At 41.9% G+C, this 288,358-nt stretch overlaps 2 protein-coding genes and 1 long non-coding RNA gene across 5 annotated transcripts; 1 reads left to right on the forward strand and 2 right to left on the reverse strand.

Moving 5' to 3' along the window:
- Positions 1-44,695: 44,695 nt before the first annotated feature.
- SEMA3C (semaphorin 3C) lies at positions 44,696-208,488 on the forward strand. 3 transcript variants are annotated; one of them, XM_044987190.1, is made up of 18 exons: positions 44,696-44,737; positions 57,659-57,799; positions 140,520-140,680; positions 143,532-143,594; positions 151,093-151,212; positions 156,989-157,079; positions 161,839-161,958; positions 164,505-164,647; positions 166,759-166,873; positions 169,076-169,145; positions 172,310-172,454; positions 178,969-179,191; positions 191,351-191,439; positions 194,699-194,740; positions 195,998-196,155; positions 199,544-199,611; positions 203,241-203,371; positions 205,169-208,488. In XM_044987190.1, exons 2-18 carry the CDS (start codon positions 57,697-57,699, stop codon positions 205,580-205,582), a joined length of 2,256 nt encoding a protein of 751 aa, XP_044843125.1. In that variant the 5' UTR covers positions 44,696-44,737; positions 57,659-57,696; the 3' UTR covers positions 205,583-208,488. The 3 variants fall into 3 exon arrangements, with proteins under 3 accessions (XP_044843125.1, XP_044843115.1, XP_044843132.1); XM_044987180.1 differs by lacking the exon at positions 44,696-44,737 and adding an exon at positions 54,106-54,392; XM_044987197.1 differs by lacking the exons at positions 44,696-44,737; positions 57,659-57,799 and adding an exon at positions 111,263-111,368.
- On the reverse strand, positions 84,956-89,199 carry LOC123349278. Its single transcript, XR_006573451.1, has 3 exons — positions 89,142-89,199; positions 87,653-87,802; positions 84,956-87,034 (listed from the first exon to the last, which is right to left on the reverse strand). It is a non-coding gene; the product is annotated as an uncharacterized LOC123349278 (long non-coding RNA).
- A 26,509-nt stretch (positions 208,489-234,997) lies between the features above and the next one.
- CD36 (CD36 molecule) lies at positions 234,998-271,629 on the reverse strand. The gene is made up of 13 exons (XM_045001947.1): positions 271,405-271,629; positions 257,428-257,588; positions 255,739-255,883; positions 253,782-253,961; positions 252,208-252,299; positions 250,604-250,650; positions 247,874-247,943; positions 244,832-245,019; positions 243,878-243,996; positions 241,250-241,323; positions 238,195-238,249; positions 236,979-237,138; positions 234,998-235,613 (listed from the first exon to the last, which is right to left on the reverse strand). The coding sequence occupies exons 1-13, from the start codon at positions 271,522-271,524 to the stop codon at positions 235,591-235,593; spliced, it is 1,434 nt and encodes a 477-aa protein (XP_044857882.1). The 5' UTR covers positions 271,525-271,629; the 3' UTR covers positions 234,998-235,590.
- Between the last annotated feature and the right edge of the window lie 16,729 nt (positions 271,630-288,358).

Raw genomic sequence — 288,358 nt, forward strand, 5'->3', positions numbered from 1 at the left:
TCCTCACCCTCACAGAGATCCCCTACCAACCCTCACCGGCCGTGAACCCGGACTCAGAGTCAGGGGAAGGATCAGGCGGTAAGTCGTATAAACAAGAAAATATTTATTTGCTCGAAAACATGTATACCAAAAATATAAATTCTATCTATAAATACTATATCTAAAAGTTTTTAAAGGGAAACTAAACGAACAGTAGGTCTACACAGATTGGGATGGAACAATAGTCCTCCATGGACAATTCCACAAATGCTTCAAACAGTTCCTCAAATACCCTCCGCAGGAGGTTTTGAGGAAGAGGTGCCTTATTTGGTCCTCCGGTGAAGCTCACTCTTCCACGCCACGACATCCTCAGATACAGGGGAACCATCGCCTCTACCAGCATGGCCGCGTAGGGTCCCGGTCGGTGAAGTGCTTCCCTTAACATCCTTTCTTTCTGCACTCGAGAGACACGCCTCAGGGTAATCTCGTTACTGAAGTGCTGCATCTAATTAGGGCAATTAGCGAATAGTTACTGTTCTTAATGGTTTACTTATACTTTGCATAACAAAGCCCCGCGCTTAGCAGCCACGTGCTGTAGGCCACACAGGAAAAGCATACATTGATCTTTCCCCTGCAGTGTCGGGAGTGGCTGCAAAAGGGTCATAGTATCTGATTTCCAGATTGCCTTTAGCACGACGGCACAGCTATCCGTTAACTGATAAGCATAATGTACTGTAAGGCTTACCAGGACTCTCTGCTAGAGGGATTCTGCTATCTCTCCCGACTTCTCCGCTCTCCTGTGCAATGGCGCAGCCAATCAGAGTGTAGGCCAAAATGTTGTGCTTCTCTGGAGACCACGTGACACTTGTTGTCCGGTACGGTCTTCTTCATAGAAATTGACTAGACGGTGTTCACTGTTCGCCAAAATGTATCTGTACAAGGAAATCACTAACTTTCCCCATCACACAGCTTCGGCTCCTTCCCGGACTGTCCCGGCATCCCCCTCGCAGAGACTGGCAATGATTAGACGGCGAAAGAAGAAGACTAGGGACGACATGTTCGCTGAACTGATGGCCTGCTCCCGAGCAGAGGCTGCAGAGCAGAAACACTGGAGGGAGACCGTATGTGAGCAGCATCGCACACTCATGGAACGTGAGGATAGGTGGCGGCAGGAAGACCAGCAGACCACCCAAACGCTGCTTGGTCTCATGAAGGAACAAACGGACACGCTTCGTCGCCTTGTTGATGTCCTGCAGGACCGCAGGCTGGAGGACAGGGCCCCCCTGCAGTGTCTCTGCAATCGCCCTCCCCAGCCAAGAAGTCCTGGCCCCCCCTCACCCAAAAGTACAAGACGGAGGGGTGGTAGAGGCCGTGAGAACTGTCACTGAACCAGAGCAGAGCGGCCGTGTACCCCGCACTTCTCACGTTAGAAATTTGTACAAGTGCTTCCCTTATAGGCTCAGCCAGTCCCAAATCCAAGGTTCATCCCCCCACTGTTTATTAGATTAATAAAAGATGTTTGCTGTTAATCACTGTTTCCGTCATGTCTTTCCTGTCAGAGGATTTTTCGGTGTATGGGGTGGACAGGGGTTTCATACTTGCACGGTATAGCCTACAGTACCAGGGTACAGACTTGGGGAAAGGATCAACTGTGGGGCACACACACACTGCAGTCAGTAGGCACCAGGGTCATTCTGTGTTGTGTATGCTGCCCCTGATCATTTCGTAATGTGTATGCTTGTCCAGGGTCCTAGCGCCTGCCACGCCATTACTGTGAAGGCAGGCTGCCCTTACGATGCACTTGCAACGGATCCACGAGCCTATCCGCTGCCCTGAGCCCCAACAAGAGCCCTCATCCACGGACAGATAGTCACCCTTCTCCCACACCCATCACCCCTTCCCACGCAGAAACCCGCAGCCCACTGCCGTCATCCAAACCCCTATGCAAAGAAGGCACCACTCGCCCCTTCCTGCAAACCCTCCCCTTCATGCAGAACCACTGTCATCCGTCCCCCACCCCAGAGACCTATGTAGGAGCAGGAGGATGTCAGTCCTCTATGGAGGAAGCGGTCTGTACGTCAGTGCACACCGTGCCCAGCACAGTATACGTCCATGTCTCAACACCAGAACAGAAATGCAAAGTAAAAGAAAGATTTATTAATAATGAGTGTAACAATTAATTTGCTTAAAAACGTGCTTTGGAAGTGGGGGAAACTTGGAGAACGCGGCATGTAGCCGCAGATCCAAATCGACACAAACTGACACAGGCCCAGGGTCAGTTTCTCTTGAAAGCAAGTGGAGAGTCATAGGTTACCCTGATCTCCGAGGAAACTTGCTTTCAAAGCCTCCCGGATACAGAGCGCTTCCCGCTGGGATATTCTCTCGGCACGGGTGTCTGGCTGAGCGTAAACTGCAGCCAGGCGATTTGCCTCAACCTCCCATCTGGACAAAAAGGCCTCGCCCTTGCTCTCACACAGATTGTGCAGCACACAGCATGCAGCAATAACTACGGGGATATTCTTTTCGCTGATGTCCGAGCGAGTGAGTAAGCTCCGCCATCTCCCCTTGAGACGTCCGAAAGCACACTCCACCACCATTCTGCACTTGCTCAGCCAGTAGTTGAAGAGTTCCTTCTCTCTGTCCAGGGCGCCTGAATAGGGCTTCATGAGCCAGGGCATTAGCGGGTAGGCTGGGTCCCCGAGGATCACTGTAGGCATCTGCACATCCCCAACCATTATTTTGTGGTCCGGGAAGAAAGTACCTGCCTGGAGGAGTCTAAAGAGACCAGAGCTCCTGAACACACGCGTGTCATGAACCTTGCCCGCCCACCCGACGTTGATGTTGGTAAAACGTCCCCTATGGTCCACCAGTCCTTGCAGCACCATGGAAAAGTAGCCCTTTCGGTTAATGTAATCGCTGGCCTGGTGGGCCGGTGCCAGGATAGGGATGTGAGTCCCATCTATAGCCCCACCGCAGTTTGGGAATCCCATTGCGGCGAAGCCGTCTATGACAACCTGGACGTTTCCCAGGGTCACCACCTTTGAGAGCAGTTGCTCAACGATTGCGTGGGCTACTTGCATCACAGCAACCCCCACGGTAGATTTGCCCACGCCAAAGTGGTTCGCTACTGACCGGTAGCTGTCTGGCGTGGCAAGTTTCCAGAGGGCTATGGCCACTCGCTTCTGCACACTCAGGGCTGCTCGCATCCGGGTGTCCTGGCGCTTCAGGGCAGGGGACAGCAAGTCACACAGTTCAAGGAAAGTGCCCTTACGCATCCTGAAGTTTCGCAGCCACTCTGTGTCATCCCAGACCTGCAGCACTATGCGGTCCCACCAGTCCGTGCTTGTTTCCCGGGCCCAGAATCTCCGTTCCACAGCATGAACTTGACCCATTGCCACCATGATCTCCACTGCCCGGCGTACCCTGCTTTCTGAGAGGTCTGCGCCACTCTCCTCACCGTGCTGCCGGAGCCTCCTCGCCCGATTTCTCAGCAGCTGACTGTTGCAGAGGTGGACGATAAGGTGCGAGGAGTTGACAACGGCCATAAGTGCAGCGATGATCGCAGCGGGCTCCATGCTCGCAGTGCTGTGGCGTCCGCGCTGTAACCGACCAGAAAAGTGCGCGAACAGATTTCCCGCCGGCGCTTTCAGGGAGGGAGGGCGTTTGTGAGTGACGGTTGAATGATGACAGTTACCCAAAACCACCCTCGACACATTTTTCCCCCAGCAGGCATTGCGAGCTCTACCCAGGATTCCAATGGGCAGCGGGGACTGCGGGAACTGTGGGATAGCTTCCCACAGTGCACCGCTTCCAAAGTCGACACTGGCCCCGTGAATGTGGACTCAGAAATTCGAATTAGTGTATTTAGTATGGATACACAAATTCGACTTCATAAGGTCGAATCCACAAATTCGAACTAAGTTGATTCGAAATAGTCTTGTAGTGTAGACAAGGCCTTAAACAATTAATGTAACTGGTAAACAAATAACTTTTGGGGCCAAATTCTCTTTCCTTTAGTCAGAGCTGCATGTTATTACTGTATATAAAATGACCACACACCAATTGCCTTAGTCTAGTGCCTAGAAACCACAGATTTCTTCAAGAGAAATTTAATTCTTGTGTTCTCAAGTTTGCTCAGTTTACTTAGGCCTGGTCTACACTATGCGTTTAAACCGAATTTAGCAGCGTTAAACCGATTTAACCCTGCACCCGTCCATACAACGAGGCCCTTTATATCGATATAAAAGGCTCTTTAAACCGATTTCAGTACAGTGCCGGGTGAAAGTCAAGGAGCTCAGACAAGCCCACCAGAAATGTTTTTCAAAAACATTTGAACAAATTTCCAAGGCCATGATGCAGAGAGGCCACAGCAGGGATTCAGTACAGTGCCGTGTGAAAGTTAAGGAGCTCAGACAAGCCTACCAGAAAACCAAAGAAGCAGACAGAAGGTCCGGGGCAAGGCAAAAAACATGCCGCTTCTACGCTGAGCTGCATGCTATTCTAGGGGGGTCCGCCACCAGTACCCCACCCCTGTCCGTGGATTCCGAGGTGGGGGTGGTAATCTCAGCTATGGCTGAGATTCTGCGGATGGGGAAGATGAGGAGGAGGAAGAGGAGGACGAGCTTGCTGAAAGCACACAGCACTCCGTTCTCCCCAACAGCCAGGAGCTTTTTCTCACCCTGACAGAATTACCCTCTCAGCCCTCCCAAGCCACTATCCTACACGATGAAGCCATGGAAGGGACCTCTGGTGAGTGTACCTTTGTAAATATAAAAACATGGTTTAAAAGCAAGCGTTTTTTAATGATTAATTTGCCCTGAGGACTTGGGATGCATTCGCAGCCAATACAGTTACTGGAAAAGTCTGTTAACATGTCTGGGGATGGAGCGGAAATCCTCCAGGGACATCTCCATGAAGCTCTTCTGGAGGTACTCCAAAAGCCTTTGCAGAAGGTTTCTTGGCAGGGCAGCCTTATTCTGTCCTCCATGGTAGGACACTTGACCATGCCATGCATGTAGCAAGTAATCTGGTATCATTGCATGACAAAAAGCCTAGCTGCGTACGGTCCCGATGTTTGCTGGCATTCAAGCAACAGCCATTCTTTATCTCGCTGTGTTATCCTCAGGAGAGTGATATCGTTCATGGTAATCTGGTTGAAATTCAGGAATTTAATTAAGGGGACAGAGATGGCCATTCCTACTGGGCTGTTTGCCTGTTGCTTAAAAGAAATCCTTCCTTGCAGGTAGCGAAGCAGGGGAAGGGGGGCGGTGATTGGCGCTGAGCTTTTTCACGTTTGGCTAGCAGGGATCTTCCCTGCTACCAGCCACGCAGTCGGGGGGGGGGGGGAAAGGGGGTGTTTAGCAGTGATCTTCCATGATACCAGCCACGTGGTGAAAGGAGGGGTAAAGCGATCATCCCAGAGAATTGGATGGGGGGTGTGGTTTCTGCTGCTGCATGTTAACAGGAAAGAAGCAGCACTGAACGGTCTTTGCTTGGTATTTGGGAAAGGAGGGCACTGTGTATATGAAGGCTGCAGAAGCCGAAAGACAATGGCTTACCATGGCCGCATGCAAGTTGAATTCTGCTGCCTGGACCTGCGTCTGTGAGATCTCTAACACCAGAGCCACAGGCACTCAATATTAAGATGCAAAATGCGACCTTGTAGTGAAATCACATGTGCTATGTAAGGTGAATAGTGTTGTTCACCGTGAAAGAGTATATACATTGTTCTGTAAAATGTATCTTTTTAAATACTTCTCTCCCTTTTTTCCCTCCCTCATGCAGCTGCAAATTTTTCAAGCCTCCCTACTCCATCCCGAAGACTATCTCAGATAAGGCGTCAGAAAAAAAAGACGTGAGACGAAATGTTCTCGGAAATCATGGAAGTGACCTGCAATGAAAGAGCTCATCTGAATGAGTGGAAGGACGTGGTATCAAATTACAGGAAAGATGCCAGTGAACGTGAGGACAGGAGGGACACCCGAGATGAGAGGTGGCGGCAGGAAGACCGGCAGGAAAATCAGCGGTGGCGGCAGGAAGATCAGAGGAGGCATGATGCAACGCTGGGGCTGCTGCGTGATCAAACTGACATGCTCTGGCGTTTGGTGGAGCTTCAGGAACAGCAGCAGGATCACAGAGTGCCGCTGCAGCCCCTGTATAACCACTCTCCCCCCTCACCATGTTCCATATCCTCTTCACCCAGACGTGTAAGAACGCGTGGGGGGAGGCTCCGTGCACCCGCCCACTCCACCCACATGGACAGCCCAACCAAAAGGCTGTCATTATTTTGAAATTGTTTTAGTGGCCTTTTCCTTCCCTCCTATCCTCCTCCCAAACCACACCCGGGCTACCTTGTCAGTTCTCTTTTTATAATGAATTAATAAAGAATACATGATTTTTAAACCATAGTGATTTTATTTCCTTAAGCAAGCTGTAATTGAACGGGGAGGGTGGGTTGCTTACAGGGAATGAGTCAATCAAGGGGGGGGGAGTTCATCAAGGGGAAACAAACACAGCAGTCACACCGTACCCTGGTTTGTGATGAAACTCGTTTTCAAAGCTTCTCTGATGCGCTCCGCTTCCTGGTGTGCTCTTCTAATCGCCCTGGTGTCTGGCTGCATGTAATCAGCCTCCCACCCCGCCATAAAGGTCTCCCCCTTACTCTCACAGAGATTGTGGAGCACACAGCAAGCAGCAATAACAAAGGGGACATTGGTTTGGCTAAGGTCTGAGCGAGTCAGTAATGTGCGCCAGCGCGCCTTTAAACGGCCAAAGGCACATTCCACCACCATTCTGCACTTGCTCAGCCTGTAGTTGAACAGCTCCTGACTACTGTCCAGGCTGCCTGTGTATGGCTTCATGATCCATGGCATCAAGGGGTAGGCTGGGTCCCCCAGGATAACTACAGGCATTTCAACATCCCCAACTGTTATTTTCTGGTCTGGAAAGTAATTCCCTTGCTGCAGCCATTTAAACAGAGTAGTGTTCCTGAAGATGCGAGCGTCATGAACCCTTCCCGGCCATCCCACGTGGACGTTGGTGAAACGTCCCTTGTGATCCACCAGTGCTTGCAGCACCACTGAAAAGTACCCCTTGCGGTTTATGTACTGGGTGCCCTGGTGCTCTGGTGCCAAGTTAGGGATATGGGTTCCATCTATCGCCCCACCACAGTTAGGGAATCCCATTGCAGCAAAGCCATCCACTATGACCTGCACATTTCCCAGAATCACTACCTTTCGTAGCAGCAGCTTAATGATTGCTTTGGCTACTTGCATCACAGCAGCCCCCACAGTAGATTTGCCTACTCCAAATTGATTCCCGACTGACCGGTAGCTTTCTGGCGTTGCAAGCTTCCAGAGGGCTATTGCCACTCGCTTCTCACCTGTGAGGGCTGCTCTCATCTTGGTATTCTGGCGTTTCAGGGCAGGGGAAAGCAAGTCACAAATTTCCGTTAAAGTGCCCTTACGCATGCGAAAGTTTCGCAGCCACTGGGAATCATTCCAAACCTGCAAAACTATGCGGTCCCACCAGTCTGTGCTTGTTTCCTGGGCCCAAAATCAGCGTTCAATGGCTAGAACCTGCCCCATTACGATCAGGATCTCCAAAGTGCAGGGGCCCGCGGTTTGAGAGAATTCTGTGTCCATGTCCTCATCACTCTCATTGCCACGCTGCAGTAGCCGCCTCCTCCTCGACTGGTTTTGCAGGTCCTCGTTCAGCATAGACTGCACGATAATGCGCGAGGTGTTTACAACATCCATGATTACTGTCTTGAGTTGAGCAGGGTCCATGCTTGCTGTGCTATGGCGTTTGCACAGTTCACCCAGGAAAAAAGGTGTGAAACGGTTGTCTGCTGCTTTCACAGAGGGAGGGGTGAGGCTGTACCCAGAAGCACCCGCGACAATGTTTTTTGCCCCATCAGGCACTGGGATCTCAACTCAGAATTCCAAGGGGCGGAGGAGACTGCGGGAACTATTGGATAGCTACGGAATAGCTACCCACAGTGCAACACTCCGGAAATCGACACTAGCCTCGGTACATGGACGCACACCGCTGAATTAATGTGCTTAGTATGGCCGCGTGCACTCGGCTTTATACAATCTGTTTTAAAAAACGGTTTCTGTAAAATCGGAATAATCCTGTAGTGTAGACATACCAAAACAAACTGTCACTTTTAACATGACTTAACCACTTAGCCCAGACTCATGCAGAGAAAGTCCTCTTCTGCTTCAACAACTCCGTTCTATAGGAATCCTCCTTAAAACAAGTTCACTTAATATAATCTTCAGTCCAAACTTCCCTCTCTCCCTAGTTTAGAACAATATTAGTGAAGGTTATTTCCCCCAAAACCCCTACGTTTTCCCTGTGGGAAAAGTTTCACTATCCACATTCTAAGCCATACAGCATTTATGGTCAAATTGACAAAATTGGACGATGCTCCTGAGACTCAGACAAACAACAAACCATATCTGCTCAAGACAGCAAGCCCTAAAATCTTCCGTCATGACGATACTGCAAGTTGAGTTGACACTGGAGGGTGGGATTTTCAAAAGGACTCAGAGTTGGCCTAACTCTGCTCCCAGTGATGCCGATGGGAGTGGTTTTCAAACACCATTTTGAAAATTCCACCCATCTTTCTTCCACGTCTCAGTCTGCTATTGGCTTGATAAGAAGGACTAGAGCTCTGCTTTGTAAATCCTCCTCTACTAGGTTGTGTCATCTAGTGGATAGGTCACCAGACTCTGAATCACAAAGCCTCAGTTCTATTCCTGGCTTTGCCACTGACCTCCTGGGCAAGCCACTTCACATGTCTGTATCTCTATTTCTGTGATGTTGGTGATTACTTTCTAGCACAAGAGGGTCCCAATCTCTGTTGGAATAATGATTATTTGAGCACATCCAGCCAATCAAAATTACAAGTGTGCCCATAATTTATATAGATATTTAATCATGACACCACTAGAGCCTTATGGTTACTAGTTCTGAGAAAGCCTAGATTCCTAATATGGAACTTTAAAAAGGGAAATTGCTGCCTACTGGTAACTCCCCTTAGTACACATACACTGTCCTTCACTGATGAACAGAAACTGTGTCTTAACTACACCCCCAACATGTTGCAATACTTGAAAAGCCATGTGTTTGGGCTGTCAGTATGTTGAAGTCTCTGCATCAGTAGGTCACCGTCTTGGCCCCACTGAAATCAGTAGGCATCATCAACTTCAGTGGGGCTAACATTTCAACCACATTGTTAAAGCCAACTTTTGAAGAGACTGAGAAACCTTCAATATTGCTTTTATGATTGAATCCATGATGTTATAAAAGTGGCAAAAATGTGAAAATAATCAACTGTAACTAGAGATTAAAAAAATTGAATCAAATAAATACAATAGAAGGTATCCATTTTTTTTCTTAGTGTAGGAACTAATTTAAAGTTTCTCACTACAGGTATCCATAAGCTTGTGTTAAAACGGTCACATTTTGCCTGCACAGTGGCAAATAGAGTTGCCAACTTTCTAATCACACAAAATCAAACACTCTAGCCCTGCCCCTTCCCCAAGGCCCTGCCCCTACCCCGAGGGCCCCACCCTCTACATTCACCCTCCCTCTGTGGCTCGTTCTCCCTCATCCTCACTCACTTTCACTGGGCTGGGGCAGGGAGTTGGGATGCTGAAGGTGGTGAGGTCTCTGGCTGAAGGTGTAGGCTCTGGGGTGGGGTTAGGATGAGGAGTTTGGGGTTCAGGACCAGACTCCAGGCTGGGGGTGTGGGGCTAAGGGATTTGGAATGTGGGGATTAGATAACTGGGTCTGTGGATGAGGGGAAAGCAGTGGATGTGTTATTCGTTATTCCTTGACTTTAACAAAGCTTTTGATACAGTCTCCCACAGTATTCTTGCCAGCAAGTTAAAGAAGTATGGGCTGGATGAATGGACTATAAGGTGGATAGAAAGTCGGATAGATCGTCAGGCTCAACAGGCAGTGATCAACGGCTCCATGTCTAGGTGGCAGCCGGTTTCAAGCAGAGTGCCCCAAGGGTTGGTCCTGGGGCTGGTTTTGTTCAATATCTTCATTAATGATCTGGAGGATGCCGTGGATTGCACCCTCAGCAAGTTTGCAGATGACGCTAAACTGGGAGGAGTGGTAGATACGCTGGAGTGTAGGGATAGAATACAGAGGGACCTAGACAAATTAGAGGATTGGGCCAAAAGAAACCTGATGAGGTTCAACAAGGACAAGTGCAGAGTCCTGCACTTAGGATGGAAGAATCCCATTCACTGTTACAGACTAGGGACCGAATGTCTAGGAAGCAATTTTGCAGAAAAGGACCTAGGGGTTACAGTGGACAAGAAGCTGGATATGAGTCAACAGTGTGCCCTTGTTGCCAAGAAGGGTAACGGCATTTTGGGCTGTATAAGTAGAGGCATTTCCAGCAGATCGAGGGACCTGATCATTCCCCTCTATTCGACATTGGTGAGGCCTCATCTGGAGTACTGTGACCCATTTTGGGGCCCACACTACAAGAAGGATGTGGAAAAATTGGAAAGAGTCCAGCGGAGGGCAACAAAAATGATTAGGGGGCTGGAACACATGACTTATGAGGAGAGGCTGAGGGAACTGGGATTGTTTAGTCTGCAGAAGAGAAGAATGAGGGGGGATTTGATAGCTGCTTTCAAGTAGTTGAAAGCGGGTTCCAAAGAGGATGGCTCTAGACTGTTCTCAGTGGTACCTGATGACAGAACAAGGAGTAATGGTCTGAAGTTGCAGTGGGGGGAGGTCTAGGTTGGATATTAGGAAAAACTTTTTCACTAGGAGGGTGGTGAAGCACTGGAATGGGTTACCTAAGGAGGTTGTGTAATCTCCTTCCTTAGAAGTTTTTAAGGTCAGGCTTGACAAAGCTCTGTCTGGGATGATTTAGTTGGGGATTGATCCTGCTTTGAGCAGGGGGTTGGACTAGATGACCTCCTGAGGTCCCTTCCAACCCTGATATTCTATGATTCTATGAGGGGGCTGCAGGTTGAGGTGGGAGTTGGGGTGTGTGGGGGGTATGGGCTCTGGGCTGGGGATGGAGATAAGGGGTTTGGGGTGCAAGAGGGGACCCCAGGCTGGGTGTGGGGCTGAGGGATTTGGAGTGCACGAGTAGGCTGTGGGTTAAGGCAGGGGGTGGGGGTGCAGGAGGTGGTACAGGCTTTGGGCTGGGGGTGCTGGCTCTGGGATGGCAACAGGGATGAGGGGTTCAGGGTGTGGGAGGTGGCTCTGGGCTGGGGTAGGGGGTTGGGGTGCAGGGGGGTGAGGGCTCCAACTGAGGGTTCAGGCTCTGGGGTGGGGCCAGGGATGAGGGTTTTGGGGTACAGGAGGGGGCTCCGAGTTTGAGGGGACTCAGAACTGGGGCAGGAGATTGGGGAGGCTCCCAGTCAGCAGCACAGCGGGGCTAAGGCAGGCTCCCTGGCTTTCCTGGCTCCGTGCTGCACCCTGGAAGCAGCCAGTCCAGGGGGTTGGCAGAAAGCTCCATGCACTGCTCTCACCTGCAGGCACCTCCTGCTCAGCTCCCATTGTCCACGATTCTCGGCCAATGGGAGTGCAGAGCCGGTGCTCAGGACAGGGGCAACCTGCGGAGCCTCCTGGCCCCCGTGCCTAGGAGCCGGATCTGCTGGCTGCTTCCGGGGCCAAGCCCGGTGCCAGGACAGGTGGAGACTAGCTTGCCTTTGACCTGCAGCACTGCTGACCTGCCTTTTAATGGCCCAGTTGGCTGTGCTGACCGGAGCTGCCAGGGTCCCTTTTCGACCAGGCATTCCAGTCAAAAACCGGACGTCTGGCAACCCTAGCACTGCAAAAGAGCATGAGTCCCAGAATTGTTCAGCTTAATCTGAAGTTTTTTTCCAATATCATTCACAGTTTACACACAACAAGAAATGCTTAACTCTAGTGTGTTAAAATTCATGACTAAATATCTCATGCAAATCTAGAGAGTTTTAAAGCATAATATTTATGCAAGTCGCCAAATGATTTCTTTTATTCTTTTATTATTTTTAACTAAGTTTGTATCTTGGCATCAAGAAGCAGAGATTTTACCATTGCTGTGTTTCATCCAGCATGAAACCACTGAGTTGCAAGCTATCGGAACATCAAGACAGCTTCTGCAGTGTTTCCCTCTGCTTGTCATGCTGGAAGGAGTGTGTGTCTTCATAGCTAAGCTCAATGAATCCTGACTGCTCAGTTAGCTAGCAGCATGTTTGCTTAGATATGGTAATGTAGAATAGTTATTGGCTCCATTTATCAAACAGTTTCAGCATAATGGTTGAAGGCTACCAAGGTAGTTTGACTTGACTAAGAAGAATAATCATTTGTTGGCATGTAACATGCAGGCTTGCCAACATAAATTGCTGCTGTTGGTATGACCTGGCAGGCACACAGTACCTAGCAACCTAGATTTGTTTAGGAATCTCTCTCTAGCAGTTAGGAATTTAATATCTTTAACTTTCAAAACTGTATGGATTATAAAGTATATTTTATGGCTACATTGCTATTAAATAGCATGTGATCGCTCCCCTCCTGAAGTAAAAATAGCCTATTCTTCCTACCTAGGAATGGAAAGTCATTTCTCCTCTTTTGCCCCTCCAAATGAGACATGTGGCTCATTTTAACAGTCTACTGAAACCCGAGCAACTTCCAATGAATGTTGGCATTGAGAACTTTGCGGTCAAGGTCTGAGGATTTTGCACAGTGAGGGGTAAGAGAGGGACAATAAGGATTTTTTTGTTTTGAAACAGTCATGTGAGGTCAGGCCTCTAAACCTTTCGGGCTGTCTATATTTAATAACAAGCCAAATTCACTAGTTAATATGATATACTTCAGCTACCATAATTACAGTCCATTATAGCAGATATAAAACAAGAAGTCTTTTTAGGCTTTAAACTCAGACTTTTTCTGTGGGGGCACACGTGTGTGTAATAAAATACCCATTACATTTTGCCATTTGGCCATGAGAAAATAAATAGCAAAGGAACGAAGCCTTTGTCAATAATTATGCTTTAGATATAAATTGTAGTTGTACTACTGAGCAATTTAAATGAGACCCTCCACATACATACCCCTTTAGTCAGAAATAATAAAGGAACTTTATCATTACATAATCTGTGCTAGGTAAAGCCATGATCAAATATTAACATTGACTGGAATTTTCAAAGGAGTTTAAGGGAGTTAGGCATTTACTTCCACTGAATTTCAATAGGATTTTTGCAACTAAATCGGGTAGGCTTCTTAGCCAGTCCCACCCATTATTCATTTTCAATACCTTATTACACCAAGAAAGTGATTGTCATCTAATTGGATTTAAAAATTACTGCTTTAAACTCCATAAGTAAACCCCAAGCACATAAAATGAAAATGTTGCTAAAGTAAAAGCTCTGGACTAGTTATCTGCAGACTTTAAAGTCCAGTGACCCATATTTATCACAGGGATGGAAGAAGTCATAGAAATGATTGTCTACAATGAACATGGAACCAACCCAATCATGAGAAGTTTGAAAAATTTCATTAACATTTTCCTTTTAATTGATTTATGAGTATTTGCCCATTTCCTGGTCTTGGTCAGAAGTAGACATGGAAATTGTGAAATTATGAAAGAAATAGTATCTTTTACAGTATTTTCAGTAGGGCCTGAATCTTAAAATCTTGGAAAGCTCCTGAAAGCCTGTTCTCAAAAGATTTGCAGTTCAATTTTTTAACCAAAGCGGTTTGGATAAGCACAAAGCTAATATGAACCACCAAATCTTTTAGTTTGTGCCTTGACAGGTGGAGAATTATGGTTCAAAGTTAAAAATATATTGGCTTTGGAAAGGATCCTAGTAAACACACATTGGTTTTGGAGAAAGAATTGAGCCCAATCCAAACCAGTGTAAATATAAATTATAGTACCTAAAGTAATAGCATATAATGTAATTGAAACCAAAATATAGGAACAAAACGAATACATTTTAGAGCATGTGTGAATTTGACATTGCGATGTTTTAGCTCAAAATTCTCCCAACTCAGTGCAGATTCTCTGTCTAAGTTCCAAGTAAGTTATTCTCTCAAACCGTGAGCAGTTCTAAATAATCTGAACCTGTTTGTCTAAACAAAAATAATAAACCCACAGACAATCCTTACACAATTGTTTAATGGTTTAAAATTGTCTTTAAAATGGCAGCTTTTTTAAGGTAAGCAACATCCAACATGTCAAGTATGTATCATACAATTCCCATTTATATATCATTACCATAATCATTTATTGGGTCCTAATCAACATCTGTAAATGTTAATTTTTGCACTTTTTGATTCTAACCAGAAGGAGAAGTGCTGAGACTGGTGGTTCCTCAACTGATTCCACCCCAACTTGAAGCAAGAAACACTTGGAGTCTTTTTAGATAGTTTATCCCCAATAATATATGATGTCCCAAAAATTTTGGAGGGTTTCCTCTCTCCAATAATGACGCTAGAACATTGGAACAATGAGCACTGGTAATTCTTGGTTATAAAGAAGAGCCACATCTCTGCAATCTCTGATACATTTTTTGCATTCGCCATATCAAACATCTCATAATAATCACCGAAGTCTTGTCTTCAGGAAAGCTTGTCACCAAGATCCTAGACCAAGATTTAGAGAAAGGTGACTAGTGATTTTGGGTGCCTCAGTGACTTGCTCATTGCTCACAGATTTTGACCAGCATTCAGGCTTCCTAAATACAATAATTTGGTCAGATCACCACTTCAGTTCTGTACTGTATTTTACCATGCAACTCCAGTGATAACAATGATGTAACACAATGCAGAATTTGGCCCCCTATTTCAATATACACAGAAGAAAAAGGCAGAGAAGCAACAAAATTAATACTTAACAGATAAAAGGGCCAAATTCATCGGAGCTGAAAATGGTAATGTCAGTTACTGCCTGAGTATGAATTGATCAGAAAATGAGAGAAGGGGTAAACACCACTGATTTGGCATTCAAGGAGTGTACAAAATGAGCGTAACTGACATTCATCTGGTATTCACTGGGGACCATTGTCAAGTTTGTCAAAGGATCCTATTTAAAATAATGGGAGTTAAACACATGACACAAAGACTGAATTTGGCCCTGATGCTATTGGGGGTGGTGTGGGCTTACATCAAAGTGATGGGGTTATAGAGGTACTGCTTTATTTTACATCCTCCTGTGAGGTGATTTCCCTGCCACACCATTCTTTCTTCCTCTTTGTATTTTGGTTACACTCACTCTGCACATTCACTGAATGCCAAATCAGCTTTGCCACTTTCACCTATATTATGACCAACTTGTATCCGTCATGCAGCTTATCTCCCCAGTTACAGCACTGCTGGATTTGGCTCAGTGATGGATATTTACACCAGTCTGCATTCATGGGTGAAAGTTCCCAGTTAGGACTGGGACTTAAGTGGTGCGTAGACCTTGGGTTGACTCTCTATCTATGGTGAATTTCATCTGAATTTAACATATAGATTGAAAAGTCTAAAAAAATGCTTTTCTTGGAAAGCATAGTTTAAAATACTCCTAGGTAGAAATAAAATTGAATTGTTGTAATTTGAGATTATTATACTTATTTCAGCTTCCAGCTTTCAACTATTTGATTTTAAATGTAAGGGCTAATTTCAGAGGCACTTGCTTAAATTACATGGGAGAAAAGATGTGTCAATCAATAATATCTACCATGGATTAGAAAAAGAATAACAGGGCTTTTACCTGATATTTTATTTTTATATATAATAGTTTTAATTAAAATAATTTTTGTTTAATGCCCTTGATATTTAAGTGTATCAAAGAATTTTAGAGTGCATATTCCTTTTATTCTTAATCATGAGAATTAAGGGAGTCAATACTATGATAAAAATGTAATTACTGAAACATCTAGTTTAAAGTTTACTGTGGTTCTGCTAAACAATTAGGAAATGCTAAAATTCAGAAAAAAGATACAGTTGATTCCAAAAGAAAGAAAAAAATCATTGATTCCAGAAGCAAAAAACACTTCATTCCAAAATGTTATTAAGGTTTCTGAGTGCCAATAAGGCATCTACCTATTGAATGATTTATAAAAACAAGCACTTAAAAGGAAACAGGTAAAGGCATCATAATTCTTAAGCTGCCCACATGGGCCAGAATCTCAGCTGGTGTAACTCCATTAACTTCACTGAATTTACTCCTGTGGAGAATCTGGCTTACCATTCTTTTTAAGTAAAACGTTCCACCGCTCCATAATAAACAACACATAGCTGCAGAAATGGGTGTTGAACAAGCTCTTAGTCCTTGTTAAAAAGCTCCTAATATATAGGCTACTGTCATTTATACTGAAGAATTAAAGCTGGTCAGATAATTTTTAAAAAAAGAAGAAAATTGTTTTAATGAGAAATGAAATGTAGTACATTTGTCATGATTTCCTCCTCATACACTTTCTGATGAGCTCTGTAAAGGAAGCTCTTAAGCCCCATCCACTTAAACAAACAAGCACAGGCTTAACTTGAAGCACGTGAGACATTCTATTGATTTCAGTGCGACTCCTCATGTGCTTAAGTGTTTTATTGGATTAAAGCCTTACTTAGAAAACTGTTATAGAAGGACTCCTATGCCCATTCTAAACTGCAAACATTCAGTAGGCTTCCAAAATGCTAAGATTTACACACACATAACATGTAGCCTGTGAGTTGTCCAACTGAATTCAATAGGACATGCTTAAAACTGATCACATAAATAAGTGTTTGCAAAATCAGAGCCAGAGAGGGCTATATGATCACACGTACACACACCTAGGGACTGATCCAAAGCCCATTGAAGTCAATGGAAAGACCCCCATCCCATGACTTCAGTGTGCTTTGATGAGTCCCATAGTGCCTACTCCTGCTCCCACAAGAAGTCAATGGTTATGTCTACACTGCAATGTAAACCCAAGATTCAAGCCTAACCTCCCCTTCCCTCTACACACACAAATCATGGTAACCCAGGGCTTGGACGCAGGGTCCCAGGACCTCATGGAGGTGGAGGGTGCAAGCCTTACAGAAGCTGGAATGCAGGTTTAAGTCCGATTGTTTTGCAGTGTTGATACAGCCCCACCAGACTCTTGCTCCGGCAGTCCACCAAAAGTATGCTACAATCTCACAGGCTGACTTTCTTTGTCCTCTGGACAATCAAGTTTGGTGAACAGTCAAGTTTTTCCACACTGCACCATGAGCAAAGGACTAGAAAGACCACATTTTGGAAGGGTACTAGGAAATCTGGGATGTGGGCAGTTGGACTCAAGCATACATTATGCAGTGTAGCTGCTGGACGCCCAGGTTGGATTTAGAGTTCAGCAATTCCTAACCTGGTTAAAAATGAGTGTAGATGCTCAAGCCCTAGGTTAACAAATCCAGGGTCTGCTAATTTGAGTTCTACTAACCCTGTGCTTACACGCAGTGTAGACATACTCAATGACAAAAATCAATCAGTGGGAGCAGAATTGGGTTCCAAACAAAAATCATGAATTACTTCTTAGTTACAACAATCTGTTTCTTCAAATATATTCAGGATATGTATTTGCACTTAGATTTAACAATATGGAAAGTTTGAAGGATAACACAATATTTTTATTTTTATGCAACTAAAGTGATTTTTATGGCAAAGTGATTACCACTGTGCCATAATGCAATAAAAAGGCCATTATATTGATCAGGAAAACACATTTTCTTCAGTGAAGAAAATGGAGATGTGGCTGTGTTGTCTGTTTCCCTTCAGCATACACCAAATACAAATATGTATATCTATTTTGCAGTTTGGTTTAAAAAAAACAAACCCTGGGGGCAAAATAGATGCATATTCCTAACAAGTTAGAACACAGGATAAAGAAGGACAGCTGTTCTATGTATTTTCTCATTTCTAAGTAAAGTTGCCCAGAGGCAGATGATAGTTTTGTTTATTTTTATTTTTTACTTATTTAAATACCCCTTTTTCATTGCTTTTTAAGACCTCCAGCAATCTAAAAGCATCTGTCTTTTGAGCTGTACAAGGGTTTGGTTTGTGGAGGACTCTGCAGTCTGGTTTAGAAATGAAGCAACCCCAGGTTTACTTGAAAATTCAAACAGATCTCTGAAGTGATCCTCAACCCCAGCTAACTCCTCCCTACAATAAGCCATGGGGACACCACTTCCTTCCTTTACTTTAAATGGCTTCACAGTGCTCATCCCCTTATTTGGAAATGACACTAAGGAAAGAGGCTGGAGCAGAGTTTGTCAGGTTTCCACCAGTGAGAGCAACCTTTTTCCATATTCAGCAAACTTTCACAACTCTGCACTCTCTAGATTCTTATTCCATGTCCATCACCTTGGTGTCTAAGCACCTGTGAACCCAGTGTTCGCTGTTCTAGTGGGCTTGACATCTGATGCAAGTATTTAAGACCGCTCTAAATGGGCTTTATATATTATATTGAAATGGTTAAAAACTGCTACTCTTCATACGCCCCACAGAGCTCTAAAATTTCATATGTTAGAACTTTTTCCTATTTTCTTCCAGGTTTTTCTGTTTCCTTTTCTCTATTCCACCAACCACAACACATCACCTCTCCCTACTGCCAAGCTTACAAGCAGCTTCTGTGGTATTCTATGGACCACTGAACAAGGAATGTCTAGCGTAACATGATCTGCACTTTCTTATTACAATGCTTGCCTAAGAACTCTGCATTTTCTTATCCAACCCTTCCAATCCACACAACACATTCTGAGGCTTGGAATTCCTATGTCTGCCTCCAACTCCAGTCTTGCAGATAGAACTTGGAAGATCTCTCTGCTGGCACTGGGCCTGTAAAATTACCAAATGCTTTCAGACACAATTCTGCACACTCTTCTCCTTGAACATAATTTCATGTCTTTCATTTCATTTATTGAAAGAAGATTGTCAGTGCTTAAGCAGTCAAGAATACATATGTTCTTTAAAAAAATGGAATTCAGGTTCAGTTTGGATCTGAATCCAAAAGTTCAGATATTTCTTTGAACTCATTCCTGGATTCTGGAGGGGGGATATGGACTTAACATTGCTATTGCTTATGCATGCATACCTCAGGAGGCGATAAACAGAAATCAAGAGTTATACTGGTGTGAAAGAGAGGGAAAATAATCAGGTGTTGCATCTCCAACCCCGTGGGAAATGCATATGTTCGGTAGATAACTACACAGCACAAGACAACTGAGAATTTAGCCCTCAGTCTTCAGGGTCAGAGTCTGTGCTTCACCTCTCAGGGTATGTCTACTTCACCATTAAACTCCTGCGTCTGGCCTGTGTCAGCTGACTCAAGCTCGGGCTACAGGGCTGTAAAATTGCAGTGTAAATGTTTGGGCTGCGCTGGAGCCCAGGTCCCAGAGTTCAGACTCCAGCCTGGGCCCAAACATATACACTGCAATATTACAGCCCCATAACCTGAGTCCCGGGTATTTAATTACAGTGTAGACATACTCTAAGGGGCCCAGCACAGGATTCACTGCCCGGGGCAAGTGAAGGCTAACGCAGCTTTAAGCCATGTTGGAGCCTCCTGATCCTGGGCTGCTCCAGAGGCTGGAGTGGTCCCTGGTGTAACTTAGTTATGACATACTCCTCAGGCTGCCTGGAATCTCCACAGTGCTTGTGCTGTCACCCCAAACCTGACATGCCCTTCCCATTCCCATCCCCAGCTGGGCTTATGAAGAGGGCCCTGGGAAGCAGCCTTACAGCTGTCTTCTACTGTGTATGTGCCAAGGGAACCCTCCCATGCTTGAACTGGGGCCTTTATGCCACTCTGGCCTTTTTATGTGGCATACAAGGGCCAGAAAGAAAGTGAGAATCTCACCCTTGGTGTCTGAAAAACTGGGCTCTTTTTGGGTCACTGCTGCCTTCTGAGTACCCTGTCATGGCCTGGTGTGGGTTTGTGGACCCCTGCCTCAGTTTACCCCTTGGACTTGGACCTCCAGCTTAGACATCAACAAAAATCTACCCCTTATGGGGAAAACCAGTCAAAAACAAATAGCAAATACAGTCTTTGGCCCAGGCTCAAACTGGGTCCAACTTCTTTTTCTTTCCTCTGACTCTCGATATGTCTACACTGAAGCTGCAAGGTTTAAATTCCAGGTCCAGGAGACATACCTGTGCTAGCTCTGATTGAGCTAGTGCTCTATAAATGGAATTCTAGCATCAGCAGTGGGAGCAGCTAACTGCCCTGAGTACGATCCCACCTGATACCCTAAGTACATACTTGGGGGATAGTCCCCTTCCCCCCCTCAGTGGCTAGTGCTGCCACAGCGACTCTTACTTTTAGCACGGTCAATCAGAGCTAGTACGGGTATGTCTACTCAAGCTGGGAATTATAACTTCCATCTCCAGTGTAGGCATATTTTCAAGCACTCTTGTGCCCACCCTTCTGGGCTCAGCTTTCACCCTTCCTGGGCTCTTTTCATCTCTCCCCTGAATGCCTCCTGGGCTCTTCTGGGTTCCTTTCTGCTGCTTCCCACGCAGCCTCTGCCAGGCATTCCTATCCAGGATCTTTCACAGGCCTCTGCCTGCTTGCTGCTATACTGTGCTGTCCAGCCAGCCCTCTCCTGCTGGGCTTCCTTCCTTATGGCCAACCCTACACAGGTATAGCAGGGCAAAATGAATGGAACAGGGCTGACTAGTCCATGGCCTCTGGCCCTGAAAGTGGCAAGCCACACTGTTACAGGCTGACTGTTTCAATATCTCCCATAAGATTTTTGCTACTTATCTTTTAGTCCGGGTTGGAATTCAGAAGTTCAAAGAAGATTGAAATTGCAGGAATTAGAGTTATTGAAACATTTCAGAATCTCAGTTAAAGTTCAAGCCTAATTTGGTTTAAAAACAACCAACCAACCAACAAGATAAAGTTTGGGTGAACTGGAAGTTCCGGCAAGGGTGCAATTCTTTTTTTTTCTTTTTCAGAACCTCACCCATCCCTAATTTACAAACCCCAGATATCAGGCTAAATAACTACAAAGATAAGTAACTAAATAAAACAATTAAAAATCCAGTAGCATCATGAGTAGAGATGCAGAAATTTGTTCAAATAAAATAAAAGCTAGCTCAATGCTTTGACATCCCTACAGGCAAGCCACATCTTGAAAAGTTCACCTCACTTTTCTTTTTCAAGCACATATTTCCTGCCAGAAGTTGCAGTGCTGTATTAGCTTATGAATCCTGGAAATCATATAATATAGTCTCTTCCTGTGAGATTTCCAACCACATTTTGCAGACTGAAAAGATCCAAAGTCTCACATAAAGCTTTGAGAGGTATTTGAATTTCTGGGTGTTTAGCTGAACCAAACACTTCAGTTTTGCCCTTTGCTCATCACGATTCCCGAAAGAATCATTAGCTTGAAACAAGAAGAGTCATTAATCTACCTTTTTAGGTAGGAATGGGAAATTGCAAAGGTAAAGCGTTTCCCATAAATTTTCAATGAGTTGCACTGAATTTGTCACATCTCCCACTTACTGTAATGAATGGAGATTTAAAGCCATGTGATTCCCATTACCATTTATAGAAGAGTAACCTCAGTTATCCATACTGTGCAGAAATGATACTTCTGTGCTCTTCACTTATAATAAGTAAGGATGGGTGAAGACTGGAAGAGAATTAAGAACTAAAAGAACTGAACAAATAATTGATTTTTCAACTTGGTAGCCAAAAAGGTTAATTTCCGATCCACTTTTTGTTTGTTTGTTTTTTGTTTTTTTTAAAGTATTTTTCTTGCTGAAACAAAAAAAAAACAGGAAAAGAAAGTATTCGGGTTGAATGAAATGTCTGATTATTGTTTTGAAAATGACATTTCAAATTGATGTTTCAAGAATGTCAGTTCAAAACAGGTTCGAAAAAGTTTTGACATTTCTAAACTGTTTTTCATCTGAAACCCTTTTCCAAATTCAACCCAAATTTATGAATAGTTTAGATGCCCTAAAATGTGCATTTTTCAGCAAATTTACTATTTGCCAAAAATCTTTCACCCAGCTCTAATTAAGAATCCTTTCACCAACCAGCCCACTTCTTTCTCCATTTCAAGAACTCCACCCTATGAAAATGAAGCTTTCTGACAGCTCTGAATCTTCAGTTAACTTTTTTTAATATAATTTTTTAATGTTTGCATGTCTCTGCACTCCATCGAAACAAAGGAAATGCCAAAATATCATGACAAGAGCTGCATTTTTTGGTATTTCTGGCCCAGCTGACAGAAAGAGGGATTGTATGCAGTGCTCTTGTAGCTGGTTGGTTCCAAAATATTACGGAGACAAGGTGGATGATGTAATATCTTTTATTGGACCAACTTCTGTTGGTGAGAAAGACAAACTTTCAAGTTTACGCAGAGCTCTTCTTCAGGCAGATGACCTGAAGAGCTCTGTGTAAGCTTGAAAGCTTGTTTCTCTCACAACAGAAGTTGGGCCAATAAAAGGTATTACCTCACCCACTTTGTCTCTAGAAAGAAGGATTGAAAGTCTCACAGACAGACTAGTCTGGCACCATTTCCAGCAAATTTTTGCCCCCTAACTGGTCCAGCTAAGTGTTTAGGAGCTAGATTCTACTACTTTACATTATGGTGAATAGTACCTACTGACAAACATTGACTTCAGTGGGGCCAGGGTTTCACCCATAGTCCTTATGGGGCCTGATTCTTTGACCCCTATTCATGTGGAGTAATATCTGGCTCCTTGAGTAGTCCCAAAGACATCAGGATGACTCAGCCTGTACAATGCTGCACATTGTGAGTAGGAATATCAGAGTCAGACACCTACTAAGCATTCAAACTTTATCGGTTGCTTATCCAAACTGGACCAGGGCTGGATTTTGCCATCTACCTCACAGTGACTGGGACTGCAAGTGGAGTAAGGTATTACACACTGTAAGTAAGGGTGGCAGGACAAGGCACCAATGACCAGATCCAAAGCCCATTTAACTTAATTGATGGATTCACTGCAGTCAGTAGGCTTTGAAGCAGGCCCTATGTGAGAAAAAATACTTTTCAAAGCGGTGTGCTGTCTCTATGAGAGTATCGTGGCTGCAGTGTGCTGCACCAAGAGGCAGCTCACAGATGTATGGCTGGAGACCTAAGCTTTCCTAGGGATTCTAGTTTTGAATGCCTCAGTTTCTGTTGGTACCACTTTGAACACCATATTCAGTCTAGACTTGAAGACCACAAGAGATGGAGAATCCACTGCTTCCTGTGGAAGTTTGTTCCAACAGCTAATCACGCTCACTGACAAAAAAAAAGTGCACGATTTCTAACTTGAATTTATCTGGTTTTAACTTCCAGCCATTGGCTCTTGCTATGCCTATCTCTGCTAGTATAAAGAAGCCTTCAGTGCCTGATATTTTCTCCTCATGAGAAAGTTATTAGCAAAGGACACTCTCTTAAACATCCACATTTGAATCACTTACAGATTACTTCAGCATTCCTTACAAATGTTGCCTCAGTGAAGTCAGGGAGACCACTCACCAGAGTAATGGCCTGTAGATTGCACTGGGTTTGATTAGAAGCATTGGCATCTACTGTAAGTTAGTATAGGTATTTATGGCCTGACTCAACAACTGAAGTAAAAGACTTTCCAGTCAGTTAAGTGGACCCTGGATCTGGCCCCTAGTTAATATCTATGATAGTCATTTTCGGCCTAGACTGATCCCCGCTTCTCTATGGGAGTGTAAGGGGGGCATGAAGAAAGCATCAGTGGCTTCCTCCCTGATTTCTATTGTGTCCCTGAACAATAGGGACACAGCTGTACACTCAACAGAGAATGGGAGCAGCTGGGGCAATGGTGCTACCTCCTGCACCAAGCATTGGCTACCAGAGATGGGAAAGCTGCATGCTCTGAAGAAATAGAAGGAGCCATGCTCACCCATTCTCACAGAGCTCCATGAGGAATTCTCTTTCCCTAAGTGGTACAGAGTTTCACTTCCCCCAACATGGAGCTGAGCCTAAATGGCACAACTGAGCCCATAGGGAGTGACTCTCATGTTAGCTACGGAATCCCCGTTAGGTCAGCCAGCAGCGAAAGGGAGGAGGAAAATCTTGGACAGGGAAAAAAGCCATGTGCATATGTACTGGCTCCAAACCTCTCCCAGTTGAATACTACGGCTTTATTTCTCTCTCTCAGGTAGGAAGGAGAAAAATCTGTTAATAATTTAGTTTGAGAGCCCCATCTTTGTGGATTCGTTTGTATGCCAGTAATGGCAGAATTCATAACAAACAGATTATACATTTCGTTTATGTGAATGTCATGTCAACGTTTTTGTATTTTTAAATGTTCCATCCTAATTGAGGATAAGTTTATAGAAAAATAAAGTGTTACCTACAATTACCAAGGGAAAGATTTGTGGTGAAATCATAGCTCAGGGAGAAATACAAATTAGTTCATTCTAGCTTGGCTTGCATAGAAATTATGCTAACTATTAAAATATGAAGGCATGAAAATGTTATAAAGCTAAGATCTTATCAGAGGCCAGGTTCAGAGGGACAGAACGCAACTGGAAGAACTATCATAGTGTTTATTATAGACTCCATAGCCTGTAGTACATCCTTATATTTTATAAATAAATCATGCAGGAAGATAGAACCTACAGAATAACAGAGAAAAATGTAATATGGAACCAATCTAATTTTATCTTTAACATTTCTCATCTTATCTGGCTATAACATGGTTCTTATTAAATGTTAGCAATACCATGGCTTGTCTGAGCCAATTGCAGAACCAGTGCTGGCAGTCACACACTTTTCTGAAGCACAGTAGCTAATGAATGAGAACTTTCTTTTTTTAAGTCATCATTTATGATGTTAAAGGTCTCATTCTCCTTTCACATACACACTGTAAATCAGGAGTAACTCCCTTGAAGTTAAGTGAGTTACACTGGCGTAAAGCTGGTGGGAGAGGAGAATCAAGTCCTATATGCCTCTTTGTGACCAGAAAAATGAAAGCAAAAGGTTTACCTTATAGTATTTTAGCACCGGGCATATGTGAGTTACATGGAATCAAGATTATCTGGTCAGATTTCTTAATACATATGCTAAGGGCCAAAATGACTTCTATGGGATCTCTGTGTAGGCAGAATGTGGCCATTACTTTCTGAAGACATCATTTGTGACTAACTCAGGCCCAAAGTCAATAGGACTTAGGCACATGCATAAGAGATTTCCTGAATCACAGCCTTAGACTGCAAATGTTGGGTTGGTACATTAGTTTTAAGATCCACCTGGTAACATTAGCAACATAAAATTAGTTTGCCATTTAAGATTTAACTAAGGTGACCCCCATTACACAGTATCTCAGCACTTCACAGTCTTTAATTGTGAGGCTGGAAAGTGCTATTATCCCCACTTTACAGATGAAGAACTGAGGTATAGAGAGACTAAGTGACTTGCCCAAAGTCACACAGGAAGTTTTTGGCAGAGCAGGAAATTGAACCCTCATCTCCCAGGGTAGTATTGCAGTATCCTTCATCTTTGCATTAAGTACCTGAGATGGGATTCAGTAAGGTGAGCTTCACTCTTTCGGTAGTCAAGGCTTAACATTTAAATGTGAATAACCCTCTATATACCCAGAAATGTGATAGCAAGGGAAAAAATGCAGAATTGTCTTTATATTGTTTTTAGTTTTCCTGGCTATTGGTAAAGTAAAATCTGGGAGGCTTTGAGATTAACATCTGACCCACAGCTTGAGATTCAGGTTTTCAAAGCTCACACAAGCGTGGGAGTCAAGCTTTTCCAGTAATGACTTCCTCCATTAATTTAATGGAGTAGTTTATAAGTGACACGATATACACTATAAAGGACAAATTGCACAGCTGAGTCACCACTGGTAATACTTACCCCCATTCTACGCTCTGTAATTATTATATAGGGTCCAAAGAACTGAATTAATTGTAGCTAATGAACATGTGGTTTGCTTTTGTGTTACTTATTGGGATTTCTATCATGAAACTGCTTAGAGTGATGGTTTATTTAATTTATTTTCAATATTACAAAACTGCTTGCATCATAATATCTCAGGACACATGTAAAGCATACTTGGTTTCTGTTGCTTTTGAATAAAGATAGTTAACCAATGATTAAATTACTTACAATATTAATATGTAATTATTTGGAATAAAACTGTACTTAAACACTAACATTAAAAATAAAACTATAAAAATTCTTCATTCCAACATTACTATTCATTTCAGTTTATGTATGCTGTTTTATCAAAAAAGGCACATTTCATATCCTGTACAGAGGCATGGAAGATATTATGTCAAATTCCAATAAAGAGTCACGGTTAATGCCATCACAGGTAGATGAGTAAAAACCCAAGAGATGCTTAAATTGTTAATATAAATGAAAAACAATACGTGGTGCCTTGATTCAATTATGGCAAGTGCCTTAGAAATGCACATGATATTACTAAGTGCCCCTTACATTATTAATATTGCCATTGCACAATACCATTTTGGAGCACAACAAAATGTATTTTCCAATAGATCTAAAGCCAAATTTCCAGTTTATATGCATGTCTAATGCTGGATAACACAAGTGAGAATTGCACTTGTCTATCAAGAAGATAATACATTAATATTAATAATAATAATAATATATTTACATATCTAGATCCTTTCAACTTACTATCTCCTCACCTTTACATTGCTTGGTAATGATCTCCACCATTTTACGGATGAGGTTATTAAAAACATAGCGGGGATATAGTCCAAAGAATGCTCTTTTTGTTGTTTCTGGATGGGCCATTATTTTCCAAGATTGGGATTTATGTTTTCATTTTGATTTAATAACACCATTTTTGTGACAATTGGTCACTTGGTAGCTCTCTCTGTGCTCAGTCTAATCCTGCGAACTCACAGAACTGAATGAAGCTTTAAGATTTTTAAATTTTTAATCCTTACTGAAAGAGCTAAGTTTAACAAGCCCTCATTGTAAAGACAACAGGATTTGAAATTATACCAGACATTCATCTGAGTCACACTTTATCTTAAGGTTACATTTATAAATAGTTTATAAAGGTTGAATAATAGATTAATAGATATTTTAGTAATTGGTTAAGCAATTGTTATAGAGTGCAATAGCTCAATGGGTTACTTACCATCGTGGCTTATAACGATCTCTAAAACCTTCTACTGATGTGCTTATACCCATCTCTAATACATATTACTCATGTATGCATCTACTTATAACATCTATTAATCTTTTCTTAACATTTTTATAAAACAGTGTATAAATGTACTTTTAATGCAAAATATGACCTTGCTTTCATATGAACTTGTGTTTTAAATATTAGGATCTGATTTTTTTCTCATTTATGCTGGTATAAATCTGACTTCTTCTGTTGAAGTCAGTGGAGTTTTATTGGTTGTACAGCAGCATGAGATTAGAATCTAGCCTTAAATTTTAACAGGTATAATTTGCACCAGAAGTGCTCACACCACCCCATGTTTATAAAGTTTTGGTCACACTATCAAGGAATAGAAACACTAGCATGTGACTTATGAGGTAGCCAATTCTATATAATGTAAATAATGAACACTGAATAGTTAAAGGCAGAGTGGAAGTGAACAATCAGGCCATTTGTTGAAATATATTTCCATAAAGTGTTCAAATGATTATTAATAAAAAAAAATAAGAAGCGAGAAAATTCTGGAACAGAAAAACAGGCAAATGTGTTTAATAATTTGTTCAATATGAAAAGCTTGCCCACTTCACATTATATTCTACCTTGTTCACAAAACTAGATTAGGAAAAATGGGACTCAAAAGTATTCATCTTGAGATTTCTCTTTTTAACTGTTGTTTTTAACTATTTAACATGAATAGATAATATTTAATAGAATCATAGGAATTAGAGACAGAAGAGATATATAGAACATCCATCCCGTTTCCTGTCTTGGCGACCAGTGTAGGGGGACTGTCCTCTATGGCACACTTTCTACTGTATTTTAGCCTTTTTAAAAAAAAGAGAGTCAAACTGAATGTAAACAACTTTTTAAAGTTGCAGTCTGTCTATGAAGCAGCTTTTAAAACTGGTGTGACATGGTCATTGTCACTTTAACTATTGTCTGAAATATTAAAGGAAAAGGACCAACTAGATGACTGAATAAACTTTCATCTAGATGTCCATAAAGATGTAACTCAACCTGTCTCAAACACAGCCCCTCAGTAAACAATATGGAAATCTTAACAGTGGTGCAGAGTCAGAGCAGTTATCTGCAAGTGATCAGAAAGAGCCCAAGACACTGCTGTTGACTGATTTTCAAAGTGGAGTGAATACTATAGTTGATATGTTTCCCCACTGCTTTGAATTACTGAGGTAAAATGAAAGCTGTATTTTCCCTAAAAAGAGGAACCTCATAATAAGTATCTGACATGATGGATGTCTTTTAGAAGTTCCACTGAACAGAACTGCCACCTGATAATGTCCTTGTAATCTGGCTAGGAAAGATACATTCATCGTTACATTGAGCCAACTGGCTTGGAAAATGTGTTTAGTGAATTTGTCATTCAGCTCAGACAGGCTGGTGCAACCTTTCATGTAGCTTACTCAGGCTCAATTTGATACTACAACTCTTGTTCATGGAAGCAGGCTTTGCTCACAGGAATAGTCCCATTAAAAACAATGGGAGTTAAGTGCAAAAAATCTATTGCAGAATTTGACCCTCTCTCTCTGTTTCACATCCCATCTCCTCCCTACATTGCTTGAAAGTTGTATAACTGAGGCTTAAGTTAGTTAGCAGTAAGACTGGTTTATGGAATGGTACTAGATGGAGACTCTAGAGACCTAGAGACCACAAAAGGACTAAGGAGCCTAATTACCATTTTGGGGGCCCAAATTCAACATTAAGTGCCACTGAGATCCATAAGTGGCACTACTTAGCTACCACCTACCCCTGTAAGCACCTGCAGTCCCCAAGGCATGAGCACAGCCACCTCAGCCTAGGCCCATTGGCACCACTCACACCTAAGCCCCAGTTTGATTCTCTAACAAGTCCTGCTTATCTTGCCTGTCTGAGCATGCCTACTCCTATTCAGTGGGCATGCTTAACACACCCCTAAACTCACATAAAATGGCAAAGGAGATGAGACAGCAGGGGTCCCCTTATAATCTTTAGATATGGCACCAATCCAGGATATGGAAGTTCAATTGCCCACTCTAACTCACATCAGTAAGGAATTTGAGCTCAGGTTTCCCCTCCATCAGATAAGTGCCCTAACCACCGAACTACAGAGTCATTCTCACATGCCTGCTGGCCCACTACATATTTAATTATTTATACCCAATGAACAGCTTCAACTGAGAGACTGAGGGAACCTGGACCAGAATATCCCACAGTCCACTGGTTAAGGCACTCACCTCAGAGGCTGAAGATCCGAGTTCAGATTCCTACTCCACAACAGGCAGAGGGGGGATTTGAACCTATGTCTCCCACATCCATTTTGAGTGTCCACTGGGCTACAAATTATAAGGGACCCTCTTCATTCCCCCTCCCTTTCCCCAGTGTTTCTTGCAGAAATTGCTTAGGATCCTGACTGCAAGAGGGGGTTAACAGCTGAGACTCCCAAGTGAAGATAGGCCCTTCTCTATACCCTGGATTTAGGCACCCAACTCCTTGAGAGGGACGGGGCTTAGGACCCACACCTTTCCTTGGCATGTCCTACTGTCTAAGTAGGCAGGTACCTGCTCAGCGTGCTAGTTTTTGTGGATCCCATCCTTAACTCTCCCCACACACTGTATAGGATACCTAATTCTGGTGTCCAGTGGATGGCGAGGCACCTAAAAGTTAGGTGTGACAATGCCCACATCCTTTTTAGGCTTTAGCCCCTAGGTTCTATTCCTGGGTGTGATGTGCTGTGTCACCTTAGACAAGTCACGTTCCCGCTAAGTTTCTCCATTTGTAAAATAGAGCTATGCTATTAATCTCATTTATAAAGCACTTCAAAATCTACTGATGAAAAACAAGATAAGAGCTAGATATTATCCTGTAGCTATTTTAATTTCAAATCACTAAGGGTCTTGTTTTGTCACACATCCACATTACAGATCTCTGAAATTATGTGTATCAATTTGCATAATGCATATTATAGTGCATAGCAATTATATATGTAGAAGCCCCCATACTGAATGTCTGAGTTAGCAGCATTCTGCCACCTTCCAAAAACTGTGGATATGTAGGATTTAAAGTCTTGCATATTTGTAATGGAAATGTAGCAAAACTGGATTTAGCAAAACAATTAAGTTCTTCCTATGTTATTATCAGAAACAGGTGGATCTGCCTCTTAAATCTGTTAAATGTAAATTACTTCCAACCTTATCTAGAATTATATACCACAAATTTGCAGTGAACAGTACTTAGCTGTCTGGCTACTTGACTTTGCACAAATCCCTTCAGTTAAATCAATAAATCAAAGATGTGCATGAAAAACCAGGCATCAAAAGACATCATATCAGTTTTGTTTCAGAATCCATAAGCCGGTAAATGAATTACACTCCTCATTGCATGTAGTGCTCTCAAATGTCACCTAATACAGTACGGCTAACAATCTACATTTCATATTCTTCATTTAATGATTAGTCCAGATATGATGTAATGCAAGTTATGCGTATATGTGCACACATGCATGTGTGTAGATGAACGATTTCAAAAACATCAAGTCAAACTGACGTTCCACACAGACTAAAGTTTTTCATTTTTTGTTTTAGCAAGAAAAAATTCAGTTTCAGTTCAAAATGAAGTGAATTGTTTCATAGGTGCTGGAACTAGGGATGCTGAGGGTGCTACCGCAGCCCCTGACTTGAAGTGGATTCCATTATATGCAGGGTTTACCATGTGGTTCAATGGCTCTCAGCCCCCCCACAATGCAATTTGTTCCAGTGCCCCTGAATTGTTCCCCTCCCCCCCATCAACTATTTGCTCTGCCCTAACCAGGACTTCCATGGTTCCACCAGTCATTCTGAGATCCTGCAATCGCTTTCAGTCCCATCATCTTTCAGAATTCTTCCTGCCATAACCTTCCTAATTTTCCTGCAAACCAGATGGGGGTGTTTCTCATATTACTGTCAATCGGGTTTGGGTTCCATAGGGTGCTGTGCCTACTGTATTATCCAAGGCAATGCTGAAAGTACTGAGGAAAAGTCAGTAACAGATAGAGTGCCTGCTCCTTTTACTCTAGGAATATTTTTTCCCCCATTTGGTCACATGCTAGTGGTGTCAGGGTCTAATCCTTTACTCTGGATAAGATACAATGAACAGCCCCTACTCAGATTTCCACTGACTTAGCTTTTTTTTTCTAAATCTTGTTCTTGAGTTTTGTTAAAGCTTATTTTTATAAAGCGATCTTTTGGACTGAACACATTCCTTTAATGTTCTTGCCAGACTTTCAACCATGCCCCTTTAGCACCATGTTTACTCCATACTATGTTAAATAGCTTTTATAAAGATGTGACCAACACTATTTCTCATTTCGTGAGCAATACCTAAGATGTCCTTTCAGGGAGCGAATGTATTTGAAAAATGTCTTTGTTCAAAGAGTGACAGTTTCTAAATGAAAACTGTGATTTGTTTGGAAAAAAAAAAAAGCTTTTTAATCCTTTTTTTCCCCCAAGCCCATGCATTACAACCATGTGAAAATGGTAGTGATAAATCTAAAATCATTTCCAAAGACACTAGTTGCACAGAAAGTGGCCTGTTATTACTTGTTATGTCTGAGATCATCCAGGCAGTTTTTGCTTCTTGCTTTTGGTTAAGATTCCAATCAGCTCATTTATTTTTTTTTCATATTTATCATACAAGTAATTATAAAAAAGTCCAGACCTCTGAGCAGGCAGCAGTTTCCCAAACAACACAAACAAAAGACATCTTGGGAGATACTCACTGAGTCTGGAACAATTTAGTTCCAATGAGCCTATTAAACTATTATGGGTTGTCTTTAAAATCTAGATGAAGACCAAGTAATTTATTTTCTGCTGTGTATGCTTGTAATCAGTAATCCTCAGGTCAGCGCTTCTGCACATACTTCAGGTAAGGCTAGAGACTTAGTCCAACGGAATTCATACATGTTAACTTTCAGAAGTTTTAATTAGTGCATTTCTTGGGAATTAGACCAGTTTGTACTCAATTTTAGTGCTAAAGAAAATTAGCATATTGCTGGCAAGTCAAAGTGGTATAAGTATTCAGAACAGAAGAGTGCTAGGGAATATTTAGGCTGCCACTGATTAGGTAATAACCAACTGGGGATGGAATTAAGTAGAGAACTATCAGGTCAGAAACAGAAGACTTGAACCTGTTTTTGTATTAATCAGGAAGTGTTTGGCATTTTTTTTTTTACCAGCATGTGCTGTAGTTACAAGGACATCCCAATGCTATTTCTATTCTTCTTCTTATTTTAGCTGCCTCCTTTTGAATATTAAAGGATAAAGCAAGACAGCATGCAAATATATAAATGGCCTGATCCTTCAACTAAGGAGCTTCCAAGCATTCCCCATACTATTGGGCCCCAATAGGAGAGGAGCTGGAAGCATCTGCACCACCACCAGGCACTCTATCTCCCAGTGCATTGCTCTGCCCCCCACCTTCACAGCCCCAGCCCTCATTAAATTAGTCTGCTACCTCCCCACCCCACATATAGCCCCTCTGGTGAATTAATCTGCCTAACCCCACAGATCTCAGCATAACCAAATACACCTCTTCAGATACTAACGCTGCTGCCGCTCACACTGCTCTCCTTAGCGCTGGGCTGCTTTCTTTTCCCCAGCTGTGTCACTCCCCGCCTAGTGCTGGGGGAACTTGAGGAGGTGTGGGCCAAACCCCAGGAGTTTGTTTCTTACCAACCCTTCCCATCTCAGCTCCAGGAAGGGTGAAGCTAGGAGGCAGAGGAGTTGTTGCCAATAGGGCCAAGTGCTTCAGGAGCACGCCTGAGGCGGGAGGGAGATCTGCCTTCTTCATGTGTGGAAGAATCTCCTCAGCAAGTGGAGCCACTCTACTGGATTTCCAAGGAAGGACAGTCAATCACAGGGGTTTTCTCTGGAGGATCACAGGTTTTCCCTACAGACTTGCAGGAAGGTCTGAAAACCTATAGTCTGTGGGGATCAGTGATAGAGTTGGCAGCTCTGGGCCCCTTCACTCTGCAAACAGTCCAGTCAGAGACTGTGATGGACTTATGTCAATTTACACCAGGTGAGGATCTGACCCTGATTTCTGGAGCCTTGCTGACCTGACTGAAGTAATTAAAAATGTGTGTGTTGGGGGGGAAGGGATAGACAGATGTAGATAACTGAATGGATTTTCTGAATAAAATACCAGCTGTGGTATTCAAGGATTCTATAAAATTGTAACAGCCCTAAAAACACCCTTTCTTTAGAGTCACTTTCAAGGTTTTTAGCTTAAGGAAATGAGGCATATTCTGTTCTCAGCTACCCCAGTGCATATGCATGTTCATTCCATTGGAGACAATGGAGTTATTCTGGATTTACACTGGTATGACTCTAGCTGGTAACAGCAGCTTACCTATGGCTGACTCACCATTAGTTTCTCTGATAGCCTAGCACAAAAATGGAAAATGTTTGGGTATACACAAAAAGGAGAGGCTTTGCATTACTTAATACAGCTGTGACTAGCACTCTTAAATTCCTTACTTCTGTGTGCTGGCAAGAGGTCTTGATTTAACACTGAACTTCTAAGGTTGGTTTGTTTCGAACAGTTACAAAAGCAGTGGGCTGTTCCATGTAGTTTACCCTACAAAGCATGGGAAGGCCATTCAGAATTTAGCCATCTTACAAACTCAGGTCTCATCTCCTCTGCCTAGGTGCAAAAGATCTCAAGGCAGTTTTCATAACTGTTGGCTCCTTCGCACGCAGTGTTTTGCAATGTGTTGTGTGTGAAGCATTTGGGCCTGGTCTACACTAGGGGGGGGTTCGAACTAAGGTATGCAAGTTCAGCTACGCGAATAGCCTAGTTGAACTCGAAGTACCTTAGTTCGAAGTACTTACCCGTCCTCACGGCGCGGGATCGAAGTCCGGGCTCCCCCGTCGACTCCGCCACCGCCGTTCGCGGTGGTGGAGTTCCGGAGTCGATGGGAGCGCGTTCGGAGTTCGATATATCGCGTCTAGATGAGACGCGATATATCGAACTCCGAGAAGTCGATCGCTACCCGCCGACCCGGGTGGGTAGTATGGACGTACCCTTGGTTGCGACCCTCCATTCCAGAGGTGGCTGCATTTTAATAGTGCTGAACCCCAGCCTTTTAAAATGTAGAGCTGATTGGAATTTTCTGAGTTTCAAAAATTTCAATTAAAACTCTCATTGAAAGTTTAATTTTCAGCAAAAAATCATCATCTTGGCAAAACCAAATGGGATGTGGTCTACTTGGAAATTGAGCACCCCATTGACTTATGTCTGGCAAGGTGCTTAAGGAGGTCTGATTGTATAGTCAGTTTGCGTCCATCAGTGGCATCTTGTCCCATCATCAAAGCTTTTGGTGCCATGTGATCACTGGACATGTAGCAGCATTTCTTAGTACACATGCTCTGAAATTTGTTGGTCTTCTGGTCTTACAATATGTCAATACCAAGAAAGATGCTGAAACTGAACCAGTGCTGATGAAGGCAGTTGCTGGGTTTGGCTTTGAATATCATTGGTTCTGACATTGTCCTGTTACCTGATAACCTGATATGGAGTAGCTGTTGGAGATGCCTTCCTTCCAAAAATGATCTATTTAAACCATTTCTAGTGGGACCCTATCCTAGGTAAACTGTACCTACCTCTAACAGAGAGCAGAGGGTTATCTCTTTATCTTCTATTTTGGAGAAACATGTATGGTTTCTCAAGACATTTGTATTAAATTGAATTCATATATATGTACCATATAGTTTTTGAAATTCTTTTGTAATCATGTAGGCAAAATACATTATATTTTTACATAATTATGTCTGTGGGATTTGTAAGGTGACCTCAGCACTAAACAGAGAGAGATTCTGTTTCATAATCAAAAGTACTGTGAACTGTCTTAAGTTCCCACTGTGGGGCCACTATCCCCAAAGAGATTGCACAGGTGAAACCAGGGACATAATGTGAAGATAATGAGGTTGCACAGGTGTCACTGAGGGCAAATCATAAAGATAATGGGGTTGTACAAGTGTAGCCAAGTGCAGAATTTGAAGAAAATGGTGTTGCACAGGTCTTAATGAGAGAAGTTTGAGGGCAACAGGATTACACAGCTGTAACAGATTCTTTCTTGTTTATGATGCACAAGCAGGAAAAATCTCAGTTGTCAGCCTGTGCTCCTAGAGTAAGTGTGCAGGACTGGCAGTGAGAGAAAACAGCATTTTAGTTTTAACTTGGGCACATCTGATCTGGAGTCACTGATGATCTCTCACAATGTCAGAGAAAAATGAAATTTTGAAGGACTACCTTCCGTTTGAAAATCACATTTCTATTATGATTACAAAAAACATCTGTGATCACTCTGACTGAAGGTTTTTTTTAATGAAGTTTGTTTACTTTGTGCATTTGACAGCGCTTTATATATAGTTCACTTCTCTGTTTCCAACATAGGAGTGAGATTTAGGAACCCTTTTTATCAACAGGATCTATCTCCTCATAATCTTCTCTCTCTCTCTCCCTGATATAAAAATAGCAACATTTAAAATCTATTGTACATCAGAACTCCAAATGACAAACCGAATATAAATGGTTCCATGACCCTGCTAACCTACTTAATCTGACATCTGTTGTTATTGCCTCTGCTGATGCTGAAGGGAAATTGCTTCTTTCTTTTCCTCTGCAAACATTTGTTACGTCTTAGGTCAGGCCAGTTGTTCAAAGTCCACATAAAGAGGAAGCCTAATTTTATGGCCTGAAACATTGAACTTACAATGCAAGTAATGTCTAAATGCTATTCCTTTTAGTTTGGGCCGGGAATTTTGAAGGGTGAGCTAGGGAGCACAGCATGCTGAAATTGGATCCTGTACCCAGTGAATGCAGTGGTATACTGGAGACAGCATGCATGGGGAGGAACAATGATGCCTACGTTGAAACGTCATAGTAATAGTTTGTACTGGGAGGGTGTTAACTTCATTAACAAACGTAATCACAGCAACAGTGTCTGTTGTACTTTGGACTTTGACATGATGACCGCTCAATACAAGACAGTAAACACTAATCAGAGCTGTCAAACAATAAAGATTGTTTGCCACTTGGAAATACCCATCTTGTATATTGCCTCTTCCTATGATACAACATGCACAGTTGTATTCAGTAGTACAGGTAGGTGTGGAATTATTAGCCAGATAGTGTCATTATTATAATCTGTGATAGTCTGTTCCTCAAGAAACACATCCAACTACCTTTTCATTTTCCTGGGTGGAGCCTACGCTGTGGGGATAGTTGTAACTATTAATTCAAGGCCTGATTTTCCGAGGTATTTAGATACCGATAGATGTAGAGAAGCACACAATGGGATTTTCAAAAGTGTCTAAGCAAATAACTAACTTAGAGGAAAGAGTGTGTGTGTGTGTGTGTGTATTATATATATATATATAATATATTATATATATATATATATATATATATATATTATATATATAATATATATATATATATATATATAATGAGTTAGGAAACCCAACCTACTTTTGAAAATCTCAGTAAGTGCTTATTTGTATCTGAAGCTTCTGAGAACCTTTGAAAATTGAGCCCTCAGTCCTTCTTACTTTATATATTTAACATTGCTAAATGTGTATCACCTGAAGAAGAGCTCTGTGCAAACTTAAAAGTTTGTCTCTTTCACCAACAGAAGTTGGTCCAATAAAAGATATTACCTCACCCGCCTCATCTCTCTAACCTCATGTAAGTGGCATGGATCAAATCACTTTGAATCCAATCATTCTTTTGGTGCTGACTAGACATTCCAGTTTTATGCCCACTGCATATTTTAATACTTGCTTCCATGTTCTTTTCTCAAGTTATTTATGAATAGTGCATCTCAGATTGTCTTACAAAATTTCCCACAGTACGTCATTTTCTGCCTTCCACTCCATCTATAGATTGTTTTTTTCCATGTGTGTTTATACATACATAGTATCAGAGGGGTAGCCGTGTTAGTCTGGATCTGTAAAAGCAGCAAAGAGTCTTGTGGCACCTTATAGACTAACAGACGTTTTGGAGCATGAGCTTTCGTGGGGAATACCCACTTCGTCTGATACATACATACATACTTAAAATAACTGTGTGCAGAGAAGCACTTATGTGATAACCTGTATCACAGCTATAGACATTATGCCTTTGTGCATTTAGTGGCCTTTGTTCTCAAAATATCATATTATGTTACAAGTATTAGTATCATTACTTTATAACTGGGTCACTTACACTAAACTAGCACTACTGTGTTGTAGTTATATAGCACATCTCAGTGCTGTAGTATTACAAGTACTATTCAGGTCTCACTGCAATGCATCTACATCTGGGGTGGAACATGTGAGTCATTCTGCCCCAATAATCACTATACCACATTTTGAGACATGGAAGCAAAGACTAATGTAGCCACTTGAAACCAGAGGGGGAATTTTAGGCACCTGCAGGAAGAATACATTTACCTAAGTTGGAATTTGGTGGCAACAATAGGGTTAACACCCCTGCTCTGGCTAATGGTCTTACTGTGACAATGCTGAGCCTCTACACCCCAAGTCAATAGGAGCTGCAAGAATGCTCTTCACTCTTCAAATCTGGCCCTAAATATGCTACTGAGTGCTTACAACAAATAGACAGTTTTATATCTCTTCCAAAAGATGGCACTTTTTACAGCACAATAGCTATCAGCCTCATGCTGAGACATGTGTAATAACTTGGAGGGAAATGTATTTAATTACCAATTCAGCTTGTTGAAGAAAACAAACTTCTTATTCCTCATTTGCAGAGCTCCTGCACTTTGGCTGCATGATTCCATAGCCCCGGGTGCATTAGGCTACAGTTGCACACTGAAACAACCCTCTTAAGGCTACGCAGTGAAGGGCAATAAAAGGGATCCTCTTACAAACTTTACATTTTGCTCTGGAAAAAAGAGACAATTTTCAGGTCAGACATATTATAACATAAAACATTTACACCTCCTCTTTTGAGCCAAATGCCAGGCAAACAGGGAATCCAGCAACACTCTCTGTAGCCTACAGATTAGTGGATCTAGCAAGTCACACTGTATCCTATAACCATCCCCCATTAAACTGAGGTTTTAAGAACCATAGCTGTTTACTGGCAAACTTTTAAACCAATAAATTTTATCCCATGTAGGGATGCACTTCAGTGGTTCTATTGGTTTTCAAAGTTGGATTTAGGTGTAGTATTTCTGTGAGGATGAGGCAGGCTTTAGAATAACTTATTTAACTAACAGTAGAAGCAACATTTAAAGTGAACGCTAGACTGCTGCTGCTGTAATCTAGCCTGGCTGTACACTCTGTCTTCGTAAATGTAACTGATTCCTGTCTCTGTATGAGAGAGAATCTGAGAAAGAACAGGACTTCTGGCACGGTGTAGTGTCCTGCAGAATGGATGGCAACCTTAATATTCCTGCTGGAGCTTAAACCTGTATAGCACATTAGGTTTGCACATCATGGCAAGTGTTAGGGCACTTAGCCTAGATTGGAAGACACCACTGCTGTGTTAGCAATGGATGTGAGTTAGGAGTGTTCAAATGCAGAAGACATGATCCTGGGTTAATGTGGTTCAGGGACGATTATATTTCTTGTGCTGCCATTTTTTGTTTAGATGCAAGTGCCCTACAGAGCGGATGCACTTATGATCTGGTCTCTCAGAGAGAGCTTACTTTTGTTCTTTCTGGGTTTGTTCACATAACATAAAACACAGCATGGGTTCATGTTTGCTATGTCCTGATTGGACTCCATCTCCTTCAGCACCTGTTTGTCCTACTCCTACAAAGCTTCAGGTACAGAGCCATTGGCAGGGGCTCACCCTTCCCATGATCTATGTATGGACTGTTTTGACTCATCATCAGATCCCGTCTGTTCACTTTGGTTTCAAAGGAACCCAGGGAAGAGAGAGACTGGAGTGTAGCACTTTAAACTTTGGTACGTCACTGGTTTCATAATAAGCTATATCAAGACAGGTTTATTTAAACAAGTGCCCTTGATGTGCATTCAGCTTAAGACATGAGCAAAAAGGCATGTTTCCTACTCCTAGGAGCATACAATATATATGGTCACAATATAGATGAAAAGGAAAGAGGTGCAATCTAAAACTAAAGTGGTAAAAGTGCATTTGGCGCACTTCTGGTAAGTCCCAATGTTTACACTCTTTAAAGTGTAGTGTGACTTCCATTAAAGGAATATGAGAAAGGGCACGGGAGGGAGAGCAAGGTTGGATGGTTAATAGTGGATTGCAATCCAAAGTTTGAGCAAAGCCTTAAAGGAGAGGACTGCTGTTGTCTGGGGCACTGGCTGCAAGCATTTGGAGCTATGGGTTTCTTCAACCTAGTCAGAGAGACAAAACAATTATTCATGTACACACATGCAGACTCCTGGCCCCATGTTAGAACATTTATTCATAGCATGTCTCGGTTGAGCATTCAGAGCTGTCTCAAAACTCGGTAACTCAGTCTAGAGTGGATCCTCTATTATCAGAAGAAATAGGGGGAGAAAAAAGCATGCAGGTCTGGTTGTCTGGTATCCTCCTCCTTTTTTAGTGAGTCTAGCTGTAATTGTGTCTCACTCTCCCGCTCGGAGGGAGGCCACTCAGGCTGGTCCTGTTTGGCCAGGACCTGAGTCTGCAAAATAGCCAAGAGCCCACAATAGGGCTGGGTTATTAATAGTCCCTGTCAGGATTAACCCTGGGTTTGGGTAGCTCAAGCAGTCAGCCCTTAAACAGAGTCTATCCAGGCTGGCTGTGGCCTGGGCAGAGCTCAGGCAGCCAGCAAACAAAACAGTCTCTAGGTGAGCTGGGCCTGGGCTTGAGAAGGCTCAGGTGGCCCGCAAGCAAAACAGTCTCAGGGCTGGCTTCAGCCAGCAAACAAACAGTCTTTCAGGGGAACCAGATCCTGGGCTTGGAGAGGCTCAGGTTGCCAGCAAGCAACAGTCTCGTGGCTGGCGTTAGCCTGGGCGGGGCTCAGGCAGCCAGCAAATAAAAAGTCTTTCAGGACTAGTAAGGGAGGCTCCTCTTCAGAGCTAGAGCTTCCCTGCACACTGTAGGGAGTCAGCTACCCCAGGGTGGGGTGACAGGGGGACACGGTCCCACTCTACTCCACCATATCCCATCCCAGGGCCCTGGCAGGGGGAGGGGCAGGGGCAGGATTGGCTGTCCCAGCATCGGCAGGGATCCAGGTGCAACACGCCAACTGAGCCACCCCTGGCTCTGCAGCCGGCTGCTCCTGGGCTACTTCCTGCCTCCCCAGGGTTTGGTATCTGCAGCCTCCAGGCCTCTTCCAGCTCCTCAGGGTATACAGCGGCAGGCATTCTGGGCCAGTGCTCACCAGCATCTGGGAATCGGGAACAGCGAAGTGTAGGCTCCTCTTGGGGATGCAGCAGAACAGGCAGAGCATCCCTCTCCTCCACTGGCTCTCCCCCAGCTGTGCTGCAGGGCCAGCCTTTTATACTTCCAGCCATGCCCCGGTACTTCAGGCGAGGGGGGTGGGACGATCTAGGCTCCACCCTCCAAGGGGTGTGTAATGGCCCCTTGCTCTCCGGCTCAGAGAGAGGCCACTTGGCCTCACTACACTAGCCACTCTATTTTAATTTGAAACCACTTCAGCAAACCCCATGCAGAGAAGTAGGGGTAGAAGGGGACAAATTATGTGGGGAAAAAATCTGTTGCCAGGTTATTTACTGATTATTTTTTTCTTCAGAAGGGACCATTATCCAGTCTGACCACCTGCATTACACAGGCCACAGGCTTTACCTGAATTAATTTCTGTTTCTTCACTGTACATTAGAATTTCATTACAGACAGAATTGCAATTTTCACATTACAATACATTGAACCAAAACTGAATTTTGATTGTATTTCATTTTCAACTGGACATGAGAAGCATAAATCTGGATTTCACGTTCCCTCCTTTTAAGGCTGCTTTAATCCCAGCGTGCATTCATCCAAACTCCCAGAATCACACTGGATCACACAACTTTACCACAGCCCCAGCTATTTTTAAGGTAGCAATAGAAGACATATTCAATATCACATGCTGAATTTCATGAGTTCACAGTGGAGAATGTGTGTTTGAGTGTGGTAAGAATCATGCCACCCTGTTATCTTCACTCCACCCTATTATCTTCATGAATAGTTCGCTCATATGATGGATCACAGCATTTTCAAATGCCCAGATCATTTTTCTATTGTATTATTTTATCTCTGAATCATTAAGGTTGGTCATTCAGAGGTTGAGATCAGACCTCAAGCCCATACTCACGCCATAATCAGGTAAGACTCCAATGAAAGTCCACACTTTATCTAAAGAGTGAATAGACTTCCTGATTGTGCCTACTGTATATAAAATACATTGCTGAGGGGAAAAACAACATGAGCAACAGAGTACAAATGCAAAAGAACTAGTCACTCATGTTAACCTCAAGCAAAGGTAACCTGCTAATTGACTGAGACATAAAAGATAATAAAATGAATATTGTGGATCTTGGTTTATGCCCATAAATATTTGTTTGGTCAGATTATAGTCAGCTACGTTATGCATTGTCTGTTTATCCCATAATATCTGCTTACATACCTCAATTTAAGAAATAATCCAAGTTCTAATATACTGTATATTCTCTTGATGAAACAATACCTCATCAGGACAGTTTTTTCCCCTTTATCTAATTACTATTCTTTGATGGTCTTAAAAATCCTGCCAATTGCCCTAGGTAACTGTGGGCTTGATTCTGTAACCCTTTCTGTGCTGATGAGCACTTACTTACATAAGTAGTTCTGTTGTCTTAAATGAGACTGTTCTGTGTTACACAGCATTATTAGCTCTTAATTATTTGGCCTTATATAGGCATCTGCTGATAACCTCAATATTTGAAGTATATGAAGTATTTCCTATGGTAAGTACAGAGAAATTCAAGGGAACACTGTAGATACTGAAGACACCTGCTTTTGGTAAAACTGGCCCATTTTTAAGGGCTACCACCTCTGCCAGTCAACATTGTAGCATTCTTCATACAGTCAGGATATATGCCTGTTTTGCTTTTTCCAAAGGCTTGAGAATGCCAAATGCACAACAGACGTGGGTTTGGAAGTGAAACAGCAGAGCAGCATGATGCCGCCAGCGCTATGCCCGTGGGCCAGCTGACTTGTCTTAACAAAAAAGTCACCTGAAACCTGAGCATTTTGTAATGCTGAGATCTGAATTTACTACTCTGAACATTAGATACACTAGGCCAGATCCTCAGCGGGTGTAAATGCACATAGGTCCACTGACGCTGGGGAAGCTGTGCCCATTTCCACCCGCTAAGGATCTGGCCCACATTCTTTAGCTCACTTCCTTTAAGCAGTAGCAGTGAGATTTCTCAACAGGCAGTGATAGAATAGTCTGGCACATATTTTTTTTCCACCTGAATCGCAATCCTAAATTAAAATTGCACAATAATAGCATGTGCACCTAAACTTAGGTACTAGGGTGAGCAATGTTCTAGAAATAGCTAAGTACTTAGATTAGACAGATAAGCAAATTCTGTAAATTATACATTGCTGATCAGGGTGTTCCACAACTGGCACATCATGTTCTGTTAGCCCAGAAGATGAGGTTGTCTCATACTGAGAGAGAGATTGATAAAATAAATTTTGGATTTTAAATAGAGGTGATTTATGCAGCAATATTATTTAAAAGGTTCCATTTGAGTAGATGGGATTGTCTGTGAGCATTCAATAATAAAGGCTTTGAATTTATTTTGACACTAATGGTTAAAAGGGCAGGATGTTTCATTAATCATCATGTTTATCTGGTTGCATTTAAAAATCTATAATGCTATACAAAGTTTCTTTTATTTCTCTGACCTCTTCAGAGGCTGTGGTAATAACTAGATGTGGGCTAGCTTAGATTTACGGTACTGAATTCCTCTACAGCAAGGGACTGCTAGCATGGATTTGCAGTCTATCTGGTATTGATGTTAAGCCAGATCACCCTCCCTGCTCACAGGAGTTGACTGAGATGGGGAGGAAAACTCTCAAGTTTTCACCTTGGAATTTTCCTAGTATCATCCCATGAAAAAAATCCTTCTGGGTGGAATAAACATGGAGGAGTATCTCTATGGGACTGCGTGTATAACATGTAGATGGAAATTGATCTGCATACATATTCTCTGTGTTTGTGTAACCAAAAATCACTACCACCACAAAAGATGCATTGATGGAAATGTATGCTGGAAGTTTATTTTCCTGAGACAAGGAAACTGAAGAACCAGTGTGAATGATATTTTAATTAGAAACACTGACACAATGGGCCTTACTCTTATTACACCTGTGCAAAGGGAGTGTTAAAATCTTACCATTCTGATTTGCCCATGTTTTGCATCCACTTTGCACAGGCATCGCTACACGAAGTGATATCTTTAGTAGCTTTGTTGTCAGCATCATTTTTGTAACAGTTAAAGAAGTGAATTAGCATATCTAAACTTCAAATGGGTGCAAATGGTGCAAGAACTAATGTGTATTTTGATACCACACCAGGGAAATCAACATCCTTCACAAGTTGAAAATTGAAGCAGGCAAGCTATTCAGAATGAAAAATGTATTCAATAAATTGAGCCCTATTATCTGTCCATGGATCGTTTGTGAATAGACATTGATTTTTATGAATTTGCTCATTATTCAGAGCTATTCATTTTTTATGTAAAAACATTTTAGCCTATAGATTGCTTGCCAATCATTTGCTAAGACTATTGCTTTTAGTATTCACCATTCATAATTCACTACTTGTGCTCTGTGATTGGTTATCTAAGTCAAATGGTATTGTTTCTGCTCTTTGATTGGCTGACTGTAGCTCTTGTAAAGAGTCAAAGAGGCCCAGTAAGTAAGGGGCTGCTTCAGGATGGTTGAGCAAACACTTCTGTCAGAAACACATAGTGTCACAAATGTTCACGATACTTTTGCTTTAAAAGTATAAGAATTGTTCTTCTGAATGTTTGCAGGAAGCAGCCAAAAGGGAGTGCAAAAAACCTTGATTATTCCATGATGTTATTTGGATGACTAGAGTAGGGGAGACTCTTTTTTTTGCAGTAAACACATAGATTCTGTTGTAACCAGGTTTTCCAGACTCAGGTCTCTTCTTGCTCTGAAGATATGCCTCTTACATATTCTGTATGCTGCATCTCTGAGATATTGACAGAGACCAAATAGATTTGTATAACATTATAGACAAAATAAGCCTATGACATTCTGGAACTTGGCCCAGGACTGCTTGAGAGAACTCACCCCTTAACTTTATCTTTGTTAAATTAAATAGGTTGAGCTCTTTGAGTCTATCACTACAAGGATTGAGTCCTATGATTCTAATCTCGCACAAATAAGCATACTAAATCTGTTGCTGATGACTGTTTGCACGTTGGTCCTGGGCCCGTAATGTAGCTTGTCATTTCAGATCTTGTTACCTGATATAGTGCACAGAAATCCTGGCATTCATCCTACACCAGAATGATTGTGGAAAACCTATGAAGTCATAATGCAGGATTCCATAGATAAGAAAAATATTTTTCATTTTTCACAGACAGTGATGGTATCAACTGATATGTCCACTCCTGGGATCTGTATCCAGTCCTTGCATAGGTATGTACTTGATGATCTAATAGTATCCTTCAAGCTAGATCATCAGCTGGTTTAAATCAATGTAGCTCCATTGATGTAAATAGAGCTGCACTCTTTTTTTCGTCAGCTGAAAATTAGGCCCTTCAACTATCAATAAAATAAGCATAAAATGAAGAAGTGAAATACACTTAAATTTAAATATCCTGTTGGAGATACTGAATGTTTTCCAGACAAAATTTGTTTGTAGATAATTCTGATAGTGGAACCCTCATAAAATTAGATCTGTTTTAGGCCAAAGTAACCAAATTCCATCCTGCGCAGCATTAATAAATGATGGACTTTTGTATTTCTCAGTTATATACCAGTCCGGATTTCACAGTGTGAATTGTCCTTGGTGGGGGAAACAGACCTGACAGGCTGGTCAAAATCCAAACCTATCTTAGAGTAACTTGTATTCTGCTTGTCAAAAGTCAGATTGTTCAGCCACATGCTTCTTTGTGAAAGTGAATGAGAGGAGGAAATCACATTGTAAATAAGAGAATTTTAGAAAAGAGGACAATGAAATACAAAGCTAGATATGGTGTAATAAACACGTAAGAACAAGTATCAGAGGGGAAGCCATGTTAGTCTGGATCTGTAAAAGCAGCAAAGAGTCCTGTGGCATCTTATAGACTAACAGACATATTGGAGCGTGAGCTTTCATGGGTGAATACCCACTGCATCGGATGCGACGAAGTGGGTATTCACCCAAGAAAGCTCATGCTCCAATATGTCTGTTAGTCTATAAGGTGCCACAGGACTCTTTGCTACATAATAACAGTGTTCAAGCCACCAGATTTAAATACACCCTTAATTTATCCCACTGTGCCAGGATATTGCAGAGCATACAGTATGTTTGATGTTATTTGCAACATTGACAACACATTTTGCTTTTCTCAGACAAGTGTTTGTGCCTTAATTGAAATTTCTTTCTGGTGTTGGTTTGAATTGGGCCTTAGCATTACCTGAAAACAGATATTTTTTAAGCAAGATGACCCTTCCTAATATTAACTTATTATTATTGCTAAGTCCACTCTATTTGTTGTTCAGCACCTGTACTACACAAGGCTAAAATAAGGACAATCACTGCTTCAGGCAGTTTATGGTCTGTAGCCTCAATCCTGTAACTGAGTGCATGATTCACCTTTGTGCCTGCGCGCAGTAGAGTGCATGACTGATGCCAAAACCACAACAGTTCTTTCAAGGATGTTCGTACACAGCATGTTAATCTCTGTAGTGAGTTTTCTTGTTTTAAAAGGAGGAAGCTTTAACCTTTTAGCCTACAGGGCCCGATTCAGGGCTTTGGCCGAGTGAATTTAACAGGAATATTTCCGTTGTCTTCAGAGGGTTTTGGGTTAAGCCCATAACAGCTGACACAATGAGACAAATTTCTCCCTAGTTTAATGTACTGGCTGCATTGGAGTTCCACCTGGCATAAAGATCACTCTGTGCCTTCTAGAACATCATCAGGGCATAACTGACTACTGTTATGAAAATATGGATGTCCTTACACCTCCATATTAGTAATTTACTGCAGTTGTGCACCAGGTGGTTTTTCATTAGACAACTTAGTTGATTTAATTTGAAATTGAAATACTTCGACAGTTCTGTTCAAACTGTAAACTTCATGGCCTGTGGAATTATATTGTAAACTCTATTTGGAGAAATGTGTGTGAGGGGGGATTATAAAAACTTTTTTTTTCTTTCATTACCTCTATCTGCTAAATGGATGTTTTAGGAAGTTAGTAAAGGCAAAACAACAACTGTTACTCCTGGTCTGAAACCTTATGTTGTACGTTACATTTTTTCTAGCCTGAAACTGAACATTTGTATCTAAGTAGGAAATATTGACCCCAATTAAAGACAATACTTGAGCATGGGCTTTCAATGGGTCTGAAATAAGTGTTTAATGTTAAGTGTCTGCTTAAGCACCCACCCTTCCTGAAAAGGGGCCATAGGTAAAACTTGATGTTTTGAATTTTGACTTTTCCAATGGCGATCTCTAAGGCTTGGTCTACACTACCCACTTATGTCAGTATAAAAACAATGAGGAGTCCAGTGACACCTTAAAGACTAACAGACTGTCAGTATATCTACGTTGCTCCAGGGTATGGAAAATCCCTGGTGCTGATTGGAGGGCTTCTCCCGTCGACATAGCTACCACCTCTCGGGGAGGTGGGGTACCTACTCTGACATGAGAAGCTCTCCGGTCACCATAGGTAGCGTCTTCACTAACCCTTATAGCAGTGCAGCTGCACAGTACAGCTGAGCCCCTGCAATGTTGTAGGTGTAGACAAGCCCTCAGCTGCAGCAAGAGTGCCTTGCCTCTTCCCTGGTTTTCCCATGTGTTTTCAATATATCTAGGAAGCAAACTCAAAGGTAAAGGATCTATGTCTGTCCTATTAATTATGCCAGACTCCCAACATGTTAATGGGTGCAAAGGGCAGGATTGATATTCAATCTACAAAGACATCAACATTTTCCCTCCAGTGACCAATGAGTGTTGGGCATTGTCATCCTTTAAAATGTACGCGAATAGGGCAAGATGAATGTTCTATTCAAAGTGCATAAACAATGCCCTCTTATGGCAAAACTTAGGTCTCCCCAAAATTCAGCTTTCTGAGGTCATTCCAATTCTGATTTCACATTCCAGTAAACTAAATAAACTTTACAGGAAAAAAAATGAAGAAAAAGTCAAATATGCTGTGCATTGCATAACAGTAATAAGTGATAACATGCACAAATCCCTACTTTTTTCCACTTATTTGAAATCTGTGAAGAAAACCAAAGTATTATAACTACTACTTGTCTAGATAGGATGGAAAACTCTTTCTATGGCTTCTTGATCAGCATTCTGGGCCAACTGAGCAAGGTTTGTTTTTGCAGAGGAAATGGGAAGGTTTATATAAATACTTTAATGGTTCCTAAAAACAAACTACTATTACTGATTCTGGAGATGTTCAGAAGGTAAATAAACTATGAGGAGTAAATAAAAAAAATGTGCTGAAATCCTAACATAAAATACATTTATATCTAATTGCATTAGAGCTCCTTTACAGTATGTTGCAATAGCTTTGGTTTTCCACAAACAAATTTTAACCTTTTAGAAATGTTGATGTTACAGGAAAAAGCCTTTAAGAAACATTTCTTATCTGTCCTGTCTTTTGCTTTTCTTCCTACTGACACTGAATAACTGATTCTTACTGATGAAGGTGTAACCAAGGAAAGGATATTGTACTCTGGCTGCCGTCCAAAATATAGATTATTTTTTGTCTTTTTGGCATAAATCAACCTGCTGTTAATAAATACATATCAATGTTCAGTTAACAGCTGTTCTGGGGAGAGGGAGAGAGAGATGGCGGGGCGGGGAGACAAATATTTAATGAAGTGCTTATATTGTGTGCGTGTGGCGGGGGGGAGGAGGGGAATTAAAAGTAGACTCACTCAATTGAGATTCTTTGAACAGGAAGCCAAGGCCTAATTTAAAGCTGCAGAAATTTCTCATTGTATTAGAGAACTCTGAAGCTTAATTCATAATGATACCATGGATCCAATGCTAGATTCCTTATGCACCAAATCTACTGAAGTCAATGTTAAGTTTGAGCAAGCAAGAAATGCAGGATTAGACAATAGATGTCATCTTACTACACAACAATGGATAAATGAATGTTTTATGTCAGACTCTTTGGACTTATTGAGTCCTCATTCAGTTAATAAAACAACCCTTGAGGCAAATGGAAGTTTTGCCTGGATATAGCTTGTGGTATATGGGCTACCGCCATTCCTAGTTCATTTTAAATATTAGCCTATACCCCTTCTGGTGTCCTAGGGCCAAAAACAATGCCTATTCAAGTGACTGGAGATACTCCCATTAACTTCAGTGGACACTGGATCTAGCCTCAAAGGCTTGCATTGTACAGGATCAAAGCATGCTCACTTTACTCATGCAAGAAGTACCAATGGAGCCCATGGGACTAGTTTGCTCAAGTAGAATTCAATAATTTGCTATCCTGCAAAAATGATTTGAACTATCTTTCAAAGTATCTATTGCATTGAGGGCCTGGTGGAATAAAAGAAATAACTGTCCCTCTCACACATCAGCATTCAAAGACATTTTTATAAATATGTATAAGGAGAGAGAAAGAGCAATCACATTAATGTACAACACATACAGCATTTGAAGTTTATCTTGTCTGGTGCCTTGGAAGAACTCAGTGGGTTCAGAACAATACAGCAATGAAGAGATCAAAACTGAAGCTGCAACATCCATAAAATACAATTTGAATAATGCTTTTATTCCAAAGACAAACCTTGATACATACCAAACAATACAGGATCCTTCTTAAGGAATGTAAAAGGACACATTATGATAATCTGCTGGGAACAAAGAATGTCCTCCAGATTTCAAGTACTGAGGCAAATTCTTCCGTCAGTTTCTTTGATGTAAAAAGAATAACTCAAATGCCATAGAGACTGAAAGCTTTGCATCACGCCCTTAATGAAGTTAATCTGGAGTTGCACAACTGTAACTGTGAGCAGATTTTGGCAATTATATTCTTCCTGCTGCTTAAATTCCTTACAGAAAACTTAACAGCATGAGAACTCCACCCTGGTGTGTGCTGGGCACAGGGGCAACCAGGGGGCCATGACCCCATCACTTTTAAAAGTGGGAGGGCTATGCCGTAAGGAGAAGTGACAGGGGGAAGGGAGAGGAGTGAGCAGAGAGCTGGGTCTTGGGGAGAAGGGGTGGCGCAAGGGAGGGAGTTCAGGGGGATGGGGGGCATGGGGGTGGGGCCTCAGGTGGGTGGGCCCACAGCTTGGGCCCTGATGGCCCCCCACTTTTAGGGAGCTTGCGCCACTCGTGGTTGGGCAGTAATCAAACAAGCCCCTCTCCATTGGCCGCCCCAAGCACCTGCTTGCTGTGCTGGTGTCTGGAGCTGGCCCTGGACCTGGTACACAGACAGTGAAAGGAACCAAAGGTGGCCTTTCCCAATCAAAATGAGAAGGAAGGTGGGGAAAGGCAGAGAGTGGGGCTGAGGCCTGAGGCAACCGTGCTTGTTATATTAAGGTAGAGGAAAGCGTTCTCTATTCAGGTGTTTAGGAGTGTGTTTCAAACCAAAAATGAATTGAAAACAATTCACAAGTCCTTTTAAACATAAGTGGCTGAAAATGTTCTATAACTATTGATAGTTGCAAAATAATGTTGGAATAGTTGCACCAAAAAATCCCCTTCATACAGAGTGATAATATTCCCTTTGGGGTGGCTCGGCCTTCTGTGGTATGGTCTAGTGAACAGGGCACTATGCTGGCACTTGGGAAATTTGGGATCTATTTCCAGTTCTGGCACTGATCTGTTATGTGACCTCAGGCAAGTCACCACAATGCTCTGTGCACCTATTTTCCTTCTCACCCTTTCTGTCTTGTCTATTTAGTTCATAAGCTCCTCCATGAACTGCCTGTCTCGCTCCCAGCACAATGGGGTCCAGATATTAGTTGAGGACTCAAAATACCTCCATAATACAAATACTGTATCTTTTGTATTCCTCCACCACCATATTCTGAATACTTTCTTAGTTCCTCCTTTAGTCAAGAGCCATCTCTGGTGTGCCCTCGTTATTCAAATCCTTCTTAATTTAACCACCAGCAAAGGAGTGCTAACTTATTAGGTCTGTTAAAAAACACAAACCCAATCACATTCAGAGCCACCACATACATCAGCAGTGGCTGTATCCTCATAGTCTCCTGCACTCTCGGGAATAAGAAGTTGAATGACACTGGATCTTGCTGCCTTCAGGAAAAAAAACCCTTTGACACAGCTTTATCACACCACAAATAGATATATTTCACACGCTGCAAATCTCTCCTGGCTGGGGAAGAAAGGACAGAACCGATGGGAGATCAGTTCTGAACCGTCCACCTGATGATCCCGTATTTCAGTGAGGAGCTCTGATGCTCCACTGATGTGTGAGCAATAATAGAGAGGGAAGCTGACCTCACTCACTCTTGTCACTTAGGCTCTGGCCACTGGCGGGATATGCAATTGTTTTTCGTTTTACTGCCAGCAACGGATTGTGCTTGATGGTAATTTTACTGTGTCTTTATCAGCTAATGATTGTGTCTTTTATCATAGCTGGCATTTGATCTAATCTGATTTGAGAGTCAGTGTTTATGTTAGAACGGAAACTGATTGCTGCACCTCTTGATATTCTTAATAGCTTCTTTCCTGCCGATCCAATCCAATTATACCACTTGTAATTCAGCCACCTGCTTCTTACCACTACCCTGTCCTCCTTTTCTCCATCACCACCTTTCTGCTTCTACTCTGCATCATCATCCCCTAAAACAGTATTGCCCTTCACCCATTCTGCTGGTCTCCTTTAACCCTTTCACCACCTTTATTCCATTTTGCAAACATAATCAATTCTAAATGATAACGAAGAGTGGGGCCCCATTGTTTTACGCACTGTACAAACAGAGAATAAGTGGCAGTCTTGCCCCCAAAGCGTTTACAACTTAAATAGACAAGACAGAGTAAAGAAAAGGGATATAACTTGTATGTTCTACCCTTGCCCTCCCCTTCTACCTATCCCCTTATTATTTGCTGCTATCATTAGGTGTGGTATGCCTTAAATTGCCCTTTGATTCTGCATGGGTGAAACCTTGGACCTAAGTCAGCAGGTTCTCAGCATGCTCGGTGCGGACATGAGGGTTTGCCCAGACAGATCTCTTAGTAGGAATTAGGACCTTAGACTATGAATAATCTGAGGCAAGGATCAAGATGTGATTCTGTTCTGACATAGATAATAATGAACCTGGAGTAACTCCATTCAAGTCCGCAGTGTTGTACCATGGTAAACGTGGTGTATGTGAGATCGCAAGTGGGCTTTAAAGCAGCTACCATGCAGTGTGGATGATATAAATCATCAATACTGATCTGCAGAATCGGGCCCCTGTTCAGACATTTGTATCTCTGTGTTTGGCTTTAAAATCCTCAGCCAGGAAAGCAAGCGTGTTGCATACCTTTCATTTCGCTCAGAGGCCTGCTTCATTCCAGTAACTACTCCAACCCCACCTCATAGTTTGGAAAAGTAATTTCCATTCCACTGTCTGAGCTTGACACTAACAAATGCTATTTAGTGCAATACAGTTAAAATACAACTTTAACCATTTCACTCATTGCAGATGTGTGGAGTTTTAAAATATGGTGTGAAGTTAACGATTAACTGTTAATCAGCTCGTTCCTCCTCTCTCTCACACGCACACAATGAATAAAGCAAGTAAATAAATATAGCATGGTTGTTCACACTTAGATTTGCATTTTGATTTCTGAAATAAGCGTAGTTCCCCTTTCATAACAAGATTACACCTCCCTGATTAAAGTTCTGTGTTCAGATCTCTTCTTATAGTTCATTTGTTGCTTTATGAACCCAGAGTCCTCAAGGGAGTGTCAGAAATCCATGTACTTTTCCTGCATGCTACATCTGATATTTGGATCTCTAACTGTGCTAACATTTTTTTAAAAAGAACACAGGTAGCCACATGGATCCTTTGTGTCCACACGTGAAAATCCTGAGATGTGCAACTGACTCCAGCTAAGGCTAAGAGCAACTTACATTTGAAAATTTTCCTCAGTTCCCTTTTACCAAAGGTATAATGGGGTAGGCTGGTGTATTGATGATCCTGGTTGGTCACATTTTTTGTGGGTTTTTCTTTGTGTGGTTAAAATTAACATTTTGGGGGGCAAAAATCTAGGTGGCATTTCCTGAATTCAGCCCTCCCCTCCTGTTTTAGAAGAGCATTACTAAAGTGCTCCCCTGAAGTGTTGCTGTAACAATGCTCCCTTCTGGAGTCTGCACTGCATAGATTTGGGCATAGAGCAGACTCACTTGGAAGAATGGCAATCTTAGCTCAGAAGTGTCTGGGTCTGCAGGTCAGGCTGATTGTACAGGGGTACTCCCAAAAGAGTTCAGGGAAATCTTGCACAGAGCATGTCTACATGTCTACACGATGTGCCAGAGCCTCATCTGAGAATCTGATAACGCTTGTATTTTAATACATGGGTTTTTAAAACACCTTGGGTAACATTTGCAAAAGTACCTAAGTCCCATTGAAGGGGAGACTTTCTCTGAACAGGATTTAGGCATGTCTATCACTTAGGTGCTTTTGAAAATTTTACCCTGGTCAAAATATTTGGAGCTATCTACACAACCTTTATTTTTAATATTCATAACACTCATCTAGCTGGGTCTAATCAGTGCTATCATCTGCCCCTGTTATAAACTCCATTCTCACCCCATTTAAAGGTTTAAAGAGAAAGGCACTCTTACAAGAATCAGATTTTGCACCAATTTTTTCCTCCCAATCAAATGTTTAGTTTTTCCTCCCTGTCCTCTTCCCCTCTGTATGGCGACCTCTGCTGGGTTTTAATATGTTGTAATCCCTCTCCAGCAAGTGCTGTTAATCTCAGCGCTGAGACCCAGTCCCCGAGCCTTTATACGTCTGGCTCTTGACAGAATTGCATTTTTAACATGAACATCAAAGCACGTTGTGTGACTCTGACTTGGAGTCCTCTCCTTGGCTTGAACCACTTCGGTTTGCAGGATCTGAACGCTCACAATAACCTTTCTATGTAAGGTTGTAGTGCGGAATAAATTCCTTTGAGGCAGGTAGGGTGGAGTTAAAGGAGTGTTAGCCGGGAGGAGGAAGAAAAGAAGAAAGTCCGTTTGTAGAGGGGTCACAGACAATACTCGCTGCAGGGTGCAGAGGAGATAGTAATAGGAAACAATAGCCGTCATAAACAGAACAGGGATTGTTCTCTAATTCAAAGGTAGCTCGGCTCACGGGCATGCTGTGGAAACTAAACTTGGCTATTTCTTTGGCATGCGTGTATAAGGAGTGTCCTGGAGAATCAGCCCTGGAATCCTGCACAGAAAAATATTTTCCTTAAAAGGATTTAATCATTTTTTTCCACTTAAAAAGCATGGTGCAGTTCCATATTTATGACCAAAGTGGGTCTGCCTGCTTTCCAAGTACTGTACGAAACCCACTTGAGCCACCCTGCTAGGCACTGACTCCTCTACAGGCAGCGTGAAGCAAACTGATTTTGTGAGCTGGCATCTTTATGTTGCACAATCCAGGATTTCTTTCCCTGACTTCACCTCTCTGCGTTTCGGCGCCTTTCCCTGTTACTGTCTCTCCCTCTCTCCCTCTCCCTTTCTTTCTGTGTCTCACTCTCTTCCTTATGGGTGTGGCCTCTACAATATTTATGAGATCGGCCCCGATTTGCTCAGCTAATGATGTATTCCAGCCTTGGGTTAGCTGCCTCTGTAAAGCGGTTGCTGGGAGGGCAGTAGGACCAGAGGGAGTGGTGACTGTAATTGGAAACCAAAGCTTTCACCGGCAGAGCTCAGCTACTTTCCATTCACTCTTAGGTGCTTAATTAAGGAATGGGGAGAAGAGCTCCCGGTGCCTGATAGCAATAAGGATTATTTTACAAAGAAACTAGGAGTACGTTTGCAACTGCCAGGAGGAAAAGGTTTTCTGCGATGAGCCAGGTTTGGAATTAAAGTGTTCTGGTAAAAGGAGCGGATAGAAATTTGATGGCATTGCGCTGCTGATCCCTTCAGTCAGTAGCTGGGTAAGCATGATTGAAAGTTCTCTTTCACCACTGTCATAGATGTGAAAAGTGATTGCTGAATTTTGCCACAGCTCATCGTTAATTACAATGCTGTTTTTTTCCCAACTGCATAATCCTTATTTTTCTTGCAGTGGGTGATTTGACGTGCAGAGAGTAATTCTGGAATTCCGCCTTGAGCATATGACACCTGCACGACGCTTTACTGTGAAGTTACACACGACTTTTTCTAAAGCAGTGGAGCATTTCTTGGAGGGGGGGGGAACTCCACGTGAATGTAACTTTCCCTCTTTACTTTAACAAGTTTGTTTTTCACGCTCTGAAAACAGGAACGCACAGTGAGAAATGAAACTATTTCTTGTGTCTGTGCTAAAGGGGAGCGCTTGTCAGATTTCAGTGCGGTTGCTTGCCGGTAAAGATCATGTGCTCGGAATACGTTGAGTTTACTTATTGTTATGACTTTCCAGAGAGAAATACAGAACTGGGATTTTAGCCCAAACTGGGGATTTTAAACTGAAATGAGTTTGTGTTCAACTGCCAAGGGGCCCTAAGATTCCTAAAATTGAACATATTTCCATCCTCTCACTCACATGTCAGAGAAGGCTGTAATAACAAAGCCCTGAGATACCTTTATGGCAGCAACATGCCTTTATTATCCATACCTAACAGGGCAGGGAGCGTGCAGTATATTGTTTGGATCTCCTATTGCTTGTCACGTTTGTGGAACAGTGGAAATTTGCAATGCAAGCAGTGAAGTATAGCAGTATTTCACCCATAAAACGGATGAAATTAGATTTGGCTAGGAAGGTGGAAGGAGAAGGGAAAGAGGGATGAAGGGTTTTTTGTTTTGTAATTTTTGACCGTTCCTCCCAATATGATTTAGCAGAACCCTCTTTTACCCTCTTTTCCTCCCCATCTGTATTGCAAAGCAGGCACAGTACTACTACTGTAGAACACTAATCCCATTGCATCGGTTAAAATCACATGTCTGGTATGATTGGCCATTTGTTTTGGCCCGACAAGGCAATTTTATCAGGATGTAATGGCATTTCTGTGTTTTGAAGAAGGTTATGCAGAAGGCTATCCCAGGGGCTAGTGGTAGGGTATTGAATTTAAAACCCACAAAGCAGCGTTAATATTGGAATTGGTGCAGCTTGTTTAAAAATTATTTTTGGCAAAGGCTACACAAGTATAATTGTATTAATTTTTACAGGTTTGTTGACTAACTGGGGATGTTCCAAAATGGGTTGTTTCCTTTTGTATTTCAGATCTGTGTTTGGTAAATTGCCCGCATCCATGGTTTCCTCAGTTAGCAGAGAAACACCACAATACCTGATCTTGATGCATTAGTCAGCTCCAGATCAGCTGCAAGGGGTTAACACTGCTGAACTAGTCTGACTGTTGTAGAAACTCTCTCCCTCTCCCCCCCCCCCACAACCCCAGTTTAGTATAGAATTCTGGTGCAGATTGTAGCTCTTTTTAAAAAGATTTACAGTAAGTGAATATTGGATGACTGAAGCGTGGTAATGAGGCACTGAGCCTTTCACCTCTGAGTCAACTGTGAATCCAATCCAAATTGGAACTGATTTGAAGTTGTCATTATCTGACAGCTGTTTACTGCCCTATATGAAACTAGTTGGAAGTTAGAGCCAGTTCTTTTAGGACAGATGTTGGTCTCACCAGAGAGGGCAAGGACTGAATGGACACAGATACAAACTACTCCACATTGCACCTCAACTATACTCTAGCAGGATCACCTCTAAGGGTGAAGACAGTAGCTCTGGTATTAGCATAGTCCAGGTAATGACAGTTCTCAGGGTAAACAAAAACTTTCAGTCCCTGATGTTATTACTCTGTGGGAATTCTTAGACACTAAGGGCCACATCCTGCAAGGTGCTGAGTGCCCTTGCCTCCTATTGAATCAGTGTAACCTCTTTATGATAGCACACTCAGAAGCACTGAATAGCCCACAGAAGAGGGGTTGTTCTTATTAAAAAGGTAGCCAGAAGTTGGTATAATAAGAATGGGGTTAGGAATCAGTATATATGGAGTCAATAGACTTGGGAGCTAATTCCCTACTCCATTGCACCAGTTTTATGCTGGTGTAAATCCATTGATATCAAAGGAGGTACACTGATGTAAAATGGGTGCAGCTGAATCAATGAGGAATCAGAGCCTAGTTGTGTGTGACCATAGGAAGGTCCCTTAATCTCTCTAAGCCTCCATTTCTGTATCCGTAAAATGGGGCTAGTTATACTTGCCTGTTTCTCAGGCTGTATCCATTAGCCTTTGGAAAGTGGTTTGAGATGCACAAATGGGAGGTTGTAGAAGTGCTAAGTCTTAGTGCTTAGCTTTGAATAAGATTTTATTTTATGAGCTCCCATTGACTCCACTAGTCTTTGAATCAGGCCCTATATGAGCCACTGTGGAATTAGAAAAGCAGCATGTTCATAGTATTCTTCCTTGAAAAGCTACTCAGAAAGGTGAGCTCTCTCAGATATGCAAATACACCCACCAGGGTTATGTGAAGGGAGTGAAGCAATGGACTGAGCAGAGTATTTATATATCATATAGTATGAAGTATTCCTATTATAAAACACACATCTGGGACTAAACTCCCTGAATGGGATTATCCTAAGCAACAGTTGATGAATGTTAGGTGTAAAGAGTGAGGGTGAAATCCTGGCCCTGTTGAAGTCAATGGTAGTTTTGCCATTGACTTAATGAGGCCAGTATTTCACTTTGTCCTTTTTGTTGTTTCTTATATACTAGAAAATACACTATTTGAAAAAAACAACAAAAAGTCAAGGGCTCTCTGGAGCAGGCCCGAAGTTTAAAAATGGTATCGATTAAACATGATGTACAGTATGGAAAGAGGTCTAAAAATATCAACCAGCTTTTATTCATGAAACATTATATCCTGTCCTTGCTTTGCTCTGCCTTGACATTTAGCATAATTATTTTTCCAGCAGGTGGAATTGTCCTTATTGAAATAAACTGGGTCTAATCCTGCAGTCTTTACTCATCTAAAACTTTATCTCTATGCGTCCTAAGTAGAATGCTTACAGTTCTTTTAGTGCCAACACAGAACGTATCCAGACAAAACATTTTCAGATTTAAAAAGAAAAAGCAGAAGTGTCATATATTATAGCTTCAATCTGGCAAAGCTCTCTGACACCTACTGTTCTGTACTGTTGATTTTGGGCCACACAATTTATATAATGTAAAATTAGTAATGGGCTCTCTCTTTTTTCTTTTTTTTTCTTTAGGTTTTATTTCTTGGATATTAAGTTTCACATCTGAAGATATGGCACTTCTAGCAGTCCCCGTGTTGATTGGGATGTTTATTTACTCTAGCACTGTAAAAGGATCCTCACAGCCTCAGGCCAGGGTGTTCTTAACATTCAATGGTAAGAAAGCAGATAAACATTCCTAAGCAAATGTTATTGTAGAACATTTTCTTCTTTTCATTCAATCCAATACCTTAGTAATAAATAAGGTGATGGCTTCTAAATGCGTGTCCACATAATTGTTGTGTTTTTTAATTATTTGTAATATTGTAGTGCCGAAAAGCCCAATGCTGAGGTTAACTCTTACACAGAGGCTAGTATTAGCAGTAATTACAGGCACAAATTCATTGGGGCTTATTTTTCTTCTTTTCTTTTCTTTTTAAAACTGTGTGATTATGGCGTAGGCAAAATTAACGCATGTATTCCTCTCCTTAATGTTTGTATTTTTAAATGTAATTATTACAGTGCGTATTGCAATGTATAAAGTACATGGCCAACAATTGCAAAAGAGATCAGTGATTCTGGTTGCCTCCATTTTTTTGGTGCCCATCTAGAGATACCTTTAAAGAGACTAGATTTTGCGAAAAGACTGAGGACTCACCATCTGAAAATCAGGCCTTTTTAAGGGATCTTCATTTGGGCATAAAAAATCACCTGCCATTTTGTACTCTCTTGGTTTTGAGTGTATTGTATATACACTAAGTAGTGGGTATGCTTATGAAATTTAAATTCACATGGGATCAAATGACTGATGCCCATATATTGTAAACAGACTATTAAAATGCTTGTTTTCAAAATGTTTGCATAGTTCACTTCTAAAACGTCCTTTGTTTAAAATGCTGAGCGGTACTTTTTCATAATAGGATGTAAACGTTTTAAAACGCTGCATTTAATTGCAAAACCGGACCTCATTGCATGCTGGCTGCTAGCATTTATGGTGGTGATTCCATGTGTTACTGTAGTAATTTTTTCCCCTCCGTGTATTTGTATGAGAATTTCCTGGAGGTTTTGACAAATGCTGGGCTTAAATGAAAAGAATCGAATGCTGCAAAATATGCTTTGAATTGATGTTTTCTGCATATGCTGTTCCAGGGCTGGAATGGAAATTTGTGAGATTACACTTTTCATGAAATTTAGCAGGAATTCAAGCCTCAGGCCAAGCTATTTTGACAGACTTATCTCTCAGCCCACACTGCTCAGGGTCCAAACCACTTGCAAGTGTGACTAAGTCATCTAGCCCATTGTCGAAGAAAAACTAAGTTCTCGCTTTTATTGTTTGGGTGCAGCAAAATCAAATTCTTTAATTTCTCCAGTAATTACCATGGAGGGAGAGAGTGCCATAGGACACAGGGTCACCCCAGTCCTGGACAGGTCTCTCAACTGGTAAACAATCACAGCAAGCCTTTATACCTTTTACAGACAATTTCTAACAATAATACAGACAGTAAAAAGCAACAACTACATTTTGTTTATACATAGCAAAAAGGCTTATCTTATTTGTCTCAATCCTAGAAAAAGCAAGCCTGCATTTTGGTTAGTGATTGCAAGGTCGTAATAACTTTGTACACAGTTCCTGTCCTGTCGCCTCGCACTATCTTTGCTCCTACAAGTCTTACGTCATTAAGGTTACAGTATGGCCTGACTCTTGCTAACTAACATTCATTAAGATCTCTTCAAATCCTTGTTAATTATTTACTGGCTTCCACACCATAATAAAGAAATACAAGAAGAATAAGTGGGAAAGGTAACTCAGCCCGTCAGGAGCTATTTGTGTTTTTATGACTGACCCCATTTATTCTATTATTGCTTCAATCACCCAAATGTCTGGAAAGCTGTTGCACTTGCTTTATTATTTTTTGTCTGAAACTGTGAGCCCAGTCACCTCTCCAGATATAGGTGCCCTCTGGGCCTATCAATTCCATTGAATTAATATTAGTAACTATTTGGCACTTAATATTCAGATCCCTCTCCCTTATACAGATGCTGGGCTTTGGCCTGTCTTTGAATCACATGGAGCAGCTCCTGCCTGCATTGGGGCAGTTTTGCATTGGTCTCCTGGTGCACGGCTACCCTGAAGCTGGCAGGTCTTGACACTTGAAAATAATTCCCCCCACCCCACCCCATGCAGGGAAATCCTTGGCTGGCATAGAGTCACCTTAGTGATTCCTACACCGTTCTACCACCAGGACTTTAGTGTAGTTGGTATGGCACAGAGAAAGTGGGTGTGACCAGAGTGTGTCTAGTATAAATTAGAGCAACCCCTAATTTCGGTGGTTGTAAGTTCCTCCCTGGGATCAAGCTGGTGACCTCAATGCCAGTTAATGGGCTGCATAGTGATTGTAAGTCTCTCCTCTCTTCTAGGCAATGATAAATGCACAAGGGATAGATCAAAGGATCTGTTTTCTTCGTTTTTTATATTTCCCTTCTTTCCCTCACAGGAGGTGGGGAAGTAGGTCTGTCAGGATTCTCCACCCCACTCTCTATTTTTTTTCCACTGGCCCAAAGATTCCATATGATGGTAACCCTATTTCTGGTGGCAGAATTCCCCCCCAAAACTGGTAATATCCAGAGAAACACATGGTAAATGTTAAGTATAATGAATGTCTTTTCCGTCTCTAATAGTCCTAATTCCATCCTGGAAAAACAGAGTGTAGAGGTAAATTCTACACTTAATAGGTCATTTCCACTTCTAATTTCCATGATTCTGAGATTTTAGGGTGGCAGCCAGTATATCAGGGAAGGTATTATTGGAAAGAAGCCCACACAAAGAGGAATGATTGCAATGTATTGTACATTGTACAGTAATAGGTGCTGAACACAATGGGCCAGATCCCCACTGAATGTAAATTGGCATTGGTGTTAAGGTAACTATTTTGGTGCTGAGACACACAGTGGCTACCTGGAAGAGCAGAGAATGTTTAAGCTTTGAGTCCGTATTCCTCACTACTGAGTCTAACCTCCCAGGCTGTCAAACTTTAGCAAACTCTGACCCCAGGCTCAGTCTGGACAGAGGCAAAGCCTGCTATGAGTGTGTGGTGCTGCTCTAGCCAGAGCAATAACAGGCTTATACAAACCAGACCACACTATTTTTCACATTCAGTAGCACAGAAAATAGCCTACCTGTCCCTAATTTGAGAACATTGAGTAGGGCATCTTAAGCGGAAGCTCCTGTTCAGACTTTTACAGATCTCAACTGGATGAGCTAGCAAGCACAGGAGGAATGGGCCTGCAGTTTGGATGTTAGCCTGAGACTCAGGAGAGCTGAGTTCCATTCCCTGGTTTGCCACAGTTGTCCTGGAGCCTGTCACTTCGTCTCTCTGTGCCTCAGCTGCCCATCTGCAAAGGGGGGTTAATAATAGTAGCTCAGGGGTGCTGTGAGGATAAATACATTAAAAGATGGTAAGGTACTCCCATGCGATGATAATGCAAGCCCTATTAGATATATATGAGGGTCACAATCCCCTTTGGGCCAGCACTGCCTACTTTTGGTGCTGCCCCTCCCTTCCATAAGTGGAGTTAGGTCTGCTTTATTCCACTGCAACCCATTCTTTTGGTGAAGTGCCCATCCACGAGGGGTTCTGCCACCATTCAGGCCCTGGTGAATTTAGCACAATTTTTGTAGAGTAATGAATATTGCAATATTCTTTGCTTCGGGCCAGATTCTGCTACTCTTATATAAATAGTTCCTTACCCCGGATTGCTATTCAGTGTGAATAACAGTGACCGTCTCTGAGAAGAGTAGTAGTAGTCATGGGTGCTCCCAAGGCTGTGCTGTGACTGTATTTAAATGGACTGATCTAATAATTTCCGCTCAGTGCTTCAGCTATTAGCCATATTCATGGATTTCCTCTGAATCTGCTCTGAGTTCTGCACATCAAAATGTCAAGCTGAGAGCAATTTTCTTTTGTTTTTCAATAGAGTATATGTTTTGAATTCCTTGCTTTTTAACAGCTCTTTCTGAGTCTCTGAAGTAAATAATTATATAAAAAAATTATACATATAAATGTAATATATTCAGCATTATCTGCAGCACTGAATGGTAAGCTCTCCTTGTAAAATGAAAACAGTAAGTTTACTTTTTATTAAGTTTGCTTTCCAGATGGTCAGAAGAGTTTTGGGATGTGAAAGGGGATTTCTTAGTTTGCTGTGTTTGACAGGAAAATTGCCCCATCTACAGTACAATGGGGCTACTATTGTGCACTGTTCTGACAGAAAAAGGTGAAATGTGATGCTGTTTACTCTTCAAAGGTGACAATACCGCCTTTCAGCTTTAATGTACTTCCAAGTCCATTCTCTAATAATAATCTCTTTACCAGAAGACACTGCATGTAAGAATTGTTGATTTTTGGTAGAATGATTCTCACTTTTTTAAAAAAATGCATATTATGAAAATTTAACAATTTTTTTTCAGCCCTTATGGTTTAAACATAGTGAAATTAGGCAACAATGACCAGTCAAGACATTCCCCTTAACTCAGGATGCCTGTGCGAGATTGTTCATGGTTTTGGACTGGATTCATGTCTCCCTATTATGATAGCAGTTCATACAGGAATAAGAAGGAAAGGGGTGGAGGTGGAGAGAATGCAATCAGGACTAAAAAAAGAGTGATGCATTTTAAAGCTGACATGATCTTCTAGGAACAAGTCCCTTTATGTTCACATAACAGCATTTGACATAGGGGAATCCAGTCAGCAACTTGACCCGTTCCATTTTTCATCAGGAAAGATGGAGATCTGAAATGACTGAATCATTAGTTGCTTTCATTCCTTGTCATGCTTTGCATCAAGAAGGAAGTGTAATTAAAAGTAAGACACTTCAATATCTGGAGGGCCTGATCAGTTTTGCAATTAATTTCAATGGGAGCAGGATTAAACCCTTAATTTTGATTTTGGAAATCAGGAATACGTCCCCTTTTTCTATTTAAAATAGAGTTTGTGACTCATTTGCTGTTGCTAAATGTTGTTTGATGTTCGTGTGGAATTTAGCATTTATGTGCCTTAAATTCCAATGTCCTGCATACATTATGCCTGATTTTCTATTGCCTTTCATGTTGTACCATCATGTATATCTGTGCAAGGTAAAGTCTCAGCTTAGAATCGAACCATTCACTTTACATGAGTATAAGCGACTAGACAAGGCGTAAATCCATGGAGAATCAGGCTCAAGAATTCACTAATCTGGCTTGGCAGTTTTATCATTGCCTCATTGTCCTGTTAGCTGTAGTGGCCAGATCCTCTGCTTCACTGCTTTTGCATTCAGCAGAGGTGAGAAGAGGAGGAGGGAGGAGGGAAGGAAGGTAGCTTTAAGCTCCCCTAATTCTGGAGCTGGGTGGGGGCCAGGGGAGGGATAAACCACCCCAGGATACAGGAGAGCAGTCTAACTTGATACAGTTTAGCAGAAGACTATCTATAATTACCTCATGGACTACTGAGACCAACCCCTGCTGTATCTGACCCCACCAACGTATACACTTGTGCACACACATTCCTCAGGGCTACTACAGGGATGCAAAAATGAGATTTTGAGGCCCAATCCTACAGTCCTCCTATGGGCAAAGCTCTTCTTGAAGCTGGAGAGTCTTGTTCAAGGAAGAGATGCAGGATCAGGCCCCAGAGTAGTGCAACATTTGCTTTGGTTTCAGTTTACATATAGCTACAATTCAAGTGTGGGGTTTCATGTGCTCCCAAACCATGCGTGCTGCAGTGTTCTGATTCAGTGCAAGGCTGCTCCAGATAGCTTTTGAGCCTTGGATCTTTTAGCAAACCTGTTTTGACTTTTGAATTCATATTGAGATGCCCACAGGGGCGGCTCCAGGCCAGTTGCCTTCAGTGGCATGCCTGCGGAGGGTCCACTGGTCCCACCGAATCCGCGGGACTGGGGACCTCCTGCAGGCAAGCCGCCAAAGGGAGGCTGCCTGCCCTGCTTGGGGCGGCAAGATACCTAGAGCCGCCCCTGGATTCCCAGACCAGGTGAGTTTCACAGGTTTTGATGTGCATATTTCACATGGCCATGCATATAACACCACAGTCAAACAGAAGTTTCTCATGTAGATTTCCCCCCCCGCTGTCTTCACTGGAAATGACACATAAGTAATGGATCAGGTCTAAGTTTGTGCAAGTTTACAGACCGCTATGTCTCTCCACAAGGCTTAAAACTTACTAGAACAAGTAAACAACTTCTAAGAGACTCACCCAACTTCATCAATAGTAATTAAAAAGCATAAAATGTCACTAGAGCAGCAGCAGCACTTTTTCAACTGTCAACATATTTTAAAAGATTTAATATAACCCCTGTGGTTACCCTTCTGGAGAAATAAAGAAACTGAGAACCATTTTCTTTTAGCTTTTGAGTAACAGCAATACAGCTTGTTTTCAAACAATCCCTCATTGTAATGCTAATGTTACCACACTTAATAAAAAGTTCATTTATTATTTGGGCTGCTTTGTGGTGTTGACAGTCCAAGTAGTCAATAGTTTTGTGGTCAAATAGTTGATGGGCTCTTTGGTGGTGTTCATGTCATGAAAGCTACTTCCAAAGGGAAGCGACAGTTGTAGGGTAAAAGACGACTACAGCACTTACAAAACCCCAAAAGACCTATCAATCTGAGATTTTATTTCTGTTTTGAATGCAGAACTCATCAAGCTTCTCTCAGATTTTAACATAGCATCATTGTATTCTGGGAATCCTGGGCTACATTTTTTAAAGTAACGAGTAATTTTCTGTTCCCAACTTTAGGGACCTTTTATGGGTATGTGTCTACACTGCACAATAACCTCGGGTGCTGACTCAAGTTTGAGCCCAAGCCCTGTTTCCATCCGCACACAAATCAGTATGACGTGGGTGAGCACGCACTCAGGACCCAGGATCCTGATGGGGGCGTGAGTCTGAGCACAAGTCCTGCTGTGACTCAGCTCCAAACCGTGTCATGTGGCAGTATGGATGCAGGTCAAGCCACAGTCTTGAGTCAGAAGGTTGGTGTAGTGCAGTATGGATGCATCTGCATGGCTGTAAAACCCAGGTCCAGCAACTATAAACCCAGGTTCACAATGCTATGTGGACACTCAAGCAAAAGCTTGGAAACATTAAGTTCACAAGCCCAGGTCATACAGACTTGAGCTTAGTAGACATACCCAGAGTGGCCTAATTTTTAGAAAGCGCTGTACACCCACCCTCTGAAAATCCGGCCCCTTTATGGCATCTCAAATTGAACACCTAAAATCACAAATCACTTTGAAAATTTGGGACCACAGACTACAAAGCTCAATACTACACTTCATTTTTTAATATAGAAAAGTAGGTACCCTTGCCTCTGACAGAAGTGACAGCCAAATAGTGTGATTGTATTAAAATCCATACATCTAAATTACAAAGACAAAGTTGTGTGGGTTTTTTTTAATTGTATTAGCCATTCAGAAGCAAGCAGCCCACCTCTGTGCACAGGAAATGTGTTTATTTTAGGCGGATTCATTTAGCTTGCTGTTTGGCACAGCACAGTTTTAACAAATGTGGACATAATGCAGGTAATGTTACATCTGCATAATTAATTGAAATATTTAAACTGGGCTCATACTGATTTTTTTTTTTTAATCCTCCTTTAAGAAGCATTAAAGGAAGTGCTGTGCCATGTGAAAAGCCCAGGGTTCTTTGGAAGTGCTCCACCTGCAGAGTTTTCATTGATAAATAACCAGTCTTCTCTCACCAACCCTTATTTCATAACACGATCATTCAATTGACTGCCGTGGAATGACTTTTGACTGACATCAATGCATGTGAGAGGTGACTCAGACCTGCTTTCCCAAGGTGATGTGTGGGGTGGACTATGAACTTCAGCTATGAAAACTATCATACAGTGAGGTCAGGGGGATTGGCAAGGCGAAACAAGATTTTTGTCTAGTCTGTTCACCAGTGAGTCTCTCAAGCCATTAGAGGAAATGATGAGTAATAAATGACTGCAAAAGATGGAAGGTGATGGAGAATCAAGCCCAAAATCTGGTAGAAGGCTTGCTAATTCAGTCCTTTTCTTTGCTGAATTCACAAATTAGTTTACTCATCATAGTGCTAAGAGCTCTATTTCTTTCACTTCACCACAGTAACAATCTATTCTAATAGAGAGGGGCTGTGTCCCTTAACTTACTCCCATTCTCAATCCTTGGAGATCTGGATGAGTGGATACCGGCTCTGAACTACCTCTGGTTTTGAGTTTGGTTTCGCAAAAGCCAAGCCTGTCCAAGCTTGCTTTGACAAACCCTCTCTATTTTAATCCTCTAGTTATCACAGAAGAAATGGAATGGTCAGTTCCATTATTTCCTTGCTACAATTTTCCCTTCTGTTCGCTGTTCCAGGCCAAACGCTGTAGTCCCTACTCAGGTAGAGATCGTATTGACAACAGTGTACAATGCATCTTCTGTTACTTAAAAAAAATTGCAAATAGAGAAAGGCATTGACATGCCTAGTATCCTGACATGAATTATATGAATATCAGTAACAAGAGCTGCACCATGGGCCGTTTTCTATAAAACAGTATGCAGACTTGAAAAGTTCACAGTGCACTTTGATATCCGATGCTTCAGAACCCTGTGTGTGTGTGTCAGAGATTATTACTGACATGTGACACACAAAAATTACTCATTTTTATTGGAGAGTGTTGAGTGAGCTCCTTCAGTAAATAAGCGAATGCATTAGATGTTATGCTCTCTCATTTGGACTGGTTATTTCTTCCTTCAGCATGGATGCTTTGATCTTTACCATGTAGGTTTCTATTTGACTCCAGCAACGCTCCCTTATAGAGGACTGGATGTTCCTGTGCGGGCCCCCACCCCCAGCCTTTTTTTTTCTTTTTAACCTAAGAAGCTTTTAGGAATAAGGACACCATTTGCTGGTGCATTCTATGCCTTCCTGTAAAATGTTACATTTATCCAGTGATGTTTAATTCCTAAGGATTCCAATGCATGTGGCATACTTATGGAATCCTTTCATACACCACTGACAGGGTAATTGTTCAGGGGATAGAATGCCTGCTCACTAATGTGATTTTCATGAGTCACTTGTTAAAATCCTACTACCAAACTGATGGGAGGATTGGGAGTAACTGCACTGCATCTGCATGGAAATCACTCCTATGGATATGGTTACATCAACCCGATATTGATGTTTTTTCCCCAGGGGGTGATAAAAAAAACTTCAGGAGAGAAAATCATTTGCCTTTAAAATAAACCAGATTTTGCTTTTAGAATGGACTCAACTTTGTACACCGCCTAGAACAATGGGGTCCTGGTCCATGACTAGGGCTCTGTGGCAATACAATTAATGATCCCAGAAGTGGTTACCCCGGGGGTCCTTACAAAATCTCCACTCCCTCTCATTTCAAAGTACGCAAGTTGACCGCTGAGCTCTAGTGAGGATATTTTCAGGAATATAGTATAAATATTTTCTACCTACAGACTTAATATAAGTGCATTTGCCAATCTATGTAATCCTTTTCATTATATATAGACATGTGCCAGTAACTGGTTTAAATGAGAGAATGAATGAATAAAAGTCCCACTATTTCACACCTCCTATCTACATGGCAGCCTGGTACATGAAGTTTATCATGCTCTAAGGGGAACATTTTTTTTCTGGGAGCTCCCTCTTAAAATATACTGGCAGCATGTCACTTCAGCAACTGTTCACCAGTGCAGTCACAGTAAATTCATATAAGGGAGTGAAAAGAAATACAACATCTATTTGAAACTGTAGATGCCATTTAGATAAGCATTCTGGGCCCAAACCTGCCGGGTGCTGAGTACTTCCTGAGAGGTTCTGAGCACCCTCAAATTGACAGGAGTTGAAGGCATTCAGCATTCTGCAGCAGTTTCTCAGCACCTCATAGCACTGAGCTCTTAGTACTCTCTCAAAATAGAATTTGGCCAGGACATCAGGACATGACACCCCTATGCTTGTTCTAAGTGCCATGTGATTTTTAAAATTTTTTTTTTAATGACGGCAGTAATCTTGGGGATGGAGCATGGTGTAATTTTTTTACTATATGAAGGATTTCTTTCCAGTGCAAATGTCAAGTACCAGTATGGTTGCATGTAATATAACTTTTAGCGGTTGTTTGGGACTTCACACACACACTTTTAAGGTGTCCTATTTAATTTAGTTAGCTACTGCTGGGATAAATGATTACCTCACTAAAATTACCTTCTAGCATGTGCGTTGCCAAGTTGCTTAATGGAAGAATTTTGTCTTAAATTGGATTTTCTACAAAATTAATAGCCAAGAGGAGGTTGGATCCAAATTATTTCATTAAAGGCATTGCTTTCACCCATTAAAAGGGTCAGACTTACACTCTGAAATGTGGAATAAGGATTTTATAGTCATACGGTAAATGTAAATGTGTCAGATCAATGTTCACATTCTTTTGTGCTTTCTATTCATCTACTTTTACTCTTCCCTTTGCCGTTCTAAAGTTTCCTTTTTGCCTTAAGATCATTTATTTCATATTCCAGCAGCTCTAAGCAGTCTCCTATGTCCGTCTCGTAGAATGAGTGGCTTTCCTGAACTCCTTTCTCTGAGCCTTTTTAAACTCCCATTGTCCTTCCCAATTTCTTAGTGAAAAATCTTTATTATAACCTCAGCTTTCACAAGTAGCACGTGATACAGAATAAATTGATTTATGGGGATTCAGCTTGGCAAATATGTTGCTTCTTTGAACAGCTGCATAAATCATTCTGTAACCCTTCATGGCCCAGTTTAAATGAGCTGGTGAAGTGGATATACATGGCAAAGGGAGTATGTTATGTGAGGCAGCTGTTTGACCGCTCTATCACTTCCAGAAGTGATGGTCAGGATTGGTGAGGAGGATTTTTTCCCTACCTCTTAACATGCCAGAGCAAGGCTGCCAAAATCTATACAGGAGTAGAAAATAAATTGAAAGGCAGATAACTGAATGTGTCTGTAAAATTTAGATAGCAAATCAAATGGCGGGATAAATGTGCTGGGAAACCTCCTACAGCCTCAGTTACTAGAGATGGAAAAAGTCAAATGCATATGGAAAACATGCTCAGCTTTAATCCCTCCATGTAGATGTGTACGTGATCTGTTTGATCCCAAAGCACTTTAGAAAGTATGGGCCTGACTTCTGTGTTTGGAACTGCACTGCCACTACCACTCCGCTCGGATGAATTGCAAGATTGGACTCTGGATCTGTCCAGGAATCGCCTGGCCTGACACTGAAGCACAGCCACCTCCAGAGTGAAATACAGCCATATTTTTAACAGCATATGCTATTTGGGGACAGGGAATGGAGATGAATACTGTATTCTACTGAATTGCTGAGGAAATTTGAGACAGTAGGATGTACTTACCCAAGAATTTCACCTAGTTCCAAAAGTGAGACTGATGTGCCCGTGTGAAAAGTGCCACCTCGTCTAACCTTAGGAGATCTAGACCTCAGTTTGATGCCTTATCCAAAAAGATGGTGCTGCCTCCCAACACCAGTATTCACCCAGTCTAAATAAGATGAAGAGCTTAACCTTCTTAAATTGCCAACGCTGTTTCCTGCAGCACCCTGAAAATATGATCAACCTCTGTGTTACTGTTCAGCTTCAACACCTGAAAATGGAAGAAATTGAGACTTCTCTGAGAATATTGCCCTTAAAACATTTGCATGGTAAAAGGACCCCTTCCAGTTTTTAAAAGTTCCTTCTCATTTTGCTGTTCCATTCACTCAAACCTACAGAATCCTGATCATTTCAGTTTTGTGAGAGGGCTTTTTTGAGTGAACACAGTAATATGTAGAGTGTTCTTAGAAGCTAGACTAGCAAACAGTAATAAAACAATGCAAGTATTGTCATCCCCAAAAAACGGCATTTTCTGTTTTATTAGTAAGAACCAATTAAGATCTTCTAAGAAAAGGCTGGCATTTCTTCAAAAAGTTACTTTTAGAGGCCTGATAGGGTTTAATTGGCATGGAGAGCTGATCCTGGGCTTAGATTTTTGGTGGGTTTAATGAGAATACATCTGGAATTTTTAAAGCTCATTCTGTTAAAAACCTCACTTCCTGCCACAGTTCAGAATAACTGTATCAACTGTACTATTTCCTTCATGTACATAACCTACAGCAAAGAGAAAAGGGGCTAAAACCTTCAGATGTTTTGTTGCATTTTGTATTCAGGATATTTATATGGATTTAGGCAAAGGAAGAATACTTGACTATGCAATATGAAGCTGTGTTTGTCTGGAGACCCAGCATGTCTCAATATCAGTATCCCTATCACCTAGTTACAACAGCGTTTTCCACATGCACATGAACTGTTTGCTACACCAAGAGACTATGACCATTGCTCTTGCTATGGATCTTTGGGGAAATAGGACCACAACTTTTAAAGCACCATGAACTAAGAGTTATGAGGCATCTAATGTGAAGAAGCATCATCTGTGCCTGCCATGAGTCAGCTCTCCAACCCTACCAGCCTTGGGCAACATAAGCTCTCCCTGCTCGGCCTCCCAGGCCCCGCTGTCACTCTTCGGGTTAATGATTGGCACATTCCAGCCCTCAAGCATCTCCCTGGAGTGTCCAGCTCCTGCTCCACTGGAGACACGCTGTATTCACCGCTCCGCTGCGTCCAAAGAAGCAGTACAGCCCAGCTCATCAGTTCTACCTCACAGCAATTTGATTTGTTCATATCTACATCAAATATGCTTATTTCACAAAGCAGACAGACTCAAATAGAAGTACTGGAAACAAAGGGTTACATATAAAATAACGTGCATTTTAAAGCATAGACTTACTTAATAAGCTATTTCATGTCTAGTAGAGTATCGCTCACCCAAAATCCTTGCAGCGCTTTACAGCCATGCTGGCTGTGACCCTCCTTTCATGAGACAAGCATGCTGCCAGTTTACCTGCTAGGTGAAGGGTCTTTCTTTGCACTCCAAGATATACCAGACCAATCCTTTGTCTTTATTCATAAACCGGACACCCCTTGCTGTTTCTTCCTGTGGATTTCCTCATCTCTCAGTTCACATCTGGCTTAGTATGCAAATAAGCATGCAGCGTAAGGTGCAGAACACAGAAAGGGAGGTAAGTGTAAGTTACCTCCTGTGTGAAAGGAACATCTCTGACGAATGGCACCTTCTGGTGAGCTGCCTTAACTCCAAGTCCTTAAAAACATAATTTCAGTATAGATACATAACTCCTCAAATATTATGATGTAGGTATTGAACCCAGATATCAGATCCCTGTAAAACCTTATGCACCCTCTGTCAGTTAGCACCAGCGAGTCTCTAGATCACCTACGAGATGGGTGCTGCAGACATTCTCTATAGGAGATAAATAAGGCATCCACCAATGCTAGCTGCTTCTGTATAGCAGAGAGCATGGGAGTATGCAGGTGTGTTCAGACTCTGCTGTTGGTGAGGAAACAAATTGCATAGTTAGCATTCCGCACAGCGCTTGTGTCTGGTTCTGATCCACTATGACAATTTGGGATTTTTAAAAGCTGTCATTTGATGCAGAGCTGGTGTGATGGTAAATTATTGTTAAGATGTTGGCATCTGCTTCAAGTAATGGCTTCAGGGCAGCTGGCTCATTAGACACTGTCCAGAAGAGAAAGGGTAACTTTCCCCAAAGTGATCAGAAATGTGACCCAAACGAACATTGCATCTCACATGGGAGCCTCAGGTAATAAGCACCTCCAAATGCCAGTCACTTTTGTTTCATACAAAATAGAGTGCCTAAAATGTTGGTATCCAAATATAAAAGTTTTGGACTATATGCAAATTATTCTACTTTAAAGCGGTCCAGTGCTCTGCCCCAAAAGGGAACAGTGTGTGTGTATTTTATATATATTTGTGTTTCTCTGTACCATATCTATTATATTCAGAAAGATCCTTCTTAAGAAGAGATAGAAATCCTATATGTGAAACTTGACATGAAGCAACACAAAAGCAATCTATCACTTGATCCTGCCTACATTTTCTGCACTTAATCTGTCTCATTTAAGTGAAAGAGAGATTGCCTCTTTGCTGTTACACTGAACTTACTCATAAAAGGTTGAATAAATCACTGCACAGGTTCTGATGAGGTGTGCAGAGTGAGTGGAATTAAATACAGTCTTTTCGGTGCAGAATTGTATTTTATTTTATTTAGTTAGTTTTGGAAATTCTATTGACTCCTTCAGCACTAAGATAGTTACTTCTAAATTAAACAAACAGTTTGTGACCAAATCTCAAAATAAATGTTGGTTTTAAGACAGGCTTGAGTCCTTTGCTTACTGCAACATCTGGATAAAGTTTATTTCAATTTCACCATTTTCAAAGTGTGTGTCCGTATAATATTATATATAAAAGATAAAACAGACATTATATAGTGTGTATGTGAACTTGTGAACAAGTTTTATATTATCAGCCTTATGCACACACACTATAAATATTTATTTTGTGTCTGTATATATATATAATTTGTAATATATATTACAGACGTGTAATTGCAGAGGTCTGGTAATATGACACTTGTTCATAAGTTTATCCTTTTGAGACATGTTACTAGTAGCTATATTATTTCTGAAACGTGAAAGCTGAATTAAGAGTATCTAGGTTTTAATAGTCTCTCCTTTTTCCTGGTAAACTCACCTCATCATCCATGACAGACAGTTATGGTCCCTTTATAATATTGACTGTGAAAATGGTAGATTTCCCTCGTCTTTCCTTTTCTCTTAAACTCTTATGGCCAGATCCCAATAGGTGAGCAGTTGATTTCAATGGGGCTGCTATTCAAGTAACTGCTCAGCAGCTTCACAGTCTTAACCACCAGTCAGCTGTCATTCCACAGAGATACAAAATACCAATATTAAGCCGGTTTCTGGTATTGGTACTGGTGTGATTGTGGGTTTTGAGGGATAGCTATCCATCCACTAGGAACTGGACTGACACCACAGTCACAGTCATCACAGACACCTTCAGATGGTAACTTTTGGTCCCTACCCATGACTAAGTTCACATGAGCAAACTAGCAGTGAAAGCCTCAGTCTCCCATTATCAGTCCTCCGCAGGGAGGGTAACTGAGATATTACTTTAAGGCAAATATTGGGTATTAATACTATAAGTATTAATTGAGAGCTCTGCCACTTATATTAAACACTAGGCCAACTTAACAGCAATGAATAGAAATAAAATATAAGGCATAGAAAAGGGTATTGAATCTAGAAACCTAAGTGGATTGACTGGTTTAAACTCCACCATCTAAAGCAATTCATTCTGTGTCTCGTGAAGGATACAGGCATATTGGCTATAAAGGGTTATTCATTTTTAACTGATCTTACTTAATCCTAAGGATATGGATTTAAATCCCAGGGCCATTGAAGGATATTAGCATGAAGCTGCCATCAGCCTTCAAAAGCTTCAGGACAGAAGGCTCTCAGCAGGTGTTATCAATGGTAATAAATACCAGTGAAAAAGATTGTGGGTGAGATGAAGATGACTTCATTTGTTCTTCAAAAAGTATCAACTTTTAACATGAAATAATAGAATCCCTTTGTAGTTTTGTCTGCAGAAAGTATCAATATCTGTCTTGGTCAGACAAGGGTTATTCTTGGATAGAACAGTTGTTCATCTTCTCTAGTGAATAAAACTTGGGATTTTTGTTATCACAGCAAAATATGCTGCCTGTTTTCCCAGCTGCCACACCCTCTCTTGCATAACTCCTGCTGTATGTGGGAAAAGGAAACTGAAAAGGAGAAAGAATAGATTTATTGCTACTCTGGTTTTAAAACTTAACTAATGTCAACACTGTTGCAGAATAAGGCCCCTCTGCTTCCATTTACAGTCCCCAGCAAAACAGGGCAGTCAAGATCTAGTACTTACAGTGTATGAATTCTCAGTATGGGAGGGCGGCTCTGTTTCTTTATGTCTGGGTAGGATGGTGATCCTGAACCTATGAGAGTGGGATCCCAAAACTGTTTTGCTATTGAAACTCATGGTCATGCTATGGAGAAGGTTAAAAACTACTGCTCCAGAGTAAAACCAGAAACAGATAAAAACCAACCAATAGCTTTCAGGGCTCCTTAATACATTAACGGGGGAGGGGAATGGGGCACAGAAACTTCCCCTCTACCCCTTCATTTTCAGGTCAATGTTAACAGAAATTCTGTCTGAGTTAAAATAAAAATATGTCTACATGGCCCTGCAGTTTTGACTGGGGGGGGGGGGGGAGGATTTGAATTGCAATGTGCATTAGCATGCTATGCTGTAACTCGCCCATGTGGATGCTGCAGGCACAAATTAAAAGGTACCTAGATCATGTTTTAACTTAGTTCTAGAGGACTAGTGTGCACTGCAATTCACAGCCCCATAGTCTGAACTGTGGGACTGACTCTAGACAAGCCCTGAGGTAGCTAGTGTGACAAAACATTGGCTACCTCACAGTTTAGTAGGAGACCCTATTCAAAAGGGAGAAGATGAGCTGCAAAAGAGATTTAATTTTAGTGAAAACATGGGGGCTTTGGATCAGGCCCGTAAACAGGAAGACAAAGAAATAGAGTGAAATTCTGGCTCACGCTGAAGTCAGCGGCAAAACTTCCATTGCCCCCCTGAAGTCAAAAATGTCACTTTAGAAATCTTCACTTTGTTGTAAAAGTTAACAAAAACCCTGTGGTTACAGAATACCCTCAACAACTGCATGAAAATAAATGGGATTTTTTCTCACTATAAGTAGCCCAGAGATTGAGTGAGATTTATAAATGGAAGTTAGAATTGTGGAAGTGCATCAGTTCTATTACTTGGAATCTTGGAAAAATCTGAACTCCTGCCTCAAAACGTAGTCTCATTTCCCAACTTCAGTATGTACCACTCTTTATACCCCAGTTTAGCTATTGCCTGCAGATATCCATGAAAACTTTTGAATTCATGCGGCTGCAACTCCAGAAGTCAGGATCAACGAACAAGATGACAGTTGCATAACCTCAGGACGTGCATACTTTACTGTCCTAAGTGTCCTCTTGGAAATAAAAAAGGCACACCCTTGCTACGCTCCTCTCCTCAGTGAATGTGCCAGTAATTGCTACTTTATATAATTTATAGATACAAAGCTTTGGTTTGCAGGTTTGAATTTTCTTCTTTTCTTTTTAGCCACTAATCCTCACAGCTGCACCCAAACTTTTTTTGAGGTTTGTCTGGTTCAAACTGAGCTAAATATCCTTGTGGTTTTTTTTTGCTGTCTTATAATAACTGGCAGCAGCTAAAGTGGGGCATGTTAAGCAACTACCACAAAAAGAAATCAGTAATTTACAAGTTCAGGTGAAGGTCAGAGAAATATTGCTCCTCTGTAATGGTGCTATTGCATACTATCTAATATTTTCATATTTTAGTCTATTTAATTTTCCCTAATCGAGGGAACGTTGTACTACAACTCAGGAAAACCAAGGCCAAAGGATTATTTTGTCTAAGTAGTGCAAAGGCCTGTGATATTTCAGTGGGAAAAATATGGGCGTGGAAGGAAAGCAATAATTTTTTATTGTCTTGCACACAGGAAAAGCAAGAGCCTCTCCCTCCTGTTCTCCTAACAGGTTGGATGCCTTTGGGCTTTTCTATGTCCTTGCCTTCAGGCTAAGGCTTCTGGTCTCTGTATAGGTGGGGGCATTCTCTTTTTAGGTGTCCCCCCCGGCCACAGGCCTAACAGTCCTTTAGGTGGGGCGTGGAGCTCACTTCCCGCAGGATCCTGAGCAGATATTCTGCTCCTTGGCCAACCTTGCCAAGCAGAAATATCTGTGCCTCATCTCTGCCTCTTTTTTTTTTTTTTTAAAGATCTGCATGAATAGGATCTGGACCCCCCTTTGCTGTTTGTCAGCCCCCTTCAGCAGGAAATCTGAAGCCCACCTCGAGAGAGGGTGCAGTTGCCTTCAGCAAAGCAGGCCTCCGCATAATGCAGCTCCATTGTCTATTTCCCTGTTTCTTTCCTACTTCAGTCTTGCACCATCCCCTTGTATCAGGGGCAACTAAGTGCTCACAGTCTCCCCCAGAGTTGTAAGGGAGGCCTCCACCACTGTAATACCCAGAGAGTAACGGCAGGCTTCCTCAGTGCAGCTCATTTCTGCTGTCAACCCCCTGCCTTTATACTAGCCTCTCCTCTTCCTTTTGAGCAGGGCTCCATAATCAATCAGCAGTTACTCATAAGTGGCCTACCATTTTATCAGCTCCTTCTCATCCTCATTAACTCTTTCCAGTCCAGTGTGGGGGTGAACACTTCAGCAAAAGGCGGTTTTGCAAAATCAAAAGCACCCCCAAATTTTCACATCTCTAAAATGAAACACAAGTCTGTTACTCCATTTCGGTAAAGGGGAACCGGTTTCCCCATTCACTGGAGCATTTTAGATAACCTGTTAAAAGGGATGCAAGATACTCTTCAGCTGAGAAAGTTAGTGATATTCAACTTGGCAATGATAAAGAACTGGTAATACAACTAGTATGATCAGCTATGTGACCATCTGTAAATGGGGATATTACTGCTTCCCTACTGCACAGGAGTGTTGTGAGGATAACACCCATTAGTGATTGTGAGGCATTCAAATGCTGAGGTGACAAGAGCCACATAAGCACCCTTATGGATGATTATGACCTGTACAAATACAAATCGGTTTTTCTGTGTCTGAAAAATTTTACTGACTCTTCCCTAATTAATAGTCGGATCTACTGAATATTAAACAAAATTATGGAACATGTTCAAAATGTTTCACCCTACATAAAACCACAGATCAATGGACTAATAATCTGAATTATAGATCCTGATTCAATATAAGAGATCCCACCTGAACTCACAGATTTTCCCATGGTGAATCCAGAGCTCCCCTACTCCTTTTTATTTTTGTTAAAGCCAATTTGCTCTCTTTCAAATAATATAATTATAGAAGGGTTTCATACAGCTGATTTTGTTAATGTCCCTCTTTTTCTTCTAAAATCCACCATTGTTTCTTTCTAAGCTCCTTAGGGGACAACTTGCTATTTTGCAAAGCTAAAATATTGACAGGCATGACAATTCTTAGCACTAAACATCTCTCCCAGTTTAATACGCCAGCCCCCAGGAAAAGAGATCTTTGAGCCCCCGAGCACACTGCTGAAAGCTTTCTTTTTCTATACAGGGGTACACAGGCTATTTCATATAGAAGAACAGCATAAATTATGACGATTAAGTGTGAACAGTGAACTGAACAGTGAATGGTATTGTCAGGTTACTTAGGATTTCTTCACAACCTCATTAGTTTTCCCCCTGTTTTATTAGACTAAAATTTTACCAGTCAGACAGCTGGAAAAATGGGGGCAATAGGCTGGCTTCCATTTTCCATTGCTTTCTGCCCCTTAGATCCAGAAGGCTTCCTCTTCTGCCAAACCACATTCACCCACCACACACACAGGCCCCTTTCTTGTTGCTTTAAGCCACGTGCGGATTAAACTTCATTAGCTGAGTGAGTTTTCAGAAAAGTTCAAACTATAATAGATGGAAATTTAACAAAAAGGAATTTGAGTTTGTTTTATTTTTAGGCTAAGGCTCCAGAAAAGAGGAGAGATCAAGCCTCCGTGGCACTTTTGTGTTGATAATGATTAAAAGTTGAAAACCACTTTTTTATAATGTTTCTTTAGAAGCCTTCTAAGCCTGATATCCAAGTACTGTGAATTTTTTTAAATTCACACATGCACCAGGTGGAAGCTCACACATATGTCATTAAATAAACAAGAATATGCCTATATATAATTTGCCTTAGAGCAAGAAGTTGGAATTGGGACAAGAAGTTATATTTTCAGTTTTTCCTGGCAAACATGCTACCTGTGGAGCAAAATGATCAACAGGAATAGATAACTTTTATACCCAGATAGCTTGGATTTGCTTTCTTCTGTCACATTAAACTGTCATATTAGATTATGGAAGTCTGAAAACATGTTATTTACTCATTTCCCCAAGCCCTACTTATCTCAACCTTGGAGCAACGCTAGCAGAGGGATGGCAGATACCTGTGAGAACTGATCAGCTGGAATTTTAGAGGCTCAAATATATTGTATGTTTCAAACTTTTAATATGTACTGTACAGTCCCTATCATAAAGGGGCCCTGTTCCCTAACTGAGGCCTCATGGCACTACTGCAATATAGAGAATACTAAACTAATCTCTCTGCCTGAGCATGTCCTACAAATTAATAGTGGGTGAGCTCCCAAAGATTAGTTAGTAGTAGTAGTAGTTATGTATTACTTGTCATGTCAGTATCTTTGATGTTTTGCCATAGATCGGAAGACAGTCTTCACAACAAGAAACGCTTCCAGACTAAGAGGTTTCTCCAGCTCCTATTGAAGTCAATTGGAGGCTTTCCACTGACTACAAAGGACACTTTGAAGACAGCTTATCTACCATAGGGGAAATCCACCCCCCATTCGGGCTCATTAAGCCTGATAGAAGGGCCAGAGCAGCATGAAGGGGCCTTAAGTGCCCTATTTCTGACCAACGGATAATTCCCCAGGGACAGCCACTGCGGAAAACAGTGATTAGGCTGCCTTTTGAGGACCCTCCCTCAAACCCTGGTGTAGGGGGCATGCCAGAAGCAGGGCAGGAGAGGCAAGTTGGAGGTGGGACCACAACACTTCAGAGGGCCCATGGAAATGCTGGGGCCCATAGGGCAGACAGACAGACTGCTGTAATTTAGATAGGCACCCAGAGCTATGTTATGCAGAGGGCTGCACCAGCCCTAGAACAACCAAGGTTAGGGAAGGCACAAAGGTGGCTTAAAGCCATTTTAGCCTCCTGTTAGCCCTTGGCTGCGAGTTCTGTGCTGCATCTTTAAAATCTCACTGAGGATAACCAAATGCTACTATGGCACCTACAACTATCATAGACTAGATTAGATCATTTTAAATTGCATTAGAGAGATTAGGCTCCATCCTCAAAATGGTGCAGAAGAATTTTTATTTTTATTGTGTTTTTATTCTTCTGATCATCAGTTAAGTACTGAAAGATGTCACCGACTAAGTGTGTTTTTAGGGAGGGGACTCCTGACGAGCACCCAAGAGGAGGGAGATGGAAGGAAGCACAAAGATATGAGTGGGAGAAGATTCAGAGATCTGCCTGCCTTGCAAAAATGAAGTTTGGAAGCCTATCTGAAGTCTATCCATACTTATCTGAACCTCTATGGTGGCGAGATGTGGCACTGGCTGCAAGCCTCACAAAAGGATGCTTTAACTGGATGCCAGTTTTCTACTGAAGACATGATTTTCTTCTCCCATAAACTTGTGAAGGGTTCTTCACAAAGTCCATATTCCAGGGCAGAGGAGAGGAAATGCTTCAGATCCCCTTCAAGCTCCCCGTTCCTTACCACACAAATGCCTTTCTTTTCAGTGCACACTTGATTCTTCAAACAAAAGTTCACAAAGTAGCTAAAAAATAAAGCTATTCCCCTGACCAAAGCATGAGCCTAGAGCCCTTTCTCCTTGTACCTCTCTCCCCTGCTCCAGGGTCTACCAGAGAGAGATTACTGCAGATCCTTTGCACTGGAAATAGCAGTGATGTAATTGAGCACCTAGTAACTAGCTTCTCGTAACTTTGGTGAGGTTGGTAATTATGCCCTGAAATAACTAGTGCTTAAACTGGTAACCTGTTTTGCCACCTGTAGGTGACTATTGCAAAAAGAACAATATTTTTACAACTCTTATAGCTGTTTTAAATATTTTTAGTTCTCAGCAGCTCAAAAACGCGTTCAAGCTGCAACTTTCTTCCAACTTCATCTACAACTGCTGGTGTAAGCTGATGCAGCACATTGACTTATGAAGCTGTGCCAATTTACAGCAACATGTTATGTTCTTTTCAGTGAGTGTTGTGTCCTGTAAGTCTCATGTTGTGAGAGGCAGGAAGCAACAGAGATGTGAACTGAGAGCATTTTGTTGAAACATAACTAAGTATCTCTATGTATGCTAGCATACGTGCTGGACAATGTAGATAATATATATGCCTATGGAAGGGCTGTGTCTATCAAACAGATCAAATTACGATTAACACAAATCCTTTCTTTTGCATACATGTATCACAGAATTGTAAATGTTAGAGATCATATCTGCTCTGATCCATCTCCCTGCTAATGCAAAATTTGTTCCCTGTAAAATACATTTTACTAGTGTTTTGTCTAGCCCAGCTATGAAACTCCCAGGCAATGAGACTTCCTTTGTTCAGGGATGGGAACTATTTTCTTAATATGAAACCTTCATTTTCTCATATTAATTCCATCCCAGTAGTGGTAGTTCTATTCTTCTTCACCATCCTACTAATTCCTTTCCTTTCTTGGAATTTACACCTCTGACATAAAGAAGGACTGTTATGTTCCTTCTGAATAACTTTTTATCCAAGCTGTGCATATTTAGCTTTATAACTTTTTCCCCATAAATCATTCCCTTTGGCCTCCTGATCACTTTCACAGTTCTAAACTCCCTCTGGTTCATCCGTATCTTACTGGTAAAGAAGGAGCCCAAAGTGAACGCACTTTTCCAGCTACGGTCTCACTACAGCTGTGGAGGGGAGCACTATTGTCTTCTTGTTCCATGATGTGATGCCACCATGTATGCAGCTCAAAGATGCCCTGCAGGTAGCCCAGCATAATTTCTACTGTCTTCTTGCAAGCATTTGTGTCCATAGACACATTTGAGCTCAATTAAATTAGTGTAAATCCAGAGTAGCCCCACTGAAGTCAATGGAGTTACACTGGATTTACACCAATGTATTTATTCTATTTAGTTAGTTTTAAAATAATAAAAAGACACTAATCCAAGGCTTTTAGCACCCTCATCTGTCATTGTGATACATTAATGCTGCTGGCATTTTATTGTAACTGAGATCAAAATCTCACTTGCATGTTTATTGTTACTTGAAACCTGTCACTTTGACATTGGCTGAACAGCTGTACAAATATACAGGACTGCAGCCTAGGATTTTTGATTTACACAGACCTATCTCTGAGGGCCATTTGTACAGTATGGCAGGTACATTGGCATTAAGGTAGTGAGTCCAAAAGGCTTCCAGAACACTTCACACAGGCATTTGTCATTAAGTTTGACTGAGGATGTTATATATAATCATGGGACTTCCTTTCCCCCCCCCTATTTTTATAAGGAAACAATGCCTGATGTCCTGCATGGTGTTCTGCTGCAAATGGAAAGCAATCACCAACAGCCCTATGAGAAAACAGCTACAGAGGGGCCTAGAGCAGCATATCTTGTATCCAGTTCAAAATGTTCCCCAAGTTGTGGGGATGTTTCATTTGTCCCACAGAGGCAGCCATAATATGAATCAAGTTTCACTCTTTCCCAACATTAAGGAAAGTTCAGATCTGGGATTTTGGTCTGGGCAAGTTTCTTGTTCTTGGGGGAAGAGATGGAATAACTGCCTCAGCACTGTCTACCTGGGCTAAGTCACGGATGCTCATACTTCTCACACTTCAGAAAGCTGCAGCCACCCAAACCTCTGTTTTGGTGCCAAACCACATTCTTCAAAGAGAAGGCAAGGATACAGGCTAAGCAATCCCTTAATTTAGTCATCCTCTCTCCCACGCCCCAAAACAATACAACACAAGCAGTTTTTAATTTGTAACGAAAGAGGATTCAAGCAATTTTTTTTTACTTTCATAACTGATGTGGCAAGCCCAGAGGTGCCAGGGCTATGAACTGCCAAGCCTAGAGGTGCCAAGACTCAGCCCTGGCAAGCTCTGGCACAAATTAATACCTGGACACTAGTAGTAGAGAAGAGCTAAAAAACAATATCAAAGTATTTTGTGGTAACAGCCTGTTACAGTTATTGTGCAACATCTGTGGTGTTTCCTGGAGATACAGACAAGCAGTCACTCCCTCTAGGAGTTTCCAATCTAGGTTTAACCTCCTGAAGAAAAAGATCAGCTGATCCATCACTTCTCTGAAACATAGTTAAAAGGTATGAAGGAAAATAGACATAGATAGGGAGTGAAGTGGACTTTAAGGAACAACAGAGACCAGGGAAGACTCTCAGGCCATGTGTTGAAAACAAGCTTGTTTATTGTCTAACATGTTAGAGAAATTGTTCAAGAAGTCATCCATGCAAAATATGATCTGGGCAACAAGATTTTTGTTACTGATCCATTATTATGTTCTGGTTTATGCAACCGGTACCTGAGTCCTGGAGGCAGTTTTAACTCTCACAAGTTTCCAAAGCTAGTATCTGAATATCTGAGAAGCGTTTTTGTTCAGTAACTTTTGGATATATGCCTCTATCTCAACACAACACATGCACAAAATATGACAAGTTTCTTCAGGCACATAGTAGTAGTAATGGTTTGGTTGATTGTAACGGGGTGATCTGCTCCTTTAAGGGTCTGGGGCCAGCCAGTCCTGTTTGATTGTCAGACACAGCTTGGAAACAGTCAGGTAATTCCTATAAAAGGCCAGATAATTCAACTGAAGGGGAAGCTGCAGAAAGCAGGTGTTTTTTCTGGTAGACCCTGGAGCAGGGGAGAGAGGTACAAGGAGAAAGGCCTCTAGGCTCATGCTTTGGTCAGGGGAATAGCTTTATTTTTGTGCTACTGTGTGAACTTTTGTTTGAAGAATCAAGTGTGCACTGAAAAGAAAGGCCTGAACAGACTTTGATTGTGGTGTTTAATCTTAGCTTGTATCTCCAGGCAAGGAATCAGCCTATGGTGATGCTATGCATTAATAATGCTAAATGAAATTACATATGTACATTGTACTGTTCAATAATTGTTTTATTTGAGCCTGATAGTTGCATCACTCCACTGAAAATAGGTGACCGTATATAAAGTATAGAGTTCCACCTGCCCAGACTACATTGCTAGGGCCAAATGCTGAGCTGGCAAAATTCCACTGACATCAATGAAGTTAGCAGCTCAGCGTTTGGCCTCTGAGCTTTTTAAGTGTTTTGCTACCTACTATGGAGAAAGACTAAAAACAGAAGCCAAAAAACTTGGATGAGATCATTGAATTCTCATTGTGCAGTGAGTAAGTAACTGGCGTTTCCATGTGACAGTTCATCTGTTCAGTAAGATACAGAAATGGGGATCCAGATCTATAAGGTTGGAAGTACTTCTTCACATGATGGACAGTCAACCTGTGGAACTAATTGTCATGAGATGATGTGAAGGCCAAAACTATAACTGAGTTCAAAAAAGAATTAGGTCCCTCAATGGCTGTTAACCAAGATGGCCAGGGATGCAACTCCATGCTCTGGTTAGGGTTGCATGCCTAGACCTCCAATGGCCAGAAGCTTTGGGCACTGCCAGAGGACAGCTATATGGACCAATGGTCTGTTCAGCACGTCTGTTCTTATGTAAGAGAGTATAGAAAGCTTTCTGTACTGACTACAGTATATATTACACAGGTGGAGACTGATGGGAAGGAATATTAAGTCAATCGATCCTATCCTTTAGGGGTTTTATATGTAGATTTCCCTCTCTTTTCCCTCCATCATTCTTTACTTCAAGTTATTTATACACTGGTGTTTCATTTTTGTCATATTATAAACCATGCAAGAGTAACAGAAGAAACAATGAAAAGCCCTACATGTGTTTGTAAAAATAACTCCCCATTAAAAAGGCCAAAACCTGGTTTGATTCTGAGCCTCACACTTAAGATATCCTAGCAATGTATTAGACAATAGTTGGGAACTGAATGTGTAGGCAAATCTGACAGCAATCGGACACTTACAGTCTGCTATAGATTTTGTTAGAGGTGTTGACCTTACCAAAATTTGTGAGTGCTATTAGACTCAGTACTTATAAAAATCAGGACATCATATGCAACAGTTGTCTTGGACAGTTTATTTAGAGAAAATCTTGGCCAGCAGGCTAAGGGTTACTCTATAAGCTTTCTGAAGAGACCCACTAGTTCTTTAGTTTCCACATGAGAGAAACAGAAAGCCCAGCACATTAATGCAAAAGATGTCACCCCAACAATTCAGCTTTCCCAATTATTGTATGTAATATCAGCACTGGGAATGAGGTGAAAGACTTGAATTGTCTTGACCCTTTGCCTAGATCCATGAGTGCTACCAAGCTAGCTGACAATCATTGTCTATCCTACCACTGAACATACTTTTGTTAACTGGAGAACAGTCTTTGGGTGGGAGAATTGCAATTGATACCAAACTGTGGCTTCTCACCCACACTATAGCTTTAGAAGTGCATTTACAATTAAACATGTGCCAGACTCGTTAGGAAAAGTTCAAGAGCTACTGAGCATATGTATATCTGTCCTCTGACCAACTGGTTAGTTTAAAAAAAAAACAGTGAAGATGACTCTGCCAAACTTTAGTTGAATTAAACTGAATCAAACTTTTTTTGAAAGTTTAGATTGGACGGGTTCAGTTTCCTAGCATATCCAACCAAAAGTAACTTTTGCTCACAGATTTCCTTCCTTTGCTGACACTCAGCAAACTCCACTGTACACTTAGTAGATCTGCCAGGCTTAAGTGCTACACGGCTTTCCAGAGGTTAGAAATTCACAGTGCATCATGGGATAGCTCTAATTGAGGTAATGATTGAAATGAATGAGGCTTGAGGACAACAGCCAGTGCAGCACAGTGGCAGGCTTCCAATGATCCTGCAATGAACAAGTTGGCAAAAGTGAGGGAGGTCACTAAATTAAAAAGAAAAGTGGTTTGAGTTTTATTTTCTGACAACCAGGAAAGTACTTGAACTGTGGGATTATGCTGAGGAAGTGAAGAAAGGGTAAAGGTTTGGTTGTTGTGGCATGCAGCCTGGGTACTATAATCACAGTACACCCCTATGAACACACTAAGATGTGTTAAAACATTTTACTTCTGCTCTTGTTGTATCCTGCTTTTCTGACTGAATCTGACTGAGCTAAACATTGTGGTAGAAAACAGCAGGTTCAGCATTTCTACAACATCTTTGAATGTTCATTTTCAATATATCTATGCCGTGTATCCTTACTTAATAGCTATTTATTTGGCTTTCCAAAGTGTAGGTAGAAATCTTTGCAGTTTTCCTTTCATTAGCATATCTCCTTCTCTGATGTGTCTGTCCACCTAGAAGCAAGCAGAATGGAAGCCAGAAGAGCTTCTAAGGTCTATGGGCAAAAGCAGTTCTTAGTTTGTTATGAGTATTCAATTAGAAGTATCAGGGAACCAGAATGACGTGCAGCTGGTCTAGGATGCTTCAAGCCTGATGCCTGAAATAACCATAGTGGAAACACAATTGTTTGATACAAGAATCTTGTGTTGCAGACCTAAAATGAGAAGAAGAATTAAAAAAAACCAACCACTTTCCTTCCTTGTCAGACCCAGGCTATCATTCTTCAGAGAACATCTTTGGAACTAAAGTCTTGATCTACTTTCAGAGAGCTACCAGATCAGTCATATGCTGTTCAAGGATCTACCACATGAATTGTATGCTCACTCACTCGCTCATTACTAACACGACATGATTCTGAAGGTTCTATGTATTCTTCTCACCATATATAGTAGATGGAAACTAAGCTTTCACGTCAGCTCACCCTTTGTATTATATTGACAAGTAGATAAAGCATTTAGTTGTACTGTATAACCAGTTATTTCAGCTTCCACAACACTGATCACATACACAGCTTCATATAAGAAAGAAAACTTGACAATTATTGCAATTGTTAGGCTCACACGGTCTCTGGTTCCACCACCCACCCAATTCAGTCTGAGTTACCCAAGGCAGCTCTGTTTTCTCCCTGCAGGGCTGGGTTGGATCTGACTGATGCTCAAATGGAGACCAGTTTTGTACCTATGACAGAACTTACTACTGATTGGCCAGGTGTTTACAGCTTCTAATTAAAATGGTATGTGGTACATGCAGGAACGTTTGCCCTTAATGACTCCTGCAACGTTAGCTTCAAAACAGCTACGGAGCCTGGTTAGCAACTTCCTGCACTCCCTCTAGTGTGCTGAAATAGCAACTACTTCTTTACAGTCACTCAAGGCGCTATACTGCCACCATGTCCAGAATGTTTCCATACCAACTCAGAGCATGTAGAAACAGCCCCTGTAAATACAGCAATAAAAGTGTTATTGGCTGAACATCATGAAATAAGTATAAGAAATGGGGGTTTACATTTAGGCTGCACTATTTAAGGGTCATCATTCTGCTAACTCTGAATTTGAGATTTGCTGCATACATTTAAGCATTCTGCTCAGTGCAGACGGATCTGCTGCTCAATGTAGACTGGAGTTTATGCAAGTATTCGATGACTAGATATAGAAAGCAAAAAAAAGCAGGTCCCTATTGAGCACCTCTGCTGAGGTCTTGTCACCTACATCTAGGTTTTAAAAATTAATTGTACATGTTAATATTCAAAAGTGTAAATGAATCTGATTTTATGCTAAATATGGACGTTATGATACACCAATATATAGACATATTGGAAGGAACTCAATGGGGTAAACAAGAAATTTCTTTTACAGGTGTTCTTTTCTTGAAGCCTGATCCAAAACCCATTGAAGGCACGTCTTTTACTATAATCTGAATTCTAGTTTGTAAAAAGAGATACTGCCTAATATGGTCTTCCAATACCTAGCTTTCAAGGTTCAAAATTCTAATGTGTTTAATTATTAGAGCCATAGTACTAAAGCATTACCAACTACTGCTGAAATACAGAGAAAGACCAAGAACCTGTACTTAAGAGAGCTCAGTCTAAATACAATTAACATTTCATTTTTTTTTTAAATAATGAAACAAGAAGTCACACCGACAATAAAGGACTTCATTTTTTCTTTTGTCATCAACATGTTTTACCCAGCAGGTCTAACAAACAGCCATATGCTCTGTAGTCTCAAGGGGGATCAGCTGCAGCTTGAAAATCAATATGTCACTAGCAGCTTTGTGGTAATGGATGCTTACAGCAGCAGGTTTTTATAAGCTAATGGTACACTGTGCAACAGCAAGTCATTTAGTTGAAAGGGTTTTGCAGCCTGAATTAGGCAGCAAAAGATGAATGTTTGTAAAAGCTAATCAAAATTGTAATTTGTTCATTGAAGATCAGGCTGTTGATAGCTGGTTATACTGGAGATGTTACTGTGGAACAATTTCAGGGTATGTTGGTCTCTTTTTCTAATCTCTTTTCATATTTGTGGACTAAAGAAGCGGTGGTCATCTCCTCAGCTGGTGTCAATCAGCATAACTCAATTGAAGTAGGGCTATGGTGTTATATACCATCTGAGAACCCCAGGCCCTGCCTATTTGTTCACAGTAGCTGCAATGGGCCAGATCCTATGTTTTCCCTGCATAAAATTTGAATGGTAAATGTCAGTGGGAATTGGGCCGAGACACCCTCCTTCCATCAACACCAACAAGTGGTCAGGACCGTGGTTTTGAATATGATCTGAAAAGAGAAGACGAGACAGGTCTAGTATGAGTTGGGATATTGAAAGCATTCTGGCCCCTCTGGTAAATTACCTTTATTTTTGCGTGGTTGGTGGACCAGTGACCAGGTCAGATATCTTCTGCACTACAAGGTATAGAAATGAATACTACTGTGCAGTGCCTCTAGAGCCCCCCACCCCTGTCCCAACACACACACACTTTCCTGGTAAGAAAGATGACTCCAGCCAGTACTGTTCAAGCATTATCTCTTCACTCTCCCTCACTCGGCTCAACTGGGAAAATCTGTACTTTAGTCCCATGGACGGACCAAGCTGTAGGTTCCAATTTAAAGACACGCATTTAGAAAGAACTAAATTTGCATTCAGCCTTCACATCACGCGCAATAAGATATTTTATCACCTGTTTGGTGTAAACATTATACACAATTTCTGCCAATGTATATATTATTGTAGTGGGGTCAAAACAGGGGCATATAGCTAGGCAAGAAAAGGAGTGCCTCAGCTTGAATGAGTGCAGCCAGCAAGACTTGTGCTATTCCAATTATAAATGGGTGATCCTGAAAAAAATCAGAGTTCCCCAGTGGTTCAGTTAGGCAAGCATATATTTGGCTGTTTACCTAGAACATATCATGTATCCAGATCTTCTGAACGTATTTAAATTGCTGTGGACATCTCATCAGAAGAGGGTCTCACTAGATTCTTTGTTCTTCCCTTCTAGATAGAGCAGGAAATACATTAAAAGCAAGTCTTGGCACATCCACGCAGTCCTGTTTGGAAATGAGTGGTGAAAACAACATCTGAATATATTTAGGATTTATATTTTAGAACACCAAAGTAGGTTCTGTTTGAGTTCAGTGATAGAAATGAGAGCTGTAGCTGTTCCTAATCCCCCACCCCTATCACTTATTTCATGCTTAATTCTAATGTGGACAGCTCGGGTGTTTTGTTTTAAGAGCAATGAAAAAGATTTTCAATGTAAATTCAAATCTCCTGTCTGTTCAAACATATACATTTCAGTTTAAATAACTAACTAGTTTTAAAGAAGGTTTTTACCATCTCAAAAACAATACTTTGTAATTTGTGGGAACCAAAGATTGTCTTGGCAAGTTTTTCAAAAGTAACCAAGCTATGTTTTGTGTGATGTATATGTCACTGTTTATTTATTCCACAATTCTTTAAAACAGTTTTACATATAGTATTTATGACTGAAGTTTCATCCAGAGGACCCCATGGTCTTTTGTTCACAGGTATATAATACACATCAAAGGACATTATAAACACACAGAGAATTTCTTCTAGCTAGAAACAAAACCACTGTACTATTTCTACTGTACATGTGTTTATAGTTTAAATCAGTGGCCTGGGTTACCTTAGTTCTGCGCTGGTGAAGCACGCTGCCAATGTGTGCACAGGCCAGAACCTTATTTTGTATATACACATGCCATACAGACTAAACCTGGAGTTTACTATAATATAGTGTAAACTATACTGGAATAACCTTTTATCATGTTATCTGAACTATAGGATTATTAGCACCCTGCTCTTTTAGAGCCTAATCCACAGTCTATTAAAGTCAATGAAAAGACTCCCCTGTCCTGAGTGGTGGTGTTGGGGCTCGACTCTCAGAGAGACCTCTAGGTCTCCCCACTCCTCAGGGCCAAGGTTGGATGAGAAATGGGAAGCTGACAAGCTGTATCATCAAAGATCAGTGTCATGGGGTACACTCACCACTAGGGTGCCTCCTTCTGACTGCTCTGGGGAATAGCTCTCTTCTAGGTCTGATGCCTCTATTTGCTGTCTCTCAACATGCTGTCCTCTCACTTTGTGGCCCTTATCTCGCTCCAGCAGCTGTGGCTTCCTTTTTATGCGTGTTCCCCTTCTGAGACTCCTAACCCCATTGGACCTGCTGTACAGCCAATACCATTCCATCAGTTGCTGCTAGGAGAACCTAGGCTCACTCATTATTTCAGGTTCCAGCCCAGGGACCCTACAACATACAGCCAAGATCTGCTCAGTCCCCAACCTTACTGTTTTCTCCCTGGGCCATATCCTACTCCACCTCCCACAGGCTTTCTTCGTACACCCTTCCCTCAGAGCCAGGCTCACCAGGGTTCTGCCCTTCTCCTGGGTTCCCTCCTTCCTTCTGTAATGCACAGAGGATGACTGCAGCCCTTTCTAGTGCCAGCTTCCGGGCTTTATAAAAGCCCAACCCACACCTGGTCAGCTGAGTTCCAACTTCCAATCAGGGATTACTTCTCCAGTCTAATCCTCTCATGTGGGGTCTATCACACTAATTGGCCTTTTTTCCCCTTCAACACCTTCAGGGCTGGAGTGGGGTGAACACCACATCACAATCAGCAAGTACAATAATTTGCATATAGAAAATGGAAGCCATTTAGTGTAATAGGTCAATCATCCCCTCACATCAACATGTAATTGGAATGGTCATCTCTGTATTTGTATTACATGGAAAAAACTTCGGGAAGACAATGTTAAGGTTGCAACGTCACTCAAAAGTTAGGAAATTCCAGAGTTGAAAGGTTGTCTGTGCAATCTTAATTCCGGCCCTTTGTGCATATGCATTATGATACAGTTTTTAATTACATGATCACGTGCTATTTTTTCCCACAGGACCCCTACCTCATTCTGTGCCCAGAATATAAAATGCTCACGGAGCAGCTATTCAATATTTAGTTTTCACCTAATTGTTCAATATGTGTCCCCATGCCTTCTTTCCTGCGCTCTACTCAAACCCTCTCTGAAGATGGAAATATTCATTTCCTCATGAGCTTTTCTGTGATGCTCATTATAGTAGCTTCACAATCATTAATGAATTTATTTTCACAACAGGTGAGATAAGGGGGTATTATAAACTCTGTTTTACAGATAAGGAACAGAGATACACAAAGATTAAGGTCAAAATAATCTACTAATTGTGGGTGCCCAATATGAGATACCTAGAACCCGATTTTTAGGAATACATAACATCATCTAGTACTGTATATGTTCAAAGCACAGCTCCCCTTGACTTCAGTGGCAATTGTGAGTGCTCAGCCCTTCTGCAAATCAGACTCCAGTCAGGCACCCAGAAAATGAGAACTACACACAGTTAGTGACAACCTGTGCAACGTAAAGGAACACTGAGGCAAAGACTCCGATTCTCTATGGCAGCATTCAATTGCCTTAACCATGAGATCATCCTTTCTCTTCCTGCAATCCCCTGACTCGTCCCCTACACATTTTCCAATAAGGCCTACAAAAATGGGGCAGGGCTCTTATGGACAACAGCTCCTTCACTTTCACAAGCCTGATTCAGTGCACAGGATGGAGCTATTCTGGGGATGAACTCCAGAGGTGTGTAAATTATTCACAACCAAAAGTGAAAATTCTAGAAGTGTGCTGATTCTTTGCATTTCTTCACAAGTTTGGAAGTGAGTCTGTTTCTCCAAGTAGTAGTACTACGTTTCACAATTTTTTGCTCCAATATGGGCCTCTTCTCCAGTGAAAATGAGCCCATTTCCAAATGAAAATGAGCAGTCCTCTAAATCACTGAAGTGAATAGACTTTTTGACATTGATTTCAATGGGAGAAGGGCCGAGTTTTTTCGTGAGCAAAAAGGGGACTCCAAAATTCAGGTTTCAGATACTTTTTCCAAATAGCATATTTCCTGATACATGTCTGGGACCTCTGCCATCTATGAGTACTGCCATCACTTGTACTGTGGTGCGAAGTATTACAAGTCTGCCATTTCCCACAATTTTCATTCAACCTTCAGACATTTATGTTCTTTTTGTGCTCCAAAAACACTGATTCAGTTTCCTGTATTGAGGATGCCTGGATACATTTCTGGAATCCCTCTTGGGATGTCCCCTGTGCTTGGACTGACATTAAGACAGAAATGTAGACACCATAGCATGGTATACACAAAGCAAATCCATTCCAGTGGCTCAGATTGTACTATATGTGAGAAAGAAAAAATATAATGTGAGACACAAGGTCACCCTGATTGCCAATGACTGTTGCCAGGATAATTCTATTGGTTTGGCTCTTTTAGGCCTTAGTTTTAAACATTAGCACTGAGCAATCATTGTGAACTCAAACTTTCATTGTTTTGCTCACCTTTAATATATGCTTACAAATGCTTAAGTAACTTTGGCCATTATTATTAAATGGAATGCCAGTGGCGACTCTGTGCACATCCATATGCAATAGGGGAAGATAATACCTGCCCCCAGTATATTTAAGAGCAGATTCTGATACCCTAACTGAGACTGAAGTTATGCACTTGTGCAAAAAAGTGCTACCAAGCACAAGTAAGGTTACGAGACTCTGGTTCTTACTTAATATGTTTTTTTCCCAAAACACTTTTGACCAGGGTTGTGAACGTGGGTAGCCTGTGAAGCTCATATGTACATGTCAAACTTTGCATAAAGAATGTGCATGTGTGTGTGAACTGCACAATGAATGAGGCAAATTGTACTTCACAAGTTGTGGATCTGAACAGAAGCAACTCACTTCATTTTTCTGTGCCTCAGACCTTGTCTACACTAGAAAGGGCTTGTCAGTAGCTATACTAGCAAGCCCTCCTGATAGGGTTGCCAAGTTTCTATTTGCAGAAAAATGAACACCCTTGCCCCACACCCTGCCATGCACCTTTTCTGAGGCCTCATCCCCACTCACTCCATCCTCCCTCCCTCACTTTCCCCCACCCTCACTCATTGTCACCGGGCTGGGGCAGAGGGTTTGGGGCATGGGAGTGGGTTTGGGGTCCAGGCTCTGGGTGGTGCTTACCTCAGGTGGCTCCCAGGAAGCTGCCTCCTAGGCAGAGGTGCAGCCGGGTGGTTCTGTGCGCTGCCCCTGCCTGCAGGCACCATCCCTGCAGCTCCCATTGGCTGTGGCTCCTGGCCAATGGGAGCTGCGGAGCCAGCACTGGAGGGAGGGAGCAGTGCTCGGATCCCCAGTGGCCACTCCTATACCAAGGAGCCAGAGGGAGATGCCAGCTGCTTTCTGGGAGCTGCACCGAGCAGTGTATGTATTGTGATACCATATTTTTCAAATAACACAATTTAGTTTTGTGTACAATTTTCCACAACCTTAAAAACACATTCCTCACATGGCATAATATTTCTCTTTTGCTATAACATAGCTGTAATGGTTCAGTTTCTTATATTAAAAAGAAAAAATAACAGAAAAGTTGAGGTACAATAAAAACTGTTACATCCTCTCGAGAAAATGTAGGGGACTGTTTCAGTCCTGCCTTTCCTCACTTTCGCATGGGATTTAACTCAGTAGAGATACATTGCTGTACAACCGAACTAATGCATGGGTGAATCACACTTTGTATTTTCAATAAACATGACTGTTGCATTAACAATAGTATTAGTTTATAAACTAAACTGAAAATTCCGAAGTGAAAAAATAGCTCAATGCATCTGGCCCCACAAATGCAACTAGTATTTTGTTAGGACAGCTGCCTGGTTGAATAAGCAGTGTCCTGACCTGGGTGCGCCGCCCCACCTCTATCAAGACAGAAAGGGGAACAGACAATTGACACTACTGAAGAACTGGGGGGCAAGGAGCCAGTGGGCTCTTCCAGAGACCAGCAATAGTTCCTTCAAGGTGCAGAAGGAGGCTGGGTGAGGCTGGGGCTTGGGTAGATTTGTACCTAGGGTGTAATTTCTGCTTTGAATATCGCCAGGTTATACAAGTACTTTATCTGAACTGGCCCTTAGCCACTGTCATACAGAGGTGAGGATAACAGCAATTGGGAGCCGGATTCATTTGGCATGCTGGATTGGTGTGTTTCATTGTGGTGATAACTGATAAGAAAGGCCACTGGCTGCTAATAAACAGGTGGGTTTGGTGGCAGAAGAACAGGTAAACACTGACCTTAGTAAACTGTTAAAGATGTAAAAATCCTGTTGGGTTTGCAGAAGCGTCCCCAATGTTAGTTGTAAATGTGGCAGGCTTTTAAACATCATTAACATTTTTACGAGGGTCAGCATTTCCCTCATACTTTTACCAGCCAAATCCACCTGCTTATTAGCCCTTCTTAATACTTATCACCACAATGCCACACAAAAAGTGCATCCAGCATCCAATTGCTGCTGTGAATCCAAGTGTAAATCCAGTTAATTGCTTCCATGATTTAAAGATTAGGCACATATGGAGAAGGTGTTTGGTTCTATGAAACTGCCATCGCTACTCTATAAAGGCCTTGTAGTTCGTGGGATCCCTGACCTTACGTATCATAATTCAGTTGATTAGATGTGGGCCATAGTCTGTTTTGTGATTCTGGAGACAAATTTGGATCAGACCTGGGACTATATTTCAGATTTGTGGATCTATGAAATTGTCTTGCTGGGGTTTAGGAAGTGACTATATACACAACAAAACGGTGCTAACCTCCGTCTATTGCTAGTACAGTACGCTCTGCTGACTGAGTGATTGGCTGCAAGAGCAGCCCCATGTTTGTTATCACAGCTCACAGCCTTGCCACCCAGGGGTGGCTCCAGGCACCAGGAAGCGCATGCCTGGGGCGGCAAGCCGGTCGCTGTGAAGGTGGCAGTCAGGCAGGCTTCGGCTGCAATTAGGCGGGGGGTACGCCGAAGGCGCGGGACCGGCAGATCATCTGCAGAAATGCCGCCAAATCCGCGTGACCAGCGGACCGGCTGCAGGCATGATGCCGAAGGCTGCTTGACTGTCGTGCTTGGGGCAGCAAAAAACATAGAGCCACCCCTGTGGCCACCACCCCAGTAACCCAGACACGTGGTGCCAGAGATAGGTACAGTGGCCACTATGGGTTCAAATGTGTTAACTTTGCATTTAAAAACAAAACCAAAAGATTATATCCCCAAATATTAGGCCCCCCACTTGTAGAAGGAGTGGGAGAAATCCCTCCCCTGACACTTGGATGCAAAGAGGTGGCAGGGTTGCTAACTCAGTATTGGAGAAGATCTCAGGAGTATATGCATTCCTGAGAGGAAAGAGGGTACAAGAGGATTATTGGCCAGCAGATGCATGAGGGTTTATCCTGCGACTAGCTGCTGCAGATACTCTGAGCCTATTTAGTGTATGGCAACAATGCCCTTGTGTCTCCTAACTCATCACTTAGTGATTGGTCTGAACCAAATACCTGTAATATTTGTATGTACCATAGTTCTGTGCTGTAGCAGTAGAAAGAACTGTTAGTATGGTACAAGTGTGACTATAGATGCAAGCTCTAGCTATCTCTCTCTGTCATACTCATCACTACTATCTCAGTGACTTTATATAATGCTGTCAATGGACATAGAATTAGACATGGTCCTTCTGCAAAAGAGCGATGCATCTGTGTTTGAATTATAATTGAAAAAGTCATTCTCTGCTGGGGACATAACTGTAGCACTCCCCACCTGCCTAGGCAATAAAATATTTAATGGCAGAACATCTCAATAGGCTGATGGTGAGTGAGAAATGTTTACTGTACTTGAGACACTATGGTTTCCTTCCCAGCCTGCTCATTTGATACGAGTTTCCAATTCAACATGTATAACACCTAGCCAGGGAGTTGATTTTGGAGCTGCTGCTCCTTTCCAGAGAGGGAAAAGAGGGAATGGCTGTTGGCCACTTTTCACTACTGACCTTAGAGTGCTGTAGGGACAATCACCAACGCAACTTCTCTTCAGTGAGCTCTGGATGGCCAATGTGGTCTCTCACCATCCATGAATTTCACTTTTAGCCCAGGAACATTAAGCGTATGTCTACACCACTGCACTGCAAAACCTGCAGCAGTGAGTCTCAGAGCCTGGATCTACAGACTTAGGCTCATGCTAGGCACTAAAAGCAGTGCCGACATTGTGGCTTGGAATGGAGCTCAAGCTCTGAAATCTACCCCTCCCCAGGCTCCCGAGCTCAAGCTCCAGCCTAAGCCCAAACATTAGCACAGTTGTTTTAGCACCGTAGTGTGACCCCAGGTCTGTAGAACTGGGCTCTGGGATGCGCTGCGGCAAGATCCTACTTGCTGTGTAGATGTACCCTAAAAGTGGCAGAAAGGCAGAAATAAAAAGTAAAATTGGCTAATACATGATGCATATGATTGAAATAATAGTTTTTCCTTTTGTGGAAGCAGAAGGGGAGAGCTGATCTTGTATTTCTCCATAAGATATTTACCCTAGGAATAGACATAGTGGGTTGGGAAACCTACGGACCTCTTTTCTCCCCAAGCACCTAAAATTTGCAAGTTTCTAGAACCAAACTTAAGCCAAGCCATTTAAAAAATATAAACATTTACGGTGATGTATCTAGCCTACACCAGAAAAGTATGTGGGGAATTTCAATTTAGAGCTTGTTCTTATGAGATTTCCAGCCTGATTTTGCTGACTCAGAGCAAACTCCAATGACAAATATTATTTAAGCAAGATCTCAAAATATGAGAAGGGCAAGCTGAGGTGCAGAGAAGTTAGGTAAGGTGTCCAGGTGCTGATAGGACCACAGTGCCCCTTCAGGCACAGCCATTAGCAAGGCATGCTGCAATGATAGTGATTAAAGAGGTGAAGCCAAGGTTGTGTCCACTGCCCACACACCTGCTCAGGAGGAAGGATCATCCAGTGCTTAGAATGCAAGTCTGGCATTCTGGAGACCCAAGTTCAAGTACCTGCTCTACCACAGACTTCTTGTGTGACCTTGGGCAAGTTACTCGGTATCTCCTGTGCCTCTCTTCCACATCTGTAGAATTGCAACAATAGTACCTCCATAGCTCACAGGGATGCTATGTGGCTAACTACATTCAAGATTTTGGGGTACTACAGTAATAGGATCCAAGTATTTACAAGTAAGACAGACAGAAATAAGAGCTACTCTCTATATGTTTGGAGTCAAGATCCGGGTTGCCTGAATATGGATGTAAAATGGTTCCTCTCTCATTTTCCCCTTGTGGCAACTTATAGGCCAAGTCACAATGTAGCCCAGAGAGATTTAGAAGCACAGCTAGGAATAATGTCCTAAACCCTCTATTAAACCAAGCTGCCTCTAGTTAAACTTTGCATAATCATCTGAATTCAATCTAAAACATTTTTGCCCATCCCTAATCTATTGTATAGGAGCCATACATGCATACATATGCTGTACAGAACCTGGGTATTGTACATATGAGGAGAAAGAGTTCAAAGTGTGGATCTAGATAATGCATAACAATCCCAGTGAAAAACATAGCAAGTGCATTGAGATGGCATTGTAAGGAGTGAAGTATGGTATTTAGACATGAAGCATTATAATACTGTTCCAGAACTCCTTGTTATTTCAAAGCCAGTCTGTAAAACACATAAATAAAAAGAGAGATTACTCATCCAGCTTCTTTACTAGCTGTGCACTTCTTTATGAGTGCTACATCCACAGATTGTAACCTTAAATGGAATTAGAGAATTTGGTAATTGTAAACTAATTACACAATTAAAACAAACTTCCTTATTCATATTTGGCATTGGCTTCTTTTTCATTTTTATGCATTTTGGCATACAACAAGAAAGCTTTTAGTTTGTATTAAGTGAAGCGCACAGCATGCCTGTACTTTGAAGGTACTGTGTTTGAAATCTGTAAGCGATAAGATACAGTCTTCCTATTCCCCCTAAAATATTCATTTAGGGTGGGATTTTCAGAAGAACACAGGTGACTTAAGAACACGAGTCCCACTGAAAGTCACTAGGGCTTGTGTTGCTACATCATATAGTGGATTTGAAAATTCCACCTACAGTGTCCAGTTCATATGGATGAAATCTGCATATTTTACTCATCAAACATGCAGCATGGATCATGAAAAGTCATTAAATCATAATAATCAAAGTCATAAACACACCGATGTGGCAATCTTAACTTGTTTATATTTAAATAATGTTTTATATTCCAGTCTCCAACAGGATTTATAGGGACAGGATTTTCAGTGTTGATCTATGTCTTCTCCCATTGAAGTCAGTGGGAGTTTTACCAAGTACCTCCATAGGCTTCTTAGCATCCTGATTCTGACTGATGAATCCAATGGGGCTCATACAGGCAGAAGGGAGGAGGGTTTTGCTCACCAGTAGCCATGCAGGTAGTAGTGGGATAGAATAAAGAATCGCATCCCTGTGTATATGTCATAGAATCATATTGTTCTCACTGTTGTTGCTCAGGAGGTCATCTAGTCCAATGCCCTGCTCAAAGCAGGACCAATACCCAACTAAATCATCCCAGCCAGGGCTTTGTCAAGCCTGACCTTAAAAACCTCTAAGGAAAGATATTCCACCAGCTCCCTAGGTAACGCATTCCAGTGCTTCACCACCCTCCTAGTGAAAAAGTTTTTCCTAATATCCAACCTAAACTTCCCCCACTGCAACTTGAGACCATTACTCCTTGTTCTGTCATCTGCTACCGCTGAGAATAGTCTAGATCCATCCTCTTTGGAACTCCCTTTCAGGTAGTTGAAAGCAGCTATCAAATCCCACTCATTCTTCTCTTCTGCAGACTAAACAATCCCAGTTCCCTCAGCCTCTCCTCATAAGTCGTGTGCTCCAGCCCCCAAATCATTTTTGTTGCCCTCCGCTGGACTCTTTCCAATTTTTCCAGCCAGCTTTCTATCCACCTTATAGTCCATTCATCCAGCCCATACTTCTTTAACTTGCTGGCAAGAATACAGTGGGAGACCATATCAAAAGCTTTGCTAAAGTCAAGGAATAACACATCCACTGCTTTCCCCTCATCCACAGACCCAGTTATCTCCTCATAGAAGGCAATAGGTTAGTCAGGCATGACTTGCCCTTGGTGAATCCATGCTGACTGTTCCTGATCACTTTCCTCTCCTCTAAGTGCTTCAGAATTGATTCCTTGAGAACCTGCTCCATGATTTTTCCAGGGACTGAGGTGAGGCTGACTGGTCAGCTCCCAGACAGCTACACTCTGCAGCACGGTATGGGGAGGAGGTGACCAGCTCTCTGTGGAGAAAGAAGTAGTTCGGGGCTATTTAGGAAAGCTGGACGAGCACAAGTCCATGGGGCCAGATGCGCTGCATCCGAGGGTGCTAAAGGAGTTGGCCGATGAGATTGCAGAGCCATTGGCCATTATCTTTGAAAAATCATGGCGATCGGGGGAGGTCCCAGATGACTGGGAAAAAGCTAATGTAGTGCCCATCTTTAAAAAAGGGAAGAAGGAAGATCCAGGGAACTACAGGCCAGTCAGTCTCACCTCAGTCCCTGGAAAAATCATGGAACAGGTCCTCAAGGAATCAATCCTGAACCACTTAAAGGAGGGGAAAGTGATCAGGAACAGTCAGCATGGATTCACCAAGGGCAAGTCATGCCTGACTAACCTAATTGCCTTCTATGACGAGATAACCAGCTCTGTGGATGAGGGGAAAGCAGTGGATGTACTATTTCTGGACTTTAGCAAAGCTTTCGATACAGTCTCCCACAGTATTCTTGCCAGCAAGTTAAAGAAGTATGGGCTGGATGAATGGACGGTAAGGTGGACAGAAAACTGGCTAGATGGTCGGGCTCAACGGGTAGTGATCAATGGTTCCATATCTAGTTGGCAGCCGGTATCAAGTGGAGTGCCCCAAGGGTCGGTGCTGGGGCCGGTTTTATTCAATATCTTCATTAACGATCTGGAGGATGGTGTGGACTGCACCCTTAGCAAGTTTGCAGATGACACTAAACTGGGAGGAGTGGTTGATACGCTGGCAGGTAGGGCTAGGATACAGAGGGACCTAGACAAATTAGAGGATTGGGCCAAAAGAAATATGATGAGGTTCAACAAGGACAAGTACAGAGTCCTGCACTTAGGACGGAAGAATCCCATGCACTGCTACAGACTAGAGACCGAATGGCTGGGCAGCAGTTCTGCAGAAAAGGACCTAGGGGTTACGGTGGACGAAAAGCTGAATATGAGTCAACAGTGTGCCCTTGTTGCCAAGAAGGCTAATGGCATTTTGGGTTGTATAAGTAGGGGCATTTCCAGCAGATCAAGGGATGTGATCATTCCCCTCTACTCAGCACTGGTGAGGCCTCATTTGGAGTACTGTGTCCAGTTTTGGGCCCCACACTACAAGAAGGATGTGGATAAATTGGAGAGAGTCCAGCGGAGGGCAACAAAAATGATTAGGGGGCTGGAACACATGACTTATGAGGAGAGGCTGAGGGAACTGGGATTGTTTAGTCTGCAGAAGAGAAGAATGAGGGGGGATTTGATAGCTGCTTTCAAGTACCTGAAAGGGGGTTCCAAAGAGGATGGATCTAGACTCTTCTCAGTGGTAGAAGATGACAGAACAAGGAGTAATGGTCTCAAGTTGCAGAGGGGGAGGTTTAGGCTGGATATTAAGAAAAACTTTTTCACTAGTAGGGTGGTGAAGAACTGGAATGGGTTACCTAGGGAGGTAGTGGAATCTCCTTCCTTAGAGGTTTTTAAGGTCAGGCTTGACAAAGCCCTGGCTGGGATGATTTAGCTGGGTTTGGTCCTGCTTTGAGCAGGGGGTTGGACTAGATGACCTCCTGAGGTCCCTTCCAACCCTGAGATTCTATGATTCTATGAATTCCCAGGATCCTCCTCCTTCCCTTTTTTAAAGATGAGCACTACATTAGCATTTTTCCAGTCATCCGGGACCTCCCACGATTGCTAAGAGTTTTCAAAGATAATGGCCAATGGCTCTGCAATCACATCTGCCAACTCCTTTAGCACCCTTGGATGCAGCGCATCCGGCCCCATGGACTTGTGCTCATCCAGTTTTTCTAAATAGTCCTGAACCACTCCTTTCTCCACAGAGGGCTGGTCACTTCTTCCCCATGCTGTGCTGCCCAGTTCAGTAGTCTGGGAGCTGACTTTGTTCATGAAGACAGAGGCAAAAAAAGCATTGAGTACTTCAGCTTTTTCCACATCCTCTGTCACTAGGTTGCCTCCCTCATTCAGTAAGGGGCCCACACTTTCCTTGACTTTCTTCTTCTTGCTAACGTACCTGAAGAAACCCTTCTTGTTACTCTTAACATCTCTTGCTAGCTGCAACTCCAAGTGTGATTTGGCCTTCCTGATTTCACTCCTGCATGCCTGAGCAATATTTTTATACTCCTCCCTGGTCATTTGTCCAATCCTCCACTTCTTGTAAGCTTCTTTTTTGTGTTTAAGATCAACAAGGATTTCACTGTTAAGCCAAGCTGGTCGCTTGCCATATTTACTATTCTTTGTTCCTGCAACCTCAATAAGGATTCTTTAAAATACAGCCAGCTCTCCTGGACTCCTTTCCCCCTCCTATTATTCTCCCAGGCAATCCTGCCCATCAGTTCCCTGAGGGAGTCAAAGTCTGCTTTTCTGAAGTCCAGGATCCGTATTCTGCTGCTCTCCTTTCTTCCTTGTGTCAGGATCCTGAACGCGACCATCTCATGGTCACTGCCTCCCAGGTTCCCATCCACTTTTGCTTCCCCTACTAATTGTTCCCAGTTTCTAAGCAGCAGGGCAAGAAGAGCTCTGCCTCTAGTTGGTCCTCCAGCACTTGTACCAGGAAATTGTCCCCTACACCACATACACCATGCAGGAGGTGCCCTGGAGCCACCTGTACTCCACACAGAGACCCGGGGGTCCATAGAGAGCATGCATTGCAGACTCAGTGTGAGGAAGGGAGAAAGAGCCCATCCTTAAAACTGTGTGGGGAGGGAAAGAAAGTGGTTTGTTTATATTAACAAACATGGATGCAGATAGGTGGAGAGCCTGTAAAACAAGACTTTTAGTTTTGGTTCTGCCCTGTGGTGATTTGGTGGTTCATTACCTCCCCCTCTCTTCTTCCTGCTGGGCTGTGGTTTGAACACTGGTAACTGCAGGACTCTGTTACCCCTGAGGTGAGGAAAGTCCTTTTCTAATGGTAATTTCAATTTCCTGGGACTTTTCATGCAATCTGCATCATGTCAGTGAAGTAATCTTCACACTAGACAACAGCTGGGCATGGGTTTGTGACAGATGGTATCCTGTCATCTTTTTAGCAGCTGCTTGGACATGGCAGGGTGTCAACACCACCATGATGTAACCATTGTATGCCCTTGAAGCCATCCTCATGTGACCCTTGAGGCACTTGGCATCATGCTGCAGGTGGCATATTTTGCAGGAAAGGGTCCAGAAACATGAAATTTGAGCTTGTGTCACGTGTCCTTTCTCTACACACTTTTATGGGTAGTGACAAGTGTGTTCACACTTTTTAACAATAAGCCTTGTGCTGGTTGCAGGCTGAGACATTAGATTCAGAAGGATGTGGTTTTGCCTTGAATGTGATCTCCTTTATGCCACTTTTTCACCACTGTGATCTCATTGATTCTAGTGGAGTTATTCCAGGTTTACACCCACAGAGCTGTCAGGAAACGCTAATCCTTTACATCAAGACCTTAACTGAAATGTTATGCCCTGTCTATACACAAAGTGGTACTGGTTGAACTAAAATCAGTTTGAAACATGACTTTAGTTAATCCTATTTGTGAATGCTTTTAAATGGATTTAAACCTATCGTATGTTGAGTTAATTCAAGTTGATTCTCACTAAATCAATATAAATCTAATTCAAATTAAGAGTTTCCACACAGGGCTTTGGCCTGGTTTAAGTGAATGGAGTTATCATATTTCATTACACCATGTTTAGAAGAGTCTCAGGATGGGCGGGTGGGGGGAGTGGGGGGGACAGTGTGAAGTGTTAACCCAAGCTCATAGTTAATAAGTAGACTGATTTAATAACTAGCAACAGGATTGTTCCATTTTAGAATTTAAATGTTTAATCTGTGTGGTCTAACAAGGCCTTCTTTACATTTCTAGCCTGTAATATTGTAAATTACCCCAAAATCCTAAGCAATGAGCTTTCCATCTAATAGCATGATATTCTTCAGTGTTTAATTATGGCTTTCAGCAATGGCAGTGAATTATTTGTCATATTCACCTTTCAATTAATTGTTCTCACTGTTGGTGCTCACTGTGGCTGAGAACAATATTGAGAGTCCTGACCCAAATTCTCAGAATTCTTGTTCAGCAAGCCTTTTAGGGCTACATATATGTATTTGGTCCAAGCCACTACCTCAGAGTTCAAACCATCTGTGGTTTGAGTCCAGATGTAAATTGCTTTGATCAAGCCTAGTATATACAAGATCTCACCACAGGAACCTCATTTCTGGTGCCTCTTTCCCTGACCTTTTCAGTTTAGTTAATTATCAAGTATCACAGCCACTAGCAAGTGGGGCCATCTATTCTACGTGGGATGTTAGCTCTAAATCATGCCACCAAGCAACAGTGAATTAAGCAATAAAAGGGGAATGCTAAAGTAAAGTTAATTGGGTATGAAATCATTCAGTAATCTTCAATGTTATTGAAATATTCTAAAAATGCAGTAGTGAAAATATCTTACTACGTATTACAGTCAAGTATTCAAAAATAATTTTGCTTTGTGTTTGCCTTATTTTTTCTGACTTTTTTCTATTTAATACAAAATAGTCTCAAAGCAATGGTTGGTTCCCTGTAGCTTTGGAGACATATTTCATTATTATGATTTACCCCCCTCTTTAAAGACAGGGGGATGCTTGGATCTTTGCCACTCCTCTTTCATGGAGTTCACCCTTTGAAGGACCAACAGATCATCTAGTCTGACCGCCTGTAAATTACAGGCCACCAACACCCTCATACTAAACCCTAACTGGATTTAGGCTAGAATATTACAGCCCCCCAAAGACTATTGTGTGCTACAGGCAGAGAACAGGAAGGCAAGGGCAGGGGAATGATTAAGTGAGCTATACCCAGATAATCCTGGCAAATCACCTGCAACCACATGCTGCAAAGACAAAACCCCCCTAAGGTCACTGCTATTTTGACCTGGGGAGAAATTGCTTCCTAACTCCACTTATTGTGATCAGTTAGAGCCTAAGCACAAAAGGGAAACCAAACTTGTTATGAGAAACAAAAAAGGCCCTGCACTAGTCCTACCTGCCCTAATAAAACCCTGACACTCCAGAGTCTCTAGCTAGATACTAGCCATAGCTGGTCCTTCCTTCCAGGTAGTTGCCAAGACAGTCTCTGGTTGAGGGAGCTGACCTGCCTCTGCCTAACTCAAGGGGCTTGTTCCTTCTTTTAATTAGCCACTACTGAATTGCCTCTTTTATCTCCTCCCGCCAGGCTTGACACCTCTCACAGGTGTAAGCAGGAGGGGCTCATTGGCCCCACAGGCTCTCATTAATACCATTCTGGTCAGTGTAGGGTCTGTAGTCTCCATCACATCAAATACAGAAGAAAATTCCTGAGGAAAATTACTCATGTACCCAAGGAAGTGAGACTTGATCTGCTAGCATGCAAAGCATTTCCCTTCCAACAAGGATTTTCAACCATTTCTTGTGATTAATTGTAGCATATATATTTTTTGCCACCATTTTGACAGCTAATTAGTGTTAATTATGAACACTAATCTTAGATATGCTTATTTTCAGCCTTGCCAAATGCGACTACTGGAAACACCTGACAACTCTTTTTAAGTTTTTTTTTCCTGGCTAGTAGAAGAGTAGCGTAAAACTAATATTTTTGACAGTTTTCCAGTGGGGTATTCAGAAGCTTCCCGGTTTACCACTCATATCAAAAAATGACTTTCTTATATTTTAACTATAAACGTTTTTGGACAGTTAGCAACTTAATGTGCTTTCCATACAGCTCCAGACATCACCCCACCTAAGTTTTGCAGCTGTGCTGTTTTATGCAACGATTCTGCCAGCTCTCCACAGATAGAGCCAAGCTGGATCAACATCCAGGGCACACCCAGCTTCTACAGCTGCTTGTGCTGATGATTCATTAGGTGACACTCTCCTAAATCAGTACACCAGTTACAGTGCACACTGTGTGGCTGGAGGTGCAGTCTTTTGGGTGAGATGTTAAATAGAGGTCAGCTTAGTTATTTGAGTCTGAAAAGTCAGAGTAAAATGCAGGGTGTGAACCCCTGCATAAACCAAACCCCAAAAGTAAAGCTGTATGAAAAAGAAACCCTGAGTTTCACACTTATCCCATCCCCTGCAATTTTGCTTTGATTCTGAATTCTTCGTCATTCTCACTCCTAAACCTCTGTGCTGTTTACTATGCACTGTGAAAGAGCTGTTTCAGAGCTGGGTGTTATGAAGTGTGATCCCTCTAGAATGCTTGCTTTTCTCACAGGTGTGTTAGGAGACTTAATTAAATGTTTTTAAAGCCCTTTGGGATCCCTCGATGAAAGATGTATTGTTGGTCTGTGTTTATTTCATTACCTACTGTATTAATAACCCATAATGCAAAGACAAAATACACTTTTTCAATATGTTATATCAACATTTGACAATATAAGCTTCAAAACAGCAGAGAGGAAGGATGGTCTAGGAGTCAGAGCAATAGCTGGGGTCTTGGGAGACCTAGGTTCAGTTATTTGTTTTGCCACAGATTTCCTGTGTGACCCCTGAACAAGTCACTTAGGCCCAGATCCTCAAAGGTATTTAGGCACCTAACTCCCATTGATTTTGAAAATCCAGTGTCTCCGTTTGCCATCTGTATAATGGGGATTATAGTACTTCCCTACGGTGGTGGGATGTTGTGAGGATAAGAACGTTACATATTGTGAAGTACTCAGATACTCTGGTAATGGAGTCATATAAGAACTTAAGATAAAAAGGTAGGTTTGCAAAACCAAACAAGGCTACTAGAGTGTCCTGCCTATGGAAGGAGCCAAGGCTTGTTATTTTTCAGAGGAAGGAAATAATTTTCCAAAGTATACCTGGTAATTGTGCAATGCTTTTTTTTCACTGTGGGAACATGGGTGAGGGGAAAGACAGAATTCTTTCAGGACCCCAGTTGTAAGACTGTGTGATTTCCTTGGGGGAAAATCCTACTGGGGGGACAAAATGTTCATTTACTGCATGCAATAAACATGAATGTTTTATTGTTTTGATAAACTAATTTCTATTGCTTTCTCAGCCATTGGCTCTGTGAACAGCCCCTTTATTAGTTTTACCGTATTAGCTAATTGCTACAAGTATTTTATGTTTCTCTGCTCTTTGAATGCACGCATTGTCTAATAGAGGACCATATTTCTCAGGCAGTTATTACAATATAGCCAGGGTTGATTAATAAAATTCTTGTACTAATGGAGTTGAATGCTGCAGCTTTAACAAATTAATTAAAACCTGTTATTATTTAGCCTGCAGCTTGGACTATGTACAACTTAATCCTGGTTGTAATAAATACAATATTATTATTATGAGTCCATAAAGACCCGCATATTTCAACTAGTTTTATGATTTCCCTATTCAGTTTTAGGCAACAAATTTAACTACCATGAAACATTTGCCCTGGGAAACATTATCAAAAGCCTCATTATTATGTGGCCTGTTTTTACAGCTCAGTCAGTTATTATAGTGGTGGGAAACCCTCAAAAAATCCAGGATTGGTTCCTTTCAGATATACAAGCAAAAGTTTAGAGGCCAAAGCCTGATGTTCTCATCTGATTTGTATTTAGTCCATCTCAGGATTACTCTCATTTCCTAACTTCAGTGTCAGCTTGTCAGAGTTAGAAGTGGGTGGTAACTGTGGGCTTGATTCTGCCTTATTCAAGTCAACAGACGTTTTCCCAGTGACTTGAATGGACTCACTGCAACCAGCAGGCCGCCCCCCGCGGCTTGCTGCCCCAGGCACGCGCTTGGTGCGCTGGTGCCTGGAGCCGCCCCTGACGGGGGGCGAGTAAACTCAGCAACTTTTCTAGAAGTGTACCAGCTGCTTCTGGTAAGCATGTCTTTCCCCATTCCACCACTGGAGGCAGTGTTCCAGAGCCTTTCTTGTGCAGTAATGAGTGCATGGCTCTGGTTTCTGGTCTTCATTAGCTGAGTCCTTAGTATTTGCTTGCTTATTAAAAGAAAATGCACTCTGTGAACTTTTGGCTTGTACAATGTTCCTACAGAAGGTATCAGAGGGGTAGCCGTATTAGTCTGGATCTGTAAAAACAGCAAAGAGTCCTGTGGCACCTTATAGACTAACAGACGTATTGGAGCATGAGCTTTCGTGGTAGAAGGTGACATTTATCAGGGCAATGAAACTTTTCAGCTCAGTCTAATCAATGAAGAGAAGATAGCAGGGTTAACCACAGATCAGAAGATACCAATGATTGCCACTGTGTGCTCGGTGGCAAATATGCATTCAATCTGGTTCCCTCCCCTTCCTGAATTTTCTTTGAAGCATGTGTCTGCTAACAGAAATGTCAGCAACTGTTTCAGTAATTCTTCCATTTTTCTGAGCCAAAGCCCTTCCTTTGTACATTAGGGACGTTTACTCGCCAAGATATACATGCCTGGCTAAAAGATGTATTTTTCTAGGAAAGGTCAGAATTTTTCAATGTACAATGTACATCTGGATTTTTTTCTTTTTTCTTTCTTTAATTTTTTTAATGGCTGTTGTTTTGGTTTTGGGGTGGTGAGTTTATGCATTGCAATGCAGTGACATAAATCCTGTGACAATGAAAAACAGAAATAAGAAATTACTTAGTACACATTCAGTGCAATGCATTTAAGCATAAAAACCAGGCAAGTAGTGTTGAACAAGGAAGGTGGAAATCATTAACACTAGTCAGACATAGATTCTGATGCAAAAATAAACAGGTACCTAATTCAGTGATAAGGTGCAAACATATGTCGTTTCACATACTGTATTTAAAGTGTGATTGCATTCTGAAAAGTGACTGTAAAAATGGCATTGATGGGGTTGCATGTTTATTGTGTGTCAGTGATATTAGGTCAATTTTTTTCAGATTATAAATAAAAAGAGGAACTTTTTCCCGACATCAAACTCCTTCTGGACTCTCAGTGTCAAACTGTGTCCTTTCCTTTTCAAGCATTATCACCTTGACAGCACCTGTAATACGCAATAGGTGCTGTTAAGCTGCAATACAAGTGTGCGTTGCGGAAGCTGGGGAAGAAGAGTGGAAGACCTAGAAAGCCATGCACTTTCCACTTGCTCTAAGAGCCACAGGTTTCATGGGGACTCATCACAAATCCATCCTCCCTTAACAACACAATCTGGAGGATTGAAACTCATGGCCATTCTTGGTCATAACATGCAAGATCATTTGAACCAAAAAAGAAAAGCAAATTCACATTACATTTCTGGCTATTGTTATTTTTAATTAAAGCCACAAACCATTCATGACTGTTTAGAGTAAGAGCTTCCACACATTTCTCCTCAAGCATGTGCTGCCAATCTGCTACCCATAACAAATACACAGTACACTCGTCAATCCTTGGCACCCTCAAGTGCATTGGGAAGGGTGCAGGAGGGCTAACTGTGCTTTCTGAGTCAGCCAGTGCCCCCTATACAGGCTGCCAGCATGCCCATTCCAGATACATTCCAGAGTGGTATCTCTACCTTCCTTGGGAGGCTCCAAAATGCTACCTGTGATCAAGTGGACCTGGCACTGGGACTCAGGAGACCTGGTACCATTCCCAGCTCTGCCACTGCCCTTCTTGGTTACCTTGGGCAAGTCACTTTCCCCCCAGTGCCTTGGTTTCCCTCTCGTATCTACTTAGATCAAAACCAGTTGGGGTCAGGGACTTTTGCTATGTTTATGGAGCATGGTGTGGAATCCTGATTTTGTTTAGGCCCTCTTGGGGCTACTGTAACACAAACAAAAAAATATTATGTGCTCCTTACTTAGCTGGGGTTGAGGAGAAGTGGCAGGATATATCCTGCCACCCTACCTCACTTCCCCACATTTGCACAGCAAGCACTGGTATGGGCTCCAGAAAGGTGTAATGGCTCCTCAAAGGCATTCGGTCCAGCCTGTGCAAGGGCAGCAGAACTCCTGGTATTCTCAGCCCTCCTCTACGCCCTCACAGGAACCAGTCTTCCTTTATGTTGCCAATCTGACTTCCAGATTGGTGCTGCTGCTGCTGCTTCGTCTTCTTCACTTCTTATTTCTTGAGGGCTCTTTCCCCTGATGGCATATTTATTTATAATAGTGGTAGCCCTGGGTTTATTTACAAATTCTGGCTGTTCCTAAAGTTCATCTTTTTACCTGCCTCAAGGCAATGCAAGACGATTCCCTCTTGCAGTAACTAAACCAGTAATGTCCACTTCATCTCATTTCTTTGTTTTCCTCCCATAAGAATGCCTTTCTTCACTTACGTTTTTATCCTAAATTAAAGCCCGATCTACGAATGCACTTAAAGATAGGCCTCGCTTTATGCACTTGAGTAATCCTAAATGGAACTGTCCATTCACTTAAAATTAAGCTAAATGCTTAATTGGTTTGCTAGATTAGCACCTTATTTAGTCACATAGATGCAGATGCACTACTGAGTATCTGCCTCTTAATCTATTAATCATAGACATTTGTCATAATTGACATCAACATTTGTCTTCCATGTTTAAGATTTGAATCTTAGCTATTTCCTTCTGTCCCCCCGTTTAGTTTATCATGTCCATGTGAAGGGAAAATATGGCCACCATCCTCTAATGGGATCTTGTGAGCTCATGGAGTCCACTTGATTTTGAAAGGTGTAAGGGTCCACATAGGCAGATCCTTTGGTTGGATCAGGCCCATAATAATCATGATGACATTGGAAGGGAACATGGAAGTGTAATCAAATGTAGTCATGAGAGATACTGTTCATAAAATGGATTGTGTCATGGCAGAAATCACAAATGTGGCTACACTTAAACATTTACAGGAAAAAATAGAATTACTGACCGAAAGGACAAGCCTGGTACAGAATTGGCATTTCTGAATGGTGGCCAACTATCCTTCATCTGACAAGGTGAATTTCCAGTCTATGTGACCTGTGTAAGTACAAAGTTTGTCTCTTCCTGGGATATCACTAGTAAGAAACACGTTAACAAGTGGAAAGCCCAGTGTAAGCCATTTTCCCAGCCTTGGATGCTCCTTGGGTTGGTCATTCAGGGCTGCTCAGCACAGCCTCTTGCTAGTCTGTATGCAGGCTGTAGGTCTGAGGGTGGGAAGGGCTTTGGATTTCAGGTCTCTGAAGACATGCACTCTGACTTCCTCCTTTGGTTACATAACTACGGTCATTCAATGGCAGCTCTGACATTGTGCCTGTGGTTAATGCGCCCTCACAATGGATTTCTGACCTTTCACGGCACAGACTTAGTTATGTGCTACTCGGGGGCCATCACTGCACATCACTTTCCCATGGTCCCTGGCCCTCTGTCAGGTTTTATTTCCATGATGGGGGATGATTGTATTGTTCATAGTTCTGTGTGTCAGCCAGGAGTTGGTTGAAGAAGTCAGTGTGGTTGAGCCACTAATTAACAGCAGCCATAATATAATTATCTTTGACCTCTGTACAGGGTGGTGCAGACCTAGAGACAGTACCATAAGGCTAAATGGCAAGCTGAAGGAGGGGGAGTTATTAAAGTGGCTGGAAGGGGTAAATTGGGAAGCTAAAATCCACAGGCAAACACAGTAGCTGTTAGATTTAACAAAATAAATAAATAAAAGAATTAGGCATTTCTATTACTCATCCTCATTATTACTTGTGTTTCCGTAGAGCCTAGACTGAGATTGTGCTGGAGTCCCTACAACCACATAGTAAGAGACAATCCCTGCCCTCAAGAGTTTATGATCTAAATAGACAAGACAGACCAAGGGCAGGAGGGGAACAGAGACACAGAAAGGTGAAGTGATTTGCCCAGGGTCACACAGCAGGTCAATGGCAGAGTTGGGACTATATCCCAGGTCTCCTGACTCCCTTTCCTGTCCTCCAATCCATTAGACCAGTGCAGAATAAGACACATCTCAACCTTTGTGCCTTACGTTCTCCATGTGAAAAATCAGTATAACAAGACTTATCCACCTCACCTGGTTATACTGATACTTAATTATGCATATTTTTTTTGTGATCTTCAAATAGAAGTCGCTTTCCAGCCTCTAATATAACACTGCTGCTGATTTCACAATTGGGAAGGCTGCTCTGAGCATGCAGCTCTGTGAGAGTGTGTCGTAGTGTGTCATCATTGTGAACTGCATTCTGAACACTGCTGTTTCATGTGCATTGTGCTGCATTGCCCTGCAGATCTAAGATAATTAGCGTAGGAAGTCTAATTCCTTATCCTAACCATGTGAAGCATGGCAGGCTGTCCCTTCTGAATTCTGACTCCATATGCCACTTTACCACTTAAAATCAGGGTATGGGAAACAACATAGCAGTTTAGAAGTAATGAACAACAGTTTCATGGCTGGGATCTTTGAGACTGTAGTGGCTCATCAGCTGAATAATGAGTGATTTACCGCTGGTAAAATAAATTGCCCAAAAAGGACTTTAGTTCATTCACCTGTTGCTCTGTATTAGTTGATGCATAAATCATACACTAATAGAGAAAACATATAACTATTTCTTGAGGCTTTAAACTATGACACAACAACCACAATAATCATATTTTAAGCCTCGATTTGCGAAAAATGTATAAATTCTCATTTTTATGGGGGATGGGGGGAAGGGAGGGGTGTCAGGGTGTTTGAGGAAAGAGGCAGAAGCAAACAAAAATAAAAATAAGCCTTTATATACATGTTCTGACACTAAAGAGTAGCAGTGAAACAGGGCCCAAACTTTGTATTCAATGGAAGTTTTGCCATTGACTTCAGTGGGAACAGGCAGGGTTATTCCCATAGTATTTTTCTATGTCTGAACGATGCCTAGAAATATAACAAAAGCTAGAATCAAATCACCAGAAGACCACGGAATCATTTTTTTCTGTCTCCCCACATACTGGTCAAATTGATATATTTGGACTGGCATAGAGGTTACATAACAGAATTTAGTAATCACCAGCAATTTGTAACTTCAGACACGACTTGAAATACTGCATACACAATGTGTTTAAGTTACCTTTGGTATTTCAGGGGATGAGTGTATGACAATAAAACAATAGTTCTCAAATAATTAAATAAATATTTTTTAAAAATCTTACTGATTCAGTTTGGGTCTGGATATTGGCAAGGGCTCTTCTGTGTATAAATTTATATTACAGTGGCACCCAAAGGCCCAAATCAGGGTCCTATGGTGCAGGGAGCTGTACAAGCACATACTCTCATAGAATTGATAATCCTAGAAGGCAGGTGACATTCACTGGGGGGGGGGGGATTGAATATATGCAAATTGAATATATTTCATATATTGCAATACTTTTTTTTTCTGATTAGAGAGAGAGAGTATATAACAGCTAATCTACTTCAGTGCCTCAGGCCTTTGTAAACTGTCTGGCTTCTCATCGGCATCATGACAGAGGTGCAATGCAAACCAGGGTCCTGATCCTGCAAACCAATATTTATGAGAGTAACCACATTGTTTTCAGACGGAGCAATCATGTGAGTAAGGCTACACTGATGATTCTTAGTGAGTATGCAGCTATGGTATAAAATCATGGTGCTGATTATATAAATGATACTGGCTTGCTACTGGGCAGACATTTTTCTGTTCTCTTTTCCAATCAACACAAAGGGCCAGATACACACTTACCTGGTATAAACCGATATAGCTCCATTGATGTCAGTGGAGCTATACCAATTCACATTAGAGGAGAATCTGGCTCAAACTGTGAAATTTGGTATCTTCCACCCCTTTCACCAATGTTTGTCCTCTAAAATTCTTGTGTACATTTGCTGAAAGCAGATTTCCTTGCTCAAAAATAGCTAACACTCTGCAAAATCAAAGTAACTGACACCAGGAATTAATTTAATTGTTCAACTATGATATACTAAATTCCAGACAAAGCTATTTATATAATTCCGATATGGTTCTAATTTAAATAAGCCCTATCAATTACACTTAATTAATAGTGGTAGCATGCATGTGTATAACAACTGAACATACAGTATAATATGTTTGGCTTTCTGTTCTGCTGTGATGATACTGTTGCTCAGGAGACATTAGCACTTGGCTAGATTTGACTGAACAAAGGAAATATATCAATAGCCTTGGGGAAAACATCCTAATCAGAAACAAGTTCCTATTTAGACAAGAATGCCTATACTGGACACTGAAGCAATAAAAAAGCATAAAATAACCACTGATGTCAGTTATAGAACAAGAGTGTTGCCATTATGGAACAGACAAATGGTCTAACTATCCCCAGAACCTTGTCTCTAATGCTTCAGAGGAAGATATACAACACTTATTATGCATGTAATTGTGTATCCACAATCTTATACTACTGGGAAGGAGGATTTATTTCTGATTCTATCTGATGACTTTGGATCGAAGGTTCTGGTAACCCTCCCCCCGTATCTGTGTAACATCAGAGGCTATTCTTATTCGTCTAATGCAGCGGTTCCCAGACTTGTTCCGCCGCTTGTGCAGGGAAAGCCCCTGGCAGGCCGGGCCGGTTTAACTGCCACATCCACAGGTGCGGCTGACTGCAGCTCCCAGTGGCTGCGGTTTGCTGCTCCAGGCCAGTGGAAGCTTTTGGAAGTGGCGCGGCCCAAGGGACATCATAGCTTAAAGCCTCAGGAAATAGTTATATGTTTTTTCTATTAGTGTACAATTTATACGTTGTCTATTACAAAGCAACAGGTGAATGAACTAAAGTCCTTTTTGTGCGATTTCCTTTACCAGCTGTAAATCACTCATCATTCAGCTGATGAGCCACTACGATCTCAAAGATCCCAGCCATGAAACTGTCGTTCATTACTTCTAAACTGCTACGTTGTTTCTCATACCCTGATTTTAAGTGGTAAAGTGGCATATGGAGTCAGAATTCAGAAGGGACAGCCTGCCATGCTTCACATGGTTAGGATAAGGAATTAGACTTCCTACGCTAATTATCTTAGATCTGCAGGGCAATGCAGCACAATGCACGTGAAACAGCAGTGCTCAGAATGAGGTTCACAATGACGACACACAATGACACGCTCTAACAGAGCTGCATGCTGAGAGCAGCCTCCCAATTGTGATATCAGCAGCACTGCTATATTACAGGCTGGAGAGCGACTTCTATTTGAAGATCATAAAAAAAATAATTTAAAAAAATGCATAATTAAGTATCAGTATAGCCAGGTGAGGTGGATAAGCCTTGTTATACTGATTTTTCACATGGAGAACCTACAGCACAAAGGTTGAGATGTGTCCTATTCTGCACAGCAAGTTATCAATAGAAACAGGAACTTGACTCCTGATTCCTAGTGTCTTTAACCACTAGGCCATATTGTGACAACTCTTGGGATACTTGGGACTGCACTGCTGTTTCACATGCATTGTGCTGCATTGTCCTGCAGATCTAAGATAATTAGCGTAGGAAGTCTAATTCCTTATCCTAACCATGTGAAGCATGGCAGGCTGTCCCTTCTGAATTCTGACTTCTATTTGCCACTTTACCTCTTAAAATCAGGGTATGGGAAACAACATAGCAGTTTAGAAGTAATGAACGACAGTTTCATGGCTGGGGGTATGGCTACACTTACAAATCTGCAGCGCTGGTAGTTGCAGCGCTGGTCGTCCAGCTGTGCAGGGCCAGCGCTGGTGTGTGGCCACACTCACAGCTACCAGCGCTGGTGTGTGGCCACATTTGCAGCATTTGCAGCGCTGTTGGGAGTGATGCATTATGGGCAGCTATCCCAGCGTTCAAGTGGCAGCAACGTGCTTTTCAAAAGAGGGGGGGTGGGGTGGGGTGTAGTGTGACAGGGATTGGGCGAGAGAGAGAGTGGATTTTTGGAGCCAACACTGTGTGTTACCTTCCTGCCTTGAAAAATCAGAACATGTTCCCGATCTCTTACCCTTAACTCTTAACTGCAAACAGCCTGCAGCCAACGGACTCCCTCTCTCCCCTCTGCCCCATTTCTGTCAAGCAAACACTCACTCCCTGCCTGCCTCATTATCTCATTTGATTGTTCACAGATTGATCACAGCAAATAGGAGCTGTGTTTGTAGATAAGCAGCTCCGGGATCAACGGAGCTACGGAGCTCCGAGTTAACAACAAAACAAAGAGAGGCTGCATAACAAAACAAAGAGAGTAATTTATAAAAGCATTCTGGGATATCTGCTAATACCCTGGAGGCCAATAATAGCGCTGGTGTGTGGCCACACTTGATCACCAGCGCTGCAGCACCAGCGCTGCAATCTTTATTCCCCATGCTGAGCCAGGTGTACGGCCAGCGCTGCAGCCAGGGAGTTGCAGTACTGGATGTGCCCTGCAGGTGTGGACACTTACTAATTGCAGCGCTGGAAAGCCTCCACCAGCGCTGCAACTCGCAAGTGTAGCCATACCCCCAGGGATAACTTACTCTGCTTCTAGGATGAGGGAGTCTTACTTGTGGTAACTGGGTGTTAGCTCTCTAGCACCACCAGCCTTTCAGCCACACAAGCACTCTCCTCCATGCTATGCCAGCCCTGACTTTGCCTTGCGGGTTAACAAGAGGTGCACCCCAATACCCAAGTCCCCTTATAGCATTTCCCTGTGGTATCCGGCCCCTGACACTAGCTACTCACAGAAATGCCAGATCCTCAGCCCCCACAGGAGCAGCGTATCTGAATTTGCCAGTTTTACCTTTAACCACCACTCCTGTAAAATACACAACACTTGTAATGAAACAAAAGAAGACTTATTTAAAAAAGAATTAAGATTCCACTATAAATAAGAGAGAGTGATGGAAACAAAGGATTACAATAGAAAACAATATCAGAAAGTGTGAACTAGGGCCAACAGTTACTTTTCCTACCCAAGAAATTAGGTCTCCTCCCAAAGTCCAGGATGTTGCAGCGCTGGCTGACTTCACAGGAACCAGGATCCAATCGGTCATGAAAAATATCCCCACTCAACAAGATGTATCCTCAGTGAATGGAAGCAGAGGGTCTTTCTCTGCCCTCTCATATACTGAATCAGCCTTTTGTCTCTATTGGCAAACAGGGTGATCCCCTGTCTGTTGTAATGTCCCTCCCCCGCTCTCTACCCACCCCAAGTTGTTTTGACTGTTTTACAGTTGTCTTTGATTTGCCATTGACTGTTCTGGAATGGGGCAATTGAACAATACACTGCATAATCAGCTGGCCAGGGAGGAGTGACAACTCCATCCTGCTTGAATGGCTCATCATCAAGACATAGGGTACGTCCAGACTACCCGCCGGATCGGCGGGTACCGATCTATCTATTGGGGATCAAGATATTGCGTCTCATCTAGACGCGATATATCTATATCGATCCCCGAACGCACTCCCGTCGACTCCGGAACTCCACCGGAGCGAGCGGCGGAAGTCGACGGGGGAGCCGCGGCCGTCGATCCCGCGCTGTGAGGACGGGAGGTAAGTCGAAATAAGATACATTGACTTCAGCTACGCTATTCCCATAGCTGAAGTTGCGTATCTTACATCGACCACCCTTCTCCAGTGTAGACCAGGCCATATAATTCCCTGGTGACTAACTTTTACTCTAAGTCCATAAGGGTATAATTTTCAATATAGTTACATTATTTCTTAAATATTACCAATACACACATCTCACAATGATCATGCATATTGATGTTTTCAGCAGAGACCTCACAAGCTGCCCTTCATAGATAAATACCACGAAAGCAAGATATTTGATGTAGTGAGCTTGTCAGGTCTGAGACAAGAGTTGTTTGCAAAGAACAGGGGACCCTTTCCCCAGGGGCCTTTGTGGCGACACCCACCCACTCCCATTTCATCATATGTTGCCAGCAGCCAATTGGGAAGGCCACTCAGATTCCCAGGCACCCCTCTGACCATTGCACTATTTGTAATGCCCTGCTTAGTCACCCAGGGCTTGATTCTTCAATGCTTTACACTGCTTAATTATGCCCGTGGATCTCTGTTGAGTTCAGTGGTGGTACAGTTGCGTAAAACTGGAGTAACACAGTGGCAGTTTGCATAACCAAGGGATTTATTGTCTAAGTATTATGGTCCCTAATCTGACATAATGCCTACAAAAGGAATGTATTTGATAATTTATATTCCATGGGCCAAATATACACAGGTCTGAGATGACACTATTTTCTCTGAGACCAATTTTAAAAAAAAACAAATAAGAGGTTCCTGATTTAAGGAACCTTTAGTCTCAGTTAGACATAACATAACATGGAGTAACAAACAAAGACAGATGAGGCGGGCGTGAGTGTAGGTAGAAGTGTAACAAAGGTAATGATTGTGATTATTGCTTTTAGTTGCATAACATGCTAAATGATCAGATTCCTCAAATGCATGCATGTATTCTCCCTGTGATGTAGCAAGCCAAAATATCATGTATAACACAGACAAGCCCTACTAAATAAATACCAGCTAAAAGAACGGACTTGTTACAAAATATTTGTGTACAACAGGCTCTGAGTTTAAAAGGTTACTGTTTTGCACTCCCTCTTGTGAGAAATTCTAGCAAGGATCACACACCTTTGGTAAATGATTTCTCAGATTAAAAGGTGTTCAGAACTGTCACAATTCATTCTGCTGCAACTCATATAGTTCTAACTTGTCCACACACCCTGTGGCCCACGCCACTTCCCGCAGCTCCCATTGGCTGGGAACAGTGAACCGCAGCCACTGGGAGCTGCGGGCAGCCGTGCAAATGTAAACAAACTGTCTGGTGGCCCGCCAGCGGATTACCCTGACAGGCCGCAGATTGCCCACCACTGGTATACAAGCTTTAGATGATTTAGTGGCAATGTGAATTATAATAATAACGTGTATTTATACCTTCCTTTCCTCTGAGGATCATTGTGCACTTTACAAGCATTTATTAACAGAGTTTAGCAATAATCTTGAAAGATCGGAGATGATTAAACTGAGACACAGTGAGGTTAGGAGGTTCCAGCAGCCCCCATTGGCCCAGAGCAGCGATCCATGGCCAGTGGGAGCCACAATCAGCTGGACCTGCGGACGGGGCAGGTAAAGACACCGGCCCGGCCCGCCAGGGGCTTTCCCTACACAAGTGGCGACCCCTGTTTGAGAAACCCTGACTTAGCAAGTCCCCAGGAGCTCTGACTCACAGTTCATGAAATGACCCTCCCTTCTTCTAAATGCTTTTTAAATGATTTTCTAAATGAATGCTGATGTTACCTTCTTGGTCATGCTTTCATGAGAAAAAATGTATTACAAAGTGTACGTACATAAAGGGCACTGCCCTGTAGTCCTGACATAGGCAAAACTTCCTTTAAAGTTAATGAGCATTTTGCTAATGTCTTGACTGGACAAGGCCAGAGAGTCATGCATTTGTATATGGACAGCACATTCCAGTTATAACACTTATTAATCCAGGGCCCAGTCCTGCACCATTTAAGTCCATGGGAATTTTGCTGTACACTTCATTGAGAGCAGGATCAGACCCATTACTGCTCTTCATAGCAATGCCAAAACCATGCACTGTACTTTAAGGGCCAGGTTGTGTAATCTAAGCTCAGTTGATACAGTCAGAGGGAGCATGCCTTGTTCACTGTCCATCTGGATGGTGCAGTGTGTTTGCTTTGTATCTGGCCAGCTCTTCTTGTCAATGTGGAAGGGGTCGGGCTATAGCCCTGCTTTTTCCCCACCAAGATGGGAGGGCACAGAGATTGCAGTTGTGCCTGGCTCCTTGCACCCTACTCACCTTGCCCATGTATGATCTGCCAGTCACCGTCTAGCCTATCAGAGAGGAATCTAAACAACCGTGGTCATTATTTGTGGATTTGGAACCCTGGGAGAGACATCGCAGCCTTGAACCTGCTGTTTCAACACCACAGGCTATCAAATAGCCATGTGTTACTTTCACTTAGCACACTTTGCAGCTTTCCCTGGCTGTTATTTCTTCAACCTGGAAGCAATAATATATCATCCTCTTCTCTTTGTCTGTGCGCTGCATACCCAAAGGGTCTAATAGCCCACTAATGTTAGGAGCTATCGTTATCTGTAAGTGATTGCGCTGAAATTAGGGTTTATTATCTAAACATGTAGCGTTTATCTAAAATATTTTCATATTTATCTGTGAACAAGAAAGAAGTAAAAATTCTTCTTCTTTCCCCCCCGCTTCCCAAATGCTGGATGATACTGCTGCTGAATAAATATGGCAAGTCTAGTTTAAACATGGAGTGAGTGACTGCAGAAGGTTTATTTATTTAAATAGCTTCCCGTTCAGATGAAATCTAAACAGAAAAGCACAAAAGTTATCTCTTAAATCCAAACCAGAGGTTTGGCTGAACTTATTAAGTCTGAAAGTTCTGGATGTCAAGCAAAAGAAACTGGTTTTGCATGTGAAATACACTTGAAATAACTTCCTACAGTCCTTCCTTTTCAAAGTGCTTTACAGACTCTACTTAACACATCCTCCTAATTTCCCAATGAGGTGGGTATGTTACTATTTTCTTCATTTTACAGATGAAGAAATGAAGGCAGAGAGTTTATGTGATGTGCCCAGTGCCACAGTGGGAAACACTGACATGGCACAATTAGAATGATGTCGTTCCTGATGTGCTGGCTCATGCTCAGTGTACTAGTCTATGCCTCTCTTTTTAGTTTCTTCCAAACACCAGCTGGTGATCAGCTGAGTATGAAGATTGATGGTAGTATGTGACTATGGAATATGCTCCTAAATTCACCCTTCACCTATATTCAACCTTCTTTATGGGGTTCATACCGAGTGAATTATGGTTATGTAGCATGTGTTTGAACAGCAACCATGTTACTCACAGAAGTATGAGTCCTCAAACAAAAGCTGTTCCTACCAACTTTAGAGATGGCTGGGAGGGTGTGGGGACACCAAAGGGCTGATTCACTAAGAGGACACTCACATCAAATAAAGGGCTGGTGGTAATGGATCCACTCACAGCCTCCAAATCAATTATTAAATGAAGTCGCAAAAATAAATAAGGAAGGAGTAAATACTCACAGACATATTTACATTTTGGAAGGCTTTTTGTTTGTGCAGTTAAAACAACATAACAAACCTTAATTAATCTGCTAAGGAAGATTTTTCCAAAAGTTCTAGGGTTGTCAGCGAGACAAGTAATGCATGTTAAGGATGCACTTAATGATTCAAAGTTACTTCTAACTTCTCTTGAAATTCACAACTAGGTGTAATGACAGAAACATTTCTTTATTTTGGCTCTTGCCATTGACCACATCACCATTCTCCTTCTGGGCGTGGATGCATTTTTGTATACCACAAAAATACATTTTAGGGAAAAACAGGAAAACAAAATAAGAAGAGGCCTGAGCTTTGCTCATCTCCCAAACCAAACTTTCCCTAGCTTCCGGAAGTATCTCCCACACCCACCTACAGACATCAGCTTGCTTCTTTCCAGTGGCAAAGGCTGAATAGCCTTCCTTTGGAGGCTGACCCAAATTGAACCAAGCTCCCCAAATTAGATCCAGAGAGGGTAATTTAGTACTACAGAGAAACAGTACAGAATAGGGCAGGGAGTGAAGAATATTTTGAATAGTTGAAATTACCAAAATTTGTGTAGGTACAATTGTAAAAAGTGCCATGGAATCAGTAGTGACCATTTCTTTTCTCAAAGATGGTATCTCCAATAGCACAACATCTAATACTAGGGCAAACACCTCACAACGTCATGCTGGGGCACTGGTTTATTAATGGCTTGGGGAAAAGTGACACTTACTTACCTGCAATTTTGGCCACTGAGATATACTATCATTTACTTGTTCCTTTATCGTTCCGGTATGAACAAGCTAGAGATGGGTAACTCCCTTAACTTGAAATATGGAAAAGAATAATTGTTACATGAACATAGATGTGACATATTGACCTATACTGATACTAGTAGCATACATGAAACTATATGAGAAGACCAAACAAGTGATCTGTGTAATTCCAGCCTCACTGCTGCTCACCTGCCAGAACAGAGACCCTTACTCTTGGTAGACTCATAGATGATTAGGGTTGGAAGAGAACTCGGGAGGTCATCTAGTCCAGCCCCCTGCTCAAACCAGGACCAACCCCAACTAAATCATCCCAGCCAGGGCTTTGTCAAGCTGGGCCTTAAAAACCTCTAAGGATGGAGATTCCACCACCTCCCTAGGTAACCCATTCCATTGCTTCACCACCTTCGTAGTGAAATAGTTTTTCCTAATATCCAACCTAGACCTCCCCCACTGCAACTTGAGACCATTGCCCCTCTGTCATCTGCCACCACTGAGAACAGCCTAACTCCATCCTCTTTAGAACCCCCCTCACCTTCAGACAGTTGAAGGCTGCTATCAAATCGCCCCTCACGCTTCTGTTCTGCAGGCTAAATAAGCCCAGTTCCCTCAGTCTTGTGCCCCAGCTCCCTAATAATTTTTGATGCCCTCCACTGGACTCTCTCCAATTTGTCCACATCTCTTCTGTAGTGGGGGTGGGTGAACTGGACATAATACTCCAGATCTGGCCTCATCAGTGCTGAATAGAGGGGAATAATTACTTCTCTCAATCTGCTGGCAATGCTCCTACTAATGCAGCCCAATATGCCGTTAACCTTCTTGGCAACAAAGGCATACTGCTGACTCATATCCAGCTTCTGGTACCATTTCCAGTTACTTTTGTCAAAACAGGACCATAGGCCTGAACTTGGCCTTAAAGGGGAGATGTTTTTAGTATAGGCCTTCTATATCACCTTGTCTTTGGTCTCCTAGACCAGGGGTCGGCAACCGGTGACTCGCGGCTCGCCAGGGTAAGCACCCTGGCGGGCCGGCCCGGTTTGTTTATCTGCCGCGTCGGCAAGTTTGGCCGATCGCGGCTCCCACTGGCCGCGGTTCGCGGTCCCAGGCCAATGCGGGAGGCAGGAAGCGGCGTGAGCCGAGGGATGTTCTGGCCGCGGGAGCCGCGATCGGCCAAACTTGCCGACGCGGCAGATAAACAAACCGGGCCGGCCCGCCAGGGTGCTTACCCTGGTGAGCCGCGAGCCACCGGTTGCCGACCTCTGTCCTAGACACTCACATACTTCTCCCCTTTCCTTCCATATAACATGCAGCCACTAAGATCATCTTCCCCAGCTATTGTGCTTGCCATGTCACCCCTCTTTGAATTCCTCTGCATCAGATTCAAGCTTTTTGCCCTCAGCTTCCCTTGCTTCCATGCTACTTAATCACTGTTATCACTTGATATGGTTGTGCCTCACCTGCTCCACTGCCAGCTTCTAAAGACCATTTGTTTACTTCTCCCGCAAACATCTCTGTATCTTCCATCTGAACATGGAACACTTTCCTTCAGCTGATCCATAAGGCACTAATCTTCTCCCACCCTGACCCTGAGGTGTTTTTACTCAGTCCTTGCTCAATCAAAACTCTCATTGCTTCACTGAAGAATGAATTAAAAAAAAGAAGGAGCTCAGATCCTGACCCACTGTCAGCTAATTCTAAATTGATTAAAAAATGTTGTAATGGAACAGTGACTGTGAAAACATACGTTTTCTATTTTGTTACTATAGTACAGTGGTGAGAAAAGACTGTTGCGGGAGATACCATTGTGTTTTAAGGAGATTTGTGGGTAGTGACGCAGCTCCTGTGCCAAGAGGCTAGAAACGCAGCTGAAACTAGTAACATCAATAAAATCAGGGATTAAACTGCAGCATGAGCAGTAATACCAATCCTAGATATATGGAAACTGGCTGACTCTTCAGAGAATTTGCTCTTTGAGAAAGAAAGGACTACAGTGAAAGGGGTTCTTTTGTCTGACCACAATGGAGATGATTCTTGTTTTTTTACAGAAATCGTAATGAAATATCTTAGCACTTGAGATGTGCTTTGTCAATGTGTTTTTATTAGCGCTGGGAGTGAATGTAATTCTGCATCAAAGTGGCTATGAGGGGGAATGTAGGGAGGAAGTAAAGGAACATAGGAAAACTTTCTGAGTCTAAAAACTGTAACCTCAATAGTGCATGCTTAAAAAATACCATGTTTTTGTCACTTTCACTGTTTTGAATATTTTGGAGCATTTAACTGTTCTGTTCCAATTCAGGCACACAGTCTGGACTCTGAACAGTGTTGTAGTATTCAATGGAAAGTAAACTTATTAATCTCTCAAAGCTACAATGAGACATGGTGAGAATGGCTTCCATATGAAATGCACAAAGGGCAAATGATGGCTGTCACTATTCTAAGAGGGGTCTCCCTCAGAAATGTTCCCCCTTAGCTTGTGGTACTGGGGGGCAAGGGGGATGGAAGGAAAGGTGTGGGGAGGGACTAGAGTATGTGTGTATCTGTATTCCCTTTTAAACACAAACACTTCCTCATCACCATAATAATGATGAGGGAGGCCTTTAGGGCATTTTATCCTTTGTTCTTGGGAATTTATGTTAATTGCTATTGTGTAAAAAACCAGGAAGGAAGGATGGAGGCATGCATATATGGATGGATGGAAAATTGTATGAAGTATGGTGATATTATAGTAAAATGTTCTTTGATTGTAAGCTGTTTGGGACAGGGAGCATGCTTTCCTACGTGCGTGGACAGTGCCTAGCTCCTTATGGGTGCTTCCATCATACAGTTAATACAGTTCTGAACATTAATAACGTTTAATGCCCTCAGTTTCAAATAGCGGTAGTAGGCTGAAAAAGTGGCTGTACAGATTCTGAGAGTATTCATCCCAAGACAATTTCTTTTAGAAATACCTGAACCTTGGTGTATTCTAAAGGCTAAAGAGTATCTTCTCGGAAGTATTTTATGAGTACAGAGGGTCAGTAAGTCATCTCTGGCAGGGATAGGTTAGCGGAAGCATCCAGATGTGTGGAGCTGAACTTCAAATAACCCCAATCTTCCCTTCCATATCCTTGGTGAATTTTAATAAGAGGATACTAAGAGCCATCTCTAGCACATTGCAGAAATGGGCAGCAAGTATTTGCTGTAGTAGGTTATATCACTAATGAATAGGCTAAAATGGGTTGTAGGCAGGACATATCTGTATCTGTTTCATTAAGTAGTGACTGCCTTTGGGAATGACAGATTTTTAATAAAGCTCTGACTTTCTTAGACTTTCAAACCAGCCAGGTTCTGGTTCAAGCTCTTGATGATCAATAGCGGGAAGCAACAGAGAGAATTAGTGATAGCCTATCAGTAAAAGAAAGTAATATAAGCTGGGGCACTTAAATTAAGAGGAAAACAAGTACAGTGGCAGCAATATTTCAAAACTCCTTTATTCAGCAAGAACAATAAACAAATTCCAGTGTCTCATATCTATTCTTGGTAGTTACTTTGTCCACAGCCTTTTAGTAATCCTCCTGTCAGTAAATACAGAAATAATAACAAATGATAGTTGATTGCAAGTAAAGTACAAATGCAGCTTACTTTTCATGGAGAACTAGTTAGAAAATGTATATTTTCCATGAAAATTTTCAAATGGAAACAGACAAAAATTTGGTTCTTCATTTTTTCCACATTTCTCTCCCACGAAAAGGGTCATTTTCCATTGGAAAAAATACTTTGATAAAAAATTGTGATCACCTTTACTTCCATGCAATGCCACCTACTTAATACAGTAACAAAGCAACTTTCTGTTAATGGTAGAGGAGAACAAGAGGATGATTTCATGCTGACTTGTTTCCACTGTATTATATAGCAACAATAATAATATGGGAAAGATATTTCCTTCCCTTGCTAGGTGACGTTGCAGGGTGAGTGTGGTTTGACAGTGGCTGCAGTAATGGAAAGTGAAACTGAATGTTCTTGGATGGATATTGTCTTTTGCCAGTTCTAGTGGAGGCAGGCTGTACTGTGTGAAGGCCTTGGCTTCATTAAGCAACTGCTGGATTTTGAAGACAATGTTGTGTTGCTTCCTTTATCTGGGACAATATTTTGCTCTTCTATTGTGACTTCCAATGGGAGGATCTCAAGGCTCATATTTTATAAAAAATCCTTCCTCCACGAACGTTGGCGCACAAGGTGGAAACCAGTCTCTTCCATGCCTCTCTGTCTTTTGCTGCTGCTTCCATTTGCTCTATGATGTTGAGATTTATTATTTTGTCCTCCTTGCAAAGGATTCTTCTTAAGGTTTCTCTTGGGTGTCCTTGTTTCTTCACATGAGTTGGTTTCCACTTGACAACTTCATGTGGGAGTCTTCATCCAGAGTACATGCCCCAAATACGTCCAGCGTTTTTTCTAATTCTGGTAGAAAGTGCTGGTTGGTGATTTCTCAGATCTCTCAGACATATGATACCACTGAGATTACATTTGAAATGAAAATTCTCAGTTTTGTTCTGGTGCTATATGTCTTTGACTTCCACATGTATTTTTAGTTTACTAAATGCTGTAAATGCCTTTCCTATCCTTGATGCAATTTCCTTCATTAAGTCTCCATTGACTAATATAGTGTTGTCCAGGTAGATTTACTGTTCTACTTTCTTAATATTGTTGCCTTCTAATGTGATGTTACTGCTTCATGTCTGGGTTTCAAGGATGATTGTATTATCATAACTAATTTTAGCTGCTCTTGGCCTGCTATTTTTGTCAAGTTGTCTGCCTTCGTTTGCAGCTTTTCAGGGATGTTGCTCTGTAGCACAATATCATCAACTAAGTCTAGATCTTCTAGGAATTTGCCATCTACCCTGCAATACTGGTCTTTGTGTTGCTAATATACTTCTTTATTATTCAGTGTATGGCAATGCCAAACAACATAAAATGCAGCTCTGTGCACTCCAGCCTCCACATTGAACCAGTTTGTTGCCAAAGCACTTTACAAACATTAATAACATAAGCCTGAAAATAAGTAGACCTCTAGGCCAAACAGCTCTGGATCTTCACCACAGTCACATACCACTGAGTAAATACTCGCACTGTGCCTTAAAGATTAGCACACACTCAGGGACAGACTGACAAGGGAAGAGAATTTCAGCAATGAGGGCCCTCTGTTGGTAATGTCCCCTCTTCATACTCACCATCCCACTCCTCCTCCAGATGTTCAAATTTAGCAAGAGCACCCGAGCTGATATCAGCTATCACAGCAATACATGGGGAGATGAAACCCAGGCCTCAGAGGGCTTTTATATTTCAAACATAACAGCATGAGTGGTGGCATCCCAAATTAAAAAAAAGGGAAGTTCAGCCTTTGTGGCCTGATCCATTTTCAAATCCACTGACATCAGTGGTGCAAGATAATGGCTATGGAGTACAGATCTTATATATCCTATTTGGTTGACACTACTAAGTGGGAGGACAGCATCATTCAATATTAATTGTAGCTTCTGATTCATCTTCAAATGGAAGGAATTCCAGTAATCCAATCAATTTGGTTTTTCAACTCTCTTTGACTTGTGTGTGTACAAACAAGGCCTCTTTTGTCTGAACTTTGCTTGACAGCTTTGTGAAGCATTTTTGCAAGTGAATGAACTTCAATGGAGACAGCTCTGCCATGCTTCCTTTATGATTGTTGGTCCGGTAGGGAAAAAAAGAGAGAAAACAAGAGATTATAATGAACAGATTAGATGTTCCCAGAAGGAGGAAAGCAATGTGGAATATGTCTGATTTCTCCTCGGGTGTGGCTTTTTTTCTGCCCCTCCAGCTCAACAATAATGTCATACTTGGCAAGAAAAGAGCTTCCTGCTCCTGCATATGGAAATTAAAAATGTCTTGAGCTGTGATTGAAAAGCCTCTGTGTACACGCAGGCTACCAGCTGAGGCTCCTCTGGTTTTCAAAGCAGCAGGAAATGTGCTAAGGACCCTCTATATCTCTTTTGAAAAGAAATGAAAAGGGAGCTCTATTACTATGTACAGACACACTCCGACGTATACAGCTTAAATCTCCTTCAGAGCAGCCTGAACACTGCAGAGTTGTTGACCTTGTACGCCAGACAGTGAGACAGGAGGGAAACAGAGAGAGAGAGAGAGAGAGGCTTCTATATGAAATGGCTAACTGATTAGCTGAAGTAATTTGAAACCAAATTGACATGTCTTCACTGCCCTTCACACTTGCCACAGTTATTCCTTTGTTTTGGGAGCAAAGATAATAAATAATCTGATCAAAATAACAATTGAATAATTGGATGTCTCTTTCCAGAGAATCCCCCTGCACTGCTCTAGTTGTGATATTTTCATTCTCAGGTACACAAATCGTGATGATGTTCTTGAATAAAGTGTTTGATGGTTCTCCCCATAAGGATAAAACTGCTCATAAGACTTGCACAGTAAGAAATTAAGAAGAACTTTTCACCTCTCTTACCCTTTTTATACTGGTGTAATGCCACATACTTCAGTGGGGTTACTCTAGATTTACACTGTTGTAGGTGAGAGAAGAATCTGGCCTACTAATTGAACAATTATGATTAGAATTTGCTAAACCCTAGCTAGGCTGCCTGGCTGAAGGGTGTGGGTGGTCTTGCATAATTCTGAATGAAGGAATCTGGATCCTGGAATCTTTGGCAAGACATCGAATAACTCTGCTCCTGCAGTCAGGGGAAAAGTTCACTTATTTTCCCTCTTCCTTTCCAGAGAAACTTGGGGTCTGTACTGTGGAATGTAGCATGATTGCACCATAACAATATATCGGTAAATCAAACATTTATGTTAGGCATTTTAATAGTGCCCATTCCTCATATTCTAAAGCTGCAATACAAACACACTTAACCTTACTAGATAGCTTGAATTGATGAATGTGCCACAGAGCCACTTCCCCACACATTGCCACCCACAAAAGAAAAGGTATTTGTCTCTAGTCATGTTTTCACCATACCTCAGAAATTGACCTGCAAAATGGATAGTGATCTAGATCTCTGTAATCCACCTCTCCTCATTCTTTATACTTTAAAGCAGCAAATCAAAGGCAAGTAGATTTGCTGGTAGATTTTAAAATGGTTTTGAAAAAATCAAAATAGATCAGCAACCTATCTCCATCAGAGGCAAATCCTCGTTCTTTAGTCTTTAAAGCAGCAAGTCACTTTCCTCTCCTACAACTAGGTTGCCATTCGATTGTTTGTTTCTTTTTGTTTTAAATTATTTTAAAATCTACCAGCTTTGAAGATTATCAAATTCTCATGATCATGTCTTCGGACTGGCTTGTGAAATGCACGACTTCCAATGGCATGTATCAATGCTCTGTTCCTCTGTGTTATCTGGTGTATCTTTCTCTACCAGCCCCTGGTCACCTGCACAAAGAGTACCTGAGTGTACTGCCCCTAATACACAGATTGTGTTACCAGAGGTGACGGTTTTGCAAACATGCTAGAACCAGCTCTGGGTCCTAATTCTCCAAAGCATTTGTGCAATCTTTGATACCTTGAGCTGCCACTGATACCTGTGCACAATGCTCCCATTCTGATCTGGGAGTGTTTTACATCCATTTTATACTTATCTTGCATAGGTATAAGTGATTATACAATGTGCAAGGCAGTGGAGAATCAGTGCTCATTGGAGCATGATCATTTTTATATCTCCTTGGCAGGACATTTCGGTGTTATTTATTCTTCACTCCAAGCACAGAAACTAATTTTCTTTCATGTAAATTATACATTTAAGCAGTGGCTCTTGGCAGACAGCTCCTTTTTTGCTCTATATTGATAGTGAACTTTTGTCCCAAATGACCATGTTAATGAGTTAAGTTGTGATTTCCTGATTTTCAGCGTTTGTTTTGTTCGCTCTTTCTTTTTAAAGAAAGAGTCATTTGAAGCCTAACAAGAGATTTATAGACTGACTGGATGCATTTATCATGTGACTTTCAATTCTTATAACTCTATTACTTTGCAATTAAAATTCAACTTTTCTTTCAACAAGAATCATGGAAAAGCATGATTGTATAGACTTCTGCATAATGCTGTGCTGTGGTTTGAATATTGTTAACTGCAGGGCTTTGTTAACCTTGTTGTGAGAAAAGTCCTTTTCTAATGGTAACTTTGGCTTCTTCTGACTTAGCTAACTAAGCCAGTAATGAAGTTCTTCATGCAATCTGCATCATGCATCACAGATTACCTAAATACATGTGATATTGCCAATGAGATGTTGACATGTCTTTGGGAAAAAAAAATTCAAAAAACAAACCTATCCTGAATTATATATTCAACTATCCCTTGTCTTGTGTGTGCAGAGAGACCCAAATTAAACTCATATTCAGCCCCAGATAAAAATCAATAATATAAGTAGTATACTCTTCCAGGAATATTGCATACACTCTAAAGAAACAAACACAGAAACAAAAAAGTAATGTATTCATGTCCCGTGGTCATGTCATTCTATTGAAAAATCTGGAAGAAGATCAAGAAAAGCTAAGATGATTGTTTTTCTCTTCGTCTGAAGCCTGTTGTCTTTCATGTGGGACTTTTCAAGCCAATCCCCCAACAAGTTACTAAAAGCATTGTTTAGTCACCTCATATCTAGTACTGCAAAGCATAAAGAGGAAAACATATAAAAATACATATTTTTTTAACCATAATTTCTTTGTGAAACTGAAATTATTTGCAGGCTTGGAGAAATTTCACAGAAATGATAGTTGGGGCAACATTCCATATTCCATTTACATTTTTGAAATGTTGGAAAAGCCTACAAGTGAAATTAGAGAAAGTGCTATATATCAATATTAAATTTTTCTCCTGCTCAGAATTACCCCAGAAGCAAATGGAGACCTTCTCATTTGTGTTTTGTGTGCAAAAGTTATGTGCTACTAAATAGATACTTCAAGAAAAAACACCTGGTCTCGTTGCACTCCCTAAGCAGACAAGAGATCACATCTCAAAAACACATTAGACGCTGCCTGGCACCTTTGTTGGTGTAGAACAAGGATTAAATGAAACCAAAAAGAGTGTTACAGGCTGTGCCTTTATCCAGGGCCTAGTCAGACAATGTTGCCAAAGCTGCAGTTACAATGGGACTCTGGCTCATATGGACCTATGACGCATGAGGGACAAGTTGAAATAGTCTTATGCTGCTGCCTGCCAAGTCTTCAGGGCCATGTAGATCTTAAGTTTGCCAATTGTGGTTGGACGTATTCCTGGAGGTTTCATCACATGACATAATCTTTAATTAAAGATTAATCTTTAATTCCTGAGGGTTGGCAACCTCAGTGGACCTGGTGTTAGATGGCCATTGTTCCCTGGAGGAGCTGTTATTGATGGGACACCAGGGGAACAGGGAACGGGTGAAGTTATTTTGGAAACAACTCCCCTACATGGACAGAGCAGTGCACAAGGTTTAATAAAGTTCCACTTGTTCTATTTAGCCTGCGTTCAACTTCACTCTTTGCTAATGAAAAATGGTGACAGAATCTGAAGCCACCCAGAGACCTGCATTTTGCAGACACAAACCTTGGCCAGCAATGGACCCAGTGAAGGAGAAGTTCAAGCTGTATGCAGATCTGGCTATCTGGGAGGACAATAGCAGGAAAGTAAAACTGTTATTTTACCTTACTGGTGAACAAGGAAGAGAGCCCTGTACCACTCTGAAACTTGCCACTGCTTCAAGCCTCACAGCTGCTCTAGGAGCCCCGGGGAAAGAAACTGTGGAGCAATACAGGTTTCTTGCTATGTACAGATCAGAAAGGAAAGAGAGAGACCCCTGTGTTACTGCCTTACACCACACTGGCTGTTACATGCAATTTTGGAAACTTGACAGACTCCCACATTCGGGACAGGATAGTCTGTGGAACTTGGGATCACCACATGCAGGAGTGGCTGCTCTGGGAAGGGGATCTCACATTAGACAGATATGTAGACTTGGGACATCCATCAGAAGCCTCAAAAGAAAGGATGAAAGCCCTAGGAGGCACAACTCCCCCTAAGTACATGCAGTGAGACAACAGCAAAGGAATTCACATAGGCAGGGTTCCAGACCTGTAGCGAGATGCATTTATTGTGGGAGAACAGATGAGTGGGTTAAGGAGATGGCCCTGCATTTGGACAGTATTGCAAGGAATGTGACAAGTTGAGCCATTTTTGCAGTGTGTGCAAGAGAAGAGGAAGGTCCCAGAAAGATTCAGTCAGACTTGCACAAGAGGGGAATGGCACATCAGACAATGGTGATGACATCATTACTCTCTCCTTGACTCCAAGACCATCTCAGCTTCAGGCTGTCAGGACAGTAAAGTAACCAGGATTAATACTAACTTCTGTGCATGCAATAATGCTAACAGGGAAACACCCTGTGCAATTGCAGCTGGATAGTGGGAGCTCCTGCAATGTAATTCCTCAGAGTGAATTGGATTCAAGCACACCCATTATAAAGAGTAGGTGCACTCTAATAATGTGCAATGAGAGCATAATGCAGCTCATTGGAAAATGTGAATTCATAGTAACTAACCTGAAAAATAACAGATGGTACTAACTGACGTGTGTGGTGGATGGATGTACCACAGACCCCTCATGGAGAACACAGCCATAATAATCATGTATCTGATCATGGTGTAATGTCAGAATTTTAAGATGCAGTGCAAGAAGCAAAACAGGGGGTCCCATGGGCAATGGAGATTATTTTAGAATATATAGAGAGATTTTCAAAGATGACTAGTGCCTCAAAGCAGTGACTGGAAGTAGACCCACAGTGAACCCTGTGTGCTTAGCATGAGAGAAAATTCCAGAGGCAGTATGTAATCCGGTACCAAGGAGTTTGAAAGTCTGCAGAGCATGGGTATCCGAGCACCTGTAAAGGCCTCTGTAGCCTGGGTAAGCAGCATAGTGGTGGTCAAGAAGCCATCAGGCAAATTACACATCTGTATAGGCCCAAAACCACTGAACCAGGCATTGAAAAGATTCCACTACCCACTTCCCATATGTTATTACATCTTGACAAACTTTCCAAAGCCAAAATCTTTACAGTGTGTGATGTGAGGAATTGATTTTGGCACATGATAAAGAGTCCAGCATCCTCACCCAAGAGCCGGAAGGGCTGCCTGGAGCGAAAATAACTGTGATTATATCCTCATTGTTTGTGAAGGGAGTAATGATACAGAAGCTGAATGAGACCATGACAGAAAACTACATGCTTTTCTACAGCGATGCAGGAAAAAGAACATAAAACCGAACCCAGAAAAAATGCAGTTGAGCAGGAGGTGACTTACATTGGACATCTACTCACAGCAGAGAAGACTGAAATCAGATCCCAATATGATCAATGCAGTCAAAGACATGCCAGCTCCAATGGATATGAAAGAGGTACAGTGCTTCATAGAAATGATCAGTTATCATCCAAGTCCTGTCCACAGCTGGCTGCAGTGGCAGAACCCATGTGTCAGCTCACAAGGTGAGTTGCTGAATGAACCTGAGCAGGTCCCCAAAGGCAGGCATTGCACATGCTGAGACAAATGATAATGGATACCCCTATCCTGAAGTATTGCGAGCCAGGACTGCCATTGCCATTCCAGTGTGCTTCAAAGGAGAAGGGATTGGGTGTGGTTCTTTTACAGGAGCAGCTGGTTGCTTATCACAGATGAGCCCTGTCAGAGACTGACAGAGATATGCCCAAATAGAAAAGAAAAAGAACTTCTGGTTCTGATGTTTGGAGTGGAGTGATTCCATCAAAATACCTATGGCCACTCACTAATAGTGCAATCAGACCACAAATCCTAGGGACAATCATGGCAAAGCCCCTTCTTAGTGCTCCAAAGAAATTGCAGCTCATGTTGACACACCTCCAGTGGTACTAGCTAGAGATCAAATATTTTCCAGGATGCTTACTGGTGTTAGCAGACACCCTGAGCAGGGCAAATATACCCAGTATCAGCAAGCTGGAGGAAAGGGATCAGGACATTGATTCCATTAACATGCAGCACTATCTCCCAGTTTCAGCAACAAAACTAATGGAAATCAGAGGCTTCGGAGAAAGATACTCAACTACAGTCAAAAGAGCTATTCTAACATGGTGTCCAGAAGACAAAGACCAACTGCTGGTAGGAGCAGGACCATATTTTCAAATTAATGATGAGCAGAGTGTACAAGATGGAATCATATTTTGAGGAAAGAGAGCTGTTGTCCCTACCTCATTATGTAACAACATAAGGCAAAAAATACACACCTCACATCTGGGCACAGACTCTGTCTTAGATGGGCTTGAGAGTGGGTTTACTGGCTGGGAATGAATATGTAACTCCACTCCTCCACAGTATACCTACTGGTTTTGTGATAACCATCAGCAGAAAGAGACTCAGTTGCCACATGAGGTAATGAGTGGATCACAAGCTAAATATGAGTCAACAATGTAACACTGATGCAAAAAAATGCAAACATCATTCTGGGATGTATTAGCAGGTGTGTGGTAAACAAGACACATGAAGTAATTCTTCCCCTCTACTCCATGCTGATTAGGCCTCAGCTGGAGGATTGTGTCCAGTTCTGGGTGCCACATTTCAGGAACAATGTGGACACATTGGAAAAAGTCCAGAGAAGAGCAACAAAAATTACAAAAGGTCTAGAAAACATGACCTGTGAGGGAAAATTGAAAAAGCTGAGGTTTTTTAAGTCTGGAGAAAAGAAGACTCCAGGGGGTGGGGAGGAACATAACAACAGTTTTCAAGTACATAAAAAGTATTTACAAGGAGGAAAGAGAAAGATATTCTCTTTATCCTCTGAGGATAGGACAAGAAGCAATGGGCTTAAATTGCAGCAAAGGCAGTTTAGGTTAGATATTAGGAAAAACTTCCTAACTGTCAGGGTAGTTAAGCACTGGAATACATTGTCTAGAGAAGTTGTGGAATTTCTAGCACTGGAGATTTTTAAGAGCAGGTTGGACAAACACCTGTCAGGGATGGTCTAGATAATACTCATTCCCACCTTGAGTGCAGAGGACTGGATCAGAAGATCTCTTGAGGTCCCTTCCAGCCTACAATTTGATGAGCTGCTCACCTATCCATGGCAAAAGATGGGAGTGGATTTATTGACCTTCAAGTACTTGATAACAGTGTGCTATTATTCAAACTTTTGTGAGGTTGATACCCTGCCTAATACAAGAAGCAAGTCAGGGATTGGTAAACCAAAGGTCCACTTCGACAGATATGGTATTCTGGACATGGTATTCAGCAACAACAGACCCCAATTTGCCTCAGAAGAATTCAAGGAATTTGCATGCAAATGGGAGTTTGACCACCACCCCTCCTCTTCAGCACATTCTCAGGTTAATGAGAAAGTGGACTCAGCTGTGAAAACAGCTAAAAAACTGTCCACAAGATTGTTTTTTCTGGTTCATAACCCTGGTTACCATTTTTGTCACATGAAATATTCCACAACAGCGGTGTCAAAACAGTCAAACACAGGCACTAAGGGAACAAATGAGGGGAGACTTGTTGCAGCCAGAAGGATGGGGATGCCAAAAGGAGATGGCCAACAATCAAAGAAAGCAGGCACTAGCATATGATAGGTCAGACAAGGACCTACCATCCCAGAAGATAGGCACTCCTGTGAGGATCCAGTCATTAGAGAGACACCACAAGGAGTGGACTAAAGGAGTCATGAGAGGTGCAGTGGCACCCAGAGCATATGAGGTGATTATGCAAGAGAGACAAGTGATCCCAAGGAGCAGGGAAGATGAGCCAGCAGACTCAACACCCAGAGAGAGCCTACAGCGATACAGAGGTCATCACAGAATGGAGAGAAAGACAACCATCCACACGCTGGGAGACTCCACAGGGATGGAGGAGACTCCAAAGAGGTAGTTGGCTAGATAAGGACACAGGTGACAGGTAGACAGAGCTGAGTCACTCCTGGCAAGGTTGGGGAGACCAAACTATCTCAAAGACTACATCACCAGCTGAGTCTGTGGTAAAGACGAGGCTCCAACTCAGCTATGTGCTAATAATCTCTGGTCAAAGGAACACAGTTGTGGGGGTCCGGGTATCAATCATTTGTTTTTAAGGTATATATTAAAATGTTTGTAAAACAGGGAAGATGTATCATGATCAGTGTAATTGGAGTCAGATAAGAAGAGCCCATATTCCATGGAGGGGCTATCATTGGGGCACTGGAGTACAGGACACAGGTAGAGTTAGGCTGGAAGCATCTAAGCCACATGGACAGAGAGTGTTCCGCTAGTTCCTCTGGTTCAGCTTAACCTGCATTCAACTTCGCTCTTTGCTGATGAAACAGAGTGGATGGTGGGTTGGGCAGAATGAGTAATGTGTGGGATGGTAGAATGAGCGCTTTGGGGAATTTTTCCACTTCATTGTGGCCCAAGGATGAGGCATGTTGCAGGTCTCCCCCTCCTCCATCCATCCATTCTTCCTCTAATTTCGTTCACAAACACATGTATCAATGCTGGGCATGTGACCAAGGCTTCCCTATGCACGCACTTGCTGCGACTGGAGAGAAAAGGAAGTCACTAATTGTCCTTTGTGCCTTACTGCAAGGGGTTCCAAACTGATAGCTTCACAGAGTACCCCTATATACTGGAACTAATCCTGTCTCAAGAGGTCCTGCCCATGCTGTACCTGTCTGTGGATATATAGAGCACTGCACGTTCCAGGACTGGTAATCCAGGTACCCCTTAATTCACTCTTAAAAAAGAATAATATAGTGCGTATTCTGAAACTCAAAATGTATGCACATACCACTCATTTTCATCTTCTGTCCTTTATTTCCTCTGTTTTTAATAGAGAAACTTTCTGGAGAGAGTCATTTAGTGAGGCAGATACATGCATATCTGGAGTATATCCTAGAACTCATACATTCTTAATGCAAGATAACTGTCAACCTTTGCAGTTTCCCAAAAGCTCAGAATAGTATATGGCTTATACTACAGTGAATGTTTTGTTGTTTGTTAAAGGAAGGAGGGCTAAATAATCTGTTTTTTAAGATAAGATTTCTAAGGGTATGAATCAGATTGGTATTGATTTAATCATGAAAGCCAAGACCAAACTCACTGACCTATTTAACAGAGAGAACAAAGGTTACTCTTGTGTGGTTACAGCCAGAAGTTACTTACACATGGAATAAATTATGACCTTTATTTTGATTGCCGTACAAAAATATTAAATACTCACAAAGTGCTAAGAGGCTTAACTTGCTGAGGTCTCATTCTACATGCAGAGTTTACTGCTTTGGGGATGTTGGTTGAATTCCCAAATTCCCAAGGCAAGCAACTGGGTTTACTTTGAAGGTCAATAAATGTATAGACCTGATAATTTCAGATACAAGATCCTGTCCTTCTAAGAGGTTTTTCTTATGAAATATTGGGAGGAGCATTGGGGACATTATAGTGCAGTTGTGGGCAACCTGCGACCCATCAGGGTAATCTGATTGCGGGCTGCAAGACATTTTGCTGATGTTGACCATCCACAGGGACGGCTCCCTGCAGCTCCCAGTGGCCACAGTTCGCCCCCAGCCAATGGGAGCTGCAGGAAGCGTTGGCCAGCATGTCCCTGCAGCCCGCCGCTTCCTGCAGCTCCCATTGGCTGGGAACGGCAAACCGCAGCAACTGGGAGCTGCGGGGGGCCATCCCTACCAATGGTCAACATCAGCCAAAATGTCTTGCAGCCTGCAGATTACCCTGAAGGGCCACATGCGGCCTGCAAGCCACAGTTTTCCCACCACTGTTATAGTGTCTTTCCATCACTGAGGTTTCAAAATAATAGTCTCCAGGTAGTAGCATACTTTATCAAGTCAAATTTTGTAAGGCTGTTTTGTGGCAAATTTTGTTATGTTAAAAGACAGTGTATGGAACCATGAATTCCTCCCCACCTGACAAAAACCCACAGGAGGCCTGTGATTCATTCTTAGGCCTCAGCCCAAAGGAAGTACAAGTAACAAGCTTGTATAGGACTGTATCTCCTGTGGTGGTGGTTTACCACAAGGAGAGTCTTTCCTTCCCACTTGTGGATGCCTCTGACTTGTTGGTAAATGTAACCCTTCTGCCAGGTGAAGCCAGCAGCAACAAGGGCTGGGTTCAGTATCTAGGGGTTCCTTTTCAACAATACAACAGAAAACTGGCTTGAGCCCCCACCCAGTGTCCTGGGACAATTACACAACACCCCTGGGTGCCTCTAAGAGACAATACTTCTCCTCTTGAAAGCACAGAGTCTGAGTGTAGCAATAACTTTTAATAAAAGGAGGGAAGTAACTCATCATTAATTTGGGAAAACACCACAACTAGGATTCATAAACACAAACCATGAGCAAAAGAGCCACCTCCAAGTAAGTTGGGCAGTGTCCTTTTCCCCTAAGGTTCATAAGTTGGGCAACCCAAAAGCCCTTTAACGTGCCCATCCCTTCTCTGCACCCCACTCACAGTTGCTGTCCTTGGCCAGTGCAGCCCCAAAGTCCAGAGGTTCATCTGCAGAGTTCACCTCCCACCTTGGGTGGAAGTGGGGGTAACGAGGCACTTGGGTGGAAGTGGGGGTAACGAGGTACACTCTCCACTGCTCAGGCACTCGTTCATCGCCCCGCTGGCCAATTGCTGCACCTCCCGGCTGGGCTCCAGTCTGGCCCTCTCTGCCAGCCACTCTGCTGGCCGCTTGTCACACCTCTTCACCAGCTGCCCCGCTGGCCATGCCTCTCCACCAACCATCCGGTTGGCCACTTGCCAAGGTGTCTTCAGGGCCCACCACTTAACACAGCTCTCAGTAATTTCAGGACCCTCACTGTTGGCGCACACTGGGCAGCCTCTTGCAATAGAGGCACTGTCCCAAAGTAGGTCTAATACTTACACCTCAGTATCAGTGATTTCAGCTCTGCAGCATGTAAAAAGACTCTCAATTAAATCTAAATTAGCTCTTCTATTATACCATGGAGAGAGGGCAGGTCAAATGGTGTCTAGGATGCTTAAACAGGGCCCACACCACCAGGTACAAATACCTGTCCCCACCCTCTCTCACTCATTGGGCTTTGCAACCTATGTCCCCTGCCTAGTGAGTGCTGTTCAGTTGCGGGTGAGTCCCTCCATTGGGGTATGCCAGGTACAGTTCTGCTGCCCTCAGTTCACACAACAAAGATAACCCTTTATTACTCCTGCCCCAATAACAAGGAGACTGGGGATCCAACACCAGCCACAAGTGATCATTTGGGCAAACAATCCCATCATGCTGAGCACCTAGACAGGGTGGGTGCAGGGATCAGCTCCTGAAGTCGTTTTCCACAGCTCACCACTAGATGTCAGAGAAGAGCTCATTCAGACTCTTACATAGGGTAGGGTAGTGTCCTGTGGTATCCTTCCAGCCAGTGACCTGTTTGAAACAGAGGAGCTCTATAGCTCTCCACTTCCACTGCTTTTGCCTGTAACCATATGTCTTGTAACAAGGACAGTGCTGTAACAAAGAGCTTGAAGTGCAGGAAAATATAGATATCTCCTAATATGAGCATGAGAACCATGAAAAGGACATGTTCATTGCTTCCTGGGCCCCTTCCTTGAAAGCAGTCATTACCACCCTAACTCACCATGATACCATTCACGGAATCTCTGACTACTCTAAAAGGTATCATTAAAGGAAAGTTTGTACATTCTGACTTACTGACTCACTGATGCTATAGTATGTACTTGCCTATGGGAGTGATATCATGGAGCACAGTAATTCAGCATAACAGAGGAATGTGATATTTTCATTGGGTACCTCTATGTGATTGAGCTATAGCTCAGCTCTGATCGTACAATTGGTGAGAAGATTCAGTTTTACCTTACTGCAGCAAAGCAAACTCAATATGATGATTAAAGTAACCAAAAGGCTTAATGAGAACGAAACTTCCATAATCTGTTTGAAAGGCGAGCCTGAGAATTTTAAAGGAGCCCAAGGGATTTGAATTTTGGGATTTGAGTGCCTATTTCCCTTAGGTGCCTTGGAAAAGCCAACCATTAAAGTTTACACAGAGGAATTTTGAATGAAAAAAGGAAAAAGAGAATGGATTTTCCAAGGGAATTAAAAAATAAATTTGTGGATTTCACCTGTGCGACATGAGCAATTTTCATACATGGTGATGAGAACCACCTTGATTTAAGCTATGAAGCAAGGAGTTTGAATCTTACTTATGAATAGTACTATTTTTAATATTACAATATATACACTGGAGAGACACTCAGCTTCTGTAAGTTGTCACGGCTCCATTGAAGTTGCTAGCTTACACCAGAAGAGGATCTTCCCCATTGTCTCCAAGGTTACTGGCTAAACACATTGAGAATTAAATGGGCATGAGCTATTGTCTATCAGAGTTAATGTGATAATGCAAATCTTTTCTAATTAACTTGATTCTCTGTACTTATATCTGCAACACATGTATGGAGGGCCCAAACCCGAAACCTTTGCTCACATGGATAATCTAGAGCTTGTGGAGAATTTCCCATGAAAACTATTTTCAATGGAAACTTGGAATTTTGAACTAAACAAAAGTTTTCTATGTGAAGTGTCTACTTTCTGCAGAAAATTTCAACTTTTTGACAACCCCCCAGCCCAAAAATCTGAAAACCAAAATATTTTTGGTTTTCTGACCAGCTTTTTTATAGCCCCATTGATTCATTCTGACTGGTTGCATCAATAAGGGCTAACGGCCAGATCCTGGAGCCCTTACTCAATCGTTATTCAGGGAAAGCTCTTGTTAGAGATTGCAAGAGTACTGGGCAAAAACTGAGAACCAGATCTTTATCTGGAGTAACTACGTATAGATCCAAAGATGTTAATGGAGTTACACCACTTTAATCCAAGTATTTGGCTCTGAGTGAGGGCAATGGACTTTGTCTTGAAGTGTGTGAATAAAGTTTGTAGGATTGGGCAAATGGGGCTTCATTTTCAGAGGTCCTGTGCACCTGCAGCTGTCATTGACTTCACTTGGAACTGTGGGTACTCAGCACCTCTGAAAATAACGTGCCTGTGGTACAAGTACATCATTTTAGGTATTCAGAATAGGTTCTTTTACTTTTTAAAGCTTTAATTTCCCTTCTCAACTATTAAAAATATATCCCCTACTTTACAATTAAAAATAAAATAATCAAAGTGGAGGCCAAGGATTGGCTGAGTAAGGAGAGGAAGGCTTATCTTCTTATGTTGTTGGCAGTGTTATAGTTGTGTTGGTTCTAACTATGAGAGAAACAAGATGGGTGAGGTAATATCTTTTACTGAGCCAAGTTCTGTTGCTGAAAGAGACAAACTTTCAAGCTACACAGCTTGTCACTTTCGCCAACAAAACTTGGTGCGATAAAAGATATTACCTCACCCACCTCGTCTCTATTTTCTTACAGCAGTTGTCTCTCCAGAACAGAACAGAAGAGCATTGGCAAGGCGATCTATTGGGTTTCCGGGAAACGGGGCGGGCAAAGCCCGCCCCATGCTAACGGATCCCCCCCCAGCCTAAGGGGAGGTTCCACAGGGCCTCAGAAACCCACTAATTGCGGGGGACAACTAATAAAAGAACAGGGACAGGAGTGCGTTCAAAGGGTCATAAGAAGGGAGCCTGACGGGGACACCGAGCAGAGAACCCCGGACAGCGCCCACTGCTCCTCGAAGCTGTCAAGGGAGCCAGCGGACGCCACCCAGAGGAACTCCGCTCGGAGACGTGAACGGACTAAGGATCGGAAACAAGCCCCACAGTCGCAGGAGTCTCCATTGGCCAACCACCTCTCCCTGGTCACGTAGATGGCCATCTTGGCCAGGGCGAGGAGGAGGCTGACCAGGAGGTCCTGCGACTTCATGGGGCCACGGATAGGGAGTGCATGGAGAAGGAGGTGGGGGGAAAAGTGCAGCCAGAAACGCAATAGGATATTGGTGAGGAGCCAGTATAGGGGCTGCAGCCTGGTGCACTCTACATAAACGTGCGCCAGGGTCTCCCTCACGCCACAGAAGGGGCAGGTGTCTGGGAGAGGGGTAAACCGTGCTAAGTACACGCCCGTGCTCACGGCCCCATGGAGGAGCCGCCAACCGATATCCCCGACGGGCCTCGGGACCAGGGTGGAGTATTGGCAAGGCGATGTAGGGTTGTTAACATTGCAAATGCTTGTGCTGTTCCTGTAATGGGCATGAGTGTGCACCATTGAAGGCAATAAGAGTTTTAGCATTTACTTCAGTAGGGGCCGGATGGGGTTTATCTGAATAAACAGATGAGTTCAACCTACAAGGGTGACACAATAGCTCCTGTCCCATTTTAAAAAAAGAAAGAAAATTGCCCATTTGTGTTTGATTTCATAATTAGATTTTCTTTTAAACTAACCATAGCCTGTGAAAAGTAGTTAACATTCATTATGGGGAATTAGGAGAATATTTCATTTTGTCAAAAACAAAAAAGTGCCTTCCCCTTAAAAATATATAGGCAGCCATTCTCAGTGAAATCCTCTGTTAGGAAAAGTAACTGAAATGTGTTTATGTAGCTTTTATTGATCTTCTTCTGTCATAAACTTTATAATGTATTGAGTCCATTATTTAATTTTATATACAATCTGCCTTAAAAGCTAAAGCTGTAAATAATAACATCCATTAAAATAGTGGAGTTCATTAGTTGAATGGATAAATCAATGACTGATTCTTACTTACCTTGTAAATACCATTCACTTAAACTTGGAAAGGAAAATTGGTTTTAACTGAACAATAGCTTTATTGCCAACAGCTTGGTATATTTTTTTTCTGTTGTTATTAGCTATACTTATATTCAAAGGGTCTTTTATTTAAAATAAGATGCAATTATAACACTAAGAAAAGCAACTGAATGCCTTTGCTAACTTGTGGTACTCACTATTACAGAGCTGCAGGAAACCAAGACCTCTGAATATTACCATATATCCCACCACCCACTCGATTACAGGATATTATTAATGGATGAAGATCAGGACCGGATCTATGTGGGCAGCAAAGATCACATTTTGTCTTTGAATATTAATAATATAAGCCAGGACCCTCTGAGTGTAAGTTGAAAAGTACTTCCAGAACCCAATATCATTTTACTGCATGCCTTTTTTTTTTAAGGAAAAAAAATGTGTGTTTCATTAGACCAGCAGTAGGCAAAGGCCAGATCCACAGCTCATTGAACAGTTAGTACTTGTTTGATGTGTAATATGAGATGAACAAAACTTTCAAATGACTTAAAACACTTCGTTCAACCTGTTTACTTGTTTTTGAGTCATCTGCGTGGTGGCTCAGTCTCACAAGGAGCACCTTGTATGAGGTTACTGATGTAAAATTTCCACTCGTCTCAAAGATTTGAGAGTATTCAAAGCTGCAGCTTTAAAAGAACCCTGTAAGCAGCATGAGGATATTTTTTTGTAACTGTCTCCTTTTTCAGGCTGTGCGAGGAAAATGAATAGGATAAAGCTGTCTTTAATCTTAGACTAGGTTTGTTTTATTTTCCTACGATAAAGAAAGTCCCGTCGCTGAAGCCTGTCCTCTGAACTTTTTTGCTTCTGTTTTATAATCCATTTTCCTAGTTTCAGAGACATAACGCTAATCTTGTCTCCGTTGCAGTCCCTCTCCATGCTGTCCTCTCCTTTCAGTTATTGTAACACTCTTTGCTCAGGCCATCTCATGCATCTGCTCTCTATATTCCAGCACGTGCAAAATGTTCATGCCTTCTCCCTCAGATGTATGGAAAATGCACTGACATCATTCCAGTATTTGGAAGCCTCCAAAGGCTTCTGTTTTACTTCCAGAACCTGTTCAAATTCAGATTTCTGTAAAATATACTTAATAGATCTTGTCGCTCTGATAAAGAACACATATCTTGTCTCCCTGATAAAGAACACATATTTAATAATGCGCTCTTCAATCTGGCAGAGAATGGTATAACACAATCCAGTGGCTGGAAGTTGAAGCTAGATAAATTCAGACTGGAAATAAGATGTGAATTTTTAACTGTGAGAGTTGGCATCACTGACAATTTTAAAATCAAGATTGGGTGGTTTTTTTAAAAAAAGATCTGCTCTAGGCATTGTTTTAGGGAAGTTCTGTGGCCTGTGCTATACAGGAGGTCAGACTAGATGATCACAATGCTCCATCTGGCTTTGGAATCTATGAATCTCATCTGGTCTTTTAGTCCAGCATCCATCTTTTTTACTGTACCGCCACATAATTTATAATCTCCATTGGTACTAAAGGCTTGTACTATCTGGAACAGCCTTACTGTACCTCTCTGCCACACTGATTAAACCCCACTGCAAAACTCATGTGAAAACCTGTTTTCTTTCTTTCTTTTTCTGTGTATGTCAATCTTCTCTCAAACTGCTATTTATTCTATGAAGTGTTTGAGTGGATGTGTAGATAGATAGACAGATAGATAGATATGCGTGCATGTATGCATGCAAGCAGTATGCTTTACAAAATAATGTTACAATGCACTGTAATAGTAAAATGAAACCAGAAGTCAGGGTCTACTTACATATACCCATATATAGCGAAACAAAAATAAAAACAACCAAACAAAAGCAAAAGATATCCCCATACAGTTCTGACAGGTCACATGACCACCCAATATTAGGCTGCTCCAAACTGGAATCTATCCAATATCTGCAGGATTGCTACTTAATCTTTCTTTATAGTGGCTGCATTTTGCTACTCTTGTGTCCCTGGGAGATCCTGTTCAATATGATCTATTTTATGTTGTGATTCATTTGCTTAAATGTCACTAAAACATTATTGAAATAAAAATATTTTTAATATAGGAAAGATGCACAGAAATGAACCATTAGCTAAATACATTTAGACTCAAATCTGTTATCACAATGCTCTTTTTATTGTTCTGATATTGCCAGTGATATCTTGAGACAGAATTCTGATTTACTTTTCCTTATCAGGCTAACCCACCTATGAAGAGTATAGAGAGTGTTTCTCTGTTACTGCCTTTTCTGTTTCAAGATCAGAGTTAATGATGGATGAACTTTAAAAAAAATCAGAGTTTCAGTATGGTTTGGATAAGCATTCAGAGCTTGAGGTGCTTATCTGAAAGTTATCTATACCTTCAAAATCTGCTAAATTCAGCTGGAAATTTTAAGAGAACACATTTTCTCATGAGATATCCAGCACTTCTGCTTCTGATTCCAAACAAGAAACACTGTAATAATAGCCTTTCTTGCTGTATTTCAGCACTTCCAATTCCAGTCATGGACCATCCCTGGAAGTAGCATAAAGATATGCAACAGTTTTTATTAATACAAATGTATCCTGTATTCAAACATTTCAGAACCTCAGAAAAGTTTTAGTCCTAAAGTTCTTTTGTTCAGTTGTACAGAACAGCAAAAGTTCAGAGGGGTTTGTAGTTTGTCCAGGTTGGTTAACTAATCCTTAACTGGAGTAGCAAACTTTAGGCCAGATACTCAGCTAGTATAAATCAGCTTGTCTCCATTGATTTCAAGGGAGCCTCACTAATTTATTACATTTGAGAATCTGGCCCATTATTTTCAGTGTTGCACCCTAAAATACAAAGCACTCATTTACCATTGTTTTTATGTAAAAATAAACTTTTATAAAAGAATAAAAGCAACAGACTTTCAGGGCCCATGTTTTAAATGGATGCATGCCTAATCCAGACTTGTGGGGAAAAGTAAAACTCTCTTTACTGTTTAAACTGGATTTCTGTCAGAAAAATATGTGGAGGAAATCATTTTCCCTAGCAAAAAAGGTATGAAATCTGTAAAAATATTGACTTTGTGAACTCAGAAATACCTTGAAGGAAACCTGTTAGCATAAACTAGGTAGGGTGATGAATGTTGTATATATTCAACTAAAATTATGTAGTTCCTTAAATTATTATTTCTTTCCAAATAGATTTTCTGGCCAGCATCAGCAATCAAAGTTGAAGAGTGCAAAATGGCTGGCAAAGATCCTACAGTAAGTTTTATACACACACACACAATTAAATATTTGGCCATTGAGTCAGAGCACCTTGAGTGCAGCTGAAAGCAAGATGTAAGGGGTGTGGGCTTTTCTTTTTTAATACCCTCCAGGCCAAATGGTAAAGTGAAATTCTGGAAAATGAGAATATTTACACAGTATATGTCTTCATAGTTTGTCTGGAAAAATATGTACATTGCTCAGTTTCATAACTGGATTTATGATTTTTGTTTTGTTTTGTTTTTTGTTAGTGATGGATAGCATGAATAATGTTTGTTCCAAGTATCTCCTGGAGAATATATTGTAGACTGCTGAGCTAATGATAATGTCAGTGCCTGGACTAGCTCCCAGATAATATATAGTCTTTTCTATGGAAAGAATCTTTGCGAATGGGCAGTGGTTATTCTGCACATTCCAACAGCACACAGCGTTGGTCATAAACCACCCCCCCACACACTTTTATTAGTTCTCTAAAACAATGTTTTAGGCAAATATCTGAGAAATAGTAGTGCTTCCTTAAAACATGTAAATTTGACACACACTATAACTAAACATGCAAAATGAATACCAAAGATCTGGTGTGTTATACAGTTATACACTGAAACCACAGTCCTGTTGGTGGGTCTGTGCAGATCCTGACTTCACTGTGAAGCTGTGTGTGGGTGTAGGCAGGGCCGGCTCCAGGCACCAGCTGAGCAAGCTCGTACTTGGGGCGGCAGATTCTAAGGGGCGGCATTCCGCCTAATCCTAGGGCGGCACGGATGCTTTTTTTTTTTGTTCGCTGCTCCGGCCGCCCTGTAGGGGGCGGCAGCGCAGAGGAGGGGAGCGCCCTGCAGCAAGCTCGGCAGGGCAGCCCGCGTCCTTTCCTCCCTGCTGACCGGAGTGGAGTGGAGACCTCCCAGCAGGCGGCGTGGCGGTCGGGGCCGCGTGGTGAGCGCTCCACTAAAGCGCTGGCCGCCCCCCTTCTCTCTCTCCGCCCCGCTCCCTCTCCTTCCCCCCCATTAGCAGACGCGCGCTCTGCAGTACAAGGAGTCCCCTGGCTCTGGCCGCCCTGTAGGGTTTTTTGTTTTGTTCTTCCCCTGCTTTGCCAGCCACGCCGTTGTTTCTCTCCCCGCCCCACCCCCGCTTACCTGCTCCAGCCATGCCGTTTTTGTGTTGTTCCCCGCCACGCTTTGCCACTCCAGCCACGCCGTGTCCCCCGCCGCTTTGCTGCTCCAGCCGCGCCATGTTCCCCCCCGCTTTGCCGCTCCATCCGCGCCGTGTCCCCCCCCGCTTTGCTGCCTCAGCCGCGCCATGTTCCCCCCGCCACGCTTTGCCACTCCAGCCGTGCCGTGTCCCCCCCCCCCGCTTTGCTGCTCCAGCCGCGCCATGTTCCCCCCCGCTTTGCTGCTCCAGCCGCGCCATGTTCCCCCCCGCTTTGCCGCTCCATCCGCGCCGTGTCCCCCCCCCGCTTTGCTGCCTCAGCCGCGCCATGTTCCCTCCCCCGCTTTGCTGCTCCAGCCGCGCCATGTTCCCCCCCGCTTTGCCGCTCCATCTGCGCGGTGTCCCCCCCCGCTTTGCTGCCTCAGCCGCGCCATGTTCCCTCCCCCGCTTTGCCGCTCCAGCCGCGCTGTGTTCCCCCCGCCCGCTTTGCCGCTCCAGCCGCACCATTTTTTGTTTTTTTCCCCCTGATTTGCTGCTCCGGTGGCCCCGCCCCCCCCCTTTTTTTTGCTTGGGGTGGCAAAAAAGCCAGAGCCAGCCCTGGGTGTAGGTATCTGCCTTCGTTCCTCTCATTGCAGGATCAGATACTAAGGCCTGTATACATTTGCTTGTTTCACACACATATAGAAAATTGTTGTGGTTGTGGTCAAACAAATAGACAGCAACATTTGCTGTTCTCCCCAATCTTAACCAATGGGGAGATGCCACACCCCTTATTGAAATGATCCCAGTCTTCACTTACATCATCTCCTCAGACATTGGAACTATTTTTCCATAAAAGAGTTTAAGCACCAGAGTTACTGATGTGACACAAAGAAAATGTTTTTCCCCAGCACCAATCTTCAGGAGGCTCTTGGTTGAATTCTGTTTTTATTGATGTTCTGATCCAGAGCTCAGCAAAGTCAAGAGGAGACTTTCCATTAATTTTAATGGGCTTTGGATCATGCTTTCATGCTAGTTTAAATACAGGATCACACCACTGATGTTCAGTAAAGTGGTCCTGGAATTATGCAGTATAAAATAAAGTATATGCCTTTGGAAACAATGGCCTGATGCAAAACACTTTGATTTCTATGGGAAAGCCTCTATTGATTTCAATGGACTTTGGAACAGGTCCAGTGTTACCATATTTCAAGTACATATACAGCTTGAAAATATTTTATTAGCTGCAAATTTCCTAATGCCAAATTAAATGTAATGGTGACATTAAATGCTCATTCCAGGCACTGTCATACTAAAATAGTGAGCTCACTAACCAAAATCAGACTTACATTAAAATTATGTTTTCTTGAGTCTATTATAGTTCGATGTACTTTTGATTACGGAAAAGGAAAACATTATGCTACTGGAGCATAATGCAACATAGTCTTTTCAGTAAAATTCTAGAAAATAATATATTCTAGTGCTCCACAGCAACAAAATGATTCTTTAAATAAATAACTAGGGTTGAGACAGCAGCTTATCTGTTTTTCCTTTCTGTATGATTATAGAATTGAAATATGTGGCTTTTCTTAAGGCATATGTGTCATCTGCTACATTTTAGTAGTTCTTTACATAGTTGCTATTACAACTTGCAACAGCCTGGATCTGTTAGCTTGTTAAACTGTATTAAATGGAGAGAATACAACACAGAGCAGTATATAATTGCATTTTAAGAGTTATGGGTTGGTTTAAGTTTTGGCATTTTTTTTTTAATATCGAGAGATCATCAGTCTTATTCAAGTCTCCAAACATATAGTGACCATTTTTGCAGCAAGAATACATCACAGCATGGAAGGTGCTTTTGCCTTGAGTGCAATATACAAAATGTGTGCTCCATGGGGGAAAAAAAACAACAAAACCCACAAATCTCTATTTTCCAAGGAGCTTCTTTCAAAGTTGATTACTCAAGACTGAGACTTTTATAGAAGTTTTCCATGATGAAGCATCTTGGGATGCTTTACAGTGTGATTAGCAATAAAAGCCACATTGCTAAACACAGCCTCTGTTCTTGCACCTGAGATTGATTGTCTCTGCATTCCACTACAAGCCTAATCAAGTATTTAAAATATGGGAATCTTATCATTTGCACTCACATTTAATTTCACCTGCTTTTTGCATCTGTCAATCATTGTAGATCCAAAATTGTAGATACAAAACCAAAGTCTTAGGTGAAGACACTTTAAATATGTGACCCGAATACTTGGTCCACCCTAAAGAGTTAATAAGAATTAAAAGTCTGTCCAAACATGTGACTAGGAAGTTAAAGAGCCAGCCTCTGCTTCTGCTTAAATCAGTGATGGGTCTGATCTAAAGTTCATTGAAGTCAATTGTACTCTTTGCCATTGACTTGTTTTTGGAGTGCAGTTGGGCATTCTTAATTTTTTAAATAGTCAATGGGCTGGATTTTCATCTCACTTGCATCTGTTTTACATTGGTATTATTCCACTTAATTTGTTGGAGATACTCTTCGTTTACACCACGGGTGGCCAACCTGTGGCTCCGGAGCCACATACGGCTCTTCAGAAGTTAATATGCGGCTCCTTGTACAGGCACAGACTCCGGGGCTGGAGCTACAGGCACCAGCTTTCCAGTGTGCTGGGGAGTGTCGATTGCTTAACCCCTGACTCTGCCACAGGCCCTGCCCCCCACTCCACCCCTTCCCATCCCCTCCTTTGAGCTATCATGCTCTCGCTCCTCCCCCTCCCCCCAGAGCCTCCTGCACGCCACAAAACAGCTGATTAGGAGGTGCAGGGAGGGAGGGGGAGGCACTGATTGGCGGGGCTACCGGTGGGCGGGAGGTGCTGTGAGCAGATGAAGGGGGAAGAGCTGATGCGGGGCTGCTGATATATTACTGTGGCTCTTTTGCAATGTATATTGGTGAATTCTGGCTCCTTCTCAGGCTCAGGTTGGCCACTCCTGATTTACACCATTGATAGTGAGCTCAAAATCCAGTAGATCCCAAAAAGCCAATGCATAATAACTAATTGATTGCCAATGCAAAGAGTTACATATACAAATGCAAGCATACTTTACTTCAGGCAATGTCTAGAAAAGCGAGCAATCACTAATATTCAAAAATTAATGTCCCTCTTGGTGAAGGTTTATACAGTAAGTCCACAATTCAATAGGTATCAGCGCATATAGGATAACACAAATACATTCTCTAGTCCCCATCAGAATCTTATCCATTATATTCCATTCCTGTTGAATACCAGTAATGTTAGCTGAAAGTCAAAATTCCAATAGGTAGCAGATTGTAATAACCATTATGGAAGGACGTGAATATCTGGGTTGGAATGATTATATCAGAGACATCTAGAAATTCTGGAAATATTTCCCAAGTATAAGCATCTACTACTGAAGAGATACGGAAAGCCAAAATGAGGCTTAGCTTAATCAGAATTCCCAGTCTCTTTTCTAGAGGCCATGGCTGTCTATCAAAATTTCCAAAGGAGGGAGAGAAATGATACCTTAGTCAATGTCTGGAACCAGCAACTGGTAGCTCCATTTTAATAGCATTTATATATTGTTGTGTGAGTCTAAATAAGTCTGAATAATATCATAGACATGGAGGAAAAATGAAGAGTGATTTTACAAATAGATTAGAGTGTGTCAGATACATAGAAGTAAAACTCCAGTCCATGTCACTTGAAGTAATTTTGGTAAATGCTGAATAATACTGGAGGTAAGAGAGAACCATGAAGGACACAAGCTGAAGGGGGAACAGTAGAAATGGAGATGAGAGGGAAAAGCCTACACCCTGTCAGCTAAATATGACAAAATCAGTCAAGTGCAATTCTTGTCAAAGCAATTTAAGATTCCAAAGAATTCACCCTGATTTCATGATTATTGACATTATTTGCAGTGGAAATACCCAGTAATACATGAGCTCATGACAAACCATCATCAGCACTGACAAATTGATCATTTGCATTCCCAACCAAAGCTGTCTCTGTGCTAGCATGTAACCTCAGACAAGTCAGACTTTAAAGGAAAATAAAGTAACATAATAGCTAGAAAGGGCAAATAAGATACTGAAAAGATAAGTGTTGCTGAATCAAAGTTCTTCAGGTCCCAATGCTATTTTTTAAAAAGGGTGTAAGTTACAATGCCCTGTTTTAATGGGATGGGGACTGTAAGAGAATCACCCCAATTAATAATTTATAAAATCATAGGGAGAGTTCATTGGCACTACACTGGAGAATATTAGACATCAGCAAGGGATCGAAAGAACAATTTCAGAACTGGTTCCATGACCTCATTCTGTGAGGCAAAATTAAAATCTCAGAAAATCAGCATTGAGCCAGATTGTGTAACTGGCCTGTTAATCACCACAGAGGAGAGATGAGGGCACAGTAAATGTTAAAACATGAACTCACAGTGCTGTCCCTAAAGGAAAGTCAGATTCCTCTAGCTATCTCCATACCCTGGCTGCAGACACTGTGGAAAGAAGACACAATAGTACTGGAGGGGCTTTATCCTTGGTAACAGTAGAGAACAAGCCTGTGTTACACTCAGGTACTATTCATCAACCCATAGTCTCCCTGTCTTACTCTCCAAGGAGCTTTTTTATAAGATTACCCAACACATAATCCTTTATGTAGAGCTGTTGCAGTAAAGCCCCCACTGACACGAACAAACATGAAAGCAGCATTCTGCCTTCCTGGCATGAAGTTACATGGTGCATATGAGCCAGTAGTGCGTCTTTGACTAGCTCCTCTCTTCCTCTTCACCCACAGCACAAGTAGACAACACTGAGATATTTCCTGTGCAGGACTGATTTTGACAGCACGACCGCACAGCAAAGCAGCTCTTGAGGCACAGCAGTGACTTATTAGATGTGGGGAAGCGGAAGGATGTAGGGACAGCTCTCAGCTTTAGGAAAATTGTCTATTTTGATAAGGCTCCCATAATAACTCATTTAATGCAGTAACAGTTAAATCTCCTTGCTGTTTGCTGCACAGCATTCCTAATGGGGAAGCTTTTATTTCCAGCACCACAGAGCTCCTGACAGTTATATAACCACTTTTTGGGTGCCTTTATAAACAGGTGTCATAGCAGAGTGCCATTATATATTGGACTGAAAATGGGAACGTCTTCAAATATAAATAAAATGTGCAGCCTGTTGAGCAAGGATTAGCTCCAATGATTAGCAAGGGAGTGATTGATGGCCTAGGTTCCAACCCTGGACTCTTTACGCACACACAGTTCTCAGTAACTTCAAGGAATGTTACCCGGTTGAATACAAGGGCAGAACTGGGATATTGATAACTAAAAATATGGAAAAGAAACATCTGGATACATGACCTAATCTAAAGTGCAGCAGCAGCTGATCAGTGTCAAAAAAAGGGGGAATGAAAGGAAAGGGATGCTAGGAGGAGAATGGGAGAGAATGCAGAGCAATGCTGATTTTACGTGTACATTTGCTCTATGTATGCCGCTTAGAAATCGTTAAAGCAGGTTTTCAATACGGGGCAACATTTTACATCCATTGGGGATTTGCTTATGTTATGAGCTTCTCAGGCTCTTATTATTTTGGAGGGAAGTTGTCTAGACAAGTAATATGGGCTGTTTTTTTCCCAATGACTTCCACCTTTGAACTGGTGGTGTTTAACATCAATAACTGGGAAAAGGAATGACCTATTTGCAGAGACTTCCTTGAGGGCACTGCAGATTAAGAACAAAAGCCTGCTTTCCCTTGGAGGCCTGATTCTCCCTTTGCAGGGTATGGGTAACTCCCATTGAAGTAAATAAGACTTACTCCTGGCCTGTGGGGAAAGGATCAGGACCCTTTTGTGGATGGCCCTGATATGCTGTGGTTCTCTGAGCAAAAAGAACGGGCTATAGAGAAGCTGAACATGGAGAGTCCTCCGTTTCTGCATACTTCATGCTGGCCCATCCATGGCCATCCAGAGAGCAAAACAGGCTGGAAGAAAGGGCACAGGCATGGCTTGTAGGTCTACGGCTATGTAGCCCCACTGGCCAAAACTCCCTGTGGATGGGAAGTGAAGCAGCCATAGCTTTTCAGATGAGAACAAGAGTCCCTTCTCCAACCCCCAACACTTGCACAAAGCCTGTTGACTGAAGGTTTTGGACAGGGGTCATGGATTTGGCTCTATACATGGAATAAGAAAAGAAGAAGAAAGGGAGTTTGTCCTAATTAATGAGACTGATTGCAACAGAACATATTGTAATAAATAAGTTGACAAGGACAGCATTAAAATTATGAGCTGTTCCTATTCCTTAGTGTTTCCCAACATTTAATAAGTTTTATCTGCATGCATATTTATTAAGTCATTTTCTTTCCCTACAGCATGGCTGTGGAAATTATGTACGTGTGATACAGACCTTCAATCGCACCCATTTGTACGTCTGTGGGAGTGGAGCATTCAGCCCAGTATGCACATACCTCAACAGAGGGCGCAGGTCTGAGGTAAGTGTTTTCATTCATTGTTCCCATGCTTTCTGTGGTGGATATTTTTAGTGCTGGGCAAATACACTTATCCAAAGAGGATGAGTCTGGAAACTGGGCTTGGAGAACTCATGAGGTTACTTTGTCCAGTCAGGCTACAAATAGCACAAGGACAGCCATTCTCCTGGTTTTCTGACACTTGTTTCCAGTCCCAGCTGCTACCAGAGAGCATGGCATGCATAAAAGTAGAAAATGGTTTGATAGCATTAGCCTCACTTCAGACTTTGTGTCTGAAAAAGCTCACTTCAGACTTTGGGCTAAGGTTTGGCTAGTTCTCATTTTATCTGAACCAGTTCATTCATTCCTAATTTATCGTCCAAAACTGGAAATAAATAGCAGTAGAAGAAAACTCAGTAAGGTCCTTCACTTATTCCCTAGTCCTGCAAGCATTTATCCATGGGAGTAGTATTGTTAAGTTCAACAGGACTACTCCTGTGGGCCAAGTACTCACAGGTGTAAGTGTTTGTAGGATGGGGACCTACAATCCTGAACGTGCAATCTCTATTCAGGTAGAACTCCCAATGAAGTCTCCTTGACAGGAAAAGTTGTGCCTGAATAGATGCTGCAAGGTTGGGTCATCGATTATTAGGGTGAGAGCCTCAGTTGGTATAAATCTGCTTATTTCCATTGATGGCTCCAACTGAGGTATGCTGATTTAATTCCGAAGAACCACTGAAGCAACTTAGTGTACATATGGTAACAGAGAATTCAACAATTAAAGGGTTAAGTATCACAGTAACTTTCTAGTCTTCTTGTGACAAGTCTAATTGTTCTGTAAAGTTTACCACTCATCTACCATTTTAGAAAGATTTCCCTCCACACACCTGTTTTGTTTTGTTTTGTTTTGTTTTGTTTTGTTTTTCCTTCCAGGCAGCACAATTTGTGCTACTAAGTACTACTTGTCCTCCTACATTTTAAATCATAAACCATTTTCTCCTTCCCGCATACTGCACTGTCATGGAATAATAGCTAGCCAAAGCGCTTCTTGTAAAGAGCAGCCTCATAGTACATTACCTGAGTTAGTCTGCCTGCTTTCTATTGCATTGTATTGGCTAAACATTTATAAGCCCAGATGTTTCATAAATGCATTTTCCAGACTTCATGATATGAAAATGAAATTTTTGTTTCTATACCAATGTAGTAAGCAATAAATGGAGTAGGGAGAAGGAAAAAGGAAACTTCTTATCTGAGTCCTGGCCCTTTGGTAGAGTTTGGGCCAGACTGACTCTTACAGGCACAGGAAGGAGCAGTACGTCTTCCTGCACATGGAGAAATGGCTGTGCTGCAGGGGGAGGGCAGGCACCGCTAGTCAAGTTCTGCCAGGGGAAGGCAGCTGTAAATGTCTGCTCCTGCTTCTATAGAAGTCCACGTGGGTCTGACCACTGATTTCAAAGGGAGAGGACTGGGTTTGAAATTCTCAACCCTCAAGTACAGACTGCTCGGAGGGGCTACAAATCAGTACATCTCCTGGAAGACTTTGCCCCATCCTTCCATGGAATGGTCCCAAGCAATTTGGGGGTGCATTGGCTGGCTCCAGGCCCCCAAGTAGACTGTGCAGACTGAATCACTGCACTTCCACTCCTAGAAGACTGCCTGCCATTGGGGCTTAGGAGCCTGGGTTCAACAGCACAGAACCGCTGGAATGAATCTCTGGAATGAATGGATCTGCTCTTAACTAGTTAGTAACTCTCAGTCGTACCATCCTGGTGACATTCATTCTAATTTAATTTTATCAGGATTAATTTTAAAATTGAAAGTGATCCCATCTGTAGAATAATCAATACGATATCTTTTAAAACGTATGTAGCCGTTATACCAAGCACTACAGAAATATTGACTCTGACGATTTCTTTGTTGCAAGAAATGTGATTTCACTTTAAATAACACATGAGGCTTCAAGATGATGCAAGATGTTAAAAGTCTGAAGTTTAAAATAAAGATACACGTCTTGGAGAGTAGAGTTGGCTTCACTTAACTTGTCTTTGTAGCTGCATGCCTAGGAACAATTGATTAAATAAACTGCTGTCTCAGACGTCTGGAGTCTGTCAGACACTTGACTAGGCATTGCACTCATTGCTGGTACAGTACAGGCCAACAATAGCAAAGCACTTTAAAGAGTACAGATTTAAATTCAAGTATTTCCCTCTGCAAATGCCTAATTAGGAGAGCTGAGTGAAAAATTATGTCGTGCTGATGGGACTATTGAGAAGTTGTGTTTCCTTTGCTTTTCCAAAAACCATGATTTCACTTCAAATTTGTCACTGTTTTCCACAAACAAATGGTTGTTTTTGCAGGTGTAAAATTGCTATTTTAAACAGGCACATCTATTTCTGCTGCAAACACTCCTTGGAAACCGTAAAACACCACCCAGCATGACAGCACCATAGTCTGGCACTCATGGGAGCCAGGTCTCAGGTTTTGGTTAGTACATGATTGCAATAAGAGGGCATCGTGTTCCCAGCTAGTGAGCCCTCACTGGGGAGGCAGCATTTAGCCATCTCTGGTTAAATTGTATTTCCCTGTCACAACTTATGAAAACACTTCTTTGCTTCCCTTTCTCATCCTGTGCCTTGATACACTGGCCAAAGGAAAATGTTCTCTGCAGAGCTGAATGCCGTTCTTGCTATCATAAAATGTAGACTTGTTTTAAACTCTTCCTGTAAGAACAGGTGAAGAAAAGGCTAATCATTTGCAGAATGTGATTACTGTGAACTTAACCAAGTGTTATTCTAATATCAGAGTGGGTGCAAGTAGAAGCAAATGTTATGGCTGTGTGGATGGGCTAAGAAAAAATAACTTAACACGTTTGAAAAATATATGTGGTCCTGGGGTTTCTGGCAAATTGCCAGTGCAATGGTTGGGCATTTTGGAGTAGTGTACAGTAAGCATAAAATAGTAATATACATTAGTATCAAACTACATATTCATTAAGAAAACAGATAACATAGACTTATACTTAGATTTGAAACTTTGTTTACAAGATCTGTCTAATGATTATAGTGATGGGATAGATAGATAGATAGATAGACAGTAAGTAATGGAATTTGGGAATTTGCAGCTTTTAGTGAACATTTAAACTCTGTCTCAAGTTAATAAAGACCAAATTTATTACCCTCAGATAGTTGTTTAGTGGTCTGTGTGGCATCTAGGTGCCATCATGCTTGGTCTTATTAGGGAAGGAGTAAGTAACGAATTGGTGCTCTTGTCAAGCTGTCTTACAGTGGCTCAAGAGCGTGAGTACCAACTTCAGGGCAGACTGTTAAGAAGCAGGGTATCAACCCCATATTGGTTGTGAGTTCTATACTTAGATTTTGCCAACACATTATCAAGTGTGAACTCATCAGGCACTATAATAGCTTGAGCATGGAGTCACAGATAGTCCCCTTGGATACTCTGATCTATCTTGCCACCCAGATAAGCTTACCTTTGTGATAGACAATCACTTACACCAAAGATCACAGCAATATTCTGGTTACTCCCAGTCCCAAAGGACCAGTCACTTACCCCGGGTCAATTGCTCCTTAGATCTCACACCAAAGACAACACTGGTAGCCAATCCTATAATAAACTATCTAAAGATTTATTAACTAGGAAAAAGAAATAAAAGAGTTATTTAAAAGTTAATGCAGATAAACACATATACACACACAAATGAATTCAGAGGGCAATAGAAGCTTCTATGTCCTTTAGGGCTAACCCAGGCAAAGCACTGGTGATCTTTTGTATATGCTTAGTAATCCTTGCCACTCAGAGTCTAAGCAGCATAAAAAATACTGTTTTTGCTTCTTAGGTCTTTTTATCCCTTCCCTACTTCTCTTTGAGTTGCAAATTCAGCCACTGGGAGGAATTCCTAGCAGGTGGGGGAGTAATCAACAAATTCTTTTGTCCTCTGATGTTCCACAGTGGTTTGTCTGGTGCTTGGGCAACTGTTGTGCTGCTTCCTCCCTCCCCAGGCTGCAGGAACACGGACCCGTGCTGCTGTCGAGAGACACTGCCCCCTTAATGTGCCCTTCCAAAAGTGGTCAAATTAAAATTCCTGCACACGCCCCTGCAGAGCAAACCCTTGAATGTTACCTTATAAGATGGGATACAGATGTTATAAGTGAGATTATGGAATGCTTGTAAATTGCTACCTGTGTTAAAGTCTGAACACTAAGTACATTTTTATAACTCTAATACATATTTAACAGTACTCACACACAGGTGAGCCAGACTGGTTCCAGCTATGTATTTGTCTATGTTCAGCTGAGACCTAGGGGCTTTGGCATGAGCTGGCACCTGGTCTGCCAGCGTCACATGACTCATTCCAGTTTCTACTGGATTGGCATCCACATCACAAAAACTTCATTCTGATTGGCTTTCTTATGGGTATTTGTGAATTACCTGTTTCTGGTTGGGACAGAAATAGCCTAAAATCCAAATTGGCCCTGTCAACACTGGTCCTCCACTTGTGAGGTAACTCTCTTCTCTTCATGTGTCATCATATGATGCCTGCATCTCTAATTTTCACTCCCTGCATCTGAAGAAGTGAGGTTTTTACCCACAAAAGCTTATGCACAAATAAATCTGTTAGTCTTTAAGGTGCCACAGGACTCCTTGATATTTTTGTGGATGCGACTAACTCAGCTATCCCCTGATATTTAAAATCCTTTCTTATCCTTGCAATTATTTTTCTGGTACTGGCTGGAGTCAGTAAATTAAGAGGGACACCAAGATGGGGTGGGAATGCAAGTTAACCAAAGATTGCTTCTGTTCAAGGAACAGGTAAAGGTCCAGATTGCTGCTTCTTAACCTAAACACCTCACCCATTTTTTGAATTATAGTGCTGTGCATGACCTATACCATCTAAACGAGATTGCTCAGTCTTCTAACAGCAGCAAGAGATCAAATCCTACACTTGCTTTTGTTATCTATAAGACACCTACCACCACAGTGACTGAGCAATGAGTGTAATCCAAGAGACAATGCTCTGAAAAACGTGTGTGCTTTAGAAATTATTTTGGAAGCGGGGTAAAGAGACAGGCCCAGATTTTTAAAGCTGTTTAGGTGTCATTGCACTCAGTGTTGCAATGCCTAACTGATTTAGAAGCCTAAGTCTCATTTTTAAAAGAGATTTAGTCACTTAGAAGTCTAAATGCCATTGACTGTTGATGGAATTTAGATTCCTAAGTGCCTAAATCCCTTTTGAAAATGAGATTTAGGCTTCTAAATCAGTTAGGCATTGTGACACTGAGCACAGCAACATCTGAATAGCTGTACAAATCTGGGCCCATACGACAAGCTGACAATTGAAAAGAGAAGCTTGCATTCTTGTGTATTATTACTCGAGTAGTTTATTGCAAGTGCTTTAGGCTAGGCCTCTGACATAAATACCACCATGAATTCATCAAGTAATTCATAGGTCATTTCAAGACTATAGAAAAAATGTCTGCAGATGTTATTGCTGACATATAAGCTGGGTGGACCACAGACAGAGCAGCTCAGCTAAACTCGGAGGACACTTCCTACACCTGAGAGTGTATTGCATTTGTAATTACAGTGAAAATAATTGAGTACAAGTGAGAAGATAATGAAAACTCATCATAAGACAGTTTTATTGTAAGTAGTAAAGCAAAAACCCACAGCAGTGCTGACTATTCTTAGTCGATAACAACACAGGAAAAAAGTCTTCTCTGACTTTATTTTCATTTTCTAAGGTTTCTAAACATCAGCAGTGACATGCATGTGTATATTACAGGAGCAAGTCTTCGTGATCGACTCCAAGTGTGAATCGGGGAAGGGGCGCTGCTCTTTCAACCCTAATGTGAACACAGTATCTGTTATGATCAGTAAGTAAAATAACCAAAGATCCTGGTGGCTTAAATCATTATTACTGAGCAGAGTGTGAAATGATGGGGTGTCATAAACAAATGGAGCACAGGGCACAGCCCGTGAAAAGGAAACAGTTGTGTTCATACTGCTTGTCAGGCATCTTTTGAAAGTCTGCACGGAGCTATGCATGGATGTGTGAAGGAAATGCAGAAGGAAGCAGCAATGAGGGAGGGAGGGATAAAGAGCAAGAGGTTGTCCCCTTTTCATCTTTCACATTTCCCCAGGGTTAGCTACAACTTTTAAATATCTTAATCTTTTTTTTTTTAATGTTTAAACACTTTTTGACTTCATTCATCATGGCCAGTTCTTGTGTCTCATTGCCATGTAGTTAGGGAAGCAAAACCGGCTGTAGTCTTTCGAGTTATTCTGCATTTCATATTTGTTGAGGCCACCAGCTACTGCCAGGCTCCTTGCTTTGCAGCTGGCGTTTTTACCTACCCCTTCCTCACCCCCACTGTGTCACTGACTATAAATTTAGCAACTCACTTCCATAGGAAAGGGCAGAGAGTGTGACAGCTGGTTCCCTTGACATCTCACTGTAGGTTGTCTGGCAGAGTGTTCAGTGAGAGTGAAACCTTGGCACACAGGGCCAGCACAGTGCCTGGGCCCCACTTCAGTGCCACCTAAGCTCTTTGTTGAGATTTAAGTGGGGCATAGGCCCAGTGTAGCCCTTTGCACAGGGGTGAATGTCACCTTGAAAGAGAATGAAAGGACAGCTCACAAATTCCACCTGGAGAAAACAACATATCCTCACTTCAACATGCCTGATCTCCAGTGGTCTGTGGGCTGGAAAAAATGCCAGCACATTAAGAGCCAGATTTCCCTTTTGCCTTGCACCTATGCCAGTGCAAAGTGGGTGTAAAACACTACAGGCCTAATTCTGGTTTACACTAAGATCATTTACACTCTGGTGACATTATAAAGAGCCTTCAAGTGGATGCAAATGTGCATGGCCTTAATGCAAAAGGAGAATCAGGCCCTATAGCAGCATTTTATCCTCACTTGCACTGGCTTTGCGTTAGTGAAAAAGATCACAGCAGGCACAGGGAAAGGGGTCATCAGACCCTCAGATCTCCCAGACTGCAGCAAGATATGCTTTAGCCATAACTCTGGGTTAGTCAGTCCATAATGAACTCCTCACTGGCTTTCACAGCAAGGAATGAAAAGAATTTACTTTGGAATGGCAGGGCTTAGATGATTAATTTAAACGTTGCCCTGAATTCATTAAGCATGCTCAATCGATGGTTTTGTTTGCCCTCTGCCTAGTCACTGTCTGCAGTACATTCTTAGGACTATGACAGCAGCTGGGCTGGAGCAGCAGCTGCCTGCACAGACAATGCTACAACCACTTGAGCCACATGTGCTCTTGAATGTTCAATGTAGACATACACTTTGCCATTTAGATTTGCAGTGTGTTCAGAGACTACTGATACCAAAGCCTTGCATTTTGATTCTGTATCTAATCCCTGATCTCTGAGGGCCCATCTGTGCTGCCCCACAGTTTTGATTGCAGGGGTGTGAATAACAACGCACACCAAAGTGCTATGCTGTAACTCCCCTGTGTGGAGCTATGGGTGTGAATTAATAGGTTCCTAGTTGGTATTAATGTCGTACTACATAAATGTGAACTGGGAGTCTTTGAGTTGGTGCCTGCAGAATCCACATGGGGGAGTTACAGGACAGCACTTTGGTGTGCACTGCTATTCACACCTAGGATAGACATAGCCTAAATTAGCAGCCCAAACATAGTATGTTTTTAGCCAAGGGAAAGAGCAGGAGTTGCACAGATTTCTCAAACTGACTTAGGATTTTGTTAAAAAAAGAGAAGAATTCTGTTGACCTCTGTGTACAGTATGTTGAGTTTCATAGCAACTGCACACAATATAGCAAGGCATTTAGCCCTGGGTTTTCACGGTACTACCGTGTGGTGTCTTAGCCATGCAGCTCCCATTGGAGTAATGAGAGGTACACAGTGGAAGTGCCGGAAGTTCAGGTTAAAGAGTAGGGCTCCAGGGACAGGTCCTTTGTTCTCTCCTCAACTGAACAGAATCATCTCAGCATCTTACCTTCAAAAATATAAAGTTCCAAGGTGGCTTGGCATGGTAGTGAGCAGAGATGCGAGCAAAAGGGGATTCCAGTCTGCATGGAAGAAGAGAAAGTGTCATTTCTCTAGCATGATACTCTACCTCTTTAAATGATTGGCTACATTTCCATCTTACTTCATCAGTGATCTGTGGGCAGCATGTAAAGGAATTTGATCAAAGTCAGTTATAGCCTAGTCCACTCATAAACGCCAATTACGCTTTTCACATTCTTAAATGAGTTACTGCCATCAAAGACTAGAGACTTTCTTTTTTCATCCTGGGGTTTATGAATGCCCGTTAACATCCTCTTTTCTAAGATACTATACACACAGTAGGACAAAGGCTTGTCTCCTTTGGACACATGGGAGTTTTCTTCATTTTAGTAGAAGTTACTTTATCTGCTTTAATCTCCCAGGTATGTGACTGAGCAGGCCCCCAATATCTAGTTAATCTCCAAAGCAATATTTCTCCCTGAACTTTGAATCATTTGGGTTACAAAAAGTTTCTTCTTTTTTAAAAGATTCAGCCAACTGGAGAACTATACTACTACTGAGTGGGGAGTAGAGAGCCTGTGTAACTAGGAAGCCAAAGACAGAGCTGGGAATTGAGCCCAGAGCTCCTGAGGCCTAGATAAGTGCCTTAATCACAAGACCTTCTTTCCTCCCTCCTCTTAAACTGACGAATGCCACTGGAACTAGTAAAGTATAATGACATAAACGTTTTATAGTGTGGTCCCTGTTTCTTGTCGATTTCTGGCATCACCTTCCACCTATGCAACACAGAACACAAGCTTGAAATAGAACAGGAAAAGTGAATGGCCCCATAGAGGAAAACACCACATGACAAACAAATTAGAAGGTAGGAGAAATTCACCATTCTACAAAAGTGCTTTCGAAGCAAAGCTCTGAAAAATGTATCTTTGGGCAGGCAAGGAATAATTAACATGCACACCCCCTTTCTTTCCACAACCAATGCTCCTAGGTATTTACAAGAGCAGACATACATCAGTTCAGCAATTCCCCCAGTAACAAAGAGAAACAGTGTGAATTGGTTACCCTGCAAAGACAAACTGTTGTGCAGAATTTAAGCATTAAACCAAAAGGAAGTGGAGCTGACAGATATCATTTGATACCTGATTAGACTAGTAGGCTCTAGGAATGCTTAAGACATAACTAATAAAGCTGGTATGCAATAGGATTAAGAACTCCATAGCCCCATTCCAGCCTTTCTATTTTTTTTTCTAGAAATGAACACGAGAGCTCTGTGAGAGCCATAGGCATGATCCATTGCAGCCAATCTATTTGACAAGAGGAATAAGACACCAGATGGTTCTGGGGGAAATCACGTTGCTTTAGAAAGATTCATAATAAGCCGCTATTGATCTAACAGCACTACATATAGATACAAATAGTGGAACAAACCACATTGTGCAAACTTCTCTCTACTCTCCTTGTTGTTACCCCTGCACAATGGATTCCCTCATACATTGAACCGCAGCTAAGGGAAAGACATGTAGGTGACACAATGCCTGCACTACCTACTGTCTAATTAGTAGGGATCTGATTCATGACCTAGCAGGCAATGAAAAAAAACCCTCCAGAGTTTTCATCTCTCAAAGGTGAACGGGTGTTTCTTATTGTTGAACAAACAAAAAATTAAAAGAAGCCTCAATATTTGTGGCTCTTGCCAGCTTGACCACACACACTCATGGCAGCCCAGGCATTTGGGTGAAAACATCAAAGGACCTAGCTGTCTGGGAGTTCATTCAGCTGCTGCTCCCAGCATGGAAGTTAAAAATTATTTTAGCTAATGTGTTGTACTCTGGCGTTGCCTTGCATACGCCAATGGAAATATATATATATATATATATATATATATATATATATATATATATATATATATATATATATGCTGACATATGGGCTGAATTTTCAGTGTCCTGCACAGGGAATTTAGGTACCTAATCCTATTAAAGTAAACTAGAGTTGCATGTCTAATTTCCTTCACACTACATTGAAATTTACTCTGACTCTAGAATATAATGCAGGTATTTGTTACTTCCCTTTACACTGAGCCAGGTTCATAGCATCTTCATCCAGTTTCTGCAATACAGAATCGTGCTTCAGTCCGAAGTCAGCCTTGAAAACAGTAGCAACTCTGTTGACTTCAATTGGAGCTATGCCAATTTACACTTGCAAATACTGGCCCAGTATTTTGGCTACTTCCATAACACAGAAACTTTTTCAAGTACTTTTTTTAAAAATTGAATTTGAGTCCTTTTTATACTATTACCCTGTCTGGGCATTGGTGTTTAGCAATGTAAGTTCAGTCACTAAGTTGTATTTCAAATGAAAGGTTCACTACACATGTGGTTAGCTGCTATATTTAATCATGCAGTTCCCTAAATTTCTTAGCAACATCTGATGCTTCCTCCTTAGGCTAGATGATTGTTCCATGATTCAGAGGAAACTCCACTCCCACCGGACTGAAATTTCTGTGTAGTGACTGCTATGTAAATAAAGAACTGGCACCATCTGAAACAAAAATAGGTCACTAGAAATGGATTTCCCAAAAAGCCAAGATAGACACATTCATGTTTTTTTTCCCCTTTTCCTTTTCTACCTTTCTATAGATGAAGAGCTGTTTTCAGGAATGTACATAGATTTCATGGGGACCGATGCAGCAATTTTTCGCAGTTTAACCAAACGGAATGCAGTGAGAACTGATCAACACAATTCTAAGTGGCTGAGTGGTAAGACGATTGCTTCATTAAAGCTTTTGATATGTGACTAAGAAAAAGGTTGTTTTCAACAAAGAATTCTTTATTTCCCATTCTAAAATGAATCTACTAAGGGAAACTGTGGGCAAGAAATAGGAATAAAAACATGCCACAGACAATGCACTCTGTATGATGAATAGGAATTCTACAGGACATGGGAATTGCCATACTGGAGGAGACCCATGGTTCATCTATTCCAGTACGCTGTGCCTGAAGTGGCTAAAACTGCCTCCCAGGGAAGTTTGTTCGTAACCCCTAATTATTTGAGATTATCTGGCATAGGAAAATTTGGTTGTAATTATTTACATTTAATTTTCAACTGTAGTAAATGTAAATAACTTATTAACTATGTGATTGTCATAAAATGGCACACTGAGGAAAAGTCACCTCTGTGCAATGGTGAGGTACAAGGGGTGAAACCATGGCTCCATTCAAATCAATGGGAAAACTCCCATTGACTTCAGTGGGGCCAGGATCCCACCCATGTCTTATATGCTATGCTTTATTTTATTCTTAAAACAGCTACACTTTATGCCCATGCTTAATTTTAAGCACATAAATAATGCCATTGATTTCACTGGGTTAAAGTTAATCATATGCAATCGGTTTTGTGCTGGCCCTCTGCACAGTAGTGGATTTCACCCAATAGGAATAGGCCAAATTTATCATTCTGATTTGAAGATTTGCATTTATTGCTGCCAAGCCTGCTGAGGTACATTGAAGGAAACCAGTCTGGTCTTTCTATCTCATGCAATTGTACAGGACAAATCCTAACCCATCTATTCTTTTTATTCATAATTCATGTGATATCACGTGTTATGATACTAACTTGCGCTTTTTGTAAGAGAATAAATGAAATATGTCAAAAGAGGGAAACTCTGTTTTCTAAAATTTGCCTTTAGTTGTCTTCATTCTCTTAAGCCTGCCTACTCTCCTCAAAGTATCTTAGAAAATGGACAGCACAGAAAGTGCTTCCTGACTCAAAAACCTACATAATGCAGTTACTTGGAAAAGGTGTCTGATACACATAATGTATTTCCATATTCCTCCTGAGCTAGCATCATGAAATGTGACATATTCATTGATAATGGATTGAAGAGTACAGAAGATATCCAAAATTAAAAATGTGACCTTTCCATCAGAGGTCACCAAAAAGTCAAAAGTGGTTTGTATTGAGTATCAACCAATCAAATGGTATGAATAATAGGAAGTAAGTGACCTCCAGACTGGAGAATATAGGTCATTGGAGGCCTCTATTCATTAGATTTTAGCCAAGAAAATTGCCAAAGAAAAGCAAGTGTACCGCAGGCTGCCACACTGATAGCTGTCAAGTATCAGAGGGGTAGCCATGTTTGTCTGGATCTGTAAAAGCAGCAAAGAATCGTGTGGCACCTTACAGACTAACAGACGTTTTGGAGCATGAGCTTTTGTGGGTGAATACCCACTTCGTTGGATGCATGTAGTGGAAATTTCCAGGGGCAGGTATGTATATGCAAGCAAGAAGCAAGCTAGAGATAACGAGGTTAGTTCAATCAATGCCTTCTTCTAGCAGTTAAGGCATGAAAACCAAGGGAGGAGAAACTGGTTCTGTAGTTGGCTAGCCATTCACAGTCTTTGTTTAATCCTGAGCTGATGGTGTCAAATTTGCAGATGAACTGAAGCTCAGCAGTTTCTCTTTGAAGTCTGGTCCTGAAGTTTTTTTGCTGCAGAATGGCCAACTTAAGATTTCATATTGCATGGTCAGGGAGGTTGAAGTGTTCTCCTACAGGTTTTTGTATACTGCCATTGTAATATACGCCATCATATGCCAGCAATGCTCCTCTGCTATGTACATCGGCCAAACTGGACAGTCTCTACGGAAAAGGATAAATGGACACAAATCAGATATTAGGAATGACAATATACACTATTTGACACTAGCTCGCTGCAGTCCTCTATCCCTGTGCTCATTCAGACTGTAGTTTATATTTATTTCAATATGTTCACCATATTCTAATATGAATATCTTTGAGGGAACTTCACTCCTCAAGCATTCTCACATCCTCAAAGCCTTCCTTGCTTTGGTTTTCAGTAGCTCTGCCGCAACCTTTACCCTCTGATTGAATAGGCTTGAAAAGTAATTTGTTCATTTTCTCCCTAACAGTTTTTCAGATCCTTGTTTCTCTTCTCACATTTTTTTCCTCAAAGAGTCTTCTCTACCTTGCTCACTGATTCTTCTCCTGCAAGGCTTTCGATCTCTGTTAATAAACTAGCACCGCTGTTTCTGCTTCAGACTTGCTTTTTTGAAAACTGGGACAAATCTGCTCTAGTGTCAACTTGAGTCTACAGAAACCATCCGAGATCCCTGTCCTGAAAACACTGACGCTAGTGCTTAACATTATACATGAGTAGGGCCAAGCCCTAGCATGTTGGGCAGCAGCAGCAGCAGATGCACTCTGTGGAGGTACCTGGAGAGATCAGTAGCTGTCAAGAGTTGCTTATATTGACACATTGTTTGCTCTGTATCTGTCTCTTTCCAGAGCCTATTTTTGTGGATGCTCATCTCATCCCAGACGGCACAGACCCTAATGATGCCAAAGTGTACTTCTTCTTCAAAGAGAGGCTTACGGACAACAGTGGCAGCACCAAACAGATTCATTCAATGATTGCTAGAATATGCCCAGTAAGAATAATTTTTTGTTCAATTTTCAGAGGCTGATTTGCTGGCTTAATTGAATAATCAAAATTAATCCATTGCGTTAAAACGATTTAAAAGCCTTTAATTCCAATAACAAGCAAATTTCCTGTTCCTGCTTCCAGCTCCATAATTAAGAAGAAAGGCTGTTGAGTATAGAGCCAAGCCCTGATCTTGTTAGATATATCTGGACTATATCTGTAATTTTAGTAGGAATATTAGCACTTGATGAATCTGTGCACCTTGGTGCAGTGTAGTTAATAACACTGACTTCCTGAGCTTGCTTTATTTTCCATGATTCAGATGTGAGCTTTACGGAATCACAGAAGTACCAAATCTCCCACAAGAAATTCAGTGTAAAGGCATTTGAAAACATTGGTTTTATTCTTAAAACAATTACACTTTATGCACATGTTTAATGTAAGCACATGAATAGTCCCATTGATTTCAGTGGGTCAAAGTTATGCATGTGCATATGTCCATGCAGAATCAGGGCCTTAGTTGTTGCCCGTATTTCTCTTTTTCTGTAACCAGTGTCAATTTTGCTTGCAATGTGATTGAAGCAGCTATCTCTTTCTCTGAGGTTATGGATGCTTGTACAATTAAAACTGTAAAACGCTCTGTTTTTCTGAAAAGCTCTTTATCCCTTACCTAGGGACAAACTGGAGATCAAGTGTGAAGGTCCCCTCTCTCCCCCTCCTGATTAATATGGGTTTTGTATTCATTGAGGTTTGTGATGTGGCTGTGCAGGGGAATGGTTGTGCGCTTTGCTTTTTGCTCAGTTCCTGTTCTGGCAGTTCAATATGATATATGACCTAGTCTTACAATATTGCTATTCTTTTGTATTTTTGGTTAGGTGCCCAGTGGTCTCTGGGTATTTTTCAATAAGACATTAAACATTATTAGGATGTTATTGTTGTTGTTATTGTTATAATGAAGTCCAGATTGCTTCTAAAAGGACTTGGACCTGATTGTGCTTATATTGAAATCAATGGCAAACTCCTATAGATTCCAAAGGGAACAAGAGCTGATCCTTCATGTTGATAGTAATCTACTGTAACAACCTCAATAAGGAGTGAACATGGCTACAAGCCTCCTGGTGTCAGCCTGACTCGCCATGAGCTCTGTTAACTTTAGGTCAGTTAAGGAGACCTATTCTAATAGCATTTTTGGCAGCACGAAAGTTAATGCCCAAGCCTCTTGAGCCTGCTGGTTCAGCTGCAAAGAAAGTATGGACAGGTGGCTGAAAAGGCTTTATTCCAGTTTAAAATGAGAGAGGTCACTTTCCCCCTTCATAGCTGGGCAGAACTCCTCTTACACATGCACATGAAAGGCCGAATAAAAGTAGAGCTGGTCATTTAACATCGTTCTGATGAGTCTTCTCAAAACATATTCCCATTTTTGGTGTGCTTTAAATAGAACAAAATTGGTTATTTAGGTCTTATGAATTGAGCCTTCCAGGTCACTTGCCCTCAGATAACAGATACCTGAATAGTACATTAATGAGATTTTGTCCGAATCTGGTATCATAAAGTTTTACCAGTTATTTCATCTTACATGTACATTTCTGTTAATGCCTCTATTAAAGCAGCACTTTAATCTTAGTTCTGTTAACGAAAATAGTTCATCTTTAGAGACCCTGTCAATGAGAAAGTTCAGGGGGACAGAGACTAAGAGGTGAACTTTGCTGTAAACATTTTTTTCTGATTCCACCTACAATTTTCCAAAGATATTTCACTGTGATCCTTACTCTATACAGCAACCACATTTTTAAATGATTTTTATAGAAAAATGATTAAAAGCCTGATTTTCAAAGGCAAGACATGAAAAAGTTTCATGCTTGTGCACCCACTTTAGGCTTGCAAAGTTGCTCAAGATAGTCTTCAATTTCAACATTCATAATTGGGTCTGTATTTTCCCAGATTTGGCAGTGTTTGGGAGAGGGGTTTGCTTCATGCCTATCTCTGTTTATTGTCTTTAATATAAAAATGGTATTTGCTAGATGATGGATCATAATAACCCGAGAAAAGATTGCAGGGATTAAGTAAGATTTTAGTTTTGCTTTGTTATACTTTTGTCAAATTCATTTTGCTTTTCAGAATGATACTGGTGGACAGCGTAGTCTTGTAAACAAGTGGACAACATTCTTGAAAGCAAGACTTGTGTGCTCAGTAATGGACGAGGATGGAACGGAAACATACTTTGATGAATTAGGTATAGCAGTGTAGTCTTTACAAAGTATTATCTATATCATGTTATCTCTGTATCTGTGAGTATTTGAGAATCTTAACTTCAAATGAGAAAAAATATACCTGTGCTTAAGCCACAGATACTGGGAGTTAAGGACATCTGAATTTGATTCCCTGTTCTGCAACAAAATTCCTATGTCACCTTGGATAAGTCACTAGGTTAGAAATCTTGGCCCCATTTAGTCTATGCCAAAAATCATATTGACTTTAATAGTGCCAAGATTTCATTATAAATTTCTTTGCCTCATCATCCTCATCTCTGAAGCAGAATTAATAATGCTTGACTATGCACTGGAGTAGTAAGAGGCTAAATTAATGTTTGCAAAACACATGGAGAGCTTCCAATGAAAGGAGAGATGTAAATGCAAAATATAATTGTTGCTGTTCCTACTGTTTATGCTCATGATTAAGATTTGCTTATAGTATTTTAAACTGTTTTTAGTATCAGTGTATCAGTTTTAATGTACCACTAATGTCCTTTTGATGACAAGACAGGTGGTCCTTTGGGCCACTTGGTAGAAGTCTCTTTGGAAGCAGAAGTTGTTGTTGATGATGATGAGGTTACTAAATACTACTACTACTAAGTATAATTTCTTAGAATTTATCCACGCTTTTACATCTGCAAAGCTTTTTACAAACATTAACTAACTAACTAACCCTCAGAGCAATTGTGCAAGGTTCTGTTTGTGTAAGGTCTTATTAGGGTCTCCAACATAAATATGGGTTATTAACTTCATGATTACATATCTAAAGCTGCGTGTTTGCAGACATCTGATGTCTATGATTGTCATAGGCATGGTCACAGATCTGAACCCCATTTGTTGGACACATAACCTCAGACAAGCTTTGCCTCAACTGGGGAGAGTGGGCTTGTCTGTGCACAATTCAGTAGGTAAAAATGACAAACTTGATCAACTGCCCGTGGCCTTATTTAACTCAATGAGTAGACTGTAGAGTCTTCTGTTTTGAGAAACTAAAGACATAAATTCTATTTCAGATAAGATATATGTCGTTAGCTAATGAACCACATTCTGACTCGTGCACATTGCTTCCACGCTTGTGTAACTACACTGACCTCAGTGGTATTGCCCCTGATTTTCACCACTGTAAATGGGATACAGAATCTCTGTGGCTATGGATTGTTATAAATATTTCAGTGCAATTGTTTTGATTCAGAATGTAATGGTAGTTGGATCAAATCCTAATTTAAAGTTCTATGGGAGTAAGGTTATCAAAATCTGATCCTGGATCACTATACTTTTATCCTATGATAAAACACCATATGGTATATATTGCTGGTCTCAGTTCCTTGACATAAAGCACAAACAAGACCAAATTCAAAATTTAGAGGATCCTCTGAGAGTCACCTTTCAAAAGCGCTCTGCTCCTGACAGCTCCAAGACCCTGATTCATCAATCCACCCCTATTCAGTAAAGCACTTATGTTTAGCTTTGAGCATTAAGGCTTTGGGGATCATATTGAACTAGCAACTGAGCATGAGCTCTCAGAATAATGCTGTGGCAAAAAGGGATAATGTGATCCTTAGTTTATCAACTCGGCAACTGAGAGATGACTTTACTATTGTGTTTCGGTACATTCATGGGGAGCAACTACAAAGTACTAAAGAGATATTTAACTTATCAGGGAAAGGTATAACTTGTAGCTGAAAGCTGAAGCCAGACAAATTCAAATTAGAAATTAAGCACAAATTTTTAACAGTGAGGGTGATTAAACACTGGAAAAAACTCCCAAGGGAAGTGGTAGATTCTTCTAGCCTTAAATTCTGCACATCTTTGAAAGCACTGTAACTTCAACTCCAGTGGGACTTAAACATTTGCCTAATGTTAAACACATGATTAAATGCTTTCATGAGTTAAGGTCCTGCTGAGGAGAATGGGAGAAGATGGGTACGAAGCACATTTGAAAATTTTATCCTTTTATTTATGTGTCTAAATAGGGGCATTTTGTGCATTGAGTTCATTTGAAAATCTGGCTCAGAATGTGTAAATGCTAGTTTTACTATGACCAACCTTAAATATGATGGGTCCGACCCTACTTTCATTGAAGTCAGAGACAAAATTTCCATTGAAGTCAATGGGAGAAGGATGGGGCCCTACATTTCAAGCTAGAGCAATTACTCAACAGCTGTGTTCTTTCTTTCTCACAGAGGATGTATTTCTCCTAGAAACAGATAACCCTAGAACAACACTGGTGTATGGAATTTTTACAACATCAAGGTAATTTTGAAGATTTGTAGAGGCAGCCTCTGTGAGCGGCCTCAGTTCCAATTCCATATAAACACAGAAAGAGGTATTGTGTGTCAAGGCAATTGGGATTGAATGCATTACTAATATATCCTGCAACTATCATTGCCACCTAGGAGACGTCCTTTCAGTCGTGCTTATTCTCATCAATTAGAAGCACAATTACTTGTGATCTCTGTTGGAGCTGTACTCATTGTGGCAAATTTGATCCCTGGTGTATATTCAATACAACTATACCTGAGATAAATTTCCCCTCTGCTCCCAGCTTTCTAAAAAATATATTGAGAAAATGTTTCCTGTTGTCTCCATATCTTTACTAGATAGCGGGGAATAGGGTGACCAGATGTCCCGATTTTATAGGGACAGTCCCGATTTTGGGGTCTTTTTCTTATATAGGCTTCTATTACCTCCACCCCCATCCCGATTTTTCACATTTGCTGTCTGGTCACCCTAGCGGGGAAGAATAAGGACATAGAGTGTGGTTGACTTCAGTGGCAACTGAGGATTCTCAGCACCTCATCAGGGGTCCTTTGCACTTGAAACATCAAGCCCAGAATTCCTAAATAAATCCATGCTAATAGTTCCCAGTCTCATAGCTGGCAGATTATTCCTTATGCCATTGGACTTTGGCTCCCAAAAGACACCCTTATATCCTGTTTGATCAAGTCCTTCCTGAATCACAACCTGAGTCTTCAGATCGCTGCAAAACCTGGGCACTCCTCATCTCTTGGCAGATAAGGGCCCACCTTGCTATAAGGACAGAATGGATAGTTATTTGAGAAAGTTCAAGATTTCTTGTTATGTTTGCTGGGATGGTCTTTCTGAGAAACAACAGATACTAATTTTACTTGTATTTTGATGTTTTGGAGTTTTTTGCTCTTGGTTCTTGTCTCAATTATCTGAACAATGGAAATGCCACTGCCTGTCTGTCAATGTATTTCTAATACATACCTTGCTGTAGCATTTCAGTGTCTTATATTTCTTTCCAATCCCTGGACCTGACCAGCTAGAAGTTTTTTTGTTGAAAAATAGAGTTTTGTTGAAACTGACTTTTTTTAATTTTCTATCATTTATGGAAAATTTTTGAATAAAATGAAAAAAAATCATTTCAGTTGAACATTTTCATGTGAGAAAGTCATTTCCTGACCATGTCAACCACCACGATACTATATGCCTCGTATATGCCAAATGATCAAGCTTACATATAGCCAGGAAAAGATAGTTTCATAATATTTAAGTGAGGGGGAAAAAAACCAATCCTGTAGCTTGTAAATAGCTGAGGCTATCTATACTGTGTGACTCTTATAGCACAAGAAGAGAAAATGCTGAGGCAATGTTTAGCGATAAAAACCACACTTATGATTATGTTATGGATTCAGCATCTCTGAGCTGGAAACTTTTCTATCTAAATCTCATGGTATTCCTCCAGTGGAAATTGGGTTTGAGTTAAGGCACCATATAACCAGACTGAACACTTGGTCTATTCCAGGCCCTGTAGACATTTTCTCACTTTATACAAGGTTTTGCTTTTGTCTAGGTTTCTGTTTCACACACCACAAGACTTCTGTTTGTTTTTTTTTACTCTAGATTGAACATGTTGTGTAATTAAACCTAGCAGTCATAATGAATTTCATCTACTAGTACTGCCCATGTCTTTTTCACCTCTGCAGACCCCAACCCGAGAACAGTAATTGGAGAAACAGGCTATGAGATAAACATAATTATTAACTTTAACTAAACTATATTGGTCTAGGCTGTGACTGACGTGAATTATTTTTATAGCAGGAACTATTATAAAACTAATAAAAGTGCATTGTCTGTAATGATCAAGTGCATCCTTTAAACTTTATCTTATGGCTCCCGGGGAAAACTTCATAAACCAATTGTGAGGAAGAGAGAGTTCAGACAACAGATGTGGTTATAATGCATCTGAGGGCTTTCTCAAGGTAGCACTTGTGGCATAGAGCAATGGTGATTGCTCGGTAATGTCCTGTAGCAGTTTCCACATTTTCCTCTTTAGTCATTTTACCTGTTCTATGCACAACAAAGAGCAATTTCGATTTTCCTCATCTCACACTTAATATTGAGCAAATCTGGAATGTTTGGATGTTCATCTCTGAATAAACATTCAAAGTGTGCCTTTCTCCCCTCCTCCAACACACACATTGTGCCCTTTCACAGAGTGGACACAGAAGGGGACTGTTAATATCACAGTCAATGTCTTAGCTTCTGAAGATCATCTCCTTGACACTGGCCATCATCCTTAATGAAGAGTGCTAGGGGAATGTGCTGGCTCCAAAGTCCCTGGCAATATGGTTCCACAGCACCAAGGAACCCAGACAGAGCCTCAGTGGGCCCAGATTAATGTGAAGGCACAGGGCCTGTGCAACTGGATCCATACGAATATCCTGGGTTCCCTAGAGTTAGTGGGTCAGAATCCTAGTTTAGGCTGTGGGAAGGTCAAACCTCACCACTCCTGAGGAAGAATGTATAGGAAACTCTGCAAGAGGAACCTCATGAAGTTTCCTGGCCTCTATGGGGGTGTTTCCATGTAACACCATGATCTGAGCCCATATTATTTATAGAAAGCTCAACACTGATTACAATATTCTAACTGCACTTAATTGTGATTATTGTTTTAATGAATGTTCTATCCCGGTGTTTTATAAGGCAGCTATGGGCTCTCATGGGCTGAGGGCAAGGAGAGATGTGTTCTGTTTCCAGTTTAACCACACAGAGAGTGTCAAATCCTGGTCTCACTGAAGTCATTTCATTGGGAAAAGGTTATGCTCTCATGTGTGCAATATAGGGGAAGTCATTTAACCAGTCTCTGCCTCCATTTTCCCCATCTGTAAAATGGGGATGATAATACTTTCCCCTCTCATTGGGAAGATAGATACTCTTTGTGAGGAAAATGTTACATAGCCTTACAAGTTAATGCTATGTATTGTGAGGGTAAATTAATATGTGCAACGTCCTTTGAGGTCCTTGTATGGAAGATGCTATAGAAGTGCTACATATTATTAAATGTGTTATCTTTACGGGCAATGTTGCATCACTGAATTCTTTGTGATGATGGAAAATGTTATGTAAGAAATGGCAGATTGTGGTACAAATATTTTCCTTGTTTTTTCCAGCTCTGTATTTAAAGGTTCAGCGGTGTGTGTGTATCACTTGTCTGAGATCCAAACAGTGTTCAATGGACCCTTTGCACATAAGGAAGGTCCTAACCACCAGCTAATTCCATATCAGGGCAGAATTCCATATCCACGACCTGGCACAGTAAGTACTAAAGATGTTTATGCAAGTCAGGCTTGGCAACTAATTGTCTTTGTTTAATGTAATGAAATATCATAAAATTGGTGCTAAAGCACAGACTATAAATTATATCTAAATGTAGTTGTAATTCAATCTATCTGCTTACCTACTTATTTATCTATCATGCACATCACTATATCTGAGAACTATTAAAATTATTAAAAAATCAATCTCTCGCTCGCTTGCACTTTCTGTCCAGTAGGTAGAAGTAAATTATTTCATTAGATGTCTGTTATTTGTTTAAGAGGATGTGTATATTTGAGAGAGAGAGAGAGAGAGAAACAAAGGAAGACCAGGGGCTTTTAAGAGAAGCCAAGTTGAAGAGTTTTATATTTCACCCTGATCATTCTTGCCTCTTATAGTATTGAGTTCTATATTTTTGGTCCAATGCTCACAAAAGTCTGTCTCCTGTGCTCGTGAATCTTCCCCAGTTTTCAACAGTTTCATTATTCCAATGGAACATTGAGTAGCTGTGGTGGGAGGTCATGATTGCTGAGGGAGAGAGTGTCTCAATTGACTAGGCCAATCCCATGGACGGTATTGAAAGTTAGAAAACAGTCCTTGAAATGGACTGTGTGATGGATGAGAGGCCATGATAATCTGTTCACAGCAACCTGTGTTGCTGCTTGTTTTTGTACCAGTTGGAGCTCTCTCAGGGCTTTATTTCAAAATATAATGAGATTCAATGATCAGCCTGGAGATACTGAATGCATAGAACAACATGGCCAGGTCTATGTCTCAAATCTTGTAAGGATTTTTTATAAAATTGGATTGTGCCCTTTTTTGTACAGGTAATGTATAGAGAAGGCCTGCAGTAAAAAAAACAAACAACAACACCCCTCCCCACAAAACTGCTTGAATTTTACTTCCGAAATATCAGGAGTCTTCTATTTTTACTGGAGGGTCTATGGAGGTTCTTTGAGATGTTGCAGTGTTGTATCTTTAACTAAAAAAAGCCTTTCTCTAAACTGTTCATTATTCACCTGAGTTAAATAGTTGCTCCATATGTCATAAAGAAGAAAAAAGGGCTCACACTCTTCCCACCACCTCTTCATCTATTTTAACTTTTGCCTGTCACAACAAGACCCTTTAACCACATGTCCATGTAGCAGTCCTGCAAATATTATACCCTCTCTTAGTGCTTGCTCTTCTGCCTACTATGCCCACCAGGAGTAGCTCTCATTAATAATGAAACTCTTTGTGGGCTACAGATCAGACAGGCTCCAATCCCTGTGCAGGCATCAGGGGACTTTGTAGCCTTGTCAGGAAACCCTCTGCACTGTGGCTTAAACTGTCCCATGCTGTTCTCCTCTCCTGAAAAACCCTCATACTCTGTTCATAACTCTAGACGCATCTGCGTGTTATATCATATTTGTGATGAACATCTCAGGTCTTAGATATTGGCACCATAGCAACCTTTCAGTGTTTCTGAATTGACAAATGAAAATACCTTTATTAGCGATGATCATTCATGTGGTTAATTACCTATGAGAGCATTGTAGATAAACTTAGAACTGAAGCATTATAGCTGATAATGGTGGTGACAAAAACACAGAAATTGATTAGCCGAGTATAATATAACAGTAGTGATTGTGTAGTGATGACAGACCTCGATTGTCAGTGGGCAGGCTTCAATTGGGGACCTCTGGAGCTTAGTGCAAGAGCCTCTACATCTTTCTCTCTCTCTAAGTGGTCTCAGTGCCACTAGATCGGACAGAACACCACACCCAGGAGGTGTGTGGATTACAACTGCACCTGGGATTTGCAAAGAATAAAAGTCTCAGGGACAAGAGAAATGTAATTCTTTGTAGCTTTGGGAATATCAGTTCAGCCTCTTATGATATTACTGGCTGTCAGATTTAGGCCTTTCATATCATAAAATCTTTTCAGAATTTGTTAATAAATACCTGATGTTCCGCTGTGGTTGAATGGTAGCATTCTTGCTTGTGATTAATTCAAACAGTCTTAATCTCCTGAGTTCATTGTTGCTTTAATTTTATTGTTTCTGAAAATATAAAATAAATGGCTCGTTTAACCAGGAAGTTTCATGCTCTGGTGATTAGTCACATTTCAGTGTTTCTTGCTGCTTCAGGAATATTGTATCTATGTATTTTTTCAACCACTGCCATATTATTCTTGGTTCATGTTATGAAGGCTTGTGAAGTATTCCAAATAGGGCTAAACACAGTAAATGATCAGGCAGCACAAAGGAAAGGAAAATTTAACTTAGAATTGGGTTTTACATAGTGGCAAAAATTGTCTAAACTTATCAGATATGCTGATGGGCTCTGAGTTTGAAGGATCCTGAGAAGAAAGATTCTTGGGGATTGTTATGGACACCTCAGTATTTGCATTAGTTCAGTGTGAAGCTTCAATGAAAAGAAAAGCCAGAAAATGGTTTGGTACATTAATAAAGGAAGGCGAAAATAGTATAATATAAGGACATGATTAGTGACAAAACTGGAATGTTAAAACCAAAGCTCTGCACATTTACAGGGGATTGGAGAGTTGGATCTGAATCTTGAGACTGGAACTCATCCCTATATTTTTTCTTCGGGTCAAATCTAAACCTCAAGTAGCCGGGTAGTAGTTCAGAGAAGGCCATGAGAACAGCTATCCAAATCACCCCATGTTGAGCGTTCAGCCAAATTTTCCCCCTTATGCTGCCAGTTTTTCCAGGACAAGACATGATTGGACTCTAAAATTCTTTCCCCAAGACTCTCCAAATTCTTCTACACAAAAGTCTTTTAACAAGCCATTCCACAAACGCACAAGGAAGCATGTCACTGATTTTCCGTTGTCATGTCAGCCAATTCCCATGGTACCTCCATTGTTCTGCATAATCCAATCCAGTTCAAATCAGGACAATAATCTCATCAAATTTGACTAAATTCTGCATCCTTATCATTTGAAACTGCCTTATCCTCTCATCTGTTCCCCTGATGCTTCTCTGCAAACCACCCTACTTCATCACAGTCACTAAACAAAACATTTTCTGACATGAGATTTCTGTAGCTTATCTCTGCTTTTCTCCATTGGCAGAAGGTTCTGCCTCTGACATCATGGAAGGATTGAGGGTTAAATTCTATTTCCCAAGGAAGTCAGTGAAGGTGCAGCACCTTTGAAAATATGACCACTTTTATTTAGAAGCTTAACAGATGCCTACTTTTGGGCATCCAAGTTCGAAAAGTTTGGCCAAAATGCATTCTGGGTTAGGAGCCCCTTTCCTGCCGAACATCAATATCAGCCACTGCCAGGATGCTAGATTCGAAGGACAAGCAATCTGACCCAATACGGCAAATCCTATGTTCCACTTGCATAAATAGATCTTTCAAATTAAACATTTTGATATAAATGCACTTACAATCAGCCAAAATGCTGTAACTGTAAACATCACAAATGCTTCAGCATAGCTTAAATGGAATTAAATAAAGTCATACATTCGCTAGGCCACCGTCAGGCTCTGCAGTCTTTGGCTGCCCCTTTACTACATACCAATCATTTCTTATTTCTTCCACAAACTAAAATTACTTATGGAAAAACTTGTATGACATAATTGGCAGCTTCCTACTACATTCTGAGCTGTTTAAGGGTTGTTTCCATTATCCAGACTTTACAGAAATATTTTTGTACCCAGAGCTTGTTGAAGAATGTACTATAAACCAAAGGGTTCCTCTCCTCCTTCGGTTCATCTCTAATGTGTGGGGCTATCCCAGCAGGCTTGTGGGTGCAAAATGTACTGTGAGTGCAGTCACCACATGGTTAAATCATCTGTAGGCTGGTGAGTGCAGCAGAGGTACACTGAACTCTCTGAGGAAGGGAACAGCTCGTGTTGGTCTTCAGTGACTTCTCTGCTTGGCATCGGCGAGACACAAGCGATGAAGCTTTAGCTTTCATGGCTAAAGGAATAATTTTCATGACATGGGTTTTTGGGTTGGTAATAGAGGCAATGAACTGATCGAAGAAGGATGTCTGGGACATGCCTGAAACAACTATCTAATTATCCAGCTGCAATTCATGAGGATTTATATGCCAGGGTGAGAATAAATAGGGACAGTTGAATCTGGGAATACACAGGAAGATGGCCTAGGATCCATGAGGCAGGAAGGTGGGGAACATACGAAGGCCATACTGGGTCAGACCAATAGTCCATCCAGCCCACTCTCCTGTCTTCCAGCAATGGCCAATGCCAGCTGCTTCCGGGGGGGGGGGGGGATGAACAGAACAGGCAATCATCGAGTGATCTATCCCCTGTCGTCCACTCCCAGCATCTGGGAAATCTGGTTTAGAAGACAGAAAAGGTACCTATCTTCTAAGGAAGGAGTGCAGGACAGGTGATATTGGTCTAGGATACAGGTGGGGAGGGGGCTCTCTGACATAGATCTGGGAGTGCCTTTGAGTTTTGGGGTCCCTTGCCAAGAATCACCTTTCTTGGAGCCCTCAAAAGCCTGTAGCCAGCCCTGTTTGTCAGTGCTGGTTACAGATTTCTGAAATTTGCCGTCTTTCCTGGAAAATGAAAGGCCCATGCTCTGCAGAAAGCCAATAGAGTTCTAGAGCAGCAGGAAGTGAATGAGTTGGCTGGGGCTGAGAGAAGTCCCTGCACAGCACAGATTCCTATATGGGAGTTGATTTCTCCTCTCCCTGTCTTCTTCCCCACATTTCCCCTGGATACTCACAACCTGTCGGCTCTCTAAGGCTGGAATTACTCCCTTGTGAGTACCCAAGGGGACTGATAGATCACAGGATTGATCAATGAGATGGTTCTTCATTCAGTGTAAAGAATCTGTTACCTCAGATTGCTGCAGGGGGAGGGGCAGGAGGGAACCTGTCCCTAATAACACCTCTCTATGGGGTCTTCCCATCTCTATCCCACCAACCACAAACTATTGTTTCTTTGTAGGGGGGATGAGCCATCTGCCCCTGGGGTCCTTTCGTTGTCTCACAATCAAGGAATGAAGGTGAAAGGCAGGGAGATTCTGCTGTCGTTGTCCCTTAAAGTTGTACAGACATTGAGTGAGAACTCTCACTTTAGGATGCTAGAGGAATCTTTGAGCTCAGTGCATCTCTGTTGTCATTACCAACATCCATTTGGCACACTTGGAATCAAGCTAGGGCACGGGGACTGTTACTGGCAGGTGTGCAGTACCTAATCTGGGCAGTAGCCTTCACAGCTGGATAGCTTGGAAAATTTGTGGGGCTTTGGAGGACAGGGTCATTGTAAGGCCTTTTCCTAGCACTCTACAGAAAACTACAGATTCTTCTGACAGCCCCCTGACTCAGAATTTACCAGTCAAATGTCTCTTCATGCCTTGATGAGATATAGGGTCAAATCCCGACCTCCTCACATTTTACAGGGCTCTGAAAGCAGCAGAACTCCAGCGCTCAATGAACTACACAGAAGCTGCCTTGTAAAACCTGTGCTATGCAGCAGTGTATTGTGGGTGACTCTTCCAATGGTACCATAGATAGGTGCAGGGCAGGGGTGTGTGCATGTCGCTTGTTTACATGACTTCTGCACAGCAGGCCGAAATTGGAGCCTGATTCAGGAAAAAACATAAACACATTCTTAGCTTTAAGTGGTGCTTTCAATCCGAGTTAACTGGCCTGGCTGGGGGTGTGGCTTAAAGCCCAGATACTGTTTGCATTCAGGCTGGGAACCTACCCACTTTGCAGTAAGGATGCAGGCTAACTCACCTGTGGGCTGAGGGTGGGTGTAATACCTCCAGGGCCTTCCACCAGTCTCCTGGTCTGCCCAGTTCTCTCACGGGTCACTGGGAAAGAAACACAGCATGGCTCAGCTTATTGCACCAGAAGTCCTAGTGAAATACACATGTGAGCACAGACCCAGTGAGGACACATTAACACAGGAATGGCTTTGCAGTGTAGCTCCTCACACCAGGAGACTAGGTACTCATGTACAGTCGCAAAGGGTCTGGGAAAGGCTCTTTGCATTTTCTCCCTTCTAGTGCATTTGCGCAGGGTTTGTCCAAATCTAGCCCTACGTGCACTGAACAGTTATAACATACAGCAGAGGTAAGTACCTAATTAGGCATCTAAATAAACCTATTGGCCTTTACATCTATTTTTGTACTACCCAGAGGCAAGACCTTTGTATCTTTCCCCTTACCAGTCACTTGCATTCTTTGCAGTGAGAACTTTGGGAGCTCAAGGAATAAAAAAATAAGCCCCCCCCCCCCCCCAAGCATGGAGCATTGCCATCAGCCTAGTTTTTAACAACACACAAATATGTTTGTTTGTTTTGTCCCAACTGAGGGCGGTTTATAGTCATAGCTATTAGAGTACAGCTTTTCCATTATATAAATATAATCATTTTCACATGGAGTATGAAGTGTTTTTTCAAAAAAAAATGTTACCATGTCGCCTGAACATCAGTCAATGTTTGTGGATAGATTGAAGACAAAATATCCTTGATAGATGCTATGCATTGCTAAGCATTATTATGAATGCTTCCTCACAGTGTCCTGGAGGAGCCTTTACACCCAACATGCGGACAACCAAGGAATTCCCCGACGACGTTGTGACCTTTATTAGGAATCACCCCTTGATGTTCAATCCCATTTACCCAATACACAAAAGGCCATTAATCATTCGGACAGGAACAGACTACAAGTATACAAAGATAGCAGTGGACCGAGTTAATGCTGCTGACGGACGATACCATGTCTTATTTCTTGGAACAGGTAAGATGCACTTAACAGCAGATATGCATAGAATTGTTTTATTTATTTAACTTGATGTACTGCATTGTAGTTTTTAGTCAACTCCAAACCCTGTACAGCCTATTGTCTTCACAAGTGCTTATTAAAACATAATTACTATATATACAAATATGTCTTAAGAGCTATAATCAGAACAAAAATACAAAGAAAATAAAATGAATATTTATTGTAAAAAATAGAATGGTTCTCATCCGAGACAAAAACCAACTTTGTTGTGTGCAATGTATGGTCTAGATTTACTCACCCGGAGTAGCATCATACCCATGAGTAGTACCATTAACTTCCATGGATTAATGTACTATTTTCCAGGAGTAGGAATATGGGAATCTGACATTGTATTATTACTAATTGTGATCATCATATGAGGTAAGCTGCCTGTGAAAAGAATGGTAACTTGGCCAGAAAGTTACAGGGGTAGAAATAACAACTTCACAGTAACGTCAATATAGAGGGTTTTAGCAAATAGAAAAGGGAAAACTGTAGTTCTAATGGGACTGTGTTGTAGGACTTTCTAAGTCTGATTCAATGATTACAAATATTTCCTTTATAACATAACAAACCAAATTCTGCTCTTAGTTACACCAATGTGAATCTGTAGCAATTCCATTGAAGTCAATGGATGTACTGACCTGACACCACTGTAACTGACAAGTGTAGTGATTTTCGCTAAGAACTGTAAGGTTAGAGGATAGTGATCCAATTTACTTTTCAGTTTTATTGGGACATGATTGGAATTGCAGAGAACAATCAATCAGTGTCAGGGAAATAAACTAAAGTAGATGATCTAGGGCTGGATCCTGAAAGCCCTCTGCATCTGGGACTGTCATTGACTTAGTGGGGGGCTGTGTTTGTGAAGGGCTTGGGGACTGGAGCTCTGATAAACTACAGTCCAGTCTTCTTGATTCTATTTGTTAGTACAGAGCAGTTTCAACTAAAAATAAGGCAGATAATCCTCTGAGAACAGGTTTGTTTCTGAACCTCAGACAAGTCTTATAGAGATGTGGAACTACTGTTCCTGCCAACAAACTACCATTTAGACCACATGGGTTTGGTAATCACCATCCTTGTATTAGACTCAGGAAGTCAAGGCTAAAAATCTTTCAAATCGCCAGACTTTTATGAGGAGGGAATTAAAAGAAACTCTCTTCACTCTTCTTAAAGCAAGTCCCCAACCACCAAAGGAAATAAGAATACAGAAAAGCTCTGTTATTGTTCCCATGGCAAACCATCACCAAGGGCCTCCATTCACTATGTCATGATTCATTAGAATGACACTCACTCTCTCTAGTGGCTAGTGTACATCATTATAAGGCATGGCAGTGATAGAAGATGCATAGAGCTTTGGGTATTGAATTACAGTAAGAATTTAGTGAGCTTTGGATATAGGCATTTTTATTTTTCTTGGCCATCTGATGCAAAAATTAGTTTTAAAATTGCCTTAAAGGCTCCTGGCTTGTCAGGTCATCAGACTAAATAAGAAACTAATTAAGACACTCTTTTTCCCTAGCAAGTATCAGCATTACTAGTAGGCCTAGTGAATCCAATGACAACCTGGGACCTTTGGATCCTTCAGGGTTTAATTTGACACAGTAGGTTCTATATTATCTTTCCTATGGAAGAAGCAAAGAAGGGTGCTGTGCATGCTACTGTGGAAATCTCTAGAGGAAGGTTTATACGTACCCTCCCTACTTATTGTTCACATAGATTAGCATCAGCCATGTCTAAACAAACAAAAAAAAATCTTGGTCTTCTACCAGCATAGCTTCTCCGTGCCAATTCACTGTTTTTAATCACACAAATACTTTGGCATGCAAGAATAGAGCTTTCAAATGAACATTTAAATGTCAGTATAGTTTTTAAACTAGTAAACTAAACATATGATTTTTTTTAACTAGAGGAAAAAATATTGCTAAAGATTAATTAAGATGCCAAGCCATATAAGTCTCCAGCTAACACAAGATACATGTTATATCAGTTACAAAATATGTAGTAGTAATACTAATGAATAATGTGCTGTACATATAAAGTGCCTTACATTTTTGAAGCTTTGGACAATAATAATATTTAGCATTTCAATGGTTCTTTCCATCTCAGGCTCTCAAAGCACTTTACTCCCTTTATTAAACTGAAACTCATTAATGATGTCACAGGGTTTAATGATGAACAATAACTTAGGACCCAATCCAACTTAAGTCAATAAAAATACTCCCAGTGACTTGAAGTGGGAGTTGGATCAAGTCTCAAAGTCAAATACTGAATATTAGTGAGTTAATCATAGAATCATAGAATCTCAGGGTTGGAAGGGACCTCAGGAGGTCATCTAGTCCAACCCCCTGCTCAAAGCAGGACCAAACCCAACTAAATCATCCCAGCCAGGGCCTTGTCAAGCCTGACCTTAAAAACCTCTAAGGAAGGAGATTCCACCACCTCCCTAGGTAACCCATTCCAGTTCTTCACCACCCTACTAGTGAAAAAGTTTTTCCTAATATCCAACCTAAACCTCCCCCTCTGCAACTTGAGACCATTACTCCTTGTTCTGTCATCTTCTACCACTGAGAACAGTCTAGAACCATCCTCTTTGGAACCCCATTTCAGGTAGTTGAAAGCAGCTATCAAATCCCCCCTCATTCTTCTCTTCTGTAGACTAAACAATCCCAGTTCCCTCAGCCTCTCCTCATAAGTCATGTGCTCCAGCCCCCTAATTATTTTTGTTGCCCTCCGCTGGACTCTCTCCAATTTATCCACATCCTTCTTGTAGTGTGGGGCCCAAAACTGGACACAGTACTCCAAATGAGGCCTCACCAGTGCTGAGTAGAGGGGAATGATCACATCCCTCGATCTGCTGGAAATGCCCCTACTTATACAACCCAAAATGCCATTAGCCTTCAGCCTGAGTTACTCCTCATCAAATTCCATTGAGGGGGATAAGTACAGGCAACCTCATTTTATAGGTTGGTTAGGCATCACAGAGAGCAGCTAAGTGACTCAGCCATGGATAAACAACGAGCAGGTGGCTCATTAAAGGTACTAACATACATGGGCTGGTTATATGTGTTTGTTTTCGTTCTATAATCTGCCAGCACACCCTCTTTGCAGGACCTTCTAACCCTATGGTTCTATGATTCTATGAAATCCAATTTAGTGCACCCTCTCAAAGAGTTAAGATTAGAGTCACAACTACTGAAATAATAGACTTGATGCCCTGTGATATGTACTATTTATAATTTCTGCTAGTCTATTTTTTTTTTGGACGTTACAATTCCTGGGTGGTGCAGAGATTCTTCCTAAGATGCTAATAGCTTCATAGCCCTGCCGTAAAATAAACAGATATGATATAAGTACAGTGCCTCTCAACCCTTGTAAATACAAATCATCGAGGTTCTGTCTCTGTGAGGAAAGACTCTTTACCCTTTTCCTTGGCTCCGTGCTTTCTGTGAGACTCAGGAGGATTCGATAAAGATATTAACAGTCAGAAGAAATGCAGAGGGAGTTTCCTTTTATGTAAGTTTATCCTAGAAAATGCAAAATGCACATTGTATAACAGAGTTTGATTTGATAATTTCTTGGGAGCCCTGAGCCCCTCAGCGGTGGAGAATGGGACTTGGCACCTGGTGACAATTACACTCAGTCTCTGATGCTTAGTTACTGCTGCTGAACTGAGATGTTCCCAGTCACGTCTGTTACTGTCAGTGACCTGTCTCATGCTGCAAATTGGAGTATTTTATATCTTGCCAGATGCAGAGCACACAAAATGTTTAGCTTCCCCCCTCCTCCTTGACGGTCTCAGTAGTAAATCAGTTCCTGAGTGCAAATGAACAATAACAAAAGTAGCTCTAGGAACCCCTGTATTTTTCATCATGTAGCCATGGCACAGGAAGGGTACAGACAGCCATGTCTTTTTTTACATGAACGTGAAATAAATGTAATATTTCCTTTGCTCCCCCCAGCCAGGCATGTCAAACTCACTGCAACTGTTCCTTGCCAACAGTTAATTTCAGTACAGTACTTCTTTTCTAAGCTACATGACTAGTGAAATAAATCCCATAGACCGACATTGTTCTTGAAACATTACACACAGCTTTTCTAATGCTAACGATCTTGCATTTACGCTGTGCCTTTCATCCTGAAGAATCCCAAAGCACTTTACAAAACCCGCCAGGCTGATGCAAAGGCTTGACACAATGGCGATCTCTACATCCACCGCTGAAATGGAGGTGCCTGTGGGGTGAAAAGCAGCAACTGTTTAGCGGTAGATAGACAAGTGTAGAATACCTTATCATCCCAATAGAAACCACAGCTGTAATTAGCTGGTCATAGTGTAATTATCCATTTGCATATTTGACAACGACAATGAGGCTAAAGCCCTTTCCTCTATGTCGTCTGGTCAAGACCTTGGATTTAGATCTCTTCTTCACTTACTCTGCTTCCCTGATTGTCTCATAAATCATTTCATTTCCCTTGCATTTTATTTTAATTACATTACTCCATGTCTCAAGCCTCCAAATTCTCCACTTTATCCCCTGGTAGGTTGTTTTCCATTTGTTTAAAAAAGGCAGCAAAACAGCATGCAGGCATTTTCTTGAGATTAATATTTATTTTTTAAGTTTGCGACCTACCACTTGCACTTCCAAATCTTTGAACAGAGTGCACCACATTGCGCAATCCTTGGACTATGCATGCTTTCTTTATTGTTGTTAGTGTTATGAAAATATTTAAATATCCGCGTCAGGTTCAGGCACATTCACCAATTACTGGCCATCCTTAAGAACTTTCTCGGCTCCTCTAAGGCATGATGTCATTCAGCTATTGGAAAGGGGGGCTACATTACTGTTGTAAAAGGTGTTTCAGATTTCAGGATGATTTAGCACAGTTTCATATGTTTAACTTGGGCTGTGTGCATGTGGTTTTGTTTCCAGTGTCTAATGTTGTGTGTGTTTGTTCAGTGTTTCTAATTATCTTTCCTTCCTTTGTCCAATTGTTTGAACCCTTCATTTGAAAGACTGGTTGCACTTAGCACTTTCAGAGCATGAGGTTAAAATATGGATGTCACATATGTGACTAACTCCCTGGAGTACTTGCTTTTGCGGTGTTACGTGATGGCTGTCTTTTTGGAAGACTGACTCTCGCTAACAACAGTAGTATCCAGCAATGGAATAACCCATAACATGTAATGAACTACAGATTGTTACAGAGCTAGATAATCTGGTCAGAAAAGCAAGCATTAAATTCACTAGTTTGAGTTCTGTCTTTGCACTCTGGAAGAAGGTTTTACACAAGAGTGATACCAAAGGCAGCCTGATTCCCCCGGTCCACTCAGGCATATTGAGCAAATCATTTGAAGTGTTATGATGATCATCTCCTGCAAAGCTTTTTTACTCTTACAGCCATTTTAGGAGTTGCAAATTCCCCCATCCCCCAAGGTCTGTATCCTGAGATCCCTCCTCAGTTCTTACTCAAACTTTCATTGACTCTCAGGATTTTGCCTGGAAATGGAATGAGTAGACACTGAATGAAGATCGAAGTAGTTAGCCCAGTAATTCTTTGCACTTATGAATTGCTCTTTGGGAGAGACCTCAAAGTGCTTTACAGACTGTTCATTAAGTTTCACAGCAAGTCTGTAAGCTGAAAAAGTATTATATCCATTTCAAGATGGGGTAAACTGAGACATAGAACAGTTAAGTACCTTTGACCAGGCCATGCAGCAAAACAGTGACAGAGCCAGAAAGAGAGAGCCCAAGAGGCCTGACTGTCAGTCCTTAGCTTTAACTGCTAAGCAGTACAACCATTCATCTCACATACTGTCCCATGACTGAAAGGGTTTCACACAAAGAGAGTTTGGGCATCATCGAGAACTTATTCTTTTCTTTTTAGTTATTTATTTCAAGTCAATGTAATGCTTATGAAATGTGCCCAATCAACAACCTTAAGGTACAGGTACAACCAGGGCAAAAGCACTACAGGTTTTCTCATGCTGCCCCACCAATCTTCCTCATGCCTCAACATGAGGGACCCCTTCAAAGGAGGAGACCTCTCCGTAAGATGTTTAGCACGGTAGCAGTTAGTGTCAGCTGTGATGGTGGTTTTCATGATGTGGACAGCCAGCCCTTTGATTTGTTGTTTTTTTCTGGGATTGTTGTTTTTTGTTCTAAGTCTTTCTTTGAAGTTGGCAAAACTGAGCTACAATGGTCATTGTAGAAAAGAACGGTTGGTGGTAATTTGGAAAGAGAGATGTAAGCTCAAATCTCTTCTGTTCAATCCACTGTATTTCAGCCAAACAGATCTGCATTTGATATCACCATTCATTATTTTTTACCTCCTTTGTTATACACTGTGGGCCAGGTCATCAACTGGTGTAAGCAGTCATAGCTCAAATGGCTTCTACAGGAATCTGCTGATTTGCACCACTGAAGGATCTTGCACCTTATTTATTTTTTCATTCACATTGTTCTCTTCCTCTCTCTGTGTTCCTTTCTTCGCAGTCTCTCTCTCTGTTTGTTTTCCACTCTGCCTACTCTCTGCTCCATTTCCAAGCCTAGGGGATGTTTGCTCTTTCTCCTCTTGCTGGTCACTCTTTCCAATCCCTCATAAGGGGATTGTGATTCCAGTAACATTTGACTTCAAGTCAAGCTTTGAAACCTGTGTTGTTTGAGAAGGTTTGGCATGAAAGAAATTGCATTCTCTCAATATTTATTATTTGTACTATGGTTGCCCAAAGGCCTCGGTCAGGACAAAGACCCCTAGTGTGCTGAGCACTGTACAAACACAGAGGAAGACACTATCCCTGTGCTGAAGTGAGTGTGAAAAACAATAGGACAGAAGGGGAAGGGAGAATGAGTTTAGTAGTAATAAAATGATCATGTTGTTAAATAGGTTAACTATAGGCCTAATCCAGAGTTTACTGAAGTCAATGGGAGTCTTTATATTGACTTCAGTGGGCTTTGGATCAGGCTCTATGTCCACGATTACTCTGTTCCAAATCATTTAAGAGTTTGATTTATATTTTGGAATTCAAATGAACCCCAAACTCAAAGCAAAGCGCTTGGGTCAGCCTTGTTAGGTTCACTGAAACCTGTGCAAACTAAAGTTGGTGGGTTTTCCCCAGACCTGTACCTGCTCTCTAAACAAGAATACTGCTTCATCTTTGGAACTTAACTCAGTATGTCCAGAAAGTGCTATTGAGATAGCTGCTATGTTGGTCAACGTACCAGGCATTGAACCAGGGACCTGGAGGCACACGTAATGCACACTGACCAGTGGGTTATATAATGGCAATGACAATGATTCTCTATGGCTAGGATACTATTAACTGTGGGGCAGGAAAGCAATCATAGCAGCTTTCTTTATTAGTTTATGTGGCTGTAGTCTCCAAAGAAAGGGTGAATGTCACTAGTCGGTAATGGAAGTTATTAGGTCTCGATTAGGGATTAAGGTCTATCATTCCAAAGTTTTGTCTACATTCGAAAGAAGCTAATATATAGTACTTGATCTTGCTACAGCAGGTGATAATACCCATGTTGTACAGAGAGAGGTAAGGAGAGAAGAGGTTTGTCGTGTGAAGCTATGGGCCAGATCCTGAGAGGTGCTGATGTTAGAGGAAGTTGCAAGTGCTCAGCAACTCTCAGAATTTTGTCCACTGGAAATTGTGTAACAAGACAGAGGGGAAAAAAGTATAAAACAGTGTTTCACATGTGTAGCTTAAAGGCCACATGTTTAAGGAACTATAACACGAGACCAAAGAGGCTGTTGAAGGAAAAAGTAATATGTAAATGAGAATCTGCTTTTAAAAAAAGAAAAAAAAAGAAGTGGGGAGCTAGGAACTCAAATTATCTTATCATGCAAGAGTAACTTCCAGATGACAGAAACTTAATATATTGTAGCTCCTACAGTATCAGCTGGGAAAAGACTCCTTTTTGGTTCACATTCTACAGAGCTCAACCAATAGACCACCTATTTGAACTAAGGCTGCACCCACCTACAGCTCAGCCAGATCTCTCCTCTCCATGGCTCTCTCTCTTTCTCTCAGTTACAACATGGGTATTGACATGTACTGTAGTAAGGTCCAGTGTTGTGTATTACCTACAGAGAGACCAGTGAAAGGCATACATCTGCCATGTAGCTAGGTAAATTCTACTGTTTAGCAGACACAATGGCTTGTCTCCTAATTTAGTAGAACTAACACATTCTTTGTCAAATTAATCTTTGGAGTGACTCTAGGGAAGTCAGTAGAGTTACTCCGGGAAGGAAATTGTCCCTCTACTTGTTTGATTTTTATAGGATCTTGTTGTGAACATAAATGACTTACATTCATTCCGTGTCTTGTATCTTGCTTGAAGAACAATAATGAACTGGAAAAAACATCAGACTGTGTGTAATTTTGCATACCTCTTGTGTCCATGACTGTTTTGCCAGTATCCTTTCCAACTTTCCTTTTGACCCAGGAATTTAATTCCATTAACAGAAGTGAACAAATAAGATTTGCAACAAAACTCAAATGTAGTTATTCTGAGATGAATATGTAGAAGTGTACTTGGTTTGACAACCATTGTTCTTATAGTCTAGAGAGTTAAACATTTTGGAAAAGGGACTAAGAAAGCCATCTGGGGACCATTATTTTTGTTTCACTTACCAAGGAAAAGATTGAGCAATAACAGTAAAACTGGTGTTACTGCGTATTGTGGAGGAACAGCCCACAGGCCAAGGTTACTCCTTGCATAAAAAAAATTTAATGAGCAATTTTCCACTGTTATGCTTTACATTGCATAAAATATCTTGAAAATATTATAGCAAGACTAGTAAGCACAGTAGAGCGGTGTGGAGATTCCTTATGAAAGGGAATGTATCTGGAGACAAGGATCTGGCTTGTCATGTTAAAATAATATTGAGACAACAGGCAATAAATTGAGATACATATGGGAAATACTGTCTACTTGCCCTGTTTTATCAAGGATTTGCAGCAGCTAATGATTCAGGAACCCAGTTTTCAGATGTGGAGTTCCTTATAAGGACACAAGTCCCTGAATTTGTGTGCTCATATCAGTGCTTAGTTATGCAAATGCCCATGCTGTAAACTCTAATTTCAGCATCCCATTTCAGGGTTTGTGCATGGAAGACCAGTTTACAGTTTTAAATGTGTGGCATGGATTGCTACATAGTTGAAATACACTTACTTTTATATGGGTCAGACCCATATTGCACGGGTGAGGATAGGGTCTGTACTAATGTGTGTTTGAGTATTTTACATCCTGTAAGTGAGGTTTAGAGGACACAGGACAGGCAGTTGAGAGTGTATTCCAAAATTCATCACAATCAGCAACTCCTCCCCACCAGTATATTGTATATCCTGATACTGAGGGAACAAAGGACATTGCTGGAGAGGAGTCATAACACAATGCTGTGAAGGGAGGTAAGAAGGAGAGGGAGTAGAGACAGACTATGTGTACAAGCCACACATATTCATGACTATTTGACTGGCTTTATAGAGGTAAAGGCTGGTGCCTTATCCACACACACACATCTCAGCTCCATGGAAGGACATTCCACAGTATTCAGGGAGTTTAGGGATCGTGTAGGCCCTGGCAGCCAGTAAATCTCTTTCAGGTCCTCATAGTTTTGCTAATGCTGGCACCCTGTCCAGACCACTGAGTACTGTCAAAAGATTTAGTTTCAAGAAAGTTTCTTCTGAAAGAACCGGTTCATCATATCATTGCATAATGAGGACAAACGATAACCATAGAACAAATCCTCATGAAATATTCATAGCTAACATTTGCTGAGCACGTACAGTTGATAGCTATACATTTTTTTATATCTTGGCTGCTTTAGATTTCTTGATTTAATGTTAAAAAACAACAGTGTGGTTTAGGTGTGTGGTCAGGATTATTATACATGAGTACAATTCTTGATTTTGAAGTCAAAGTATGTCTATCTGCTAGCTTCCACTGGGGAAAAAGAATGATTTAAATTATTTACGCCAACCAACTTGCATTCTAACTCCAGCTATGGAATGTAGTCACTGACCTTAAAAACAAAATCACAAGTCTCCTGCTTTTGCTTTCTTCTGTCAACATCATAGATTGCCTGATGGGAAGCTCAGATCATTTCCCTACAGGCAGAAATGCCAACATGCGCGCACGCACACACACACACACACACACACACACACACACACACACACACACGGCAGCTCTAACATTTTACTGACCTGCTCAATTCAATATTATTATTGAAACATTTCATGACAAAAGTGGGATACAAACTCTTTGATCTTGCTCCTCTGTGACAATATAGAGCAAAATAGGTTTGCTGTGACATATATAGAGCAAAATAGTCAGTCTGAGTTCTAGTCCTTCCGGACAAGAGGAACTCATAGCCATGGGTCCTGGAATAATTTGTATAGTGGGGGTGCTGAGAGCCATTGAACCAAACTGTAAACCCTGTATATGATGGAAACCACTTCAAGCCAGGATGGAAACCACTTCAAGCCAGAAACTGCAGCCTCCCCTGCACCCTAGTTCCAGCACCTATGCCCATAATCCTTTTTTCATCCAAGGCTATGTCTACACTATGAGATAAAGGTGTGATTCCCATGCTCATGTACACATATTTGTGCTAGCTGTCTTCAAACTAGCATGAGTATAAATTACATTGTAGCCTCAGTAGCACAGGTAGAGGCAGCAGAAGCACAGCTGAGTGCTGTTGCATACAACTCACCGGAAACCGGTGGGTACCTGCTCGGCAGGGCTCAGTGGTGCAATAGCAGCTATGCTGCTGTTCATTCTCACACTAACTTTGTGAGAGCCAGCACAAGCTACGTGTACATGAGCAGAGGAATCACACCTCTATCTCATAGTGTAGATGTAGCCCAAGGCTCATGGTTTTCTAAAGCGCCAACAAAGTCCTGGCTGAGCAGCATAAAATTAGCTGCTAAGATCAACTTTCTGGTCTATCACTCTTACCATCTCAAACCTTTCTTTGAGTCCATCTTCTGACACTGCCTTTTCCACTGCATCAAATGCAATACATTTGTCCCTACCTACCTTGGAGGCCCTAGAACAATGGAGTTTTGGTCTATGATGCAGGCCCCTGGGTGCTATGGTAACACTACTACTAATAATTAATATAATATAAATCTTTCCCATTTTATCTGCTCCTGTATCATATTGTGTCACCTCACACACTACCTTCCATGCCATCCCTTTCACACAGAACATCTTCTCTGAACCAATCCCTGAACATCCTCCCTGAACCATAAAGCCACTGCCTTGCCCTCCTTCAGGTCCCACCTCAATCCCCATTTCAAATGTAATGCTATCAAATTGATTTTGGGGACAGAGACTACATGCTACAATGTGTTTTTATGGTGCCACTGTGGGGAGAGCAGTTTTCATGCATTCCCCATGGACATCCTTGATTGCCATGTGGATCAAAAAAGTGGCTTCTTTTGCTACATACGGCCCCAGTTATTGATGGTGCACACCATCCCACACTGGCTAGAGCTTGCATCTCACCCATGTTAAAACTGATTCCTGCACTGAAATTTGTACCATGCAGGTTGCTTACATGCTGTTAGTTTCTGTTATATGTTGCCATGAATTGCACATAAAATTCGGCATTGTATCCATTTCTCCTTTCCTTTGTTTCTCTTGTGTTTTTAGATCGTAAACTCTTTGTGGCAGGGGCTGCCTCTTCCTCTGGGTTTGTATGGCACCCAGTACAGCGGGGACTTAATTCTGACTGTTACTTATGGATGCTATAAAATAATAGTACATAAATGAATGAATAAATAAATATCTGACCATGACTTAATCAAAAAACTGTGGGAGAAAAGTCTAATCCCTTTATACATCTATTGCCTGCTTGAATGACTCCCACTAGAAAGAGTTATTACAGATATTTTAAAATCAAACACAAAGTTATTGGGCTCATTACAGGAGTAACTGGATGAAGTTCTATGGTCTGTGTTCTACACAGGGGTCAGACTTAGATGATCTAATGGTCCCTCCAGGACTTTAAATCTATGAATTTATGAAAATCGTTTCCACCCTTCTCTCCATTCTGCTTTTTCCTCTAATATTTTTTCCTAGTTGGTAAGAATTCATCTGTCCTCTCTCTATGTTCCAGATCAGGGGACTGTACAGAAAGTTGTTGTCCTACCCACCAACTCTTCTGCAAGTGGAGAGCTCATTTTAGAAGAACTGGAGGTTTTTCAGGTTTGTCTTCCTCCCCCTTTCATTCCTCCAGCATGTATGTTCACACAAACACTTTGTCTAAAGGACTTTAGCAAGGGTGACTAGCACTTGATAAAAGATCAAATAAATTAGTAGAATGTCAGCTTGATGCCCTCCAACTGAAGGAAGTAGGAATAAGGTGATGTCTAGTGTAGTGTGGAGTGTAAATGGGCTTAAATCTTTTTTTCTGCATTCAAATGCCTTGTTTTACTAATGTTGTCATCCTGGCTCAAAGGATTTTGATAATCATATTTTTTAAGAGGTCATGTTATACTGACTGCCAGCAGGAGACTTTTATCATTGGCATCACATATTGAGGCAGCAGCCATTTGCAGCTGGAATCTCAGTTTTTCTTTCTCTTTTTGCTTTTTAACTTCTTTGATTATACTATACGCTTTCTGATTATGAGCCACAGATTTGAAGCAAGCTGGTGTTGTTTTTACTTTGCTCAAGTACTTTAAAGCCAGATGTCACTGGAGTCAAAAAGCTTTAGGCCTAAATCACCCTAAGCTGAAAAAAGGCATAAACAATTAATGGCAAAAACAATAAAAGAGTCTCTGTCAATCATTCTAGCTGCCTGTTGGAACAATAAGGAACTGTTCACCCTACTGGTGAAAGCTCTTTGAAATTTGCAAGTGGACTGCCATTTACCAGGTAGACTCAGGGCAAGTGATGCAGATCTAGGCTGAGCTTCTCTGTACCCAGCACAGCTCAGCCTGTTGTGCAGAGGGACTAGGCAGCCCACTTGCTATGGTGCAGCTAACTTGCTGTGTGGGCAGATGTGGAAGGGGCAAGGTCATAGCTCCATCTCCTCCAAGCCCTCTTTGGGCACACCAAGAAAGCATACCCCCTTCTCCCCTGTGAACAGAGACCCTCCCTTGTGCAAGCCATACAAGGGGCTGCCACCTCTGTACAACCTCCTCCTCTGCACACCTTCCTACATGCCTGCCCAACCCAGGTTCCCCACTTGCTTTGTACCTCAGGATGAGTTATCTGTCTTGTTATACCTTGTGTGGAAAACTGAGCCTACGTTTTCCAAAAAGTGCACATGAATAATATTTTATGGGACTTCTTTAACCAGAAATATTATTCATTCTATTTAGAGCAGGGGAAGCTAGGGCTCATGGGAAGTCTGTACCAAAACCTGGGAGAGAACCCAGGGTCATGACTCTCAGTCCCCTGCTTGGTCTTCTCATCATTACATTCTGAGCCCTCAAGATCACTCTAGCATAAGCTCAGGGCTCAAAACATATGTTGTTGTGCTGGGGCTTTATTAATGGCTCTCAAAAACAGAGGGGACATGGGTAGCATAGGCTTAGTGTAAGTAAAGGCATAGACTAAGTAAAGCATGTGGTAGTGCTGTCAAGTATTTTCTTTTTGAAAAGTAGCTCTGAGAGGGAAAGTGGAATCTGAGACCCAAAGTGGCATTTGACAGATTGCAGTGAGAAAGACGGCTGGAGCAAAGCTATTTAATCTCGTTTCCATGCAAGACACAGGAGACAGAGCCCCAGGCCAACACTGCAGACACAAACTGGGGACATTTTGATCTATTTCAGTGTTTGTAAAAATGAGACTCTGAAATAGGGTGACCAGATGTCCCAATTTTATAGGGACAGTCCTGATTTTGGGGTCTTTTTCTTGTATAGGTTCCGAATACACCCCACCCACTGTCCCGATTTTTCACATTTGCTGTCTGGTCACCCTACACTGAAAGAACTGTTCAAAGCAAGGGGGGAATAGGCACTGTAAGCTTTCCACACACTGACCTCTGCAAATTTACTACCCATTAGATATGAACTGGTAGTAATACCTAGGGGGCAGGGCTAGTGCAGTGGTTTGAGCATTGGCCTGATAAACCTAGGGTTGTGAGTTCCATCCTTCAGGGGGCCATTTAGGGCTTTGGGGCAAAAATCTGTCTGGGGATTCATCCTGCTTTGAGCAGCAAGTTGGAGTAGGTGACCTCCTGAGGTCCCTTTCAATCTTGGTATTCTATGATTAATCTGGCCATTTACCCCTTATAGCTATGTCAGTATGACTCATTTCTCACTTACTAAACTTTTACTGCTCCAGTCCTGAGCCCCAACATCTGCCAATGCACTTATCATCACCTCAGGTATTTATATGTCCCCCACTACTGTAGCATCTGAACACTCTATTATCTTTACTGTATCTGTCCTCACAGCATCTCTGTGAGGTAGGGAAGTACTATTATCCCCCATTTTACAGATGGGAAACTGAGGCCTGGAAAAACTAAGCGACTTGCCCAAGGTCAAAGAGGAATTGAACTCAGATTTCCCAGATCCCAAGTATTCAGTCCTGAAGTGTTACAACCCCCCAGCCCCAATTCTGAGCAACTTCCAGTTTCTGCAAAGCCCCTTGCTATTCCAGCCCTGGGCCTCCTCGCAGCTCTTCTGGTGTGCCACACTCTAATCCTGACATACCACAATGACATCCGTATCTTGTGATTACTATAGTAAATCCTTGATCCCCAAAATAATGATTGTCATTACTGTTGCCATCACTGACACCATTAATTTTGATGAGAATGATGGATTGTTTCATTGGTTTAACACAGTGGATGTAGTAACTCCAAAGGGTGTTCTTTAACATTCAGTTCAACACAGATAATAAATGACACTGAAAACTACATACAGTAGTGTGCAGTGTCACTGAGTGCACTGAGCAAAAACAAAAATTCAGTAACACAACACATCATTTGTAATGTTGGCATTTCTTGTTGATAATCTAAAATCATGTGTTGGACAGTAACCAAAGTGTACGCATTGTAGATACAGTGTGGAAGAAATATTAATTCTCCTTGTCCAGATCATGTGCTAATTACGTATGAGCTGTTACATGATTCCTGCATGCTGTCACCTTCCAAGAACAAAGGCTGTGCCTTCCAAAGAGAGAGAGAGAGTGATGGTTTGCAAACACATACTGTCTATCTGTAGTAGTGAGTCAGCTCTTAAGAGCAGTTCAGCCAGAAGTGTGAGAACTTGTTAATGTGTCTGAGTCAAGTCCAGAGGTTCATGCAGCCAATATATTTACTGACTCAAACTTTGTGTTTATGTCATGTTTGTTGAGTTGTGGCAAAAGATGATTAGGTGTGAATGACATCCCCTCAAGAGTCTGGAAAAGAATGGTTTATCTAGAAATGACTGTGGCTTACAAAACGTTAAAGTTTAATGTCATGCCATAATAAATAAAAGATGGCATATAAATGTGATTTGTCTTTCAGAATAATGCTCCCATAACAACAATGAAGATTTCATCTAAAAAGGTAAAGGAAAGTGGAACACTCATTTAGTGGTTATTATTTGAGAACAGAATTTAACTTAAGGTCCTAAAAAGGCTAACTAGGATGCACCATACTAAATATGGACACACAGATCTTCAGTGTAGCACCTTTGATTCCCAATTTGCACTGGCTAAGGATCTGTCCCAGCACCGTCAGGACAAAATCCACTAGTGCATTGTTCAATATTGGTTATTTTCAACTGATAAAAAAGTCCAATTAGGGAACAAAAAAATTACCATATAACCAATCACATCACAATCCATAGACTGAAGCTATTTGTCTAAATTATTCATTCATCGCTTGGGGAGTGTAGAAATGGTGGTATGGGGCCTATGATGAGGTTGTGTCTGTCAAGCTAATTCATAATGGCTATTTTGACATGAATCATTAATATGGTGATGGTGATCATAATAGTTGTGTGACTGCACAACCAAAATAAAAGGTAGCTAAAATTCTGTATTCAAACAGTTTTAAATTTACTGAATTTTGCCAAAGACTTTTCAGAAGTATTAATTAATTAATTACTATTTATGAAATTAAACTCAATGAGATTTGCCAGCATTATGAGAGAGAGGGACTCAGGCCACCACAGTTCAGGTATGCTCCTATCCAGGGTTTATTTCCACTTTAAGAAATGCTATTAAACTGGCTTTTGCTCCAGATTCTGATGGCTTCACTCACCTTGAATGATCCTTACTCCATGAGTGGTCTCATTGACTCCAGTGGCCCCATTGGCCTGGAGTAAGGTTCTATTTAAGGTAAGATTATCAGAATCTAGTCCATAGTGACCTCTAAGTTTTGTGTTTATGGAATCTATGTCCTGGATAAATCCAACTAGAAGCTTTGCACAGTATTTCTTAAGGAGACTATGCAGAGACGTTACTTAGCTCAAAGGCTTGATTCAGTAATCCTCTCTAAGGACCAAGTCCTCAAATCTGAACTATATTAACTCAGACCTGCTGCAGCAGGACAAAATAATGAGACTCAATGTCCAAAAAACCATTAGCATTCACCATAGCATTTTAAGTATTTTCTAACAGGAGACGGTAATGTTATAGGCATATTAACCTGGGAGATTTCTATTTATTTTGGCTTTGAACCCTTTAGTGGCTCACTTCTCAGTTTTTAGTTAATTCCAAAATGAATTGAAGGCTTTATGCATATGTTAACCAAGCTCCTGGGTGAAGCTGCTCCTCTAGGCTCCACATCTGAAATAAATGTTTCCATTGCCTTCAACAGCAACAGTTATATGTGAGCTCAGATGAAGGGATCACGCAGGTATCTTTGCATCGCTGCCATATCTATGGAACAGCCTGTGCTGACTGCTGCCTAGCCAGAGATCCTTACTGTGCTTGGGATGGCAATTCCTGCTCCAGGTTCTACCCAACAGGGAAGAGGTGAGGAGTCTGATGAGATTTGCAAGAAAAGTACAAATCAGGGGTTTACTTTCATATGTAGTCATGGCTCATGTAATGGGATAGCAGAAGGGGATTGGTTTTTGTTGTTGTTGTTGTTGCTGGCTTCTTAAAAATAATACTGAAATCCCTGTTGTTTTTGGCATTGCACGCTGACCAAAACTATCCGCTAAAGAGATCACTTTTTATATTAAAAACAATACATTGTGAAAGAAAGATTTTATTCTAATTTTAAAGCAGAAGGGACAAACCCTCCTCTGGCATACCATATGTGCACCAATTTTAATGGAGTTACACTGAGGTAACGCCGATGTGGGAACAGAATCAGAATCCAGTGATGCTTTTGCCTTTGTTTAAAATTGCTGTGAATGTAACTATCATGGTAATGTCTCTCATGCAGCATAATATCTGATGCATTAAATCTTTATATTCTGTGTTTCTCCTCACTGAAAAGGACTATTTATAGGGAAACAAGTTGGTCTGGAATTTTTCAGATACATTTTTCATCAAAAAACACTGATTTGTTGACATCAAAACTATTTATAGAGCTGGGTCTGTTTCGACAAATCTCTTGACTTGAAAAATATTGGAATAAAAAAGTTTGGAAATTGTCAAAGTATTCCATTTCGATATTTTTGAAACAAACCAACCCCCAAATCATTTATTCTGGTTAAAAATGTACACTCATTAGGCAAAAATAGATTTAAATGGAAAAAAGTTTAAATCAAAACATTTACAAATTATTGAAACAAAAGTTTTCGATTGACGTGAACCGATTTTTACAAATTTTTCAATTTGCAAACATTTTTGAGATTTTGACTTTTCAACACCATTCTGGATGGTAAATATTTTCAAACTGTCAAAAATATTCGCAGGACAAGAAGACTGTTTCCCACTCTGCTCTGGGAAACAGACCAATACAGGCAAATTTCATTTCCATATCATATCCACTAGATTTGGGATTTTCAACATGAGGTTCATTAAAGCAGACAAAGCAATTTTTCTTTAATTTACAACAGCAGGTCTCTAGTTCTCACTGAGCACAAACCATACTTTTTATGCAAAATAGCAATCTCGCTCCACTTCTCTGGAGAAATATTTAATAGCAGAAGGCTGTAGTGCGGTCTCATATTACTGGGGCTTCACTGCTTGTACAAATGACTACAGAATATCTAATGAACATTATGTGAAATATTATCAAACTAAACTTTTCATTACAAGTGGGGTCTTAGCCTGGCCTGTGCAGGAGCACAGTTGTAGATGCAAGGAAGAGCCCGCGAACTGTGTGCATGGTACTTCTCCCTTTGCGGGTATCTGGGGAGCTGACAGAGAGGGATGGGAAATGGGTGGAACCTTGGCTCCATCCCCCAGTGGACCAGCCAGTTGATGAGGTGCTAGCAGTCGATTATTAACAACTGGGAGCAAAAAGGGAACAGAGACAATTTCTTTGCTGGACTTCTCCTGGGTTAGGGCAGCTACTGACCACCCCTTGCACGGGATTAACTCATAAAGCACAAGTTAGTCCTGAATGAACAAAGTATATTTTATGGTGCAGGTACCTTGCATTTTTGTGTAGTAGTAGTATTTGTTTACAATTTGCAAAGTTCAGCATTTGACCTCTGGTCTTCACGACAGATTCTTTGGGACACCAAGCAAAGGCCATAGTGGGAGGATGGGGAATCGTCAGGTGCTGGCTCCAGCTCCCTGATTCTCAGCCCACCTGAAGCCAACACAACTTAAACTGTTGAGAGGTATAACAAAGTGGAAACTCAGGCCCAACATTTATAATTTCCAGCTGACCTCTTGCCATTTTCATCATGTATATCCATGTTATTTCCATTGGGTTTTATATTGCTGCTAACATGTTGTTTGTAATGTGCTTCTTATATCAGACCAAAATAAACACCAAACACAGTATGGAAAACAATCTGTTTTTCATATGCTAGGGAAATGAATTGTTTCTTTATCTAAAGAAACAGCTTGTGCTGGAGAAAACATCAGTAATTCGAGCCAAATCCCCAAGTCTAGACAGTAGTATCTTTCTACAGTCAATCTTTCTCTCGCCACCTCTCTGCCTGCTGTGTGTCATCCCACACAGCATAACCTCAAAACACCTGACTTTTTCCTTATGTCCTGAAAACACCCACAAACACATCCTCCCCAAACAAACATTGCCACTTCTTATTTCTGGATAAATAGTAAACTGTCAGGATAAGGTCTCTTGATTAGGTTAGTTAGGCTTCTGAAAGACCACAGCAAATTATGGTTTACCTAGATATTTTCCTACTCTGGTGTTCACTATTTTCTCTCTCATCTGTAGATCATTCAGGCCATGTATAGTGCTTCAGCATTTTTAATACTGAGTATTAAATGTAAAGGACGACAGTAAAATCCTAAGCCACTTAACACTTGCCTAGTTTCAGGTTTTGCTGCAAATTCTAAAGTCAGGCAGAGAGACAGAGAGACAGCCACCAAATTTTGTGTTGGGCTGAGAGGCATGAATTCATGTGGAGAAAAATAGTTATAATAGGATAAAGCATGACCACCTGATGATCCCAGAGCACTTCACAAATGTTAATGACTTAAAATTCTCCATATCCCCTTGAAGCAGAGCAATATTACTCATCCTATATGACAGATGAGGAAACCAAGACACAGAGAGATTCTGGCACACATTTCCATACTAATTGCTTAGAGCAGTACACGTAAATCCATAGTTAGGCACCAAAATAAGTAATGTGATTTTCTGAGATGCAGAGCAACCTCAACTTCGCCAATGAGAACTAATGACGGGTGTGGGTGTTCAGTACCTCTGGTAATCAGACTACTTAGGCAAGTTGGAAACACTGGCCTAAGTAACCTATCTAAATATCAAATATCAAATAGTGAGTAATTGATGAGGAGCAGTCATTGATCCTACAAGACTGCCCTGGCCTCCAAAAGGAACTGACAGAGTTTGTATGAACCCCTGTATGTGAAACCTCTGAGCTTTATGTTGCTCCACTGTACAACAGAGACTGTTGGAAGGACATACTGCTTGATAGTGAAGAATGGATGAACCAGTTTGGATACAGTACAAGCCAATTGAAACCTTTCTCAGAAACCTGAATACAATTCATCTCCTTTGAGGTTCAGAAGAGTCTGTAATTTTCATGAATAGGGTCAGTCTTAGCAGTCTGCTCTGCTCCCCTTGACTTCAGTGGGAAAACTTCCATTGATTTAAATAGTCTGGGCTTTATATGCATGCCAATTGCAAAACGTGGAATTGTTTACAGTAAGTCATGACCACTGATACTAATATATAATTTGGTGAATAGTTTTACAGTGTGGCTATTTTAGACTCATAGTTTGTACTTCCCAAATATTACAGGCGGAGTCGTAGACAAGATGTGAGACATGGAAATCCTATGACTCAGTGCCGAGGATTTAACTTGAAAGGTACTGTAATTGAAAGATGATCATACTGTTAAAGGTCACTTGAACTTTCCTTCATGTGACTCATTTTCACGTCAGCCATGTGGTTTACTGGTAAAGCAGCAAAAAAGCACAGTCATTTTCCAAACCATTTTCCTTAACATCCTTTCCTTGTATTTTACATGAAGTGGGGTCTTTGTATGATAAAACAGCATGAGATATTATAAAGTGAGAGTCTGGTAGCACTGACTTGAGTCAGCTGTAAGGAAACCGTGCACTGCTGTAGTTCCCCACACACTTCTGCCCATGTCCTTTACACCCACCTGTTTCAATCTTGCACCTGATGATTATGCTGAACTGTAAAGTCGTTTGGGGCTAGATTGTGCTTTTGGGCATAGCCCTGAGCAAGAGATGGTGTGAAAGTTGTGCCCCCTCCCCCCCATACACACACCCCAGAATAGCCCCAGGGTGCACTGTGACTTGGGCACCACTCTGAGTCACAATTCTTCCTCTTTCCCTCTTTGCACGGAGGGACGAGTACATTATTTTATCCCTTTTCATGAAGCATTTTACAACCCAATGTACACTGGACCATCTACACTGCCCAATGAGTTGAGGCAATGTAGCTAAGGCTCCTTCCACTCCCAATTCCAGGCAAGGCCAAACAGGGTGAAACCTGTAATTTAAACCCAGATCCTAAAAAGATTTCAAAGGGAGTTAGGTGCCTAAATCCCCTTGACGACCTGTGCCTTACTCCATCTTACTCCCATGCATGACTGAGTAAAGGCTGTGACAGTCTAATGCTTTATAATCCCCACACAAATTGAGATTAGGGGATCAAGATCATTTTCACCTGCAATTTTAATCCTGTTTTGAACTCTGGTCCACTTCACTCTGTGCCATCAGTAGTAGAGTTGATGTCTTTTGCTAGGATATGTCAATTTGTCAAAAACAAAACTTTTCATAGAAACATATCTAGTTTCAATGCAACCTTCATCAGGAAGGTTTCTCAGGTTAGACAGAGTAGAGGCTTAAACATGGGTCTCCTACAGCTTGAATGAGTGCTCTAGCCATTGAGCTATTGACTAATCTTAATTAGGGTGTTTCACTCTCTCTTTTCAAGAAAGTTTTGGTGAGAGTGGGGAAGAGAAGAGCTAGGGTGCACTAGGTGGCCCTTCTCCTACTTTTTCCAGTGTAATAAAAGGTAATAAAGAAACCGTAGTTTAGACTCTTTCAACATATAATTTATATTTTAAGCCATGTTATGGCAAACTAATACACTGAGAAGAAAAAAACATCGGACAACCACCAAAAAGACAAAAGAGCTGATGTGAGTAAAATGTATTAGCAAATTTATAAGACAATTATGAAACTGAGGCATAAAGCATGCCATGTTTCATGCCTCAACATGCTTTAACATGTGAGGCTTTAAAATTTTTCAGCACAGAGCTACATTTACATACAGCATTGAGCATCAATAGGTTTGTATGGCCACTCTACATATAGATATTCTATATATTCTGTAAAGACTTTTAGCATTAACAAATTATTGTTAGCTCTTAGGGCTGTTATGAAAAAGCATTTGTTTTCTTTCTCTGTCTTTCAAAGCGCACATAACAAGTAAAAATAATATGCAATAGATAAAAGTTTAGTGAAAGGATGAACGCATTTAGATACTACAATGCTATAGAAAACTAAACTACTAAGCTATCTAAAATCTGTAGAAAACGTACACAGATCGACTCTCATTCAGTATGATGTATGTTCCTGTATGACTCAATCCTAAAGTACATCTATAAAACTCACTTTGACCCCAGTCCTGCAGTAAGCTCCATGCAGGCACAAGGGCCTACTGATTGCCAGATTAGGACCTTTGAATGCCAAGTACTTCAGGATCGCTTCCACAACATTTACAATATTATTACTGTTGTTATGTGTTGAATCCAAAGTGTGGTAGGCACTTTACAGAACAAATAGAAAGCAAAGGTTCTTTGCTTAGAATCCAATTTTAGAAGTGTCTCTATGACTGAGGGTAAGAAATAAGAGATGTGGGATAGAATGAGGAAAGACAGGGTGACAGCCATATGATGATGCAATTATTTGATTTAGGCATCTATATCTAGGTGGTTCAATTTACAGTATTTATTTTTAACCATTACTGTTTACTCAAAGATAGAACTTACATTTCATGTAATGTTAGAAAAATTAAGCCTCGGCCAATATTATTATTTGAGCAAACTAATAAAAAACTAAACTCTTGATGATACTTTGAGCAGGGGGTTGAACTAGATGACCTCCTGAGGTCCCTTCCAACCCTGAGATTCTATGATTCTATGATTCTATGTTGGTAACAGACAATCGCTCATCTATAAAGAGTGTGAAGTAGAACAATAAGTCTAGGTGATGATATAAACTCAACATATGCCCAAGTATTGCTAGAGTGCTATAAATCAATTGAAAGCCTTTCCAAGGAGAAGACTGGCATCATCTCCTTCTGTCTCCTGGTCTCATTCTCTGTCTGATCTATGTTTTTCATTGGACTTTAGGTTTAGAGCTAAGTCCTGTCCTATCTATATAAGTAGCTGCACCAAGTGGTGGGGGTGGAGTGACACTACATGATGGCTACAGGTGACTGAAGAGCATCTTAATGCTGCTTTGAAAAAGAAGCTGTTTCTGGCCATTTTTAGCCCCCACCTCACCTCAAAATGCACATTCAGGGAACAGCTACAGGCCTACCCACATCCTTGGAGTAGCAGGCTGTATCTTTTTTGATGCTGGGGCATTGACAGGCATGTTAAATAGCTCACCCTTCTTTAAACTCATAGACTTTAAGGTCAGAAGGGACCATTATGATCATCTAGTCTGACCTCCTGCACATTGCAGGCTGCAGAACCTCACCCATCCACTCCTGTAATAGACCCCTAGCCTCTGGGTGAGTTACTGAAGTCCTCCAATCATGTTTTAAAGACTTCAAGTTACAGAGAATCCGCTATTTAAACTAGTTTAAACCTGTAAGTGACTGTGACATGCTACAGAGGCGGGCGAAAACCCCCAGAGTCTCAGCCAATCTGACCCAGGGGAAAATTCCTTCCCGACTCCAAACATGGTGATCAATTGCACCCTGAGCATGTGGGCAAGACCTGCCAGGCAGATACCTGGGAAAGAATTCTCTGTAGTAACTCAGAACCCCCCCATCTAGTGTCCCGTCTCCAGATGTTGGGGATTTTTGCTACTGGCAGTCGCTGATGGGCCACAGAGAGCACTAGGATGATGCCCTGGCCTGCTGCTGCCTGAGACCACCGGGTAGAAGAAGTTCCCTTTGCCCTTTTATTATTCCTAGGCTGCACCAGGCAGGATTTGACCCACAAACAGGTGCCCTAATTTCTCAGAACAGTCTGTGCCCAGGGCTGAAATATTTGCAGTTTGATTTGGCCTGAAGTTTCTCCAAACTTAATTCCTTTTCTTTTATAGATTTTTGCCCTGAATTACAGATTCCTGGACGTCTTCAGTCTAGTGAGTCTGAGACGGGGTGTGACTCAGCTAGGTTAAGGAGCCTTGGTTGCCAGTTTTGCTGACATGTAAATGTTTGCTTTCCAAGTCAGAATCAGGCATCGGTAGTACAATAGTCTTATCTGCCCCGTCTTGCTTCCTAGCGTACAGAAATGCAGCAGAAGTCATTCAGTACGGAGTGAAAAACAACACCACCTTTCTTGAGTGCACCCCTAAATCTCCCCAGGCGTCCATTAAATGGCTCTTACAGAAAGACAATGACCGAAGGAAAGAGGTGAGTAATGCAGCTCAGCAGCACAGATCAATCTGGGCCGGGGCGGGGGGGGGCGGGGGTGCATTCAATCAGGGGGCTCAGACAGTCTGGTTATGATGAAGCAGGTTAGGAAAGCTGCATGAACATATTTTAGTGTTTTGGCATGAGGAGTGACAGCTCTCATTATAAATTATAGCTGAGATTTTCAAAGGAGCTTAAGAGAGTTAGGCACTTCACTCCAGTTGACTTTTAATGGGAATTGGGCACCTAATTCCCTTAGAAAATTCCAGGCTACACCTATATTCAAAACACTAACTAGAAAATCTTTCCTCTACAACAAGGTGATTGTAATGGGAATATTTGCTCAGTCAGCACATGCTGTTGATCTGAGGAAACAGGCATAAAAGAAACAAGATGTGTAAAATCAAGGAGCTAGTTCTGATTACAGCAGCACCTTCATGCAATGGAGAAGATAAAAGAGAGAGTGAGGGGAAATGGGGCAGGTTTCCTTAGCAAGAAATTAGCCTGAGCTAAAAACACTTAAGGCTACAAGCATTTTCCCCACTGCGGTGTAATCACATTTTCCATTACAGCACGCTCCAAGGCTCTCAAGTTTCAGTACTCTAACATACAATATAATGCTTTCCTTGAGTGATACAAAAAGGAAACATCATTTCCATTTCAAATCTGAGGCAGATATTCTTTGGAGGAAAAAAAAAAGGAACTTCTATTCTAAGAGTAAGACGGTAACATGGTGCATGTGACAGAATATAAATAATGGAAAGTGTTACACTCACTCATGTCAAGCCACCCTGTGAAATGAGAGAGAGAGGACTAATAAGGCGTTTATTGAGTAAAACATGCTGTTTCTCAGGTATTCTCAGAGAAGGCTCAAACCTTGTGCTAGCAACGTAGATTCAATTCTTTATTCCTTACTCAAGAAAAACATACATTGTAGCTGAGTCCTCTTTTGTCTTTCTGTTTTGTAACTGTGTCGGAATAACACATGCTGGAATTAGTAATGGATGAACCATGAAAGGATCAGAGGGTTGTTTCTTTTCAGCTAAGCTGAATCTCTCTGAATTCTAAAACCCCTTTTCTTGAGGAACTGGGCTGGAAATTTCAGGAGAATAGACTTACTCAAAATAGATTTCTGCAAAGCCTCATGCCATGTGAGTTGCCGCAACATAGAAATATTTAATAAGAACACCATCATTGACTGTCATAGGCATGAAACAAAAACTAAATAGTGTGCTGTGTAAATTTCTTCCAAACTGTGCAACACTGAATACAGAATGACATCCTTCCCTCAGACACTTTTACATCATTGTATGGAATCTACACCAGATATATAATTCTTTATAGAATTGCCCTCTGGTGCCAATACCCAATTAAAGCATTTACCCAAAAGCCACCCAGTGTCCAGTGAGACATCAACCACCAGTCTTACAGACTCCATCTTCCTTTCAGCAGATGTTAGCAGAACACTCCGATGTTAGCGGGAAGACTCCCCAGGTCTGTAATGCTGGCAAAGAAAAGTCTCTCTACCCCTAGGGGTCTACTCTCTTTGGAGATGGTTGAAAATCCTGCCTTGTGGTGGCTCCTCTCAAGGGCCTAGGTTGGTCTCTGTGGTTTGATCATCTCAAATTTTAATAGTAACTGTTGAAAATCACAATAAAGATAAAATTCAGAAAATCTCTCCACAGAACAAGCTTCCCATATGTGAAAAGAGTCATCAGAAGATATTACATGTGCCTTGTATAATTAATTGGCCCATCACACTGTATAAGAAGTTTATTTTTCCTTTCGTCCTTGTAGGTCAAACTTAATGAAAGGATCATATTGACTGAGCAAGGACTCTTGATTCGCTCTGTCCAGGATACTGACAGAGGACTCTACCATTGCATCGCGACAGAGAACAGCTTCAAGCAAACCATAGCAAAGATCAACTTCAAAGTGTTAGATTCAGATATGGTGGCCTTCATGACTGACAAGTGGTCCCCCTGGACCTGGGCCAGCTCTGTACGAGCACTGCAGTTCCACCCAAAGGATTTCATTGGAGCTTTCAGCCATTCAGAAATGCAGATGATTAACCAATACTGCAAAGACAGTAGACAGCAAGGACAGCGCGGAGAAGAATCCCAGAAGATGAGAGGGGACTATGGCAAGTTAAAGGCCCTGATTAATAGCAGGAAAAGTAGGAACAGAAGGAATCAATTACCAGGATCTTAATTTTTTCATTTGGAGCCTCAGATGTGTTTCTTCTCCCTAAAGGGGGCTCTTGTTTGTCTGTTGAGAGCATATTAAAATAAAAATTAGTAAAGCATGCCTGAGAAACATTCTTCTCCCAGTAAAATGCAGAGTAACTTAATTAGAGAAAATATAAAACCAGCATTTTCTTTGTGAGATGCTCACTGGCACTGCATAGGTCCCTATTGTAGCAGCAAAACTGAATATTTCCCTTAACCCATTTGATATCCTGCTATTTACTTACAGTTGAAGAGAAAGAAAGAAAGAAAATCAGTGCATTAATTTGCAGTTTTGGAATTGAGCAGAACAGAAGGGGAGAGAGATAATTTGGGTTAAGATGGCTGTTCAAATGAGGGTGATGCCCAGGGGTTTCTTGCACTGCATTTAAGTCTATGAGTTTCTAATTGTTTACGGTTCAATGTTGGGTTTACAATTTTCATTCACAGTACAAGTCATGTGAATGCATGAAGATAAGAAGCTGGCAAAAGTAAAGTACAGTAGAAGTGGATAGTACAGGGAAAAAAACTGAAGGTCAAATTAAAGTAAAAGTACAACAAAAAAGAGAAAAAATGGTTTTATACCTCAGGAAACACAGATTATTGTTCATTATATGAGCTATAATACATTCTGAGACATAATTGGCCCTAAAACACTTCATAGCTTTGTAAGCAACATGATTATAGGTAACATTTTCAAAAGTATCTAAGTCACTTAGGTGCTTTTCAAAAAGGTTACCTTCCTGTGAGCAGAATGTAGATATACGGTACAACATTTCCTCAAATACTAGAACCACAGATTTCTTTTATAATGTCCCAAATGATAAAGGTTAGAGCTGGTTGAAAGATGTGGAGAAAAAAATCATGAAAATTTTTGAAAGTTTCAAAAGCAGTATCTTTTCAAAGTTTTCCAGGAGAGCTGACTAAAAAATGTTCAGAAAACTGCTTTCCAAAATTATTTGATTTAAAAAATGTCCAGTTTTTAATTTTTTTCCTTTCTTTCATCCTTTTCTCCTTTTTTATTAACCCACGTGCTATTTGTTGCTGAAAAGGGGGAAACAAGGGTACGGTTTAGAAAGGGGCAAAAAAGAAAACTGAAAAAATATTTTTTGTCCAAAAAAAAAGAGGAACTTTTCAAAACAAAATTTTTGGTGACATTTTCATTTTCAAAAGCCATTTTTCAGCAAAAACCTTTTTTGTTAAAAAAAAAAATCTTCACCAGCTCGTGATTTGTAACATGCCAAATAGAACTGGCTGAAAACTTGGTGAATGTCTTTCTGTCCATCCATCCAGTTTGGTACAAAAATGTCACCATTTTCCAACCATCTGTAGTGCAAAATATCAGGGGCAAATCCTGCTAGCCTTACATATGTGAGAAGTTTCCTGGAGTCCACTAAGATTATTCACTACACTCAGTTATTAGCAACAGATAGCACCACAGAATATCACATGTAATGCAATGACATTTTACGACTGTCTGCAGCAAAATAAGCTAATTAAAGTTATTATATATTCAACCAAAATAACATTATTTTATGATGAACTAAGGAAAAATAACTTCTAAACCCAGAGGCGGTTTTAAAAAAAAATGCCAGCAGTTCTAATAAAATCATGCCTTCAAAGGAAGTATCTATATCCGGCGGTTCTCAACCTGTGGGCCAGGACCCCAAAGTGGGTTGCGACCCTGTTTTAATGGGGTCACCAGGGCTAGAATTAGACTTGCTGCGGCCCGGAGCCAAAGCCAAAGCCTGAGCCACATCACCCAGGGCTGAAGCCGAAGCCTGAAGGCTTCAGCCATGGGTGGCAGGGCTCAGGTTACAGCTCCCCCCTCCCCCGCCCCCGGGGCTGAAGCCCCTGGACTTTGGCTTCGCTCCCCACAACCTGGGATGCTGGGCTTTGGCCCCCTCCTCTCGGGGCAGCGGGACTCAGGCAGGCTCAGGCTTCAGTCTCTCCTCCTGGGGTCATGTAGTAATTTTTGTTGTCAGAAGGAGGTCGCAGTGCAATGAAGTTTGAGAACCCCTTATTCTATCCATTGTTCTTTTAACTTTATTTTTAAACAGTGGAAGCTTTTGGGGCATGATGCTTATCCCACTTCCGTTGGTGTATATCGGGAGTAAGTCTACTGAAGTGAGTAGAATTACTCAAGATTTACACTAGTGTGATGAAGAGTCTGTCACAATTGCATTATTCTGGTTTCAAACTGATGCATTGGCAGTCAGGCGTGTTACCATTTTGCCGTTCAGTGATGGAACAGCTGGGAAATATGCCTTGATTCAGCAGATCACGGAAGCACAGGCTTATGTCCCATTGTCATCAGTGGGACCACTCATAATTAACTGCAAGTTTAACACAGGCTGAATTGCTTTGCTTAAAGGGGGATGGGATGGCTCATGTGCTTAAATCTGAGCCTGTATTTAAGTGCTTTGCTGAATCAAGGCCTAAATGCATATTAGTGAACTATATACACTGGTGTATAGTGGCCTGAACCAATGCCCATGGGAACCAATGGGAAGATTCCCACTGATTTAATTGAGCTTTGGATCAGGTCTCAAGAGCTGGCAGGGTAGATTCAACAAAGATTAAATTAAAATGAGTAAATGAAACAGTTTTTGCCAGGTGTCTTGCAGTGGAGAAAATATTCATTTGGTAGGATGGGAGACTTTCTGAAGGTTCAATCCTTAAGTTACAAACCAAAAAGTTGTTTTGGGCTCCACAAAACAAAACTACCTCCTAGACTGACATTAGTTCATATACTCTGTATGCTGCACTTGGTCTTACAATGTTATCCAGGAGATTCACTGCACAGTTAATATAACATTAATGTCTGTTGTGAGGCTCGTAATTGATTCCAGATGAAATATGGCATTTAATAAGCATTTAAGGGTACGATTTATTCTTATTCAGTGATATTTTAATAGGCCCCCATCAGGCCTCAAAAATGATAGTTACATTGTTTATAACTGAATATTGGCAATATGGGATTCAGTTAAAACAATCAGCGTAGCTCTGAGTTTCATATGATTATAAAATAATATTTTTAAAGCTGCTTCACATACAGTTCTTATGGTATGACTGTTTAAGGGATTACACTTAAACTAACATTTTTCTGCTGCATGAAAACTTGTGTATACATAACAAACTTCTGTCAATGTGTAGCCAGTCCAGCCTCCCATGCTTTAGCAGGTCTCCTCTGTGTATAATGTAGGTAAGGACCAGATTCTCAGCAGGTGTAAATAGGTGTAATTTCCTTGATGTCCATAAAACTACAGGGATTTATACCTGCTGAGGATCTGGCCCTAAATGTACAGGCTAGACTTACTACAAGTTTTTTCTTTTTAAAGTAGACCCCGGTCCCCATTTGTATGTAACATGGTCATTTAAGATTGTAATATTGTTTGTGCTATTTAATAACTTCCTATTTTGAGGATTACTGAATAATGTATATAATTTTATTCCCTTTTTTTAAAGAAACACCTTCTAGATAGAACTTTGCCAAATGTAAAGATAAGTTCTCTGTCAAGAACTCCGTAAGTACTTTTTTTGCTGTTTTTATTTTGTGTAGTTTGTAAAGTTTGCTGAAATTCTGATTTAACAATGTGTTCTTTGAATCCTCAGTACTGTACATAAACATGTTTCATTCAGAAAACCCTCTTTTTAAGAAGTGTAGGTATGTGTATAGTTCCTAGCATGATGAAACTGTCATTACAGTGAATATTCATTATATCCTGTGAAAGAAAGAACAAAATGTAGTTTAACACAGTGCTATTTAATTGGAATTATTATTTGCCTGACAAAATAAAGTGTGTTGAAACCACTTCAGGATTTGTTTTGCTTTTCCCTTTGTAGATCTTTGCTAACAACCAAAAACTTTTTTACTTATCATAAGAACAGCTGTCCCATACATCTTTGCAACAAAACCATGCAAAACATGCTGCTTTCAAGATTTGTAATAAGTCTTTTTTGCCCTCCCTTGCTCACACCTAGTTTAGTATTATTGGTTTCTTAGAAAAGTCTGGAACTTATCTAAGAGCGAGATTGAATCTCTAGGAATGAGCACCATAAAGGATCTGTGTACCCCAGCATGATCGGGCTGAAATGTTTCATTGACCATGATTTGGCAGCAAATTGCTTTTTGACAGAAAATATAATTTAGCAGGTAATTTCTGTGTTAAAATTTTCCAATTTTCCAATTTTTTAACAAAAAGGATTTAGAAAGGAGGGGATATGGGGGAGTTAGTTTTCCCCCTCAGTTTTTGTTTCGTTGAAAAAACTGAAAACATTCAGTGGAAATTTTCAAATGAAACATTCTTGTTTGGAATTTTTGCATCAATTATATAACATTTTTCAAGCAGCTCTAAATGAGAGACACAAGGACAGAATGACAACTCAGAGTCACAATTCCTTCAAATCTCCTGCCCTGTCACTGGGTGAAGTAATTTGCCCCTCCCCTGTACCACACAACTTTCTTCTCCATGGCACGACGTGCTATCTACGCTGTGGTGGCCAGACACCTCTGCCACCCTTTGTTGGCTTGATGTGGGAGCAGTAGAGGACCTACAGAGCCTGCTTTCCCTCTTGGGAGCTGCCAAGGAAGCGAGGGAAGGGGTTTTACTCCACATTACTTGGCTGCAAAGGGCTAGGACACAGTCTAAGAGACTATACATGTCAGTGAGGTACTACGGAACTCAAGTGACAGTGGCAGAATGAGAGCACAATCACCAGCCCATGTTGGTTGAAAGGCTCAATACATTGTGAGTAAACTTGAACCAAGTTTTGAGGGAGGTGAGTTCAGGTTTGAGGGAATGTGAACCTCAGTGTGATGTTTTCTCAGGGTGCCCAGGACTGTGAGTCTCCTTGCTACCCCCGTGCCTCCAACTAGAAGCAGCACTGCTAGTGCTTACCTGGGTGTCAGCTCCCTGATACCACCAATCTGTTAGTCACCCAGTCTCCTCAGGGCAATGCCAGCCCTCACTATGCTTTGCAGTAGGTGCCCCCTAGTCTCTGAGCTTCTGTCACTAGCTACTCACAGAAACACCAGATTTGCTGTCCCCTATATACCTCACAGCACCGACATGTAATTATAGTGAAAACAACCATTAGTTTATTACCAAATATGAAGATTTAAGAGCTAGTGAGTAAGGATAATGATTGAGACAGAAAGGTTACCTCTAATACAAAATCCATACACACCTTCTTGAGACTCAACTTAACTTTAACAGGCTAACCATCTGTCTAAAAGCCAGCTTATCTCACCTAAGTGGCCTTCACAGTGCTTCCAAACAGGGTGGGTTGGATGCCATTTTCATGAATGTAATTGCATTGCACTTCCTTGGGTAAAGGATAAAGTGGGGTCCTTTTGCCATCTCCTTATATCCCTCAAATCCACTGTTTGTCCACATAGGATGATGCCCCCACAACCCAGGGCTTATTTCCTTGTATGATGAGGTCACATCCTCATATTGATTTTGTATGGAGACAGAGCCTTCATTGTGTTGGCTTACAATGCTTAATTTCCATGTGAACCAAGGCAGACAGGTGAGTACACAACCTTTGTCTGCCAGAAACCCATTTGTCAACCCTGCCTTGATTTAGACTTTTTAGGGTCATATTTACAGTATACATGGTGTTTGTACATCCTTTTCACAACAACAGTAATGACCAGTGTCACCCCGCCTGTCAGTGAAGACCTCACATCACATTCTCGATGGAGGAATGCTATGGAAGCAGTGTGCTAGTTACAGCCAGGCCTGTCAGTTGGTACTGTACAGACCAGTGTACTCCCTTTGCCAGCTGGCATTGAGGGGTTCTTAGGGTCACACCCAGGTATGAGGGAAAGCAACTTCAGGTTAGAGCAGAGATCAGTAGCCTTTGGCACGCGGCCCATCAGGGAAATCCACTGGCAGGCCAGGACGGTTTGTTTACCTGCAGCGTCCACAGGTATGGCCGATCGCAGCTCCCACTGGCCCCAGTGCGCTGCTCCAGGCCAATGGAAGCTACTGGAAGCAGTGCAGGCCGAGGGATGTGCTGGCCACCGCTTCCCACAGCCCCCATTGGCCTGGAACGGTGAACTGCTGCCAGTGGGAGCTATGATCGGCCAAACTTGTGGATGCTGCAGGTAAAGAAACCATCTCAGCCCAGAAGCGGATTTCCCTGATGGGCCGCGTGCCAAAGATTGCCAATCCCTGGATTGGAGCAAAGGGGAGCCTGGGCTTGAGGGAGCCTTGGCCAGTTTATGATCTTGTATAGACAGTGTGTGAAATGCATGGATCCATATGATTTTTATGGCAAAAACTAGTAGAAAGCCAACATTTCCACTGAGATTCCCTATTCACAGCTACTCACCCCTCCTGGTTTCTTTGAGTGTACCCCCCAGATCTCATGCCTTGGGCTATCATATCCTTTGGGATGGCATCGTGTGACTCTCCCACTCTCAGATCGGGCTTTGGGCTGCAGTGCCCAGGTAGTGATCATGAACGATGACTTAGGCTCAGCTTCTGCAGTGCACTTCCCTCTGAGAGCTGGTACCCAGCGACCAGCCTTGTTAAAGCAAAGTATTGTTTTATTTAGAACCAAAGCATCTCAGAGAAAAAAATTCACTCTCGCTTCTTCAGGGAATGTGTCTTTAAAGCCTGCTCAGTCCCTTGAGCTCCTCACCCCAACACCTTCACAGGGCTTAAGTCACTTCTTAGCTGTCTATCGCCCTTTGATCTGTTAGTGCCTAGGCTTGCCAATGCATTGGAGGGGGATCCTCAAAGTGAATAGCTTTCCCCATCATCTCTCAAGACTATGCTTCTTACCTGAGAGCTATTGGCTTCTTGCTGCCGAAAGCCCCATTCAATTAAAGCAATATCGTCATAAAATAACAATTCCACAAACCCACTGCGACTGTACAGTCTCTCTCAATGCCGAGGTCACACAGTATTCATAAAGTTATTACATCACAGCTCTCCATGCCATGCTCTGCATTGGGCATGCAGCTGCATTACCCTCAAGGGAGACCCCTGGAGTTGCCTGGTGCACAAGCCAATCACACAAACCACCATACCCTTTTAAGGAGTGCAGCATAGTCCTTCCCAGTGGGGCCAGCAAGCTGAACTCAGAGGTTACAATTCTGTCCAGTTTTTACAAGGGCCAAATAAGGGCCTTCCTCCATCCCCAGCCCCTCCCCCAGTGCACACCTGGCCCTTTACTTAAACCCCAAAGTGAAAGTGACTCTTTAGTGTGCTATGAACCCAACTGAATAGTAGCCAACTAAAACCTTTGCGCACACCCCTACCAGGCACTTTTCACAGGGGTGGAATGAGAAACCATTTTCCCTTTCAGATTGCACTGCCAAATTCATACAGGGTTGGATCCAGCTTCTTTTAATGTCACTGGGACTCCTTCTATTGTTTCAAAGGGAGCAGAATCAGGCCCCCAGGTCACAAACCTTCAACAGCTCTGTGGGCAGAATGCCCATTAACTTCAGTGGAAGCACTGCATTTCAAACAGCCAAGTAATTGGGCTACTAACACCCATTTCCTCTAATCAGCTGTGTTTCTAGTTTGCCTTTTTCTATACCCTGTAGAAGTTGGTGGATTTGTCAAGATGAGGAATGCTCGTCTATTATTAGCTCCTCTAGCGCAATGCAAGATACCATAACTGTGCTACAATTTAACGTCTAATCTAAACTAAAGACTGAGATTTAAGGATACTTTGGAGCTGTGAATATTCCAAACAGCAAATTCAACACAGCTGGTTCAGAAGTCACCAAGTACTTGCATTACAGTGATAGACTATTCTGTAGCCCGGGATTCACCACTGGATTCAATATATAGCTCTGCAGAGCAAACAATATTTCACGTACTTTGAGGATACCATCGTCTTCATTAGATTTTATTTGAATGCCAGGCTCAGAAATGACCCAGAATGTTTGCTGAGTTTTGCATTCAAGGGGATTTTAAAACACCCTACATCTTAAAGTACCTTAGAACTTTTCAAAAAGAAATAAAAGACATTTACATTCAACAAATGTCCATGAGAAATTACTTAGAGTCAACAAAAAAAAAGTCTGTTTTCTGACTAAACAACTTATATAACAACTTGTAGCTGGGGAGAGAGTAAATAATATGTTTATTTAATCTCAGGTTCACAATTCTCTTGGCCAGATGGGCCTCCCGAGGTTCGACCACTCAGCTATTTTGCAGTGCTTTTCTTCCTAGTATCTGTTCTTTTTCTCTCTCCCTTTCAAAGGTCCCACAGAGACACAGGGTCTCTATTTGCTTCCAAGGTCATGTTTCTCTTCTTCTCCTTCCAGGACATCATTTCGCCCTCTATATCTAATCCAGCCTTAATAGAAATAACATTACAGCAATCTATAGTATCTGCCTAAAATGTTACAATTTATGCGGTGGCTGGAGCGTAATACTGCAGTACTATTTAAGGGTTTAATCCAAGTGGCAGACAGGCAGGAATAGGACGATGGAAGGAGACAAAGCAAGCAGTATAATACAATATTCCATAGCAAGAGCTCAAACACTGTATGAACGGGCATTTATTACTGAATACTGTATTTGTTTTATATGGGAAGGAGAGTTGGTCTTTGAAGATTCTCTTTCTCCTCACCCTCTCTTTGGGCCCCATTCCAAATCTCAGTGAAATCAATCAGGCTTTTCACTGCCTACAATGGAAGTTGGATCAAGCCCTTTCCCTGTCTCTGTTTCAGAAGTCCCCCTCTGTTTTTGATGTAAATTCTTCCAGCCATCTCTTCCCCAGGCTTCTCTTCTTGTAGCCGCTTTAATCCCTTCCCCCAGTCTCTAGAAGTCCCTGCTGTGCTAATTTGCTTTGATTATAAAAAACAGTTATAATAAAGATAATACTCAGCAAGAGTCAATCTCAAAACACTTTACAAAGGAGATCAGTATATATCTAACCACTTATAGATGGGAAAACCAAAGACCAGAACCAGGGTTTTAATCCAAAGTTCTATCCATTATGCCATGCCACTCTCAAACGTACCGTCTGGTCTGTTCTTGAGCAGATGCTACACGTCTGGGTGAGCAGTTCATGCTTTGCTGAGCTTGCTATTTTAATGTTTGGTTAAAAAAACCAAAACAAAACAACTAAATGAGCCATTTTTTAAGGACCATAGAACCTTTCAGTACATGCAGGTCTATGATTAAATTTCAAGCCCTTGTTATTTACTTGACTGCATTTTCAAACCTCCATGATAAAAAGACATATTGTGCCATATTTCGGTTTTGTTTTACTCAGAAGAATAATATTGCCAGAGTGTATTGTCTCGTATGACAATGGCAGCATATGCCCTATTCCATACCTCATATAAGTTTCCAGAAGAAAGCTCAAAACACAGTATTATGGATTTTGGTCTTCAGGCTCTTTGCTAGCACAGGATGGGGTAGTGGGCAGTGTTACTAGATTAGATTTGATTAGTTTATTTTAAAAATAAATGACATAATTCAGAATGCATCTATTAAGTAGAGCGATCGCTCGATCGGTTTGGGGTTCTGCTCAGAAAAACATCCAAAAATTCAGATCTTTATATATTGTTAGTCTGATTATCTGAAACTATGGCACCCATGCAAACTGCTGCCCCTAATGCCTAGACCACGTCTGTCACCAAATGACCCAGGCAAGGGCTCTCCCTTACCTCATTTCTATACCTAGCCTATGTCAAACTATAGTTTCTGCCAGTGTAATTTATGTTGCTCAGGGATGTGAATAAACCACCCCTCTGAGCGGCATAAGTTACACCGACATAAGCACTCATGTGCACAGTCCTATGTCGGCAGGAGAGCTTCTCCCATTGACAAAGCTTCTGCCACGTGTGGAGGTTGGTTTTTTATGCCAACAGGGGAGCTCTCTTCCATCGGCATAGAGCATCTTCACCACACACACTACAGCGGCGCAGCTGTATCGGTACAGATGCGCCTCTGTAGTGCTGTACATATAGACCAGGGGTAGGCAACCTATGGCATGCGTGCCGAAGGTGGCACGCAAGCTGATTTTCAGTGGCACTCACACTGCCCGGGGTCCTGGCCACCAGTCCCGGGGGCTCTGAATTTTAATTTAATTTTAAAGGAAACTTCTTAAACATTTAAAAAACCTTATTTACTTTACATACAACAATAGTTTCGTTATACAGTATAAACTTATAGAAAGAGACCTTCTAAAAATGTTAAAATGTATTACTGGCATGCAAAACCTTAAATCAGAGTGAATAAATTAAGACTCGGCACAGCACTTGCCGATCCCTGGTATAGACAGTCACATGGCCCTGACAATAAGGCTTCTCCACATCCTGAGTTTTCCAGGGATAGCTAAGAAGCCTTCTCCCCTCTCTAGAATTTTCAGGGAATCCAGACACATGAGATTTACCCATACCTGATCTATCCAGCCCTGCCTCTGGCAACATCTGGTGCCTGATAGTTCAGAATGCACCTGGCTGATTATGCAATGGTATAGCTGGAGGGAATATGCCTTGATACCATTTGGTGACCAGATGACATTGTGAAGCATGATACTTGGTTCTTGGCATCAGTGCTGCTACAGTGCAGTACATATTACGGCCCAGGGGCCCTAACTGAAATGAGAGACAGTTCATCTTCCAGTGTTGCTGGAGTGCAGTGAGGGATTAACAAAGAAAAATTTGCCCAGATAGTTTATTCTTTTCCTGCCATGAAGGCAAGCCGTTATTTTGGAAGGAGCTAACAACATGAAGGCACAAGCCTTATAAGCTGAACAGAAATTCCCCCCTGCATCCCTCCAGCCAATTTTAAAGTCAGCCAGCAGTAAGCTTGGAAACTGTACAAGTCATTTTGCACAGAGAACATTCAGGTTTGGATGCCAAGAATAAATGTCATTCTGAGGGAACCCTCTGCAGTAATTGCTGTTGACTGAACTATTATAGCCTGGGGAAGGCACAGCTGATCATGGCAGAGAGGGCCATACCAGGCCAGGTGCTGAATTCACCCATTCAGAACAGCTTCCATCTTCCTTGTCATGGGCAAAGAGATGTCGTTACTCTTAAGCCTCAGAAATTCACTACTTGAAGCAAGAGTGAAAGTGCTGCTCCTTTCAGACAGCTACACTCAGACTGGAGAATGTGGGCCTCTTTCATGGTACACTCCAGCCATAAACAGTTTAGCTGGATGGGTAAGTCGGTCTCACAGCTGCTTTTCATCACGCGAGTAGGGCAAAGCAATCACAGTGTACCACTGAATCTGGCCTGTTATTTTAAGTTCCTTTACGAAACCAAACCACCATTTCTGCGGAGGCCCAATCTCAGATCACAAGCAGCAATCTAAATCAGGACACACCTGATGCTCACTGGGACATCCATGACTTACAAACTATTTTTTATTGTGACCTTTTTAGCTGTAAGATGTTTTGACGCTACATTGAAAGCAAATGTCCCTAACAAAGGCTGCAGCTTACGTTCAAAATTGGGTAACTGGAAAAAGCTGGATATGAAGGAAACATGAAAGGTACAGAGCTCCTGTTCAAGAGAGTTTCACTTAGACTACCCCAGTTCTTGTGCAGATGTCATAAACTCCCTTGGCTGACATGCACGTCTCTGCCTCTCAGGAAAGAATCCACTCATTTCTCTGCAGACAAATTGGAATCTTGTCCAATACAGTAGAACCTCAGAGTTACAGACACCTTGGGAATGGAGGTTGTCTGTAACGCTGAAATGTCCATAACTTTGAACAAGACATTACAGATTTCAGTCCTGAGCCCTGGCACCCCCCGCAGGACTAAATCTGGGACGAGAACCAAGGGAAGCCCAGAGCCCTGGTGCTCCTGAGGGCCAGATGCCCTAACGCTCACCCCTGCCTGGAGCCCTGAACCCCTCCACACTCTGCAGCTGCAGCCCTAACACTCACCCTGCAGCTGCAGCCCTGAGCCTTGATTTTTTGTGTGTGTGTGTGTGTGTGTGTGTCCCTCCACTGCTACCTGATTACTTCCAGTTGGTCAGTAAGAACGTAACGCTGGTGTTCATATCTTTGAGGCTCTACTGTATATTCCATTTCTCAGCTTCTTGGACACATTCTGCAGGTCTTAGTCAAGAGTCCCACTGACGTAAATAAATGGTGAGCATAAAAACTGACAGGGACTGTGGGGTTTGGCCTTTTGAAAAGTGTGCGCAGTCTCAGTCTCTATGGCTATGTCTACACTGCAGCAGGGCGTGCGCCACCCAGCTCGGGTAGCCAGACATCCACTAGATCTGCTCGAGGTAGCACACTAAAAATAGGAATCTGGATGTTGCGGCATGAACTAGCCACCCAAGTACAGACCTAAGAGGTCAGGTAGTCCTGTACTTGAGTGGCCAGCCACCCGGGTTGTAACATCCACACTGCTAATGTTAGCTTGAGCAGAGCTGTCTATCCGGGCTGGGAGGCATGCTCCCAGCTGGAGTGTCAACATGCATTCTATGTCGAGGGTCATCTAGCTCTGAAATCTTGCAGCTCCTCATCACACCTGGAACTGGATGCATTGTGAATAGAGCACTGGAGTGGGACTCAGGTGATCTTGGACAAGTTACTTCCCCACTATAGGCCCCCGTTTCCCCATCTGTAAAATGGAGATAATGGTACTGACCTCCTTTGTAAAGCCCTTTGAGATCTACTGATGCAATAAGATATATAAGACCTGGGTATTGTTATTTTTGTGCCCATTCTATGCAACTTCATCTGATTGTGAATGGCTACTGAACAGGTCACTTTAAAGTTCTTTTTTTCAGTTTCTGCTACGTTTCTAAGATTCAAATATAAAGAACTAAAACTCAAATTGTTTTAGGTGACACTCACCATATGTCACAGAACAAAACAATTAGAGCATGTTGCAAAATGTTACATTTTTGCATGCTGCATTATTGAGTGAGGTTCAGAGGTCACAATTAGAACCAACGCTGCTAACAATTACACAATTATATAACAGAATAGTAATTAAAATACATGTAATTTTGTCTTCCTCTGGCACATCTTACTGTAGCGGTAGCCATTAGATTGGGCTCAATCTTCTGTTCTTCACATTCCAAAAATACTTGAATTTCAAAATAAATGGTTTCTAGCACTCATCCTTCACCTTAGACATTAGCAAAATTCTGTCTTATAAAGACAGTTTTGCTAATTTGGTGGAGTGTTCAGCGTGTCCAGATTTTTACCTTAAGGAGCATTTTGGTCTCGTTTGCTCATGAGAGTTACCCTAGAAGTTAGCTAGATAGTGCTACAGCACACTTATGTGTTGGTACAGGCAAGTCTCATCTTACGCGGGGGTTCCGTTCCGCGGTTAGCGCATAAAGCGAAAACCGCGTATAGTGAAACACTCATTGAGTTGAATGGCAGGCGGAATCGCCCGCACTACAGATGCCGTTTTTATATTGTTATTTTTCTTTTTTTGCCGACGCGCAAAGCTGAATTCGCGCATGTTAAATGCGCCTAAGATGCGACTTGCCTGTATATTAACGTAACTGTGTGGCTCACAGTCTCCTTACTGTTGGTCAGAAAGCAGCATTCTCAAACTTTGTTGTACTTGTACAACCCCACACTGGGCAAAAAGGCACACCGGGGCCCCAGTCAGCCCTGCCTGCTGCACGTGCCGTAGGTGTCAAGCTTGGAAGGAGGAGATAAAAGAGCTGAATTCAGAAGGGAGAGCAGCTCCTCTGGCTCTCATGCAGGGACAGATGCCGCTGAGCTAGCTTGCTGGCAGACAGAGACTCCCTAAGGGAAGCCAGGCTTGAAGCGTAACTGTAGTATAAGTTCAGTTGCGGAGCCTTGCCTGTTGGTCCGTGAGAGGTGGCTGCTTGTCAGAACCTCCTAGGGAAAAGGGTGGCCGGAACAGGGAGTTTGAAGCAGTTGTGAAGAGTGTTCTTCACTCTGCAGGGTCAGGGAGTGACCTGCAAGGGGAGCTGAGCCAACTCACCTGCGGCAGAACCAGCTGGATGGCAGAAAGGTCTAGGAAGCTCTCTGGGCTGAGATAGGTGCAGATACAGTGATGCAGTGAGCCTGGGAAGAAGCTGTGGGAAATGCCTAAAGATAGGCTAGGGTAGGAAGTAGTCCGAGGAGGAAGCAAGGGGTCTAAGTAGATGGACTTTGACTGCTTAGGACTTGGTCCCTGGCCTGGGACCCAAAATATACAGAAGGCCTCAGTTCCCCTACGGACCCACCAAGGAATGTGGCATAGAAATCCCCCGATAAAAGGGATATGGGGCAGCTCTATGTATTTTGGCACCCCAAGCACGGCAGTCAGGTGGCTTTCGGCAGCATGCCTTCAGGATGTCCGCTGGTAACGCGGATTCGGCGACATGCCTGTGGGAGATCCCTGGTCCCACGCCTTCGGCGTACTCGCCGCTGAATTGCAGCCGAAACTGCAGGACCGGCGGACCTCCTGCAGGCGTGCCACCGAAGGCTGCCTGACTGCCATCCTCACGGCAACTGGCAGGCCACTCCCTGTGCCTTGCCACCCCAGGCACACGCTTGGTGCGCTGGTGCCTGGCGCCGCCCCTGCAAGGGATAAGGATGACTGAGTTGGGCTGAAGACCCAGTGTGAAGCTGATAGTATTGTTTGTTGGGCTTTTTGTCCACCCCGCAAGGGGTGGGACTACATGTGGTCTGGCCTGAAGACAGTGGGCCCAAATGGTCCTTAGGTAGAAGCAATGAAAGGTAAGGCCTTGTGATGTTACGCCTGGCCACAGGGAGGTACTCTGGCAGTGAGTTACTCTCTGGCAGGACTCTGAATCATTTCTTAAGGTAGAAAAGCTAAACTAGTGAAGCACATCTTCATCCCAATCCCACACCTTCCCTGCTGCTACTAATAATGCTTGGCTGCATTAAAAAGACACTGTTAAGGATCAAGATGAGGAAAAACCTCACTGCACTGGAATGGGTGTAGCTGGTTAGCAATATATCACTATTTTGTACCTGTGCTATTTATTTCCTCTTCCTCAATGTAGGCCATTGCATCATTTCTTATTTGCATTAATAAGATTTGCCTTAATAATATTTGAATCATTACTTCAATCTTCGCATTTCTCTGTTGTCAGCAGCCCTTGCAATTCTAATCTCTCTAGCTTACTTTGCAGTTTGGTTCTCTAGTCCTGTTTGTTACCCACTTTGATTAGGGCATCCTCCACACAATTTGACCACGGCTGAGTTTACACCAAAGAAACAAGTTCAAAGAATGACATCAAGGAGCTGCAGAGTCTATTGAGAGGGGTTTGGGTTTATTGTGCAGTTGGTCAGAACATTAGGTGCAATTCAAAATAAACCATAGTGTATATTGTCTCACATTTCACACTTTCTTATTCTGACAACTACATAGGACCCCAGAATTGAAAGAACTGAAATGAAAAAGCAAGTCTCAGGGGATCTATAACCTCCAATATATCCAACTTCTCCCCCCACCCTAAACAGCAGGCCTACTTATAATTTCATAAATGTAGAAAGACATTTGGAACAGCACGAGAACGAAATACAATCATATCATTGTTGGGTCTGTATATATAGATGGATCTTTGTCTGACTGCCTTTGTAGAAACACTTGTTGATACTCTACTTTGAGACTAAACCTGGTGAGAATCTTTATGGACGTTCTGCAACAAAACACACTGCCAGCAACACGCCAACCTCCAGACAACCCCTGTCAAGCAACAGAAACAGAATCCTGGATGCAACTCCCCAAGATAACAATAACAATCATTCTAAAAGTAAAACGACAAAACAAAAATACCAGGTGTGGAATTTTAAGCAACCAAAATCATGTTCGTCCCAGATGTCAGCCCAACTAAGCTCAGGAAAAGAAGGGAACTGATGCAGATCAAACAATTTCTGTTAAGGCAAATATTGATGCAGCTGTTTATAGTCATCTAAGAAAAACAATATCTCTTTGGGGACACACATTCTGGAGGAGCACTTCCCAAGGTTATTGCAACAAGGAAAGTATCGTGTGAAATTTCGAAATCACTACCTTATTGTTAAGACCTGCTTCTGCCACCTTTCCTGGGCAAAGGTGATGGTGAACAAGTATCTTAATCCACAAGTTCGTAGTGCTTTTGGAATAAGGGCGTGATTGAGACTCATGTCTAATTCTGTTCAAGGGGCAGAGTGTAATTCTGCTGCCTCAGGAACTACACAGTGAAGGTCCAAATTCCTTCTTTGGGTTGCCTCCCACTTCCCTGGTTGACATGAGAGGTAATTTACTGGAGTCCTTTGCAGGACCTTACCTCCTTTAAGCCTTTGATTATTATTATTATTATTTTATTATTAAGCAAGATCAGAACCCCTCTGATCCAGGCACTGTACAAACGCTAATAAGAGACAGTCCCTACTCTAAGAGCTTATATTCTAAATCAACATGACTGACAAAGGGTGGGAGGGAAACAGGTTAAATGACTTGCCTAAGGTCACACAGCAGCTCAGTGGCAGAGCTGGGACTAAAACCCAAATCACTGTTTCATTGTCTAGTACCTTACCCACTGAGCCATGCTGCCTCTCTAGGCCACATAGACAATCTGTGGTAGAGCCACCCTCCTGTACTCCTTCATCCCACTGCAATGCTCACCATTGGTCTCTCTGTCCACATCTACTCTGTACGTGCAGGAAATGAACAACCGTAGCTTCATCTCTCTCTACTCACTGATTTATTTTGCCCAGCCTTCATGTTTAACCCTGGCATCCGTATTGATCCACACAGCTTTTAAGACTGTTTAATTCACTCACAGAAAACCTCCCGTGGCCTCAAGTCTCGGTGTAGCAGCTTTCAGAGAGATTGTCTCATCTCCACTCATTACAGCCCTATCTGAACCCCACACGTCAATATGGAAATTGTTGCAGCCCCAGGGGATTGCATTAAGTAATTCAGAAGGAGACCAGGTAATGTCATTTTCTGTAACTGAATCTGCAGTTCCAATCAATAGCTGACTGCATCTGCATGGGCAGGCAGCATTTCAGCACACCGAGCCGCGTCATGAACTAGACAGCATGAAAGCAGACTCCTTTACCATGGTAGAATCTCCTGGTCTAGGGCAAGTTTTCATTAGTTGAAAGAATCGCACGAGCCGTTCTGTTAAATTGAAACACACAAGAAGGACAGATTTATCGTCTGCTTGGCAAAGCATGGCAAGCAAACGGAGCTGCAGTTCCAAGCCAAAGCTCATAACCGGGCCATGTTTCACCTTTAAGACCTGAGTTTGCTAATCCTGTAGGCCAGTTTTGTTCTGACATTTTGAAAGAAATTCGCATTGCTAAGTGCTAATGCAACTGCAAACACAACTTTCCATTCCCCTCTCCCCCCCTTTCTACTGGCTAAAGCCCGATGCAGCTGGTGTTTGCTTGCTAGATATTGCAGTTCTTAGGGTGAAGAGTTTGTCCTGCACATGCAGAATGTGTTCATTTCTCAGGAATCAAATGACCACACCAGAGCTAAACAATATGTGAAGTGTTCAATTTGTTTTGGACTAATATCCCTCCAGATGCTGAAAGCTGGTACATGTATTAACCGCTGGCTAAACAGCAGTTCACACTGATTGCCAGTAGAAAAACACACATGCAGAAGAGCAAAAATGTGTCATCTGTAGCGTTATTCGGTGGATGCCAACAAATGACCAAGTTCACACGTGTAGGTTCCCAGCATTTACCTTCCAAACGGATAGATACAGCAGAACAGGGAACAGCCTGAAGGCCAGATCCTCTGCTGGTTTAAAGGGCCTGAGCCAAGACCTACTGAAGTCAAGGGAAAGACTCCCACTGATTTTAGTGGAAGTTGGATCAGGTGCTAAAATGTGCAGGAAAACTTCTCAGCCATATGCACTGCAATAGCTCTCACACAGCTATGGGGGCAATCCGGCACTATTTACGCACACAATAGTTCCACTGATTTAGCTGTTAGTCACACTTCTCAGTTAGTGTTTCAGGGTCTGCAGACATAGGGAGATATCGGTCACTACTCCAGTTATGCTCAGGTCGAGGCTATGAGCATCCAGAACAGCCAGAGATTTACAGCTGTGGTTAAAAAATGAAAGACTGAAAACCTAGATTCTGGGGAACACTAATGCTGCATGGAAGAGGTGCAGGTCTGCCAGCCCCTACATACTGGCTCAATCTGAGCACTGGCTGTGACCAAGGGGAGTTGATTTCAAGGGAGCATTGCCTGGGAAAGGAGTCAAGAGTTATGTCCTTGAACATTAGTTATGATCAATGGTAGCTTCTGCCAGGAAAGCTGCCTTCACTACCCTTCATTCTGTTTAAATCTCTGTAAGACCCAGTCCGGCAAGGTGCTGAAGTCTCTGGGACCTGAGGCTACTCAGCCCATCACAAAAAGCACTCACAGCCCCCTATAACATCGGGTCTTCACTGTGTTTTTGTTGTTCGTCTATGTGCACTGTATGTTCCTGGGGCAACGAGGGTGTGGTTGTGCTGAACTGAGCACACTAGCTGCATGTAACAGGCATGTATTAACACTCTGGCTGGATTGTCAGTGGGAATTGACCCTGAAATCGCTCACTGTAGAGCACAGATCTCTGCCACTAGGCTAACGGACTGTCTGCTAGCTGGAAGCAATCCCCCTGTGTGGTCCAGGCTCTAGATGTGCGGGTGGGAGGGGAAGACTCACTTTGCCAATGGTTTACAAATACAAAACAGCAATTAGTCATCAACAATGCCTGGATTTTCCCCCTTTTTTCTCTGCAAGAATGGTAATGTTGGCCAAGAAGCTGGGGGAAATCCCGTACTCATTTTGACAAGTGCCATGAGATATTTCACTTCTTTAACATTACTGACCCCTGCCTGAATTTCACCCTTCTGAGTCACCCTTTTACCAGATTTTCTCCCTAACTCTAGCAGTTGCAGAAATTTGGTATAGTAGTTGGTTGTGTCGGGAGATGGCAGGTTGGTAAAGGGGTGTTTGTCCAAAGTGGGTGATGGCAGCCTGGCATCCCTGAGCGCAGAGTTAGGTTGTGGTGCATGGTGGTCATGGTAAAGTGTGTGTTTGTGGGTGGGGAGTAGAGGTGTGTACTGTTTTGTGGCTTCTTCTTTAATTTTCTTGATTTTGTGGGTTTGCGTCTGGTACGTTGTGTGTGGAACAACCCTAACTGCTTCATGGCAAAGCCTTTTGTGTATTAATAGCCAAGGGCTTTTTAATGCACACTTGGATGTGAGCACAGTAGGCACCAATAGGCAGGCAGACTTTTGTGGACAGAAGTATTGGAGGAGAATAGCTTATCTGTCAGCAGCTCTGCATGATCTCTCATCTGTCAGCAGCCCTGCATGAACCCTTCTCTGTTGCAGCTCCTCAAGGAGAAGGTTTTCTGTGTGCTTCACTTCTATCAATTAAGTCTCTATGTGACAGTTCCTCCTTACCCCAAAGCAGCAGTCAGACTATTGTGTGTCCAGCTTTCCCCCATCCATCAACCAATCAGGCCTGTGTATGCTTGGCTTCCCCAACCATCAACCAAGCAGCTTCAGTGTAAATAGTCCTCATCAGCCAATCAGACTGGCATGTGCCAAGCCTCCATCAATTGGGCCAAGTTCTTTGTAGACAGACAATATTTTTTTCAGCAATTTTGGTCTCCAATGAAAGGTAGGACTGCCAAGGAAAAAAATTCAGACAGAGCCCAAAGTCAAAGCTTTCCCATTCAAAATGTTTGAAGAGAAACCAAAGACTACACAGAACATTTAAAGGGCAATACAAACTTATCCTGAGTGCAATATCACACCGATTGACAATCTACCTTTAGAAAATAACAGGAGGTTATGCCCCATTTGTAAACCAACTTAGAATGCAACCATCAGCCAGGACTTCCTACCAAATGCATCCATGATGCATATAGATTAAAAAGAGATAAGAGTATTTATATTTCTGGCCAGAATGTTGTTCTCCCTTCTATCAGACATGAGCCTGTCCATGCACCATGACACCCAGGCATGATTATTGTAAACAAAAACGAACAACAAATCTCCAACTGGTATAAAACACAGCAGCCCATCTGCTTACTGACAAAGGTGCTGTGAACATATCATCCTGGTGCCTCACCCTCTGCACACTGAATGCAGAGTACAGTTAAAATGTCTCTCATATTCGACAACATCCCTGAAAGATTGCTTCTCCCTCCCCATGACTTCCTATGATTGCTATCCTCCGTGGAAAAATGAATCAATCAACCAATCAGGGAGGCTCATGTATGTGAAAGGAAGAACATTCACATAAACTATGGAACTCCAACTGGCAAGATGCAAGAAAGAAAGCCCCTAGGCCACACCTCCTTCAGAACTAAATGCAAAATTCATCTCATTGGCTTTGCTTTTGTACACCCCATCACCCAAACATAACTATAAACTAATCAAGTTATGGGAACAGAGCTGGCCAAAAAATGAAAATTGTTTTTTGCCAGACATTTGGAAGTTTAGAAATTGTTTTCAATTCTGAAGCATTGTTTGGGGTTTTTCCCCATCATTTTTCGCTGTTTTCCCCAATATTTTCAAAATACATATCAAAAATCTGATTGAAATGTTTTGCAAAATGGTTATCAATTTATTTTGTTTACTGAAAGCCCAGTTTGATTAAAAATTTCAACAACTATTTTGATAATATTTTATAATATTTTCAGTCCAAAAACTATACATATATAAGAAAATTGACTTTAACAATTTTTTACAAAAAAAATATTGAAACCCCCCCCCACCTTTTTTGTTGGAAAAAAATCAAAACAGTTCTGGTTGGGAAGGAAAAGAGAGATTTTCATAGTTACAGCTATTTTTAAATTCGTGGGAAGGACTCATAGACTACAAAAAAAAGAGTAAGGCTGGCTGGATAGACACATAGATAGTGGGTAAAGTAACTGGCTAATGATTCTTGAATTTTTGCACCAGCCAGTGCCTGGGATAACATGAGAGCTGTCTGTATTCAAATATTTTCTCATGTGTTCAGAAGCCAAAATGTAATGTCATAAAACACAAGTGCTTAAAAATAAATACCTTTTTATTTCTTATCGAATATCTAGACAAATATTGAATATCTAGACAAATTAGAGTATTGGGCCAAAAGAAATATGATGAGGTTCAACAAGGACAAGTGCAGAGTCCTGCACTTAGGACGGAAGAATCCCATGCACTGCTACAGACTAGGGACCGAATGGCTGGGCAGCAGTTCTGCAGAAAAGGACCTAGGGGTTACGGTGGACGAAAAGCTGAATATGAGTCAACAGTGTGCCCTTGTTGCCAAGAAGGCTAATGGCATTTTGGGTTGTATAGTAAGGGCATTTCCAGCAGATCAAGGGATGTGATCATTCTCCTCTACTCAGCACTGGTGAGGCCTCATTTGGAGTACTGTGTCCAGTTTTGGGCCCCACACTACAAGAAGGATGTGGATAAATTGGAGAGAGTCCAGCGGAGGGCAACAAAAATGATTAGGGGGCTGGAGCACATGACTTATGAGGAGAGGCTGAGGGAACTGGGATTGTTTAGTCTGCAGAAGAGAAGAATGAGGGGGGATTTGATAGCTGCTTTCAACTACCTGAAAGGGGGTTCCAAAGAGGATGGATCTAGACTGTTCTCAGTGGTAGAAGATGACAGAACAAGGAGTAATGGTCTCAAGTTGCAGAGGGGGAGGTTTAGGCTGGATATTAGGAAAAACTTTTTCACTAGTAGGGTGGTGAAGAACTGGAATGGGTTACCTAGGGAGGTAGTGGAATCTCCTTCCTTAGAGGTTTTTAAGGTCAGGCTTGACAAAGCCCTGGCTGGGATGATTTAGTTGGGTTTGGTCCTGCTTTGAGCAGGGGGTTGGACTAGATGACCTCCTGAGGTCCCTTCCAACCCTGAGATTCTATGATTCTATGATTCTATCTATGCTAGTGAATTATGCAGTTATTGCACCATAACATTCATTTGTGAGGTGATGCTGCAATATTGTTTTATGTGCTAGGTTTAATGCAAAAATCAAGGTTTTAATATTCCCTGCTTCAGTGATTCTCAACCAGGGGTACATGTACCACTGGGGGTACAGAGAGGTCTTCCAGGGGGTACATCAGCTCATCTAGATAGTTTCCTAGTTTTGCAACAGGATACATAAAAAGCACTAGCAAAGTCAGTAAAAACTAAAATTTCATACAGGCAATGACTTGTTTATACTGCTGTATATACTATATCACTGTTTCTCAGCCTGGGGGGTTGCGATTTATTTCAAAATTATATGGTAAAATGAGAAAGTAAGCAATTTTTCAGTAATAGTGTGTGGTGACAGTTTTGTATTTTTATGTAGTTTTTGTAAGCAAGTAGTTTTTAAGTGAGGTGAATCTTGGGGTACACAAGACAAATCACCCTCCTGAAAGGGGTACACTAGTCTGGAAAGGTTGAGAACCACTGCAACTTGTCCATCCCAATTACAGGTAGAACAAGCATTTGGAAAACACAAAATAGTTAGTTGAGATATTGCCATCTAGTGGTCATTGTGGATATTACACACTAAAACAGCCACCTTATATTCAATGTAAGATATTCCGTAATAAAATGTCTACAAATATAAACAGGGTCATCAGAGTTCTTCAGAGCCTGGTTATTTCTGAAGCGACATAAGAGAATAAGAAGGGACCTGTAGGGAGCTGACTATGGAAATCCTCGGAATCTCAAGACTCATTTCCCAAAGCACCAAGGACTAGCTCTGGTGAGGGACCTGGTGTTAAAGTCAGGGAGTTTGGCCATATCCCAGCCTTGTAACTGGACACAAAGGAAACTGCCCAGGAAAAGAATAATCTCTGAGTTAAATGGTGCAACAGGATTCCCTTTTTCCTGCCCACAAATTTCTTGCAAACAGATTGCAAATTGGATGTAAGCTTTGCAAAAGATGTATTTTCTTACTCAAAATTGTACCCACATTGCTTTAGTGACTGAGTTTTCAGGTCTTTTATAAATGTGAATAGTGACACTCTGCACTGCCCTGGCTACTTGCATCATCACATGGTATTTATATTTCTCCCCTTCAGCGGTGCCAGCTGGTCCTTTCTGAAGTAGAACTGAATGTATCTTTGAATAGCAGATGTGTGCACCTACTTTGTTTAGGGCCTTGAAATCTTGCAGGTCTCACTTGAGTAAAATCCCCATTATATTCAATGAGAATTTTCTCTAACAATACTAGACTGGACTCTTTGGAAGCCTAAAGAAATAAGACTATAAAAGGTGGGGGGGGAGGGAAGGAGAAGCAACTGAAACACCTAGGCAATCACTAACATACTAATTCAGTAGCAATTAAATTCTGACTGGATAATTCCTAAGTAATCAGTGCAGCACGCGTTACAAATGGTACATTTTACAGCTGAAAATGCCATTCAGAGTTTCAGTCAATAATTGCGCCTTTCAGCTTACAAATTTTTCTGGATCTAGTAAAGCTTGAGCACATGAATTGTCTACAAAAGTGAGTAGCAAAGGCTTGGATATACAGCTGAATACAAATCTGCTTTTGAATTCAAATGAATAGCTAGCTGCATCTACTTGTTGTGCCCTTAACACAGCTCTATGCAGTAAGGACTTTAGTGTTTGGCTGTTAATAACAACAGCAATAAGAAGAGCAGAAGTGAAAACCGACAGGAGTCTGATATTCCTTTTACCCCAGTTTTACACTGGTGAAACTTCATAGACGTCAATACTTTTACTCCTGATTTACACTGGTGAAGGTGACAAGATGTGTTTGTGGAGGAGCTCAGCTAGTATGTGAAGGGAAAGGCACCTGGTAATTCATTAGGGAGCAGTAGAGATCGGGAAGGAGCTAAAACTCATCAGATAAGAACATAAGTCCTAGTGGTGACTAACCATTCTGTAAAGAAAGGATTTCAGTTCTAGTGCCAGTGCAAGGATTGGTAACATGTTTCAGGGTAGATTAAACAGACACAGATAGAGTTCCAACTCTGTTTAAAGCAAAGAGAATATTGCTGGATTCATATAAAACAGTATCCAAACAGCAGACCCAATCACATTGGCTTTATACTTTCCTTATGTTGTTCTTTCTACAGACCCATGGGGTAGTGATAGAGGAGGAGCACCAAACATTTTTAGATCTTCTGTTTAAAAAGGCTTACTGAGCAAACCCTAGGAAAGAACAGGTTAATACACAATGGGGTAGATTCACAATGGGTATTTAGGCATCTAACTGTTCCACTAAGGGCCTAATTCCAACTCATAGGCACCACCACTTAGTCTGTAGGCACCTAAAGTCAGTAGGGGCCAGATTCTCAAAGCAACTTACATGTTGTGATTGCAGGATACTCAGACTAGGTGTCTCCTCAGCAGAGCCCGAGCCAGTAGGTGTGCTCAGAGCATGCCCATCCCACACACCAAAAAAAGGGAGGAGGAGGGTGTCCCCTCATAGCTAAACACCTAAAATACTCCCTCAGGATGTTAGAGACCCAGTTTTAAATCCATTCTCTACTTCATTCAGATCAGGGACATGAACTCAGATCTCCTTGCAACCAGATGAGTGCCCTGCCACTAGGCTATAGAGTCAGCCTGACTTTGCTTCTTGGTCCAGTGACTATTTAAGCATTTCATACAAAGTGGAGCCATTTCAACATAAAAACTACCCTCCTCTAGCCCACTGGTTAACACAATCAGCTAGGAGTCCTGACTTCAAATCCCTGCTTTGACCCACTCAGAGAAGGAATTTCAATGCAGGTCACCCCCAACCGGGATGAATGCCCTAACCGCTGGGCTATTGGGTGTAAAGGCACTGCCATTTTCAGTGCCAAAGGCCTGATCTAGCTTAGGTGCCTAACTCCAGGTGAGTGTTCATGCCTGTGAATCCCAAGTGAAGCTAAGCCCCTAACTGTGGATCCCAAACAGAGATAAACAGTTTAGGCCACTTCCCTCTCCTAGGCATTTCCTGTTGGCTAGCATAGGCAGCTCCCTGTACAGTATGCTGGCTTCTGGGAATCCCTTTTTAGGCTCCTAGCTCTCCCTCTGCATTGTACAGGGAGTGAGGATGCCTAACTGAGGGCTGGGGATTTTGCCGGGTGGCAGTATGCCTAACCTTAGGCATGTAATGTTTAGCCTAAGCCCTGTGTAGATATAGCCTGCGTGTGGATCCTGAGTTATGTTCAGCTGGCCAGCTTCACTCTTCTACCGTATGTAGTGTTGGGCCCAGGATATCAGAGAGAAAAGGTGGGTGAGGTAATATCTTTTATGGGACCAACTTCTGTTTCCCAGCCCTGAAGAAGAAGAGCTCTGGGTACAAAAGCGTGTCTCTCTCACCAACAGAAGTTGATCCCCTGAAGGATATTACCTCACCCACCTTTCCTCGCTAAGGCTTCAGTCTTAAATAGTTGTGGACAAACGTGTGTCCATTGGGTGGCGCATAGTTCAAAGCTTTCCAGTCCTTTCTCAATTGAGTGGTGATCAGGATGGCTACAATCTTACAGCAGCTTGGTGATTTTTTCTTTGTAGGTCTAGGGGAAAGCTGCACCCCAGTTATATCCCCGGCTACTGAAAATTCTATGCAGAAGTAGCAGAGAAGTCTGGTGCGCATTTAGATTACATGAGAGAAGAGAACAAACATTATACCTAATCAGAAATGTGGCTTGAATTAGGTTAAATGGGCAATGGGTTTATGTGTCTCTTGGTTACTCCATCAATACAAAATACATGTACTATTATTGATTGTTTATTAAATGCTGACAGTGTTCTCAGCCGTGTACAAAGTACAGTCCCTCTCCCCACTCCAGTCTAAATGGCCAGACAAAATCATTCAAATTTGCCCTGGATGTCCAAGAGCTTGCCGTTTCTTCTTAGTGGGGTGTAACAGCACATCTAATTTAGGTGAACTGACATCGGCAGGGCTGTTTGCAAAAGCTTTAAGGAAGGATTTGAAAGAATAAATGTAGTTTGCAATCGTGAGCTAGACAGTGGCTCAGATGACACACCTGTGCTGGGAATAAGAATGTCTGGGAGACCCAAGCCAGGCGTAATTAAGGAGTTAGAGCAGGTGAGCAAGAAACACAGTGGAATGGGTGAATCCAAGGCTCCACTCCCCAGAGCCAGTCTGTGCAGTTGAGCCAGAAGAGGGATGTTGTAATTTGTTGCTGGTATAGGCTAGCTACAAATTATTACTCCTGCAGGTCCAGAGGGAAGCAGGAAGGGGTGTCTTTGAGGTACAATGGCTCCTGGGGCTGCTTCTGAGGTGATGCATCTTACACTCCACCTGTGCTATAATGTATATTATAAAAACTGAAGGCAACCAGTATTTATGGTATGGTAAGTACTGTAGTCATATGAGAGTGAAATGTACTTCTAAGACATTGTGACTTGTACACACTAGATAAATTCCATCCTTCTTGAAATGAGCCTCAACCATATCTCCTTTCTGTCTTAATTTATAACTGCAGGCATGAATTTCAGAACGAGGGTGTTCATTACATGGTGAGCTTTATTTTCCACTTGTAAGGCTTGGAAACATTTGTCATAAATGCATCTTCAGTATTTGGCTTAACATGGAGAAATGGAGAGCATATTGGTAAGTACAAACATATATAATTAACTTCTTGTTTTCAGTACATCAATTTAGAATCTCTGTAAACAGTGCCCTGAGCAAAATAACTGCTGATCATACTCCAAGTGCAGGCTAGATGGTGAATATCGCCTAACAGCTAAATCTTGCATTGAGACCAATGGGACTAAAGCTACTTATGTCTATGTAGGATTGAACCCTAAGCTTTTAAAACCATGGGATGGCATTCTGGACCACAGCTGCAACAGACACTACACCAGGAAAATTTGACTTGCTGGCAATAGACATCAAGCCAAAATTTTAGGGTGAGGTCCTTACCCTATTGAAGTCAACGGGAGTTTTGCCAATGACTTCAAAGGGGCTGGAATTTCACCCTTAGACTCTGGCACAAAAAGACTAGTTCTGTGGGACTTGAGGTCATAGCATGAGCTATGGTAGAGCTGTGCTTGGTTCAGCTCAAGAGGAGAAGGAGTAAAAGTATCTTATTGGCTTCAAGCAACCTTTATGCCCCCATCATCCTGGTGCTTGGCCAGTCTCTTTAGGACTGTTGTAAGTTACATCCAACTGTCCATAGGGCCATTCTGTCACAATGAATAACCCAAAGAAAGTAGTGTAGCATTCAAAGGGGGGGGGAAGGAAGTATGATAATGGAGTCCCTGGACCTCAGCAATACTTTGCTCTCAGAACAGCTCCTTAGGGTTGTTAGCAACTAGTGCAAGTTAACTTTGTGCCTAGGACCCGACCAATACACAGACTGCTCAAGGATCAGGAGATATGAAAGTAGCTTAAAGGCACCTTTGTTCCCTGCTTCCCCATCCTGATCTTCTGGAAACGCTCCCTGGCCATAGCTCAAGATCTGGCAGGGCAGCCTCTTTCCAATCATTTCGCCCAGAGTTAAATGAGCACACAAGGTACAAAGTAGTGGAGAACAGACTCAGCGTAAACAGCTTATGAGAAACACATGGGCTGTGGTCTGCTTACAAAACCTATTCAGGAAGAACTTACACATAGCAATATGTTACCAGAACTCAGGTTCAGGATGCAAAAGTTTAGCAAAAAGGAACAGAGCTAAATTGTTCAAGAATCACTGGGACAGAGCCTCCTTTGCTGTAAAGCAGTTTGCCTCTCTTGACTTCAATGGACCTACTTCAGTTTACACCATCTGAGGATCTGGCCCACCATTAGAAGTTAATAATTCCACCAGCTCTAATTCCTTGTGGTTATAATGTTTATTGTAATTACCAGTGCATATTGTGTGCTTTTCTTGGTATTTCATTAGCGGGCTTGTTTTTAGCTAGTCACATGGCTCTGACTCTGGGATGCTGACAAAAAAAGATCTCCAAGTGTTTAATATATTATATATCGATATCAATATATGCTAAACTCAAAGGAAAGAAGAATAGCATTGTATGTATACAGCTCTTACTACAGTTTTGGACAAATGCTAAAGTAAAGTTAAAATTGACAGGTTATTGCACATCTGTTACGAAGGTCATGGTACAAAGGGTCAGACTGTACCTTTCAATGTACCTGGTCAGTTCTCACTGACTTCAGTGGGAGCTAAATGTTTTAATCCAAGCACGACGTTCTGTAAACATAGAATAACATTTCAATCAATTTCTTTTCCTTCCCACCACCAGTTGTGAGCAATGTTTCAGAATGCCAGGCCATGCTGTTAAACATTTTAGGCTGTATTTCAGTGAATATGACCTCAGTATTTATTTTTCCTTTGCAGTTCACCTTGGAGGACAAATCAACCGAGTCCTGAGAAGTGAGTTGTAGGGAGCTTGCCAGACACCTGATCCACATCCACTGAAGTCAATCCAACAGCCTGCCTTGACTTCAGTGGCTACAGGATCAGCAGCCAGGTTGAATTTTCCTGTTAAACACCTGCTTGTGCATGTATAGCTGTAACACATAGCCTGAAAGGGAATGGGCTTGTGGACACCTCCTTCCTTTGTGTTCTTCTACACCTGGACAGTAGAACTGCCTGATACTCTACCAAAGCCATGGTGATGTTGGCAGGCCTGCCAATCTTCTTCTCTAGAATCTGCTTCTGCCTGTGGAGGAGATGAAGCAGGCCTGGAATCTGCTGCTCTTGTTTTGGGGAAATTTGAGAAGAAGCAAGAGTCACCTTATCCCCTAAGTATTAAGCTAGTGGTAGAGCAGCACTTGACAGAAGAGACGTAGAATTTATTTTGCAGGGGAAATGCTATCGGTAGGGCCCTACCAAATTCACAGTCCATTTCTCGGTCATAGGATTTAAAAATTAATAAATTTCATGATTTCAGATATTTAAATCTGAAATTTCACCGTGTTAAAACTGTAGGGGTCCTGACCCAAAAAGGGGTTTCAGTGGGGTCTCAAGGTTATTGCAGGAGGGTCGTAGTGTTGCCACCCTTACTTCTGCGCTGCTGCTGGTGGCGGCACTGCCTTCAGAGCTGAGTGTGCAGCTTGCAGCCACTGCCCTCCAGCCACCCAACTCTGAAGGCAGCACAGAAGTAAGGATGGCAATACCGCAAACTTCCTACAATAACCTTGTGACCCCTCCCCACCATACAGCCCCCTTTTGGGTTGGGACCCCCCAGTTTGAGAAACGCTGGTCTCCCCTGTGAAATCTGTATAGTGTAGGGTGAAAGTACACAAAAGACCAGATTTCACAGGGGAGACCAGATTTCATGGTCCGTGGCACATTTTTCATGGCCAGGAATTTGGTAGGGCCCAAGCTATTGGCCAAGGAAGTGCCAGAAAAAGAAGCAGCAGTTCGGGTGAAAAGATTGAGGGAGAGCACAGCGGACCAAGGACAGGGATGGGGCTGCTGCACAAATGTTTAGAAAGGAAGCAGTTTGTGGCTATGGATCAGCCACTGTTAGCATTCATGCATGTATTTTGTTCATGTCTGTACATGCATAGTTTAAAATAAAGCTTTTCAGAAACCCTTTATTGACATTCAGATATTATGGTTAACCACTTTACATAATAAACTTTATAGTAATTAAAATTCACATCTCTGAAGACAGGAGAGCAGTTCTACTGCAGCAACTTCCATTGCTTGAAGGAATGGGGAAAAATAACTTCTAGGGCACTGCATGAGCTTGATGAGGTCACCATCCCACATACTTAGAACCAGAACATCAGCAACTGGCTTTTACTTCTATTCTCACAGTCCCAAGAGAAGCGAACTAGCAAGTTGTATAAATGGCAGAAAGTGGATTGGATTCCAAACTGGATTTCGGTGTTCACCTGCTAATATGCTATTTGTAATAGAGTTTGTACCATGATAGTGGTTTCAGAATATGATATTGTTGTGGCCTCTTCAATGAGGTTGTAAAAATGGGCTTTTTGAAACATCAGGCATTGCTGGTTGAGAAGCTGGATTCTGTATGTTCTTTACAGAAAGGAAAGGCACATTCATTCCATAGTGTGTTTACGTGTATAAATGGTATCATAAGACCAGATTGTTTTGCCGCTGAATTTTACAAACTCCTTGTTTGAAATTTGAAGTAACTATTCCTACAAGTAAACTTCTTTGTCACCTATAATGGAAAAAGTCAAAAGTTAATGAATCATGTGGTACACACTCTTCCTACAAAATGGATAACCCATTTGACCTGAGAGAAAGATGTAGTATAGGAACTGAAAAACTCCTGTTTTATATTATGGGACCCACTGTTCTATACTATCATATGAGATTTGTACTCTGATATTATTGATAGGAGCTCGATGTTATACCCTCCCCCGTTTCCTTCAAATCACCCAAAAAATCCCCATCTAAACTCTTATATCAAATCCACTGTCATTATTTGGATTACTCTGCTGTACCTCTTTGTGCATTATAGGACCATGTCCAGTCCTATTCTCCGTGGCTACATAGGGTCAAGACCCAGAGAAATTGGTGTGGTTCGGATGCAGAATGGTGATCAGGGAGAATTGGGAACCCTATGGAAGAGATCCATGCATCCTGATCACTCTGTTTAGAGTGGGGGCCTGCACTGCAGTGCACAGGAGGTTTAGGGGTTCCAGCAGGGACTTGCTACTAGGAGATCATGTGGATCTGTAACTATGTGGCTTCACCTGACATTCTACCATATAAGATGGACAGTGGAACAGCCAAGGAGGCCATTCTGATCTGTGGAATGGCTCTGGACAACACATATGGTTTTGTTTTTTTCAGGTCACAGAAGCCCCATTGACTCATTGAAAACAAGGCATCACTCTTGGGCCTGGTCTACACTAAGCGGGGAGGGGGGGGTCGAACTAAGGTACGCGACTTCAGCTACGCGAATAGCGTAGCTGAAGTCGAAGTACCTTAGTTCGGGCTACTCACCCGTCCAGACGCCGCGGGAACGGAGTCCGCGGCTCCCCCGTCGACTCCGCCACCACCACTCGCTCCGGTGGAGTTCCGGAGTCGACAGGAGCGCGTCCGAGGTTCGAACTATCGCGTCTAGATTAGACGCGATAGTTCGAACTCCGAGAAGTCGAACGCCGCCAGTCGACCCGGCAGGTAAGAGTAGACCTACCCTTGGAGTCACCCAATTCCCAAAGTCTTATCTTGCACAAATTTCAGTCTGTCAATAGCACCTTGGTTGAACAGGGCTAGGAACAGAATTTGTAAATGTCAACTGAAAAATGCTGGACTTTTACAAAAGGAAAAATCAGAAGTGAAACTGAAAGGATAAGTGTTGAGGTTGATTGGAATTTAGAATAATTCTTGGGGTTGGAACCATACGGTTGCCAATCCTCTAGGGTTGTCCTGGGGTCTCCAGGCAGGACTTAAAGATTAACCTTTCATTAAAGATTATGCCATGTGATGAAACCTCCATCCAACCAAAATTAGCAACCCTAGACTGAAGTCATTACTCTAGTGAAGCTCCCATAGAGATCGCCAGAGATCTACTCACTTAATTTATTTGATTTGCATATGCAATATGAGATTGCAAATGCTAGGAACATCACACAACCGACTACGATCAGCACCACCTGCAGCAAGTGCAGCAGCTTGATTGGAGAGATTACTTTCGATCTGAACATTGCTGCTTTCTCATCATCAATAATCGCCGTCTGAAACAGTGCAAGAGCATTTACAGCTGAAGTATGCAAGTCCTTTCTCATGGAACATATACATGTTATAGACCATGCGATTGCATATAATGTTATCATATACATGGATCTAATGGCTATATCCACAAAGGGACTTGGACCTTGCAATGTTCAGCATTGCAGTGCCTAACTGTTGCCCTGCCACCCAGTGGAATCCACACCCCTGAGTTAGGTGTCCAGGCTCCCTACACAGTGCCTATGGAGGGATACACAGCTAAGAATGGGATCTGCAAAAGTCAGCTTGCTGAGCAGGAAGCTGCCAGAGCTAGCCAATGGGAAATACCAAGGAGAGGAGTGGCTCTTAATACCCTCCCCCTAAGGGTCTTAGGCACCTAAGTCTAGGCGAGAGGGAGAAGCCTGTCACCGACTGGGATTCTCAGCTGTGTACTCTCTCCTGGAGTAAAGTGCATAAGCCTAAGTTTTGGCTTGCAAACAAGTTTTAGCCCAGGGATCAGAGTGCTCATCAAGGATGTGGGAGACTTGGGTTCAAGTCTTCTCTCTGCCTGATGTGCAGAAGGGATTTGGGGAGAAGGGTCTCCCCATCTCAGGCGAGTGCCTTAACCATAACCTCCTCCAGCTGTTTTGTGTAGCTGGAGGCTTGCGCTCAGAATGCCTGCTGGATCGGGCCCCACTGGCGAGACAGGTTGGTTAACACCTAGTCTGATGAACCTGCTGAGGCTCAGGTATGAGGTAAGAACATGAGGCCCTAGACTGAGGCAGCTGTGCTCATGCTCATTGGAAGAAGCTTAGGCAGCTAGGGACTTTAGGTGCTTACAGTGTTAGGCAGCAGCTGAGTGAAGGTTTTGAGGATCTCAGTGACCCCTCCTGTTGGATTTAGGCACCTAAGGTGGACATTAGGTGTCTAACTGCTTTCATGGCTCTAGCCATAGATGCCTAATTTCAGGCCAACAAGACTGAAAATTTTGCCTCTGGACTATTTTTTCGGTAAATCTCCTAGATTATTTCTAACAAAGATGAAATAATTAGAATGATTTAATAGACTGAAAACATACTAACCTCATTCAGCCAAAGAACAGGAAAGATATAGGATTTGGTAAGTTTTGATAAAGCCCTGCAACAAATATTGAAATAAAACATTGAAGCAACCACAACACATTATCTGCACATTGCACATTCACAATTTCCATCGAGCAATTTCTCAGAGCCCCCTCTACTCTACCTCTTTGCTGAAATTGACAGGAAGTACAATTTGGATGTATTCAGGTGGCAAACCTCCAGTAAATTCAAACTAGCGCATTCCTATGTAGAAAGTATATATGTAACTACAGCCATAGGCACCAACTTTTATTTTTCTCCTGGGGGTGCTTCGCCCCCACGCTGCCCCGAGGCCCGCCCCCGCTCCAACTCTTCCCCCAAGACTCTACCTTCGCTCCGCCCCTCCTGTCCCATTCCTCCCCCTCCCTGAGGCCCCACCCACCTGCCATTTGCTGATCTCTGCCCTCCCACAATCCTCCCCACAAGCCGCTAAACAGCTGCGGCTAGTGGATGCTGAACTCCCATTATTTTTTTTCCATATGTGCTCCAGCCCCCATGGAGTGAGCACCTATAACTACAGACATTATGCATACCATCCTCCATCTAGTACTCTGGGTATGAGAGAGAGAGAGAGAGAGAGAGAGACTCTATGTATGATCATCTATATGTTTATTACATAATTGTTTCTCTTCTACCTTGCCCTTCCCAAACCTGTTTTTCAAATCTGTCTGTTGCCTTTCATCATATAGTTAGATTACGATCTCTAGTGGAGTTGGAGGTGGCTCTTTGTATTCTAAATTAAATGCATGTACAGCATCTAGAGTGCAATAAGGTTTTGATCCCTGATTGAGGCCTGTAGGTGCTACCACATATAAATAATAATTATGATACTGTGCATGTGTACATACAGTCGATAGATTTAAAAGGTTTCTTCCATTTTGAAAGTCTAAGCTTGAAAAATATACTTTATACTTAAAATAGGGACCACGAATGGAGCCAATAATCTCTTTCAAAATATTAAGTACGTGTGTGTGTGTGTGTGTGTGTGTGTGTGTGTGTGTGTGTGTGTATTTATTAGCACCGATTGGGAACTTTTCAACAAATCATTTCTGTCAAAAAATACAAATTTGTTGAAAGTGAAACTATTTGTTAAACAGTGACAAATTCAACAAAACAGCTGACTCAAAAAAATTGGTAAAAAAAAGTACTAAGATTATCAAAACATCCTATTTTGACAATATGGAACCAGAAAGTTTCCATTTTGAGATTTCAAATAACTTCTTATTTCTAAATTTTACTCAATTTAAAATAAAAGTAAAGAAAAAGGAAAAAAGGTTGACACTGAAATGAATTTTTTCAAAATTACTGAAGCAAACCATTTTGGTTGACTCAAATGAAAAAATGTTTTGGATTTTTGTTTTTCAAAAATGTTTGAGATTTCAGTTTTTCATCATATTTCAAGATAAGAAAACATCTTGAAGCATCAAACATTTTTGTCTGATGGGAAAGCCATTTCTCACCTCGCCCAAATATTTGTATATATGCATGCACAATAATGGGATCATTCCAAGACTAGTGCATGCATATTTTTTTTTCCATACAGTTTTCAGTCAGAATGACTTTCGTTTTAAATTAAGTTAAATAAAACAATGAAGAAATCACACTGCGTGTCTCCTGTGTAATGTGCTGCATCAACAGTCTCATAGTACGGTATCGGTTATCTTTTCATTGGCACTAGTTTTGGAATGATTATATTATTCACAATCTCCATGTACTATATAATTCTGCTTTTGCTTCTCATCCCATTTATTGTTTGTAGTTTCATAACATGACTCTAAGTCCTGATACAATGCCCACTGTAGCCAATGAGAGTTTTTCCATTGACCTCAGTGGGCACTGGATCAGGCCCCTAGTGCATGCCAGGCATTCCCAAGAAATCTGAAATTTGAGTTTTACTTGTAAATGTTGGAGCTGAAGGACATTTTTAAAAAAATTAAATATCAGCAAATTGTTTCAATTAAAAATGGAACATTTCATGACATTCACAAATATTTGGCCTTTTTATGAGCTGCAAAGCAGGTTGACATTTCTGGCATTTTGAAATTTCACAAATTGGAAGATATTTAAGATTTGATTTACAAAATTTCACACCTTTTATATTTACATTTATTTCTGATTGCAATGGACTTACAAGCTTGTTAGAAAGTGTTCTCATAGTTTATTTCAAAAAGCTCCCTTTTGGGTGATAGCAAGTACTGAAGTGTAGGAAAAGAATTAGGGACTTGATCTTGCAAGTTGCAGAGCACTCTGGCCTTAATCCAGCAAAACACTTAAGCATGTGATTAACTTTAAGTACCTGAGTAAACTCACTGAAATAATTGGGACTATTCACATGCTGAAAGTTTTGCACATACATGTTTAAGTGCTTTTGCAGGATCAGGACCAAAGTATGTATCATCCTGCAGGACAGACCCCTAAGTCTCCAGTAACATAATTAAATGATAATTATAAAAGTAAATCGTATTCACTTTGGGCTTGATCAATGATTAAGTTCAGAGCCCGGGAGGGAGCGGAAATCACCAAGTAAATCCTCTTCTTTAGTCTCAGGGACCACTGAGATTACGTATTAACTGCTGCTTTCATTAATAGCAATATTGTGGGCCCAGGTCCTCAACTATTCCTTGTCTCCTCTTACCCCCACCAATTCCCAAAGGAATGGTCTAGCACTCAGAGATCACTAGGGTCTAAAGATACCCTCGCCATGTATCCTGTGCCAACTGCTGAGATGTGAGCTGTATAGGAACAACTTCAGTCCTTTACTCTATCCAAGGATTTCTCCAATGCTGGGAATCTTCAGTGGGCAGGTTTAGGAATATAAACACATAGCTGCCATACTGCAGAACTGAGACACACTATCATAATACAGTCATTAGGAAATGTATATTTAATATTTAGGTTATATTTATTGAAACTCTACCAAGCATTTTTGTAGAGCCAGTCACCCTACTTGCAAAAGGGCTAACAAACAAAATATTGTACCTGTGTTTTAGAAACAAAAGACAGAGAAAACACTTACTCGATCTTTGGTGCAGGATTCACCAGTAAGTTTATTTGCAGCTTTTTGGCAAATCGTAATGTAAACCCTGTGGTCTAAAGCCAGAAAGGTAGAAAAGGAGAAAACACAAAATAAAGCAAAACAAATAAAGCAACCACAATGAATGTAATGCTTGTGATGGTGGCCACTACAAGCTTAAGTCTGGAACAGGTACATCAGAGAAATCTGAATTAACACTGTTCATGAACTTGTTTACCATTGGGATTACTTTGAGGGGTCAAAGGGTCATTTCATTCTTCATGCCCATTCTGTTCTTGTGTCTTTATTGAGACGACTATCAAGGTTGCAAATTAATATTAGAGCCATTTTCCATCAGAAAATGCTGATTTGATTAATTTAAAATACTTTGCAGGGATACATTGATTTCATCAACATTTTTGGCAGGAAATAATTGAAATGTTTTGTTTCAATAAAAACAAAATGTTTCACTCCCATAAGGTGAAAACTAGGGCTGGCCAGAAAACAAGAATTCCATTTCATGAAAATTGAAGTTTTCTAAATTTCCCTCATTCCGCATCAAAACAAAAATGAGACCATTCAAATTTTGTTGCAAAAAAACAAAAAAACAAACAAACAGAAGAGAGAGAGAGAGGCTTTTTGCCTCCAGGATAGCCCATAGACCTGTGGTCAGGGCACTCACCCTGGATGTGGGAGACCCAAGTTCACATTTCTGATTTGTATAAAGAACTTAAAGCTGGGTCTCCCTCATCTTAGGGGAGTATACTGATCACTATGCTTTTGACTACCCTAGTCTCACACTTGCTCCCCACAAATCCCATTCTGAACCTGAGAAATGGATACATTGCCATGAAACGTTTCAGTCCCAACCAAAAAAACATTTTGTAAAAAATTCCCAACCAGCTCTAGTCTAAATATTTCATTTAGACTTCAGCACTTTAATATTTGTTATGTTACATTATGTTATAATTTATAAGGTCAAAACCAAATATTTCTAGATATTTTGTTCTGTGAAAAATTCCAAGATTTCAACTTTCAAGCCTGATTCAGAACAAACCAACGTTTGAAGTCTCAGATTTTCCATGGGGTGGAATTTTCATTTTTTGACTACCTCTAATTAATACCAATAGCAGAGATTGTTTTTGTGGACATCTGTACCTTAGCAAGATGACTGAGACTCACAACTACTTTCTGAGACACATAGATTAATTTTAATCTTCATCTTAAAGGTTAAACATTTCGGTATCACTTGTTCAGTTTTTCCCCACTTTAACTTGTTTTTTGAATGATTCAGCCAGGCTCCAATCCAGTATAAAAAGTGTTTAATTTGAAGCATGTGAACAGCTGGATTGAAATAATTCAATGGGACTGCTCCACATGCTTAAAGTTAAGCACATGCTTTGCGGGACTAGGACCTAAGTGGAGGGAAAATTGAAGCTGATTAAAATCAGATGTTCAACAACAATGTTTATTTAGGAATTTATCACAGTTGGAAAGTGTGACAATCAAATGCACTCTGGAATCAGATAAACGGGAGGCTTCATTGTTACAGTCATTCACTTGGAAGGCAGAACAGGCTGTACTGCAATTACTTGGTCAACTTAATTAAACTGTGACTGTAATTTAGATGAGACTTACTACTTAATGAAACCAACAAAATCAAAACATGTTTAAAACACAGCAAAAATAGATGAGCTCTGTAGGGGATAATTTAGAGAGGAATATAACAATTTTGGCTTAAACACAATCTTGGGCCAGATCTTTAGCTGGTGTAAAGTAGAATAATCTCATTGACTTCAATGGGGTTACACTGATTTACATCAGTTGAAAATGTGGCCCCAACAGATTTTTCACCCACCCTGGATGAAATTCTCAAATGTATGACATATAACTATAAGACCACATGGATGCCACTTTCATCATTATACATTATACATACATAGAACAGTGATCACAGAGCAAGATAATTATCGTATTTGACACAATAATTCATAGCAAAGATTGTGGTCACCAAACTGTCATACTATGTGTTGTTACATATGGCATATGTTTGCCTAAAAGAGGTCATCTGATCCTAGGCTGCTCTACATATGTGTTTATAATTTACAATTGAGTTGGTTTCATATAGATTGAGAAGTTGAACAGTATTGTGAAGAAATGTTTGTATTTTGTGCTGGAAGAAAGACAATTTGGCAATTTAGAATGTCAAGTAGCAAGTATTTAAAAAGCATGGATCTGTTTAATTTAATTTATTCCTATAGTGTCTTCAAGTATCCCTTTTTCAATGACAGCGTGCAAAAACAGACTCTTTGAACCAATTCTCCCTGAATGTTGATGATCTGTAGAAACTGGACTCTCTGCATAATTTTGTAAAAATCAAAACCTGACTGAGATTTTGCCAACCCACACTGACTCCAATCTGACAACTATAGGGATGAGTCAAAATTAACACTTGTATGTGAGCTACCAAACTTTGGAGGTCAGAATAATATTTGATGGGGTTCTGCAAAACCCAAACACCAAAATATGGGCTTCTCTGATCATATCTGAAATTAATCAGTATTATAACTACACTGCACAGCAATACTGTGCATGGTCATCAAGAAACAAATACTATAAATGTTGGCTTACAGGCTCTACGTCTAAAAAGGTCTCGTGTTCATCCTTATTTGCACTCAATCCTTCAATATTCTCGGACACATCTTCACTTGCATACAGAAAATGGGGAAGTGTAATATACACTGGTTTTCCTGTTATAAAAAGACAAGCAAAATTGGAAAGTCAAGCCTTAGTCTGGTTTCTCTTATCTGGTACCTCACCTGAGGACATTTTATTTATTTATATATAAATAAATATCTATGATGTGCACACAAATATACACATTCAGTAGGAAGATTTACTAAACCTAAAGCAGAGAGAGAGATTCTATGGGGTCTACAATCCTATTGGCATGTAGATAATTTGCATGAGTAAAATTAATTGCTATTAAAATTACAGCATATGGGCCAAATTCCCAGCTGTAAGTTTACTCCAGTGGAATTACATTGAGTTAAACACCTGCTGCTTTCATCCTATATATGCACATGTAGTTATCACATCATGTATATGAGATCTCACAAACACAGGAACTGTGACCATCCAAAGCTTTTATACAGTGGATGAAGCTCCTTTTATTCTTCCCCACACAGAGACAAGGGATAATTTAGCTCTGAGTGTGTAAATGGTATTAAAACTTCCATTGCTCTTTCTCTTCCTTATTCATCTCTCATATTTTTATTTCTTGCATTTGTACCATCAAAGCTAGATATATAACTCCATCACCACAGTCTCTGAGCATCTCTGAAGCATTCATAAATTTATCTTCTCAACATCTCATGAAGGTAAAGAAGTATTCAAATCTCTGTTTAAGGAATCAATGTTTCAGAGAGATTAAATTATTTGCCTAGGGTCACACAGGAAATCTGTGGCAGAGTCAGGAATTGAATCCAAGTCTATTGAATCATAGTCTAGTAACCTTAACCACAAAACCACCCTTTCTCCCAGGCCAAATGGCTTGTTTGGATTAGTGACATTTTACTACTCTACCTCCTTTGCAGGCGCTAATGTCCAGGGCTCCAGATGATGTGCAATTCTTTGACAGAACAGTTTCTGTGCAGAAGCATTTATTTTCTGGAGTTTCAAGAGGAGATGCAAATGCTGCACGAGGAACTGTAAAACGATACAGGGGGATTTCCTTCACAGTCTGCTCACTGTCAAATATGCCATAGATAGATCTGAATATAAAAGAGAAATGTTTCATTTGCCTCTAGTTTATATTGTATTTACAGGTGCTTTGGTTGCTAATACACATTCATGTCCGACACATTATAGAGACGTCCTACCTTTCTCGTTTTTTAAATGATAAAGTGCTCTTGGGAGCTGCTCGGATGATTCCAGGCTCCCTTTGCCCTGGATTAGCAGTTTGTGGAACTGCCCAGACAATGAACTAGAGTACATGACATTTCCAGAAAAGAGACACAGGCAGCGGTGACTTTACAAATCTCAAGAAAAACTTCCTAAATGTAAGAACAATAGGACAATGGAACAAACTGCTGAGGGAAGTCATGGAACCTCCTTCACTGGAGGTTTTCAGAAAGAGGCTGGATAGCCAGCTGTCTTGGATGGCTTAGATTACAACATATCCTGCCTCTTAAAGGTAATAATTGGAGATAGACCAATCTCCTAGAACTGGAAAGGACCTTGAAAGGTTATTGAGTCCAGCCCCCTGCCTTCACTAGCAGGACCAATGATTCTATTATATAAAATACAGAAACAGAGACAAACGTATACAGTTAAGAGTAAAATGTATAAACAACTCCTTCCCAGGGACAGAGCTACAGTGCCTGTGGTGATGGAATGTTTTAAGTCTTCCAAAGTGGTTTCTGCCTGGCTATATACTAGAAAAGTTTTAATGGTATTACTACATCAGAGGTGTGATTTTTTTTAATGATATAGTGATACCAGTATAAGCCCTAGTGTAGACGTAGCTCTACCAATATAAAGGTGCCTTATATTTGTATAACTTACTTCACTTGGCAAACTGAAATAAGATGTACTGGTATAAACCCTTTTATACTGATATAGCTGCATCCATACTTGGGGTTGGGGAAGGCGTTACTGGTGTAGTTAAAGCAGCAAAACATTCTAGTGTAGACAAGCCATTAGAAGAAAGCAGTGTTCTGAATGTTGCTGTGTCCTATATTAAGTCAACCATTGCCTTCCCTGACTGCTGAGACTAGGTCAGAATTTAGGGAGACCCTGTATGGTACTACTAGAAAGAAGCAACTATGATTACTTGATCTGAGAATAAAGATGCAGACAAGGTCTGGAGAGAGGGATAGCTCAGTGGTTTGAGCATTGGCCTGCTAAACCCAGGGTTGTGAATTTAATTCTTGAGAGGGCCATTTAGGGATCGGGGGGGGAACATTGTCAGGGTCAGTACTTGGTCCTGCTAGTGAAGGCAGGGGGCTGGACTCAATAACCTTTCAAGGTCCCTTCTAGTTCTATGAAATAGGTCTATCTCCATATATTTATATTTTTATTTGCATCCAACAGCCTGAATGAAGAAACAGTTTCTGTCTTCTTCACCAGGTACATGAAAAGTCCTTTGCTGTGATTGGCAGATTTCAGTTTTGGGGTCCAAGCTGCTCCATGGTAAGAATTTGATTTATAAACCTTAATCCTTTCTAATGCAACCTTTAAAATAAATGATGCATTTTAAAGAAGAAAAAGCTCATTCCTGGCACTGAAAATCAAAATTGAGCCTGCAAATGTGTCACCTGGGAGAATTAAACTTCCGTTTCCTTTAAATCTATTGAGCAGTGTTTGTAACTACCCCACTGGAGCATTCAGGGACATTGTATGGCAACAGCACAAAAGACAGACTGAAAAGAAAATATGCAAGGAGATTTATTAATTTGTATTAATTATTTATTTATTTGGGGTAATATATGTCATATTCTGAGAGAAAGCAGTTTGATGTATTTGGCTATGAATGGTGAAATACACACCTGTACAGATGGCCTGTGCATCAGTTAAGCTCCACATAAGCCCTCAAAATAATATTTAAACACCTTGTGCTAGCCCTATGCACATGGGTGAATTATATTATTAGCCCTGGTCTACACTGGGAGGGCGGGGGATCGATCTAAGTTACGCAACTTCAGCTATGTGAATAACTTAGCTGAAGTCAACGTACATAGATCGACTTACCGTGGTGTCTTCATCGCGGTGAGTTGACTGCTGCCGCTCTCCCGTCGACTCTGCCTGCACCTCTCGCCGAGCTGGAGTACAGGAGTCGATGGGAGAGCGCTTGGGAGTCGATTTATCGTGTCTAGACTAGACGCGATAAATCGATCCCCACTGGATCGATCGCTGCCTGCCGATCCAGCCGGTAATGAGGACGTGCCCTTAGGGTATGACTACACAGCAAGCAGCAACCTGTGGCAGTGAGTCTCAGAGCTTGGGTCTGTAGACAGGCTCACAGGACTCATGCTGTGGTGCTAAAAATAGCTGTGTAGACCTTTTGAGCTGGAGTTTGGGCTCTGACACTGAGGGTGGTGGGTTTCTGAGCCTGAGCTCCAGCCTGAGCCTAAGTATCTACACTGCTATTTTTAGCAATGTATCGCAAGCCCAAGTCTGTAGACCCAGACGCTGAGACTCACTGCCATGGCTGCTGCTTGTCTTGTAAATGCACCCTATAGGCCAAGTTCTGCAACCCTAATACTTTGTACTACTTGTTTGAATAGTCCCTTTGAACTCAATGGGCCTGAGTCTCCTCTCACATCTACCACTGTAGTTCTATGACACTGAATTACACCAGTGCAAAGGATCAGAGACTCAGAGGCATTGCAACTACTCACTACTCAGTACAACTAAGGGTGGCAGAATCAGACTTTAAGTAGCCAATCATGAACACAGCAGATTCACATGGTTAAAATCAAAGGTTTGTTTATTGAGTTGCTTCAATGACCCAAGGTCAAGCAGAGCAGTTTCAGCAGCTGTCTTAAATAGTTTTTCAAAGAATATGATTTTTGGTGAGCACGCACAGGAATATGTGCACAATATGGATCTCTCCATTTGTCCTACCTGCAAATATCAGAGGAAAAGAAGTGCAGGATCCTGTCCTTCTTTACAAAAGGAGGAAATGATGCACCATCTATGGATGAAATAAAATAAGAGCTTGAATGTAATTCCACTTTTATGACATGAGATCATTGATAATGCCACATTCAGCTGTGGTCTTTTCTATACATTTCTCACAAAGAAAGACAAATCTAGTGCCTGTGCACACAAAGATTTATGCAAGGCATTGGCCAAGTCTTGTTTTCTATTATAAGCCTGATTTTGGAATCCCCTCTGAAGTCCCTAATAAGTCCTTTAATCTTAAATTTGGCATATAAAGTCTGTGGCGAGCAGGCAATATCTTTAACAAATATGAGGGTATGTGCCATAGAAGATACGGGGCACACAAAAGTATTGATTGTGACTCCCTGCTGCCTTGTAGATTCAGCTCCAGGATTTCTGTGGCTAGGTTTGAGAACTGATTTTCAGAGATGAACATCCTGTTGACTCAGTTGGAATTATGGATGCTTGACGCTTATAAACATCATATCCTTAGGCTTTCAAACTTGTGTTTCTAACTACATATTGACTCAATATCACTTCCACCATCCCACTGAAGATAGCTCCTGCCCAGCAGGATGCTGTAACAAACCTCTAACCAGTTCATTCTCTGGCTCCTGTAACCGCTTCTGTTTAGGTTTTATACAGCACCCATCACAGAGTTATAAATGCTTCTCTGGTATCTTTGCATCCTCAGCCTCAATGACAGGAGCAAGGAAACTCTCTTACAGACCATCACTCGACCTCTGTTAGCAGCAGAGGCTTTTCTCATACAAGCCTAGATTCCACCCAACCACATGTCTGTGTGCTATTCCTAAATCCTAACAGCCTAGGAAATGGTTGGCAAAACCTGACTCACTTTCAAATCCTTGGATGCGAATGTTGCCTATGGTGTTTAATTAAGTTATCTAAACACTTCATTTTATCTAGTAAGGGAAAGCAGCTCCACAAGAGAAGGAGGAATTCTTGCCATACAGAACTCTGATTTGCAGTTGGCCTAGTTGAACCTAGTGCTTGTTGTGACAACAAACTGAATATCCAATAAACACTGAGTTGGATTACACAGTGACTAGTAGTCATCTCTGGAGGCTGCTAATTTTACTTTTAAAAATCTTCTGTTCTTTTGCTAGGGCACTGGGAATTTAAAAGACAAATATAGAGTCCTTTGACAGTTTAATGCAAGCAAGCCTTCCTCTTTAAACCTGTTACCACAGTTACATTTCGTTCTAGGATGAGGACAGATTAACAACCATAAGAGAGACAAAGAAAAAGAATTAGAACAGGCACAATAGGTTCAGCTCCATTTCTGGCTACAAAACACTTTCCTTCATTCTCCATCCATATCCTCTCAGATACAATACCTGAGTTTATACTTCATTTTATACCCAGGGCCGGCTCCAGGGTTTTTGCCACCCCAAGCAGAAAAAAAAAAAGTGATCACGATCTGCAGTTCTACTGCCACCGCTTCAGTCTTCGCCGACAAGTCCTTCACTCTGAGAGGGACCGAGAGACCCGCTGCCGAATTGCCGCCGAAGAGCCGGATATGCCACCCCTCTCTGTTGGCCGCCCCAAGTACCTGCTTGCTGGGCTGGTGCCTGGAGCCGGCCCTGTTTATACCTCACCAGAGCCACTGAATCCATTTACCAGAGAATGCATATAGTCTACAGTCTGCAAGCCTGGTTTCACCATGGCAAGGAAGGAAGAGCAAAATAAAGGCAGAGAATGGGAGAAAGGTTCAAGTCAATGACGAAAGAGATGGAAAAAAGTTCTAGGAGCTAAGAATACTGCTTAACAAATAATCACTAGCACAGACTGCAATAAAAAATCAATCCTTCCTGACTCAGCCTTCATAAGAAACTTAAGCACTAGTAAGGTGTTATCGTATCTGAATCACTTAGGTGTGCTTTACTGTAAAGAGAATGTTCTATACTAGCTAGCACTGTACAGTACAAATAAACCTGCTTGTTTTCACACTCTCTGGCTTAAGACCTATTGGGAAGAGAACTGCAGGTACACACAACATGCAAGATAAACTGTTCCAAGTTTGTTGTGTCCGCTTGTATTATTGTGAGTGTGGAGTCCCACAGGATTAATTTCTTGGCCCTCTGCTCCTTCCTATCTATCTTCTCCCTTTTGGTCATCTTGGTCTATCTTTAATCTTAGCTATTGCTTTTACAAAGACAATGGTAACACAACTGTACATGCATTTTGACACCTCCGTGTCCACCCTTGCTACTTGTTTTGACCAAATGAATTTGTGGCTTCATCTGAACTTCCTTCATCTAAGTGCTTCAAAGAGAGAAACATTACACATATCCTCCAATGTAATGCTGTATCGTCTGTCACCAGTCTTTGCTCAGACTCCCATTTGCCGCTACTGTCCATGCCTTTAACACTTTTACTGTTGCAACAGCCTTCTTTATGGCTTCCAGAAGCCCAGGCTCACCAGGTTGCAGCATCTGCAGTACAATACTTTCTCTAGTGTAGTTTTTCCATGAGCACATTACTTAACTCTTTGCAGCATTTTAGGACCCAGATTGTATTCAGATATTACACAAAAAGAAATCTCTGCTGCATGACGCTGTGCACACAATTAAAAGGGAAAAGACGGCTGGAATCTTTTCTGCGGCCCATGGTGCTTTCACTAAGACTGGAATTCTCTTATGAACAGAGGAAGAGAGAGAGTAGGCTCACCTGTTCCATTGACCATGTCACACTGGCCATCCCAGAGGGAAAGAGTGCTTTAATGAAAAATAAAAACAGTTCCTGGTCATGCCACATACCATGTATTGTTTAATGTAATCTATTTCATTACCCAATTAGCTACATAGCCCTGCTGTGTAGCTGCAATCACTCACTGCTGAAGCAGGGCCTATGTAACTGAACAGGGATGTTTTCAAGACAGAGAAGTCCCCTCCTTGATGCAGGGGTTTGTTGTTTTGATTTTCAGAATCACTTCACTTGCTCTTCTCATAGAGGTTTTGGGCCCGAAACTCCTCAGTTACACCATTATAGCTCCACTGACTTTACTGTAACTATTCATGATGTAAGCGTAAGGAGAAAAGGGCTCTGAATTTGTTCTTCCTTTGCATGCTGTTTCCTTTCATCAGAAATCAATGTAATCTAAGCTGCAATGTGCACATTTTGATCTTTGCAAATAGGGAAACATCATGAAGAAATCTGATGAGATTTCCTGGTTAAAAAGAAAAGCACAAAAGGCTCAATGGCCACTTATGGAAATAAGAATCCCAATTTAATGAAGTTGAAGTCTTTTGAAGTGTAGGTCCAAAAGTTTCAACAGTATTTTTATTTATATGCTTATTTTATTTAGATTTACATTTGAATCCCTCTGTTTCCTAACACTGGTAGGATATTTGGTAGCATATAGAGACTTGTCTTAAACAGAGATCAAGTGAGATGGAATATATGGACTTAAACATGTGCTGCATAAGTATTCACTACCAAAAACAAATGTTCTAGATGAAAAATATAAACAATATCTATGAAAACAAATGGAACGGAAAATCTCTGAATTTCCACACAACCTGAACAATCCTTCCACTGGTTGTTCTTCTTGCAACTCCCTGTGAGAAGGCCTGACAGATCATATTGTTTTGGGGATAAAGGAATAATAAAGATTGCTGTTAGATACAAAATCCCTGTACCTTCTCAGAAATGTCTCTTGTGACACTGCATTAGAGCAATATTTAGATGTATGGACATGGACAGAATTCACAATAGTTATAATTGACTTCTCCAGACCAGGCAATTCACAAGGATCAGAAGATTAATCTGCCCCCACCCCAAATTTCCTTTACCAGGTTTGTTTTATATTGTAATGGATGGTTATCACTGTCTGGTCTGGTATTGCTGTGACTTTCTAACTTTAATGGCTCCACAATAAAGTAATCACTAGTTCAATGCATTGAAAAAGATGCAAGAATAGAAAGCAGTGGCAATTTCTTTTGGTATTTTTATCGGGCCAAACTGTATTCAATCATATCCTGTGAAACCAGTGGCATAGGGGATTAAAGGGATCCAATCACTTGCAAGGGAAAACAGCAGCCACTCGTTAGATTACACTATCCATAACTCCCTGAAATTCAAGGCCAAAATGGACCCATGGTGGGCTAAAAGAGAGACTATGGTTTTGCTGATCCTAGACCTGATCCAGCATTCACTGAAATAAATGAGTTTTTCAATTGACTACAATGGGCTCCGAATCAGGCTGTAATGTCTTGTATAGAGTCATGCATAGAAAATATGCATATTTCTCTTATAAACAATACTTGTGGTACCTTTTGTTTTTATAGGATTGAATTATTGCAGTTTTCCTTATGTCATCTTTCCCATTAAAGACTCTGTACAGTCCATCAGATGTGCCATTATACTGCAAAAGACACAAGAACAGGGAACAACAGTTTAGTTTTACTGCTCCCGGGACTTTTAGCAAGATCATATATGAATAATTGTCCTTTATGTTCTTATCCTCTATGGACTTTATGCTCTTCCTCACCGTGCAAACATCAGGTGTGGGTTTTTGTCCTCATACATTTTGGAGTTACGGTTGGGATGGAGATTTTGATGAATGGAATCACCTATTTGTTAATGCTAATAGCAAACAGACACTAAGAACCTGATTCAGGAAAACACTTAAGCGTGTGCTAAACTTGATATACACAAATAGCTCCATGGGGACTTAACTTGCCTCAGTTTAAGCACCTGAATTGAGTGCTTTGCTAAATCAGGGCCAGAAGGGTCAGATCCTGCCCCCAGTGCATAGGTGCACTAGTGTGGAGAGACGGTATAAAGTATTTCTTCTTATCTAAGCAGCAGCTGGGAAAGATTCCAACCAACTAAGTGCTAGAGGAAAGACTAGGAAGGTGGATCTCTTCTCATATCTGTGGGTGCCAGCCCAGCCAGCTAGTACAAATGTTGCTGTCTGCTGTACATGTGGGCTGGGTATCTATCTTTCTCTCTGTTGCCTCATAGTAGAGGAGCAGACAAATACCTAGTAATTCCCAAAGGGATTCTAGCGACAGGACACTTTCTCCAACTCCAGCCACCTATACACTTATCCTTGAAATGTTTGGATGGTTTTGACCTATGCCACTCTGCCTCGCTGCCCGTCCCCTCCCACCCATGACTGTGCCACACTATAACAAACAGAAGAGAGCAGATTCTGCTGATTTTATCAGGTACAAGAATGCCACTGAGAAGCTCTCCGCCCCCACTTCCAAACCATCATCATTATAGGCTCCATTCCTGAAACAGAGTCCACACACACGTGGACTCTTGCACAGAGCCCCTGTGACTCCAGTGGGACTCTGTAAAGAAGCAGGGTCCACACGTGGGGATATTTTTGCGGGATCAGGACCATATGGAACGGGGTCGATGCTCTCCAGTCACTTCCATTGATTATGGCCATTTCTTTCCTCTTTTTGCTTCCCATGAGAGAATGCCGATATCTGTGAATAGGGGAAAATATTAGGGCATGTCTAGACTGCGTTTTAAAACTCCTGGCAATGCATCTCAGAGGAAAGGTCTACTGAATTGGGGTTGCACTGTGGTGATGAAAACAGGTGTGACTCTGGCTGCAGCATGGGCTCTGAAACCCACGCCCCCTCCTGGGTGTCAGAACCTGAGCTCCAGGTCAAGCCCGAACATCTACACATTTTTGCACCCTAGCACAAGCCCCCCAAGCTTAGATTTTATGGACCCAAGCTCTGAGATTCACAGCCGCAGGTGGTTTTAAAAGGCAGTGCAGACTTACCCGTAGGTGCTATCTCCCTAAACTGCCACTGTCAAGTTGTCCAAGTCTCTTTCCACAGAACGTTCACTACAGGTGTTTCTCCTCACAGATTTTACTTACAGGGTAGAAGACACCAATTGTTCGGTCCACAGGAAATAGCACTTTCTTTAAGAATGGGTCTTCGTAGCCCCAAAGAATTTCTTTCACACTTCTGGTTTGAAGCATGAGCGATTTAGATGACTTGATCCATGTATTTAGCAATATCTGTACAAAAGAGTTTTGATACATGGCAGGTGCAGCCTGTAATAATAATAATAACAGTTAGTATGATCTGGTAGACACATTCAGTGCCAAAGAAGATGTATTCATTATTATTATTTATATACGTACTGGGGGACAAACTTAGCTGGGACTAATAAGGCTGTGAAATGGAGTAAGGGGAGAAAGGTCTTCCCTAGCCCTCTGTGCAGCCTAACCAGAGCGCAAATTAAGACATGAGGCATCAGAGCAAGCTGTTAGGGTCACCGATCCCACACTGCAAGAAAGTAGATGGGACGAGTGCACAGATGGTCCAGGACTGGGCAGAGCTTTCAAGTTAGCATACGCTTTGTGGAATTAGGACCTTGAGATGAATTTAGGTGCTTAACTTTGTGCATACAGGTTCGAAAATATTAGCCTTGATTAACATTGCTAAAGCACTTGGATGCTCTCGAGCGAAAGGAGCTATGTTTATCTAATTTAGAATTAGAGATTTTTAAAAAAAAAACACAAATTTGTCACACACACACACAAATATTGTCTCCTTTTGGTCAATAAGCATTGAAATTCAAACATTTTCAAATGCAAAATGTAACCATGCTGTTACTAGCATTATAATTACAGTAGTTCCTCAAGGTGCCAAACAGCATGAAGGCCTAGTGACATAGTGAGAGAGTCCCTCGTAGTTTGCATAGACAAGCTAGACAAAGGGTGGGGAAAACAGAGTGTTGTTATTCTCATTGTACAGATGGAGAACTGAAGCACAGAGAAATCAAGCACAGGTCACATAGACAGTCTGTGGAAAAATTGGAAATTAAACCCACACCTTGAGAGTCCCAGTTCAGTGCCTTAACTACAGGACTATCATTCAACTCCAGATTCTTCCTCTCTGTATTGCACAGCATCGAGCGTACTAGTGTTTGTAATAATAATTAATAAATGGTAGTTGTTTTAATAAGGGGCTGTTTCATAGCATCAGTTTTAAAGCAGTTCTGCTTAAAATCTGGAGACACAAGATAATACTGCAAAATATTAGTCTTAACTCAAGATAATTCAGCAACAAAGTCAAGAGCCAATAAGAATATGCATTTTATAGCGTCAGTCAAAGCCAAATGTTCTAATGATATGAAAATACACAAATAATTCAGGCAGACAAAAACAAGTGTAGTACCCCTCTACAGATCAGGTCCCAGGCTTCTTGGGCAAAGTGCTTTTTCTTAAACAGACTGTGATCTCAACAGGACTGGATGGCTAAGGGGACACTACCCCATTGGCACTAATTGGCACCATTGTTAGCCATTATAGTAGGGAGGCCAAGTATAGAATGAGCATGGGATTTGTTCCAGCCCCTCCCTCCAGAGCAGGGTTGAGGAGACTGCCAGAACCGTGTGTAACACCCACAATGCATTGCTTGCCCTGCATCGTGGATAGAGAGGGAACTCCAGTCTCCAAGATAATCAGTTTAATTTCACATTAAAACTGGCCAATAAACTCCTCTTGCCCTATGTGCATAAATCCCACCTGAAAGGTTTTGCTGCTGGCTTTGTGTTTTGTTAACACTAATTGGTCCCTGGGCCTGATTTGCATTTACACTAAGCACGGTACATCAAGAGTGTAAAGGAGCCTTAAATTACATGTAATATATTCCCACTTTCAAGCTGCTTTTACACTGCCAGAGTGGTGCAAAGAATCAAGCCCCCTGTGTTTTAGGACAATGGTGCCCACCCTGCAGTTTTGTTATTAGCTATAACTTCTCTTCTCTTGCCCTTAATCCTTCAATACCCAAGCTGGGATATTATTGTCTCCTTTCTTTACTTACAACAACAGCGAGATTGATGCATGTAAAGGTGTCATTTTCGGACCCAACTGACATATCAGGCTCGAAGCGAGCAACATTTGGCAGCATATAGGACACGGTGTAGTCAGGATGTTGAGTGATATTTTCTTTGGGTAAATATCGCATCCTTAAAATACAAAAAAAAAAGCCAAGCATAGTTTAACATTGATTTTCGAGCCATATGGCTCACTGGGCATGACTAGAGCTGGTTTCTCTTGTTTGAAACATTGATGGAAAGTTTTCCTGAGGAATTTCAAAACTTTCTCAAGAAAAATTTGCACCATTTTCCAACCAGCTCTAACTGTGGCAGGGAAAAGATTGTAAATATGTCCCTTTTTGGGAACATCTGCACCACAGTCAGAGGTGTGATGGCAGGATGTGTAGATATACCAATGCTGTCGTTAATCTTGGTAGCTCGGGTACCAATAGTAGGGAAGACATGGCAGCACAGGCTTCGCTGTAGACTAGCAGCCTGAGTAAGCACCCATGGTCCCAAGTGGGCTTGTACTGCTCTCACTGAAGCTGATGCTGTACCAGCTTCACTGCTATTGGTAGCTGTGCTAGCTAGATTTAAGCTAGCTCAGGTATATCTCCATGTGCTGCACTCAGACACCCCAGTTGCACTGTTATACAATTCCGGGATGCCTTAGAATTCCAGGAGTATCTGTGAAAATACTACGTTTCTTGTGAAATATTTTTGCCTCTTCAGTAATTTCTTCAATGCATGATTATATAGTCCCCAGCCACACACACATACATATACACTATCTGGATGGCAGCAAATATTATTATGCAGCTCTTCAAGTTTTGATCTGAATTAGTCGGAGTTCATCATATCATACATTGTTCAGGTTCTCTGAAAGGATGAGCCTCTCTCATGTGTTCAGGGAGGTCAGTAGAGGCTATTACGATTTGTTTTCCTAGGCCATTATGTTAGAAAGTGAGAGATTGTGTCCCCAGAAGACACTGAAGTGGAAGAGGCCTGTCGCCTGGAGTGAATTGGACATAACAACATGACTAAAGTTTAGGGTGACCAGAGGGCGTGTGTGAAAAATCAGGACGGGGATGGGGGGTAATAGGAGCCTATATAAGAAAAAGCCCCCAAAATCAGGACTGTCCCTATAAAATCGGGACATCTGGTCACCCTACTAAAGTTAATTACATGCTTTCCTGAATAGAGATGAGCTGCTGAATCTGGGCCTTGGTAAACAAACTTGGGAAAATAAACATTTCGGTGGTTTGAGTTTTGCAGACTACATTAACAGTACTTGTGAACCTTCAGGGCCAACAGTTTAGCTACAGATGCAACAGCGTTGCCAACTTTCTCAATTTTATTGTGATTCTCGGCATAATTGATGCTTTTCTTAAAGCATCGTCTCCCGGAGTCATATGAAGCTGTGAGAATCCTAGTGGTCTTTTTTTTTTTTTTTTAAAGAAAGCATCTAGCCCTGATGGTTGCAGAGAAAAGCATGGAAATGGGACCCCCTAAAGATTCACAAACCAGGAGACAAATAAACGAGGATCTGTCGGTGTTACATGTGCAGATTTTAAGGCATACCTGTTATGTCTGTAGCTCTTTCTCATGGACAGTGTATCATTCAGAAGAGCTTTCGGTAACTTTTAAAATACTCCTAATACGACATATAACATATTTTGAAAGGGTTTGCCTACCTGTATGTGTAAGGTCCAATTTGTTTGAGTATTGGCCGTGATCCATTGTTCATCACTTCCTGTGGATTTTGCACATCATAGAACCAAAACTGCCTGTAAACAGCACTTCCTGGCACAACCCAGTTTTCATAAGCTATTGTACCATTTTCGATGACATCTTCCTGTAAGCACAACAGCAAAACTAAAATTAACCACAGCAAAATTGTTGCTCTGAGCACTCCAGGATAGAGAGGAATGATGTTAGGGCAGTAGCCTAGGACATGGGTATTGAACCCCACTCTGCCTCAAAATTCCTTATGACCTTGGGTAAGTCACTTACCACTCTCTGTGTTTCTGGTCTCCAGCTGTAAAATGGGGAGAACAGTACCAAGTCACAGAGGCATTGTGAAGTAAAATGTAAGATTGTGAGGCACTGAAATACAATAGTGATGGATACCTAAGGGTATATCTACACTGCAACTAAACACCAACGGATGGCCCATGTCAGCTGACTTGTGCTAAGGGGCTCAGGTTAAGGGGCTTTTTAATTGCAATGTAGATGTGGGGGCTTGGACTGGAGCCCAAGCTCTGGGCCCCTCCCTCTCCCGGGGTCCCAGAGCCCTGGCCCCAGTCCGTACTTGAATGTCTACTCTGCAAATAAACAACCCCTTAGCTCAAGCCCTGCAAGCATGAGTCAGCTGACACAGGCCAGCCATGGGAGTTTAATTGCAGTGTAGACATAGCCTAAGATAGGCAGTTTAACCTTTTGTTAAACAGATGGGGGGGAAAAAACCCCAAATCTAGCAACAAGTGATAGTAAAGTGTCTGCAAACGGGTGGCTTGTGGCAATCATTTCTGATGAATCTTTAAAACCGGTGGTCTGGCTAGACTATGGAGTCAGATGTACACGAGGATACAATCTGACCACTGATGTAAGTCATCAAGAACCTGATAGAACTTCCAGTGAAGTCAATGGGAACCTTACCATTCACTTTAATGGGAGGTGGCTTAGGTTCCAATACCACATCATTTGAGTATCCTGGACAAGAAAGTTTAAAATATGACTAAACTATGCTTAGCGTGTTGTTTAAGAAAATCTTTACCTGTGCCTATTGTTCAGTGAAGGAATCAAGCTTTAGATACTCAGTAAATTATTTTGCATATAGAGAAGGCAAAACTACTTAGCAAAGAGCTGACTGAATTTTCAATTTGGCCACCGAACCAAAAAATAAGCAACAAAAAAATTATTTTGGGTTAACCCAAAACTGATTTTTTTCCTTGTTTTTTCTTGCTGAAACAAAAAGTGAAAAAAAAAATCCAGTTTGAATGGAATATTTAATTTTCCTGAAATGAAACATTTTGGTTTGGGGTAATTTTTAACTTTTTCTTTTTTAAAATTAAGTCTAGCTAAATTTCAAAAGGAAACATTGTTTAGAAATGAGAAGGCAAAACATTTTACTGTATTTTGAAAGTACCAAAATGAAATGTTTTAACTTTTTCCATTTTTGTTCCCTCCTCTTTTATTTTTGCCAAACAAAAACTGGATTTTTTGACAAATAAACTATTTGTCAAAAATATTTCACACAGCTCTACTGAGTACCAGTCCTGTGCAATATTAATTAGTTAATTTGCAGTACCCACAATAGCAGTAAAAAATGCTGGCATCAGAGTGTTGTGAATAAAGAAGGGGCTTTTGGGTTAAAATTCTCCAGATTTTCTTTGCATCACAATTTTGCCATTTTGAACTTGCCCAGCACAAAACAGACCTGCATAAAGAAAGCGCTTAGAGAGCGCTACATAAAGATGTTGCTTAAAATAACTGCTTTGTGTAAATACAGCCGTTTGTACTCTGACACTCTGATTCATAAATACACTGGTGATAGTTTAAAAGCCTGGGCCTGCTGTTTGAATCGCAGCAGTAATTTATGTGCACAGATATTTGTGTGAGAGGGAACAGAAACGCAGCAGCAACAGATCTAACTTTTCAGATTGTACACTTGCACGGAGAGTCTGAGTCAGCAAAAACAAACAAACAAACAAAAAAGAAAACGGAGCCTTTAATATTGTGCAAGCCCCAGATGGCCAGGGATGTTGGCACAGCAGTATATTAATCCAGGGGAAAGATCGACCTTCCATTATGAGGCCATTTGCAGGAGAGGCAGGTTGGTGCATAGGCACCCGAGGGCCCTGAGATTTCAATAGAACACCAGTTCCCAAGGGTTTCTCAGAGGATGAGCGCCGTAAGGTTAATAATTGTCTTCATATTCTTGGGCAGGGGAGGAAGTGGGGAATCCTGGCTATGCTGTTCACATCGAGTTCCCCATATGACCAGGAGAAGGGAGTTCATGTAAGTGCTGTACAACTCCCTCTGCCTGTATTCATCATCCTCTCGGACTGGAGGTGATTCACCTGTGGGGATTCAGTCCTGACCCCATATATACCTGCCATTCTTTTCATTTGTGGAACTGGTAGCACAATGGTTTACAAACATTTAGTGCTGAATCACCACACTGGCCCTCCCCGTCTCCCAGGAGGTAGGTACCATGCCAACTTTGCAGAAGGGGAGACAATGGCAGAAAGGTTAAGTGTCTTGACTAAGGCCTGGTCTATGCACAGTTCTTGTACTAGTATAACAATTTCAGAGAGGGCTGTGATCATTATACTAGTATAGTTATACCAATATAATGGTGCCTGTACCAGTATAACTACATCCACTAGGAAGGTCATACTACTCTCATTATACAGGATAGTTAACATAGTCTAATTTTTGTGTAAAGAGACTGTGTCGGAGCTGGCATTGGAATGCAGGAGTCCCTTGCTTTCAGCCCCATGTTTACTACACAATGCCAAGCTAGTTCTCATGCTATTAGGCCTTATCCAGGAGACCACACTGACTTCGCCACAGCCTCCAGCTAAGCGATAGCTGGCAGAGGTTCTAGTCCCCTAAAAGGCAGGCTGTGGCTATATCATCACTGCCAAAAAAGGCACGTTTTTGACCGCAGGATAATGAATGCACATTAGCTCTCCTGCTGTAAAATCCTAGTGGAGCTAAAGCACCTGTAGTTTTTACCATGATGTAGCTCAGTGAATGCAACACTAGACGTGCGCCTGTGGTTGTCATTGCCTAGTTAACCTTATGGTAAAACCATAGGCGCCTAATCTCCACTAGCATTTTACAGCAGGAGAGCTAACACGCATTCGTTGTCCCATGATAATACCTCACCTCTTTTGGCAGTGAAGTCAGAGCCTCCTAAGCACCGCATCCCAAAACCATTAACTGGTCTGTTCTCCCTCCAAGAACACATGGTGCCAGGTTTCAGTAGGTCTGAAAATCCAGCCCTGTCTGGCTAGAGGGGAAGGGGGAGTTACCAAAGCAGAAAACGTTAATCTCTAGGGCTGGACATCAGTTTCTATTTTCAAAGGAGCCTTTGCAAGAAAAGGGCTAGAGACTTTTTTTTTTAAATGAAAGCAGGGATTGTCCTTTACATTCATACCCTCTCAGAACTGGGGCTAGAGACCATGGCTGGGGACTTTGCAGATCACGGAGAGCAGCTCACCACATGCTGCATTGTCTTGTTTTCTTGGCCGGCCTTTACAATGAAATGTCAGACAGGGACTCCATGCTTTGGCTGTAGCCTCAATAGTTTCTTCTCTCTCTCATATTTGTCAGCTCAAATTAGGATATTGGGAAATCAAGTGCAACCCACAATATGCTTTCCAAATGCTTGATTGCTATCCATGATAAATGGATGAGACTCCACAGACTGAGATAAATTCAGAAGGGACCATCATGATCATCTAGTCTGACCTCCTGCACATTGCAGGCCACAGAACCTCACCCACCCACTCCTGTAATAGACCCATAACCTCTGGCTGAGTTACTGAAGTCCTCAAATCATGATTTAAAGACTTCAAGTTACAGACAGTCCACCATTTACACTAGTTTAAACCTGCAAGTGACCTGTTCCCCATGCTGCAGAGAAAGGCAAAAAAACCACACACATACACCCCCAAAAAGAAAAAAACAGGGTCTCTGCCAATTTGACCCACGGGAAAATTCCTTCCCAACCCCAAATCTGATGATCAGTTAGACCCTGAGCATGTGGGCAAGACCTACCAGCCAGACACCCGGGAAAGAAGTCTCTGTAGTAACTCAGAGCCCAGATAATTTCATATATATATAGTTTTGGTCCACATTTTTCTTGGAAAATATTTTGGGTTTGCATTAAAAGAAATCAGACTTTGAACATTCTCATTTAAAAACTAAAACCCAAAAGTTTTTGACAAAAGCAAATTTTCTGCAAATATTTCTATTTACTTAACAAGCTATTTTCCCCAAAAAATATATTTCAATGGAATGTTTTTGACCATTTCTAATATCACATTTATTGATTATAGTGTGTTGAATGCAAGATTTAATGCTTCTGTAATGTACTTGTCACAGGATTAAATTCTCTCCATGGCTTAAATGTGAAAAACCAATGGGACCTTCACTCACTTACTCCTGGATTGAACCTATCCCTTTTATCCCCACCTTCCATACATTAGCTAGCAGATTAAAAACACAGGGAATGATGAGAATCAAAAGTAATGGGGACTGGCTTCATTTTGAAGCCTCACAATAATCAAATTGACATGTTTGGTGATGAAAAAACTAAAACAAGGAAAGTTGCTGTTTGACAATGTCTCTGAACAGGCCTCCAAAAGATGCCGACTTCTGGGAAGCTCAAGCTGCCCATGTTGTGAGCACCTCAGGTTGAAGCAAAGCTACTATTGGCCTATCTCAGCTTTGTCACACACCTGGCCATTTTATGAGTATATCAGCTGCCTTGTGCAACGGAAAATGTGCATTCCGAATTCTGTAAAACGGAGTCAAATATATTCCCAGGGAAGGAATAATTCTCAGGGTTATATTTTCTAGTTTGTCTTAATTATTTACTACTTTTAAAGTGATGACGACAATGATGAGTCTTATGTAGATTAAAGTCCTTATTCAGGCTTTATCGGGCCAAATCGTTTCGTGCTTTTTCAGTCTCTGCATGCGAAAAAACTTCTATCGAAGTCAATGAAGGTTTTTATCATTAAGGCCCTGACTACGGATTGCAGGATTAGGCCCCGTATTACTATTTATTATGTATAGGGCTGTGTGTGGCTCAAAGCAAGGAGTTTAGTTAGTATCACTGATATGGACATGCAAGCAGGGCCCAATTCTCTTTCCAAATACACTGTTGTTAATCAAGCACGATCCCTTCCCACTGATATAAAAGAAAGGAGGATAAGGCCTATGATAGATAATAGATAGGCAGAGAGTCAAACTGCTGAGTTACAGTAATCATTATCACCGATAGGTTTATTGCTTTGTATGCATGAAATTCATCTTGGCTATGTGAGTCTTGCACAGCTGGTAGCATTTGCCTAAAAGATTCCAACATGTTATCAGGGATATCTCTGTTATCAGGAGTTGGACGGTTAAGGAACATTGGATTCTACCAAGTCACCTAGGCAGGTGGCTCATTACCCCAGGTACATAAAGTGAGTTGGTTAGAAGGCTGGAATTAGAGATTTTGTTGGCCTAAGCATCTCCTTAAAATGGCTTTTGAGGTGTTGGGTAGAGCAGCTAAGAAAAACTTCCATGAAACCTTTTTCTGTCAGAAAATGCTGTTCTACTTAAATCAAAATGCTTTGCAAAACCTGTCATTTCAACAAACCTAGGCAGGGGGTGGGGTGGGCAGGGACAAGGGAGGGAGAAGGTGGTCCAATGACATCACAAAAGTCTTGTTTAGACATTTTCTAAATGAGACATTTTCGTTTTCTGTTTTGAACTGACTTTGTTTCATTCTATATTATAATGTAACATTTTAAAAGCCAAAAGCAAACACAAAACATTTTGATTGATCCAAACTATATTTTAAAAATCAAAATTTCTTCAGTGGAGAATTTCAAAATGTTTGGGTTTCATTCCTAACTGGAACAAAGCCAGCTTCCCAAATCTCACAATCCTACATGAAATGGAAATTCTGTCCACCACACAAGCTCTAGTGTTAGGGGGAACTGAACTGGAGCCCTCCTGAGGCAGAGGCAGGTACCTTTAAAAGGGGAAATGCCCCTCTCTGACAGCTTCGCTGTAGCTGGCTTGGAGCGGCGCTGGATCCTAGCCCCTGCCCGGCTGCTACTGCTGGTGTGTCTGTGGGAGTGCATGTGAAGGCACAGATCTCCTGAGAGCTGTTCTGGGGAGTGACTGGGACAGAACTGCATTGCTGCTGTAAGCTCTTGGCTGCGGCTGCTGTTTTCAAGGGTGCCCTGGCCACAGTATAGCACCAGTGCAGCTCCCAGACAATGCAGGGCTGGAGCAAGGCAGCCTGGGTGGAGATTCCCTCAATAGGCCTCTGCCTAAAAAAACCCACACCAGCCCTGGATGGGAGTGCGCTATACAAAGAGAGGATCCAGGGTGTAGGCTAAGCACTCGGGACTACGTGATGTTAGTTGTGAATGTTTAGAACAGGGGTGGGGAACCTATGGCCCGCAGGTGGGCTACGGCCTGCTGCTTCATTTCATGCAGCCTGCCGCAATTGTCCAGGCTGCAAGCCAGAAGCCCTGAGCCTTGGTGCCTCCTACCCTCCCACACCCTGTGGGGCTGGAGACACAAACACCAGCTCACTCCGCTGCAGGGGGAAGCTGGGGTTGCCAGGATGTTAAAAGTCCAATCAGGTCCATGCAGCTCCTGGAAGTGACTCACATGTCTCTGTGGCCCCCCAGGAGCAGGGGCAATCAGAGAAGCTCCGTGTGCTGCCCCTGCCCCCAGCACCGGCTCTGCAGCTCCCATTGGCCAGGAACCTCGGCCAATGGGAGCTGCGGGGGCAGCGTGTACCACCCAGAGCCAGTTGGTCCCTCCACCTAGGGGCTGAACATGGCCACTTCTTCTGGGAGCAGCGCAGAGCCAGGGGAGGCAGAGACCCTGCCTTAGCCCTACTGCACCGCCAGCCGGGAGCCACCTGAGGTAAGCGTTGCCTGGCTGGAGCCCGCACTCCAAACTCCCTCCCGTTCCCCGACCCCTTGCCCCAGGTCAGAACCCCCTCACCCTAAGACCCTCCCAGGCCCTGCACCACCACCCACACCTCAACCTCCTGTCCCAGCCTGGAGACCCCTCCTGCACTCTGAACACCTCATTTCTGGCCCCACCTCAGAGCCTAGGGAAGCCCTGAGCTTCCGTGTCCTCCCACGGGTCAATGGCCCCTGATATAAAAAAGGTTCCCCACCTCTGGTTTAGAACCACTATTCTGAGTGGCCACCAGAGGCAGGTCTACACTGTGGCTGGGAGTGAGCCTCCCAGGCTGGGCAGACAGATTTGCACTAACATCACTCGAGCTAGCCTACTAAAACTAGCAATGCGGACAGTGCAGCTCTGCCAGAGACCTGGGCTAGCGACCCATGCACAGAACCAGGGGGTCAGGTGGGCCCGAGCTGCAACATCAACAGAGCTATTCTTAGTGCACTAGCTTGAATGGAACTAGCATGAGTCTGTCTACCCAGGCTGGGAGGCTCTCCCAGCTGCAGAATAGGCATAAGTCAGGGGGCATATAGTAAAGAGGTAAGAATCCATGTAAACAGGAAATAAAGACAGTCCTGCATTTACCCTGATTAGTGTCCTGGCTGTCTGTCATTTCCACAGAGTAGGGCCCCTAGAGGCAGCGAAATCTGGGTAGAATGTTTAAGCTGAAGTTTGCTATTGCCATGTTTTTGTTAAGAAAGCTGAACTGCAGGAATGGTGACTTTTTGATTCCACATATTGTGTGGACTTTGTTTTAGAGCAGGCTGTGATAAGCACCTGCCCACAGACCCTTATCTAGGAGATAATGGTGGAGTTAGAGGTCAAACTACTAAGTGCATCTGGTTTGGGATTTATTATCCTCAAAAGTATTGGAGTAATAATTGGAGATATACCAGTCTCCTAGAACTGGAAGGGACCTTGAAAGGTCATTGAGTCCAGCCCCCTGCCTTCACTAGCAGGACCAATTCTTGCCCCAGACCCCTAAGTGGTCTCCTCAAGGATTGAACTCACAACCCTGGGTTTAACAGGCTAATGCTCAAACCACTGAGCTATCCCACCTCCCTAAAAATAAAAATATCTGAAATGGAAATAAATATGTTTAGTGAAAGGGAAGAACTGCCATGAGTTAAATCCTGCAGGCAAACCTCTTACTGACTTCAGTAAAGGCTGCAGGGTTTGGCCCAGAGGGCAGAAACATGTGAAGCACTGGCATTATTCAGGCTTCTGTTCATGGCTTAGTCTGTGTACCTCGGGCCAGACCAGCAAGACATAATTCAGCTGTTCTTGGCAAGGCTTGTTTAATGGTGTTAATTTGTGGAACCAAAACTTTCCCATTTTATTCACATCAAAGTCCCATTTGCTTTAACAGGACTTGTTTGGGGTGAACTGTATAAGTTCCTGGTGATTGCATGATGTGGATACTAGTCAATAAGAAGTTAGTTTGTGACTGTTTTAGTCACCATACTTGTGAGGTGTCAGATCTCAACCCTCAGCAGCTGAAAGGGCAAGTTGCTTTGTTAAACCATTGCTTTCTTAATCCCAGCAATAAAAGTTTAAGCCAAATTTATTGAACCTGGATGTATATCAAATTACATCTCCCAGAGCCACCATGAACCTCTACATGCCACAGGGATTAACTCAGAGCTCGGATAGGTAGTGGTACTGCCAGTGTCCTCCTACCGGATCTGAGCCCAGTGTGAAAAGCTTTGAAATATGGATCTATGATTCTAGTCTCAAAAGCAACTTTGTAAAAATAGCATTTTCACTCTCAGCAGTAGAGCTGGACAGAAAGTGACAATTCGGTTTTCTGAAAAAAAATGTTGGTTTCAAAATTTGTTTTTATTCCATTTTGGAATTAAACAGAGACGTACATTTTTCATTAAAAAAAATCAGATACCCCAAAACAGCAGAGCTGGCTAGAGAGCCCCACACAGCCAGTAATGCAGTGGGTACGCCTGGGGTGTACAAGACCTAGGGTGACATTCCTACTCTGAATCATAAAGAGTAGGGACTTGACCCCAGATCTCTCAAATCCCAGCTGAGTGCTCGAAACCACCAGAGTTTTGGTTATTCTGCATTCCCTCTATTTTCTGAATGTTCTGTCCTGAACCTGAGAAACTTTCCTGAAGAAATTTTCATTAAAACTGGTTTGACTGGTGATGATGATGCACAAGGAAGAAGGAATCCATCTTGAGTCAGGCTCAGTATGAGTGTGCAGGACTAGCTGTATCTTTTCAACGGGGCCGGCTCCAGGCACCAGCATTCCAAGCTGGTGCTTGGGGCGGCAATCTGCAAGGAGCGACAGTCCTTGTTGTTTTGTCCCCAAGCAGCGCGCCGAATTGCCGCTGCGGACGGCAGGGGCAGTCCGTGTGCCCTTAGGGTGGTAGGCGCGTTTCCGTGGCGGCAGCAATTCAGCATCAGCTTCTATGTTTAGCTGTCTGCGGGGCTTCAGCTAAACATAGAAGCTGCCGCCAAATTGCCACCGCCACGGAAACGCGCCTGCCACCCTAAGGGCACACGGACTGCCCCCGCCGTCCACAGCGGCAATTTGGTATGCTGCTTGGGGCAGCGAAAACTGTAGAACCCTGCTTTTCAATTTTCAACTGTGCATATTAGATTTAGAATACTAATGAAAATGGAACCCTACAGTACCCTGTAATTCAGCCTGAGTCTCTTTTAATTAGAGAAGCTGAAGAGTGAAAAATTCAAGCATCTGAAACAAATTATCACAAAAAAATAAAACAGAAAGAAGCTAAAGATGATCACATTTAAAAATCACAAGTTAAGAATTCATACATATGCATCATTGCCACAAAACTCATGTAGACATTTGCAAAGATATGTTTGTCGCAAAAGTAATCTCAAAAATATATTTATATCAAATAAATGAATGTACAATAATGTTAGCAACATAAATACTCCAAGTGTAGAAAAAACAGAAGGAGATTAAAAGAATGGTCTGGTCTAATCCAAAAAAAATACTTAATGTCCAGAAATCTGAGTATCTCTCAAGATTATATCAGTGATACATAGTTTATAAGTGGAGCACAGGATCAGGTCCAAGAGGTGATTATAGCTGGACCACTTGGTAATAGTGACCATAATTTAATTAAATTTAACATCCCTGTGGTGGGGAAAACTCCACAGCAGCCCAACACTGTAGCATTTAATTTCAGAAAGGGGAACTACACAAAAATGAGGAGGTTAGTGAAACAGAAATTAAAAGGTACAGTACCAAAAGTAAAATCCCTGCAAGCTGAGTGGAAACTTTTTTAAAGACACCATAATAGAGGCTCAATTTAAATGTATACCCCAAATTAAAAAACATAGTAAGAGAACTAAAAAAGAGCCACCGTGGTTAAACAACAACATAAAAAAAGCAGTGAGAGGCAAAAAGGCATCCTTTAAAAAATGGAAGATGAAACCTAATGAGGAAAATAGAAAAGAGCATAAACTCTGGCAAATGAAGTGTAAAAATATAATTAGAAAGACCAAAAAAGAATTTAAAGAAAAGCTAGTCAAAGACTCCAGAAGTAATAGCAACATTTTTTTTAATACATCAGAAGCAGAAAGCCTGCTAAACAACCAGTGGGGCCACTGGACAATGGAGATGCTAAAGGAGCACTCAAAGACGATAAAGCCATTGCAGAGAAACTAAATGAATTCTTTGCATCGGTCTTCACTGTTGAGGACGTGAGGGAGATTCCCAAACCTGAGCCATTCTTTTTGGGTGACAAATCTGAGGAACTGTCCCAAATTGAGGTGTCATTAGAGGAGGGTTTGGAACAAATTGATAAACTAAACAGTAATAAGTCTCCAGAACCTGATGGTATTCACCCAAGAGTTCTGAAGGAACAAAAATGTGAAAATGCAGGACTACTAACTGTCATCTGTCACCTATCACTTAAATCAGCTGCTGTACCAAATGACTGGAAGATAGCTAATGTGATGCCAATTTTTAAAAAGGGCTCCAGAGGTGACCCTGGCAACTACAGGCCAGTAAGCCTCACTTCAGTACCGGGAAAATTGGTTAAAAATATCGTAAAGAACAAAATTGTCAGACACATAGATGAACATAATTTGTTGGGAAATAGTCAACATGTTTTTTGTAAAGGGAAATCATGCCTCACCAATCTACTAGAATTCTTTGAGGGAGTCAACAAGCATGCGGACAAAGGAGATCTAGTGGATATAATGTATTTAGATTTTCAGAAAGCCCTTGACAAGGTCCCTCACCAAAGGCTCTTAAGTAAAATAAGTAGTCATGGGATAAGAGGGAAGGTTCTCTCATGCATTGGTAACTGGTTAAAAGATAGGAAATGGGCAGGGATGGTGTCCCTAGGCTCTGTTTGCCAGAAGCTGAGACTGGATGACAGGGCATGGATCACTTGATGATAACCTGTCTGTTCATTCCCTTTGGAGCACCTGCCATTGGCCACTGTCAGGGGACACGATACTGGGCTTGATGGATCTCTGGTCTGACCCAGTATGGCCATTCTTATGTTCTTATGTAATTACATGTTCCTCCAAGATTCAATAAAATGTTTGTGAAAATGTTTTTTGCATGATTTCTATCTCCTAAAATGTTGATAGGTAAAATTAAATACTTAGTGAGACACACCAGTGTTTTTAGCTATTGTGTGGCTTCTCTCTGCATCCGAACAAAACTAGGTACTAGAACTGGTTGTGTAATCCCAGTGAAGCAGTTTTTTTTGGTTGGAATTTGCCGATTCATCAATTGATTTTGATGAAGTTCCTCTGGAAGTCAACAAGGGGCCCAGTGGTAACCTGCCTGGCTTCCTGCCAGCTCACTCACCTGTCTCCTTGGCAGCTGCTTGGTGGGCTGCTGGGGAAGTTGATCTTCCAGGGCCTGCTGTTTCCAGGCCATGCAAACCATCCCAAAGCCAGGGACCCTAGAGCTTCATCCCCTTCCATGGAAAATTTTGAAATTTTTAATTTGTGTTTCAAATTGGAATGAAATCAAAGTTTCAAAATAGCAAAATCCTCCACAAAATGGAATATGTTTCTCCACCCAGCTCTATTAGGAACCACTTCCCTTGTTCTGCTCACAGCCCTGCTAGTACGTAAGGCCCTGATAATGCAAGGAGGCAGACACAGTTGGACTCCAGTAGACTTTGAAGGGGCTCTTTGCAGGCACAGGGGTCAGCCAGAAGGCATTTCATTGCAGGATCAGAACCTAACATCACTGAGAATACTCCTACTAGCTAGAGCTAAGTGAGTGGCTACATTGTTGCCGAATTGTTGCCATATGTGAAAAAAAAAAGATTCAGAGATTAGTAAGCAATTGAGCATTAACAAACAAAGGAAATAAAGTAACAGTAAAAAAAAATACTAGCTTCCAAAACTGCAAGGGCCAGATCCTCAATCTTGCAAAGATTTATGCACATGCTAAACTTTAGCCACTGGGATAAAGTCCCATTGACTGCAGTAGGATTAGGGCCAGCTGGTGTATTTCTATTACAGTCAGTGGAGCTATGCAGATTTACACCAACTGTGCATGTCGCTCACTTCCAATGAAGATTCAAATGTGGGAGAGCACAAGGACTTGAACCAAGGTCCCCACATTCCTTGTAAATATTTTAACCATCGAGCTAGATAGAGTCTCTTTCTCAATTTCTCCTGTTGAAGTTGTTCCACAGTGACTAAATATTCATGAAGCCAGAGAGAGGTTCAGAAAGAAAGATGGTGAAAGCTCACTATTTTCTGTAAACTAGATTTTTTGTTTTCTGGACAGTCCTATCGACAACATATGTTGCCAGATTCTCTGTTAGCTATACACAGAGCAGTTTAATTGTAAATTATTTGATCAGAAAATTCAGCTGTAATATAACGTTTGACAAATTGGAGAACTGGTCTGAAATCAAGATGAAATTCAATAAAGACGAGCAAAGTACTACACTTAGGAAAAATCAAATGCACAAATACAAAATGGGGAATAACTGATAAGGCAATGCTGAGAAGGATATGGGGGTTATAGCAGATCACCAGCTGAACTGGGGCAAACAATGTGATACATTGTGTATCATGCAGTTGTGAAAAAGGCGAATATTCTTGGGTGTACTAACAGTACTGTCGTTTGTAAAACATGAGAGGTAGTTGTCCCTCTCTACTCAGCACTGCTAAGGCCCCAGCTGGTGTACTGTGTCCATTTTTTGAGTGCCACACTTGAAGAAAGATGTAGGCAAACTAGAGAGAGTCCAGAGAAGAGCAACAAAAATAAGAAAAGATTTAGAAAATCTGACCTATGTGGAAAAGTTAAAAAAAAATGGCCACGTTTAGTTTAAGAAAAGAAGACTGAGGGGGGACCTGATAAAAGTTTTCAGATCTGTTAAGGGCTGTTATAAAGAGGAGGGTGATCAATTGTTCTCCATGTCCTACCTTCAGTGGACATGGAGTAATTGGCCTAATTTCCAACCAGGGAGATTCATTTAGCTGTTAGACAAAGTTTCTCACTCTATGGATAGTTAAGATCTGGAATAGGCTTGGAAGTTCCCTTGGAAGTTGTAGAGTCCCCATCACTGGAGGTTTTAAAGAACAGTTTGGACAAACACCTGTCAGGGATGGTTCAGTTATACTTGGTCCTGCCTCAGAGCAGGGGACTGGACTAGATGACCTCTCAAGGTCCAGCCCTATATTTCTGATTCTATTTCTTAACCACTTACCCCTCATGCTAAACATGAAATAGAGGGAGAATAGAAGAAAAACAAACTTAACTTATGTTGAAATACTAAAAGCTATTTTTGGCATGTGCAATTTTCTAAAAACTTGGATCAGCCTGAATTCACGTTCTCAGTAAAGAAAAGCCCTCACGACTAATTGCAGTATTGTGCAAATTTTCTCAACACTGAAAAAAGATATTCCCAACCAAAGTTCTAAGACTTAAAATAACCACAAATCATATGAGATTTAAAGGAGACCATAACTTGTACCTTTCTTATTTTCCTGTCAACAAGGTAATCTCCAAGTGGTATGAGGGCACCTCCAAATACAGCCAGTACTCCACCAATGATAGCCCCCGTGAGTAGCCCACAGTTTCTGCTACAGCCCATGCTGCTTCTTTTTCAGTGTGCACGTTGGTAGCTTGTTTCTAAGCTTCAGGTCCTTGTATAACTGTGTGGTCCCGATGCATCAACCGATCTTACCAACAGAAACTGCTAATGCAACAGGAGAGAGAGAAAAATCATTATCAAGAGCTCAAAGTCCAAAGTACATGATGGGACACAAATAGGAAGATAAGTTTTAACGTACTAAAACTAGCCCCCTCTATCTATGAGGTCTTGGCAGGAAAAAAGTTATTTCTAGACTCCCTGGAACTTTAACTATTTGTTGCATGAAGTTATCTTGACAGTCCTACTGCTCTGCAACACTGGGAACTTTTTTTTCATTTTTATTTTAATTTCATCCAACCAAATCCTTCCATCATCGTTCAGTCAAAACTCCTACCACAGTGTTGAGACTGCAATGAGAGTTTGGACTGAGTAGGGACTAAAGAATTTGGACCATAGGATTAGCCACACTGGATCAGACCACTAAGGAATCTGCTCTGGAATCCTACCTCTGTCAGTGGCCAGTTGCAGGTAGTGAAAAAGAAAGGCAATGTTTTAAAGTACATAATAATGCCTCTAACAAATTGTGCATACCACATCTCTGTGACTCCAACAAGCTGTAAGTTTGTGCCCTGATTAGCTACATCTTGACTGAATCCTTCACTTTTCATGCAGAAAATATCTACTATGCATAAAACAACCTAAAATAAACTTTGAATGACCCAAACTCTGCCCTGTCCTTAGGTAAATTAATGAAGATATGAGTTAGCACCAATTCTGCTTAACCTGACAGCTTTGCTCCCTATGTAGCTGAATTGACTTCAATGCTGTCTGGATGTACAGCAGTATAAATAAGGCTATTTGAACCAGGGCAAATGGCAAACATGCATGTGTATCAAAGAGCAGATGTGTGTCCATGGGACCTTTTTCCTTAGGCTTAATTTCTCCTCTCACTTACATTGGTGTAAATCAGGAGCAATTCTACTGAAGTCAGTGATATAATGCCAGCATAAAACAAGAATTTGTCAGAATTGCTGAATTAGGAGTTACAAAAATTAATAATTTCAGTGATTCCTGCAAAAAGTAAGAGTCAGGACATTGATATACTTAAAAAAAACCTTCAGTGAAAATAGATTCTTCTAAAACACAGAGGGCCAGGTCCTCAACTGGTGTAAGTATAGCTCCACTGAAAGAATGCAGATTTGCATTTGCTGCAAGTCAGGCTTAGGAGGTGCACAAACAGAAGATTCCTTGAGAACTCAGCAAAAGTAGCGTTAAAGCCTCATAAGCAGCATGTGGCTGTTGAAATAGTTCATCTGGTGTCCTTGCATTTTAAAACCATCTAATGTTCTTAACCATAATGCATTTGTAAGCGTTTGTGCAGTGTCCCAAGTCCCTAGACATGTGCATGTGCTGACAGGGGAGCAGGCCGGTACTTTAGAAATAAAGGGGTATATACGTCAGTTTTTAATCTGGGCATTCTTTCCACTCTGCTGATTAATTGTTCGTCCCAGTTCCCTCTCTCAGAGTTTCTTCACTTCCAGCTGCCCTTCTGGCTCTTTTCCCCCCACCTGTTCTCCTTTCATCTATCCCTCTTGCGTGAAGGATGAGCAGGGAATATCTTTCTGTAATTTCTTGCCTTCTGAACCATAGAACTAACATGACAAATGTCACCATCCCATTGCCCACTCTGCTTTTATATTATGTCCTGTCCTCCACAACCATTGTCTGTCTTGTCTATTTAGACTGTAAGCTGGTCAGGGCAGGGGCTGGCTGTTACTATGTACTGTTTGTACAGTGTTTAGAACAAGGGGGCCCTGATATCAGTTTACGTTACCCCGAGGGGTAACGATATGATAATATTAATAATAATTAAATCATATGTTATTACTGTGCCTTTGAAGAATACTCCTGGGTGCTGATTCAGGGAAGAACTTAAGCACATATAAAGGTAATAATAGGAGATATACCAATCTCCTAGCACTCGAAGGGACCTTGAAAGGTCATTGAGTCCAGCCCCCTGCCTTCACTAGCAGGGCCAGTTTTTGCCCCAGATCCCTAAGTGGCCTCCTCAAGGATTGGAGTCACAACCCTGGGTTTAGTAGGCCAATGCTCAAACCACTGAGCTATCCCTCCCACCCATCCAAATTTATGACAGAATTTAAGCACATGCTTAATTTGACCACTGACTTCAGTGGCATTTAGCATGAGCTTGAAGTTAGGTAAATGTGCATGTGCTGCTCTGAATAGGCATGCCAGGGCCTTGGAGATATCAGCAGGAGTTCTACCTGCAGAATGATATCATATGATGGAGGGCGTGTTCTAAATACCTGCACAGATCAAATAGGATGAGATTAGATACCACAAATGCTGTGATAATGAGGTAAAGAGCAGAGCCATGTGATATATTTAATTTGTGATGCACCTCCTCTGCATTCGCCCACTAATCCATCTGTGCCAGGGTTAATTTTAACATTCCAAACATCTGAGCAGCTTCATACAGCTGCCATTTTAGAAAATCTGCCTGCTAGAAAAATGTTTCCTTCGTCTCTCCCTGACCTCCAACCCTCTCATTATAGTGCCTTGGTATGCAGTGTAGGATGTGCATTATTCAGTCTTCAATCCATGGCAGGTTTAAGATATGATTACATGCATTAAACCATGACCATTCAATGCTAGAAACAGGAAGGTCCCCAATTTTCAAATGGGACCTGATCCTTGCTTTTAGCAGGTGCTAGCACAGTTTAGGGTCTGGCCAATCTTGACAAGTATGTGTACAAAAATATGGCTCCACAAGGCAGGGGCGGCTCCAGGCATCAGCATGCCAAGCGCGTGCTTGGGGCGGCAAGCCATGGGGGGGCTCTCTGCCGGTCGCTGGCTTCGGCAGACCTCCTGCAGGCAGGCCGCCAAATCCGCTGGACTGGGGACCTCCCGCAGGCAAGCCGCCAAAGGCAGCCTGCCTGCCGTGCTTGGGGTGGCAAAATACCTAGAGCTGCCCCTGCCACAAGGTGTGGTGAGCCACTATGCAGGATTGGGCCCTATAGTTGCATTTGGTGCCAGATACAGTAGAACATAGGAGGAAAAAAAAGTGGGTTAGTTCTTAATTTATACTAGTTTCAGAGCTCACCACTGTCACAGAACTTTCCAACTTTTATTCACCCGAGATCTCAGGGTAAGAGCAAAACTGCTCTTTCCTGCATGTTGCAAGTTGCTGCCTCTACTACCTTGTATTCTTAACAGTTTCTGTTAATATGATGTGAATTATATATATTATATTATATTATATACAGGAGGTCAGACTAGGTGGTCTAAAATTACTTTCTGGCCTTAAAAAAATCTATGCACTTATGAAAGTAGCAAACTCGGTTTGGCAGTTGGTAATAACTTTTGTCATAATTCCCTACTTTTGTAACTGTAAAGCATTCACCACTTTTCTACCAAATACAATGCAATAACTGTCTAGACGCATCCCAAGTTATGCAATTCAGAAATCTTGAGTAATGGCTAATTACTGTCAGATAACTACAAGGTTACTGACAACATTCAATCGCAGATAAAAATAAGTATGTAACCCTTAGCTATCATCATTTTATAGCTAAACAACATATGGAGATAAAAATATTACATAACAATTGATAAAACAAGTTCCAGTTCAGTGCACACCCACTCCATCCCTATGTTATATGTATTATGAAAACCAGAATATCATATATGGTGCCATGAAACACCATTAACAAACTGATTTTAGCATTAGCAACACTATCCAACAGTAATCCCCTTCTACAATGCTGGGCATGAAGATAATTTAAGTCTTTTTACTTGTTGCTGTCTATGAAGTTGATCTTTGAAATCCCCTTTATTTTATGAGAACAGCTTAAAACATCTTTTCCACCCCCTGGGGAGACTCTGAATAGGGGGTGCGGGGACAAAGAAAAGTCCTTAAAACTTTGTTCATGGGCTCCATTTAGTTGGGCTGTTCATGTGTTACGAATGCATGTTTAAAGGAACACTGCCTAATCAAGTATAGCCCAAAACAATAATAATAAAAAAAGCCTTTACAAAAACCTAAGAACTGTATCAGCCTTTTCCTAGGATGTTCTTTACATTCTCTCAGACAGTGGTTTTTAAACAAATAAGCACTGCCTGACAATTTTTAGCAACCCAGACATTGGAGCTCTATGTTCCTGAAAGCAAACTGACATCCCCAACTACGGGGCCGCAGAGGAACATTCAGGAGGTGTTGCTGGGGGTCAGGCCACCCCCCCACGGGGGGGGGCAGGGAGGGAGCACCACCAAATTCCACTCCTGGCCCCGTCCCTGCACCCACTGGGCCCCTGGCACCAGCCGAAGCTCTGCTCCTGCCCCCACCCCCCAGATGTGGCCCCAGCCTTGGTACTTTTGCCCCTGTCCGCATCCCCCCCTCCTGGAACCGTGGTCCCACTCCTGGCCCCGGTGGGGGTGCAGACAAGGTAAGGAGGAGTGGGGACTACTGCTTTATGGTCATTGTCCCAGCAGAGGGAAATACAAATAGGAAACAAACAGCATGAATAGTGAAAAGTTACATGGATTCTGAAACATCTCAGTGTTAATAATAAACAGTTCTGACAACCTCACGTATTCAAAAAGTATGAATCATGTCTTAAAAATCACGATGTTTAAAACATTTACATTAGGAGTTATTTTCATTTGCCTTCTCTTCTTTGATCCTTTGGTGTGCATTAAAGTCACGTTTTCAAGCTTTCTCCACAACTGAGGGCTACAATCTTAGTTAAAAAAATCAAAGCTCTGATTCCCACATAGTCACATGACAAGGAACTGGAGCTTTAATAAAACCACCAAATATCACAACACTTGCAATAAAATGAGGAACGTTTGCAACCCTGAATATATGTTATTAACAGGGAAGAAAAAAATCTTGTTTTAATACATGATTAGTTTGACAGTGTCATTTAAATAAGTGTAACTTTTCAAAATCTGCTCTACCTCCCGCCCCCTCCTCCCAAGTTACAAGTAAATATCCTGGGGATCTCTTCTCCCACTAAACCAAGGACTGTATAGGTGGAGATTATTACATTTCCATCATATGACTTACCTTGAAAGAGAGTGAGTTAATTTTCAGCTAAATACACCAGGATTCAGCCTATGACTTTCACTGTTACCAGGAGATGAGCATCTAAATCCCCACACTGAAAACACAACTCCCAAACTTGTGGGAGGCTTTATATATTCCAGACTATGTCACCTCCCTGAATATTATCATTTGCTAGAAGGAAAGTGATGTAGTATTGCTGTATGGGATCTATTTTTACAGTCTGACTAAAACCCATCACTATATCTGGTGGTAAAATACTCAACAGCTGCATTTTTTGTCAACTTCTGATCCAAGTAAGGCAGGGGCCAGGGAGATAAAGGGGAACTCATTTATTTGCAGGTCATCTGTTCTGCTTCTTGTCCCATTCGCCAGATTAAAAGGATTGAGTTGAGTAATAATAATAATAAATTCCATACTCATTATTTTTTAAAAACATTCTTAGGATGTCATTGTTTTATTATACAAACACTGTGTTTTCATTGCAGTCACTGGGCTATCATAACACCAGACAAGTTATAACTAAAATGGAATCACAAGAGGTACTGTCACAGGTGGAGTTAGAGTAATAGAACCATAGGGCTAGAAGAAACCGCAGGGGTCATCTAGTCTAACCCCCTGACAAGATGCAGGATTTGTTGTGTCTAAACCATACAAGACACATGGCTATCCAGCCTCCTCTTGAAAACCTCCAGTGAAGGTGCTTCCACAACCTCCCTAGGCAGTCTGTTCCATTGTCCTGCTGTTCTTATGGTTAGGAAGTTTTCTTTCCTGAGATTCAATCTCAACCTGCAATGCTGTAATTTGAACCCGTTGCTTCTTGTCCTGCATTCTGTGGCAAAAGAGAACAACCTTTTCCCATCTTTTTTATGGCAGCCTTTCCAGTAGCTGAAGACCGCTATCATAAACCCTCTTAATCTCCTCTTTTCCATATTAAACATACTCAGTTCCTTCAGCCTATGCTCATATGGCTTGAATTCCACCCCTTTGATCATTTTGTCACTCACCTCCAGATCCTTTCCAGTTTCTCTACATCCTTTCTATGCATTGGTGACCAAGCTGGACACAGCACTTCAGCTGAGATCTAACCAGCACCAAATGGAGTGGTACTATCACCTCCCGTGACTTGCATGCTATGCCTCTCTTAAAGCAATTTAAAATTGCATTTGCTTTTTTTGTTGGCAACAGCATCGCATTTTGCTGACTCATGCTAAGATTGTGCTCTTCCACAAATCCCAGATCCTTCTCAGCCATGCTGCTGCTAAACCAGTTTTTCTCCATTCTGTATTGGTGCATTTTCTTCCCTAAGTGTAGCACCTTATATTTGTCTTTGCTGAATTTAATTTTGTTGTCTATAGCCCTGTTCTCCAATTTATTATGATCACTCTTAATTTTAGCTCTACCCTCCAGAGTGTTGGCAAGCCCACTAGCTTTGTGCCATCCGCAAACTTCATCAGTATGCTTTCTAGTCCTACATCCAGGTCATTCATAAAAATGTTATACACTGGTCCCAGAACAGATTCCTATGGAACCCTGCCTCCATTCTGAAATCATTCCATTAATAGTTACTCATTGTTTGCAGTTGTTTAACTAATTATGTATCCACTTAATGTTAGTTCTGTCGAGCCCACATTTCTCCAGCTTACATATCAGAATGTCATGTGGGACTGTGTCAAAAACCGGGCTGAAGTCCAGGTATATTATGTCCACCTCATTCCCACCAAACCAGTTACCCTGTCAAAGAAGGAAACCAAGTGGTTTGGCATGATTTTTTCTTGATAAATCCATGCTTGCTGCTAGTGATCACCCCTTCACCCTCCAGGTATTTGCAAATTTCAAGTTTTATACACTAGTAGCTTCCCAGGTAGTGAAGTCAGGCTGACTGGTCTATAGTTCCCTGGCTGCTCTCCCCTCTTTTTAAATATTGTAAATATTATTGCCAGTGACTCCGAGATTTCTTCAGCAAATTCCTTCAGTACCTTCGGGTGAACAGCATCCGGCCCCGCTGATTTGAGTTCAAATTAGTCAGAAGAGCGCTGATGTGTTCTTTACTTATCCTTATCTGCATTCTTTCCCCTTATTATATTGAACTAACAGGAAACAGGCTATTATTTCTATGGACAGTTTTGTGTCAGAGTTCAACAAGTTGGGTGCTTTCTTTCCCACTGCAGCCTCTTTCTTGTGCACTGCAACCTAAGAAAAGTGGCATCACAAACTCTCTTTAACAACAAGCGTCGTAGTTCAAGATCATCATCATCATCTGTCAATTAGGGCACAACATGCGTCAAAACCCAATTGTTTCACATTTTGACCACTTTCCATGTGTCCCAGCTGTTTGTCGCATAGTGGCAGGTTTTAAGGTTGAGAGATATGAAAAGGGACACCATTTTGTGATTTGTATTTGCTAAGGATTTTTTTTCCTGGGTAGGGGGTTAAAAGGGCAGAGAGCCAGAGCTGGGCCCTCTTCAAATGAGAAAGAGCGAGAGAGAATATATGACTGGGGTCCTTTGAAAGCACCTTCCAATACAGTTTCTGTATAAGACTTGTTTTCAGTGGGTCGTCACCAGCTGTTGACTCCCAGCATGCTGCTCAGTTTCACATCCTGCATGGGTGCACCAAATACCCTTCCATCTGACCATCCAAGTATAGAGCCCAATCCAACTGGAGGCATTTTGCAGGGTTGAGAGAAGTGAAATAAATGATGCCGCCAAGGCAACATTCCCTTTTCCACACACTATTATTATTAATTATTTCTATTGCTGCATCTCTCCATGTGTCCTTCAGGTCTCCACCTCTGGAGGCAGAGCCATCTCCCCAGCCACGCTGCACTGAGTTCCTCACTGCAACCGCCCATCGCTAACTCCTCTGCAGAGAATTAATGGCTGGGTTCCCTCCCTCTCCCCAGGGAACTATCCTCTGGCAAGCCACCATACCCACTAGCATAGCTTCTAATTTGTACTATTCGTGAGGAGAGAGAAGTCCAGTCTGCCTATGCTGGCTCATAAAAATGTAAGAAGCAAATAGTGGTCTAGATAAGCTACATAGCCCCCAGCCCAGAAAAAAGAAATATGTGAAAGTGAGGTAGTGAGTAGAGAAGTGGTGACAGACAGGATAGCCATGCACATCAGTTGGGTATAAGCCTTATAGAAAGTCATGGGGAGAGTTAATATAGCCCAAGGCCCCTCCATGCTAAGTTCATTTGTAGGGAATCCCAGAGAAGACAGCAGCTGGAGGGAAGTCAGGGCAAGATGGCTGCAGTGAAACCACACTGTTAGAAAGCCTGTGGGAAGCCAGGGGTTCTCCAGGGCTAGCGTGGGGTTCCAGGCCTCCTGTAGATCTCCTGGGATCTGATCACTCTGAAATACCACCCATATGACTCCAAAAAAAGTCTGTGACAGGACTGCTATGGAGTTTCCCCCCTTCCATGCCCTCTTCCCATGGATATTTCAAGTACATGGTGACTTGGGCTCTGAAGAGGAGACAGTGCCCTACAGCTTAATGCCTTTTATTATGCAAAGGAGGATTTTTCCCATCTCCAACTTGCACGAGTCAACAACATCTTCTTCCTCACACATACATTGAAAAATGAAAAAGGAAAGTTTCCTGTTTGTTTTGTTTTCCCCTTGCAAAGATGCTTTGCTTTTGCAAACAAAACAAGGTACAAGAACCCAAGTCACAAGAGGAAAGAAGACTAGAATAAATAAAAAAAACCCTTGCCCTGTGAAACACTGTCTTGGCAGCAGATGAAGTCCCCAAGGGTATACAACAGGTTAAGAGCAATATGTGAAGAAGTATTGTAGATCAAGAGACTTTTCAAACTATGCAGGATGGACCACAAGGAAATATACTGTCAGGGACAACCCTGCACTGTAAAGGGATGGAGCAGCTGATCTAATAGGTGTGTAATAACTCTGATTTCTATGATTGTTGTGAAAGACATGAGCCAGATACTTAGCTGGTATAAATCAGAGTAGCTTTCTTATGGTCAATGGAATTACACTGATTTACGTAAACTGAGGAACGGTCCCTATCTCTTTACATCAAACCATTGACATATTTCTGTATCATAACTGTCAATTATGCCTTGAGTTGTTCCAAAAAGTAATAATAGAATAGAGAAAAACCTACACCACTGACTATTTTCCTAGCACTAAAAATGATTAAAGGGTGCTGTAAGTCATGGTTAAACAATGTAACAAAATAACTGGAGATAGTTATTTTACATTATTAACTACAATTCACTGCTGTTATAAGATTTTTACAGGCATAAAAATCATTCTCTTAATTAATACTGGGTTGTTAAAAAGAATGAGATGATGAAAACATCCCAAGTTATTATGAATTTGATGTTTTTCCGATAGTGTGCTCTCTTAGCAATCTCAATGAATTAGGGAGACAAAAGAAGAAAACTATTATCTATACATCTGTCCACAGTTTAAGGTACCTATTGTGCTAACTCTAATGACTCTTTTGGTTGTGTTCTCTAGGCTGAACCTGGGACATCAAAAAAACCCCACTAATTGTTTACATAATCATCTTTATCAAATATACACCTCTACCCTGATATAACGCAACCTGATATTACATGAATTCGGATATAACACGGTAAAGCCGCGCTCCGGGGGGTGGAGCTGTGCACTCCGGTGGGTCAAAGCAAGTTCGATATAATGCGGTTTCACTTATAACGCCTTAAGATTTTTTGGCTCTTGAGGACAGCGTTACATCAGGGTAGAGGTGTACTAATAAACTAAAATATAATAATGTATGTAATGTACAACCCAGTATTTATACTGTTTGGCAGTAGATCATAATTACTTGTTTTGCACACACACATACTATATGTAGTATACACCCATATATGAATACACATAGGTGTAGCTATGATATACATTACAGCTAGGGTTGCCAACATTGTATTTTTTTTAACACCTCCACTTAGCACTTAATAATGAATACTCATCTACATTCACCAGAGGTATTTCTTGCTGCTTTTGCAGTACTCAGCAACTCCCGACCTTGTTGTACAGAGATGAAGAAATCTTTGCAGGACAGAGTCAGGAGGAGGTCTGCGTGGCAGGGGAAGTGGACAGGGCTCTGTGCAGGTGGCCTCTTCTGCCAGGACTAGACTCCCTGCCCTTCTTGCTCCCCATTGCTGCAGCTTCCACCAACCAGCATTTATGCTCCTCTGCTGGGGACGTTGGCAGAGAATCTGTGAGCAGGGAGGCTACCCCACCCTGGCCCTTCAGCACAGCCCAGGGCACAGAGCCTTGTCCACTCGTCCTGCCAGACAGAGCCTGCGCAGGGAAAGCAGACAGGGCTTCACTCAAGGGCTGCAGAGGGCCGTGTCCAGCTGGGGAACAGTACTCGCAGGTGCATCTTTCCATTCCCCTCCTGACCCCGTCCCTTCAGTGCTGCACAGGGAAAGCAGACGGGACCACACTCATGGGCCAGGGTTAGGAGGGGAGTGGAAAGATGCACCAGTGAGTACTGGCCCCCTCTTGTTGAAACAGGGGGTAAAGGTGTCCCACACTGATTTAGTAGGGGACAGGCAATTTTCTATTTAAATAAGGGACACCCCTTGTAATATGGGACTGTTGGCAATCCTAACTACAGTATACATGCACACACACTTATGATATGCAGCAAAATAATGTATGTACACTGGGGTGTATATATTATATACACATTCTATACATATACACATATATAACTTTAGTAATTATAACATATAGAAAAATATTATTCATTAACATGTAACTCATTTAAGTAGCACTGCATACAAATGTGTTTTATTATTTCCTAAACTTTGCCTTAGCAAATGTGCAACTCATAGAGAGCTAAACAGACAAGAAACAGGAGGTGAATAACTTTTGCTGAAGATGCCATTAAATATAGAAGTGCATTTTCTGGCAACATGGTCCATTGACAGCTATTCCCAAACGAACCGACATATGGACAAGTGGCATGCTCTGAAACTGTACTTAACATATCAAGGTACAGACATACCTGTATGGTGAGACAGCTGCTCTCAATACCCCGGTCAGCAGAAAGGGATTGTTGCAAAAGAAGCCTGCAAAGTTAGCTCCTTGTTCACAGCGAAATCTGGTTACTGTAGCAACCCTACAGCAACCCAGGCTGGCTAGTCATCTAAGAGTCAGTTGATCTTCCATCAGCCACAAAGAAAGAAAAGCAAGTTGCAGAGAACTTTTAAACCCTCTGGTGACGAAGCTGTCTCATGAGAGATGGCAACACAAGAACCCTTGTGGCCAAAGTTAACCCGTTTTCCCACTTCTCCTTCACATAAAGCACCAGCCTACAGAAACCCTTTCCACACCAGCTCCTGCAGCTGATCTCTTTCCCTAGTACAATAGCTGAGCTCAGAAGCAATGTATCAGGTATATATTGGACAATCCAGGAGAACAGGTTTAATTGAGAAAGAAACCTTGGTAATGATACTTAGCACTTCTGTGGTGCTTCCTCTCCAAAGCTCTTTGCAAACAGAAACTCATCCTAACTAATCCTCACAACACGACTGGCGTTAGGGAGAGAGGTATCATTATTAAATCTCTACAGCACCACAGGAATTCTTATAGCTATGTATATAGCACAGTGACAGGCCAGGGGTCTGCTAGGAGAATGTGGGCTCATGCATGTGAATCTAGAGGAGGGTTACACTTAGGGGCTGATCAAAACCCACTCAGGCTAATGGAAGTCCTCGGTGGGCTTTGGATTGGGACCTGATTGGCTAGAAGAAGAAAACACAGGCCAACATATCAGTGCTATCCATTCTGTCTCTCTGGGCCCAACTCACTGGCTAGGCCTCTACCACAAGCACTGAGCTTCTCCAGCATTCGGACAGTCTCAGACTGGCACTCCAGGTCTAGGGCCCCTGCCTCACTCCACTCCCCCGGGACCGTGATGATGAGCAGACTGAGCAGCTCCTAAACTCCAAGTCTTATGGCATTAGGATAAAACTTGTTCAGAGAGAGAATCATAGCCCCAAGGCAGGGAGAGAATGGGGGGAATAAAACTGCCTCCCAGCTATACCAGGAAACTTCTACTTCCCCAGGAGCATGATGAGCTCCTCATCCCACTTCCGATGAGCTTTCCCCCTCATCACTGACTCTTAGAGCTAGTCAGAAGATAAGGGCAAGGAAAGAGACAAAACATATTCATAGAATTTGATTTCCATTTGCCTAGAGGTTTTCACTGGTGTTGAAATTCTCCAACCAGCTCTACTTACTTTGAAGCTGTTGCTCATCGTCTGGCCTCCTTGGGATCCAGTTGGCCAGCTCCCTGCCCGAGCCTCACCTGGCCTCCTAGCAGCTTCCTGCCATGCTTCTCCTCTTCCTTCCCCGAAGCCCTCCAGCTCACTCTCTTCCCACCCAACAGAGTCCTCCAGATTCCCAGCCTCCAGTCCCCCCTGCTCCCCTTCCCACCCTGAAATCTTCCTAGTCACTCCTTCATCCAGTGTCTCCCCTTCCCACTGTTCCCCTCCCTCACCACCATATCCTGTAGCCTATCCTCTACTTCCACCAGATCCCAGCCTCACAGCCCTCCCCTCATTCACTCTGCTCCCTCTCCCAGTCACTGCCCTTCCCTCAAATATACCTCCACATCTTCCTTCTTTCTCCACCCAGCCTGAACTCCCTTCCCTACTCCTTCTCCCTGTCTCTCAAATCAGGCTGTCTAACCCTTTCCCATTTCTAATCTCCCTCCTCAACCCTGGTCCTTCCCCCCCCCAGGCCCCTAAGGAGAAGAGAGGCTGCTGGTGCTCCCATATCCACTGATTTTTTTTTCTGCCCGAGGGTAGTTCAGCACCTTGCAGTCGGCCTCACAGGAATGACTGAGACAGATCTGACCAGACAAGGAAGTGTGGATAGGAAAGGCAGAGAGTCAGTCACTTCCTGGTCACTCACCCGCCGAGCTGCCAGGAGAGGGCAGACTCTAGTGGTTTCTGGAATTGGGCAGGGGGAGGGGGAAGTGTGAAGTAGCTCAAGCTCCACCAGATGTGGGAATAGCAATGAAGCGAAGATAGACACACAGGGGTGTTTTGCAGCCTTTGGCATGACCAAGACACTTCTGTCCCCTCTGCCCTTGGCACAGTTGGAAGCATCATCTGCCCCCCCACACACACATACACGTGTTTTCAATAGAAAAATTAACAAGATTTTAAGTTTAGCATTTAAAAATAATAAAAGTGCATAGTGAAGAGATCGCAGAATTATAAACAGCCCATTCCAGACATGGAGGGGGTGTGTCCTGTTTGTGGTGCTGCATGCATCACTCCCTGTAATTACGCCCAGGCACCCAACACACGCCTCTCCTTTCTGTACAAATAGGCACTTAGGCTTTCAAGAGGATATTGGAAAAGCTGCAGCAGGACAATCCCAAGCCGCCTTGGGCAGGGACAACAGCAAGATCACATAGCACAGGGCAACAACTATGCAAAAGCCAGTTCCCCACAGCTTCTGGGAACAGCTTCTTATACTGTGCATTCCAGTCTGATGTTGCCAGCCAGCCATATGCCAGTTTTTCTTTCTTTCACTGTAGCTCCCTTCAGCTGCCACATGCTAACACAAAGTTCCAGACTGTCTGCCTTCTCCCACAGGAGAAGTCTCGGCTCTGCCTGAGCATCAGGTTTGAAATATCTGGAATTGAAGGTTCAGATTGTCAACTCGGCCCTTCACCTCACAGAGAGGCATTGCATGCCATTCAATAAGGACAAATTTAAATTACTCCACTTAGGAAGAAAGAATCAATTGCACACATACAAAATGGGAAATAACTGCCCTGAAAGGAGTAACCCAGAAAGGGATGTGGGGCTTGTAGTGGATTACAAGCTAAATATGAGTCAATAAAGTAACGCTGTTGCAAAAAAAGTGAACATCATTCTGGAATGTATGATCAGGAGTGTCGTAAGCAAGACACGAGAAGCCTTCTTCCCCTCTACTCCAGCTGAGGCCTTATCAGTATTGTTTCCTGTTCTGGGAGGCACATTTTAGGAGAGATGTGGACACATTGGAGAAAGTCCAGAAGAGAGCAACAAAAATGATTGAAGGTCTAGAAAACATGACGTATGAGGGAAGATTGAAAAAATTGAGTTTGTTTAGTATCAAGGAGAGAAGAATGAGGGACAATTCAAACAAGCAAATAAGCAAATATGCAGACATGCATGGATAGTCATACACACAGTGCCTGTTCCAAAGTCATTGGAAGTCTCCTATGGCCATGCTCATAACCCAGTCATTTGTATCATTTTCATCTTCCATTGCACAAACACCTGAGCATGCACAGCCACCCCCTTTAGAAACTCCTCCCTCCATCTTTTGCATCCTGAAATACACACACAGGGATTTGTGCCCACACAAGCTTTTGTACATTTAGTCATGACTAGTGAGTCATGGGCAAGTCCTTATCCTCTAGGTCTCATTTCTCTCCCTGTAAAATAAAGGTATTAATATTTACTTACTTTTCCAGGTGTGGTGAGAGACTTAATTTATGCTTGCATAGCACTTGGTAAATGTAAACAGCTAGATAAGTGATGACTATGGTATTTCTACTTAACCCTGCCCTTCTCAGGGTGAAAAAAGCCACTACCAGGCCTCTGCACCATTTAGATACTATTTTGATCTCTTTTGTGGGACTCTAGTTATGCATTGGCCATGTGATAGTCTTCTGCACAGGGGACAATTCCACCCTCCAGTGTGCAGACCCTATGCAATGTCATCTGCACAACTAAACCCCAACTGGTTCAAACAAATGTGGGGTCATTTGAGAAGGTATTTGGCTGGATTCCACAGCTGTAAGACTCAAAAACCATTATATGGCTTGCCCCAAACTCCTATGCCAAGTCAGAGAATGGGAGAGGGATAGGTTAGTGTGTCCAGAGTTCTCTGTTTTGTAGAAGGAGCTGGTGAAGAGACACTTTCTTATTAAAAATAGAGTTAATCTCTGAAGAGCACCAGAAGGGCCATGCTGTAGGGAGAGAAATCCAGTGTCTCCAGGGCACTTCAATTATCAGCACAGAACTCTCCATCAGCAAGAAACAGCTTGTAATCCACACCATGAGGCACTGGAGTATGATCAGCAAACAGGACATTGATAGTGGCAGAACACAGCAGTGACAGGTTTGGCACCATTGTCTCACCTGGCTCTGGCTTAACACTCTGCAGTAAGGATTTATATGGGACCTGGGCCTTTGCATTGGGGAGAATTTCACCCTGAGATGGTGTGAAGCAAGTTATAAGACTCAATGTTGACACTAAATGATCTCATTCAAATCTGCTGTTCAAAGGTTTTTTTGTTTTTTTTTTCCTTTGCATTTATTTTTGTGCTCTTAGCTGATTCATAGAAAAGACTCATTAGGAAAAGTCATTAGAAAACTTCAATGCAAGTTAGCTCCAATTATCCTTGATTTAGCATTGGTGGAATCTTGTTCAGAATTTTGTTTAAGTAGCTTTACAGGCACTGTGGGACATGGGAATAAAGGTTTGGATTTTTGTTTTATGCACATGAGTGTTTTATACTGCTATCAGTTTTTCCACTATATATTTTTTGAGTTGAGAAGTACTGACCTGACTGATTCCTGTCAGGGCTCAGTTGTGGATGGCTTACCTAGTGACTAGAGCCAGAGTCAGGAGTTGATCCAGGGTCACGAACCAGGAATCAGAAACAGGAGACAAAGCTGGGTCAGATACCATGTATTGAAGCAAGGAGGTAGAGCCAGGGTCAGGAAACAAAGTTCAGAAGCAGTGCAAGGAAGTAGGATCTGTAGCAGCAGCTAGATGGGGTTCTAGCTAGTGCATAGAAAAACTTCCTTCCTGGCTTAAATAGTATATCAAGGCCCACAGGGAATGTCCTGTCAGTCAGGTTCTCCTTGGGTGGCACACCCTGTGGAGTGTAGGTCTCTGACCTCATGACTTGCCAAGTGTTTCTATTGTCACAGAGGTGGTTGTTGCCTGGGAATGCTGTAGGTTCATGTTCTTTCCTAAGCTACCAGTCTGGGTTTGTATGGGCTAAGTGGTAGTAGTTCAATGAGCCAGTAATATTCTTGGAGGGTACCATCTTATGCTCCAGAATCTAAGCCTTCATTTAAAAAAAAATAAGTTTCTAGCCCTCCTACTTGTGAAAGTAGCTATTGTGACAAAGTGCCTCCCCTGCCTTGGTGGGTCCTGCGCTTTCCGGTGGATTTACTGTACTTGCCTCAGAGGTTCACAGCAGCCCTCAGTTTGGCCACTTTTGCCACTGACTCAAACCTGCCATTCACTCAGCTAACCTCATCGCTGGCTAGCCTGGGGGAAAGGGAGGAGAACAATATCCGCAGTCTCTGTTGTCCCATGTAGTGGGTCAGGGACAGTTCAGAGACCTTCCCCTCTGATATGACTCACAGTCCAGGTCAACTCCTCTCGTATCAAACAGGGAGTTGGCGGAAATGGGGGGAATCCGGGCCAGCCCTCTACTCTGGCTTCCAGCCCAGGGCCCTGTAGATCACAGCTGTTTACAATGTCTCCTGTAACAGCTGTGTGACAACTACAACTCCCTGGGCTACTTTCCCATGACCTCCCCCCAGCACCTTCTTTGTCCTCACCACAGGACCTTCTTCCTGATGCCTGATGACATTTGTATTCCTCAGTCCTCCAGCAGCATGTCCTCTCACTCCCAGCTCCTTATGTGCCTCTCCCTAACTGAAGGGAGGTCTTTCTTTTAACCCAGTGCCCTGATTAGCCTACCTGCCCTAATAGGTTC

Source organism: Mauremys mutica, chromosome 1, assembly GCF_020497125.1.
Source record: "Mauremys mutica isolate MM-2020 ecotype Southern chromosome 1, ASM2049712v1, whole genome shotgun sequence".
Classification (NCBI taxonomy): Eukaryota; Metazoa; Chordata; order Testudines; family Geoemydidae; genus Mauremys; species Mauremys mutica.

What these genes read in the sequence shown, in the direction of transcription:
- SEMA3C (XM_044987190.1), top strand. Translation starts at nt 57,697, where the DNA reads ATGGCACTTCTAGCAGTCCCCGTGTTGATTGGGATGTTTATTTACTCT. An exon ending in GGTGTTCTTAACATTCAATG is followed by an intron (nt 57,800 to 140,519) that starts GTAAGAAAGCAG and finishes TCACTATTACAG; the next exon opens with AGCTGCAGGAAACCAAGACC. An exon ending in TAAGCCAGGACCCTCTGAGT is followed by an intron (nt 140,681 to 143,531) that starts GTAAGTTGAAAA and finishes CTTTCCAAATAG; the next exon opens with ATTTTCTGGCCAGCATCAGC.
- CD36 (XM_045001947.1), bottom strand. Translation starts at nt 271,524, where the DNA reads ATGGGCTGTAGCAGAAACTGTGGGCTACTCACGGGGGCTATCATTGGT. An exon ending in CAATTGGTGTCTTCTACCCT is followed by an intron (nt 252,300 to 253,781) that starts GTAAGTAAAATC and finishes TGTCTTTTGCAG; the next exon opens with TATAATGGCACATCTGATGG. An exon ending in ATGCAAATCAAATAAATTAA is followed by an intron (nt 235,614 to 236,978) that starts GTGAGTAGATCT and finishes TTTCCATTATAG; the next exon opens with GTGACAAAGAAGTTTACTTG.